General features: G+C 45.4%; 1 protein-coding gene across 5 annotated transcripts; it reads left to right on the top strand.

Annotated features, from left to right (window-relative positions):
• The first annotated feature begins 91,379 nt into the window (after positions 1–91,379).
• On the top strand, positions 91,380–256,016 carry LOC132391499 (insulin receptor substrate 2-like). 5 transcript variants are annotated; one of them, XR_009511253.1, is made up of 5 exons: positions 91,380–95,208; positions 142,652–142,708; positions 222,276–222,394; positions 222,937–223,093; positions 253,967–256,016. XR_009511253.1 is itself a non-coding variant. In XM_059964769.1 (2 exons), exon 1 carries the CDS (start codon positions 92,099–92,101, stop codon positions 95,201–95,203), a length of 3,105 nt encoding a protein of 1,034 aa, XP_059820752.1. In that variant the 5' UTR covers positions 91,381–92,098; the 3' UTR covers positions 95,204–95,208; positions 253,967–256,016. The 5 variants fall into 5 exon arrangements, 1 of the variants encoding a protein (XP_059820752.1); XR_009511250.1 differs by lacking the exon at positions 222,937–223,093; XR_009511251.1 differs by lacking the exons at positions 142,652–142,708; positions 222,937–223,093.
• Positions 256,017–288,358: the final 32,342 nt, after the last annotated feature.

Genomic DNA, 288,358 nt, shown 5'->3' with positions numbered 1-288,358 from the left:
AATGCAGAAGACAGAGCCTTGGTCAAGGAAGAGACAGGTATGCAGAACACAGAGACTTGGTGGAGGGGAACAGGAACGCAGAACACAGAGCCTTGGTCCAGGAAGATCAGGAACGATGAACACAGAGACTTGGACAAGGGAGAAGAGAATCGCAGAACACAGAGCCTGGGTCAAGGGAGAACGAAAACGCAGAACACAGAGCCGTGGTCGAGGGAGAATAGGAACGCAGAACACAGAGCCGTTGTCGAGGGAGAAAAGGAACACAGAACACAGAGGCTTGGCCGAGGGAAAGCAGGAACGCAGAACACAGAGAGTGAGTCAAGGGAGAACAGAAACGCAGAACACAGAGCATTGGTCGAGGGAGAACAGGAACGCAGAAAACAGCCTTGGTCGAGGGAGAACAGGAACACAGAACACAGAGCCTTGTTCGAGAAAGAGAGAGGAACGCAGAACACAGAGCCTTGGTCGAGGGAGAACAGGAACGCAGAACACAGAGCCTTGATCGAGGGAGAACAGGAATGCAGAACACAGAGCCTTGGTCCAGGGAAAACAGGAATGCAGAAGACAGAGCCTTGGTCAAGGAAGAGACAGGTATGCAGAACACAGAGACTTGGTGGAGGGGAACAGTAACGCAGAACACAGAGCCTTGGTCCAGGAAGATCAGGAACGATGAACACAGAGACTGAGGAAAGGGAGAAGAGAATCGCAGAACACAGAGCCTGGGTCAAGGGAGAAAAGAATCGCTGAACAGAGAGCCTTGGTTGAGGGAGAAAAGGAACGCAGAGCCTTGGTCAAGGGAGAACAGGAACGCAGAGCCTTCGTCGAGGGAGAACAGGAACACAGAACACAGAGCCTTGGTCGAGGAAGAGAGAGGAACGCAGAACACAGAGCCTTGGTCGAGGGAGAACAGGAACGCAGAACACAGAGCCTTGATCGAGGGAGAACAGGAATGCAGAACACAGAGCCTTGGTCCAGGGAAAACAGGAATGCAGAAGACAGAGCCTTGGTCAAGGAAGAGACAGGTATGCAGAACACAGAGACTTGGTGGAGGGGAACAGGAACGCAGAACACGGAGCATTGGTCAAGGGACAACTGGAAGGCAGAACACAGAGCATTTGTCAAGGAAGAACAGGAACGCATAACACAGAGCCTTGGCCGAGGGAAAGCAGGAACGCAGAACACAGAGAGTGAGTCAAGGGATAACAGAAACGCAGAACACAGAGCCTTGGTCGAGGGCGAACAGGAAGGCAGAACAGAGCATTGGTCAAGGGAGAACAGGAAAGCAGAACACAAAGTCTTGGTCGAAGAAGAGACAGGTACACAGAACACAGAGAGTTGGTGGAGGGGAACAGGAACGCACAACACAGAGCCTTGGTCCAGGAAGATCAGGAACGAAGAACACAGAAACCTGGACAAGGCAGAAGAGAATCGCAGAACACAGAGCCTGGGTCAAGGGAGAAAAGAAACGCTGAACAGAGAGCCTTGGTTGAGGGAGAAAAATGAACGCAGAGCCTTGGTCAAGGGAGAACAGGAACGAAGAGCCTTGGTCGAGGGAGAACAGGAACACAGAACGCAGAGCCTTGGTCAAGGGAGAACAGGAAGGCAGAACACAGAGCATTGGTCAAGGAAGAACAGGAACGCAGAGCACAGAGCCTTGGCCGAGGGACAACAGGAACGCAGAAGACGGAGAGTGAGTCAAGCGAGAACAGAAACGCCGAACACAGAGCATTGGTTGAGGGAGAAAAGGAACGCAGAAAACAGAGCTTTGGTCGTGGGAGAACAGGAACACAGAACACAGAGCCTTGGTCGAGGAAGAGACAGGAACGCAGAACACAGAGACTTGGTCGAGGAAGAGACAGGAACGCAGTACTCAGAGCCTTGGTCGAAGGAGAACAGGAACACAGAACACAGAGCCCTGGTTGAGGGAGAACTGGAACACAGAACACAGAGCCTTGGGCATGGGAGAACAGGAAAGTAGAACACAGAACCTTGGTCAAGGGAGAACAGGAATTCAAAACATAGAGCCCTGGTTGAGGGAGAACAGGAAAGCAGAGCCTTGGTCGAGGGCGAACAGGAACGCAGAACAGAGCCTTGATCGAGGGAGAACAGGAACGCAGAACACAGAGCCTTGGTCCAGGGAAAACAGGAATGCAGAAGACAGAGCCTTGGTCAAATGAGAACAGGAACGCAGAACACAGAGCCTTGGTCGAGGGTGAAAAGGAATGCAGAGCCTTGCTCAAGGGATTACAGGAACGCAGAGCCTTGGTCGAGGGAGAACAGGAACGCCGAACACAGAGCATTGGTCAAGGGAGAACAGAAACGCCGAACACAGAGCCTTGGCCGAGGGAAAGCAGGAACGCAGAACACAGAGAGTGAGTCAAGGGAGAACAGAAACGCAGAACACAGAGTCTTGGTCGAGGAAGAGACAGGTACACAGAACACAGAGAGTTGGTGGAGGGGAACAGGAACGCACAACACAGAGCCTTGGTCCAGGAAGATCAGGAACGAAGAACACAGAAACCTGGACAAGGCAGAAGAGAATCGCAGAACACAGAGCCTGGGTCAAGGGAGAAAAGAAACGCTGAACAGAGAGCCTTGGTTGAGGGAGAAAAATGAACGCAGAGCCTTGGTCAAGGGAGAACAGGAACGCAGAGCCTTGGTCGAGGGAGAACAGGAACGCAGAACACAGAGCATTGGTCAAGGGACAACTGGAAGGCAGAACACAGAGCATTGGTCAAGGAAGAACAGGAACGCAGAGCACAGAGCCTTGGCCGAGGGACAACAGGAACGCAGAAGACGGAGAGTGAGTCAAGAGAGAACAGAAACGCCGAACACAGAGCATTGGTTGAGGGAGAATAGGAACGCAGAAAACAGAGCCTTGGTCGAGGGAGAACAGGAACACAGAACACAGAGCCTTGGTCGAGGAAGAGACAGGAACGCAGAACACAGAGACTTGGTCAAGGGAGAACAGGAATTCAAAACACAGAGCCCTGGTTGAGGGAGAACAGGAAAGCAGAGCCTTGGTCGAGGGCGAACAGGAACGCAGAACAGAGCCTTGATCGAGGGAGAACAGGAACGCAGAACACAGAGCCTTGGTCCAGGGAAAACAGGAATGCAGAAGACAGAGCCTTGGTCAAATGAGAACAGGAACGCAGAACACAGAGCCTTGGTCGAGGGTGAAAAGGAATGCAGAGCCTTGCTCAAGGGATTACAGGAACGCAGAGCCTTGGTCGAGGGAGAACAGGAACGCCGAACACAGAGCATTGGTCAAGGGAGAACAGAAACGCTGAACACAGAGCCTTGGCCGAGGGAAAGCAGGAACGCAGAACACAGAGAGTGAGTCAAGGGAGAACAGAAACGCAGAACACAGAGCCTTGGTCGAGGGCGAACAGGAACGCAGAACACAGAGCCGTGGTCGAGGGAGAAAAGGAACGCAGAACACAGAGTCTTGGTCGAGGAAGAGACAGGTACACAGAACACAGAGAGTTGGTGGAGGGGAACAGGAACGCACAACACAGAGCCTTGGTCCAGGAAGATCAGGAACGAAGAACACAGAAACCTGGACAAGGCAGAAGAGAATCGCAGAACACAGAGCCTGGGTCAAGGGAGAAAAGAAACGCTGAACAGAGAGCCTTGGTTGAGGGAGAAAAATGAACGCAGAGCCTTGGTCAAGGGAGAACAGGAACGCAGAGCCTTGGTCGAGGGAGAACAGGAACGCAGAACACAGAGCATTGGTCAAGGGACAACTGGAAGGCAGAACACAGAGCATTGGTCAAGGAAGAACAGGAACGCAGAGCACAGAGCCTTGGCCGAGGGACAACAGGAACGCAGAAGACGGAGAGTGAGTCAAGAGAGAACAGAAACGCCGAACACAGAGCATTGGTTGAGGGAGAATAGGAACACAGAAAACAGAGCCTTAGTCGAGGGAGAACAGGAACACAGAACACAGAGCCTTGGTCGAGGAAGAGACAGGAACGCAGAACACAGAGACTTGGTCGAGGAAGAGACAGGAACGCAGTACACAGAGCCTTGGTCGAGGGAGAACAGGAAAGCAGAACACAGAACCTTAGTCAAGGGAGAACAGGAATTCAAAACACAGAGCCCTGGTTGAGTGAGAACAGGAATGCAGAAGACAGAGCCTTGGTCAAATGAGAACAGAAACACAGAACACAGAGCATTGGTCGAGGAAGAGACAGGAATGCAGAACACAGAGCCTTGGTCGAGGGTGAACAGGAACGCAGAATACAGAGCCTTGATCGAGGGAGAACAGAAACACAGAACACAGAGCCTTGGTCGAGGAAGAGACAGGAACGCAGAACACAGAGACTTGGTCGAGGAAGGGACAGGAACGCAGTACACAGAGCCTTGGTCGAGGGAGAACAGGAACACAGAACACAGAGCCTTGGTTGAGGGAGAACTGGAACACAGAACACAGAGCCTTGGGCATGGGAGAACAGGAAAGCAGAACACAGAACCTTGGTCAAGGGAGAACAGGAATTCAAAACACAGAGCCCTGGTTGAGGGAGAACAGGAAAGCAGAGACTCGGTCGAGGGAGAATAGGAACGCAGAACACAGAGCCTTGGTCCAGGGAAAACAGGAATGCAGAAGACAGAGCCTTGGTCAAATGAGAACAGGAACGCAGAACACTGAGTCTTGGTCGAGGAAGAGACAGGTACACAGAACACAGAGAGTTGGTGGAGGGGAACAGGAACGCAGAACACAGAGCCTTGGTCCAGGAAGATCAGGAAGGATGAACACAGAGACTTGGACAAGGGAGAAGAGAATCGCAGAACACAGAGCCTGGGTCAAGGGAGAACGAAAATGCAGAACACAGAGCCGTGGTCGAGGGAGAATAGGAATGCAGAACACAGAGCCGTTGTCGAGGGAGAACAGGAACACAGAACACAGAGGCTTGGCCGAGGGAAAGCAGGAACGCAGAACACAGAGAGTGAGTCAAGGGAGAACAGAAACGCAGAACACAGAGCATTGGTCGAGGGAGAACAGGAACGCAGAAAACAGCCTTGGTGAAGACAAACAGGAACTCAGAACACAGAGCCTTGGTCGAGGAAGAGACAGGAACGCAGAACACAGAGCCTTGGTCGAGGGAGAACAGGAACGCAGAACACAGAGCCTTGATCGAGGGAGAACAGGAATGCAGAACACAGAGCCTTGGTCCAGGGAAAACAGGAATGCAGAAGAAAGAGCCTTGGTCAAATGAGAACAGTAACGCAGAACACTGAGTCTTGGTCAAGGAAGTGACAGGTACGCAGAACACAGAGACTTGGTGGAGGGGAACAGGAACGCAGAACACAGAGCCTTGGTCCAGGAAGATCAGGAACGATGAACACAGAGACTTGGACAAGGGAGAAGAGAATCGCAGAACACAGAGCCTGGGTCAAGGGAGAAAAGAAAAGCTGAACAGAGAGCCTTGGTTGAGGGAGAAAAGGAACGCAGAGCCTTGGTCAAGGGAGAACAGGAACGCAGAGCCTTGGTCGATGGAGAACAGGAACGCAGAACACAGAGCATTGGTCGAGGGAGAACAGGAACGCAGAAAACAGCCTTGGTCGAGGGAGAACAGGAACACAGAACACAGAGCCTTGGTCGAGGAAGAGAGAGGAACGCAGAACACAGAGCCCTGGTGGAGGGAGAACAGGAATGCAGAACACAGAGCCTTGATCGAGGGAGAACAGGAATGCAGAACACAGAGCCTTGGTCCAGGGAAAACAGGAATGCAGAACACAGAGACTTGGTGGAGGGGAACAGGAACGCAGAACACAGAGCCTTGGTCCAGGAAGATCAGGAACGATGAACACAGAGACTTGGACAAGGGAGAAGAGAATCGCAGAACACAGAGCCTGGGTCAAGGGAGAACGAAAACGCAGAACACAGAGCCGTGGTCGAGGGAGAATAGGAACGCAGAACACAGAGCCGTTGTCGAGGGAGAAAAGGAACACAGAACACAGAGGCTTGGCCGAGGGAAAGCAGGAACGCAGAACACAGAGAGTGAGTCAAGGGAGAACAGAAACGCAGAACACAGAGCATTGGTCGAGGGAGAACAGGAACGCAGAAAACAGCCTTGGTCGAGGGAGAACAGGAACACAGAACACAGAGCCTTGTTCGAGAAAGAGAGAGGAACGCAGAACACAGAGCCTTGGTCGAGGGAGAACAGGAACGCAGAACACAGAGCCTTGATCGAGGGAGAACAGGAATGCAGAACACAGCGCCTTGGTCCAGGGAAAACAGGAATGCAGAAGACAGAGCCTTGGTCAAGGAAGAGACAGGTATGCAGAACACAGAGACTTGGTGGAGGGGAACAGTAACGCAGAACACAGAGCCTTGGTCCAGGAAGATCAGGAACGATGAACACAGAGACTGAGGAAAGGGAGAAGAGAATCGCAGAACACAGAGCCTGGGTCAAGGGAGAAAAGAATCGCTGAACAGAGAGCCTTGGTTGAGGGAGAAAAGGAACGCAGAGCCTTGGTCAAGGGAGAACAGGAACGCAGAGCCTTCGTCGAGGGAGAACAGGAACACAGAACACAGAGCCTTGGTCGAGGAAGAGAGAGGAACGCAGAACACAGAGCCTTGGTCGAGGGAGAACAGGAACGCAGAACACAGAGCCTTGATCGAGGGAGAACAGGAATGCAGAACACAGAGCCTTGGTCCAGGGAAAACAGGAATGCAGAAGACAGAGCCTTGGTCAAGGAAGAGACAGGTATGCAGAACACAGAGACTTGGTGGAGGGGAACAGGAACGCAGAACACGGAGCATTGGTCAAGGGACAACTGGAAGGCAGAACACAGAGCATTTGTCAAGGAAGAACAGGAACGCATAACACAGAGCCTTGGCCGAGGGAAAGCAGGAACGCAGAACACAGAGAGTGAGTCAAGGGATAACAGAAACGCAGAACACAGAGCCTTGGTCGAGGGCGAACAGGAAGGCAGAACAGAGCATTGGTCAAGGGAGAACAGGAAAGCAGAACACAAAGTCTTGGTCGAAGAAGAGACAGGTACACAGAACACAGAGAGTTGGTGGAGGGGAACAGGAACGCACAACACAGAGCCTTGGTCCAGGAAGATCAGGAACAAAGAACACAGAGACCTGGACAAGGCAGAAGAGAATCGCAGAACACAGAGCCTGGGTCAAGGGAGAAAAGAAACGCTGAACAGAGAGCCTTGGTTGAGGGAGAAAAGGAACGCAGAGCCTTGGTCAAGGGAGAACAGGAACGCAGAGCCTTGGTCGAGGGTGAACAGGAACACAGAACACAGAGCATTGGTCGAGGGAGAACAGGAACGCAGAAAACAGCCTTGGTCGAGGGAGAACAGGAACACAGAACACAGAGCCTTGGTCGAGGAAGAGAGAGGAACGCAGAACACAGAGCCTTGGTCGAGGGAGAACAGGAACGCAGAACACAGAGCCTTGATCGAGGGAGAACAGGAATGCAGAACACTGAGCCTTGGTCCAGGGAAAACAGGAATGCAGAAGACAGAGCCTTGGTCAAGGAAGAGACAGGTATGCAGAACACAGAGACTTGGTGGAGGGGAACAGGAACGCAGAACACAGAGCCTTGGTCCAGGAAGATCAGGAACGAAGAACACAGAGACTTGGACAAGGGAGAATAGAAACGCAGAACACAGAGCCTTGGTCGAGGGTGAAAAGGAATGCAGAGCCTTGCTCAAGGGATTACAGGAACGCAGAGCCTTGGTCGAGGGAGAACAGGAACGCCGAACACAGAGCATTGGTCAAGGGAGAACAGGAAGGCAGAACACAGAGCATTGGTCAAGGAAGAACAGGAACGCAGAACACAGAGCATTGGCCGAGGGAAAACAGGAACGCAGAACACAGAGAGTGTGTCAAGGGAGAAAAGTAACGCAGAACACAGAGCCTTGGTCGAGGGTGAAAAGGAATGCAGAGCCTTGCTCAAGGGATTACAGGAATGCAGAGCCTTGGTCGAGGGAGAACAGGAACGCCGAAAGAGCATTGGTCAAGGGAGAATAGGAAGGCAGAACACAGAGCATTGGTCAATGAAGAAAAGGAACGCATAACACAGAGCATTGGCCGAGGGAAAGCAGGAACGCAGAACACAGAGAGTGAGTCAAGGGAGAACAGAAACGCAGAACACAGAGCCTTGGTCGAGGGCGAACAGGAACGCAGAACACAGAGCCGTGGTCGAGGGAGAAAAGGAACGCAGAACACTGAGTCTTGGTTGAGGAAGAGACAGGTACACAGAACACAGAGAGTTGGTGGAGGGGAACAGGAACGCACAACACAGAGCCTTGGTCCAGGAAGATCAGGAACGAAGAACACAGAAACCTGGACAAGGCAGAAGAGAATCACAGAACACAGAGCCTGGGTCAAGGCAGAAAAGAAACGCTGAACAGAGAGCCTTGGTTGAGGGAGAAAAATGAACGCAGAGCCTTGGTCAAGGGAGAACAGGAACGCAGAGCCTTGGTCGAGGGAGAACAGGAACGCAGAACACAGAGCATTGGTCAAGGGTGAAAAGGAATGCAGAGCCTTGCTCAAGGGATTACAGGAACGCAGAGCCTTGGTCGAGGGAGAACAGGAACGCTGAACACAGAGCATTGGTCAAGGGAGAACAGGAAGGCAGAACACAGAGCATTGGTCAAGGAAGAACAGGAACGCAGAACACAGAGCATTGGCCGAGGGAAAACAGGAACGCAGAACACAGAGAGTGTGTCAAGGGAGAAAAGAAACGCAGAACACAGAGCCTTGGTCGAGGGTGAAAAGGAATGCAGAGCCTTGCTCAAGGGATTACAGGAATGCAGAGCCTTGGTCGAGGGAGAACAGGAACGCCGAACACAGAGCATTGGTCAAGGGAGAATAGGAAGGCAGAACACAGAGCATTGGTCAAGGAAGAACAGGAACGCATAACACAGAGCCTTGGCCGAGGGAAAGCAGGAACGCAGAACACAGAGAGTGAGTCAAGGGAGAACAGAAACGCAGAACACAGAGCCTTGGTCGAGGGCGAACAGGAACGCAGAACACAGAGCCGTGGTCGAGGGAGAAAAGGAACGCAGAACACTGAGTCTTGGTCGAGGAAGAGACAGGTACACAGAACACAGAGAGTTGGTGGAGGGGAACAGGAACGCACAACACAGAGCCTTGGTCCAGGAAGATCAGGAACGAAGAACACAGAAACCTGGACAAGGCAGAAGAGAATCGCAGAACACAGAGCCTGGGTCAAGGGAGAAAAGAAACGCTGAACAGAGAGCCTTGGTTGAGGGAGAAAAATGAACGCAGAGCCTTGGTCAAGGGAGAACAGGAACGCAGAGCCTTGGTCGAGGGAGAACAGGAACGCAGAACACAGAGCATTGGTCAAGGGACAACTGGAAGGCAGAACACAGAGCATTGGTCAAGGAAGAACAGGAACGCAGAGCACAGAGCCTTGGCCGAGGGACAACAGGAACGCAGAAGACGGAGAGTGAGTCAAGAGAGAACAGAAACGCCGAACACAGAGCATTGGTTGAGGGAGAACAGGAACGCAGAAAACAGAGCCTTGGTCGAGGGAGAACAGGAACACAGAACACAGAGCCTTGGTCGAGGAAGAGACAGGAACGCAGAACACAGAGACTTGGTCGAGGAAGGGACAGGAACGCAGTACACAGAGCCTTGGTCGAGGGAGAACAGGAACACAGAACACAGAGCCTTGGGCATGGGAGAACAGGAAAGCAGAACACAGAACCTTGGTCAAGGGAGAACAGGAATTCAAAACACAGAGCCCTGGTTGAGGGAGAACAGGAAAGCAGAGACTTGGTCGAGGGCGAACAGGAACGCAGAACAGAGCCTTGATCGAGGGAGAATAGGAACGCAGAACACAGAGCCTTGGTCCAGGGAAATCAGGAATGCAGAAGACAGAGCCTTGGTCAAATGAGAACAGGAACGCAGAACACTGAGTCTTGGTCGAGGAAGAGACAGGTACACAGAACACAGAGAGTTGGTGGAGGGGAACAGGAATGCAGAACACAGAGCCTTGGTCCAGGAAGATCAGGAAGGATGAACACAGAGACTTGGACAAGGGAGAATAGAAACGCAGAACACAGAGCCTTGGTCGAGGGTGAAAAGGAATGCAGAGCCTTGCTCAAGGGATTACAGGAACGCAGAGCCTTGGTCGAGGGAGAACAGGAACGCCGAACACAGAGCATTGGTCAAGGGAGAACAGGAAGGCAGAACACAGAGCATTGGTCAAGGAAGAACAGGAACGCAGAACACAGAGCATTGGCCGAGGGAAAACAGGAACGCAGAACACAGAGAGTGTGTCAAGGGAGAAAAGAAACGCAGAACACAGAGCCTTGGTCGAGGGTGAAAAGGAATGCAGAGCCTTGCTCAAGGGATTACAGGAATGCAGAGCCTTGGTCGAGGGAGAACAGGAACGCCGAACACAGAGCATTGGTCAAGGGAGAATAGGAAGGCAGAACACAGAGCATTGGTCAAGGAAGAAAAGGAACGCATAACACAGAGCATTGGCCGAGGGAAAGCAGGAACGCAGAACACAGAGAGTGAGTCAAGGGAGAACAGAAACGCAGAACACAGAGCCTTGGTCGAGGGCGAACAGGAACGCAGAACACAGAGCCGTGGTCGAGGGAGAAAAGGAACGCAGAACACTGAGTCTTGGTTGAGGAAGAGACAGGTACACAGAACACAGAGAGTTGGTGGAGGGGAACAGGAACACACAACACAGAGCCTTGGTCCAGGAAGATCAGGAACGAAGAACACAGAAACCTGGACAAGGCAGAAGAGAATCACAGAACACAGAGCCTGGGTCAAGGCAGAAAAGAAACGCTGAACAGAGAGCCTTGGTTGAGGGAGAAAAATGAACGCAGAGCCTTGGTCAAGGGAGAACAGGAACGCAGAGCCTTGGTCGAGGGAGAACAGGAACGCAGAACACAGAGCATTGGTCAAGGGTGAAAAGGAATGCAGAGCCTTGCTCAAGGGATTACAGGAACGCAGAGCCTTGGTCGAGGGAGAACAGGAACGCCGAACACAGAGCATTGGTCAAGGGAGAACAGGAAGGCAGAACACAGAGCATTGGTCAAGGAAGAACAGGAACGCAGAACACAGAGCATTGGCCGAGGGAAAACAGGAACGCAGAACACAGAGAGTGTGTCAAGGGAGAAAAGAAACGCAGAACACAGAGCATTGGTCGAGGGTGAAAAGGAATGCAGAGCCTTGCTCAAGGGATTACAGGAATGCAGAGCCTTGGTCGAGGGAGAACAGGAACGCCGAACACAGAGCATTGGTCAAGGGAGAATAGGAAGGCAGAACACAGAGCATTGGTCAAGGAAGAACAGGAACGCATAACACAGAGCCTTGGCCGAGGGAAAGCAGGAACGCAGAACACAGAGAGTGAGTCAAGGGAGAACAGAAACGCAGAACACAGAGCCTTGGTCGAGGGCGAACAGGAACGCAGAACACAGAGCCGTGGTCGAGGGAGAAAAGGAACGCAGAACACTGAGTCTTGGTCGAGGAAGAGACAGGTACACAGAACACAGAGAGTTGGTGGAGGGGAACAGGAACGCACAACACAGAGCCTTGGTCCAGGAAGATCAGGAACGAAGAACACAGAAACCTGGACAAGGCAGAAGAGAATCGCAGAACACAGAGCCTGGGTCAAGGGAGAACAGGAACGCAGAGCCTTGGTCGAGGGAGAACAGGAACGCAGAACACAGAGCATTGGTCAAGGGACAACTGGAAGGCAGAACACAGAGCATTGGTCAAGGAAGAACAGGAACGCAGAGCACAGAGCCTTGGCCGAGGGACAACAGGAACGCAGAAGACGGAGAGTGAGTCAAGAGAGAACAGAAACGCCGAACACAGAGCATTGGTTGAGGGAGAACAGGAACGCAGAAAACAGAGCCTTGGTCGAGGGAGAACAGGAACACAGAACACAGAGCCTTGGTCGAGGAAGAGACAGGAACGCAGAACACAGAGACTTGGTCGAGGAAGGGACAGGAACGCAGTACACAGAGCCTTGGTCGAGGGAGAACAGGAACACAGAACACAGAGCCTTGGGCATGGGAGAACAGGAAAGCAGAACACAGAACCTTGGTCAAGGGAGAACAGGAATTCAAAACACAGAGCCCTGGTTGAGGGAGAACAGGAAAGCAGAGACTTGGTCGAGGGCGAACAGGAACGCAGAACAGAGCCTTGATCGAGGGAGAATAGGAACGCAGAACACAGAGCCTTGGTCCAGGGAAATCAGGAATGCAGAAGACAGAGCCTTGGTCAAATGAGAACAGGAACGCAGAACACTGAGTCTTGGTCGAGGAAGAGACAGGTACACAGAACACAGAGAGTTGGTGGAGGGGAACAGGAATGCAGAACACAGAGCCTTGGTCCAGGAAGATCAGGAAGGATGAACACAGAGACTTGGACAAGGGAGAATAGAAACGCAGAACACAGAGCCTTGGTCGAGGGTGAAAAGGAATGCAGAGCCTTGCTCAAGGGATTACAGGAACGCAGAGCCTTGGTCGAGGGAGAACAGGAACGCCGAACACAGAGCATTGGTCAAGGGAGAACAGGAAGGCAGAACACAGAGCATTGGTCAAGGAAGAACAGGAACGCAGAACACAGAGCATTGGCCGAGGGAAAACAGGAACGCAGAACACAGAGAGTGTGTCAAGGGAGAAAAGAAACGCAGAACACAGAGCCTTGGTCGAGGGTGAAAAGGAATGCAGAGCCTTGCTCAAGGGATTACAGGAATGCAGAGCCTTGGTCGAGGGAGAACAGGAACGCCGAACACAGAGCATTGGTCAAGGGAGAATAGGAAGGTAGAACACAGAGCATTGGTCAAGGAAGAAAAGGAACGCATAACACAGAGCATTGGCCGAGGGAAAGCAGGAACGCAGAACACAGAGAGTGAGTCAAGGGAGAACAGAAACGCAGAACACAGAGCCTTGGTCGAGGGCGAACAGGAACGCAGAACACAGAGCCGTGGTCGAGGGAGAAAAGGAACGCAGAACACTGAGTCTTGGTTGAGGAAGAGACAGGTACACAGAACACAGAGAGTTGGTGGAGGGGAACAGGAACGCACAACACAGAGCCTTGGTCCAGGAAGATCAGGAACGAAGAACACAGAAACCTGGACAAGGCAGAAGAGAATCACAGAACACAGAGCCTGGGTCAAGGCAGAAAAGAAACGCTGAACAGAGAGCCTTGGTTGAGGGAGAAAAATGAACGCAGAGCCTTGGTCAAGGGAGAACAGGAACGCAGAGCCTTGGTCGAGGGAGAACAGGAACGCAGAACACAGAGCATTGGTCAAGGGTGAAAAGGAATGCAGAGCCTTGCTCAAGGGATTACAGGAACGCAGAGCCTTGGTCGAGGGAGAACAGGAACGCCGAACACAGAGCATTGGTCAAGGGAGAACAGGAAGGCAGAACACAGAGCATTGGTCAAGGAAGAACAGGAACGCAGAACACAGAGCATTGGCCGAGGGAAAACAGGAACGCAGAACACAGAGAGTGTGTCAAGGGAGAAAAGAAACGCAGAACACAGAGCCTTGGTCGAGGGTGAAAAGGAATGCAGAGCCTTGCTCAAGGGATTACAGGAATGCAGAGCCTTGGTCGAGGGAGAACAGGAACGCCGAACACAGAGCATTGGTCAAGGGAGAATAGGAAGGCAGAACACAGAGCATTGGTCAAGGAAGAACAGGAACGCATAACACAGAGCCTTGGCCGAGGGAAAGCAGGAACGCAGAACACAGAGAGTGAGTCAAGGGAGAACAGAAACGCAGAACACAGAGCCTTGGTCGAGGGCGAACAGGAACGCAGAACACAGAGCCGTGGTCGAGGGAGAAAAGGAACGCAGAACACTGAGTCTTGGTCGAGGAAGAGACAGGTACACAGAACACAGAGAGTTGGTGGAGGGGAACAGGAACGCACAACACAGAGCCTTGGTCCAGGAAGATCAGGAACGAAGAACACAGAAACCTGGACAAGGCAGAAGAGAATCGCAGAACACAGAGCCTGGGTCAAGGGAGAAAAGAAACGCTGAACAGAGAGCCTTGGTTGAGGGAGAAAAATGAACGCAGAGCCTTGGTCAAGGGAGAACAGGAACGCAGAGCCTTGGTCGAGGGAGAACAGGAACGCAGAACACAGAGCATTGGTCAAGGGACAACTGGAAGGCAGAACACAGAGCATTGGTCAAGGAAGAACAGGAACGCAGAGCACAGAGCCTTGGCCGAGGGACAACAGGAACGCAGAAGACGGAGAGTGAGTCAAGAGAGAACAGAAACGCCGAACACAGAGCATTGGTTGAGGGAGAACAGGAACGCAGAAAACAGAGCCTTGGTCGAGGGAGAACAGGAACACAGAACACAGAGCCTTGGTCGAGGAAGAGACAGGAACGCAGAACACAGAGACTTGGTCGAGGAAGGGACAGGAACGCAGTACACAGAGCCTTGGTCGAGGGAGAACAGGAACACAGAACACAGAGCCTTGGGCATGGGAGAACAGGAAAGCAGAACACAGAACCTTGGTCAAGGGAGAACAGGAATTCAAAACACAGAGCCCTGGTTGAGGGAGAACAGGAAAGCAGAGACTTGGTCGAGGGCGAACAGGAACGCAGAACAGAGCCTTGATCGAGGGAGAATAGGAACGCAGAACACAGAGCCTTGGTCCAGGGAAATCAGGAATGCAGCAGACAGAGCCTTGGTCAAATGAGAACAGGAACGCAGAACACTGAGTCTTGGTCGAGGAAGAGACAGGTACACAGAACACAGAGAGTTGGTGGAGGGGAACAGGAATGCAGAACACAGAGCCTTGGTCCAGGAAGATCAGGAAGGATGAACACAGAGACTTGGACAAGGGAGAAGAGAATCGCAGAACACAGAGCCTGGGTCAAGGGAGAACGAAAATGCAGAACACAGAGCCGTGGTCGAGGGAGAATAGGAATGCAGAACACAGAGCCGTTGTCGAGGGAGAACAGGAACACAGAACACAGAGGCTTGGCCGAGGGAAAGCAGGAACGCAGAACACAGAGAGTGAGTCAAGGGAGAACAGAAACGCAGAACACAGAGCATTGGTCGAGGGAGAACAGGAACGCAGAAAACAGCCTTGGTGAAGACGAACAGGAACACAGAACACAGAGCCTTGGTCGAGGAAGAGACAGGAACGCAGAACACAGAGCCTTGGTCGAGGGAGAACAGGAACGCAGAACACAGAGCCTTGATCGAGGGAGAACAGGAATGCAGAACACAGAGCCTTGGTCCAGGGAAAACAGGAATGCAGAAGACAGAGCCGTGGTCAAATGAGAACAGTAACGCAGAACACTGAGTCTTGGTCAAGGAAGTGACAGGTACGCAGAACACAGAGCCTTGGTCCAGGAAAATCAGGAACGATGAACACAGAGACTGAGGAAAGGGAGAAGAGAATCGCAGAACACAGAGCCTGGGTCAAGGGAGAAAAGAAACGCTGAACAGAGAGCCTTGGTTGAGAGAGAAAAGGAACGCAGAGCCTTGGTCAAGGGAGAACAGGAACGCAGAGCCTTGGTCGATGGAGAACAGGAACGCAGAACACAGAGCATTGGTCGAGGGAGAACAGGAACGCAGAAAACAGCCTTGGTCGAGGGAGAACAGGAACACAGAACACAGAGCCTTGGTCGAGGAAGAGAGAGGAACGCAGAACACAGAGCCTTGGTCGAGGGAGAACAGGAACGCAGTACACAGAGCCTTGATCGAGGGAGAACAGGAATGCAGAACACAGAGCCTTGGTCCAGGGAAAACAGGAATGCAGAAGACAGAGCCTTGGTCAAGGAAGAGACAGGTATGCAGAACACAGAAACTTGGTGGAGGGGAACAGGAAAGCAGAACACAGAGCCTTGGTCCAGGAAGATCAGGAACGATGAACACAGAGACTTGGACAAGGGAGAAGAGAATCGCAGAACACAGAGCCTGGGTCAAGGGAGAACGAAAACGCAGAACACAGACCCGTGGTCGAGGGAGAATAGGAACGCAGAACACAGAGCCGTTGTCGAGGGAGAAAAGGAACACAGAACACAGAGGCTTGGCCGAGGGAAAGCAGGAACGCAGAACACAGAGAGTGAGTCAAGGGAGAACAGAAACGCAGAACACAGAGCATTGGTCAAGGAAGAACAGGAACGCAGAACACAGAGCATTGGCCGAGGGAAAACAGGAACGCAGAACACAGAGAGTGTGTCAAGGGAGAAAAGAAACGCAGAACACAGAGCCTTGGTCGAGGGTGAAAAGGAATGCAGAGCCTTGCTCAAGGGATTACAGGAATGCAGAGCCTTGGTCGAGGGAGAACAGGAACGCCGAACACAGAGCATTGGTCAAGGGAGAATAGGAAGGCAGAACACAGAGCATTGGTCAAGGAAGAACAGGAACGCATAACACAGAGCCTTGGCCGAGGGAAAGCAGGAACGCAGAACACAGAGAGTGAGTCAAGGGAGAACAGAAACGCAGAACACAGAGCCTTGGTCGAGGGCGAACAGGAACGCAGAACACAGAGCCGTGGTCGAGGGACAAAAGGAACGCAGAACACTGAGTCTTGGTCGAGGAAGAGACAGGTACACAGAACACAGAGAGTTGGTGGAGGGGAACAGGAATGCACAACACAGAGCCTTGGTCCAGGAAGATCAGGAACGAAGAACACAGAAACCTGGACAAGGCAGAAGAGAATCGCAGAACACAGAGCCTGGGTCAAGGGAGAACAGGAACGCAGAGCCTTGGTCGAGGGAGAACAGGAACGCAGAACACAGAGCATTGGTCAAGGGACAACTGGAAGGCAGAACACAGAGCATTGGTCAAGGAAGAACAGGAACGCAGAGCACAGAGCCTTGGCCGAGGGACAACAGGAACGCAGAAGACGGAGAGTGAGTCAAGAGAGAACAGAAACGCCGAACACAGAGCATTGGTTGAGGGAGAACAGGAACGCAGAAAACAGAGCCTTGGTCGAGGGAGAACAGGAACACAGAACACAGAGCCTTGGTCGAGGAAGAGACAGGAACGCAGAAGACAGAGACTTGGTCGAGGAAGAGACAGGAACGCAGAACACAGAGACTTGGTCGAGGAAGGGACAGGAACGCAGTACACAGAGCCTTGGTCGAGGGAGAACAGGAACACAGAACACAGAGCCTTGGGCATGGGAGAACAGGAAAGCAGAACACAGAACCTTGGTCAAGGGAGAACAGGAATTCAAAACACAGAGCCCTGGTTGAGGGAGAACAGGAAAGCAGAGACTTGGTCGAGGGCGAACAGGAACGCAGAACAGAGCCTTGATCGAGGGAGAATAGGAACGCAGAACACAGAGCCTTGGTCCAGGGAAATCAGGAATGCAGCAGACAGTGCCTTGGTCAAATGAGAACAGGAACGCAGAACACTGAGTCTTGGTCGAGGAAGAGACAGGTACACAGAACACAGAGAGTTGGTGGAGGGGAACAGGAATGCAGAACACAGAGCCTTGGTCCAGGAAGATCAGGAAGGATGAACACAGAGACTTGGACAAGGGAGAAGAGAATCGCAGAACACAGAGCCTGGGTCAAGGGAGAACGAAAATGCAGAACACAGAGCCGTGGTCGAGGGAGAATAGGAATGCAGAACACAGAGCCGTTGTCGAGGGAGAACAGGAACACAGAACACAGAGGCTTGGCCGAGGGAAAGCAGGAACGCAGAACACAGAGAGTGAGTCAAGGGAGAACAGAAACGCAGAACACAGAGCATTGGTCGAGGGAGAACAGGAACGCAGAAAACAGCCTTGGTGAAGACGAACAGGAACACAGAACACAGAGCCTTGGTCGAGGAAGAGACAGGAACGCAGAACACAGAGCCTTGGTCGAGGGAGAACAGGAACGCAGAACACAGAGCCTTGATCGAGGGAGAACAGGAATGCAGAACACAGAGCCTTGGTCCAGGGAAAACAGGAATGCAGAAGACAGAGCCGTGGTCAAATGAGAACAGTAACGCAGAACACTGAGTCTTGGTCAAGGAAGTGACAGGTACGCAGAACACAGAGACTTGGTGGAGGGGAACAGGAACGCAGAACACAGAGCCTTGGTCCAGGAAAATCAGGAACGATGAACACAGAGACTGAGGAAAGGGAGAAGAGAATCGCAGAACACAGAGCCTGGGTCAAGGGAGAAAAGAAACGCTGAACAGAGAGCCTTGGTTGAGAGAGAAAAGGAACGCAGAGCCTTGGTCAAGGGAGAACAGGAACGCAGAGCCTTGGTCGATGGAGAACAGGAACGCAGAACACAGAGCATTGGTCGAGGGAGAACAGGAACGCAGAAAACAGCCTTGGTCGAGGGAGAACAGGAACACAGAACACAGAGCCTTGGTCGAGGAAGAGAGAGGAACGCAGAACACAGAGCCTTGGTCGAGGGAGAACAGGAACGCAGAACACAGAGCCTTGATCGAGGGAGAACAGGAATGCAGAACACAGAGCCTTGGTCCAGGGAAAACAGGAATGCAGAAGACAGAGCCTTGGTCAAGGAAGAGACAGGTATGCAGAACACAGAAACTTGGTGGAGGGGAACAGGAAAGCAGAACACAGAGCCTTGGTCCAGGAAGATCAGGAACGATGAACACAGAGACTTGGACAAGGGAGAAGAGAATCGCAGAACACAGAGCCTGGGTCAAGGGAGAACGAAAACGCAGAACACAGACCCGTGGTCGAGGGAGAATAGGAACGCAGAACACAGAGCCGTTGTCGAGGGAGAAAAGGAACACAGAACACAGAGGCTTGGCCGAGGGAAAGCAGGAACGCAGAACACAGAGAGTGAGTCAAGGGAGAACAGAAACGCAGAACACAGAGCATTGGTCAAGGAAGAACAGGAACGCAGAACACAGAGCATTGGCCGAGGGAAAACAGGAACGCAGAACACAGAGAGTGTGTCAAGGGAGAAAAGAAACGCAGAACACAGAGCCTTGGTCGAGGGTGAAAAGGAATGCAGAGCCTTGCTCAAGGGATTACAGGAATGCAGAGCCTTGGTCGAGGGAGAACAGGAACGCCGAACACAGAGCATTGGTCAAGGGAGAATAGGAAGGCAGAACACAGAGCATTGGTCAAGGAAGAACAGGAACGCATAACACAGAGCCTTGGCCGAGGGAAAGCAGGAACGCAGAACACAGAGAGTGAGTCAAGGGAGAACAGAAACGCAGAACACAGAGCCTTGGTCGAGGGCGAACAGGAACGCAGAACACAGAGCCGTGGTCGAGGGACAAAAGGAACGCAGAACACTGAGTCTTGGTCGAGGAAGAGACAGGTACACAGAACACAGAGAGTTGGTGGAGGGGAACAGGAATGCACAACACAGAGCCTTGGTCCAGGAAGATCAGGAACGAAGAACACAGAAACCTGGACAAGGCAGAAGAGAATCGCAGAACACAGAGCCTGGGTCAAGGGAGAACAGGAACGCAGAGCCTTGGTCGAGGGAGAACAGGAACGCAGAACACAGAGCATTGGTCGAGGGAGAACAGGAACGCAGAAAACAGAGCCTTGGTCGAGGGAGAACAGGAACACATAGCACAGAGCCTTGGTCGAGGAAGAGACAGGAACGCAGAAGACAGAGACTTGGTCGAGGAAGGGACAGGAACGCAGTACACAGAGCCTTGGTCGAGGGAGAACAGGAACACAGAACACAGAGCCTTGGGCATGGGAGAACAGGAAAGCAGAACACAGAACCTTGGTCAAGGGAGAACAGGAATTCAAAACACAGAGCCCTGGTTGAGGGAGAACAGGAAAGCAGAGACTTGGTCGAGGGCGAACAGGAACGCAGAACAGAGCCTTGATCGAGGGAGAATAGGAACGCAGAACACAGAGGCTTGGCCGAGGGAAAGCAGGAACGCAGAACACAGAGAGTGAGTCAAGGGAGAACAGAAACGCAGAACACAGAGCATTGGTCGAGGGAGAACAGGAACACAGAACACAGAGCCTTGGTCGAGGAAGAGAGAGGAACGCAGAACACAGTGCCTTGGTCGAGGGAGAACAGGAACGCAGAACACAGAGCCTTGATCGAGGGAGAGAGAGGAACGCAGAACACAGTGCCTTGGTCGAGGGAGAACAGGAACGCAGAACACAGAGCCTTGATCGAGGGAGAACAGGAACGCAGAACACAGAGAGTGTGTCAAGGGAGAAAAGAAACGCAGAACACAGAGCCTTGGTCGAGGGTGAAAAGGAATGCAGAGCCTTGCTCAAGGGATTACAGGAATGCAGAGCCTTGGTCGAGGGAGAACAGGAACGCCGAACACAGAGCATTGGTCAAGGGAGAATAGGAAGGCAGAACACAGAGCATTGGTCAAGGAAGAACAGGAACGCATAACACAGAGCCTTGGCCGAGGGAAAGCAGGAACGCAGAACACAGAGAGTGAGTCAAGGGAGAACAGAAACGCAGAACACAGAGCCTTGGTCGAGGGCGAACAGGAACGCAGAACACAGAGCCGTGGTCGAGGGACAAAAGGAACGCAGAACACTGAGTCTTGGTCGAGGAAGAGACAGGTACACAGAACACAGAGAGTTGGTGGAGGGGAACAGGAATGCACAACACAGAGCCTTGGTCCAGGAAGATCAGGAACGAAGAACACAGAAACCTGGACAAGGCAGAAGAGAATCGCAGAACACAGAGCCTGGGTCAAGGGAGAACAGGAACGCAGAGCCTTGGTCGAGGGAGAACAGGAACGCAGAACACAGAGCATTGGTCGAGGGAGAACAGGAACGCAGAAAACAGAGCCTTGGTCGAGGGAGAACAGGAACACATAGCACAGAGCCTTGGTCGAGGAAGAGACAGGAACGCAGAAGACAGAGACTTGGTCGAGGAAGGGACAGGAACGCAGTACACAGAGCCTTGGTCGAGGGAGAACAGGAACACAGAACACAGAGCCTTGGGCATGGGAGAACAGGAAAGCAGAACACAGAACCTTGGTCAAGGGAGAACAGGAATTCAAAACACAGAGCCCTGGTTGAGGGAGAACAGGAAAGCAGAGACTTGGTCGAGGGCGAACAGGAACGCAGAACAGAGCCTTGATCGAGGGAGAATAGGAACGCAGAACACAGAGCCTTGGTCCAGGGAAATCAGGAATGCAGAAGACAGAGCCTTGGTCAAATGAGAACAGGAACGCAGAACACTGAGTCTTGGTCGAGGAAGAGACAGGTACACAGAACACAGAGAGTTGGTGGAGGGGAACAGGAACGCAGAACACAGAGCCTTGGTCCAGGAAGATCAGGAAGGATGAACACAGAGACTTGGACAAGGGAGAAGAGAATCGCAGAACACAGAGCCTGGGTCAAGGGAGAACGAAAATGCAGAACACAGAGCCGTGGTCGAGGGAGAATAGGAATGCAGAACACAGAGCCGTTGTCGAGGGAGAACAGGAACACAGAACACAGAGGCTTGGCCGAGGGAAAGCAGGAACGCAGAACACAGAGACAGGTATGCAGAACACAGAGACTTGGTGGAGGGGAACAGGAACGGAGAACACAGAGCCTTGGTCCAGGAAGATCAGGAACGATGAACACAGAGACTTGGACAAGGGAGAAGAGAATCGCAGAACACAGAGCCTTGGTCAAGGGAGAACGAAAACGCAGAACACAGACCCGTGGTCGAGGGAGAATAGGAACGCAGAACACAGAGCCGTTGTCGAGGGAGAACAGGAACACAGAACACAGAGGCTTGGCCGAGGGAAAGCAGGAACGCAGAACACAGAGCATTGATCGAGGGAGAAAAGAAACGCTGAACAGAGAGCCTTGGTTGAGGGAGAAAAGGAACGCAGAGCCTTGGTCAAGGGAGAACAGGAACGCAGAGCCTTGGTCGAGGGAGAACAGGAACGCAGAACACAGAGCATTGGTCGAGGGAGAACAGGAACGCAGAAAACAGCCTTGGTCGAGGGAGAACAGGAACACAGAACACAGAGCCTTGGTCGAGGAAGAGAGAGGAACGCAGAACACAGAGCAGTGGTCAAGGGAGAATAGGAAGGCAGAACACAGAGCATTGGTCAATGAAGAACAGGAACGCAGAACACAGAGCCTTGGCCGAGGGAAAGCAGGAACGCAGAACACAGAGAGTGAGTCAAGGGAGAACAGAAACGCAGAACAATGAGCATTGGTCGAGGGAGAACAGGAACGCAGAACACAGAGCCGTGTTCGAGGGAGAAAAGGAACGCAGAACACAGAGCATTGGTCGAGGGAGAACAGGAAGGCAGAACACAGAGTCTTGCTCGAGGAAGAGACAGGTACACAGAAAACAGAGAGTTGGTGGAGGGGAACAGGAACGCAGAACACAGAGCCTTGGTCCAGGAAGATCAGGAACGATGAACACAGAGACTTGGACAAGGGAGAAGAGAATCGCAGAACACAGAGCCTGGGTCAAGGGAGAACGAAAACGCAGAACACAGACCCGTGGTCGAGGGAGAATAGGAACGCAGAACACAGAGCCGTTGTCGAGGGAGAACAGGAACACAGAACACAGAGGCTTGGCCGAGGGAAAGCAGGAACGCAGAACACAGAGAGTGAGTCAAGGGAGAACAGAAACGCAGAACACAGAGCATTGGTCGAGGGAGAACAGGAACACAGAACACAGAGCCTTGGTCGAGGAAGAGAGAGGAACGCAGAACACAGTGCCTTGGTCGGGGGAGAACAGGAACGCAGAACACAGAGCCTTGATCGAGGGAGAGAGAGGAACGCAGAACACAGTGCCTTGGTCGAGGGAGAACAGGAACGCAGAACACAGAGCCTTGATCGAGGGAGAACAGGAATGCAGAACACAGAGCCTTGGTCCAGGGAAAGCAGGAACGCAGAACACAGAGAGTGAGTCAAGGGAGAACAGAAACGCAGAACACAGAGCATTGGTCGAGGGAGAACAGGAACGCAGAACACAGAGCCGTGGTCGAGGGAGAAAAGGAACGCAGAACACAGAGCATTGGTCGAGGGAGAACAGGAAGGCAGAACACAGAGTCTTGGTCGAGGAAGAGACAGGTACACAGAAAACAGAGAGTTGGTGGAGGGGAACAGTAACGCAGAACACAGAGCCTTGGTCCAGGAAGATCAGGAACGATGAACACAGAGACTTGGACAAGGGAGAAGAGAATCGCAGAACACAGAGCCTGGGTCAAGGGAGAACGAAAACGCAGAACACAGACCCGTGGTCGAGGGAGAATAGGAACGCAGAACACAGAGCCGTTGTCGAGGGAGAACAGGAACACAGAACACAGAGGCTTGGCCGAGGGAAAGCAGGAACGCAGAACACAGAGAGTGAGTCAAGGGAGAACAGAAACGCAGAATACAGAGCATTGGTCGAGGGAGAACAGGAACGCAGAAAACAGCCTTGGTCGATGGAGAACAGGAACACAGAACACAGAGCCTTGGTCCAGGAAGATCAGGAACAATGAACAGAGACTTGGACAAGGGAGAAGAGAATCGCAGAACACAGAGCCTGGGTCAAGGGAGAACGAAAACGCAGAACACAGACCCGTGGTCGAGGGAGAATAGGAACGCAGAACACAGAGCCGTTGTCGAGGGAGAAAAGGAACGCAGAACACAGAGCATTGGTCGAGGGAGAAAAGGAACACAGAACACAGAGCCTTCGTCATGGGAGAACAGGAATGCAGAACACAGAGCCGTGGTCGAGGGACAAAAGGAACGCAGAACACTGAGTCTTGGTCGAGGAAGAGACAGGTACACAGAACACAGAGAGTTGGTGGAGGGGAACAGGAATGCACAACACAGAGCCTTGGTCCAGGAAGATCAGGAACGAAGAACACAGAAACCTGGACAAGGCAGAAGAGAATCGCAGAACACAGAGCCTGGGTCAAGGGAGAACAGGAACGCAGAGCCTTGGTCGAGGGAGAACAGGAACGCAGAACACAGAGCATTGGTCAAGGGACAACTGGAAGGCAGAACACAGAGCATTGGTCAAGGAAGAACAGGAACGCAGAGCACAGAGCCTTGGCCGAGGGACAACAGGAACGCAGAAGACGGAGAGTGAGTCAAGAGAGAACAGAAACGCCGAACACAGAGCATTGGTTGAGGGAGAACAGGAACGCAGAAAACAGAGCCTTGGTCGAGGGAGAACAGGAACACAGAACACAGAGCCTTGGTCGAGGAAGAGACAGGAACGCAGAAGACAGAGACTTGGTCGAGGAAGGGACAGGAACGCAGTACACAGAGCCTTGGTCGAGGGAGAACAGGAACACAGAACACAGAGCCTTGGGCATGGGAGAACAGGAAAGCAGAACACAGAACCTTGGTCAAGGGAGAACAGGAATTCAAAACACAGAGCCCTGGTTGAGGGAGAACAGGAAAGCAGAGACTTGGTCGAGGGCGAACAGGAACGCAGAACAGAGCCTTGATCGAGGGAGAATAGGAACGCAGAACACAGAGCCTTGGTCCAGGGAAATCAGGAATGCAGAAGACAGAGCCTTGGTCAAATGAGAACAGGAACGCAGAACACTGAGTCTTGGTCGAGGAAGAGACAGGTACACAGAACACAGAGAGTTGGTGGAGGGGAACAGGAACGCAGAACACAGAGCCTTGGTCCAGGAAGATCAGGAAGGATGAACACAGAGACTTGGACAAGGGAGAAGAGAATCGCAGAACACAGAGCCTGGGTCAAGGGAGAACGAAAATGCAGAACACAGAGCCGTGGTCGAGGGAAAATAGGAATGCAGAACACAGAGCCGTTGTCGAGGGAGAACAGGAACGCAGAACACAGAGCCTTGATCGAGGGAGAGAGAGGAACGCAGAACACAGTGCCTTGGTCGAGGGAGAACAGGAACGCAGAACACAGAGCCTTGATCGAGGGAGAACAGGAACGCAGAACACAGAGAGTGTGTCAAGGGAGAAAAGAAACGCAGAACACAGAGCCTTGGTCGAGGGTGAAAAGGAATGCAGAGCCTTGCTCAAGGGATTACAGGAATGCAGAGCCTTGGTCGAGGGAGAACAGGAACGCCGAACACAGAGCAATGGTCAAGGGAGAATAGGAAGGCAGAACACAGAGCATTGGTCAAGGAAGAACAGGAACGCATAACACAGAGCCTTGGCCGAGGGAAAGCAGGAACGCAGAACACAGAGAGTGAGTCAAGGGAGAACAGAAACGCAGAACACAGAGCCTTGGTCGAGGGCGAACAGGAACGCAGAACACAGAGCCGTGGTCGAGGGACAAAAGGAACGCAGAACACTGAGTCTTGGTCGAGGAAGAGACAGGTACACAGAACACAGAGAGTTGGTGGAGGGGAACAGGAATGCACAACACAGAGCCTTGGTCCAGGAAGATCAGGAACGAAGAACACAGAAACCTGGACAAGGCAGAAGAGAATCGCAGAACACAGAGCCTGGGTCAAGGGAGAACAGGAACGCAGAGCCTTGGTCGAGGGAGAACAGGAACGCAGAACACAGAGCATTGGTCGAGGGAGAACAGGAACGCAGAAAACAGAGCCTTGGTCGAGGGAGAACAGGAACACATAGCACAGAGCCTTGGTCGAGGAAGAGACAGGAACGCAGAAGACAGAGACTTGGTCGAGGAAGGGACAGGAACGCAGTACACAGAGCCTTGGTCGAGGGAGAACAGGAACACAGAACACAGAGCCTTGGGCATGGGAGAACAGGAAAGCAGAACACAGAACCTTGGTCAAGGGAGAACAGGAATTCAAAACACAGAGCCCTGGTTGAGGGAGAACAGGAAAGCAGAGACTTGGTCGAGGGCGAACAGGAACGCAGAACAGAGCCTTGATCGAGGGAGAATAGGAACGCAGAACACAGAGCCTTGGTCCAGGGAAATCAGGAATGCAGAAGACAGAGCCTTGGTCAAATGAGAACAGGAACGCAGAACACTGAGTCTTGGTCGAGGAAGAGACAGGTACACAGAACACAGAGAGTTGGTGGAGGGGAACAGGAACGCAGAACACAGAGCCTTGGTCCAGGAAGATCAGGAAGGATGAACACAGAGACTTGGACAAGGGAGAAGAGAATCGCAGAACACAGAGCCTGGGTCAAGGGAGAACGAAAATGCAGAACACAGAGCCGTGGTCGAGGGAGAATAGGAATGCAGAACACAGAGCCGTTGTCGAGGGAGAACAGGAACACAGAACACAGAGGCTTGGCCGAGGGAAAGCAGGAACGCAGAACACAGAGACAGGTATGCAGAACACAGAGACTTGGTGGAGGGGAACAGGAACGGAGAACACAGAGCCTTGGTCCAGGAAGATCAGGAACGATGAACACAGAGACTTGGACAAGGGAGAAGAGAATCGCAGAACACAGAGCCTTGGTCAAGGGAGAACGAAAACGCAGAACACAGACCCGTGGTCGAGGGAGAATAGGAACGCAGAACACAGAGCCGTTGTCGAGGGAGAACAGGAACACAGAACACAGAGGCTTGGCCGAGGGAAAGCAGGAACGCAGAACACAGAGCATTGATCGAGGGAGAAAAGAAACGCTGAACAGAGAGCCTTGGTTGAGGGAGAAAAGGAACGCAGAGCCTTGGTCAAGGGAGAACAGGAACGCAGAGCCTTGGTCGAGGGAGAACAGGAACGCAGAACACAGAGCATTGGTCGAGGGAGAACAGGAACGCAGAAAACAGCCTTGGTCGAGGGAGAACAGGAACACAGAACACAGAGCCTTGGTCGAGGAAGAGAGAGGAACGCAGAACACAGAGCAGTGGTCAAGGGAGAATAGGAAGGCAGAACACAGAGCATTGGTCAATGAAGAACAGGAACGCAGAACACAGAGCCTTGGCCGAGGGAAAGCAGGAACGCAGAACACAGAGAGTGAGTCAAGGGAGAACAGAAACGCAGAACACAGAGCATTGGTCGAGGGAGAACAGGAACGCAGAACACAGAGCCGTGTTCGAGGGAGAAAAGGAACGCAGAACACAGAGCATTGGTCGAGGGAGAACAGGAAGGCAGAACACAGAGTCTTGCTCGAGGAAGAGACAGGTACACAGAAAACAGAGAGTTGGTGGAGGGGAACAGGAACGCAGAACACAGAGCCTTGGTCCAGGAAGATCAGGAACGATGAACACAGAGACTTGGACAAGGGAGAAGAGAATCGCAGAACACAGAGCCTGGGTCAAGGGAGAACGAAAACGCAGAACACAGACCCGTGGTCGAGGGAGAATAGGAACGCAGAACACAGAGCCGTTGTCGAGGGAGAACAGGAACACAGAACACAGAGGCTTGGCCGAGGGAAAGCAGGAACGCAGAACACAGAGAGTGAGTCAAAGGAGAACAGAAACGCAGAACACAGAGCATTGGTCGAGGGAGAACAGGAACACAGAACACAGAGCCTTGGTCGAGGAAGAGAGAGGAACGCAGAACACAGTGCCTTGGTCGGGGGAGAACAGGAACGCAGAACACAGAGCCTTGATCGAGGGAGAGAGAGGAACGCAGAACACAGTGCCTTGGTCGAGGGAGAACAGGAACGCAGAACACAGAGCCTTGATCGAGGGAGAACAGGAATGCAGAACACAGAGCCTTGGTCCAGGGAAAGCAGGAACGCAGAACACAGAGAGTGAGTCAAGGGAGAACAGAAACGCAGAACACAGAGCATTGGTCGAGGGAGAACAGGAACGCAGAACACAGAGCCGTGGTCGAGGGAGAAAAGGAACGCAGAACACAGAGCATTGGTCGAGGGAGAACAGGAAGGCAGAACACAGAGTCTTGGTCGAGGAAGAGACAGGTACACAGAAAACAGAGAGTTGGTGGAGGGGAACAGGAACGCAGAACACAGAGCCTTGGTCCAGGAAGATCAGGAACGATGAACACAGAGACTTGGACAAGGGAGAAGAGAATCGCAGAACACAGAGCCTGGGTCAAGGGAGAACGAAAACGCAGAACACAGACCCGTGGTCGAGGGAGAATAGGAACGCAGAACACAGAGCCGTTGTCGAGGGAGAACAGGAACACAGAACACAGAGGCTTGGCCGAGGGAAAGCAGGAACGCAGAACACAGAGAGTGAGTCAAGGGAGAACAGAAACGCAGAATACAGAGCATTGGTCGAGGGAGAACAGGAACGCAGAAAACAGCCTTGGTCGATGGAGAACAGGAACACAGAACACAGAGCCTTGGTCCAGGAAGATCAGGAACAATGAACAGAGACTTGGACAAGGGAGAAGAGAATCGCAGAACACAGAGCCTGGGTCAAGGGAGAACGAAAACGCAGAACACAGACCCGTGGTCGAGGGAGAATAGGAACGCAGAACACAGAGCCGTTGTCGAGGGAGAAAAGGAACGCAGAACACAGAGCATTGGTCGAGGGAGAAAAGGAACACAGAACACAGAGCCTTCGTCATGGGAGAACAGGAATGCAGAACACAGAGCCGTGGTCGAGGGACAAAAGGAACGCAGAACACTGAGTCTTGGTCGAGGAAGAGACAGGTACACAGAACACAGAGAGTTGGTGGAGGGGAACAGGAATGCACAACACAGAGCCTTGGTCCAGGAAGATCAGGAACGAAGAACACAGAAACCTGGACAAGGCAGAAGAGAATCGCAGAACACAGAGCCTGGGTCAAGGGAGAACAGGAACGCAGAGCCTTGGTCGAGGGAGAACAGGAACGCAGAACACAGAGCATTGGTCAAGGGACAACTGGAAGGCAGAACACAGAGCATTGGTCAAGGAAGAACAGGAACGCAGAGCACAGAGCCTTGGCCGAGGGACAACAGGAACGCAGAAGACGGAGAGTGAGTCAAGAGAGAACAGAAACGCCGAACACAGAGCATTGGTTGAGGGAGAACAGGAACGCAGAAAACAGAGCCTTGGTCGAGGGAGAACAGGAACACAGAACACAGAGCCTTGGTCGAGGAAGAGACAGGAACGCAGAAGACAGAGACTTGGTCGAGGAAGGGACAGGAACGCAGTACACAGAGCCTTGGTCGAGGGAGAACAGGAACACAGAACACAGAGCCTTGGGCATGGGAGAACAGGAAAGCAGAACACAGAACCTTGGTCAAGGGAGAACAGGAATTCAAAACACAGAGCCCTGGTTGAGGGAGAACAGGAAAGCAGAGACTTGGTCGAGGGCGAACAGGAACGCAGAACAGAGCCTTGATCGAGGGAGAATAGGAACGCAGAACACAGAGCCTTGGTCCAGGGAAATCAGGAATGCAGAAGACAGAGCCTTGGTCAAATGAGAACAGGAACGCAGAACACTGAGTCTTGGTCGAGGAAGAGACAGGTACACAGAACACAGAGAGTTGGTGGAGGGGAACAGGAACGCAGAACACAGAGCCTTGGTCCAGGAAGATCAGGAAGGATGAACACAGAGACTTGGACAAGGGAGAAGAGAATCGCAGAACACAGAGCCTGGGTCAAGGGAGAACGAAAACGCAGAACACAGACCCGTGGTCGAGGGAGAATAGGAACGCAGAACACAGAGCCGTTGTCGAGGGAGAACAGGAACACAGAACACAGAGGCTTGGCCGAGGGAAAGCAGGAACGCAGAACACAGAGAGTGAGTCAAGGGAGAACAGAAACGCAGAACACAGAGCATTGGTCGAGGGAGAACAGGAACGCAGAAAACAGCCTTGGTCGAGGGAGAACAGGAACACAGAACACAGAGCCTTGGTCGAGGAAGAGAGAGGAACGCAGAACACAGAGCCTTGGTCGAGGGAGAACAGGAACACAGAACACAGAGCGTTGGTCGAGGAAGAGACAGGAACGCAGAACACAGAGCCTTGGTCGAGGGAGAACAGGAACGCTGAACACAGAGCCTTGATCGAGGGAGAACAGGAATGCAGAACACAGAGCCGTGGTCGAGGGAAAATAGGAATGCAGAACACAGAGCCGTTGTCGAGGGAGAACAGGAACACAGAACACAGAGGCTTGGCCGAGGGAAAGCAGGAACGCAGAACACAGAGACAGGTATGCAGAACACAGAGACTTGGTGGAGGGGAACAGGAACGGAGAACACAGAGCCTTGGTCCAGGAAGATCAGGAACGATGAACACAGAGACTTGGACAAGGGAGAAGAGAATCGCAGAACACAGAGCCTTGGTCAAGGGAGAACGAAAACGCAGAACACAGACCCGTGGTCGAGGGAGAATAGGAACGCAGAACACAGAGCCGTTGTCGAGGGAGAACAGGAACACAGAACACAGAGGCTTGGCCGAGGGAAAGCAGGAACGCAGAACACAGAGAGTGAGTCAAGGGAGAACAGAAACGCAGAACACAGAGCATTGATCGAGGGAGAAAAGAAACGCAGAACAGAGAGCCTTGGTTGAGGGAGAAAAGGAACGCAGAGCCTTGGTCAAGGGAGAACAGGAACGCAGAGCCTTGGTCGAGGGAGAACAGGAACGCAGAACACAGAGCATTGGTCGAGGGAGAACAGGAACGCAGAAAACAGCCTTGGTCGAGGGAGAACAGGAACACAGAACACAGAGCCTTGGTCGAGGAAGAGAGAGGAACGCAGAACACAGAGCAGTGGTCAAGGGAGAATGGGAAGGCAGAACACAGAGCATTGGTCAATGAAGTACAGGAACGCAGAACACAGAGCCTTGGCCGAGGGAAAGCAGGAACGCAGAACACAGAGAGTGAGTCAAGGGAGAACAGAAACGCAGAACACAGAGCATTGGTCGAGGGAGAACAGGAACGCAGAACACAGAGCCGTGGTCGAGGGAGAAAAGGAACGCAGAACACAGAGCATTGGTCGAGGGAGAACAGGAAGGCAGAACACAGATTCTTGCTCGAGGAAGAGACAGGTACACAGAAAACAGAGAGTTGGTGGAGGGGAACAGGAACGCAGAACACAGAGCCTTGGTCCAGGAAGATCAGGAACGATGAACACAGAGACTTGGACAAGGGAGAAGAGAATCGCAGAACACAGAGCCTGGGTCAAGGGAGAACGAAAACGCAGAACACAGACCCGTGGTCGAGGGAGAATAGGAACGCAGAACACAGAGCCGTTGTCGAGGGAGAACAGGAACACAGAACACAGAGGCTTGGCCGAGGGAAAGCCGGAACGCAGAACACAGAGAGTGAGTCAAGGGAGAACAGAAACGCAGAACACAGAGCATTGGTCGAGGGAGAACAGGAACACAGAACACAGAGCCTTGGTCGAGGAAGAGAGAGGAACGCAGAACACAGTGCCTTGGTCGAGGGAGAACAGGAACGCAGAACACAGAGCCTTGATCGAGGGAGAGAGAGGAACGCAGAACACAGTGCCTTGGTCGAGGGAGAACAGGAACGCAGAACACAGAGCCTTGATCGAGGGAGAACAGGAATGCAGAACACAGAGCCTTGGTCCAGGGAAAGCAGGAACGCAGAACACAGAGAGTGAGTCAAGGGAGAACAGAAACGCAGAACACAGAGCATTGGTCGAGGGAGAACAGGAACGCAGAACACAGAGCCGTGGTCGAGGGAGAAAAGGAACGCAGAACACAGAGCATTGGTCGAGGGAGAACAGGAAGGCAGAACACAGAGTCTTGGTCGAGGAAGAGACAGGTACACAGAAAACAGAGAGTTGGTGGAGGGGAACAGGAACGCAGAACACAGAGCCTTGGTCCAGGAAGATCAGGAACGATGAACACAGAGACTTGGACAAGGGAGAAGAGAATCGCAGAACACAGAGCCTGGGTCAAGGGAGAACGAAAACGCAGAACACAGACCCGTGGTCGAGGGAGAATAGGAACGCAGAACACAGAGCCGTTGTCGAGGGAGAACAGGAACACAGAACACAGAGGCTTGGCCGAGGGAAAGCAGGAACGCAGAACACAGAGAGTGAGTCAAGGGAGAACAGAAACGCAGAACACAGAGCATTGGTCGAGGGAGAACAGGAACACAGAACACAGAGCCTTGGTCGAGGAAGAGAGAGGAACGCAGAACACAGTGCCTTGGTCGAGGGAGAACAGGAACGCAGAACACAGAGCCTTGATCGAGGGAGAGACAGGAACGCAGAACACAGAGCCTTGGTCGAGGGAGAACAGGAACGCAGAACACAGAGCCTTGATCGAGGGAGAACAGGAATGCAGAACACAGAGCCTTGGTCCAGGGAAAACAGGAATGCAGAAGACTGAGCCTTGGTCAAGGAAGAGACAGGTATGCAGAACACAGAGACTTGGTGGAGGGGAACAGGAACGCAGAACACAGAGCCTTGGTCCAGGAAGATCAGGAACGATGAACACAGAGACTTGGACAAGGGAGAAGAGAATCGCAGAACACAGAGCCTGGGTCAAGGGAGAACGAAAACGCAGAACACAGACCCGTGGTCGAGGGAGAACAGGATCACAGAACACAGAGGCTTGGCCGAGGGAAAACAGGAACACAGAACACAGAGCCTTGGTCATGGGAGAACAGGAAGGCAGAACACAGAGCCTTGGTCAAGGGAGAACAGGAATGCAGAACACAGAGCCCTGGTTGAGGGAAAACAGGAAAGCAGAGGCTTGGTAGAGGGAGAACAGGAACGCAGAGCACAGAGATTTGGTGGAGGGAGAACAGGAATGCAGAACACAGAGCCTTGGTCCAGGAAGATCAGGAACGAAGAACACAGAGACCTGGACAAGGCAGAAGAGAATCGCAGAACACAGAGCCTGTGTCAAGGGAGAAAAGAAACGCTGAACAGAGAGCCTTGGTTGAGGGAGAAAAGGAACGCAGAGCCTTGGTCAAGGGAGAACAGGAACGCAGAGCCTTGGTCGAGGGAGAACAGGAACGCCGAACACAGAGCATTGGTCAAGGGAGAATAGGAAGGCAGAACACAGAGCATTTGTCAAGGAAGAACAGGAACGCAGAACACAGAGCCTTGGCCGAGGGAAAGCAGGAACGCAGAAGACAGAGAGTGAGTCAAGGGAGAACAGAAACGCAGAACACAGAGCATTGATCGAGGGAGAACAGGAACGCAGAAAACAGCCTTGGTCGAGGGAGAACAGGAACACAGAACACAGAGCCTTGGTCGAGGGAGAACAGGAACGCAGAACACAGAGCCGTGGTCGAGGGAGAAAAGGAACGCAGAACACAGAGCCTTGGTCAAGGGAGAACAGGAACGCAGAACACAGAGCCTTCGTCGAGGAGGAGACCGGAACGCAGAACACAGAGCCTTCGTCATGGGAGAACAGGAATGCAGAAGACAGAGCCTTGGTCAAATGAGAACAGGAACGCAGAACACTGAGTCTTGGTCAAGGAAGAGACAGGTATGCAGAACACAGAGACTTGGTGGAGGGGAACAGGAACGCAGAACACAGAGCCTTGGTCCAGGAAGATCAGGAACAAAGAACACAGAGACTTGGACAAGGGAGAAGAGAATCGCAGAACACAGAGCCTGGGTCAAGGGAGAAAAGAAATGCAGAACACAGAGCCTTGGTCGAGGGTGAAAAGGAATGCAGAGCCTTGCTCAAGGGATTACAGGAACGCAGAGCCTTGGTCGAGGGAGAACAGGAACGCCGAACACAGAGCATTGGTCAAGGGAGAATAGGAAGGCAGAACACAGAGCATTGGTCAAGGAAGAACAGGAACGCAGAACACAGAGCCTTGGCCGAGGGAAAGCAGGAACGCAGAACACAGAGAGTGAGTCAAGGGAGAACAGAAACGCAGAACACAGAGCATTGGTCGAGGGAGAACAGGAACGCAGAAAACAGCTTTGGTCGAGGGAGAACAGGAACACAGAACACAGAGCCTTGGTCGAGGAAGAGACAGGAACGCAGAACACAGAACCTTGGTCGAGGGAGAACAGGAACGCAGAACACAGAGCCTTGATCGAGGGAGAACAGGAATGCAAAACACAGAGCCTTGCTCCAGGGAAAACAGGAATGCAGAAGACAGAGCCTTGGTCAAATGAAAACAGTAACGCAGAACACTGAGTCTTGGTCAAGGAAGAGACAGTTATGCAGAACACAGAGACTTGGTGGAGTGGAACAGGAACGGAGAACACAGAGCCTTGGTCCAGGAAGATCAGGAACGATGAGCACAGAGACTTGGACAAGGGAGAAGAGAATCGCAGAACACAGAGCCTTGGTCAAGGGAGAACGAAAACGCAGAACACAGACCCGTGGTCGAGGGAGAATAGGAACGCAGAACACAGAGCCGTTGTCGAGGGAGAACAGGAACACAGAACACAGAGGCTTGGCCGAGGGAAAGCAGGAACGCAGAACACAGAGAGTGAGTCAAGGGAGAACAGAAACGCAGAACACAGAGCATTGGTCGAGGGAGAACAGGAACGCAGAAAACAGCCTTGGTCGAGGGAGAACAGGAACACAGAACACAGAGCCTTGGTCGAGGGAGAACAGGAACGCAGAACAAAGAGCCTTGATCGAGGGAGAACAGGAATGCAGAACACAGAGCCTTGGTCCAGGGAAAACAGGAATGCAGAAGACAGAGCCTTGTTCAAGGAAGAGACAGGTATGCAGAACACAGAGACTTGGTGGAGGGGAACAGGAACGCAGAACACAGAGCCTTGGTCCAGGAAGACCAGGAACGATGAACACAGAGACTTGGACAAGGGAGAAGAGAATCGCAGAACACAGAGCCTGGGTCAAGGGAGAACAAAAACGCAGAACACAGACCCGTGGTCGAGGGAGAATAGGAACGCAGAACACAGAGCCGTTGTCGAGGGAGAACAGAAACACAGAACACAGAGGCTTGGCCGAGGGAAAGCAGGAACGCAGAACACAGAGCCTGGGTCAAGGGAGAACAGGAACGCAGAGCCTTGGTCGAGGGAGAACAGGAACGCAGAACACAGAGCATTGGTCAAGGGACAACTGGAAGGCAGAACACAGAGCATTGGTCAAGGAAGAACAGGAACGCAGAGCACAGAGCCTTGGCCGAGGGACAACAGGAACGCAGAAGACGGAGAGTGAGTCAAGAGAGAACAGAAACGCCGAACACAGAGCATTGGTTGAGGGAGAACAGGAACGCAGAAAACAGAGCCTTGGTCGAGGGAGAACAGGAACACAGAACACAGAGCCTTGGTCGAGGAAGAGACAGGAACGCAGAAGACAGAGACTTGGTCGAGGAAGGGACAGGAACGCAGTACACAGAGCCTTGGTCGAGGGAGAACAGGAACACAGAACACAGAGCCTTGGGCATGGGAGAACAGGAAAGCAGAACACAGAACCTTGGTCAAGGGAGAACAGGAATTCAAAACACAGAGCCCTGGTTGAGGGAGAACAGGAAAGCAGAGACTTGGTCGAGGGCGAACAGGAACGCAGAACAGAGCCTTGATCGAGGGAGAATAGGAACGCAGAACACAGAGCCTTGGTCCAGGGAAATCAGGAATGCAGAAGACAGAGCCTTGGTCAAATGAGAACAGGAACGCAGAACACTGAGTCTTGGTCGAGGAAGAGACAGGTACACAGAACACAGAGAGTTGGTGGAGGGGAACAGGAACGCAGAACACAGAGCCTTGGTCCAGGAAGATCAGGAAGGATGAACACAGAGACTTGGACAAGGGAGAAGAGAATCGCAGAACACAGAGCCTGGGTCAAGGGAGAACGAAAATGCAGAACACAGAGCCGTGGTCGAGGGAAAATAGGAATGCAGAACACAGAGCCGTTGTCGAGGGAGAACAGGAACACAGAACACAGAGGCTTGGCCGAGGGAAAGCAGGAACGCAGAACACAGAGACAGGTATGCAGAACACAGAGACTTGGTGGAGGGGAACAGGAACGGAGAACACAGAGCCTTGGTCCAGGAAGATCAGGAACGATGAACACAGAGACTTGGACAAGGGAGAAGAGAATCGCAGAACACAGAGCCTTGGTCAAGGGAGAACGAAAACGCAGAACACAGACCCGTGGTCGAGGGAGAATAGGAACGCAGAACACAGAGCCGTTGTCGAGGGAGAACAGGAACACAGAACACAGAGGCTTGGCCGAGGGAAAGCAGGAACGCAGAACACAGAGAGTGAGTCAAGGGAGAACAGAAACGCAGAACACAGAGCATTGATCGAGGGAGAAAAGAAACGCTGAACAGAGAGCCTTGGTTGAGGGAGAAAAGGAACGCAGAGCCTTGGTCAAGGGAGAACAGGAACGCAGAGCCTTGGTCGAGGGAGAACAGGAACGCAGAACACAGAGCATTGGTCGAGGGAGAACAGGAACGCAGAAAACAGCCTTGGTCGAGGGAGAACAGGAACACAGAACACAGAGCCTTGGTCGAGGAAGAGAGAGGAACGCAGAACACAGAGCAGTGGTCAAGGGAGAATAGGAAGGCAGAACACAGAGCATTGGTCAATGAAGAACAGGAACGCAGAACACAGAGCCTTGGCCGAGGGAAAGCAGGAACGCAGAACACAGAGAGTGAGTCAAGGGAGAACAGAAACGCAGAACACAGAGCATTGGTCGAGGGAGAACAGGAACGCAGAACACAGAGCCGTGGTCGAGGGAGAAAAGGAACGCAGAACACAGAGCATTGGTCGAGGGAGAACAGGAAGGCAGAACACAGATTCTTGCTCGAGGAAGAGACAGGTACACAGAAAACAGAGAGTTGGTGGAGGGGAACAGGAACGCAGAACACAGAGCCTTGGTCCAGGAAGATCAGGAACGATGAACACAGAGACTTGGACAAGGGAGAAGAGAATCGCAGAACACAGAGCCTGGGTCAAGGGAGAACGAAAACGCAGAACACAGACCCGTGGTCGAGGGAGAATAGGAACGCAGAACACAGAGCCGTTGTCGAGGGAGAACAGGAACACAGAACACAGAGGCTTGGCCGAGGGAAAGCAGGAACGCAGAACACAGAGAGTGAGTCAAGGGAGAACAGAAACGCAGAACACAGAGCATTGGTCGAGGGAGAACAGGAACACAGAACACAGAGCCTTGGTCGAGGAAGAGAGAGGAACGCAGAACACAGTGCCTTGGTCGAGGGAGAACAGGAACGCAGAACACAGAGCCTTGATCGAGGGAGAGAGAGGAACGCAGAACACAGTGCCTTGGTCGAGGGAGAACAGGAACGCAGAACACAGAGCCTTGATCGAGGGAGAACAGGAATGCAGAACACAGAGCCTTGGTCCAGGGAAAGCAGGAACGCAGAACACAGAGAGTGAGTCAAGGGAGAACAGAAACGCAGAACACAGAGCATTGGTCGAGGGAGAACAGGAACGCAGAACACAGAGCCGTGGTCGAGGGAGAAAAGGAACGCAGAACACAGAGCATTGGTCGAGGGAGAACAGGAAGGCAGAACACAGAGTCTTGGTCGAGGAAGAGACAGGTACACAGAAAACAGAGAGTTGGTGGAGGGGAACAGGAACGCAGAACACAGAGCCTTGGTCCAGGAAGATCAGGAACGATGAACACAGAGACTTGGACAAGGGAGAAGAGAATCGCAGAACACAGAGCCTGGGTCAAGGGAGAACGAAAACGCAGAACACAGACCCGTGGTCGAGGGAGAATAGGAACGCAGAACACAGAGCCGTTGTCGAGGGAGAACAGGAACACAGAACACAGAGGCTTGGCCGAGGGAAAGCAGGAACGCAGAACACAGAGAGTGAGTCAAGGGAGAACAGAAACGCAGAACACAGAGCATTGGTCGAGGGAGAACAGGAACACAGAACACAGAGCCTTGGTCGAGGAAGAGAGAGGAACGCAGAACACAGTGCCTTGGTCGAGGGAGAACAGGAACGCAGAACACAGAGCCTTGATCGAGGGAGAGAGAGGAACGCAGAACACAGTGCCTTGGTCGAGGGAGAAGAGGAACGCAGAACACAGAGCCTTGATCGAGGGAGAACAGGAATGCAGAACACAGAGCCTTGGTCCAGGGAAAACAGGAATACAGAAGACAGAGCCTTGGTCAAGGAAGAGACAGGTATGCAGAACACAGAGACTTGGTGGAGGGGAACAGGAACGCAGAACACAGAGCCTTGGTCCAGGAAGATCAGGAACGATGAACACAGAGACTTGGACAAGGGAGAAGAGAATCGCAGAACACAGAGCCTGGGTCAAGGGAGAACGAAAACGCAGAACACAGAGCCGTGGTCGAGGGAGAATAGGAACGCAGAACAGAGCCGTTGTCGAGGGAAAACAGGAACACAGAACACAGAGCCTTGGTCATGGGAGAACAGGAAGGCAGAACACAGAGCCTTGGTCAAGGGAGAACAGGAATGCAGAACACAGAGCCCTGGTTGAGGGAAAACAGGAAAGCAGAGGCTTGGTAGAGGGAGAACAGGAACGCAGAGCACAGAGATTTGGTGGAGGGAGAACAGGAATGCAGAACACAGAGCCTTGGTCCAGGAAGATCAGGAACGAAGAACACAGAGACCTGGACAAGGCAGAAGAGAATCGCAGAACACAGAGCCTGTGTCAAGGGAGAAAAGAAACGCTGAACAGAGAGCCTTGGTTGAGGGAGAAAAGGAACGCAGAGCCTTGGTCAAGGGAGAACAGGAACGCAGAGCCTTGGTCGAGGGAGAACAGGAACGCCGAACACAGAGCATTGGTCAAGGGAGAATAGGAAGGCAGAACACAGAGCATTGGTCAAGGAAGAACAGGAACGCAGAACACAGAGCCTTGGCCGAGGGAAAGCAGGAACGCAGAAGACAGAGAGTGAGTCAAGGGAGAACAGAAACGCAGAACACAGAGCATTGGTCGAGGGAGAACAGGAACGCAGAAAACAGCCTTGGTCGAGGGAGAACAGGAACACAGAACACAGAGCCTTGGTCGAGGGAGAACAGGAACGCAGAACACAGAGCCGTGGTCGAGGGAGAAAAGGAACGCAGAACACAGAGCCTTGGTCAAGGGAGAACAGGAACGCAGAACACAGAGCCTTCGTCGAGGAGGAGACCGGAACGCAGAACACAGAGCCTTCGTCATGGGAGAACAGGAATGCAGAAGACAGAGCCTTGGTCAAATGAGAACAGGAACGCAGAACACTGAGTCTTGGTCAAGGAAGAGACAGGTATGCAGAACACAGAGACTTGGTGGAGGGGAACAGGAACGCAGAACACAGAGCCTTGGTCCAGGAAGATCAGGAACAAAGAACACAGAGACTTGGACAAGGGAGAAGAGAATCGCAGAACACAGAGCCTGGGTCAAGGGAGAAAAGAAATGCAGAACACAGAGCCTTGGTCGAGGGTGAAAAGGAATGCAGAGCCTTGCTCAAGGGATTACAGGAACGCAGAGCCTTGGTCGAGGGAGAACAGGAACGCCGAACACAGAGCATTGGTCAAGGGAGAATAGGAACGCAGAACACAGAGCCTTGGCCGAGGGAAAGCAGGAACGCAGAACACAGAGAGTGAGTCAAGGGAGAACAGAAACGCAGAACACAGAGCATTGGTCGAGGGAGAACAGGAACGCAGAAAACAGCTTTGGTCGAGGGAGAACAGGAACACAGAACACAGAGCCTTGGTCGAGGAAGAGACAGGAACGCAGAACACAGAACCTTGGTCGAGGGAGAACAGGAACGCAGAACACAGAGCCTTGATCGAGGGAGAACAGGAATGCAAAACACAGAGCCTTGGTCCAGGGAAAACAGGAATGCAGAAGACAGAGCCTTGGTCAAATGAAAACAGTAACGCAGAACACTGAGTCTTGGTCAAGGAAGAGACAGGTATGCAGAACACAGAGACTTGGTGGAGGGGAACAGGAACGGAGAACACAGAGCCTTGGTCCAGGAAGATCAGGAACGATGAGCACAGAGATTTGGACAAGGGAGAAGAGAATCGCAGAACACAGAGCCTTGGTCAAGGGAGAACGAAAACGCAGAACACAGACCCGTGGTCAAGGGAGAATAGGAACGCAGAACACAGAGCCGTTGTCGAGGGAGAACAGGAACACAGAACACAGAGGCTTGGCCGAGGGAAAGCAGGAACGCAGAACACAGAGAGTGAGTCAAGGGAGAACAGAAACGCAGAACACAGAGCATTGGTCGAGGGAGAACAGGAACGCAGAAAACAGCCTTGGTCGAGGGAGAACAGGAACACAGAACACAGAGCCTTGGTCGAGGGAGAACAGGAACGCAGAACAAAGAGCCTTGATCGAGGGAGAACAGGAATGCAGAACACAGAGCCTTGGTCCAGGGAAAACAGGAATGCAGAAGACAGAGCCTTGTTCAAGGAAGAGACAGGTATGCAGAACACAGAGACTTGGGGGAGGGGAACAGGAACGCAGAACACAGAGCCTTGGTCCAGGAAGACCAGGAACGATGAACACAGAGACTTGGACAAGGGAGAAGAGAATCGCAGAACACAGAGCCTGGGTCAAGGGAGAACAAAAACGCAGAACACAGACCCGTGGTCGAGGGAGAATAGGAACGCAGAACACAGAGCCGTTGTCGAGGGAGAACAGAAACACAGAACACAGAGGCTTGGCCGAGGGAAAGCAGGAACGCAGAACACAGAGAGTGAGTCAAGGGAGAACAGAAACGCAGAACACAGAGCATTGGTCGAGGGAGAACAGGAACGCAGAAAACAGCCTTGGTCGATGGAGAACAGGAACACAGAACACAGAGCCTTGGTCGAGGAAGAGACAGGAACGCAGAACACAGAGCCTTGGTCGAGGGAGAACAGGAACGCAGAACACAGAGCCTTCGTCGAGGAGGAGACCGGAACGCAGAACACAGAGCCTTCGTCATGGGAGAACAGGAATGCAGAAGACAGAGCCTTGGTCAAGGAAGAGACAGGTATGCAGAACACAGAGACTTGGTGGAGGGCAACAGGAACGCAGAACACAGAGCCTTGGTCCAGGAAGATCAGGAACGAAGAACACAGAGACTTGGACAAGGGAGAGACAGGTATGCAGAACACAGAGACTTGGTGGAGGGGAACAGGAACGGAGAACACAGAGCCTTGGTCCAGGAAGATCAGGAACGATGAACACAGAGACTTGGACAAGGGAGAAGAGAATCGCAGAACACAGAGCCTTGGTCAAGGGAGAACGAAAACGCAGAACACAGACCCGTGGTCGAGGGAGAATAGGAACGCAGAACACAGAGCCGTTGTCGAGGGAGAACAGGAACACAGAACACAGAGGCTTGGCCGAGGGAAAGCAGGAACGCAGAACACAGAGAGTGAGTCAAGGGAGAACAGAAACGCAGAACACAGAGCATTGGTCGAGGGAGAACAGGAACGCAGAAAACAGCCCTGGTCGAGGGAGAACAGGAACACAGAACACAGAGCCTTGGTCGAGGAAGAGAGAGGAACGCAGAACACAGAGCCTTGGTCGAGGGAGAACAGGAACGCAGAACACAGAGCCTTGATCGAGGGAGAACAGGAATGCAGAACACAGAGCCTTGGTCCAGGGAAAACAGGAATGCAGAAGACAGAGCCTTGGTCAAGGAAGAGACAGGTATGCAGAACTTAGAGACTTGGTGGAGGGGAACAGGAACGCAGAACACAGAGCCTTGGTCAAGGAAGAGACAGGTATGCAGAACTTAGAGACTTGGTGGAGGGGAACAGGAACGCAGAACACAGAGCCTTGGTCCAGGAAGATCAGGAACGATGAACACAGAGACTTGGACAAGGGAGAAGAGAATCGCAGAACACAGAGCCTGGGTCAAGGGAGAACGAAAACGCAGAACACAGAGCCGTGGTCGAGGGAGAATAGGAACGCAGAACAGAGCCGTTGTCGAGGGAAAACAGGAACACAGAACACAGAGCCTTGGTCATGGGAGAACAGGAAGGCAGAACACAGAGCCTTGGTCAAGGGAGAACAGGAATGCAGAACACAGAGCCCTGGTTGAGGGAAAACAGGAAAGCAGAGGCTTGGTAGAGGGAGAACAGGAACGCAGAGCACAGAGATTTGGTGGAGGGAGAACAGGAATGCAGAGCATTCCTGGAGGGAGAACAGGAAGGCAGAACAGAGCATTGGTCAAGGGAGAACAGGAAGGCAGAACACAGAGCCTTGGTCAAGGGAGAACAGGAATGCAGAACACAGAGTCTTGGTCAAGGAAGTACACGAACGCAGAACACAGAGTCTTGGTCGAGGGAGAACAGGAACGCAGAGCACAGAGACTTGGTCAAGAGAGAACAGGAAGGCAGAACACAGAGCCTTGGTCAAGGAAGAACAGGAACGCAGAACACAGAGCCTTGGTCAAGGGAGAACAGGAATGCAGATCACAGAGCCCTGGTTGAGGGAAAACAGGAAAGCAGAGGCTTGGTAGAGGGAGAACAGGAACGCAGAGCACAGAGACTTGGTGGAGGGAGAACTGGAATGCAGAGCCTTCCTCGAGGGAGAACAGGAAGGCAGAACAGAGCATTGGTCAAGGGAGAACAGGAAGGCAGAACACAGAGTCTTGGTCGAGGAAGAGACAGGTACACAGAACACAGAGAGTTGGTGGAGGGGAACAGGAACGCAGAACACAGAGCCTTGGTCCAGGAAGATCAGGAACGAAGAACACAGAGACCTGGACAAGGCAGAAGAGAATCGCAGAACACAGAGCCAGGGTCAAGGGAGAAAAGAAACGCTGAACAGAGAGCCTTGGTTGAGGGAGAAAAGGAACGCAGAGCCTTGGTCAAGGGAGAACAGGAACACAGAGCCTTGGTCGAGGGAGAACAGGAACGCCGAACACAGAGCATTGGTCAAGGGAGAATAGGAAGGCAGAACACAGAGCATTGGTCAAGGAAGAACAGGAACGCAGAACACAGAGCCTTGGCCGAGGGAAAGCAGGAACGCAGAAGACAGAGAGTGAGTCAAGGGAGAACAGAAACGCAGAACACAGAGCATTGGTCGAGGGAGAACAGGAACGCAGAAAACAGCCTTGGTCGAGGGAGAACAGGAACACAGAACACAGAGCCTTGGTCGAGGGAGAACAGGAACGCAGAACACAGAGCCGTTGTCGAGGGAGAAAAGGAAAGCAGAACACAGAGCCTTGGTCGAGGGAGAACAGGAACGCAGAACACAGAGCCTTCGTCGAGGAGGAGACCGGAACGCAGAACACAGAGCCTTCGTCATGGGAGAACAGGAATGCAGAAGACAGAGCCTTGGTCAAATGAGAACAGGAACGCAGAACACTGAGTCTTGGTCAAGGAAGAGACAGGTATGCAGAACACAGAGACTTGGTGGAGGGGAACAGGAACGCAGAACACAGAGCCTTGGTCCAGGAAGATCAGGAACGAAGAACACAGAGACTTGGACAAGGGAGAAGAGAATCGCAGAACACAGAGCCTGGGTCAAGGGAGAAAAGAAATGCAGAACACAGAGCCTTGGTCGAGGGTGAAAAGGAATGCAGAGCCTTGCTCAAGGGATTACAGGAACGCAGAGCCTTGGTCGAGGGAGAACAGGAACGCCGAACACAGAGCATTGGTCACGGGAGAATAGGAAGGCAGAACACAGAGCATTGGTCAAGGAAGAACAGGAACGCAGAACACAGAGCCTTGGCCGAGGGAAAGCAGGAACGCAGAACACAGAGAGTGAGTCAAGGGAGAGCAGAAACGCAGAACACAGAGCATTGGTCGAGGGAGAACAGGAACGCAGAAAACAGCTTTGGTCGAGGGAGAACAGGAACACAGAACACAGAGCCTTGGTCGAGGAAGAGACAGGAACGCAGAACACAGAACCTTGGTCGAGGGAGAACAGGAACGCAGAACACAGAGCCTTGATCGAGGGAGAACAGGAATGCAAAACACAGAGCCTTGCTCCAGGGAAAACAGGAATGCAGAAGACAGAGCCTTGGTCAAATGAAAACAATAATGCAGAACACTGAGTCTTGGTCAAGGAAGAGACAGGTATGCAGAACACAGAGACTTGGTGGAGGGGAACAGGAACGGAGAACACAGAGCCTTGGTCCAGGAAGATCAGGAACGATGAACACAGAGACTTGGACAAGGGAGAAGAGAATCGCAGAACACAGAGCCTGGGTCAAGGGAGAACAAAAACGCAGAACACAGAGCATTGGTCGAGGGAGAACAGGAACGCAGAACACAGAGGCTTGGCCGAGGGAAAGCAGGAACGCAGAACACAGAGAGTGAGTCAAGGGAGAACAGAAACGCAGAACACAGAGCATTGGTCGAGGGAGAACAGGAACGCAGAACACAGAGCCTTCGTCATGGGAGAACAGGAATGCAGAAGACAGAGCCTTGGTCAAATGAGAACAGGAACGCAGAACACTGAGTCTTGGTCAAGGAAGAGACAGGTATGCAGAACACAGAGACTTGGTGGAGGGGAACAGGAACGCAGAACACAGAGCCTTGGTCCAGGAAGATTAGGAACAAAGAACACAGAGACTTGGACAAGGGAGAAGAGAATCGCAGAACACAGAGCCTGGGTCAAGGGAGAAAAGAAATGCAGAACACAGAGCCTTGGTCGAGGGTGAAAAGGAATGCAGAGCCTTGCTCAAGGGATTACAGGAACGCAGAGCCTTGGTCGAGGGAGAACAGGAACGCCGAACACAGAGTATTGGTCAAGGGAGAATAGGAAGGCAGAACACAGAGCATTGGTCAAGGAAGAACAGGAACGCAGAACACAGAGCCTTGGCCGAGGGAAAGCAGGAACGCAGAACACAGAGCCTTGGTCGAGGAAGAGACAGGAACGCAGAACACAGAACCTTGGTCGAGGGAGAACAGGAACGCAGAACACAGAGCCTTGATCGAGGGAGAACAGGAATGCAAAACACAGAGCCTTGGTCCAGGGAAAACAGGAATGCAGAAGACAGAGCCTTGGTCAAATGAAAACAGTAACGCAGAACACTGAGTCTTGGTCAAGGAAGAGACAGGTATGCAGAACACAGAGACTTGGTGGAGGGGAACAGGAACGGAGAACACAGAGCCTTGGTCCAGGAAGATCAGGAACGATGAGCACAGAGACTTGGACAAGGGAGAAGAGAATCGCAGAACACAGAGCCTTGGTCAAGGGAGAACGAAAACGCAGAACACAGACCCGTGGTCGAGGGAGAATAGGAACGCAGAACACAGAGCCGTTGTCGAGGGAGAACAGGAACACAGAACACAGAGGCTTGGCCGAGGGAAAGCAGGAACGCAGAACACAGAGAGTGAGTCAAGGGAGAACAGAAACGCAGAACACAGAGCATTGGTCAAGGGAGAACAGGAACGCAGAAAACAGCCTTGGTCGAGGGAGAACAGGAACACAGAACACAGAGCCTTGGTCGAGGGAGAACAGGAACGCAGAACAAAGAGCCTTGATCGAGGGAGAACAGGAATGCAGAACACAGAGCCTTGGTCCAGGGAAAACAGGAATGCAGAAGACAGAGCCTTGTTCAAGGAAGAGACAGGTATGCAGAACACAGAGACTTGGTGGAGGGGAACAGGAACGCAGAACACAGAGCCTTGGTCCAGGAAGACCAGGAACGATGAACACAGAGACTTGGACAAGGGAGAAGAGAATCGCAGAACACAGAGCCTGGGTCAAGGGAGAACAAAAACGCAGAACACAGACCCGTGGTCGAGGGAGAATAGGAACGCAGAACACAGAGCCGTTGTCGAGGGAGAACAGAAACACAGAACACAGAGGCTTGGCCGAGGGAAAGCAGGAACGCAGAACACAGAGAGTGAGTCAAGGGAGAACAGAAACGCAGAACACAGAGCATTGGTCGAGGGAGAACAGGAACGCAGAAAACAGCCTTGGTCGATGGAGAACAGGAACACAGAACACAGAGCCTTGGTCGAGGAAGAGACAGGAACGCAGAACACAGAGCCTTGGTCGAGGGAGAACAGGAACGCAGAACACAGAGCCTTCGTCGAGGAGGAGACCGGAACGCAGAACACAGAGCCTTCGTCATGGGAGAACAGGAATGCAGAAGACAGAGCCTTGGTCAAATGAGAACAGGAACGCAGAACACTGAGTCTTGGTCAAGGAAGAGACAGGTATGCAGAACACAGAGACTTGGTGGAGGGCAACAGGAACGCAGAACACAGAGCCTTGGTCCAGGAAGATCAGGAACGAAGAACACAGAGACTTGGACAAGGGAGAGACAGGTGTGCAGAACACAGAGACTTGGTGGAGGGGAACAGGAACGGAGAACACAGAGCCTTGGTCCAGGAAGATCAGGAACGATGAACACAGAGACTTGGACAAGGGAGAAGAGAATCGCAGAACACAGAGCCTTGGTCAAGGGAGAACGAAAACGCAGAACACAGACCCGTGGTCGAGGGAGAATAGGAACGCAGAACACAGAGCCGTTGTCGAGGGAGAACAGGAACACAGAACACAGAGGCTTGGCCGAGGGAAAGCAGGAACGCAGAACACAGAGAGTGAGTCAAGGGAGAACAGAAACGCAGAACACAGAGCATTGGTCGAGGGAGAACAGGAACGCAGAAAACAGCCCTGGTCGAGGGAGAACAGGAACACAGAACACAGAGCCTTGGTCGAGGAAGAGAGAGGAACGCAGAACACAGAGCCTTGGTCGAGGGAGAACAGGAACGCAGAACACAGAGCCTTGATCGAGGGAGAACAGGAATGCAGAACACAGAGCCTTGGTCCAGGGAAAACAGGAATGCAGAAGACAGAGCCTTGGTCAAGGAAGAGACAGGTATGCAGAACACAGAGACTTGGTGGAGGGGAACAGGAACGCAGAACACAGAGCCTTGGTCCAGGAAGATCAGGAACGATGAACACAGAGACTTGGACAAGGGAGAAGAGAATCGCAGAACACAGAGCCTGGGTCAAGGGAGAACGAAAACGCAGAACACAGAGCCGTGGTCGAGGGAGAATAGGAACGCAGAACAGAGCCGTTGTCGAGGGAAAACAGGAACACAGAACACAGAGCCTTGGTCATGGGAGAACAGGAAGGCAGAACACAGAGCCTTGGTCAAGGGAGAACAGGAATGCAGAACACAGAGCCCTGGTTGAGGGAAAACAGGAAAGCAGAGGCTTGGTAGAGGGAGAACAGGAACGCAGAGCACAGAGATTTGGTGGAGGGAGAACAGGAATGCAGAGCATTCCTGGAGGGAGAACAGGAAGGCAGAACAGAGCATTGGTCAAGGGAGAACAGGAAGGCAGAACACAGAGCCTTGGTCAAGGGAGAACAGGAATGCAGAACACAGAGTCTTGGTCAAGGAAGTACACGAACGCAGAACACAGAGTCTTGGTCGAGGGAGAACAGGAACGCAGAGCACAGAGACTTGGTCAAGAGAGAACAGGAAGGCAGAACACAGAGCCTTGGTCAAGGAAGAACAGGAACGCAGAACACAGAGCCTTGGTCAAGGGAGAACAGGAATGCAGATCACAGAGCCCTGGTTGAGGGAAAACAGGAAAGCAGAGGCTTGGTAGAGGGAGAACAGGAACGCAGAGCACAGAGACTTGGTGGAGGGAGAACTGGAATGCAGAGCCTTCCTCGAGGGAGAAAAGGAAGGCAGAACAGAGCATTGGTCAAGGGAGAACAGGAAGGCAGAACACAGAGTCTTGGTCGAGGAAGAGACAGGTACACAGAACACAGAGAGTTGGTGGAGGGGAACAGGAACGCAGAACACAGAGCCTTGGTCCAGGAAGATCAGGAACGAAGAACACAGAGACCTGGACAAGGCAGAAGAGAATCGCAGAACACAGAGCCAGGGTCAAGGGAGAAAAGAAACGCTGAACAGAGAGCCTTGGTTGAGGGAGAAAAGGAACGCAGAGCCTTGGTCAAGGGAGAACAGGAACACAGAGCCTTGGTCGAGGGAGAACAGGAACGCCGAACACAGAGCATTGGTCAAGGGAGAATAGGAAGGCAGAACACAGAGCATTGGTCAAGGAAGAACAGGAACGCAGAACACAGAGCCTTGGCCGAGGGAAAGCAGGAACGCAGAAGACAGAGAGTGAGTCAAGGGAGAACAGAAACGCAGAACACAGAGCATTGGTCGAGGGAGAACAGGAACGCAGAAAACAGCCTTGGTCGAGGGAGAACAGGAACACAGAACACAGAGCCTTGGTCGAGGGAGAACAGGAACGCAGAACACAGAGCCGTGGTCGAGGGAGAAAAGGAAAGCAGAACACAGAGCCTTGGTCGAGGGAGAACAGGAACGCAGAACACAGAGCCTTCGTCGAGGAGGAGACCGGAACGCAGAACACAGAGCCTTCGTCATGGGAGAACAGGAATGCAGAAGACAGAGCCTTGGTCAAATGAGAACAGGAACGCAGAACACTGAGTCTTGGTCAAGGAAGAGACAGGTATGCAGAACACAGAGACTTGGTGGAGGGGAACAGGAACGCAGAACACAGAGCCTTGGTCCAGGAAGATCAGGAACGAAGAACACAGAGACTTGGACAAGGGAGAAGAGAATCGCAGAACACAGAGCCTGGGTCAAGGGAGAAAAGAAATGCAGAACACAGAGCCTTGGTCGAGGGTGAAAAGGAATGCAGAGCCTTGCTCAAGGGATTACAGGAACGCAGAGCCTTGGTCGAGGGAGAACAGGAACGCCGAACACAGAGCATTGGTCACGGGAGAATAGGAAGGCAGAACACAGAGCATTGGTCAAGGAAGAACAGGAACGCAGAACACAGAGCCTTGGCCGAGGGAAAGCAGGAACGCAGAACACAGAGAGTGAGTCAAGGGAGAGCAGAAACGCAGAACACAGAGCATTGGTCGAGGGAGAACAGGAACGCAGAAAACAGCTTTGGTCGAGGGAGAACAGGAACACAGAACACAGAGCCTTGGTCGAGGAAGAGACAGGAACGCAGAACACAGAACCTTGGTCGAGGGAGAACAGGAACGCAGAACACAGAGCCTTGATCGAGGGAGAACAGGAATGCAAAACACAGAGCCTTGCTCCAGGGAAAACAGGAATGCAGAAGACAGAGCCTTGGTCAAATGAAAACAATAATGCAGAACACTGAGTCTTGGTCAAGGAAGAGACAGGTATGCAGAACACAGAGACCTGGTGGAGGGGAACAGGAACGGAGAACACAGAGCCTTGGTCCAGGAAGATCAGGAACGATGAACACAGAGACTTGGACAAGGGAGAAGAGAATCGCAGAACACAGAGCCTTGGTCAAGGGAGAACGAAAACGCAGAACACAAACCCGTGGTCGAGGGAGAATAGGAACGCAGAACACAGAGCCGTTGTCGAGGGAGAACAGAAACGCAGAACACAGAGCATTGGTCGAGGGAGAACAGGAACGCAGAAAACAGCCTTGGTCGAGGGAGAACAGGAACACAGAACACAGAGCCTTAGTCGAGGAAGAGAGAGGAACGCAGAACACAGAGCCTTGGTCGAGGGAGAACAGGAACGCAGAACACAGAGCCTTGATCGAGGGAGAACAGGAATGCAGAACACAGAGCCTTGGTCCAGGGAAAACAGGAATGCAGAAGACAGAGCCTTGGTCAAGGAAGAGACAGGTATGTAGAACACAGAGACTTGGTGGAGGGGAACAGGAACGCAGAACACAGAGCCTTGGTCCAGGAAGATCAGGAACGATGAACACAGAGACTTGGACAAGGGAGAAGAGAATCGCAGAACACAGAGCCTGGGTCAAGGGAGAACAAAAACGCAGAACACAGACCCTTGGTCGAGGGAGAATAGGAACGCAGAACACAGAGCCGTTGTCGAGGGAGAACAGGAACACAGAACACAGAGGCTTGGCCGAGGGAAAGCAGGAACGCAGAACACAGAGAGTGAGTCAAGGGAGAACAGAAACGCAGAACACAGAGCAATGGTCGAGGGAGAACAGGAACGCAGAAAACAGGCTTGGTCGATGGAGAACAGGAACACAGAACACAGAGCCTTGGTCGAGGAAGAGACAGGAACGCAGAACACAGAGCCTTGGTCGAGGGAGAACAGGAACGCAGAACACAGAGCCTTCGTCGAGGAGGAGACCGGAACGCAGAACACAGAGCCTTCGTCATGGGAGAACAGGAATGCAGAAGACAGAGCCTTGGTCAAATGAGAACAGGAACGCAGAACACTGAGTCTTGGTCAAGGAAGAGACAGGTATGCAGAACACAGAGACTTGGTGGAGGGGAACAGGAACGCAGAACACAGAGCCTTGGTCCAGGAAGATCAGGAACGAAGAACACAGAGACTTGGACAAGGGAGCAGAGAATCGCAGAACACAGAGCCTGGGTCAAGGGAGAAAAGAAACGCAGAACACAGAGCCTTGGTCGAGGGTGAAAAGGAATGCAGAGCCTTGCTCAAGGGATTACAGGAACGCAGAGCCTTGGTCGAGGGAGAACAGGAACGCCGAACACAGAGCATTGGTCAAGGGAGAATAGGAAGGCAGAACACAGAGCATTGGTCAAGGAAGAACAGGAACGCAGAACACAGAGCCGTGGCCGAGGGAAAGCAGGAACGCAGAACACAGAGAGTGAGTCAAGGGAGAACAGAAACGCAGAACACAGAGCATTGGTCGAGGGAGAACAGGAACGCATAACACAGAGCCTTGATCGAGGGAGAACAGGAACGCAGAAAACAGCCTTAGTCGAGGGAGAACAGGAACACAGAACACAGAGCCTTGATCGAGGAAGAGAGAGGAACGCAGAACACAGAGCCTTGGTCGAGGGAGAACAGGAACGCAGAACACAGAGCCTTGATCGAGGGAGAACAGGAATGCAGAACACAGAGCCTTGGTCCAGGGAAAACAGGAATGCAGAAGACAGAGCCTTGGTCAAGGAAGAGACAGGTATGCAGAACACAGAGACTTGGTGGAGGGGAACAGGAACGCAGAACACAGAGCCTTGGTCCAGGAAGATCAGGAACGATGAACACAGAGACTTGGACAAGGGAGAAGAGAATCGCAGAACACAGAGCCTGGGTCAAGGGAGAACGAAAACGCAGAACACAGAGCCGTTGTCGAGGGAGAACAGGAACACAGAACACAGAGGCTTGGCCGAGGGAAAGCAGGAACGCAGAACACAGAGAGTGAGTCAAGGGAGAACAGAAACGCAGAACACAGAGCATTGGTCGAGGGAGAACAGGAACGCAGAAAACAGCCTTGGTCGATGGAGAACAGGAACACAGAACACAGAGCCTTGGTCGAGGAAGAGACAGGAACGCAGAACACAGAGCCTTGGTCGAGGGAGAACAGGAACGCAGAACACAGAGCCTTGATCGAGGGAGAACAGGAATGCAGAACACAGAGCCTTGGTCCAGGGAAAACAGGAATGCAGAAGACAGAGCCTTGGTCAAATGAGAACAGTAACGCAGAACACTGAGTCTTGGTCAAGGAAGAGACAGGTATGCAGAACACAGAGACTTGGTGGAGGGGAACAGGAACGGAGAACACAGAGCCTTGGTCCAGGAAGATCAGGAACGATGAACACAGAGACTTGGACAAGGGAGAAGAGAATCGCAGAACACAGAGCCTGGGTCAAGGGAGAACGAAAACGCAGAACACAGACCCGTGGTCGAGGGAGAATAGGAACGCAGAGCACAGAGCCGTTGTCAAGGGAGAACAGGAACACAGAACATAGAGAGTGAGTCAAGGGAGAACAGAAACGCAGAACACAGAGCATTGGTCGAGGGAGAACAGGAACGCAGAAAACAGCCTTGGTCGAGGGAGAACAGGAACACAGAACACAGAGCCTTGGTCGAGGAAGAGAGAGGAACGCAGAACACAGAGCCTTGGTCAAGGGAGAACAGGAATGCAGAACACAGAGCCTTGGTCCAGGGAAAACAGGAATGCAGAAGACAGAGCCTTGGTCAAATGAGAACAGTAACGCAGAACATTGAGTCTTGGTCAAGGAAGAGACAGGTACGCAGAACACAGAGACTTGTTGGAGGGGAACAGGAACGCAGAACACAGAGCCTTGGTCCAGGAAGATCAGGAACGATGAACACAGAGACTGAGGAAAGGGAGAAGAGAATCGCAGAACACAGAGCCTGGGTCAAGGGAGAAAAGAAACGCTGAACAGAGAGCCTTGGTTGAGGGAGAAAAGGAAAGCAGAGCCTTGGTCAAGGGAGAACAGGAACGCAGAGCCTTGGTCGAGGGAGAACAGGAACGCAGAACACAGAGCATTGGTCGAGGGAGAACAGGAACGCAGAAAACAGCCTTGGTCGAGGGAGAACAGGAACACAGAACACAGAGCCTTGGTCGAGGAAGAGAGAGGAACGCAGAACACAGAGCATTGGTCAAGGGAGAATAGGAAGGCAGAACACAGAGCATTGGTCAAGGAAGAACAGGAACGCAGAACACAGAGCCGTAGTCGAGGGAGAAAAGGAACGCAGAACACAGAGCCTTGGTCGAGGGAGAACAGGAACGCAGAACACAGAGCCTTCGTCAAGGAGGAGACCGGAACGCAGAACACAGAGCCTTCGTCATGGGAGAACAGGAATGCCGAACTCAGAGACTTGGTGGAGGGAGAACAGGAACGCAGAACACAGAGCTCTGGTTGAGGGAGAACAGGAATGCAGAGCCTTGGTCAAGGGAAAACAGGAACGCAGAACACAGAGCCCTGGTTGAAAGAGAACAGGAACACAGAACACAGAGCCTTGGTCATGGGAGAACAGGAAAGCAGAACACTGTACCTTGGTCAAGGGAGAACAGGAATTCAAAACAGAGAGCCCTGGTTGAGGGAGAACAGGAAAGCAGAGCCCTGTTTGAGGGAGAACAGGAACGCAGAACACAGAGCCTTTGTCCAGGGAAAACAGGAAAGCAGAAGACAGAGCCTTGGTCAAATGAGAACAGGAACGCAGAACACTGAGTCTTGGTCAAGGAAGAGACAGGTATGCAGAACACAGCGACTTGGTGGAGGGGAACAGGAATGCAGAACACAGAGCCTTGGTCCAGGAAGATCAGGAACGAAGAACACAGAGACTTGGACAAGGGAGAAGAGAATCGCAGAACACAGAGCCTGGGTCAAGGGAGAAAAGAAATGCAGAACACAGAGCCTTGGTCGAGGGTGAAAAGGAATGCAGAGCTTTGGTCAAGGGATTACAGGAACGAAGAGCCTTGGTCGAGGGAGAACAGGAACGCCGAACACAGAGCATTGGTCAAGGGAGAATAGGAACGCAGAACACAGAGCCTTGGCCGAGGGAAAGCAGGAACGCAGAACACAGAGAGGGAGTCAAGGGAGAACAGAAACGCAGAACACAGAGCATTGGTCGAGGGAGAACAGGAACGCAGAAAACAGCTTTGGTCGAGGGAGAACAGGAACACAGAACACAGAGCCTTGGTCGAGGGAGAACAGGAACGCAGAACACAGAGCCTTGATCGAGGGAGAACAGGAATGCAAAACACAGAGCCTTGGTCCAGGGAAAACAGGAATGCAGAAGACAGAGCCTTGGTCAAATGAGAACAGGAACGCAGAACACTGAGTCTTGGTGGAGGGAGAACAGGAACGCAGAACACCGAGTCTTGGTGGAGGGAGAACAAAAACGCAGAACACAGACCCGTGGTCGAGGGAGAATAGGAACGCAGAACACAGAGCCGTTGTCGAGGGAGAACAGGAACACAGAACACAGAGGCTTGGCCGAGGGAAAGCAGGAACACAGAACACAGAGAGTGAGTCAAGGGAGAACAGAAACGCAGAACACAGAGCATTGGTCGAGGGAGAACAGGAACGCAGAAAACAGCCTTGGTCGAGGGAGAACAGGAACACAGAACACAGAGCCTTGGTCGAGGAAGAGAGAGGAACGCAGAACACAGAGCCTTGGTCGAGGGAGAACAGGAACGCAGAACACAGAGCCTTGATCGAGGGAGAACAGGAATGCAGAAGACAGAGCCTTGGTCAAGGAAGAGACAGGTATGCAAAACACAGAGACTTGGTGGAGGGGAACAGGAACGCAGAACACAGTGCCTTGGTCCAGGAAGATCAGGAACGATGAACACAGAGACTTGGACAAGGGAGAAGAGAATCGCAGAACACAGAGCCTGGGTCAAGGGAGAACAAAAACGCAGAACACAGACCCGTGGTCGAGGGAGAATAGGAACGCAGAACACAGAGCCGTTGTCGAGGGAGAACAGGAACACAGAACACAGAGGCTTGGCCGAGGGAAAGCAGGAACGCAGAACACAGAGAGTGAGTCAAGGGAGAACAGAAACGCAGAACACAGAGCATTGGTCGAGGGAGAACAGGAACGCATAAAACAGCCTTGGTCGATGGAGAACAGGAACACAGAACACAGAGCCTTGGTCGAGGAAGAGACAGGAACGCAGAACACAGAGCCTTGGTCGAGGGAGAACAGGAACGCAGAACACAGAGCCTTGATCGAGGGAGAACAGGAATGCAGAACACTGAGTCTTGGTCAAGGAAGAGACAGGTATGCAGAACACAGAGACTTGGTGGAGGGGAACAGGAACGCAGAACACAGAGCCTTGGTCCAGGAAGATCAGGAACGAAGAACACAGAGACTTGATCGAGGGAGAACAGGAATGCAAAACACAGAGCCTTGGTCCAGGGAAAACAGGAATGCAGAAGACAGAGCCTTGGTCAAATGAGAACAGGAACGCAGAACACTGAGTCTTGGTGGAGGGAGAACAGGAACGCAGAACACTGAGTCTTGGTGGAGGGAGAACAAAAACGCAGAACACAGACCCGTGGTCGAGGGAGAATAGGAACGCAGAACACAGAGCCGTTGTCGAGGGAGAACAGGAACACAGAACACAGAGGCTTGGCCGAGGGAAAGCAGGAACACAGAACACAGAGAGTGAGTCAAGGGAGAACAGAAACGCAGAACACAGAGCATTGGTCGAGGGAGAACAGGAACGCAGAAAACAGCCTTGGTCGAGGGAGAACAGGAACACAGAACACAGAGCCTTGGTCGAGGAAGAGAGAGGAACGCAGAACACAGAGCCTTGGTCGAGGGAGAACAGGAACGCAGAACACAGAGCCTTGATCGAGGGAGAACAGGAATGCAGAAGACAGAGCCTTGGTCAAGGAAGAGACAGGTATGCAAAACACAGAGACTTGGTGGAGGGGAACAGGAACGCAGAACACAGAGCCTTGGTCCAGGAAGATCAGGAACGATGAACACAGAGACTTGGACAAGGGAGAAGAGAATCGCAGAACACAGAGCCTGGGTCAAGGGAGAACAAAAACGCAGAACACAGACCCGTGGTCGAGGGAGAATAGGAACGCAGAACACAGAGCCGTTGTCGAGGGAGAACAGGAACACAGAACACAGAGGCTTGGCCGAGGGAAAGCAGGAACGCAGAACACAGAGAGTGAGTCAAGGGAGAACAGAAACGCAGAACACAGAGCATTGGTCGAGGGAGAACAGGAACGCATAAAACAGCCTTGGTCGATGGAGAACAGGAACACAGAACACAGAGCCTTGGTCGAGGAAGAGACAGGAACGCAGAACACAGAGCCTTGGTCGAGGGAGAACAGGAACGCAGAACACAGAGCCTTGATCGAGGGAGAACAGGAATGCAGAACACAGAGCCTTGGTCCAGGGAAAACAGGAATGCAGAAGACAGAGCCTTGGTCAAATGAGAACAGGAACGCAGAACACTGAGTCTTGGTCAAGGAAGAGACAGGTATGCAGAACACAGAGACTTGGTGGAGGGGAACAGGAACGCAGAACACAGAGCCTTGGTCCAGGAAGATCAGGAACGAAGAACACAGAGACTTGGACAAGGGAGAAGATAATCGCAGAACACAGAGCCTGGGTCATGTGAGAAATGAAATGCAGAACACAGAGCCTTGGTCGAGGGTGAAAAGGAATGCAGAGCCTTGCTCAAGGGATTACAGGAACGCAGAGCCTTGGTCGAGGGAGAACAGGAACGCCGAACACAGAGCATTGGTCAAGGGAGAATAGGAAGGCAGAACACAGAGCATTGGTCAAGGAAGAACAGGAACGCATAACACAGAGCCTTGGCCGAGGGAAAGCAGGAACGCAGAACACAGAGAGTGAGTCAAGGGAGAACAGAAACGCAGAACACAGAGCATTGGTCGAGGGAGAACAGGAACGCAGAAAACAGCTTTGGTCGAGGGAGAACAGGAACACAGAACACAGAGCCTTGGTCGAGGAAGAGACAGGAACGCAGAACACAGAACCTTGGTCGAGGGAGAACAGGAACGCAGAACACAGAGCCTTGATCGAGGGAGAAAAGGAATGCAAAACACAGAGCCTTGGTCCAGGGAAAACAGGAATGTAGAAGACAGAGCCTTGGTCAAATGAGAACAGTAACGCAGAACACTGAGTCTTGGTCAAGGAAGAGACAGGTATGCAGAACACAGAGACTTGGTGGAGGGGAACAGGAACGGAGAACACAGAGCCTTGGTCCAGGAAGATCAGGAACAATGAACACAGAGACTTGGCCAAGGGAGAAGAGAATCGCAGAACACAGAGCCTTGGTCAAGGGAGAACAAAAATGCAGAACACAGACCCGTGGTCGAGGGAGAATAGGAACGCAGAACACAGAGCCGTTGTCGAGGGAGAACAGGAACACAGAACACAGAGGCTTGGCCGAGGGAAAGCAGGAACGCAGAACACAGAGAGTGAGTCAAGGGAGAACAGAAACGCAGAACACAGAGCATTGGTCGAGGGAGAACAGGAACGCAGAAAACAGCATTGGTCGAGGGAGAACAGGAACACAGAACACAGAGCCTTGGTCGAGGAAGAGAGAGGAACGCAGAACACAGAGCCTTGGTCGAGGGAGAACAGGAACACAGAACACTGAGCCTTGGTCGAGGAAGAGACAGGAACGCAGAACACAGAGCCTTGGTCGAGGGAGAACAGGAACGCCGAACACAGAGCATTGGTCAAGGGAGAATAGGAAGGCAGAACACAGAGCATTGGTCAAGGAAGAACAGGAACGCAGAACACAGAGCCTTGGCCGAGGGAAAGCAGGAACGCAGAACACAGAGAGTGAGTCAAGGGAGAACAGAAACGCAGAACACAGAGCATTGGTCGAGGGAGAACAGGAACGCAGAAAACAGCTTTGGTCGAGGGAGAACAGGAACACAGAACACAGAGCCTTGGTCGAGGAAGAGACAGGAACGCAGAACACAGAACCTTGGTCGAGGGAGAACTGGAACGCAGAACACAGAGCCTTGATCGAGGGAGAACAGGAATGCAAAACACAGAGACTTGGTCCAGGGAAAACAGGAATGCAGAAGACAGAGCCTTGGTCAAATGAGAACAGTAACGCAGAACACTGAGTCTTGGTCAAGGAAGAGACAGGTATGCAGAACACAGAGACTTGGTGGAGGGGAACAGGAACGGAGAACACAGAGCCTTGGTCCAGGAAGATCAGGAACGATGAACACAGAGACTTGGACAAGGGAGAAGAGAATCGCAGAACACAGAGCCTTGGTCAAGGGAGAACAAAAACGGAGAACACAGACCCGTGGTCGAGGGAGAATAGGAACGCAGAACACAGAGCCGTTGTCGAGGGAGAACAGGAACACAGAACACAGAGGCTTGGCCGAGGGAAAGCAGGAACGCAAAACACAGAGCCTTGGTCATGGGAGAACAGGAAAGCAGAACACAGAACCTTGGTCAAGGGAGAACAGGAACGCAGAAAACAGCATTGGTCGAGGGAGAACAGGAACACAGAACACAGAGCCTTGGTCGAGGAAGAGAGAGGAACGCAGAACACAGAGCCTTGGTCGAGGGAGAACAGGAACACAGAATACAGAGCCTTGGTCGAGGAAGAGACAGGAACGCAGAACACAGAGCCTTGGTCGAGGGAGAACAGGAACGCAGAACACAGAGCCTTGATCGAGGGAGAACAGGAATGCAAAACACAGAGCCTTGGTCCAGGGAAAACAGGAATGCAGAAGACAGAGCCTTGGTCAAATGAGAACAGGAACGCAGAACACTGAGTCTTCGTCAAGGAAGAGACAGGTATGCAGAACACAGAGACTTGGTGGAGGGGAACAGGAACGGAGAACACAGAGCCTTGGTCCAGGAAGATCAGGAACGATGAACACAGAGACTTGGACAAGGGAGAAGAGAATCGCAGAACACAGAGCCTTGGTGAAGGGAGAACGAAAACGCAGAACACAGACCCGTGGTCGAGGGAGAATAGGAACGCAGAACACAGAGCCGTTGTCGAGGGAGAACAGGAACACAGAACACAGAGGCTTGACCGAGGGAAAGCAGGAACGCAGAACACAGAGAGTGAGTCAAGGGAGAACAGAAACGCGAACACAGAGCATTGGTCGAGGGAGAACAGGAACGCAGAAAACAGCCTTGGTCGAGGGAGAACAGGAACACAGAACACAGAGCCTTGGTCGAGGAAGAGAGAGGAACGCAGAACACAGAGCCTTGGTCGAGGGAGAACAGGAATGCAGAACACAGAGCCTTGGTCCAGGGAAAACAGGAATGCAGAAGACAGAGCCTTGGTCAAGGAAGAGACAGGTATGCAGAACACAGAGACTTGGTGGAGGGGAACAGGAACGCAGAACACAGAGCCTTGGTCCAGGAAGATCAGGAACGATGAACACAGAGACTTGGACAAGGGAGAAGAGAATCGCAGAACACAGAGCCTGGGTCAAGGGAGAACGAAAACGCAGAACACAGACCCGTGGTCGAGGGAGAATAGGAACGCAGAACACAGAGCCGTTGTCGAGGGAGAACAGGAACACAGAACACAGAGGCTTGGCCGAGGGAAAGCAGGAATGCAGAACACAGAGAGTGAGTCAAGGGATAACAGAAACGCAGAACACAGAGCATTGGTCGAGGGAGAGCAGGAACGCAGAAAACAGCCTTGGTCGAGGGAGAACAGGAACACAGAACACAGAGCCTTGGTCGAGGAAGAGAGAGGAACGCAGAACACAGAGCCTTGGTCGAGGGAGAACAGGAACGCAGAACACAGAGCCTTGATCGAGGGAGAACAGGAATGCAGAACACAGAGCCTTGGTCCAGGGAAAACAGGAATGCAGAAGACAGAGCCTTGGTCAAGGAAGAGACAGGTATGCAGAACACAGAGACTTGGTGGAGGGGAACAGGAACGCAGAACACAGAGCCTTGGTCCAGGAAGATCAGGAACGATGAACACAGAGACTTGGACAAGGGAGAAGAGAATCGCAGAACACAGAGCCTTGGTCAAGGGAGAACAAAAACGGAGAACACAGACCCGTGGTCGAGGGAGAATAGGAACGCAGAACACAGAGCCGTTGTCGAGGGAGAACAGGAACACAGAACACAGAGGCTTGGCCGAGGGAAAGCAGGAACGCAAAACACAGAGCCTTGGTCATGGGAGAACAGGAAAGCAGAACACAGAACCTTGGTCAAGGGAGAACAGGAACGCAGAAAACAGCATTGGTCGAGGGAGAACAGGAACACAGAACACAGAGCCTTGGTCGAGGAAGAGAGAGGAACGCAGAACACAGAGCCTTGGTCGAGGGAGAACAGGAACACAGAATACAGAGCCTTGGTCGAGGAAGAGACAGGAACGCAGAACACAGAGCCTTGGTCGAGGGAGAACAGGAACGCAGAACACAGAGCCTTGATCGAGGGAGAACAGGAATGCAAAACACAGAGCCTTGGTCCAGGGAAAACAGGAATGCAGAAGACAGAGCCTTGGTCAAATGAGAACAGGAACGCAGAACACTGAGTCTTCGTCAAGGAAGAGACAGGTATGCAGAACACAGAGACTTGGTGGAGGGGAACAGGAACGGAGAACACAGAGCCTTGGTCCAGGAAGATCAGGAACGATGAACACAGAGACTTGGACAAGGGAGAAGAGAATCGCAGAACACAGAGCCTTGGTGAAGGGAGAACGAAAACGCAGAACACAGACCCGTGGTCGAGGGAGAATAGGAACGCAGAACACAGAGCCGTTGTCGAGGGAGAACAGGAACACAGAACACAGAGGCTTGACCGAGGGAAAGCAGGAACGCAGAACACAGAGAGTGAGTCAAGGGAGAACAGAAACGCGAACACAGAGCATTGGTCGAGGGAGAACAGGAACGCAGAAAACAGCCTTGGTCGAGGGAGAACAGGAACACAGAACACAGAGCCTTGGTCGAGGAAGAGAGAGGAACGCAGAACACAGAGCCTTGGTCGAGGGAGAACAGGAATGCAGAACACAGAGCCTTGGTCCAGGGAAAACAGGAATGCAGAAGACAGAGCCTTGGTCAAGGAAGAGACAGGTATGCAGAACACAGAGACTTGGTGGAGGGGAACAGGAACGCAGAACACAGAGCCTTGGTCCAGGAAGATCAGGAACGATGAACACAGAGACTTGGACAAGGGAGAAGAGAATCGCAGAACACAGAGCCTGGGTCAAGGGAGAACGAAAACGCAGAACACAGACCCGTGGTCGAGGGAGAATAGGAACGCAGAACACAGAGCCGTTGTCGAGGGAGAACAGGAACACAGAACACAGAGGCTTGGCCGAGGGAAAGCAGGAATGCAGAACACAGAGAGTGAGTCAAGGGATAACAGAAACGCAGAACACAGAGCATTGGTCGAGGGAGAGCAGGAACGCAGAAAACAGCCTTGGTCGAGGGAGAACAGGAACACAGAACACAGAGCCTTGGTCGAGGAAGAGAGAGGAACGCAGAACACAGAGCCTTGGTCGAGGGAGAACAGGAACGCAGAACACAGAGCCTTGATCGAGGGAGAACAGGAATGCAGAACACAGAGCCTTGGTCCAGGGAAAACAGGAATGCAGAAGACAGAGCCTTGGTCAAGGAAGAGACAGGTATGCAGAACACAGAGACTTGGTGGAGGGGAACAGGAACGCAGAACACAGAGCCTTGGTCCAGGAAGATCAGGAACGATGAACACAGAGACTTGGACAAGGGAGAAGAGAATCGCAGAACACAGAGCCTGGGTCAAGGGAGAACGAAAACGCAGAACACAGACCCGTGGTCGAGGGAGAATAGGAACGCAGAACACAGAGCCTTGATCGAGGGAGAACAGGAATGCAAAACACAGAGCCTTGGTCCAGGGAAAACAGGAATGCAGAAGACAGAGCCTTGGTCAAATGAGAACAGGAACGCAGAACACTGAGTCTTCGTCAAGGAAGAGAGAGGTATGCAGAACACAGAGACTTGGTGGAGGGGAACAGGAACGGAGAACACAGAGCCTTGGTCCAGGAAGATCAGGAACAATGAACACAGAGACTTGGACAAGGGAGAAGAGAATCGCAGAACACAGAGCCTTGGTCAAGGGAGAACAAAAACGCAGAACACAGACCCGTGGTCGAGGGAGAATAGGAACGCAGAACACAGAGCCGTTGTCGAGGGAGAACAGGAACACAGAACACAGAGGCTTGGCCGAGGGAAAGCAGGAACGCAGAACACAGAGAGTGAGTCAAGGGAGAACAGAAACGCAGAACACAGAGCATTGGTCGAGGGAGAACAGGAACGCAGAAAACAGCCTTGGTCGAGGGAGAACAGGAACACAGAACACAGAGCCTTGGTCGAGGAAGAGAGAGGAACGCAGAACACAGAGCCTTGGTCGAGGGAGAACAGGAACACAGAACACAGAGCGTTGGTCGAGGAAGAGACAGGAACGCAGAACACAGAGCCTTGGTCGAGGGAGAACAGGAACGCTGAACACAGAGCCTTGATCGAGGGAGAACAGGAATGCAGAACACAGAGCCTTGGTCCAGGGAAAACAGGAATGCAGAAGACAGAGCCTTGGTCAAGGAAGAGACAGGTATGCAGAACACAGAGACTTGGTGGAGGGGAACAGGAACGCAGAACACAGAGCCTTGGTCCAGGAAGATCAGGAACGATGAACACAGAGACTTGGACAAGGGAGAAGAGAATCGCAGAACACAGAGCCTGGGTCAAGGGAGAACGAAAACGCAGAACACAGACCCGTGGTCGAGGGAGAATAGGAACGCAGAACACAGAGCCTTGATCGAGGGAGAACAGGAATGCAAAACACAGAGCCTTGGTCCAGGGAAAACAGGAATGCAGAAGACAGAGCCTTGGTCAAGGAAGAGACAGGTATGCAGAACACAGAGACTTGGTGGAGGGGAACAGGAATGCAGAACACAGAGCCTTGGTCCAGGAAGACCAGGAACGCAGAAAACAGCATTGGTCGAGGGAGAACAGGAACACAGAACACAGAGCCTTGGTCGAGGAAGAGAGAGGAACGCAGAACACAGAGCCTTGGTCGAGGGAGAACAGGAACACAGAATACAGAGCCTTGGTCGAGGAAGAGACAGGAACGCAGAACACAGAGCCTTGGTCGAGGGAGAACAGGAACGCAGAACACAGAGCCTTGATCGAGGGAGAACAGGAATGCAAAACACAGAGCCTTGGTCCAGGGAAAACAGGAATGCAGAAGACAGAGCCTTGGTCAAATGAGAACAGGAACGCAGAACACTGAGTCTTCGTCAAGGAAGAGACAGGTATGCAGAACACAGAGACTTGGTGGAGGGGAACAGGAACGGAGAACACAGAGCCTTGGTCCAGGAAGATCAGGAACGATGAACACAGAGACTTGGACAAGGGAGAAGAGAATCGCAGAACACAGAGCCTTGGTGAAGGGAGAACGAAAACGCAGAACACAGACCCGTGGTCGAGGGAGAATAGGAACGCAGAACACAGAGCCGTTGTCGAGGGAGAACAGGAACACAGAACACAGAGGCTTGACCGAGGGAAAGCAGGAACGCAGAACACAGAGAGTGAGTCAAGGGAGAACAGAAACGCGAACACAGAGCATTGGTCGAGGGAGAACAGGAACGCAGAAAACAGCCTTGGTCGAGGGAGAACAGGAACACAGAACACAGAGCCTTGGTCGAGGAAGAGAGAGGAACGCAGAACACAGAGCCTTGGTCGAGGGAGAACAGGAATGCAGAACACAGAGCCTTGGTCCAGGGAAAACAGGAATGCAGAAGACAGAGCCTTGGTCAAGGAAGAGACAGGTATGCAGAACACAGAGACTTGGTGGAGGGGAACAGGAACGCAGAACACAGAGCCTTGGTCCAGGAAGATCAGGAACGATGAACACAGAGACTTGGACAAGGGAGAAGAGAATCGCAGAACACAGAGCCTGGGTCAAGGGAGAACGAAAACGCAGAACACAGACCCGTGGTCGAGGGAGAATAGGAACGCAGAACACAGAGCCGTTGTCGAGGGAGAACAGGAACACAGAACACAGAGGCTTGGCCGAGGGAAAGCAGGAATGCAGAACACAGAGAGTGAGTCAAGGGATAACAGAAACGCAGAACACAGAGCATTGGTCGAGGGAGAGCAGGAACGCAGAAAACAGCCTTGGTCGAGGGAGAACAGGAACACAGAACACAGAGCCTTGGTCGAGGAAGAGAGAGGAACGCAGAACACAGAGCCTTGGTCGAGGGAGAACAGGAACGCAGAACACAGAGCCTTGATCGAGGGAGAACAGGAATGCAGAACACAGAGCCTTGGTCCAGGGAAAACAGGAATGCAGAAGACAGAGCCTTGGTCAAGGAAGAGACAGGTATGCAGAACACAGAGACTTGGTGGAGGGGAACAGGAACGCAGAACACAGAGCCTTGGTCCAGGAAGATCAGGAACGATGAACACAGAGACTTGGACAAGGGAGAAGAGAATCGCAGAACACAGAGCCTTGGTCAAGGGAGAACAAAAACGGAGAACACAGACCCGTGGTCGAGGGAGAATAGGAACGCAGAACACAGAGCCGTTGTCGAGGGAGAACAGGAACACAGAACACAGAGGCTTGGCCGAGGGAAAGCAGGAACGCAAAACACAGAGCCTTGGTCATGGGAGAACAGGAAAGCAGAACACAGAACCTTGGTCAAGGGAGAACAGGAACGCAGAAAACAGCATTGGTCGAGGGAGAACAGGAACACAGAACACAGAGCCTTGGTCGAGGAAGAGAGAGGAACGCAGAACACAGAGCCTTGGTCGAGGGAGAACAGGAACACAGAATACAGAGCCTTGGTCGAGGAAGAGACAGGAACGCAGAACACAGAGCCTTGGTCGAGGGAGAACAGGAACGCAGAACACAGAGCCTTGATCGAGGGAGAACAGGAATGCAAAACACAGAGCCTTGGTCCAGGGAAAACAGGAATGCAGAAGACAGAGCCTTGGTCAAATGAGAACAGGAACGCAGAACACTGAGTCTTCGTCAAGGAAGAGACAGGTATGCAGAACACAGAGACTTGGTGGAGGGGAACAGGAACGGAGAACACAGAGCCTTGGTCCAGGAAGATCAGGAACGATGAACACAGAGACTTGGACAAGGGAGAAGAGAATCGCAGAACACAGAGCCTTGGTGAAGGGAGAACGAAAACGCAGAACACAGACCCGTGGTCGAGGGAGAATAGGAACGCAGAACACAGAGCCGTTGTCGAGGGAGAACAGGAACACAGAACACAGAGGCTTGACCGAGGGAAAGCAGGAACGCAGAACACAGAGAGTGAGTCAAGGGAGAACAGAAACGCGAACACAGAGCATTGGTCGAGGGAGAACAGGAACGCAGAAAACAGCCTTGGTCGAGGGAGAACAGGAACACAGAACACAGAGCCTTGGTCGAGGAAGAGAGAGGAACGCAGAACACAGAGCCTTGGTCGAGGGAGAACAGGAATGCAGAACACAGAGCCTTGGTCCAGGGAAAACAGGAATGCAGAAGACAGAGCCTTGGTCAAGGAAGAGACAGGTATGCAGAACACAGAGACTTGGTGGAGGGGAACAGGAACGCAGAACACAGAGCCTTGGTCCAGGAAGATCAGGAACGATGAACACAGAGACTTGGACAAGGGAGAAGAGAATCGCAGAACACAGAGCCTGGGTCAAGGGAGAACGAAAACGCAGAACACAGACCCGTGGTCGAGGGAGAATAGGAACGCAGAACACAGAGCCGTTGTCGAGGGAGAACAGGAACACAGAACACAGAGGCTTGGCCGAGGGAAAGCAGGAATGCAGAACACAGAGAGTGAGTCAAGGGATAACAGAAACGCAGAACACAGAGCATTGGTCGAGGGAGAGCAGGAACGCAGAAAACAGCCTTGGTCGAGGGAGAACAGGAACACAGAACACAGAGCCTTGGTCGAGGAAGAGAGAGGAACGCAGAACACAGAGCCTTGGTCGAGGGAGAACAGGAACGCAGAACACAGAGCCTTGATCGAGGGAGAACAGGAATGCAGAACACAGAGCCTTGGTCCAGGGAAAACAGGAATGCAGAAGACAGAGCCTTGGTCAAGGAAGAGACAGGTATGCAGAACACAGAGACTTGGTGGAGGGGAACAGGAACGCAGAACACAGAGCCTTGGTCCAGGAAGATCAGGAACGATGAACACAGAGACTTGGACAAGGGAGAAGAGAATCGCAGAACACAGAGCCTGGGTCAAGGGAGAACGAAAACGCAGAACACAGACCCGTGGTCGAGGGAGAATAGGAACGCAGAACACAGAGCCTTGATCGAGGGAGAACAGGAATGCAAAACACAGAGCCTTGGTCCAGGGAAAACAGGAATGCAGAAGACAGAGCCTTGGTCAAATGAGAACAGGAACGCAGAACACTGAGTCTTCGTCAAGGAAGAGAGAGGTATGCAGAACACAGAGACTTGGTGGAGGGGAACAGGAACGGAGAACACAGAGCCTTGGTCCAGGAAGATCAGGAACAATGAACACAGAGACTTGGACAAGGGAGAAGAGAATCGCAGAACACAGAGCCTTGGTCAAGGGAGAACAAAAACGCAGAACACAGACCCGTGGTCGAGGGAGAATAGGAACGCAGAACACAGAGCCGTTGTCGAGGGAGAACAGGAACACAGAACACAGAGGCTTGGCCGAGGGAAAGCAGGAACGCAGAACACAGAGAGTGAGTCAAGGGAGAACAGAAACGCAGAACACAGAGCATTGGTCGAGGGAGAACAGGAACGCAGAAAACAGCCTTGGTCGAGGGAGAACAGGAACACAGAACACAGAGCCTTGGTCGAGGAAGAGAGAGGAACGCAGAACACAGAGCCTTGGTCGAGGGAGAACAGGAACACAGAACACAGAGCGTTGGTCGAGGAAGAGACAGGAACGCAGAACACAGAGCCTTGGTCGAGGGAGAACAGGAACGCTGAACACAGAGCCTTGATCGAGGGAGAACAGGAATGCAGAACACAGAGCCTTGGTCCAGGGAAAACAGGAATGCAGAAGACAGAGCCTTGGTCAAGGAAGAGACAGGTATGCAGAACACAGAGACTTGGTGGAGGGGAACAGGAACGCAGAACACAGAGCCTTGGTCCAGGAAGATCAGGAACGATGAACACAGAGACTTGGACAAGGGAGAAGAGAATCGCAGAACACAGAGCCTGGGTCAAGGGAGAACGAAAACGCAGAACACAGACCCGTGGTCGAGGGAGAATAGGAACGCAGAACACAGAGCCTTGATCGAGGGAGAACAGGAATGCAAAACACAGAGCCTTGGTCCAGGCAAAACAGGAATGCAGAAGTCAGAGCCTTGGTCAAGGAAGAGACAGGTATGCAGAACACAGAGACTTGGTGCAGGGGAACAGGAACGCAGAACACAGAGCCTTGGTCCAGGAAGATCAGGAACGATGAACACAGAGACTTGGACAAGGGAGAAGAGAATCGCAGAACACAGAGCCTGGGTCAAGGGAGAACGAAAACGCAGAACACAGACCCGTGGTCGAGGGAGAATAGGAACGCAGAACACAGAGCCGTTGTCGAGGGAGAACAGGAACACAGAACACAGAGGCTTGGCTGAGGGAAAGCAGGAATGCAGAACACAGAGAGTGAGTCAAGGGAGAACAGAAACGCAGAACACAGAGCATTGGTCGAGGGAGAACAGGAACGCAGAAAACAGCCTTGGTCGAGGGAGAACAGGAACACAGAACACAGAGCCTTGGTCGAGGAAGAGAGAGGAACGCAGAACACAGAGCCTTGATCGAGGGAGAACAGGAATGCAGAACACAGAGCCTTGGTCCAGGGAAAACAGGAATGCAGAAGACAGAGCCTTGGTCAAGGAAGAGACAGGTATGCAGAACACAGAGACTTGGTGGAGGGGAACAGGAACGCAGAACACAGAGCCTTGGTCCAGGAAGATCAGGAACGATGAACACAGAGACTTGGACAAGGGAGAAGAGAATCGCAGAACACAGAGCCTGGGTCAAGGGAGAACGAAAACGCAGAACACAGAGCCGTGGTCGAGGGAGAATAGGAACGCAGAACAGAGCCATTGTCGAGGGAAAACAGGAACACAGAACACAGAGGCTTGGTCATGGGAGAACAGGAAGGCAGAACACAGAGCCTTGGTCAAGGGAGAACAGGAATGCAGAACACAGTGCCCTGGTTGAGGGAAAACAGGAAAGCAGAGGCTTGGTAGAGGGAGAACAGGAACGCAGAGCACAGAGACTTGGTGGAGGGAGAACAGGAATGCAGAGCCTTCCTCGAGGGAGAACAGGAAGGCAGAACAGAGCATTGGTCAAGGGAGAACAGGAAGGCAGAACACAGAGTCTTGGTCGAGGAAGAGACAGGTACACAGAACACAGAGAGTTGGTGGAGGGGAACAGGAACGCAGAACACAGAGCCTTGGTCCAGGAAGATCAGGAACGATGAACACAGAGACTTGGACAAGGGAGAAGAGAATCGCAGAACACAGAGCCTGGGTCAAGGGAGAACGAAAACGCAGAACACAGACCCGTGGTCGAGGGAGAATAGGAACGCAGAACACAGAGCCGTTGTCGAGGGAGAACAGGAACACAGAACACAGAGGCTTGGCCGAGGGAAAGCAGGAACGCAGAACACAGAGAGTGAGTCAAGGGAGAACAGAAACGCAGAATACAGAGCATTGGTCGAGGGAGAACAGGAACGCAGAAAACAGCCTTGGTCGATGGAGAACAGGAACACAGAACACAGAGCCTTGGTCCAGGAAGATCAGGAACGAAGAACACAGAGACCTGGACAAGGCAGAAGAGAATCGCAGAACACAGAGCCTGGGTCAAGGGAGAAAAGAAACGCTGAACAGAGAGCCTTGGTTGAGGGAGAAAAGGAACGCAGAGCCTTGGTCGAGGGAGAACAGGAACGCAGAAGACGGAGAGTGAGTCAAGAGAGAACAGAAACGCCAAACACAGAGCATTGGTTGAGGGAGAATAGGAACGCAGAAAACAGAGCCTTGTTCGAGGGAGAAAAGGAACACAGAACACAGAGACTTGGTCGAGGAAGGGGCAGGAACGCAGTACACAGAGCCTTGGTCGAGGGAGAACAGGAACGCAGAACACAGAACATTGGTCAACGGAGAACTGGAAGGCAGAACACAGAGCATTGGTCAAGGAAGAACAGGAACACAGAGCACGGAGCCTTGGCCGAGGAAGAGACAGGAACGCAGAACACAGAGCCTTGGCCGAGGGACAACAGGAACGCAGAAGACGGAGAGTGAGTCAAGCGAGAACAGAAACGCCGAACACAGAGCATTGGTTGAGGGAGAACAGGAACGCAGAAAACAGAGCTTTGGTCGAGGGAGAACAGGAACACAGAACACAGAGCCTTGGTCGAGGAAGAGACAGGAACGCAGAACACAGAGACTTGGTCGAGGAAGAGACAGGAACGCAGTACTCAGAGCCTTGGTCGAGGGAGAACAGGAACACAGAACACAGAGCCCTGGTTGAGGGAGAACTGGAACACAGAACACAGAGCCTTGGGCATGGGAGAACAGGAAAGTAGAACACAGAACCTTGGTCAAGGGAGAACAGGAATTCAAAACACAGAGCCCTGGTTGAGGGAGAACAGGAAAGCAGAGCCTTGGTCGAGGGCGAACAGGAACGCAGAACACAGAGCCTTGGTCCAGGGAAAACAGGAATGCAGAAGACAGAGCCTTGGTCAAATGAGAACGCAGAACACTGAGTCTTGGTCAAGGAAGAGACAGGTATGCAGAACACAGAGACTTGGTGGAGGGGAACAGGAACGCAGAACACAGAGCCTTGGTCCAGGAAGATCAGGAACGAAGAACACAGAGACTTGGACAAGGGAGAATAGAAACGCAGAACACAGAGCCTTGGTCGAGGTTGAAAAGGAATGCAGAGCCTTGCTCAAGGGATTACAGGAACGCAGAGCCTTGGTCGAGGGAGAACAGGAACGCCGAACACAGAGCATTGGTCAAGGGAGAACAGGAAGGCAGAACACAGAGCATTGGTCAAGGAAGAACAGGAACGCAGAACACAGAGCCTTGGCCGAGGGAAAACAGGAACGCAGAACACAGAGAGTGAGTCAAGGGAGAACAGAAACGCAGAACACAGAGCATTGGTCGAGGGAGAACAGGAATGCAGAAAACAGAGCCTTGGTCGAGGGAGAACAGGAATACAGAACACAGAGCCTTGGTCGAGGAAGAGACAGGAACGCAGAACACAGAGCCTTGGTCGAGGAAGAGACAGGAACGCAGAACACAGATCCCTGGTCGAGGGAGAACAGGAAGACAGAACACAGAGCCTTGCTAATGGGAGAACAGGAAAGCAGAACACAGAGCACTGGTCAAGGGAGAACAGGAACGCAGAACACAGAGTCTTGATCGAGGGAGAACAGAAACGCAGAACACAGAGCCTTGGTCGGGGGAGAGCAGGAACTCAGAACGCAGAGACTTGGTTGAGGAAGAGACAGGGACACAGAACACAGAGCCTTGATCAAGGGAGAAGAGGAACGCAGAACACAGAGCCTGAGTAAAGGGAGAACGGAAATGCAGAACACAGAGCCGTGGTCGAGGGAGAATAGGAACGCAGAACACAGAGCCGTTGTCGAGGGAGAACAGGAACGCAGAACACAGAGCCTTGGTCAAGGGAGAACAGGAACGCAGAACACAGAGCCTGGGTCAAGGGAGAACAGGAACGCAGAACACAGAGCCTGCGTCAAGGGAGAACAGGAACGCAGAACACAGAGCCTGGGTCAAGGGAGAACAGGAACGCAGAACACAGAGCCTGGGTCAAGGGAGAACAGGAACACAGAACGCAGAGCCTGGGTCAAGGGAGAACAGGAACGCAGAACACAGAGCCTTTGTTGAGGGGAACAGCAACGCAGAACACAGAGCCGAGGCAGGGACCGGAACATGGAACTCAGAGCTGGGACCTCTCTTTTGGTATAGGATTTTGGGCCGGGGCTCATTACGCAGAACACCGAGCCAGGACCCCTCCTTGGGTACAGGACGTAGAGCCAGGACTCATTGCACAGAACACAGAACCGAGACCCCTCATTGAATACAGGACGTAGGGCCAAGCCTAATTATACAGAATGCTGAACATGGGAGGACAGTTCCCAACGCCAGGTATCGGCAAAATGGCCGGACCTATCTAGCAAAGGCGTGGACATGGTCAGAAAGTTCCAAACAGTGCAAGGCGAGGCATCGGGCAAAAATGTGAAGGGATACAGGCAAGAGGTTTGGGCAGGAACAATTCAGCCGCCAGAGGCTGACTCCTGAAGCTATTTATGAAGGCAGCCCGAACAAGAATCAGCTGCCTCAACAGAAACTGGGGAAACCCGGAAATCCTGGAATAAGAACTCGGACCAGACCGTCAACTGTAATGTAGATTTCACGGACTGGACCATGACACAAGGATGATTCCAGGAATGAAAGGGTTATTATACAAGAAATGTTTGATGGCCCTGGGTCTGTCCCCACTGGAATTCAGAAGAATGAGAGGCCAGGTCGTTGTGTGTATTTAAGGTAGAGATTAATAGGTTCTTCATTGGACATGACATCGATAAAAAGAATCAGCCATCATTGAATGGCAGAACAGACTTGATGGGCCTGATTCTGCCTCTATGTCTTAATGGTCTTAATTAAAGGGAATCCTATGCCATTTTATACAGATATTAAATGCGAGGTTACCTCGGGAGATGATAGGACCACCCTAGGACAAAGGAGAGAATTTACGCCTGGAGTAGGTACTAAGTGGGTGAAGTACTAAGCAAGTTTGTCACATTGATCTTGAGAAAGAAGATCAGGGAAGGTTTGCTGATTTTATTTGTCATCGTGATATGAATAAGTTCCCAGGACCTGATGGAATCTATCTTAGGTTATTAGGATAGGCAAGGAAGGAGGATGCTGGGGACTTGAAAGAGGTCTCAGTGCTATGACCTTTGTTGTTTGTGATTAGATTGCTTGCAGCTGAGACAAAAATTAGCAAAGTCGTGGATCGTGAGCAAATCCAGATAAAAGGCCAAAGTCTGATTGGAAGTCCAAAAGTTGAGGCCTGATGGCTGGAGCTCTGAGTCTGCAAGTCTGCTGGGGAGGTCAAAGGCCCAGTGTCTGCAAATCTACAAGTCTGCTAGAGGCTGGAGTCCAAGTTGGTTTCTCTTGGGGCTACAGGACTGTGTATGTGTATGGCTAGGAAGAAGGAACGGGGCTTGTTTTATTGTTGCGCTTTATTACTTGGTATATTCTGCTTTGTTTTGTCCTGTGTTGTTTTGCTGAACATTGTGAGCATGCTATGTTGATACAAGAATATGCAATAACACTTATGGGCAGCCCCCATCAAATGGTTGTTGGCAAAAATGATGCATTTCACTGTATGTTTTGAGATACCTGTGATAAATGAATCTGAATCTGAGGCTGTCAAAAGATTCGGCAGGATATTGACCAGTTGAATATGGGCAGACGAATACCAGATGGACTTTAAATCAGACAAATGTGAAATTACACTTTGGGAGGTAAAATAGGCAGTAAATGGTAGGGTTAAAGCCATATTGCTCTTAAAAACTTGCAACAATGGTGGCAAAGTTGCCTTCATAAATCAGCGTGTTGAATATAAAATTGGGAAACTATACATAAAATATTGGTTTGCCCACATTTGGTGTTTTCCATGCATTGCTGGTTGCTGCATTTTCAGGACAATGTGAAGTCTTTGGAGAGGATGCAGTAAAGGTTTACTAGCATGTTGCCTGCAAGGGGGCATGAGCACTAAAGAGAGGCTGCATATATTTGGATTGTCCAAATGGTAACTGAGGAACTGACTAATGTAAATATATAATATTATGAGTAGCACAGAGTCTGTTTCCCAGCCTGATAAAGCTGATTGCTAGACAGTATTACTTCATGATGAGAAAGAGAAAATTAAATAAGGCAACATTTCTAAAGAACACTGCCAAAGGAAGTGCTGGAATTGTCCATTGGTTCACAATGACAAATTATTGACCAACTTCTGTTTTCATTACGTAAATTTCTCTGGGGTAAATTTTGTACATGTGAGCCATTTAGGTGGGGAAGATGTCAGATGTCAGTTATTAACCATGAGGTTTTGAGGCTCTTTGAGCTGCATGAGAAAGTAGGCCTCAACCAGCATGGTTTCCTTCAGGGAAAATCCTGCCTGACAAATCTGTTAGAATTTTTTGAAGAAGTAACAGGCAGGATAGACAAAGGAGAGTCAGTGGATGTGGTTTATTTGGATTTTCTTAAAGTCTTTGACAAGGTGTTGCTCTTGAGGCTGCGTAACAAGATAAGAGCCTATGCTTTTACAGGAAAGATACCAGCATGGATAGAAGATTAGCTGACTGGCAGGAAGCAAAGAATGGGAATAAAGAGGGCCTTTTCTGGTTGGTTGGCTGCCAGTCACTAGTGACTAGTGGTGTTCTGTAGGGATCGGTTATGAGACCACTTCTTTTGACGTCTTATATCAACAATTTGGATGACAGTACTGACAGCTTTGCTGCCAAGTTAAAGGACAATACAAGGATAGGTGAAGGGGTAGATAGTGTTGAGGGAGCAGGGAACCTGCAGGACTTAGACAGATTGGGTCAGAAATGGCAGGTGGAATATAGTATAAGGAAGTGTATAGCCATGCACTTTGATAGAAGGAATAAAGGCATAGACTATTTTCTAAATGGGGAAAAGATCAACTGAGGTGCAAAGAGACTTGTGGGTCCTTGTGCAGGATTCCCTAAAGGTTAATGCTCAGATTGAGTCAGTGGTAAGGAAGGCTAATGCATCTATTTCAAGATGAGTAGAATATAGGAGCAAGGATATGATGCTGACACGTTATAAGGCAGTGGTCAGGAAAGATATGCTGGAATTGGAGAGGATGCAGAGGAGGTTCACGAGAATGATTCTAGGAATGAAAGAGTTAACACATGTGGAGCATTTGATGGCTCTGGGCTTGTACTCGCTGGAGTTGAGAAGAAGTGGGGGGATCTCTTTGAAACCTATTGAATATTGAAGAGCATAGATAGAGTAGATGTGGAGAGGATGTTTCCTATAAAGGGTGAGTCTAGGACCAGAGAGCACAGCCTCAGAATAGAGGGACATCAATTTAGTACAGAGATGAGGAGGAATTTCTTTAGCAAGAGGGTGCTGAATATGTGGAATTCTTTTTTACAGATGCTTATGGAGGCCAAGTCATTAAGTATATTTAAAGTGGAGGTTGATAGGCTCTTGATTAGTCAGGGTGTCAAAGGTTCTGCGTAGAAGGAGAGAGAATGGAGTTGAGAGGGCTAACAAATCAGCCATGATGGAATGGCAGAGCACTTGATGGATCGAGTGGCCTAAATCTGTCCCTATCTTATGGTCATGATAGTTCTTATCATTCTGAATTGAAAGTGACCACTAGGGGACAGCATTCACAGTCCAAATTACCTTGTCCATCCTTTTCATGGAGAACATGAAAACTTCAAGCATGCCCTTTTTCCATTATTCATGGATACTTTGTGAAGCATCATATGTAATGCAGAACATCTAATTCAGTAATATTTGTTAGTAGTAAATCTTAATACTGGACTGATTTTCATTGTACTTCTTGTTCACGTGGCGCCAAGTAATTGAAAAAACATATTCATTTTTATTATAATCAAATGCTCGTTCACAGTAAGTGACCGGTTTAGATAGACTACCAGAATTTACCAGGCAACTTACTAAATACCAAAGAAAGATAAATACATACAATGCAGATAATTACTATGGAGAAGGAATACTTTCATAACAGTTAGAATGAATCTCCTATCAACACTGCAGTATTCTTCATCTCTCTGCTCTTCTAAGCCACAGCAACAGACTTAGTGCCAGAGACCCAGTCACTGTGGCTCCCCCCAGTTGATCATCCCCCTCAACAGTATCTAAAGTTCTCTACTTATTATTGAGAGGAATAGCCACATGTGTACTCTGCACTGACTGTGCACTTCCCTTTCATCTCCTGACAGTCACCCAGTTACCTGTCTCCTGCAATCTAGGTGTAACTACCTCCATGCAGCTCCTATCCGTTGCCTCCTCATTCTCCCATAAGAGTCCAAGATCATCGAGCTGCAGTTCCAGTTCCTTAATACATTCTCTCAGGAGCTGCAACTTGGTGCACCTGGTTTTGGTGTATTTATCTGGGAGACTCCCATATCCTACACACAGTAGAAAACCCTGCCCCTGGAGCCATTCTCACTACACTACAGACGAGGAATGAACAAATAAGAACAAAAAGAGAAATTTGTCAGATACACAAACACGAGGAAATCTGCAGATGCTGGAAATTCAAACAACACACACAAAATGCTGGTGGAACACAGCAGGCCAGGCAGCATCTATAGGGAGAAGCACTGTCGACGTTTCGGGTCGAGAACCTTCGTCAGAACTAGAACTTACCAGATACCTTACTTTGCCCAGCCTAATGAGCCAAAGCTGCACTCAAAAGAATGGCTGCTCCACTTGTGTTATTTTTATTTGCCCTTTCTAATGAAACCCTCTCGTCGATTGGTCAGTCCAACTCATAGAAATTGCTGCAAGGCTCTGCATTTGAAATCTCGATTGCAGACCTGATTGAAAAGGTAGCTCTATTTACACGCTCCTTCTGCTGCTGGGCTCATGTTCAGTGATGTGAATAAGTCATGTTGGAACAGCCTTCAGGTATACCATGTGGGCATCAAATATTGATATTTCTTGCTGTTACACTGAAATAAAGTATATACAGTTGCTTTGAATATCCTCTTGACAATATTCAGTTTAAACAATAAGACTATTGGACATTGGAGCAGAATTAGTCCATTTGGCCCATTGAGTCTGCTCTGCATCTAATCATGGCTGAATCATTTCCTTATTAATCCCTTCCCCCTGCCTTCTTCCTGTAACTTTTCCTGCCCAATCAGTGAATGATAGCATGGGAAGAAGCAGTGATTTCAGTTAGGTCCGTGGTTGAAAATTATAAAAGGGAGTGCCTCACAGTTGTTTTTGGCATTGGACTGTGCCCCGTCAGTGAATGGGATTCGTTAAAATCAATCAACAGAAGGGACAAGCAATGCAGACAATATCGGGAATAGACTAGAGGTGAGAGTAGGTGTGTCAGGCTTTGGCTCTGGGTAAGGTTCTGCTAAGGTTTCCTTTTTTTCCTCTTACTGTACCTAGTGTAGTAAATGGCCATTGTGTGCTCTTCATGCTGGATGTTGGGAGTCCTGGGAGACCCAGACTCTCCCAGGGAACTACATCTGTATGAAGTGCATCCAGCTGCAGCTCCTTGAAGACCATGTTAAGGATCTGGAGCAGCAGCTGGATGACCTTCGGCTTGTACGGGAGAGTGAGGAGATCGCTGATCAGAGTTACAGGGAAGTAGTAGCTGGGTGACTGTCAGGAAAAATGGAAAAGTGAATAGGCAGTTAGCACAGAGCACCCCTGTGGCAATTCACCTCAATAATAAGAATACTGTTTTGGAAACTGTTGTGGAGGATGAACTCCCTGGGAAATGCCACAGGTACTGAGTTACTGACACTGAACATGGGTAGTGGTGCAGAATGGAAAGAGGGAGAAGAGGGGAGCAGTAATGATAGGGGACTCAATAGTCAGGGGAACAGACAGGAGATTCTGTGGACATGAATGAGACACCCGGATGGTATGTTGCCTCTCAAGTGCCAAATCATGTCCACAGTATTTTGGAGAGGGTGGGAAAGCAACCAGATGTCTTGGTACATATTGGTACCAATGGCATAGGAAGGAAAAGCAAAGAGGTCCTGAAGAGGGAATTTAGAGAGCTTGGCAGAAAACTGAGAAGCAGGATTTCCAGGACAGTAATTCCTGGATTGCTACATGTACCATGTGCCAGTGAGGGTAGAAATAGGATGACTTGGCAGATTAATGTGTGGCTGAGAAGCTGGTACAGGGGGCAGGGCTTCAGGTTCTTGGATCATTGGGATCTCTTTTGGGGGAGGTATCAGCTGTACAAAGGTGACAAGTAGCACCTGAACCCGAGGGACCCAATATTCTCATGGACAAGTTTGTTAGAGCTGTTGGGGAAGGTTTCAACTAACTTGTCAGTGGGATGGGAATTAGAGTGAAGGGATGCAGGATAGGACTGATGGTTAAAAAAAAACAAAGATAGCATGCAGTCAGACTGTCAGGAAGGATGGGTAGATAACAGGACAAAATTGCAGCCAACAGGGTGAGTATCAGTGCATCAGGGATGCAAAATCAAAAAAGTGAGCAAATACAGTACTCAGAGTGTTATATCACAATGCACAGAGTATAAGAAATAAGGTGGATGATTTTGTTACACTTTTACAGATTGGCAGGTATGATGTAGTGGCCAAGGATGGTTGTAGTTGGGAGCCAAATGTCCAGGGTTACACATTGTATGGGAGGGATAGGAAGGTAGGCAGAGGGGGTGGTGTGGCTCTCCTGGTAAAGAATGGCATCAAATCAGTAGAAACATGTGACATAAGATCGGAAGATGTTGAATCCTTGTAAATTCAGCTAAGAAACTGCATGGGTAAAAGGACACTGATAGCGGTTATATACAGGCCTCCCAACGGTAGCTGGGATGTAGACCTCAGATTACACCAGGAAATAGAAAAGGGAAGCCAAAAGGGCAATGCTGTGATAGTCATGGGAGACTTCAACATGCAGGTCGATTGGGAAAATCAGGTTGGTAATGGATCTCAAGAGAGTGTGTTTGTTGAATGCCTGTAGATGTTTTTTTGGAATAGTTTGTTGTTGAGCCTACTGGGGATCTGCTATACTGGATTGGGTGTTATGTAATGAGGTGGAGGCGATTAGGGAGTGTTAAGATAAAAGAACCTTAGGAGGCAGTGATCACAATATGATCGAGTTCAACCTAAGATTTGATAGGGAGAAACTAAGTCTGACGTAGCAGTATTTCAGTGGAGCAAAGTAAATTACAGTGATATGACAGTCTAAGTAAAGTGGAAGGTGATGCTGGCAGGGATGACAACAGAGTAGCAATGGCATGAGTTCCTGGGAAAAATGAGGAAGGGTGCAGGAAAGATGTATACCAAAAAAGAAGAAATACTCAAATGGCAAAATTGTACAATTGTGTCTGACAAGAGATGCCAAACATAATGTAAAATCAAAAGAGAGGGGTTGCAAAAAAGCAAAAATTGGCAGGAAGATAGTGGATTGTGAAGCTTTTAAAAACCTACATAGAACAACTAAAAGAAGGAAAAGAAATATGAAAGCAAGCTAGCAAACAAAATCAAAGTGGATAGTAAAAACCTTTTCAAGTACGTTAAAAATAAAAGAGAGATGAGAGTGGATATAGGACCGCTAGAAAATGAGGCCGAAGAAATAATAATGGGGGACAGGGAGATATCAGATGACTAAATGAGAATTTGCATCATTCTTCACTGTGGAAGACACTAACAGTGTGCCAGATGTTGAAGGGTGTGAGGGAAGAGAAGTGAATGCAGTTACTATTACCTGGGAGATAGTGCTCAAAAAGCTGAAAGACCTAAGAGTACTTAAGTCACCTGGACCAGATGAACAGCACCTTAGGTTTCTGAAAGAGGTAGCGATAGAAATTGTGGAAGAATTAGGTATAATCTTCCAAAATTCATTGGACTCTGGCATGGTGCCAGACGACTGGAAAACTGCAAATGTCACTTCACTCTTTATGAAAGGAGAAAGGCAGCAGAAAGGATATTATAGACCACTTAGCCTGAACTCGGTGGTTGGGAAGATGTTGGAGTCAATTGTGAATGATGAGGTTATGGATTACTTGGTGACACAGAACAAGATCAGCAAAGTCAGAATGGTTTCCTTGTGGGAAAACCTTGCTTGATGAACTTGTTAGCATTCTTTTTAAAAAATTTTTTATTGAGTTTTCAAATGATTACAGAAAGAAAGAAAAAAAATCATCTACCCTTCCCCCCTCCCCTTAACCCCTCCCCCTAACATCCCCATAGAAGAAAAGAAAAAGAAGAAAAAAGAAAGAAAAAAAGAATGCCTGGATATCGGAAGATCCCCACATGCTCCACGGAGTTCATAATAACTTTAGTATGTATATTTATTTATTTCCCCAAATAACCAATTATTTTATCTTTGGAGCACCTATATATTTAATCCTGTCTTTTGTAAATAAGGGCGCCAAATTTTCAAAAATGTTTCGTATTTATCTCTTAAATTATAAGTAATTTTTTCAAGTGGAATACAGCTGGAAATTTCATTCTTCCAACGATCTATACTTAAGTATGAATCCAATTTCCAAGTAACTGCAATAGCCTTTTTGGCTACTGCCAGTGCAATTTTTATGAATTCTTTCTGATATTTATTCAATTTGGGTTTCGGTTTTATCCCTTCAATATCGCCTAATAAAAATAATATTGGGTTATGTGGAAATTGTGTTCCAATAATTTGTTCCAGTAAAACTCTTAAATTTGTTTGTTAGCATTCTTTGAGGAGATTACAAGGAGGGTAGATAAAGGTGATGCAGTGGATGTTGTATATTTGGACTTTCAGAAGGCCTTTGACAAGGTCTCACACGTGTCTGCTTACCAAGTTAAGAGCCCATGGTATTATAAGAAAGTTACAGCATGGTTAGAGCATTGGCTGATTGGTAGGAGGCAGTGAGTAGGAATAGAAGGATCCTTTTCTGGTTGGTTGCCAGTAACTAGTGGTGTTCTGCAGAGGTCGGTGTTGGGACCGTTTCTTTTTATGCTGTATATCAACAATTTAGATGATGGAATGGATAGCTTTGTTGCCATGTTTACAGATGACATGAAAATTGGTGGAGGGGCAGGTAGTGTTGAGGAAACAGGTAGGATGCAGAGGGACTTAGACAAAATAGAATGGGCAAGAAAGTGGCAAATGAAATACAATGTTAGAAAATGTATGGAAATAAATATGCAGACTATTTTCTAAACTAGGAGAAAATCCAAAAATCAGAGATGCAAAGGGACTCGGGAGTTCTTTTGCAGAACACCTTAAAGGTTAACTTGCAGGTTGAGTCAGTAGTGGAACGTTATCATTCATTTCAAGCGGTCTAGAATACAAGAGCAGGGATGTGATGCTGAGGCTTTATAAAGCACTGGTGAGGCCTCCTCATCTTGAGTATTGTGAGCAGTTTTGGGCTCCTCATCCATGAAAAAATGTGCTGGCATTGGAGATGGTTCAGAGGAGGTTCACAAGGATGATTCAGGGAATGAAAGGGTTGGCTTACAAGATAAGTTTGATGGCTCTGGGATTTGGAAGGATGGGGGGTGGGAGGGATCTCATAGAAACTTATTGAATGTTGAAAGGGCCAGACAGAGCAGATGTGGAAAGGATATTTCCTAATGTGGTTGAGTCTAGGACAAGAGGCCACAGCCTCAGGATTCTACAAAAATTAGTGAGGGTTTTCGGGGACAGGCCAAATTTCTTCAGCTTTCTCAGGAAGTAAAGGCGCTGGTGGGCCTTCTTGGCAGTGGACTCTGATTGGTTAGACCAAGTCATGTCATTTGTGATATTCACACCAAGGAACTTAAAGCTGTTGACCTGTTCCACCTGCGCACCACCGATGTAGATGGAGTCGTGCGGTACGCTACTCCTTCTGAAGTCAACAACCAAGTCCTTCATCTTGCTGACGTTGAGGGATAGGTTATTGTCTTTGCACCATGCCACCAGGTTCTTAATTTCCTTACATGCACCAGTCCACATTGAAGGGTCAGTGGTGAAAATTCCAGAGTGAACCTAATCTTTCCTTTGCTATCTCCTTGCTCTTAATATACATATAAAATACTTGGGATTCTCCAAATTCTACATGTCAAGAACATTTCGTGGCTCTTTTTGGCCCTTCTAATTTGACGGATCTTGTCTGATTTTAGCATCCTAAATTTACATACTCTTCCGTTTCTTTTCAACTAAATGCAGAATCTCTGGTCCTTCTAGACTCCTGCACCTTGCCATCTTTATCTACCATCTTCACAAGAAGATGTTGGTTTTGAATTCCAATCTCCTACATGTCAGATGTGGAATTACAGACAATACTATCTTCAGTTCTTGCTTAATGCTGTTGCAAGTAGCCTTCCCCTAATTTACTATTTTAACATGAGAAACACGTATCCATATCTCTCTTAAAACCTACAGAAGTATGGCAACTATTTTGAAAATTATCTCTACTGAAACTTCAGAGTAACACACACAAAATACTGGAGGAACTCAGCAGGTCACCAGCATTAATTGAATGGCATAAACTGCCGATGTTTCAACCCGAGATCCTTCAACAGGATTGGAAGGGAAGGAGGAAGAAGTCAAAATAAGAAGGTGGATGCGGAGATGAATGGAATACAAGCTGGCAGGTGGTATTTGATGCCAGCTGATGATGATGGAAAAGGTAAACATCTGAAAAATAAGGAATCTGATGGAAGAATGCTCCTCCTACCTCATTGTGGCAGTAGAGTGGGTCACCGAGAAATGTTGCCTGTTGCAGACAGTGTAAAGGTGCTCGACAAAGCGGTCTCCAATCTACACCTAGTACTGAATCTCCAATCACTTAACTACTACTAGACCTTAGTGATCACCTGAGCCAAGTAGTACCTAACAAATTCTTTTCCAAGTTCTACCTTCATTAAGCCTTTGGTACTTAATGAAATCCCATTCAATACTGAGAAAGTTAAAATCACTTACCATGATAATCCTAATATGTTTAGAATTTTCCATGATCTACCTGCGTGGTGGTTCAGTCCGAAGTCCGTGGTCTGGTCCACGGATTCCGGGTTTTCTGGCGGTCCCTTGCTGTAGTTGGACTTAACTAAAAACACATGAGGCTCATATTGGAACGGGAATATAAGTGGCCCTGGTATTGAGTGTAGTTAGGGCATTGTCTTGCCAAGATTCACATGGCTGGTCGAAGGCTAGAATGGACACTTACCATCCTTGGGGCTGCATTGGAGAACCGGGGCTTCTGGGAGCCTTGCTGGTAGTAGTTGGAGCTGCCATTGTGGTATGGATTTGGCTGTTTCCTGGGCCAGCTGGGTGGCTGTCAACCACTCTGAGTGAGGTAGGGATCTGGTTGCTTCCGTAGCCAGCCAAGGCTGCTGGCTGTAATGGCTACTTGGAGCTACCCTGATGCAGAGGTGGAACTGTCTATTGTTCCTTGGTGTTTGTCTCTTCCTGTCCTTGCCCCTATGGGGTAAGTCTGGCTGTTCTGCTGTTAGCTGATGGATGGTCCTGCCCCACCTTGGTGTGGAGTTATAGATGAGTCCTGGCTTGTTGGGGGATAATTCCTGGCTCCATGTTGATGTACAGTTCCTAGTCTGCCTCTAGCTCCAGCTGCTGAGTTCCACAAGCTCCAAGCCTCCAGCCTCAGGCCTTGACCCAAGCCTCAAGGCCCCAAGTCCCTAGCCAAGCCTTGTCATGTCCTCACCTGGGTTTGGGGGTCTGAGCCTGAGGCAAGACCAAAATTCTGGGTCCTTGTCCAGTCTTGGGCTCAGTGTCCACCCCAGGCTCCTTGTTCCCAGTCCCTTGTCCTGGTCCTGCTTCACCTGCCTAGACTGCATCCTGTCCTGTCCTTGGGTTCTGTCTTGTCCTGTTTCTGGGACTCCAATCTGTGTCCTGCAGTTGGGTCCTGATTCAACACCTGACTTAAGATAATCTGCCAATACAGAACAACTTTTATAATATTTATTAGTGTGATATGGTTCATAATCATCATCTATTAAGTATGTGACAAATCAAGTTTTGAAAAAAACCATGATCCCATTATAATATGATTTATTCACTTGACAGCTGCATACTTTAATGTCACCTGGTAGTTGTTGTGTAATATTACTGTTTTAACTGCCTTAGCACTATCAGTTGGATAATTTCTATGAACTAATTAGACCAAAACTAAATTTCTTCCCGGTTTTTAGAACTCTTCTTCTATTTAGGACTTCAATATGTAAGGAATTGGTCTTGATTTACATTGGTTTGATTTTTATACCTGATTTAATCAGTATAAATCTATTTCCTCTGGTGTTCCATGTGTAAGTGTCTTCAAGGATTCATCATAATTAGATAATAGTATCTTCAAACTTAGCTTTGGTTCATCCATGCAAACAACAGAATACTTTCCTTCAACTGAGTTTCAATTTTGCAAGCCAGTTCTTACCCAGCTCTGCTGATCTGCTTGTGATGATGAATGTGATCCAATCTGTGGTCTCTCCAATGTAGTTGCTTCTAACAAAGATGCTAAACGAAGTACAGCATTGATTTTGTAGGGCAGTGATTAGTACAACCATCTTGCAGTTCTAGTGATCACTGATTGGAGTTCAATTCCCACCACTGTCTTGTAAGGAGTTTGTACATTCTTCCTGTGACCAGCTGGGATTCCTCTGGGTGCTCCTGTTTCTTATTTGTGGGCTGCCCCCAGCACAGTTCTCGCTGATTTGATGCAAATGATGCATTTCACTGTACCTTTTGAGGCTTTGATGTACATGTGACAAATAAAGAAAGTATCTTTTAGTGAATTCTGTGTCTTCTAAGGTAGTTGGAATATTTCAGTTTACTTCCTCACAATTTCTTATGGGGAAAACTATCCTCTCTGTGGCGAGTTACATTGGAAATGGCACTTGCATCTGTTGCCATGTTACAAGTTACTATTAGACATCTGTCTGGCATCAGTTGCATTCGGGTTCTTTGAAAGAACAATTAGTTTAAGAATGACTAGCAGTACAATTATAAAACTGGCCAGTGCTGCTGAGAGTGCTGCATATGATGTCATCCTTGTCTCTGGATGAAAAATTTGGAAGTTTTCCTTTAACTGAAGGACAAAAATCCCTGGCAAATTCGGCAATTCCATGAAAACTGTGTGCCTAAGGATTATCAAAAGTCAACTGCATAGACTGAATCCTTAAAGCCTCTGTTCCATACATTGACTGTTTCAGTATTTGATCTACAAATTGTCTAATGTTGCCTGCTACTTCAAATGGTTTGGTCAAGATACTTCTCATTTCCTCTGCAAACAGGATATCTTGTGTAGCTTTACGTAAAGCTACTAAGTTAAAGGATGTGTGGTATACTTAAGAATGGATTTATCTGAGTAAAGATTTTTTCCATTGTTCAATGCAACAGCAAATCTTTTTCTTTCTCAGTATTATCTTCCAGTTCAAGAATATCACTGGTAATAAAAAGCATCTCCATCTGGAATGAGTGACTCTTAAGCCTCATTATAATCATATAACAATTACAGCACAGAAACAGGCCATCTTGGCCCTTCTAGTCCTTGCCGAATGCTTACTCTCACCTAATCCCACTGACCTGCACTCAGCCCATAACTCTCCATTCCTTTCATGTCCATATAGCTATCCAATTTTGCTTTGTGACAATACCAAACCTGTCTCTACCACTTCTACTGGAAGCTCGTTCCACACAGCTACCACTCTCTGACTAAAGAAGTTCCCCCTCATGTTACCCATAAACTTTTGCCCCCTAACTCTGAACTCATATCCTCTTGTTTGAATCTCCCCTGCTCTCAATGGAAAAAGCCTATCCATGTCAAATCTATCTATCCCCCTCATAATTTTAAATACCTCTATCAGGTCTCCACTCAACCTTCTACGCTCCAAAGAATAAAGACCTAACTTGCTCAATCTTTCTCTGTAACTTGTGTGCTGAAACCCAGGTAACATTCTAGTAAATCTTCTCTGTACTCTCTCTATTTTGTTGACATCTTTCCTATAATTTGGTGACCAGAACTGTACACAATACTCCAAATTTTGCCTCACCAATGCCTTGTACAATTTTAACATTACATCCCAACTATTATACTCAATGCTCGGATTTATAAAGGCCAACATACCAAAAGCTTTCTTCACTGAGATTCAACGTTCAGGGAACTATGTTCCATTATTCCTAGATCACACTGTTCTACTGCACTCTTCAATGTCCTACCATTTACCATGTATGTCCTATTTGGATCATTCCTATCAAAGTGTAACACTTCACACTTATCAACATTAAACTCCATCTGCCATCTTTCAGCCCACTCTTCTAACTGGTCTAAATCTCTCTGCAAACTTTGAAAACCTACTTCATTATCCACAACGTCACCTAACTTAGTATCAACTGCATACTTACTAATCCAATTTACCACCCCATCATCCAGATCATTAATGTATATGACAAACAACATTGGACCCAGTACAGATCCCTGAGGCACACCACTAGTCACCGGCCTCCAACCTGACAAACAGTTATCCACCACTACTCTCTGGCATCTCCCATCCAGCCACTGTTGAATCCATTTTACTACTTCAATATTAATACCTAACAATTGAACTTGGCTAACTAACCTTCTGTGCGGAACCTCGTCAAAGGCCTTACTGAAGTCCATATAGACAACATCCACTGCTTTACTCTCGACAACTCATAACCTCTTCAAAAAATTCAATAAGATTTGTCAAACATGACCTTCCACGCACAAATCCACGTTGACTGCTCTGAATCAGACCCTGTCTATCCAGATAATTATATATACCATCTCTAAGAATACTTTCCATTAATTTACCCACCACTGACGTCAAACTGACAGGCTTATAATTGCTAAGTTTATTCTTAGAACCCTTTTTTAACAATGGAACCACATGAGCAATACACCAATTCTCCGGCACCATCCCTGTTTCTAATGACATTTGAAATATTTCTGTCAGATACCCTGCTATTTCTACACTAACCTCCCTCAAGATCCTAGGGAATATCCTGTCAGAACCCGGAGATTTATTCACTTTTATACTCCTTAAAAGCGCCAGTACTTCCTCCTCTTTAATTGTTATAGTTTTCATAACTTCCCTACTTGTTTCCCTTACCTTACACAATTCATTATCCTTCTCCTTAATGAATACCGAAGAAAAGAAATTGTTCAAAATCTCCATTTCTTTCGGCTCCACACATAGATGTCCACTCTGCTTCTCTAAGGGACCAATAGTCCCTCACTATCCTTTTGCTATTAATATAACCGTATGAACCCTTTGGATTTACTTTCACCTTACTTGTCAAAGCAACCTTGTATCTTTTAGCTTTTCTAATTTCTTTCTTAAGATTCTTCTTACATTCTTTATATTCCTCGAGCACCTCATTTCTCCATGCTGCCTATATTTATTGTAGATATCTCTCTTTTTCCTAACCAAGTTTCCAATATCCCTTGAAAACCATGGCTCTCTCAAATTAACCTGTCCTTTCAACCTAACAGGAACATAAAGACTCTGTACCCTCAAAATTTCACCTTTAAATGACTGCCATTTCTCTATTACACCCTTCCAATAAAACAAACTGTCCCAATCCACTCCTTCTAAATCATTTTGCATTGCCTCAAAGTTGGCCTTTCTCCAATCAAAAATCTCAACTCTGGGTCCAGTCCTATCCTTCTCCGTAATTATATTGAAACTAATGGTATTGTGATCACTGGACCTGAAGTACTCCCCAACACATACCTCCATCACCTGACCTATTTCATTCCATAACAGGAGATTCAACACTGCCCCTTCTCTAGTTAGTACCCTTATGTATTGCTGCAAAAAAGTATCCTGCAGACATTTTACAAACTCCAAACCATCCATCCCATTTACAGTATGGGCTTCCCAGTCTGTGTGGAAAATTAAAATCTCCCACAATCACAACCCTGTGCTTACTACAAATATCTGCTATCTCCTTGCAAATTTGCTCCTCCAATTCTCACTCCCCATTAGGTGGTCTATAATACACCTTGTAAGTGTTACTACACCTTTCCCATTCCTTAATTCCAACCAAATAGTCTCCCCAGACAAGCCCTCTAATCTATCCTACCAGAGCACTGCTGTAATATTTTCTCTGACAAGCAACGCAACACCTCCCCCCTTGACTCTCCGATTCTATCACACCTGAAGCAACGACATCCAGGAATATTTAGTTGCCAATCACACCCCTCCTGCAACCATGTTTCACTAATAGCTGCAACATCATATTTCCAGGTATCAATCCATGCTCTAAGCTCATCCACCTTTCTTACAATGCCCCTAGCATTTAAATAAATGCATTTAACAAATTCTCCACCTCCTACTCTCTGTTTATCTCTAACAGTACAAAGAACTTTACTGTCTTCTTTTTCTTCCTCCTATATATCTGTTCCTACTCTCTGGTTCCCCTCCGCCCTCATATCAGGTTTAAATCCACTGCAAACCTACCTGCAGGAATATTTGTCCCCCTCCAGTTCAGATGTAAACCATCCCTCCGGAATAGGTCCTACCTTCCCTGGAAAACTGCCCAATTATCTATAAATCTGAAGCCCTCCCTCCTGCACCATGTCTTCAGCATGTGTTGATCTGCACTATCTTACTATTTCTAAACCCACCTGCACGTAGCGCTGGTAGTGATCCTGAGATTGCTATCCTGGAGGTCCTGTCCTTTAACTCGGCACCTAGCTCCCTAAACTCACCTTTCAGGACCTCCTCACTCTTCCTACCCACGTCATTGGTCCCCACATGGACCACGACATCTGGCCGCTCACCCTCCCTCTTGAGAATACTGAGAACTCGATCCGAGATATCACGGGTCCTGGCACCAGGGAGGTAACAGACCATCTGGGATTCTCAATCTCTTCCACAGAACCTACTATCTGTCCCCCTAACTATCAAATCCCCTATCGCTACTGCTCTCCTCTTTTCCCTCCTTCCCTCCTGAGCTGAGGGTCCAGTCTCGGTGCCAGACACACAACCACTGCAACTTATCCCTGGTAGGTTGTCCCCACTAACAGTATCCAAAATGGTATACTTATTGTTGATGGGAACGGCCAGAGGGGTGCTCTGCTCTTCCTGTCTATTCCCCTTCCCTCTCCTGACAGTCACCCAACTACCTGTCTCCTGACTCCCAGGGATGACTATCTCCCTGAAACTCCTGTCTATTTCTGCCTCTGCCTCCCGAATGATCCAAAGTTCATCCAGCTCCAGCTCCAATTCCCTAACACGGTTTGTCAGGAGCTGCAGCTGGATGCACCTTTTGCTGGTGTAGTCATCAGGGACAACAGTACTCGCCCTGACTTCCCACATACTGCAAACGGAGCACTCAGCTGCCCTAACTGCTGCCTCCATTACCTACTTCTAATCTAATTAGATTAATTAAAGGAGCTTACCCGGTCTTGCCTCACCTGGAGTGAAACTCATACTCCGCCTCTGCTCGCTATTTAAATTCTCCCGCTGCCTCACGAGCCGACTTTCACGTGCTTGCGCAGTTGTGCGCCATTCAAACCTCGCCTCTGCCTGTTCTCGCCGAAGGCTGATTGAGCCAAAGCCGACCGACTCTGCCTCAGTCAACTCCGACGATAGCCGCTGTATATGGCGGTCCTTCTTTTTAAACCTTTGGCGCGCTACATCACGTGCCTGCTCATTCTAGCCTCTTTGCCGCAATCAGTTAAAGAAAAAAAAAACAGCTTCCCTCCGAGCTTCTTTTACCTCTTCCCTCTCTGCCTCTTGCTGCGATTTATATGTTCCTGGCTGCCAGTGAAACCTGTCTGTACCCATCAAGATCATGCCTCAGTACCCAATCATGCCCTACATCTTTCACCTAACGTGAAGACTAGCACTGGCTGTTTTGCTTTAATTTTTACTCATATTGCAGCCTTAGTATGAACGGTTACTGTGCTATAGTGAATGCTGCTGCCGTCTCACACTCCAGGGACCCAGTTTCAATCCTTACTTCAGTGCTGTCCCTGGTATTTGCATCTTACAGTCATGACTCTCTGCCCCTCCCCCATGCACTTCAATTTCCTCCCATATTTTGCTGTGTATCACTACATGACAGAGCACAGAAACAAGCCCTTCAGCCCACTAAGATGGGTTAGGTATGGGTGGAAGTAAGGAACAGAAAGGGAGCAGTCACTCTATTGGGAGTATTGTACAGGCCCCCTGGTAGCAGCAGAGATACCGAGGAGCAGGTTGGGTGGCAGATTTTGGAAAGGTGCAAAAATAACAGTGTTGTTATCATGGGTGACTTTAACTTCCCGAATACTGATTGGCACCTGATTAGTACCAAAAGTTTAGATGGGGCAGAGTTTGTTAAGTGTCCAAGATGGATTCCTGTCACAGTATATTGACAGGCCGACTAGGGGGAATCCCATACTAGATCTGGCATTAGGTAACCAACAGGGTCAGGTCACAGATTTCTCAGTGGGTGAGCATCTGGGGGACAGTGACCACTGCTCCCTGGCCTTTAGCATTATCATGGAAAAGTATAGAATTAGAGATGACAGGAAAACTTTTAATTGGGGAAGAGCAAATTATGAGGCGATAAAGCTAGAACTTGCGGGTGTGATGATGTTTTTGCAGGAAAAGTATATGGACATGTAGTCGAAGTTTAAGGATCTCTTGCAGGATGTTAGGGATAAATTTGTGCCAGTGAGGAAGATAAAGAATGGTAGGCTGAAGGAACCATGGGTGACAAGTGAGGTGGAAAATCTAGTCAGGTGGAAGAAGGCAGCATACATGATATTTAGGAAGCAAGGATCAGATGGGTCTATTGAGGAATATAGGGTAGCAAGAAAGGAGCTTAAGAAGAGGCTGGGGAGAGCAAGAAGGGGACATGAGAAGGCCTTGGCAAGTAGGGTAAAGGAAAACCCCAAGGCATTCTTTAATTATGTGAAGAACAAAAGGATGACAGGAGTGAAGGTAGGACTGATTAGAGATAAAAGTGGAAAGATGTGCCTGCAGGCTGTGGAATTGAGCGAGGTCCTCAATGAATACTTCTCTTCAGTATTCACCAATGAGAGGGGACTTGATGATGGTGAGGACAATATGAGTGAGGTTGATGTTCTGGAGCATGTTGATATTAAGGGAGAGGAGGTGTTGGAGTTGTTAAAATACATTAGGACAGATATGTCCCAAGGGCCTGACGGAATATTCCTTAGGCTGCTCCATGAGGTAAGGAAAGAGATTGCTGAGCCGCTGGCTAGGATCTTTATGTCCTCGTTGTACATGGGAATGGAACCAGAGGATTGGAGGAAGGTAAATGCAGTCCCCTTGTTCAAAAAAAAGTAGCAGGGATAGTCCAGGTAATTATAGACCAGTAAGCCTTACATCTGTGGTGGGAAAGCTGTTGGAAAAGATTCTTGGAGATAGAATCTATGGGCATTTAGAGAATCATGGTCTGATCAGGGACAGTCAGCATGGCTTTGTGAAGGGCAGATCGTGTCTAACAAGCCTGATAGAGTTCTTTGAGGAGGTGACCAGGAGGTGATAAGGGTAGTGTAGTAGATGTGATCTACATAGATTTTAGTAAGGCATTTGACAAGGTTCCACACGGTAGGCTTATTCAGAAAGTCATAAGACATGGGATCTAGGGAAGTTTGGCCAGGTGGATTCAGAATTGGCTTGCCTACAGAAGGCAGAGGGTCATGGTGAAGGGGGTACATTCAGATTGGAGGGTAGTGATTAGTGGTGTCCCACAATGTTCGGTTCTGGGACCTCTACTTTTTGTGATTTTTATTAATGGCCTGTATCTGGGGGTAGAAGGGGGGTAGGCAAGTTTGCAGACAACACAAAGGTTGGTGGTGTTGTGGATAGTGTAGAGGATTGCCGAAGATTGCAGAGAGACATTGATAGGATGCAGAAGTGGGCTGAGAAGTGGCAGATGGAGTTCAACCCAGAGAAGTGTGAGGTGGTACACTTTGGAAGGACAAACTCCAAGGCAGAGTACAAAGTAAATGGCAGGATACTTGGTAGTGTGGAGGAGCAGAGGGATCTGGGGGTACATGTCCACAGATCCTCGAAAGTTGCCTCACAGGTAGATAGGGTAGTTAAGAAAGCATGTGGAGTGTTAGCTTTCATCAGTCGAGGGATAGAGTTTAAGAGTCGCAGGGTAATGATGCAGCTCTACAAAACTCTGGTTAGGCCACACTTGGAGTACTGTGTCCAGTTCTGGTCGCCTCACTATAGGCAGGATGTGGAAGCATTGGAAAAGGTACAGAGGAGATTTACCAGGATGCTGCCTGGTTTCGAGAGTATGCATTATGATCAGAGACCAAGGGAGCTAGGGCTTTACTCTTTGGAGAGGAGGATGAGAGGAGACATGATAGAGGTGTACAAGATATTAAGAGGAATAGACAGAGTGGACAGCCAGAACTACTTCCCCAGGGCACCACCGCTCAATACAAGAGGACATGGCTTTAAGTTAAGGGGTGGAAAGTTCAAGGGGGATATTAGAGGAAGGTTTTTTACTCAGTGGTTGGTGCGTGGACCCAGTACAGAAGGTAGATACAATAGTGAACTGGAAGAGACTATACTATACAGGTATATGGAATAATTTAAGGTGGGGGGATATATGGGAGGGAGGTTTGAGGGTCGGCACAACATTGTGGGCTGAAGGGCCTGTACTGTGCTGTACTATTCTATGTTCTATTTCTAACCATCAAGCACACCACTTACAGTAATTCCATTTTATTCAAATTCACAGTCCCTTTACCCCTCCAGACTTTATCATTCCTCTCCACTCACAAATAATGTGTGCTCTCCAATTCCCATTGCTGGGAATGCAATTAAGTTCTAACCACAAGAAAATAAGTGGGAAATAGGAAATAAGATTAATCTCATACTAACACTTGTGCCTATGTATAAATATACCTGGTACTATTAGTATTTAAAACCACATTCTTTATTTACATATTTATATAATTCACTCTGTGTGGAAATTCCACTAGTCTACCCTCTTCCAATTCCTGTGACTTACAGGTCATTCCACCTCAGTCAGCTATTGTTTTAAACTCTAAGCTCTGGAGCTGCCTTCATTTCTTTGTGTAAAATCAAAACCCATTATCTTAACTATTCACTGGTATCATTTTGTTTTATAGATGCTGTTCCCTAAGTGCCCTAGACAGCTTCATAAGCTTACAGCTGCTATTTATAGAATCATGGATATTTACAGCATACAAACACAGCTTTAGGCTCACCATGTTTATGAAGACCTTCAAGAACCTATCGATACTAATTTTATTTCCCAGCAATTTGTAGCTGATTATGCTTTGGCGGTTCAGGTACTTCTTGCATTTAGTAATTTAAGTTGCTTTTTTAATTTTAACTTGGGTTTCCAGTCTCTGAATTGTACGTATAAAAATAAAATGCTTGACTCGTTAACTACTGATGTCAGGGCAGTTTTAAATGGCAATTCACATGCAAACCAGGATAAGGGAAGCGTGTGCCTAACTGCTCATTTTGATTTGAAATCTTTCGAGTCAATTACAAATTAATTCTGCTCTTTTCTGATCTACTTGCTCACGTGATTACAATACCTCGGTCCGAACTGCTGTAGCGTGTGGTAAACAACCTACAAGACTGCAGCTTTCTTTAGTAAACGACATCGATAACTTCGTTCTCCCTGCCAAAATTAATCACCGCCTCTTCGCAAATTAAAACAAGTCCTTTGTATTTTCGTTCGATGCAACGATAGGTGTATTTAGCTTATATTTTATTTAGTTAGAAAGAGATGGGTGTTCGGTGCCAAAGGAAGAGCACGTGAAAGAAAGAAAGAATACGCATTCTAAATGGTGACTGCCTTTGCTGGAAAGACGCGCCTCCCGTGGCTCAGCAGGTGAAGGGGTTCGGAACAACATGATCCACAAATGCACACCCAGCGCCGGAGGCCGCTTAGAGGGCGGCATGTGGTTGTGCACATTGTGGGCTCTGAATATTAGAAAATTCAACTTTGCTGTGAGTTGTTCCGTTTCTCTTGATATGCTAGATGCGCACACCCCGCGTCCAACTCTGCGCTTGCAACTATGGTAACGCTATTGATTTCCAGCTCAGTTTGACCCACTGGAGATAAACAAGGGGCTCCCTGTCTCATGATGGCTACGAACTTTCAATTGATTGAGTCCCCTTCTCCGCGTTTGTTCTGCAACACCTTTTCTGTGTCCACACAGAATTCCAAGACTAAAATCAGCGAAGAGCAAATGTGAAATTCTGTAATCGCCTGAATTTTACCTATTTTGCCTAACTACGCAATTATTTTGTTTTTGAATAAAAGAAAGGAACTATTTGTCAACTGGGGCAGGAGGACCTAAGCACGGCGGGTTGGTTTCTACTACCTTAAGCCTGGGGGGGGGGGGGGGGGAGCACGTCCGGCTCTGGGTTCACCAGACGACTCGTAATTGGCGGCTCTGTAGCCTTGTACTGGCAAAGACTGTTGGCTGGCCGGCCCTCGCCTCCTCCCCTCCTGGCCGCGCCCCGTACCTTCTGTGCCTCACTGAAAGCTGGCGTGTGTTACGGACGTCATATGTTGTTTTGCTCTTTAGCCAGTCATAGTGTGTGTGTTTTAGTTATAGCTAACCTTTCCACTCCGATACACGTAGAGTAAGAGGAAGAGCAGGAAAAAAATCCAGTACGTCAGTTTTCATTTGGAAAAGGTGAAAAATAACGCCCGCGACATTTATCTATGTGTGAACATTCTTTCTGAATAATGGCGAGCCCGCCAGCGGCAAAAGGAGGGTCAGCTGGTTATCTCTCCCCGGCCAAGGTGAGGAAATGCGGCTACTTGAAGAAACAGAAACACGGACACAAGAGGTTTTTCGTTCTTCGGGAGCAGAGCGGCAGTTTTCCGGCCAGACTCGAGTACTACGAAAATGAGAAAAAGTGGAGGAACAAGTCGTCGGCCAAGAGGGTAATCTCCTTGGACTGCTGTCTGAGCATCAACAAGAGAGCGGACGCCAAGTACAAATACCTGATCGCGCTCTACACCAAAGAGGAATACCTGGCGGTGGCGGCGGACAACGAGCAGGAGCAACAGAGCTGGTTCAGCGCGCTTACCGAGCTGTTGCCCTCCGCCTCCAGCTTGCCGCTGTCACACTGCACCGAGCACAGCGACTGTGGACTGCTTTACACCGCCCTGTACAAACAAGTGTGGCAAGTAAACCTGAAGCCTAAAGGCTTGGGCCAGGCCAAAAATCTTAGCGGCTTTTACATGCTGTGCCTTTCCATCAGAAGCATAAGCTTAGTAAAACTCAACTGTGACGTGCCGTCGGTCACCCTGCAGCTAATGAACATCAGGCGGTGCGGCCACTCGGAGAATTTCTTCTTCATTGAAGTGGGGAGGTCGGCGTCCACCGGCCCCGGGGAGCTGTGGATGCAGGTGGATGACTCGGTGGTGGCTCAGCATATTCATGAAACCATTCTCGAAGCTATGAAAGCCATGAAAGATGTGTGCGAATTCCGACCCCGCAGCAAGAGTCAGTCGTCCGGGTCCAATCCAATCAGCGTGCCCTGCCGGAGGCACCTGGTCCACCTACCGCCGAGCCAGACCGGGCTGCAGAGGAGATCGCGGACTGACAGCATGGCGACCCCATCACCTGCTGGTAAGATCGTACCGGGTCGTATGAGGACAGCGAGTGAAGGGGATAACAATTCTATGACTGGTAGCCCCATTAGCCCCAGTACAGTGAGAACACACTTCATTCGTTCAAGTACAATATTTAGAAATCCCAGAATGATGCAGTCCAGTGTTCTTCACCACAGTCGATCAATGTCCATGCCGGTGTCCCGTTCTCCCTTGTCTGCTGCAAGTCCAGTGAGCCTATCATCAAGTAGTGGGCATGGGTCAGCATCAGACACCATAGTTCGCCCATCCAGTAGCAATGCATCTGTTTCGGGATCTCCAAGTGATGGAGGATTTATTTCTTTCGATGAATGTGGTTCAAGTCCTGGAGACTTAAGGCATTACATAGGGAACAGAAGTAATACTCCAGAATCTCTTGCGTACACTCCACCTGTACGAGAGAGTAATGAATTGTATGGCTATAGGTTAATGGAAAGACATACAAGTGGTCAGTGTAACCGCAGCTGTTGTCATACAGCAAGGGATGAAAGTTCCGAAACACAGAGAAGTTACCGGAAAAGAACGTGTTCCTTAACAACCCCATGCCGACAGCGTGCTATTTCACATGTTTCTTCAGTTTCACTAGATGAATATACTTTAATGAAAGCTACCTGCATGGGCAATTCAGGCCATCTGTCGTGTGCTGTGTCCCCAAAAGTGTGCTATAATCCTTATCCAGAAGACTATTGTGATATTGAAATAGGATCCCAAAAAAGTTCTGAATGCAGTAACTATGGTGATGATGATGGCTATATGCCAATGACCCTTGGAATGGTAAATGTACCTGTAAAAAATGATGACTACATGCCAATGAGCCCCAAATGTGTGTCTGCCCCAAAGCAAATAATTAATCCTCGATCACATCCGCAAGTAAACATAAATGGATATAAGAACATTTCTCCTGTTGAGTGCTGCTCACCTGATACCATTGGATACAAGAGAATGTGGTATGGATCAAAGATTTCAGGAGAAAATTCTGATGGGAAGTTCACCAATGATGAATATATGAACATGTCTCCTGTTGATCACTGTGCATCAGTTACTCCCCCGGACTGTTTTTTCCCTGTAAGTAATGAACGTCCTCGATCCAGTGATTCCTTTAGCTCACTACCCCAATCTCGCAAGCCTCATTTTCAGAAGGATGGAGAAAATGATCATTATGTTCTGATGAGTTCGCCACATGCTGTTATTTTTGAAGAGCCTGCACTTGGTATAAAGTCTAACTCATCCTGTGTAATTAATCATGCTGTACATTTACCAGTAAGGCAAAGTCAGAGGGATGGTTTTGTACTTCGAGAAAAAGCTCTGAGACCCTCTAGACTGTCACTGGAGATGCTAAGAGCCAACACACCACCAAGTACAAATGAACCTTCTTTGCCACCGAAACCAAAAAGCCCAGGAGAATACATCAATATAGATTTCAGCAACAAATTTGTATATGCCTCACCATCTGTGCCACCAAAAGTTTCCTTATCTTCCTCAGATTCTGCTAATGTTCAGAAAAGGTTGCCAGCATCTGATTACATGAATGTTAATCTCAGTTCACAGTCACCAAAGAATGGAATTGTTTCTGTCAATTCCTTTGATGCAATAACTGGATATCCAGAGACATGCCCCAACAGAAGTCATCCTGCTGATACTTTCCTGAAAAGTCAGGTTGAGACAACCCCCTTTTCTCACCCCTCAGAAGATGAAACTGAATATACAGAAATGACATTTGTAATGGCCACGACACCTCCACTACCAGATTCAAACCATGAAAGTACCCAAGTGGCTACAGTGGTGAAAAGACTTTCTCTAATCGATCAGATGCCTGTGGTAGATATTTTCATGCTTCCAAATGTGGCACCAGATCCCAATCGGGGTGCTAAAGTAATCCGTGCTAACCCCCAGGGACGCAGGCGGCATAGCTCAGAGACATTCTCTTCCACAACGACTGTCACACCGGTTTCACCTTCATTTGCTCACGATCCCAAAAGGCACAGTTCTGCTTCATTTGAAAATGTTTCTCTCAGAAAGAATGAAGAAACTGAGGAGCTTAAAGGAAGCCCAATCTGTCGCAAAACTTCCACTGGTTTCCAAGATGGGCTGAATTATGTTGCCTTGGATTTAGTGAATGATAATTTATTGAGCTGTGAAAAAATAGCGCAACGTCGATCAACACCTCAACCGAAAGGAAATACTAACTATTGATACAGGTATATAGCTGCTGTTGAAAATTTGTCATCTTTATACTTTTTTGGTGTACTTTTTAAAAATATTTTCTAAGCATTAACTAACTTTGATAGTAAGCATTTTGGATTATTTTAGTGGCTCAGCTATACATTTTTGCAAATATTCCAATTTTGGTTTATTTATTGGAAAATAGCAAGATAGGATTTGTAACTGTTTTGTCACTTCTATGGCATTTTAATCTAATATCAGCTTCACAGCATTACTGCAACACAGTTAGCACCAAACCAAAACCAAACAGCCTGAACTGACAGGAAGCTCCTGGTGATTTCATTGCCTCAGAGAGTCGTCTGCAGGGGATGCAGGTGGATAAATTATGTGGAATATTTTAAAAAAAGGTTTAGACAATGGAGACCTTACATAGTAATTAATCTCAGAAACCAAGAAAATCAACTTCAGCTCTTAATATTAAAAATGAGAAAAACTTGGTACATTAATACAATGTTGAAAAGCTTGGAAAGTTACTTTCAAAACTAAAATATATGTTTATGCCTCTAGAATCACTTCCAATTCTGCCCTAATGAAACTGCTATGAGCCTGAGTAATCATTGTAGCCTCGTTTAGAAATAAGCTCAACAGGGCACCTGCTAGTTCACCTTTTGGTTTCAGTTTGACTGAATAGTTAAAGTGAAAACACGATCAATTCGATAGTGGAAGTCTAAACTTGTGCTTCAGCCCAGCATACCTTCCAGAAACAAATGAGCTATGAACAAATTTTAAAGTGAGCTTGTATCCAAATTACACAGGGTGGCAAACCATGACCCTGATTTAACTGAAAGTGGGTGAGAACAGAGCTTTGTTGACTAAATAGGAAACAAGTATTCCAAGTATTTTGCTTTGCACTTACCCACCCCATTCCCAGTCCCCTGCATTTTGAACTCTTATACAATTATCAATGTAAAACAATCATCGTCAAAAGCATTCTGTAATTGCATAAGGCAAACTATTTGATTAAAAAATGTGTTCACAACATCTCTTTTGTAAACAAAACTAAAATTGACTCTTGAAAATCAAAATGATGGGAAGTCAACTTGAGACAGGATATCTGTAAATGAGATATATAGATTTTTCAACAGCTCCCACAGTTTGGAAATTGTTAAATGCACAGCAACTCCGCTATTTAACAAAGAAGAGTGAACACTGGAACTGCAGCAACTTGACAAGAGTAGTAGGGAAATGCTACAATCACCATATTCACTTGAATAAGATTTTGCAAAGTCAATATGGATTTATGAAATAAATTGTGTTTGATAAATCATTTGGAGTTGAAACAAGTAGAATAGTAAAAGGAACTATTGGTTGGAATATTTTCTGATTTCCACTGGGTATTTTCATATGGTATGGAGTAAGAAATTTTTAAACAAAATTTGAGCATAGAAGATTGTGGGTAATATAGTGACATGGATTGAAGATTAGTTCATGGACAGACCAAGTTGCTGATGAATATATGGGTACATTCAGGTTGGAATTCTGCAAAACACCAAGATCTATATCAATTATTTGGATAAAAAAACTAAATATATTTTATTCAGATTTAACTGTGACATATAGCTGTGAATAATAAGGATGATCCAGAGAATCTACAGTTGGATATAGACAGGCTATTTGATAAAGCAAATTGAATATACTATGGAAAACAGGTATTCACTTTGGTAGAAGAAAATAGCTTTATGTGGGCAATTGTGGAGTTTACATACTATCGTACATAAAGCTCTAACGATATCCCAGCTGATACATTTTACTATCCAAGCCAGGGATGTACTTAAAATAGAATGCCTAATTGATTGAGATGGAGCTCTTTGAACAGCAACCATGCATACTGGGTCTACACTGTGTTAAATTTAGAAGGATGAGAGGCAATCTGGTTCAAACATACTAACTTCTTGTAGGGTCTGATATGTTAGATTAAAAATTAATGTTTTCTCATCTTTTCATTTTGGGTGGCCCTCTGTTGGGTTTGACCAGGGATGTTGAAGTAGCTGTCTATGTTTAGTCAATACAGTATGACATGGAAAGCGAGCTGTTGCCCATGCATTGGGCTCCCCATTGTCTCAGAATAAGGGAGCAGAAATTCAGAACAGTGTTGAGAAGAAATTTCCTCACCCACAGCACAGTCAATCCTAATATCTTTCCAATCAAGGGGACTGTAGAGATTCAATCGCTGAGTGTAATCAAGAAACAAATTGATAGATTTTTGATGAATAATCAACCAGATAGATCATTTTTTTTGTATTATATGTTAATCCACCTGAAGTAGCAATAAAATTACTGACAGTTTCCTATCAGGTCAGGCATCTTTTTTGATTTGGATTTGGGTAATTGGGGCATTGATGTAGAGGGATACACAGTAATTGTTAGATGTCTTAATTAGAACTCTTAATTCAAACCCACAGAAATAACTAGACAGTTCTAAATCCTTGCTTCCAAAATCCATAAGGAAGAAGACTTTGCAAATGCTTGTAAAACTTCTCTCCTAACTACTAGTACATTCAAAGCTATAGTGATCAGTGCTTTGAGTTTCTGACGAACAGTTTTTGAAAGTGGTTTCTATTGATAAACTGCTGTGTCTTTGGTAGATTGTCTTCTTCTGGCTACAGGACCAAGACATCACAACACTAAAGACTTGGTTGCTCATATCCAGTTTGTGGAACACTTAACAATTTTGTAACCAAAAAACATGGTAAACTTTCTTTAGATACTGGACTAGTTGATGCAAGTGTTGGGTGAACTGAAAATAACTGAACAAGTTGAGGCTTGTTAAGAACGATGTCAGTATATTAGAGAATTCCCATAACATGAATTACGAATTGAACTGGTTGGGGTGTCTGAAGGGCTCTGTTGGAAAATTGAATTGGTGCAGCCTAACAAAGAGGCACCACATTCTGTTCATTCGTGTAAAATAGCATGCTTGGATGCCAAAAGGCTTTGAAAAAGGCAGCTTATTTGTAATTGGTAGTCAAATGCTAACTGCCACCCTGTCTGTGATTTATTTATTGTAGTAAATGCTTTTGCTCAGGGCAATAGTAGGAAAGCTGCTCAGTTCTGTATGTGAACTCAATGACGTATTTACCTCAGAGTTGTTGAATTGTATGCACTTAGATGCTATCTTATTTTGCTGGATGACAAGTTGATCGCTGTATAAACAAATAGTCTGAGGTATTTTCTGTAGATGTGGTTTGTTGGTTTATTCATCCCTTATGAACTAAAGGTGCAAGGTACAGAGGGTGCATGAGCTAGTTACAAAGAAAAGATCTTAATAATTTGTTTACCAAATGTTCCTGAGAGAATTAGTGAAGCACTGTTGATGAAAGTGGTCATTACTGTCACCCTAAAGATCTAACTATTTTTCATATATGTTTGGACACATCAGAGAAAATCATTGAGTTATTCAGCCTGTCAAGTCTGTACTGAGCTCTCATTTATATTAAGACCATAAGATATATGAGCAGAATCAGGCCTTTTGGTTCATTAAGTCTGCTCCGCCATTTCATCATGGCTGATCCATTCTTCCTCTCAGCCCCTTCACAAATAGAAGGGTTGTGTGTGGTGGTAATAGTCTTCTGAGGTGTGTCTATTTCAATGCGAGGAGTACTGTGGGGAAGGCTGCTGAGCTGAGGGCGTGGATTGCCACATGGAATTATGACATTATAGTCATTAGTGAAACTTGGCTACAGGAGGGGCAGGACTGGCAGCTTAATGTTCCAGGGTTCCGATGTTTCAGACGTGATAGAGGCAGAGGGATGAAGGGTGGGGGGGTGTGGCACTGCTAGTCAGGGAAAATTTTACAGCAGTGCTCAGGCAAGACAGATTAGAGGGCTTGTCTGCCGAGCCCATATGGATGGAGCTGAGAAACGAGAAAGGTATGACCACATTAATGGGGTTGTATTATAGACCACCCAATAGTCAGTGAGAATCGGAGGAGCAAATCTGCAGAGAGATAGCAGACAACTGCAGGAAACATAAAGTTGTGATAGTAGGGGATTTTAATTTTCCAAATATTGGTTGGGACTCCCATACTGTTAAATGTCTAGACGGGTTAGAGTTTGTAAAATATGTCCAGGAAAGTTTTCTAAATCAATATATAGAGGTACCAACTAGAGAGGATGCAATATTAGGTCTCCTATTAGGAGATGAGTTAGGACAGGTGACGGAAGTGTGTGTGGGAGAACAATTTGGTTCCAGTGATCATAACACCATTAGTTTCAACTTGATCATGGATAAAGATAGATCTGGTCTTCAGGTTGAAGTTCTAAACTGGTCTTCAGGTTGAAGTTCTAAATTTGAAGAAATGTGAAAGGATCTAAGAAGTGTGGATTGGGACAGGTTGTTCTCTGGCAAGAATGTAATTGGTAAGTGGGAGGCCTTCAAAGGAGAAATTTTGAGAGTGTGTATGTTCCTGTCAGGATTAGAGGCAAAGTGAATAAGAATAAGGAGCATTGGTTCTCAAGAGATATTGGAACTCTGTTAAAGAAGAAGAGAGAGATATATGACATGTGTAGGAAACAGAGCAAATAAGGTGCTTGAGTATAAGAAAGAAATCAGGAGGGCTAAAAGAAGACATGAGGTAGCTTTGGCAGTCAAGGTGAAGGATAATCCAATGAGCTTCTACAGGTATATTAAGAGCAAAAGGATAGTAAGGGATAAAATTCTCCTCTTGAAGATCAGAGTGGTCGGCTCTGTATGGAACCAAAAGAAATGGAGGAGATCTTAAATAGTTTTTTTTGTGTCTGTATTTATTAAGGAAACTAGCATGGAGTCAATGGAAATAAGGCAAAGAGGTAGTGAGGTCATGGAACCTATACAGATTGAAGAGGAGGAAGAGCTTGCTATCTTGAGGCAAATCAGAGTAGGTAAATCCCCAGGACCTGACAGGGTATTCCCTTGGACCTTGAAGGAGACTAGTGTTGAAATTGCAGGGGCCCTGGCAGACAAATTTAAAATGTCGGTATCCACGGGTGAGGTGCCGGAGGATTGGAGGATAGCTCATGTTTTTCTGTTTTTAAAAAAAGGCTTCAAAAGTAATCCGGGAAATTATAGGCTGGTAATTTATCTATTACTGACGTCAAATTTCTTAGAAAGAGTACTAAGAGATAGGATCTACAAGTATTTGGATAGATAGTGACTTATTAGGGAGAGTCAACATGTGCTTGGTAGGTCATGTTTAACAAATCTATTGGAGTTTTTTGAAGAGGTTACCAGAAAAGTGGATGAAGGGAAGGCAGTAGATGTTGTCTACATGGACTTCAGTAAGGCCTTTTACAAGATCCCGCATGGGAGGTTAGTTAGGAAGATTCAGTCGCTAGGTATACATGGTGAGGTAGTAAATTGGATTAGACATTGGCTCAGTGGAAGAAGCCAGAGAGTGGTAGTGGAGGATTGCTTCGTTGAGTGGAGGTCTGTGACTAGTGGTGTGCCACAGGGATCAGTGCTGGGTCCATTGTTATTTGTCATCTATATCAATGATCTGGATGATAATGTGGTAAATTGGATCAGCAAATTTGCTGATGATACAAAGATTGGAGGTGTAGTGGACAGTGAGGAAGGTTTTCAAACCTTGCAGAGGGATTTGGACCAGCTGGAAAAATGGGCTGAGAAATGGCAAGTGGAGTTTAATACAGACAAGTGTGAGGTATTGCACTTTGGAAGGACAAACCAAGGCAGAACATACAAGGTAAATTGGAGGGCACTGAGGAGTGCAGTAGAACAGAGGGATCTGGAAAAACAGATACATAATTCCCTATAAGTGGTGGCACAGATAGATAGGGTCATAAAGAGAGCTTTTGGTACATTGACCTTTATAAATCAAAGTATTGAGTATAAGAGTTGGAATGTAATGGTAAGGTATAAGACATCAGTGAGACCAAATTTGGAGTATTGTGTGCAGTTTTGGTCACCAAATTACAGGAAGGATATTAATAAGGTTGAAAGAGTGCAGAGAAGATTTACAAGAATGTTGCCGGGACTTGAGAAACTCAGTTACAGAGAAAGGTTGGAATAGGTTAGGACTTTATTCGCTGGAGCATAGAAGAATGAGGGGAGATTTGATAGAGGTATATAAAATTATGAATGGTATAGATAGAGTGAATGCAAGCAGGCCTATGAGGGAGAGACAGTGGATGAAGTATACCTGGACTTTCAGAAAGCCTTTGATAAGGTCCCACGTAGGTGATTAGTCAGCAAAATTAGAGCATGTGGTATTGGGGGTAGGGTATGGACCTGGATAGAAAACTGGTTGACAGACAGGAAACAGTAGGGATTAAAGGGTCCTTTTCAGAATGGCAGGCAGTGACTAGTGGAATACTGTAAGGCTCGATGCTGGGACTGCAGCTATTTACAATATGCATTAATGATTTAGATGAAGGGTTTAAAAGTAACATTAGCAGATTTGCAGATGACAAAAAGCTGGGTGGCAGTGTGAAATATGAGGAGGATGTTAGGAGAATGCAGGGTGACTTGGACAGGTTGGGTGAGTGGGCACATGCATGGATGATGCAGTTTAATGTGGATAAATGTGAGGTTATCCACTTTGGTGGCAAGAACAGGAAGGCAGATCTGAATGGTGTCAAGTTAGGAAAAGGGATATATTCATTGTACGAGATCTAGATGTCCTTGTTCATCAGTCACTGAAAGTAATCATGCAGATACAGCAGGCAGTGAAGAAAGCTAATGGCATGTTGGCCTTCATAACAAAGTGAGTTGAGTACAGGAGCAAAGAGGTCCTTCTGCAGTTGTACAGGGCTCTGGTGAGGCCACACTTGGAGTATTGTGTTCAGTTTTGGTGTCCAAATTTGAGGAAGGACATTCTTGCTATTGAGAGAATGTAGCGTAGGTTCACGAGGTTAATTCCCGGGATGGCAGGACTGTCATATGTTGAAAGATTGGAGTGACTGGGCTTGTATACACTGGAATTTAGAAGGATGAGAGGGGATCTGAATGAAACATACAAGATTATTAAGGGATTGGACATGCTAGAAGCAGGAAACATGTTCCCGATGTTGGGGCAGTCCAGAACCAGAGGCCACAGTTTAAGAATAAGGAATAGGCCATTTAGGATGGAGTTGGTGAAAAACTTTTTCACCCAGAGAGTTGTGGATCTGTGGAATGCTTTGCCTCAGAAGGTAGTGGAGGCCAATTCTCTGGATGCTTTCAAGAAAGAGTTAGATAGAGCTCTTAAAGATAGCGAAGTCAAGGGATATGGGGAGAAGGCAGGAACGGGGTGCTGATTGTGGACGATCAGCCATGATCACATTGAATGGCAGTGTTGGCTCGAAGGGCCAAATGGCCTACTCCTGCACCTATTGTCTATTATTGTCCATGGGGAGAAGGCAGGAATGGGGTACTGATTGTGGATGATCAGCCATGATCACAGTGAATGGCGGTGTTGGTTCGAAGGGCTGAATGGCCTACTCCTGCACCTATTGTCTATTGTCTATTTTCCACTGAGGCTAGGGGAGAAAAAAACCAGAGGACATGGGTTAAAGTTGAAGAGAGAAAAGTTTAAAGGGAATATTAGGGGGATGCTTCTTCATACAGAGAATGAATTGGTAAATGTGGGTTCACTTTTAACATTTAAGGAAAAACTTGGACAGGTACATGGATGAGAGGGGTATGGAGGGATATGGTCCAGGTGCAGGTTAGTGGGACTAGGCAGAAAAATGGTTCAGCACAGTCAAGAAGGGCCAAAAGGCCTGTTTCTGTGCTTCTGAGCTCTAATGTTCTATGGTTCCTGCCTCTCCCCCCCCCCATACCCCTTAATGCCCTAACCAATTAAGAATCTATCAACCTCTGCCTTAAATATACATAAGACTTGTCCTCCACAGCTGTCTGTGACAAAGAATTCCATGGATTTACCACTCTCTGGCTATAGAAGTTCTATAAGAGCTGAAGACATAGGAGCAGAATTAGGCCATTCAGCCCATTGAGTCTGCTACACCATTCCATTTTGGCTGAACCCGCATCCTGGTCAACCCCATACACCTGCCTTCTTGTAATTTCTTTTGATGCTCTGACCAATTAGGAAACTATCAACTTCTGCCTTAGGTATACCCACGGACTTGGCCTCCACCTCAGTCTGTAGCACAGCATTCCACAGATTCACTACACTCTGGCTAAAAAAGCTTCTTCTTAAATCTGTTCTATAAGGTTACCCCTCAATTTTGAGGCTGTTCCCTTCAGTTCTGGATACCTTGAACAAAGGAAGCATCCTCTCCACATCCACCTTATCAAGTCCTTTCAACATGAGATCCTCCCACCCCCAGCATTCTTTTGAATTCCAGTGAGTGCTACCATACACTCATGTTAAACCCTTCATCCACGGAATCATCCTTGTGAACCGACTCTGGACTCTCTCCAATGACAAAATGTTCTTTCTGAGATGTTGGGCCAAAAACCGTTGACGGTACTCCAAATTTGGCCTAATATTTGGTCTTATAAGGCCTTAGCATTACCTCCTTGCTATTCTATTCCCCTTGAAATAAATGCCAACATTGCATTTGCTTTCTTTACCACAGACTCAGCCTGTAAATTAACTTTCTCCCCATTTAGATAATAGTCTGCACTATTATTCCTTTTACCAAAATCCATTATCATACATTTCCCAACATTGCATTGCTTCCTCAACACTACCTACCCTGCCACCTATCTTTGTATCGTCCACAAGCTTTGCCACAAAGCTATCAATTCCATTATCCAAATCATGGACAAACCATGTGAAAAGTAGTGGTGTCAATACTGACCTTATCAAATGCCTTCTGAAAATCCAAGTAACTGACATCCACTGCCTGTCCTTTGTCCACCTTGCTTGTTACTTCCTCGAAGGACTCCGACATATTTGTCAGGCAAGTTTTCCCTTGACAGAAACCATGCTGACTTTGACTTATATTATCATTAGACTCTAAGTACCCTGAAACCTCACCCTTAATAATGGACTCCCAACACTTTCCCAATCACTAAGGTTCCCAATCACTAAGCTTATAATTTTCTTTCTTTTGCTTTCCTCTCTTAAAGAGTGGAGTGATAGTTGCAATTTTCCAGCCCTCCGGGACCATGCCAGAATGAAGTGAATCTTGAAATATCATGACCAATGCATCCGTTAACTCTTCAGCAACCCCTCCCAGGATTCTGGGATGTGGTCCATCTGGTCCAAGTAACTTATCCACCTTAAGATCTTTGAGGTTGCTTAGCACCTTTTCCTTTGTAACTGCAATACATTTGCTCCTGTTCCCTGACACTCATGGACCTCTTGCACACTGCTAGTGTCTTCCACAGTGAAGACTGATGCAAAGTGCTCATTAAGTTCATCTGCCATTTCTTTTTCCACATTACTCTGTCACCAGCATAATTTTCTAGTGGCTCAATATCAACTCTCACCTCTTTTACGCTATATATAACTGAAAAAAAAACTTTTAGTATCCTGGTTTATATTATTGGCTAGCCTGCCCTCGTATCTCATTATTTCCCTTCTAGCTTTTTTAGTTGCCTTTTGTTGGATTGTAAAACTTTCCCAGTCATCCAACTTCCCACTCACTTTTGCTACCTTATATGCCCTTTCTTTGGCTTTTATGCAGTCCTTAACTTCCTTTGTCAGCCACAGTTGCCTACCCCAGCCATCTAGGAACTACTTCTGTGGGACATGTCTATCCTGCGCCTTGTGACCTATTCCCAGAAACTTCAGCCACTTCTGCTCTACCGTCATCCCCAGCTGTATAGGCAAGCTCCTCTTTCATGCCTCTGTAATTCCCTTAAATTCCACAGTGATACAGATGCATGTGATTTATGCTTCTCATTCACAGTATGAATTAAATCATAATGATCACTGCCTCCCCCATTACAATTGTCATTACCCTTATCACATCCCTTTTCCAGCTCCCTGTGCAATCTCAACCCGTCATCTTCAAAGGTTCAAAAGTTCAGTTTGCCATAGAAATGTTTTCAATATATATCCTAAAGTGCTTTTCACAAAACATCCACAAAAACAGAAGTGCCCCAAAGAATGAATGACAGTTAAACATGAGAACCCCAAAATCCCCCCCAAGCTTCCCCCTCCTGCGAGTAAGCTGCAGTGAGCAATAATTCCCCCTCCCCCCACTGACGAAGCAAAAAGCCCACCCACTACCGAGCGCAAGTGTGAGCTAGGCGATAGGAAAGACACAGACCCTGCAGTTACCCCAAAGGCTATCATAATTCATCTAGTATTCAGCAACCCACAGGTTCTCTCCTTCCCTGGCAAGGAAGAGGGAGATGTCCCCCATTTTCACAGCAAGCAGGAGACATAACGACAACCCGCAGGTTTATGAAGTTCAAAAGTCTTGTCGCTTTTTATGAGCTCTGTGCCTGAAGATAGCAAAGATCTCGGGTCTTCGGGCCCACAGCAAAAGATTTTCTGGCCTCCCCGACAACACGAGTCTCCTGCCGTGACACCGACCCTCGATCTTCAGTGTCTTGAGATCTTAGGCTTCTGAACACTAGGCCACCTCTCAGGCTTACCCCTTGGCGTGCCGAACAATGGCTGGTCCTGAAACCCTGAGAATGGGTCCCATTCCCACAAAGAACCAAAGTTAGCATGTAACTCCAAGGTCAGGGTCAGGGTCAGGAAAAGAACTCTGGAAGGGAAAAATAAAGGTATTAAAGATGGAAATAGAGCTGTTTCCGAAGATGCAAGCAAAGTAGTTGCCATTTAGCACCATCTTAACTCCACCTCCGTCTTGGCTACTATTTGGAGGTCTACGTATGAATCATATGAATGGTTTTATTACCCTTGCAGTTTCTTAACTCCACCCACAAAGATCTGACATTTTATGACCCTATGTCACCTCTCTCTAAAGATGTATTTCCTTCCCTTACCAACAGAGCCATACCACAGCCTACGCCTTCCTGCCTGTCCTTTCCATACAAAGTATATTCCAGTTATGTCCTCCTTTCAGCCATGACTTGGTGATGCCCACAATGTCACATTGATGAATCTCTGATTGTGTCACAATTTCATCCACCTTATTCCAAATGCTACGTGCATTTAAATACAGGAGCTTCAGTCCTGCATTCTTCGCCCTTTCAAATTTTACCTCTGGTACAATTTAACTCTTTGCTCTGTCTGCATTTGTATGCATTCATTGGCTAACTCTTCCTTACATTCATGCTACACCCCTCATCTACTTGTAAACCTGCTAGCTCAACCTCATCTCTATCATAATGATTAAGTTAAACCACTCCTAACGGCTCTAGTAAACCTGCCTGCAAGAATCTTAATCCCCCTCAGTTTCAAGTGCAACCTGTCCCTTTTGTAGAAGTCACACCTACTCCAGAAGAGGTCCCAATGATCCAGAAATCTGAATCCCTGCCCCCGCTCCAATTCTTCAGGTACACATTTACCTGCCATCTCGTTCTATTCCGATCCTCATTGTCAAGTGGCAAAGGCAGCAATCCCAAGAGGTCCTACTTTTCAACATCCTGCTTACCAAATTAAGAGCCCATGGTATTACAGGAAGGCTACTGGGATGGTTAGAGCATTGACCAATTGGTAGCAGGCAGTGACTGGGAATAAAAGGATCCTTTCCTGGTTGGCTACCAGTGACTAGTGGTGTTCCACAGTGGTTGGTGTGTGGACTGCTTTTTATGCTGTATATCAGTGATGTAGATGATGGAATAGAAGTCTGCAGATGATACAAAGATTGATGGAGGGACCAGTAGTGCTGAGGAGACAGGTAGGCTGCAGGACTTAAACAGATTAGTAGAATGAGCAAAGAAGTAGCAAATGAAATACAATGTTGGAAAATGCATGGTCATGCACTTTGGTAGTAAAAATAAATGTGTGGACTATTTTCTAAATGGAGAGAAAATCCAAAAATCTGAGATTCAAAGAGACTTGAGAGTCCTTATGCAGAACACCCTAAAGGTTAACTTGCAGGTTGAGTCAGTGGTGAGGAAGGCAAATGCCATGTTAGCCTTCATTTCAAATATTTAGAATACAAGAGCAGGGATGTGATTTTGAGGCTTTATGAGGCACTGGTGAGGCCTCACCTTGGCTATTGTCAACAGTTTTGGGCTCCTCGTCTAAGAAGAGATATGCTTGCATTGGAGAGGTTCAGAGGAGGTTCACAAGGATAATTCTGGGAATGAAAGGGATGGTAAGTTCGATGGTTCTGGGTCTGTACTCATTGGAATTTAGAAGGATGAGGGAGATTTCAATGAAACCTTTTGAATCTTGAAAAGCCAAGCCAGAGTAGATATGAAAAGTATGTTTCCTATGGTGATGGAGTCTAGAACAATAGGTCACAGCCTCTGGACAGAGGGTGGTGAATTTGTTAGCACAGGTTGGACAGGTTAGTACAGGAGGCCACGTTGTTGGGTGTATTTAGGGCAGAGCTTGATAGGTTCTTGACTGGACATGGCATCAAAGGTTATGGGGCTATGGAGGGGAGAAAAGGATCAGCAATGGCAGAGCCTACTTGATGGACCAAATGGACTGATTCTGGTCTTCCTAACTCCCTGTATTCTGATTTCAGGACCTCTTCCATTTTTCTACCTATGTCATTGGTACCAATATGTACCATGACTTCAGGGTGCTCACCCTCCCTTTTCAGGATATTGTGGAACACAGAATCACCTGTCTGTCCCCTTAACTCTAGAGTCCCCTATTATTGCTGCCACCTTCTTGAGTTCCCTACCCTTCTGAGCCACAGGGCCAGAGTTTGTGCCAGAGCCATGGCCACCATTGCTTCTCCCGGGTATGTTGGCACCCCCCTCCGACAATACTCAAAATGGGGTACTTATTGTTGAGGGGGGTGACCATGGGGTGCTCTCCACTATCTGATGTTCTCCCTTCCCTCTCCTGACAGTTTCTCATTTATCTGTCTCCTATAGCCTTGGGGTGACTACCTCCCTGTAGCTCCTGTCTATCGCCTCTTCACTTTCCATAACAAATCGAAGGTCATCAAATGTGGCCATTGGGGAAGCTGGTAGTCTCCTGGAAATCCCACATCTGGCACCCAGTATAGAACACTGGCCTTATAGACACACATCAGTTCTCTCAAGAGTTAATTCAGAAGAGAAGAGAAATGAGGAATATTTATTATAAAAATAAGAAATAATTCCTCCTCATCTCCATTGTAAAACGACGCCCCTCTATTCTGATGTGGTGTGACCTGGTCTTAGACTCACCCACCACTGGAAACATCCTCTCCATGTCCACTCTATCAAGGCCTTTCAACATTTGATAGGTTTCAATGAGGTCTCCCCTCATTCTTCTGAATTCTGGTGAATACAGGACTAGAGCCATCAAACACTCTTCAAATGACAAGCTATTCAGTCCTAGAATCATTTTTGTATACCTCCTTTGAACCCTCTCCAGTTTTCATGCAGGCAAATGTGTAACTGTGCTACAAGTTCATCTACCTTATTTTGTATACTGTGTACATTCAAATACAACACCTTCAATCCTGCAATCAATTTTCTGCCTTTTACAATGCAACTCATGCTGTTGACTGTCATCTACCTCTGCTTGCTAGGAGTCTCGCTACACACTGTCTCCATTTGTAAACCAACTACCTCATCCTCAGCATTATCACTCTGGTTTCCTTCACCCTGCCAAATTATTTTAAACCCTCCCGAACAACTCTTGCAAACCTGTTCCCAAACCCTTGGGTTCAGATGTAAACTCTTTTTTGTACAGATCGTATCTTCCCCATAAATCTAACCCCTGCTCCCCGTACCAGTTCCTCAGCCATGCATTCACCTGCCAAATCATTCTATTCTTGTTCTCACTGGTGTATGGCACAGGCAGCAATCTAGAGATTACTAACCTCAGAGGTCCTGTTTTTCAGATTTCTATCTAGCTCCCTAAAATCTCTCTTCAGGACCTCCTCTGCTTGCTTGTGCCAAATATACACCAGGACCTCCTCATTGGTGCCCATATGCACCAAGATTCCTGGCTACTTGCCCTTGCCCTTGAGAATGCCATGGACCCAATCTGAGATACCCCTGACCCTGGCACTAAGGAAGCAATATACCATCCAGGTGTCTCTATTGCTCCCACAGAATTTCATTTCTGTTCCTCTGACTAGAATTACCCATCAACACTGGTCCTCTTTATGTCTCTGCTCTTCTGAGCCACAGCAGTAGACTCAGTTCCATAAACCTCGTCACTGTGGCTCTCCCCGGGAGGTCTTCCCGCTAAACAGTATCTAAAGTTACCTTCTTATTATTGAGGGGAATGGTCACAGGTGTACTCTGCATTGGCTGTGCATTTCCCTTCCCTCTCCTGACAGTCACCCAGTTACCTGTCTGCTACAACCTAGAGGTGACTGTCTTCTTGTAGATCCTATCTATCACCTCCTCATTCTCCCATATGAGTTGAAGGTTATTGAACCTGCAGCTCCAATTCCTTAATACGTTCTCTCAGGAGCTGCGGCTTGGTTGACCCAGTGTACATGTGTTTATCTGAGAGACCTTCTATCACCCAGACTTCCCACATCCCACACACAGTGCAAAACACTGGCCCGGAGCCATTTTCATTAAACTGCTTTGGCCTAACAGACGAGGATTGAAGAAATCCTGTACTATTCCCATTTTATTCTTCACACATCCTTTTATCCATTTCAAATTGCTATAGAATTTCATTCGTCTCTATCCTTGATCTCCACTAAGTACATGATTTTTGAGGTGGTTCCTACAGCCTGCCTCTCCTGATTAAATGAAGGATTGCAGAGCTTTGCAATGGTAGTTTAACTGGCTGTGATCCTGTGCCTCCCTAATTTGTCTTCTCATGACAACAGCCACCTCACGCTCAGTAATGTCTTTCCTATATATATTACTGTTTAACTGAGTAACAAATTAGGCATTTAAATGAAAAACAAAACAATTAGAGCATTACCAATACTACTCCATTATTAATACTGTTATTACTGTTATTAATACTGGCATTATTAATACTGTATTAGTTTGGAATAGTTATAGAAGGAAGAATTCATCTCCTGTATGCTGCCAGGTTCAGTTATTTGACTGTAATTGAACAAAATCAGTGCAGTCTTTTTCAGTTGATGTCAAATCTTCTTGTGGCATCTTGGCAAGGATCTGAAAATGTTTAAAGTCAAAATATAAAACGAAATCATTGCATTTTGAATCAGCATCTGTCAGCTGAAGCAAATAAAATAACACAAGCACACATACCTGACATTGTTCAAAACCTGTTCACTCCATGCATGGAGTGTACTTAATGGTCACAAAGTGCATGTACTTGACACTAGTTAGAAACTGTTCAGCAACAGTCTCGTCCTAATTTAGCAGTATAGTGTCCTGAGCAAACAAAGGATTTCCGGCTATTTTCTCAATTAGTTTTTTACTTTAAGAGTTGTCCCAAATAAGCAGCAGCCCTGATTAACCAAAATCCATTGTAGTTGCTATCCATTGAGTTTCTGACAACATGTCATGACATTATTAAGACAGCCGCCTTCTGCCCTGGCTGATGAAACCTTCACCCACAAGCGTCAGATGACTGTTGTAATTCCTGGGTGAGCCTCATACATTTCATCTTCTAAAAACTACTCAATATTGCTTAAAGCAAATCAAATTCATCCCAATGCATGCTGATCCATTTTAGTTCATTGTGGGGCAAGTTCAATTATTTTTATCCATTTCAGAGTACTGTAAAGCTTCATTTGTCTCTACTCCTTAATCTCATGATTCTTGAAGTATTTGTAACGCCTTAGTTCTAGCCACTTAGGTCTCTGCTTCTTTATGTCTCTCTTGGGTGGCCGTGCATTCAATTCCCAAGATTGTAAATTTTGGTAGAAAACTTCGCTGAATCTCTAACTCCTTTTTTTAAAGAAAAAACTCTTTTCTACTTTTATCTCTGCCTCTGCTATGTCTCTCTGACTAGAAACCCGTGTAAGTGCTGTGGCACAGATTCTGGCACTGGGACCACCGTTATTTGTCATCTATATTAATCATTTGGATGGCAATGTGGTAAACTCGATCAGCAAGTTTGCAGATGATACCAAATTTGGAGGACATAGTGGACAGCAAGGAAGGCTATCAAAGTTTGCAGTGGGATCTGGTCCAGCTGGAAGAATACAGAAAAGTGTCAGGTGTTGCAATTCCGGAGGACACACCAGAGTAGGACTTACACAGTGAATAGCAGAATACTGAAGAGTGTGGTAGAACAGAGAGATCTGGAAATACAGATCCATAATTCCTTGAAAGCGGTGTCACAGATAGAAAGTGTAATAAAGCAAAGTTTTGCAACTTTGGTCTTCATAAATCAAAGCATGGAGTACCAGAGTTGGGATTTAGAAGTTGTATAAGATGTTGTTGCGGAGTACTTTGGAGTATTGTGACTAGAATTACACACCTACCTACAGGAAAGATGTCAATAATAGTGAAAGAGAACAGAAAATTTACAAGGATGTTGCCAGGATTTTAGAACCTGAGCTATAGAGGACAGTCGAATAGGTCGAATTTTTTCCCTAAAACTAGAAGATTAAGGAGGCATCTGGTAGAGATATAGAAAATTATGAGCGATATAGACACGGTAAATGCAAGTAGGCTTTTTCCCTGAGGTTGAGTGAGACTAGAACTAGAGGTTATGGGTTAAGAGTGAAAGGTGAAATTTAAGGGGAATCTGCGAGGGGATTTCTTCACTCAGAGGGTGGTGAAAGCGTGGAATGAGCTGCTTGCGCCAGTGATGAATGTGGGTTCAATTTCAACATTTGAGAGAAATTTGGCTAAGTAAATGGAGTGTTCTAGAGGACTATGGTTCAGCTTGGACTAGATGGGCTGAAGGGCCAGTTTCTTCATGGTTTTCATATATTCCCTTCCATCTATTCACCATGTTCCTTCCTTCCTTTAAACCTTCTTCTTTGTTTCACTTCCCTTTCAAAAAGTCTGTTTAAAAAAAACTTCTCCATAACCCTCATTGAAGACTTTGTGTGCAACTTTGATCAAGTACTTTAGGATAGTTTTCAAAGTTAAACATATTGCTTAAAAGTTAGTTTTGTTGACAGAAGTATTTACGGTACAGTAATTTCATTTTAGTCAATACTTACTGGAAAAAAAAGACTCAAAGTATTCATTTTTAAAACAAAAAGTAGAACAAGACAGGAGCTGATATGTGAACAGTAATCTGATCTAACCTTGGAGGATGGGTAGGTGCTGTGGTATTAGGATCGTAGTTTGGTGCCAGGATGCAGATGCTGTCAGACCATGACAATAGGTGCAGGAGTAGGCCATTTGGCTCTTCGAACCAGCACCGCCATTCAATGTGATCATGGCTGATCGTCCACAATCAGTACCCCGTTCCTGCCTTCTCCCCATACCCCTTGACTCCGCTATCTTTAAGAGCTCTATCTAACTCTTTCTTGAAAGCATCCAGAGAATTGGCCTCCACTGCCTTCTGAGGCAGAGCATTCCACAGATCTTGGAGCTCTGCTTAAACACAGGAGCAAGATTCCATCATACCTAAACCAACCCCTTGGATAACAGCTATACAATTGGGACCCAATCCAAGGACTTGCACACCATCCCGGCCGGAGTCTCCGGGCCACCTTGATTCAGGACTGTACTGGTCATAAGGATTTTGTAGTTATTCTGTGATTGGGGGAGGTATGACTTTGTCATTCTCCTGGGGTCAACATGTAGTCTAATCTATCCTGATCCTGGGGTTATGGGGAATGCTGATGTTCCCTGGCCCTGGTGTTGGGCAAAGGTGTTGAAATGTCCCAGAGAGCCACAGTAAGGAAGATGTGTTGGTTTCTGCATACATGGCTGATGATATAAAAGGTTGATTATCATGGTTTCTGGAGCTTAGATGGTGAGTTTGTGCTGGTCTTGTGGTTAATTTTAGGTTAGGTTAGGCACACTTTTGTGTGCCAGGGTGTTAGGTGGGAGCATGTGATTATGGTGTGTGGGGGTTCTGATCCTAGGGACTATGGTGCAGAAAGTATGTACTTTTTGCAGCTATGGTAGGAAGGTTTATTGGATTTGGACTTGAAATGGTGATAGCTTGCTGGTCGGGGAACATTTGCTGGACCTGGGTGCTGTGTTGAATGGAACTGTTGGTCCTTAGAGCTGTGGTGGGGAGGTTCTGATGGTCAGGGTGGCATTTGTGGGAATGGTGTGCTGTTGGTGGAGAGTTAGTGCTGGTCCAGTGTGCTATGGTGAGAAGGGTGAGCTGTGTGGGGGCTCTGGCAGGCTCTGTGTTAATGTGCTGAGATGTATATACAGGTACCTGTGGTGGACAGGAATGCTGCTCTTGGGTAATATGGTTGGTGTGTACTGGGGCTGGGTGCTGTGTTTGGGAGCGAGTCTGGCATCTGTAGTGGGAACAGTCTGTTGGTCCAGATCACTTCTGTGTCTTGAGTGCTATGATGGGTTATAGTGTGTGTTCAAGGGTCCATGATGGGGGAGAGCTCTCATACTAGGACACAAGGTAGAGCATGTGCTGTTTCTGCAGGTCTTGGTCCAGGGGAGGAGTGCATACGGGGCCTGGGTTCTGTGGTAGGAACACACTGCCGGTCTGGGAGGCTGGAAAGAGGAGGAGGTGTTTGGGGTTGTTATGAAGAATGCTTGCTAAGTAGGTTTTCAGATCTGTTGTGAGAGGGATGTGATAGGAGTATGTGGGAAAAAAGAGGTTGGTTGTGGTATGGAGGTCTGGATGGGGCTGGATGCAATGGGGGGTTGTGGTCAGGATGTTTCGCTGATCCTGTGCACTGTGTGACAACAATGTGCTGGGTCTTGTGTGCTGGTCGACTGACTGAGAAGATGAGTTTGGATGGGTACTGTGGATCTGGGATTATGGTAGTTGGGAGTACTGTTCCTAGACGATTTGGTGGGACTGGTGCACTGGTCTACTTTAATGTTTTGGTGGTGATATCCTGATTCTGAAGACCATAGTGGGATGATCACATTTAGTCCTGGGGGCTGTAGTTGGAGAGTGTGATAATTTTGGGGTTGTGGCAGGGAGTATGTGCTGATGTGTATATAAGTGTGTTCAGGATGGTGTGTCATAGTTAAACCGCATAGAACAGGCCCTCAACCCATCTTGCCAATGTTTTCCTGAGCTCGTCCCATCTACCTGCATTTGACCTATTTCCCTCTGAACTGTGGACCCCACTGGCGGTCTCCGAATAATGTGTTTAAATAAATTAAATAAAATACACAGGAAAATGAAAGAAACTGATTATATTGAAATAGTTATCAAAATATATTTAAAAATCTTGTAATATGTGCTTCTTTATTAACACATTAAATAACAAGACAAAATAACAATAACAAATATAGGAAACCTAAAACTATGTTATTTTTTTAAAGACATCTCAGTGTAAAGGCTAAATCACAAATGAAAATATCTTCAGATGTTGGAAATCCAAAGGAACACACACAATGCTGGAGGAACTCAGCAGGCTAGGCAGCATCTGTAGAAAAGAGTAAAGTCAATGTTTCAGGCTGAGACCCTTCTTCAAGACTGAGACTAATAAATTTGTAACAACTGTAATGTGATCTGAAAATATCTGATTTCTATTGGTGACAAAGTCACAGGTACTGCTAATCCTCCTGTGGTTGTTGCCTACTTTCATCATTGAAGGAAATGCTAAATTTCAGTTAGAGGTTAGTGAAAATAAACATGGATGGGGAAAAAATTTACAAGTTCATGGATTCCTTTGAATTTATCCACCTATCCACAGACCACTGGTTGAGAACCCCTGCTCTAAACATTTCCTATCTGTGAACCTGTCCAAATGCACTTTAATTCCTCTAATGCCTTCTCTGGCAGCTCATTCCGCATAATCACCACTGCCCCAGGTCTCCTTTAAATCTTTCCTCACTCAGCTTAAACTGTGAGGCCCCTACTTTTATACTCCCCTATTCTTGGAAGTAAGACTAACCAGGTACCTTATCTGTGGCCCACCTAAAAAAACATCTCTTTGACATCAGCCCTCGGCCTCCTTTACTCCAGGAGAAAAAGTCCAGCCAATTCAGTCCTTATAATTCAAGCTTGCAAGTCCCTATAGCATCCGTGTGAATTTTTTCCAGCTTAATCACATCCTTTCTAGAGTATGGTAATCAAAAGGGCACACAATATTACAGATCTCTTCAATGCCCTATGCAGATAAAACATGGCATCCTTGGTCAATGTCTTTTTGATTAGAGGCAAGCATGGCATAGTTTCTGCTTGATTTTGTCTACCAGTGTCACTACAATACGTGTGTACCCCTAGATCTCTGTACTACAGCATTTAATGGATTCCAATCACTTACTGCCTTCAAGAACTTCAGAAACTGCATCCCTTTACACTCAGCTGAGTTAACTCCATCTGCCATTCCTTATCCCACTTTCACAGTTGATTTAACTGCTGCTTTCATCTTCAACAGCTGTTTTCATTGTTCACCTTGCCATCAATTTTAGTGTCATCCACCTACTTACTGACCATGCCACCTACCTTCTCATCAAAATAACTGATGTACATGACAAGCATCAGGGAGACCCAGCATCAAAGCCAGTGGCACACTACAGGTTATAGGCTTCAATCTGAAAAGCAACCCACTGACTTTTTACAAAGCTAGTGTTGCATCCAGCTGTCTTGCTCACACATATTACGTGATTCCATTGGTCACTTCTTCAAAAGACTCAATTATGTTCATCTGACACAATTTCTCTCTCACAAAAACATGCTGAATATGCTAGTCGGTGCCAATCTTTCCCAATGAACATAGAGTCCATCTGATGTTAGGCTCACTGGCCTGTGGCCCCTTGGCTGGTCCTCATGGCCCTCCTCGGGTAAAAGCACTGTATTAGCCTCTCTTCATTCTTCTGGTATCTTGCCTATGGCTAAAGAAAATGCAAAATCTGTGCCAGTGCCTGAGCAATTTCTTTCTTGGCTTCCCACAGTGTCTCGGGGAGCACTTGGTCAGGCCCCAACAATTTAGTCACCTTCATGTGCTTTAAAACCATGCACCTTCTCTTTCATAATATCAAGGTGTTTCACATCACTATATTCTTCCATGATAAATGTGTGAAGTATTCATCGTAGTGAGGTGATCATGCCCCGTGAACAGCACCAGAACAGGCCATGTGGCTCACAATGCCATGCTATTACAGCTCAGGGTGTTCTGGAGCTAGGAATTCAATTCCAGCACCATTCTGTAAGGAGTCTCTGCACATCCTTGAAAGGGCCAAAGGGCCTTCATGTTGTATCACTAAATAAGTAAGCAGGGTCCATGTGGACCACAATGCTGATGTACAATGTACTGTGTAAATCAAAATGGCTTCTTTGGTTTGCTGGAGTAGGAATGCTTTTATGTTTGGTAAGTGTTTTCTCTCGCAGTTGTTTAGCTGTGGACTTGCTGATATGGGGATTGTATTCATTTGTTGACCAAAGGGGAATGTTATTTTGTCTTGTGAGGCTGGGAGCTTGGGGGTTTTGCGGTCTTTTCAGGGGAGGCGGGAAGGAGACTCCGAGGAAGGTGGACGTGCGTTGCACTGCTCGGTCGACCACCCGGGTGGTCCCAGGTGTGAGGACGTGGAGGTCGGAGGAAAGTGACGAGGGGTCGAATGGTTCGATGGTTGAGCTCCAACGATGTGTACTAAACTGACTGAACTTTAAGTTAGTGCCTTCTACTGTATTTTCTTTTCCTTCATATATACTGTATTGCATAGTACTCTTTTAGTTTTAGTAAAATCTTTAAAGTGTATTCCATATTGGTATCTGGTGTGAGTTTGATATGGTGTGTGTATGCGCTGCATAAACTTGATTCTCACAGCACCTGCGTGTATGGGAGGTGGGGTTGGTGAGTGGCTGGATCTCCTTTTCCCCTAGACAGATACCAGCCTGTTGGGTAAGTGTTACACTCAATTGACCACTTTCCCACCAACGATGTTAGCCTCACTGGCTTGCTTGGTATTGGTGCCCTTCTTAAACAAGATACTAACCTCCAACCTTCTGCTATGTCAGCATAGCTGAATAATGTGCTAGGGTTTCAGATGAGAGGGTGTGAGTCCTGGGGGTAGCAGGTGATGGTCGTTTGGGGAAGGTGTGCTGCAGGGTGGTGTGGTGAGGACACTGCTGGTTCTGGTCGATGTGGGGTGTCCTGATGTGTCCATCAGTTTGCTGGGCTGAGTGAACTTTTCTGCAGGATTGAATTGTTTATCACATTTGAATTAGATCAATCATTTCTGATTTTCATGTACAATTAACACATTAATCTTGCAAGTTAATAAGTTAATCCCACTTCTGAAATAAACAACAACACACTGGTCTGTGAAACAAACTAAGAAAGGTTTTGAAGTTATAGTAGTTACGATATCAAAGGCAGCCTGTACCACCTTAACCCAACTGAGACAATATTTGTTATATATATTATAATATTAGTGCTAAAATAATTTGCCTTTTTTGTTAAGAGTACATGGTCCAGTCTGACTGCTGGCTCCAGTCCTCCTTGAGGTTCCCCTAAAGAGGCCCCAAGTGTTGGATCTTTAAATGTCTGTCTGACCTTGAACCACAGGATTCATAAGAAATCAATACTATCAGCCCTCTCTAGAAAGTAGCTGAGTAAGTTAAAGTCACTGCACTTATTCCAGTCCACCCAGCAAGTCCTTTTTAATGATGCTGCTTCTCTGAATGAAAAAAATTTCCTGGGCCTTTGTCAGTGCTTAATCCCTCTGCTGCTCAGAGGCGCTTAGCTTTTCTCAGTAGCTCAGTACGTATTCATCAAGGGTGGTCTGCTATCGCAAAAGCTTGTGCAAGGTGAAAAGGGGGAGCGCTGCATTTGGTTTCTGTGATTCAGGGCTGGGAATGATAACCAGTGTTCCTGCTTCAGGACATTTATCTGAGAACAGAGCTAGGATTAATGCAAATACCTTTCCCATTTGCTGCCCAGGCCTGTCTGTTTGATGTGGGACTGAGGCCTTTTGTATGCAGCTGCGGCCAATATATCAGTGTGGTCTAAGCACCCGTTTGAGAGTAAAGTGAACAGAGCATGATGAAAATGTAACTTGCAATGTTTCTGAGGAAGTGAAATACAAAACACATTACAGGTTTCCCCCGCTATCCAAAGGTAGAACGTTCCTATGAAATGGTTTGTATGCCCGAATGTCGTAAGGTGAATAAGCAATTACCATTTATTAATATGGGAAAAATTTGAGTTCCTAAACCCAAAAAATAACTTACAAAATCATGCCAAATAACCCATAAAACCCAAAATAACAGTAACATATAGTAAAAGCAGGAATGATATGATAAATTCACAGCCTATATAAAGTAGAAATACTTTTCTGTAATCATTGTAGCACTATCTAGCGCAGTGAAAATCTCGCTACGTAGCGAAAACAGTCTCTCTAGTAACCTTTAAGCTATGAAGCTGCCAAATCATACCAAATAACACATAAAAATACATAGCCTATATAAAGTAGAAATAATGTATGTACAGTATAGTTTCACTTACTGGAATCCAGAAGACAGCGAGCACACTGATGACGATGTGTTAGGCTGAGTCGTCGGAGGTTGGGGTGCTCAGCAATTTTTTCCAATAAATTGCAGTTTTGTCACAGTTAAACACTTGCTTATACAAATAGCCACCTTCTGTAATTATTTTCTTCAGTTCTGCTGGGAACTTTTCGGCAGCTTCAGTATCAGCCGAAGCACTCTTTCCAGTAAACACTAAGCTGTGAAGCTGCCCTCACCTCAGAAACCGATCAAACCACCCATGGTTACCTTTAAATTCCTCTTTTGCAACACTTTCATCACCATCATCCAGTGCTTTCTGTTTCAGCTTATTAAAAAGACTGATTTCTCCTTAAGTATAAGATAACTTAATGGAACACCACGCTTTGTACACCCATCAATCCACTCAAGCATTAGACTTCCCATTTTATCCATTATTGGATTCTGACTAAGAGAGACCACTTTGCTACGAACAGATCCACCAGTTACATTGGCAGCTTTCAAGATTCTTTCTCTCTGCGTATAATTAGTGCAAATGGTTCAACGTGCAGACAGTACCCTTACTTCGTTCACCATGATCAAAATGCTTCATTATGTCTAGTTTTACGTTAAGTGTTAACACCTTTACGAGCTCATTTAGGCTTTTCCGATACCTTAGAACTCATCTTGCTGACGGATGCACAAAATAAATCGACATAAAGTACAAATGCTCACAGGCATGTGTTTAAGCAATGCCGGCTAGAATGCAGTTCCAGGGGAGGAGCTTGGCTCCTTTTTTCATAACAGTGAAAATACCTTCTGTTAGCAAAAACAGGTAACTAATGTAGGTCTTCGTAACAGTGAGGTGTAGTAAAGCGAACATTTGAAAAATGGGGGCCAGCTGACAGTTGGTTAAGTTCTTAAGAATTGTTCATAGCTTGAAATGTTCATTAAGTCAGAAACAAAAACAGTGTAGGAGCGGCCTGTGGGGAGCAAACTAGCACAGGAAGAATATTTGCCAACAGTGATGGAGTCTGCGGACTGTTCCTTGCTCTAGTATGCTCAGCTCTACTCAGCCCTTCATTGATGTGTCACATGTTGGGTGGGGGAGAAGGCACATGGCAATGCCATACATCTGCCACAAAATCCATCCCCATCCATCCTGCCAGTTTCTCAGATATTGTCCATTGTGTGGGAAGGACCTGTATAAGACATTGTATATCTTTGTGTTTTGATACAACCAGGAAAACCACCACAGGAAAGTTCATATATAATATTATTAAGTCACTGGGATGCCTCCAAATATTTCCATTCAAATTGATAACTTTGGAGCAAAGATAATATTGAGTGTTAGACTATGACGTAGTTTAACTGTGATTGTTCTGGTCACTGGCTAAGCAGTTTATCTGTAAGTCATAATGAAGTGTGACAATTGTTTAACCTGTATCTACTAAAAAGATTATTGATATCATGGGTCTAGCATCAGTGGAACTTCACACAAATGAATTTGTGATGTCTGCTGCTTCATTGCCATAACAAGCTGGGCATTTCCCATTGTTGGAAACAGTTTATCTTCGCAATTGTTCTTGTAAATCAGTTGTACATTGTTTATTGGCTGCCTTGGAGCAAATCTTCAGCCTATCTTGTGTTTCTAGTTAGGTTAAAAGTAAATAATCGAGGGAAGAAGAAAAGAGTAAACTTAAGTTCTTCTTAGAAGTGGATGCAAGGATACGATTTAACTTCATATATTAACTTAAAAGGAATATTTCTAAGTATGTGCGAGATCTGTCTTTACTTTTGTGGCTGACTTCAGTAATCATATTAAGGAAAATGTGAAGGAATTAGTTTTAAGAAAATTCAATAATTATGTGGCACCCTGCCCACCCCATTCATGAATTTAATTGAGGAAAATGCTAACAATGACCATTTCTTTCTTTCGTTAAAGTAATGAATAGCCGTCTATTAATTGGAAGCTTGGGCAGTTTTAATTGGTGCACTTGATGCTTTTATCCTAAATTTATGTTGACAATGAATGGTAAATGCGGATGTGTTATTTTAGCTGTCCTGCTATGTATTTTATTCTTAGTGCTGGGTGATAACTTTTTTTGTTGTGCTGATTTCATTATTATTAATTGTTAATTACGTGGACAGCATTCACAAGTTGGTGCAGAAATCAGTGATATTTCTGTATTGGTTTGTTGATGGAAATTAATTGTGCCTTTGCTAGGGTCGCTAGTGTGATATTGTAACTGGGTTACAATTGGTATCAGCTGAATTCTTGAGTAATGGCTTAAGTGCTATCAAAATGTCCTCCTGTGAAACGTTACGCTGAGATTTAGTGAGTCTTCAGCACCAAAGGAGCCCCTTCTGTTAACCAGTAATTTTATCCTTCCCATGGTAGGGTTGTTTAAAACTAAAGAGCGTTAGTTCAAGGTGAGCGAGGAAAGGGGGACAAGTTTTTCACACTGGGGTATGTGGAATGAGCTGCCAGTATAATTACAACGTTTAAAAGAATGTGGACAAATTAATTGATAAGAAAGGTTGAGAAGGCTGTGGGTTAAATGCAGGCAAAGTTCAGGAAGCACCTTGATTTACATGATGGGGCAGAACAGCCTGTATAAGGCAGACTATAAGAATTTATCTAAATTACGATAGTGAGATATTGTTCTAGAGAGTATCCGTAGAGCTCTGACTGATCTACCAACTGCATTTTGCCTCGACTCCAGTAAGAGTTTTCAGCATAATTCTGTCACCAAACACATTGCCCTTCCTTTTTTCTCTTATCGGTTTTCCAAAGAGACATTCCTTTGGCAGTACTCTGTTATACTGCTCTGCCTCCACCAATGTCACTTTTATTTCTTAGAATTGTGTAGCACTGAAACAGGCCCTTTCAATTCACCTCATCTATTTCAACTGTGATGCCAATCAGGGCTGGGTTGAAATGTTCTCCGATCTTGGCTATTTACTTGCAAACGATTTGTTACCATGGAGACATGGTCAGTGTGCTGTTGATTGTGGTGTGTCCTCTGAATGCTTGGCCTTTATATACTTTTCAACCAGCTAACTGCATGGAATTTTGGAAAATCAATTATGATGTGGAGAGGAAATCTCATCGCTGATTGGTTGCATGGTGAACTTGGTGGTGTTGTGGTCAGAAACTACACTTCGATAATACTCCTGAATGCCACGTGTTCGTTTGTGCCACGACTTTTGCTGATGCCCCGTGAATTTATGCCCCTCTTGATCCTCATGGGTAGTGACTAAAGAGTGTTGGTCATGCTGCTTTACAGCCAGTTGATGTTCATTGATCCTTGTGGATACTTTTCTCCCAGTTTGGCTGATGTAATATCTGTTGCAGTTCCTATATGGATTTTGTAGCCCACATTGGACTTTTCTAATAGCTTGGTTCATTCTTTTGGTCTGCAGAGCACTCTTCTCAATGTTACTGTTGCCTTGTACACAACTGAAATTCTAACTTCTTGGAGCAGTCGGGCTGTTATTTCTGAGATACTGTGGCGACTCATTTCCTAGCGTATCCGAACCGACTCACAATTAGATAGCCTACGGGGGTTTGCGAGCACAGAGCTTTGGAGCCTCTTCGCCATGGGGGGCCGGTTGACAGAGGCTTAAAAGTGAGGCTGAAGTTTTCGAATAAAGTTTTTCCTTCGACTGCAGTTACCGACTCCGTGTCGTAATTTTAGCGCTGCGTGTAGCACACCGCTACAATACTTCGAATGTATGGAAGGACAACCCATTCGGTTCCTTCTGAAGACCATAAGATACAGGAGCAGAAGTAGGCCATTCGACATATCGAGTCTGCTCTGCCATTCAATCATGGGCTGATTCAATTCTTTCAGTCATCCCCACTCCCACTTCTTTGTGGATACTGATCTACAATAACTAATTTGCATATATTAGCCCCATAACTTTTAATAACATTCCCCTCCAAGTACTTGTCTTAATAAGTTATAAACATTGACAAGTTCATGCTTAAAAATCACTTTTCCATGGCGAGGATTTGTACTTTTACCTTTTCCTTTCTCAATTTTTATACACCCAAATGAAGGAGCTATTCCCTTGTGCCTTTTTCAGCTTAATTAAATACATTGAGTGCTCCACACATCATTTCCTCTGCACTGAAGAAATTGAACACCAAATAAGTGTGGAAAACCTTTGTGGAAAACCTCCATTAAATCTGCAAAGGTAATACTAAGTGTCCAATTATCAGTCATAGTTATTTATTTCCCTCTCCCATTCCCATTCTGTCCTCTCTATCTTGGCCTGTTACGCAGTTCCAGCAAAGCCTGATCTAAGTTTGAGGAAGAGTATTTCAACTTCCAGCTTGTTTTCACTTCAGTGTTGATCAGACTTTCCAGTTTGTATTGGAATTGGTATGTTCTGATGAAAATGATCAGCCTGATAAGTTAACTTGGTTTCTGTTGCCTCGATTTAGTTTGATTTCCAGCAGCCTGTATTATTTCAGATTTCCAGCATATTATGTTACAGTTCTGGTGTTATTTCTCTTTCTAGCTTATATTTTGCTATATCCTCTGATTTCCTTTGATCCCTTCTGTTCATACCTTCTTCAGTGGAACATGCCTTCACCAAACCCTCAGCTGTACCTCCAACATATGTATCATTCATTCTTTACCAGGTGTAATTCTGAAGTTTTCTCAGCTCTGATAGAAATGTTAGCTCTTTTTCCCTCTCCAGATGCTGATTGACCAGTGAATTTGCAACATTCTCTGCTTTTATTGCTGGGAGAGCAGGCTTGGAGTTACTCAGATCCTGCTGAACCAGGATGGTGTCAATAAAAATAAACCTTCACATTCCTTTAGTTCAATAGCTAAAGTAGAAGGCAGTGTGATGGAAGAAGTTAGCACTACAGTAAAGGCCCTTATTTATGTATGTCAGTGAACTTAAGTGTGTTTCTAAACAAATATTAGTGTGTTTCCATGGTCTACTTTAGAGTAGAACCTAGAATCGGGGGTAGGGTGAGTAACTGTTGTACATGTTGACAGAAGAATGCCGATGATGAATATTCATAAAACATCATGTTTGCGTTAATCTGTGGCTGCCATTTCACTGTCGTGCTTGAGATGGTTGGGACTTGTGAGAGACATAATTCAAGTTGAGTTCTGCAGGAAACCTAACACACTAAGGTCTTTAAACCTTATGAAAGCAGAAGTAAATGTAAAAAATCATGCAAACTAACAAAGTGTGTGTGTGTGTGTGTATCTCATTACATATTTTGTGAGTATTATTTAAAAGCTGTAGTTAGATTCATGGCTGTAAATCACTGTGCAGTAATTACATACTTTACAAAAACAAGTGAGTCAGTTGCCTGCCAGTCAGGTACTTTGTTTTTCTTACTGGAAACCTGACTGTCCAAAGGTCGAGCTGCCAACTTTTTGTTGGGTGACCTGGAGAGTTAGGCAGTTGATATTTTAAAAAGAGAAGGTTATCATTCTTGAGGATAGGGGAATTCTTGAGCATCGTGTCCCATAAATGTTACAGCTGTTTCACAGGGAGTCAATAAATTCATAGATTGGTACAGCACAAGAGTAGCACACACTATGTGAACCATTGTGCCTATCTATGTAGTCCAATATGCCTGCATTTAGCCTGTATCCCAATATACCTTTACAATCTAAATACAGTATCTGTCTTATTGCCTTTTAAACATTGTATCTGCCTCTATCTGCTCTTCTGATAACCACTATCCTCTGTGTGGAAAAACTTAATGCTTGGATTTCCTTTGTGTTCCTGTCCCCTTCTCTCTTCTCTCCTCCCCCCCCCCCCCCCCCACCCCCGTTCACCTTAAACCTGTGTCCTCTCGTTCTTGACTCCCCTGCTCTGGGTGAAAGGCTGAGTACCTTCTATGCACTTCATAATTTTACAAACCTCGGCCTTCCATGACTAAGAGAAAGCTCAGCCTCTCTTGTTGCCTGGAATGGAGAGCTGTAGCTTTAACAATCCGATAAGTCTCTCCAGCACTCACTCTGTTCCTACCACATCCTTCCTGCAGTCTGGCAACCGGAATTGTACACAATACTCCAACTACTGTCGAGTGCAACCATTACTGTACAACGGTGACAACTCTTATACCCGATGCCTTTGAGCAGTGAAGGCAAGTATGTGAGAAGTGTTAGAAAACATAGAAACATAGAAAACCTACAGTACAATACAGGCCCTTTGGCCCACAGAGTTGTGCCGAACATGTCCCTACCTTAGAAATTACCTAGGGTTACCCATAGCCCTCTATTTTACTAAGCTCCATGTACCTATCCAAAAGTCTCTTAAAAGACCCTATTGTATCCGCCTCCACCACCGTTGCCGGCAACCCATTTCATGCACTCGCCACTCTCTGAGTAAAAAAAACTTAACCCTGACATCTCCTCTGTACCTACTCCCAAGCACCTTAAACCTGTGTCCTCTTGTGGCAACTATTTCAGCCCTGGGGAAAAAGCCTCTGACTACCCACATGAGCAATGCCTCTCATCACTATCCACTCCAACTGATGCCATTTTTGGCCCTGCTTGGACCCAAGGGTCCATCTCTGCATCAATGTGCCTAAGACCCTTTCACTACCCCAGTGTGCATTACCTCTCACTTGCCTGGAATAAATTCTATCTGCCAGTACTCTTCTCAGTGTTCCAACAGATTTATGCTTGGCTGTATACTTAGACAATCTCCATTGCTATCAATTTTCATGTCATCTGCAACCTTGCTAATTAGACATTCTTGTCATTTATAAGTTTTACAAATAGCAATGTTCCCAGCACCAATCCCTGTTGTACACCACTTGTTATGACTTCCTGTCAGAGAAACATACATACACTTCTACTTTCTGCAACTAATTTTGGATCCACTTTGCCTTAGATCCTTTGTTCATCAACCTTTTGGACCAACTTACCATGTTTGTCAAAAGGCATACTGAAGCCGATGTAAATTATTTCCATTCTGCTGCCTTCAACAGTTTTCTTAGTTATCTTCTCAAAATACTTCATTAGATTTGTGAGACATGATCTCCTCCATGTAAAACCATCCTGATTCTTAACTTTGCATGAAAACGTGAATAGTTTCACTCAGAATACTCTTCACCAGCTTTCCTGCCTCTGATATAAAGTTGGGCAGCCAGTAATTTCTTGGTTTGTTTCTTAGTCCCCTCAATGCACAATCTTGCTTGTGTTTTCTGGCTCCTGCATTGATTACACCTCTTGTTCCTAAGGGGATGTGTGCCTTCATTTGTTGCTCTCTCATTTCAGGCACATTTATGGAAGGTTTTATGATTGCCCTGGCCCTTTTTTTACCCTTCTGATTTATTTTTTTTCCTTCTATATTTCCCTATGAACCTGAAAAGACTCACTCAGTTCCAATTTTCCCACAGCTGATGTCCTATTCAAACCTTCAATATCCTTCATTAAGCAATGTTTACTAAACATATCATCTTTGCTTGTGACCTTTACAGGGATGTGTTCACTCTGAATTCTTATAATCTCACTTTTAAATGCCTACCACTTATCAGAAGTTGTTTACCCCTTGAACAGCAGCTTCTGACCTGCATTTGTCGGGTCCTGTGCTACACTATTGAAATCCACCTTCCGCCACTTTAGGGTCTTAACTTCAAAGGTTCAAAGGTCCAAATTAATGTCAGAGAAATGTATACAATATAATATCCTGAAATGCTTTTTCTTCACAAACATCCACGAAAACAGAAGTGCCCCAAAGAATGTACAAAATTAAATGTGAGAACTCCAAAGTACCCCTCAGTTCCCCCTTCCCCTGCATAAGCAGCAGCAAGCAATGATCCCCCCTCCCCCCCAACAAAAAAAAGGCATACCCACTACTGAGCACAAGCGTGAGCTAGGCGATAGCAGACACAGACTCGCAGTTACCCCAAAGACTATCGCATTTCATCTGGCATTTGACAAACCACGGGTTCTCTCTCTCGCTAATAAGGGAGAGGGTGGTGTCCCCCATTTTCACAGCGAGTGGGAGATATAATAACACCCCACTGGTTTACAATGTTAAAAAGTCAGTTTTGTCACTTTTTATGAGCTCTGTGCCTGAAGATTGCAAAGATCTTGGGTCTTCGGGCCCACAGCTAAACGTTTTCTGACCTCCCTGACAACACATGAGTCTCCTGCCATGATACCGACCCTCGATCTGCCTGTCTCCAGAGCCCCAAGATCTTAGACTTCCAAATATGAGCCATACTCTCAGGCCGAACCCTTGTCACGCCAAACAACGGCTGGTCCTGAATCCCCAAGTATGGGTCCCATTCCCACAAAGAACCATAGTCTGCATGTAATTGCAGGTCAGGGTCTTCAAAGGAACCCTGTAAGGGAAAAATAAAGATATTAAAGATGGAAGTAGAGCTGTTTCCGAAGATGCAAGCAAAGGAGTCTATTATTGCCATCTTAACTCCGCCTCCATTTTCAAAACTATTCAAAACTTAGTTTTGCTTTCCTTGAAGTTTATTGAACTAAGGTCACTGTTTCCATAGGGTTCCTGCACAGACAGTTCTATCATTTCCTCATTCTCATTCCATGCATTAGGTTCATTAAGACATTATACCCTTAGTGGGGTACCAAGGGTTGAAAGTAAGATTGAGACCAGTGCTGTGTTGGGAATAGTCAGGTGGATTGGAAGAGGTAAGAATACTAAATAGAAATTATTTAAGATTGTTTAATGTCATTTCCTGTACACAAGTATAAGGAGAATGAAATGATTGTTGCTCTGAATTTGATGCAACACAGAAAAACACAAATGATAGAGAACAAGTAGTAGTAATAATAATAAAAAAAAACCCACAAAAATATAAATACTTAAGATGGTACTTAGATTGGTTGTATGTCCATAAAGTGAGGCTGGGCTGTACATAAAGTGAATGACAGGAAATAACAAAGTAGTAATGCAATTACTGATGTTGATCAGCTAGCTGCTTAGGGAAAGTAACTGTTTTTGAGTCTAGTGGGCCTGGCGTGGATGCTACATAGCCTCCTCCCTGATGGGAGTGTGACAAACAGTCCCTGAGCAGGTGGGTGGGATTCTTTATGACATTACCAGCCCATTTCCAGCACCTTTCTGTGTACATGTCCTTGATGACAGATAGGCTGATGTTGGTTTTGACTTCCTGTTGTCGAGCCTTCCTGCCCAGTGCAGTGCAGCTTCTATACCAAGCAGTGTTGCAGCCTGTTGGCATGTTCTCTACTATGCTTCTACAGAATGTCATGAGTATAGATGTACCAAGTCCTCAGAAAACAGAGGTATTGGCGAATCTTCATGACTGTGTAGGATGTGTTCTGGGACCATGAGAGGTTATGTTTGACTTTCCTTCTCAGGAGTTTGAAACTGCAATTTCCATAGCTGTGCCAATGATGTAAAGTGGGGTATGAGTCTTGTGAATTCTCTTGAAGTTGATAATCATCTCCTTTGTCTTGTTGATATTAAGGAAGGGATTATTTGCTTGACACCAGGCCTCGAGCTCTTCTACCTCCTCTCTGTAGGCTGTCTCATTGTTGCTGGTGTTGAGCCCTACTACTGTTGTGTCGTCAGCCAACTTGACAATGTGATTGCTGAGGTTTGGCAGTACAGTTGTGTGTGAGCAGAGGGTCCAACAGCGGGCTCAGCACACAGATCTGGGACACCCATATTGAAAATGAGGGAGGAGCAGCTGTGCATCCTGACCTTCTCGGGTCTGTTCGTTGGGAAATCCAACATCCAATGGCACAGTGGTATTTTTAGACCAAGGAATAGGAGTTGTTCTCTGCGGTCTGTGGGGCAATAGTGTTGATTGCCAAAATCCAGAAACGGATGTCTAACTTAAGGGTTCTTGTTTTTTTAGATGTATCAGGGCCAGGTTCACGACAGCTGCTAGTGATTCTGTCAATAAGTGTAGTGGTGAGAGTCCAGTGTGTGGGGAATGGAGTTTTTGATTTGTGTCAGCTGTTCAAAGCACTTCACCATAATTTAGGTCTGAAAGTGTAGAGATCTTTGGTGCAAAGATGCAGGTGGCTGATTTGAAATGTGTGGTGACTGTAGCCTGGATGAGTGAAGTGTTGAATACATCAGTGAGCTGATGTGCACACTCTTTGAGTACTAGGCCTGGGATATTATCTGGCCCAGCTGCCTAAGTAGATTGACTCACTTCAGAGCCCTGATGTTTGCTGCTGTTACAAACAGTGGCTGATCACTTGGATGGGGCATAGCTTTCGTGGCTGCACCTCCCCCCCCCCGCCTCAAGGTGAGCACATAAAAAAAGGAGCAAGAGCCCTTCAACACTTTGACCATTCAGTACGGTGAGGATCAGTAACAGGGTCCAGCTTTCTCTCCATTTCCTTTGACCTGTCCTGTCTTAAAAACAATATTAATTATTTCTGGAATATATTTCAGAATTTAGCTTCATTTGATTTCTGCAGTGGAGAATTCCACTGGTTCATCAGAAAGAATTAATTTATTGTCTTAATCTTGAATAGCGTTCCCCTTATCCTTTGAATTTGACTATTGATCAACTCCTCAGGTTCTGTTTGAATTTTGTAGGCTTTTATGAACTGTCTTATTCGTCTAAACTTTGATCAATAAAACTATTATGAGCCTCATCCCTCTCCGCACATCTGTCCTGCCGTGTGGGGAATCAATCTGGTGAACTGTTGCTGATCTCTCTCCACGGCAAGGAGAATCAGCAAACCTGCACAGAATATTCAAGGAAATTAATTACTTGGCTGCTGCTATCACCTTGCCGACCTATTCATCCAGTTTTTGTCTCTTTCTAAAATCTTCATATTTATATGGAAACAGTGTTATGTTTGTGTAAACAGTTATGGTAGAAGCAATAAAGACCTCGACTATTTTCTAAGCGGGCAGAAATTTCAGAAATCAGAAGTACAAAGGGCTTGGGAGTCCTTGTGCAGGATTCCCTAAAGGTTAACTTGCAAGTTATGTTATTGGGAAGGAAGGCAAATGCAATGTTAGTGTTCATTTCAAGAGGACTAGTATATACAAGCAAGGATGTGATGATGAGGCTTTGTAAGGCATTGGTTAGACTACACTTGGAGAATTCTGAGCAGTTTAGGTCCCCTAATCTAAGAAAGGACGTGCTGGCATTGGAGAGGAGGTTCATGAAAATGATTCCAGGAACGAAAGGGAACTTTTGATGGTTCTAGGCTTGTACATGCAGGACTTGAGAAGATTGAGGGAGGATCTCATTGAAACAATTGCTGATTGGCAGTTATGATGTTATAGGCATCACTGAATCATAACTGAAAGAAAATGATAGCTGGGAGCTTAATGTCCGTTGTATCGAAAGGACAGGTCCTGAAAACAGAATACAGGAAGTTAGGAAGGAAGCTGAAAAGCAGGACCTCAAGGGTAGTAATCTCGGGATTGCTGCCTGTGCCATGTGATAGTGATAGGAATAGAATGAGGTGGCTGAAAAATTGGAGCGGGGGCAGGGATTCAGATTTCTGGTGTGGTCTGTACAAAGGGGACTGGTTGCATTTGAATCTAAGCTAGACCAATATCCTTGTGGGTGTGTTTGCATGAGCTGTTGGGAGTGATTTAAACTAATATGGAAGGGGGATAGGAAACACTATGACAGAGCTGCGGATGAGCCAGCAGGTTTACAAGTAGATAATGGGTGTAACATGAATGGAAGGGAAGGACAAGCCAGTGATGGGGTACAAATGCAGACAGAGCAAAAAGTTAAATTCAAAAGGGTGAAGTATGCAGGACTGAAGGTGCTGTTTTTAAATGCACTTAGCATTCAGATTAAGGTGGACGAACTCATGGCACAGTTAGAGATTGGTCAGAATGACATTGTGGGTATCATTGAGTCATGGTTGGAAAAAAGTCATAGTTGGGAGTTTAACATCAAAGGATAGATATACTTTATATCGAACGGACAGGTAGGAAGGCATAGGCAGTGGTTTGCCTCTGTTGGTAAGAGATGGAATTACATCTTTAGAAAGAGGTGACATCGGGTCAGAGAATGTCGAATCTTTGTGGGTGGAGTTAAGAAACTGATGGGGTTAAAAAAAACGCCATAGATGTCAGGTTAAGATTGCAAAGGGAGCTGGGAAGGGCATGTAATAAGGGTAATGACACAATGGTAATGGGGGAGTTCAATATACAAGGGAATTGGGAAAATCAGATTGCTGTCAGATCGCAAGAGAGGGAATTTGTTGAATGCCTACTGTTGCTTTTTAGAGCAGCTTGTGCTTGAGCCTGCTCTAGGAAGGACTATCTTAGATTGGGTGTTGTGTCATAACCCAGATCTTATTAGGGAACTTAACGTAAAGGAACCCTTAGGAGGCAGTGGTCATAATATGATTGAATTCATACGGCAATTTTGAGAGAGAGAAGCATAAATCACATATATCAGTATCTCAATGGAATAAAGGGAATTATAGAAGTATGAGGGAGGAGTTTGCCCAGGTGAATTGAAGCAGGATACTGGCAAGTATGATGACAGAACAGAGGTGGCTGAAATTACTGGCAATAGTTTACTAGACACAGGATAGATGTGTCCCACAGAAGAAGTTCTCAAATGGCAGGGGTAGGCTACTGTGGCTGACGAGGGAAGTTAAGGACTGTGTAGATAGATAGGCATCCGTTAGTCTCATGAGACCATGGATTTGCGCCTTTGAGGCTTTCCAAGGCGCAGGCCTGGGCAGGGTTGTATGGAAGGCTGGCAGTTGCCCAAGCTGCAACCTTTCCCCTCTCCATGCCACTGATGTTGTCCAAGGGAAGGGCACTAGGACCCAAGCAGCTTGGCACCGGTGTCGTCGCAGAGCAATGTGTTAAGTGCCTTGCTCAAGGACACAACACACTGCCTCAGCTGAGGCTCGAACCAGTGACCTTCAGATCACTAGACCGATGCCTTATCCACAAGTAAAAGCCAAGGAAAGGGCATATAAGGTAGAAAAAGTGAGTGAAAAGTTGGATGATTGGGAAAGTTCTAAAATCCAACAAAGAGCAACTTTAATAGCTATAAGAAGGGAGAAGATGAAATATGAGGGCAAACTAGCCAACAATATAAATCAGGATACTGGAAGATTTTTCAGTGTCATAAAGTATAAAACAGAGGTGAGAATTGATATTGGACTACTAGAAAATGATGCTAGTGAGGTAGTAATGGGAACAAAAAATGGCAGGTGAGCATAATAGGCACTTTGCTTCGGTCTTTCCTGTGGAAGACATTTGCTATATGCCAAATGTCCATGAATGTCAGTAGGAGTTAGTGTCTTGCTATTACAAAGGAAAAAAGTGTTGGGCAAATTCAAAGGTCTTGATGTGGATAGGTCACCTGGACCAGATGGACTATCTCCTGAGGGAGGTTGCTGAAGTGATAACAGATGCTTTGGTCATTATCTTTCAAGAATCATTTGATTCTGGGGTGGTCCTGGAGGATTAGAAGATTGCAAATGTCACCCCACTCTTTAAAAAGGGAGGAAAGTAAAAGAAAGAAAATTATAGGCCAGTTAGCCTAAACTCAGTGGTTGGGAAACTGTTGAAGCTTCTTATTAAGGATGAGGTTTCAGTGTACTTGGAGTATAATGATAAAATGTCAAAGTCAGCATGGTTTCTGTGAAGGAAAATCTTGCCTGACAAATCTGTTGGAGTTGTTTGAGGAAGTAACATGCAGAGTGGACAAAGGAGAGGCAGTGGATGTTATTTACTTGGATTTTCAGAAAGAATTTGATGAGGTGCCTCACATGAGGCTGTTTAGCAAGATAAAATCCTATGGTGTTACAGGAGAGATACCGGCATGGATCGAGGAATGGCAGCGAGTGGGAATAAGAGGGGCCTTTTCTGCTTGACTGTCAGTGACTAGTGGTGTTCCTCAGGGGTCAGTGTTGGGACTGCTACTTTTCATATTGTTGTTCAATGATTTAGATAATGGAAATATAGCTTTGTGGCAGAGTTTGAAGATATGAAGATAGGTGGAGGTGTAGGTCATGCTGAGGAAGCAATGCGATTGCAGAAGGACTTAGACAAATTGAAAGCAAGGACAAAAAAGTGGCAGATGAAATACTGTGTTGGATAATGTATGATGCATTTTGGCAAAAGGGACAATAATGCAGGCTATTATCTAAATGGGGAGAAGTTTCAAACATCAGAGGTGCAGAGGGTCAAGGAGTCCTCGTGCAAGACTCCCAGAAGGTTAATTCTCAGATTGAATCTGTGATAAAAAGGCAAATGCAATGTTGGCATTTAAAGGGGAGTAGAATAATAAAATGAGATGATGCTGAAGCTTTATAAGACTCTAATCAGGCTGCACTTGGAGTATTGTCCACAATTTTGGGCCCCTTATCTCAAAGGAGATTTGTCATTGGACAGAGTCCAGAGGAGGTTCATGAGGAGTATTCCAGCAATGAATGAGGAGCATTTGGCAGTGGGGATCTCATTGAAACCTACCAAATGTTGAAAGGACTAGAGAGGGTGGATGTGGAGAGGATGTTTCCTTTGGTGGGGGTATCCAGAACTAGTGAGCACAGACTCAAAATTGAGGGGCGACCTTTTAGACAGAGGTAAGGAGACCAGGTCCATGGGAATATTCAGAGCGGAAGTTGATAGATTCCTGATTGGTTGGGGACATCAAGGGATATAGTGAGAGGCAAGTATATGGGGTTGAATGTGATCCACAATCAGCCATGATAAAATGGCAGAGCATACTTGATGGGCTGAAGGGCCTAATTCTGCTCCTATGTTTTATGGACAGGGAGGAAGGCACAGGGAGCAGCGTTGCTCTGTTGGTTTAAAAAAAAATGAAATCAGATAATTGGAAAGTGGTGACAGGATCAGAAGGTGTTGAATCTTTGTCAGTAGAGCTAAGGAACTACAAGGGTAAAAGAGACCCTGATAGAAGTTGTAAACAGACCCCCAAATAAAGCAACATGAGGAAAACTGCAGATGTTGGAAATTCAAGCAACACACACAAAATCTGGTGGAATGCAGCAGGCCATGCTGCCGCTTTCCAGCAGCATTTTGTGTGTGTTCCCCAAATAAAGTGTGTTCGTGTCTATTGCGATCAATGAGGACCACTGATGCCTTGGGTGGGTGTTTGTTATTTGTGTGTCCGGAGGTGACTGCTGAGTCCAATCTGGGCTCACACGTGGGGCAAGTGTGTGAGGGTTCTGTAGTTGGGCTGCCTGCTGCTCGTTCTTTCTGCTGTGTCGTTTCCTTTTTGCTTCAGTGTTGCGATTCTTTTCAGCTTTGGTGACACTGGCTGTGCCAGAGTGTGCAATTCAAGTTCCCAAGAAGTGTGATTGGTTCCAAGGGCCTTGAGTGTGTCCTTGAATCATTTTCGCTCACCCACCATGAGAACACCTCCCTGTGGACATTCCCCCAAAGAACAACAAATTGGGGAAATAGTCATCTGCCATCCTGACGACCGGGCTGCCCATCTGACTTGATGTTTCATTAGCAATGTGTGGATGGTGGGTGTGTCTGCTGCAGACAACATTTCCATTTCAGGAATTCTGTCTTGCCAATTGATGTTCAGGATCTTCTGTAGGCATGCCAAGTGGAAGTCATTCAGTCTACAACAGGGGTGGGCAAACTTTTTGACTTGTGGGCCACAAAGGGTTCTAAAATTTGACAGGGGGCCGGACCAGGAGCAGATGGACGGAGTGTTTTGGTAATACACCTCATAAGAGAAAATAAAATATCATGGGATATGTAGAAAACATGTGCTTTAATTTCAATTGAAAATGAACAAATGCATTACAACAAAATATCTGTCTTTGAAGTCCCATGGTATTTAGCTATTTATTGAAATGACTTTTAAAACACTGAAAATTAAATGAATAAAATACAGCCTTTTTTAATAGTAACAGTTATTATTTTAAAGCACTGAAAATTCTGTTATCCTTCAAGATATTATCATCATCACTCTCCTCCTGACTGTCTTTATTTCAAAAACGGTAGGAGATGCAGGTCTACTTGACCTGCTCCTTCTTATTCAATTGTCCCCTGTGCCAAAACTCAACAACGACCAGCACAAGGACAGAACAGTGACAGCGCGCCAGTATGCGGAGCGCGTTATTTGATCTGGAGTGCATTTTTTATTTTGAGAACGTACGTGCACCTGCGCACTACTCATGTCCATCACTTAACAGAAAAGACATGTAACATGTAAGGCTTATTGAAAAAAATATTTTCAAATGCATTTTTTACATAACACAACGAAGAAACTTATTTTTAATTTCAGTGGGAACAGTGTTGTTGGTCTCCCTTTTTAGCCAGCGCATCAAAGTCTGGATTTAGTTTTGTAGTGGCGATTCTCAGGATGGATCTGAGGTGTTGGTCAGTTAACTTGGATCTGTGGCTGGCTTTGTTGATGTTCATGACGCTGAACGTCTGTTCACACAAATAGGTCGAGCTGAACAAAGAGTAAAGCGCAAATGTGGAGTAATACGCTGCACCTCAACAAAGGTCAATGTATATAGAGTGCGTCATCTATTGGGAAAACGCCAGAATTGCGGGGAAAAAACGTTAACAAGGTTTATTAATATAATTTCATCAAGTTCTGCGGGCCAGATTAAAAAGCATATGGCCCCCGGGCCGTAGTTTGCCCATGCCTGGTCTACAAGCCTGTCTCATGTACACAGTCTACATTTCGCACGCGTAGAGGAGGGTGGGTAGGATGATAGTGCGATAGACTTTCAGATTGTTTTCAGAGTAATTCCCCTTTGCCCCCAGACAGTGTCACAGTCTCTCAAAATTGGCACTTGCCTTGGCGGTCCTGCAGCTGACCTTGTCGACAGTGTTAATTGCTCTTGAGAGGGTGTTGCCATGATACATGAACTTGTCAACTGCCTGGAGCTGCTGGCTGTTCACTGAGATGGATGGCTCCATGTAAGGTTGATCTGGGGCTGCCTGGTGCATGATTTCTGTCTTCCTGGTGCTAATGGTGAGACTGAGGTTCTCACATGCAGTGGAAAATCTGCAGATGACATCCTGCATGTCAGACTCAAAGCTTCAAGTCAAGTCACTTTTTATTGTCATCTCGACCATAACTGCTGGTACAGTACACAGTAAAAATGAGACAAAGTTTTTCAGGACCATGGCACAACATGAAACAATACAAAAACTACACAGAACTACGTAAAAACAACACAGAAAAAACTCCACTAGACTACAGACCTAGGACTGCATAAAGTACACAAAACAGTGCAGGCATCCCAATAAATAATAAACAGGACAATAGGCACAGTAGAGGGCAGTAAGCTGGTGTCAGTCCAGACTCTGGGTATTGAGGAGTCTGATGGCTTGGGGGAAGAAACTGTTACATAGTCTGGTTGTGAGAACCCAAATGCTTCGGTGCCTTTTCCCAAATGGCAGGAGGGAGAAGAGTTTGTATGAGGGGTGCATGGGGTCCTTCATAATGCTGTTTGCTTTGCGGATGCAGTGTGTAGTGTATATGTCTATAATGGCGGGAAGAGAGACCCCAATGACCTTCTCAGCTGACCAGGGTCTTGAGATTTGAGATGGTGCAATTTCTGAACCAGGCAGTGGCCTTGCATCAAGAGCACTGGCGTAAGCGAATAGGAAATCTCTCAGCACCGTCTCTTTGACCTTGGTATTGGCTTGAAGCCTGCGCAGGTTGAACAGCTTGCCATCCTTCCTGTATTTGATGTAGATTCCACGATCAATGCCCCGGAATGCATCAATCAACATCGCACTGAACATCATGCTGAAAAGGGTGAGCACCAGCACACATCCCTGCTTGACCCCATTTATGACTGAGAACAGTCACCATCTTCAAGCAAACGGGTTGACATCCTGTCATGAGACTGTTTGACCATGCAGATGAATCTGCCAGGGCAACCAAACTTCGCTGTGATCTTCCATAATCCCTCAAGTCTTGCATGGTGTCAAAGGCCTTGGTCAAATCGAGAAAGGTAGTTGAGCTGTCTGTTTTGCTCCTGGAGTTGTCTCATAACAAAGACCATATGGATAGTTCCTCTTCCTTTCCTGGAGATAACCTCACTCCAGATGAGCATTTATCCTGTCTAGCAGGACAATGGCTAAGATCTCCCTGGCAAAGAGATGCCTGTATGGTTGTTGCATGCTTGGCAGTTTCCCTTCCTCTTGTACAGATTTCATTCATCTTTCATTTCCTTTAAATCTGACCCTTCTCCCAGAAGGATTGTAATAGCTCCACCTGTGGACCACCTGTTTTGTAGACCTCCACTGGTATAGCAACTGCTTCAGGAGCCTTGCCACTTCATAGCTGTCCTATTGCTTTTTTGACTACTTCTTGGGGAAGAGAGTCCACCTCATGGTTGCCATTTACTTGATCGAGACAATCAATTGCTTCCATGTTTATGGAGGATGGTCTGTTAAGGACAGATTCAAATTACTCTACGCATCTGTCCAGAACCTTGGCCTGCTCAGTGATGAGTGTGGTGCCATCTAAACTTAGGAGTGGCGAGGTCCAGGAAGGCTGAGGCCAGTACAGTGTTTTGATAGCATCAAAGAATCTCTTCTAATCATGTCCATCAGCAAAGCCCTGAATCTCATTAGCCTTTTTGTAGAGCCAAATCTTGCAGCTTTCTGAATTTGGCTTGAACTATTCTGTGTGTACTCACAAATGTCTTAGAGATTCAGGAAGGATCATTCTGATTGGCTTTGTGTAGCCTGTGCTCTTCCTGTAGGAGAGCTTTTATCTTGTCATCATTCTTCTCTAACCAGTCTTGGTTCTTCCTTCTTGTATAGCTGAGAACCTCGAAAGAGGCTGAGTGAGCAACATCTTTGAAAGCAGCCCAGTCTTCTTCAATTTTCCCTCTAAGATGACCATCGGTGAGCTGTGAATGGAAGCTATGGACCAGGTGGTCTGCAGTCATATCCGATTTCAGATTGTTGATGTTGAGCTTCTTGGCAAATTTCCTTGCCTATGGACGTCGTTTGTGTTGAATGTGGATGTTAAGTTTGGAAACAATTGGACTCTGGTCTGTCCAGCAATCTGCGCCACACAAGGCTTTGGCCACTCTGACGTTGTGTCTGTCACGTCTTCTAGTGATGATGTGGTCAATCAGATGCCAGTGCTTAGAGTGAGGATGCATCCAAGAGGTTTGTCAGGTGGAAAATCATGTTGGCAAATATCAGGTCATACACGACACAGCTTTTCAGAAGAAGCAGGCCATTGCTGTTGCATTTGCCTATCCCATAGTGTCCTTGGACTCTGTCCCAGGTATTGTGGTCTCTTCCCACTCAAGCATTAATATCTCCAAGGACAAGGTATGACCTGGGTACAGCCACAATCAGGGAATCAGGTTCTCCGTAGCACTTGTCTTTGGTTTCCTCTGGTTTGGGTGTCATCGGGACATACACATTGGGTTTGTTCCTCGGGGTAGTTGCATGGTCATTAGACGATTGTTGAATCATTTTTGGCAGACTGGTGAGCTTTTGGACAAGGTGTTTCTTGATAGCAAGTCTGACTCCTGCATCCATATAACCATATAAAAATCACAGCACTGAAACAGGCCATCTCGGCCCTCCTAGTCCGTGCCGAACTCTTAATCTCACTTAGTCCCACCTACCCACACTCAGCCCATAACCCTCCACTCCTTTCCTGCTCATTTCCAAGCTCATTCCACACAGCTATCACCCTCTGAGTAAAGAAATACCCCCTCGTGTTTCCCTTAAACTTTTGCCCCCTAACTCTCAAATCATGTCCTCTCGTTTGAATCTCCCCTACTCTCAATGGAAACAGCCTATTCACATCAACTCTATCTATCCCTCTCAAAATTTTAAATCCCTCTATCAAATCCCCCCTCAGCCTTCTACGCTCCAATGAATAGAGACCTAACTTGTTCAACCTTTCTCTGTAACTTAAGTGCTGAAACCCAGGTAACATCCTAGTAAATCATCTCTGCACTCTCTCTAATTTATTGATATCTTTCCTATAATTCGGTGACCAGAACTATACACTCCAGAAAAAATGTGTAGATGCTCCCTGCTTCTGTCAGTTGACCTTTGTTGGCCAGCTGAGGTTTGGAGAGAGCTGGGATGTTAATCCAGTTCTCTTGCCTCCGAAGCAGTTCTTCTCTCTGATCTGTAAGATATGGTGTTGTCCGTTAAGGTTCACAGATTGCATGTGCTGATTCTGAGCAGTGTCACTTTTTTTGCTTTCGACTGCTGAAGTGGGATCCACACCAACTGCAGTTTGCCATGGTGTTCTGCGATGAACCAGAACTGATCAGAGAGCTTAAGGTACAAGAACCCTCGGGGGCAACTGATCATAATATGATTGAATTCACTCTGAAATTTGAGAAGGAGAAGCTAATGTCAGATGTATCAGTATTATAGTGGATTAAAGGGAATTGAGATTAAAGGATTAAAGGATTAAAGGGAAGTGAGAGAGGAGTTGGCCAGAATTGATTGGAAAAGAACAGTGGTAGGGATGAAGGTCGAACGGCAATACCTGGAATTTCTGGAAGCAATTGGAGGCACAGGATATATAATCCCAAAGGGGAATAAGTATTCTAAAGGGAAAATGACACAATTGTGGCTAACAAGAGAAGTCAAAGCCAACATAAAAGCCAAAGAGGGTGTAATTACTGGGAAGTTACAGGATTAGAAAGCTTTTAAAAACCAATAGACAGCAACTAAAGAAGTCATTAAGAAGGTAAAGATAGAATATGAAACAAGCTAGCCAATAATATTAAAGAGGATGCCAAAAGTTTGCTCAGATACATAAAGTGTAAAAGAGGCGAGAGTGGATTGCTGGAAAACTTTGCTGGAGAGGTAGTAATAGGGGAGATGAAAATTGTGGATGAACTGAATTTGTATTTTGCATCTGTCTTCACTGTGGAAGTCCTAGTGTCAGGGGTCATGAAGTGTGTGAAATTACCATAACTAGAGAAGAAGGTTTTTGGGAAACTGAAAGGTCTGAAGGTAGATAGGTCACCTGGACCAGATTGTGTACACCCCAGGGTTTTGAAAGAGGTGGCTGAAGAGATCATGGAGGCATTAGTAATGATCTTTTAGTAATAATCACTGGAAAATTGTAAATGTCACTCCACTCTTCAAGAAGGGAGAGAGGCAGGAGAAAGGAAATTACAGACCAGTTAGACTGACCTCAGTGGTTGGGAAGATGTTGGAGTTGATTATTAAGAATGAGGTCTCTGGGTATTTGAAGGTACATGATGAAAGACATCATGTGTTCATCATTTTGTAGACAACATGGTTTCCTCAAGGAAAAATCTTGCCTGACAAATCAGTTGGAATTCTCTGAAAAAATAACCAGCAGGATAGACAAAAGGGAATTAGCTGATGTTCTTGGATTTTCAGGAGGTCTTCGACAAGGTGTCACAAATGAGGCTGCTTATCAAGCTATGAGTCCATGGTATTACAGGAGAGACAGTAGCATGGCTAAAGCAGTGGCTGATTGACAAGAGGCAAAGAGTGGGAATAAAGGGAGCATTTTCTGGTTGGCTGCCGGTGACTAGAGGTGTTGTATAGGGTTCTGTGTTGGGACCCATTCTTTATATGTTATATGTCAATGATTTGGATGATAGAATTGATGGCTGGCTTTGTTCAGAGTTTACAGATGATATGAAGACAGGTAGTTTTGAGGAATTAGGCTACAGAAGGATTTAGACAGATTAGGAGTATGGGCAAAGTGACAGTGTTGAGAAGTCTATGGTTATACACTTTAGTAGAAGAAATGAAAGGGTTGACTATTTTCTAAATAAAAAAAACTGAGATGTAAAGGGATTTGGGAGTCGTTGTGCATGATTCACTAAAGGTTTGTTTGTAGATTGAGTCTGGTAAGGGACGCAAATACAATGTTAGCATTCATTTCAAAGAGGACTAGAATACAAAAGCAAGGATGTAATGTTGATGCACTAATGAGGGCTCATGGAGTTTTTTGAGCTCCTTATCTTAGAAAGGATGTGCAGAAATTGGAGAGGATTCAAGAGTTCATGAGTGATTCCAGGATTGAATAGCTTGTCATATGAAGAGTGTTTGGCAGCTCTGGGCCTGTATTCATTGGAATTCAGATGAATGAGGGGTGATCTCATTGATACCCATTGAATGGTGAAAGACCTTGATAGATGGATGTGGAGAGGACGTTTGCTATGGTGGGAAAGTCTAAGACCTGAGGATGCAGCCTCAGAAAGGAGGGGTGTCTTTTTAGAATGAAGATGAGGAGCAATTTCGTTTGCCAGAGTGTGGTTAATCTGTGGAATTATTTGTCACAGGCAGCTGTGGAGGCTAATTCTTTGTGTATTTAAGGCAGAGGTTGATAGATTCTTGATTGGTCAGGGCATGAAGGAATATGGGGAGAAGGCAGGAGATTGGGGCTGAGGAAAATTGGATCAGCCATGATGAAATGGTGGAGCAGACCCAATGGGTCAAATTACCTCATTCTGCTCCGATATCTTACGGTCTTTTGGAATCCTATCAAATATTGAAAGGCCTATATATATTTTTCTTTCCTATACTGGGTAAGTCTGTGACCAGAGGTCACAGCCTCTGAATAGAGAGGTGTCCATTTAGAACAGATGAAGAATTTCCTTAGCCAGAGTGGGGTGAATCTGTGGAATTCTTTGCCATTTATGGATGTGGAGGTCAAGTCATTGAGTATATTTAAAGGAGAGGTTGATAGGTTCTTGATTAGTCAGGGTGTCAAAGGTTATGGGCAGAAGGCAGGAGAATGGGTTTGAGAAGGATAATAAATCAGCTGTGATCGAATGGCAGTAGAGACTCAATTGGCCCATTGGCCTGAGTCTGCTCCTATGTCTTATGATGTTATGTACTGCAAGTACAATAATTGAAGTCTGAGTAATGAGCATTAAACATTTAATTCAATCCATGCTCTATTGAGTTCCTTCTAAAATAATATGGAAAAAATGTATGCAAAGGAGTCATTGTACACAGACAAAGCCATGGTGCATTTGTACTGCAGTTGGCTGACTGCATTCACTGGCTGTTTTGTAGTTATCAGCTGACTTTTCCACCTGATTTTGATTGCAGTTGAACTTGATGCAGTTTAACAAATTACAGAGCTTTGTTGCCACACTTCAGCTCTCAACCTTACAAAGTAAAAACAAAATTGGTGGACACACCCAGCAGCATTTATGGAAAAAGAAATATTACTACTGTCTCAGGTCAAAGATCTGTTGTCATTCTGTCTTTATTTCAGATTTCTACAATCAGATTTTATTTAATTTTAAGAATATTTGTAAGTTTCATAGTTGTGATTTTTCAAAAAAAAAAATCCAAATATTTAACTGCAGCTCTATTGAAGGTGCAGAATCTCACCCTTACAATTTCTTAATCAAATTTAATAAAGTACCATGATTGTACAGCTTTGCTGTGACATCAATATAAATGCAAATCTAAGTTCAATAAGGTTTCATAGTTATTGTAAATAGACTTAGTAAAGCACTACAGTACTGTGCAAAGGTCTTGGGCACATATATTTAGCTAGGGTGCCCAAGACTTTCGCAGAGTACTGTAATAATTTTATGTTTTGCACTGTTTTGCTGCCACAAAAAATACAACAAATTTAATGACATATGTGAATGATGATAAACCTGATTTCTGATATGAATCTCTATTGTAGACTGTGTGTGGGAAGGGGGTAGGGAGAGGGAATCACAGTTGTGAAAAGGGGGAGAGATCAGGAGAGACATCTCCACCCCCCTACTGCTGGGCCCTTGGCCCTCTTTCTGTGCCACCTGTCCCACATCCCTCCCACGACACTCTATCGTTGCATTCCCAACATCCTTTGCTCCCGCCAGGTTTATAAACCTGCTTTCCTCTCAGAATTAACAAATGCAGTGTTGCAAAAGTCTTAGGCACGCTAGTTTTATATATACAGTGGCATGCAAAAGTTTGGATGCCCCTGGTCAAAATTTATGTTACTGTGAATAGCTAAGCAAGTATAAGATGACCTGATTTCCAAAAGTCTTAAAGTTAAAGATGACACATTTCTTTAATATTTTAAGGAAGATTACTTTTTTTATTTCCATCTTTTGCAGTTTCAAAATAACGAAAAAGGAAAACAGCCCGAAGCAAATGTTTGGGCGCCCTGCATGGTCAGTACTTAGTAACACCCCCTTTGGCAAGTATCACAGCTTGTAAATGCTTTCTGTAGCCAGCTAAGAGTCTTTCAGTTCTCGTTAGGGGGATTTTCGCCCATTCTTCCTTGCAAAAGGCTTCTAGTTCTGTGAGATTCTTGGGCTGTCTTGCTTGCACTGCTCTTTTGAGGTCTATCCACAGAATTTCACTGATGTTTAGGTTGGGGGACTGTGAGGGTCATGGCAAAGCCTTCAGCTTGTGCCTCGTGAGGTAGTCCATTGTGGATTTTGAGGTGTGTTCAGGATTATTATCTTGTTGTGGAAGCCATCCTCTTTTTAACCCTCAGCATTTTTACAGATGGTGTGATGTTTGTTCCAGAATTTGCTGGTATTTAATTGAATTCATTCTTCCCTCTACCAGTGAAATGTTTCCCATGCCTCTGGCTGCAACACAAGCCCAAAGCATGATCGATCCACCCCGTGCTTAACAGTTGGAGAGGTGTTCTTTTCATGAAGTTCTGCACCCTTTTTTCTCCAAACATACCTTTGCTCATTGCGGCCAAAATGTTCTATTTTAACTTCATCAGTCCACAGGACTTGTTTCCAAAATTCATCAGGCTTGTTTAAATGTTCCTTTGCAAACTTCTGACGCTGAATTTTGTGGTGAGGACACAGGAAAGGTTTTCTTCTGATGACTCTTCAATGAAGGTCATATTCGTGCAGGTGTTGCTGCACAGTAGAACAGTGCACCACCACTCCAGAGTCTGCTAAATCTTCCTGAAGGTCTTTTGCCTTCAAGGGGTTTTGATTTGCCTTTCTAGCAATCCTATGAGCAGTTCCCTCGGAAAGTTTTCTTGGTCTTGCAGACCTCAACTTGACCTCCACCGTTCCTGTTAACTGCCCTTTCTTAATTACTTTACAAACTGAGGAAATGGCTACCTGAAAACGCCTTGCTATTTTCTTATAGCCTTCTCTTGCTTTGTGGGCATCATTTATTTTAATTTTCAGAATGCTAGGCAGCTGCTTAGAGGAGCTCATGGCTGCTGATTGTTGGGACAAGGTTTGAGGAGTCAGGGTATTTATAAAGCTTTGAAATTTGCATCACCTGACCTTTCCTAATGATGACTGTGACCAAACCAGAGCCCTAACAAGCTAATTAAGGTCTGAGACCTTGGTAGTTATCTGAGAGCTCAAATCTCCTGGGGTGCCCAAACATTTTCATGATGCTCTTTCCTTTCTTTCCACTGTAAAATTGTACAAAACAAAAATAATACACTAATCTTGCTTAAAATGTTGAAAAGAATGTTTCATCTTTAACTTTATGACTTTTGGAGATCAGTTCATTTTCTGCTCACTTAACTATTCACAGTAACAGAAATTTTGACCAGGGGTGCCCAAACTTTTGCATGCCACTGTATGTGTCTAAGTCTATTGCACAGTACTCTACTACATACCCATACTTTGGGTATGCTTCGTGGTGGAGCTGACAAGTCTCAACTGTGCTTTCATTTTGCTGAGTATTTGTGTAGATTTTTAGTAAAACTGATTTGCATTTTGAAGATGACGTATTTTGGATGTTCTCAAAAATTTAGTCAGAAGTTATGTTGGAGTTTTAATAGTACTGCTGCCATACAACTGCAGAGACCTGAGTTTTATCTTGATTCTGGGCCTGTGTCGTATGTACATTCTCCCTGTGGCCATGTGAGTTTCCTCATGGTACCCCAGTTTCTTCCCATTTCCCAAAAATGTGCTGCTAGATAGGTTAACTGGCTGCTATTGGAGATGGGAGCCACAAGAGTCTTTCACCAGAAAGAACTAGGAAATAAATGGGAAATGGGATTCCATACAACACACACAAAATGCTGGTGGAATGCAGCAGGCCAGGTAGCATCTATAGGGACAAGCACTGTCGACATTTCAGGCTGAGACCCTTTGTCAGGACTAACTGAAAGGAAAGATAGTAAGAGATTTGAAAGTGGGGGGGGGGAGGGGGAAATGCGAAATGATAGGAGAAGACTAGAGGGGGTGGGGTGAAGCTGAGAGCCGGAAAGGTGATTGGCAAAAGGGATACACTGTAGAAGGGAAAGGATCATGGGACGGGAGGCCTAGGGAGAAAGAAAGGGGGAGGGGAGCACCAGAGAGAGATGGACAACAGGCAGAGTGATGGGCAGAAAGAGGAAAAAAAGGAGGGAAAAAACTAAATATATCAGGGATGGGGTAAGAAGTGGAGGAGGGACATCCCTGATATATTTAATTTCTCCCCCCTCCTTTTTTTCTCTTTATTTAAGGTGGGGGGGGTTATATGGGAGGCAGGGTTTGAGGGTCGGCACAACATTGTGGGCCGAAGGGCCTGTAATGGGCTGTACTATTCTATGTTCTATGTTTACTATAGTGCAAGGTGGTGGGGTGGGTGTCACAGGGAACAGCATTGCACAATTGAAATCACTGAGAGGAGAATCAAAAACTCTTTAAATGTAGAGTCAAAACCTTGACTATAACTTCAGGACTAAATCGGGTTGTTACTTGAATAACTGAAAATTAATTGATAAGTAATCTATTAGATGATTGGAGTTACACTTAGGGTAAATTCAAAATGGCATAGATCAGCTGCAAGATTTTCATGTCAGTGAATGAAACAAAGCTACTTTTAAAAAGATATTGAAAACTGGCACTTCAAATAGAAGAAAATTATTTCCTTTGGATTAATTTCTGAAATAGTAATGATAAATTGTTTTCATTTCTACTGAGCGTAGAGTAAAAATTTCCTTCAGACCATAAGACAAAAGAGCAGAATTAGGCCATTCAGCCCATCAAGTCTGCTCTGTCATTACATCATAGCTGATCCCAGATCCCACTCAAACCCAAGCACCTGCCTTCTCACTATATCCTTTGATGCCCTGACCGATCACCAAACTATCAACTTCTGCTTTGGAGTCCTTGTGTAGAACACCCTAAAGGTTAACTTGTAGGTTGAAGGTTGAATCAGTGGTGAGGAAGGCAACTGCAATGTTAGTATTCATTTCAAGCGGTCTAGAATACAAGAGCAGGGATTTGATGCTGAGGCTTTATAAAGCACGGGTGAGGCCTTGCCTTGAGTATTGTGAGCAGTTTAAGAAAAGATGTGCTGGCATTGGAGTGGCTTCAAAGGTTCACAAGGATGGTTCTAGGAGTGAAAGGTTATCATATAAAGAAAGTTTGATAGCTCTGGGTCTGTACTCATTGGAATTTAGAAGGATGAGTGGGGAGTTCATTGAAACTTTTTGAATGTTGAAAGGCCTACGCACATGGTAGATATGGAAAGAATGTTTCCCATGGTGGGGGAGTCAAGGACAAGAAGGGCACAGTCTCAGGATAGGGGGTGTCCATTTAAAGCAGAAATGAAAATTGAAGTAGTAAAATGGATTCAACAGTGGCTGGATGGGAGATGCCAGTGAGTAGTGGTGGATAACTGTTTGTCAGGTTGGAGGCTGGTGACTAGTGGTGTGCCTAAGGGATCTGTACTGGGTCCAATGTTGTTTGTCATATACATTAATGATCTGGATGATGGGGTGGTAAATTGGATTAGTAAGTATGCAGTTAGGTGGCGTTGTGGATAATGAAGTAGGTTTTCAAAGTTTGCAGAGAGATTTAGGCCAGTTAGAAGAGTGGGCTGAACGATGGCAGATGGAGTTTAATGCTGATAAGTGTGAGGTGCTACATTTTGGTAGGAATAATCCAAATAGGACATACATGGTAAATGGTAGGGCATTGAAGAATGCAGTAGAACAGAGTGATCTAGGAATAATGGTGCATAGTTCCCCGAAGGTGGAATCTCATATGGATAGGGTGTGAAGAAACTTTTGGTATGTTGGCCTTTATAAATCAGAGCATTGAGTATAGGAGTTGGGATGTAATGTTAAAATTGTACAAGGCATTGGTAAGGCTGAATTTGGAGTATTATGTACAATTCTGGTCACCGAATTGTAGGAAAGATGTCAACAAAATAGAGAGAGTACAGAGAAGATTTACTGGAATGTTACCTGGGTTTCAGCACACAAGTTACAGAGAAAGATTGAACAAGTTAGGTCTTTATTCTTTGGAGCGTAGAAGGTTGAGTGGGGACCTGATAGAGATATTTAAAATTATGAGGGATATAGATAGAGTTGACGTGGATATGCTTTTTCCATTGGGAGTAGGGGAGATTCAAACAAGAGGACATGAGATTAGGGGGCAAAAGTTTAAGGGTAACACGAGGGGGAATTTCTTTACTCAGAGTGGTAGCTGTGAGGAACGAGCCTCCAGTAGAAGTGGTAGAGGCAGGTTCGGTATTGTCATTTAAAGTAAAATTGGATAGGTATATGGACAGGAAAGGAATGGAGGGTTATGGGCTGTGTGCGGGTCAATGGGACTAGGTGAGAGTAAGCGTTCGGCACGGACTAGAAGGTCCGAGATGGCCTGTTTCCATGCTGTAGTTGTTATATGGTTATATGCATAAAAATTTCTTTAGCCAGAGGGTGGTGATGCTGTAGTATTTGTTACCACAGGCCGCTGTGGAGGCTGGGTCATTTGGTGTATTTAAGGCAGAGCTTGATCATTTCTTGATTGGGCATGGCATCAAAGATTACGGGGAGAAGGCCAGGGAGTGTGGCTGAGGAAGGGGGAAAGGATCGGCCATAATTGAATGGTAGAGCAGGCTTGATGGGCCAAATGACTTAATTCTGCTCCCTTGTCTTCTGGTCTTGTGGAATCATGTGAGCTTGGAGCAGAACTCGTCTGTGGGTTGGTTTATAACTTCCCAAATTGGTGATGACAGCCATGGTCTAGCCATCATCCCTGAGTCATAGGAAGTGAAAAGGCCTGATGGCAGCTATAAAATATTACATCCTCAGGAATGGACATTATTCCATGTAAGTTCTAAAGAGAGGAAGCACACTTCATTGCCTAAATCATATATGTGAAACTCGAGGCCCACGGGCCAAATCCGGCCCGCGGTGGAATTATCTTTGGCCCGCAAGATAATATCTAATTACTATTAAAGCTGGCCCCAGTAATCGAAGCGCCTATGGCGTATGATATGGCTAATGCTGAGATAATTCAGGTACCAGGTTTTCAGGGTTTTTAGTGTTTATTCGGTTTCCCTGGTTTATTTCCTGAATATCATTAATGAATAATTTTTTTTTCTATTAGAGCTGGCCCGCCGGTATATTGCATGCACCACTAATACTACAAATCCCACAATGCACTGCCAGTGCATTGCTCGCGCTTGCCTTATTCTCTCATCAGCATCCTTATGGCGCTAGTCATGTGTGGTCAACTTTCAGCTATCCCTCACCCCAAAACTGGCTGAACGAAAGGTGGACTTTGAAAACAGGGGTTTTCAAGGCAGGTGGGAGGCAGAGTATATGTTCGCAGGTATAAAGGGCAAACCTGTTTGTCTTGTGTGCGGAGACGGTGTGGCTGTAATTAAAGAATATAACGTAAGACGACACTATGAAACGAAACACCACGACAAATACAAGCATCTGGACAAGAAACAGAAGCCTGCGATGTGCGGTCAAAAGAGTGGATTGGTGGGCAGGATCCGGGAGAAGATGTGGGAGGAAAATGGCGCAGGTGAGCTGACAGCTTATCACTGCATCATACACCAGGAATCGTTGTGTGGCAAAGCCTTGAAAATGGAACATATATGAGCACCATAACATGAGCAGTTAACTTCATAAGAGCCAAAGGTTTAAATCACCGCGAGTTCAAGTCGTTTCTGGAGGAGTTGGGTTCAGAATATAATGATTTGCCCTATCACACAGAGATGCGATGGTTAAGCCAAGGAAAAGTGCTGAAAAGATGTTTCGAGTTGCGTGAGGAGATCTGTCAGTTCATGGAAAGCAAAGGGAAAGACACAACAGAGCTCCGGGATAAAAAGTTGCTTTGTGAAATGGCGTTTCTGTGTGACATCACGAGCCATCTCAATGCGCTCAACCTGCAGCTTCAGGGGTGGGGTCATGTGATCACAGACGTGTACACTGCAGTGAGGGCTTTTAAAACCAAGCTGCGCCTGTGGGAGACGCAGATGCAGCAAGAAAACTTGAGCCATTTTCCGTGTTGCCAAACTATGAAAGAGCAGGTTTCTACCACAGTGTTCCCACGTGCAAAGTTTGCTGAAAAACTTAGCATACTTGGTGCCGACTTCACACGGCGATTTGCTGACTTTGAAGCCCAAAAAAGCAGGTTTGAACTGCTCAGTAATCCATTTGCAGCTGATGTGGAAAGCGCACCAACCAACATACAAATGGAGCTGATTGAACTCCAATGTAGTGACACACTCAAGGCAAAGAATGACTCTGTGGGCGCTGCACAGTTTCTACGTTTCATTCCCGACACAATGCCCCAGCTGCGTACCCAAGCTGCTCAAATGCTCTCTTATGTTTGGCAGCACATATCTGTGTGAACAACTGTTCTCTTTGAAGATAAACAAAACATCACACAGGAGTCGTCTTTCTGATGAACACCTTCACTCAATTCTGAGGATTTCCTCAGCTCAGAGCCTGACTCCAAACATTGATGAACTTGCATCCAAGATGAGATGCCAAGTATCTGGCTTAGACTACTGTGAATCACAGAGTGTTGGCCTGTGGAAAAATGTTTTCATTAGAAATTACTCTGGAAAAGCTGCAGATAAAGCCATAAGAAATAAATGCAACTGATTTTTTATTTATTTAATGTTCAATGTTGTTTTTGTAGGCAATAACCTAAGCTTTGTTAGTTCCTGGTTAATATGTGTAATAAATTCATTTCAATAAGTTTTGCAATAAACGCTGAACCAGTCCGGCCCTCGACTTGTACTGATTTTTAAATTTTGGCCCACTGTATTTGAGTTTGACACCCCTGCATTAGGTCTACATTTGTGTTTGCTAATGCTTGATTTCAAATGGTTTATTAATGGAAAAGGTATGGCTCCCAAAACAATCTTAGCCAAAATAGCATTGTTTCTTTCTCGTTGCCTACTTTCTTGTAATCTACGTCTGTAAGTTAATACCAATCATAAAAAGAATGCTTGCTAGGCAATCTGCTTCATAAAAAACGAAATTCGTAAAGTGAAACAATTTTAGATATAGCAGAGACTGAGACACATGAGAGCAGGTTGAAAAAATGAAGGCAACGAAAGCAGTGGGAGCACGCGTGCGTGCACAACTGATCCGGCCCGCATGAAGTTGCATTTTTCTCAATCCGGCCCGTGACCTAAAATGAGTTTGACACCCCTGGCCTAGATCATCATCTGGGGCCCTTACTAGGAGCTCAGAAATATTGTTAAGAGTCACCATCGTCATGAACATGAAAGGAGGCAGACTCGGCAATGGTAACTGCAGAGGGGTCTCCTGGTTGTCTGCTTTAGAATATAGAACATAGAAAATCTACAGCACATTACAAGCCCTTTGGCCTACAATGTTGCGCCGACCATGTAACCTACTCTAGAAGCTGCCTAGAATTTCCCTACCGCATAGCCCTCTATTTTTCTAAGCTCCATGTACCTCTCGAAGAGTCTTTTAAAAAGACCCTATTGAATTTACCTCCACCACCCTCACTGGTAGTACATTCCATGCAGCCGCCAGTCCCTGACATCCCTCTGTACCTACTTCTAAGCACCTTAAATCTATGCCCCCTTGTGTTAGCCATTTCAGCCCTGGGATGAAGCCTCTGGCTATCCACACGACTGATGCCTCTCATCATCTTATACACCTCTATCAGGTCACCTCTCATCCTCTGTCGCTGAAAAAAGGGCCATGTTTGCTCAACCTATTGTCATAAGGCTTGCTCCCCAATCCAGGCAACATCCTTGTAAATCTCTTTTGTGTACTCTATAGTATCAACATACTTTTTGTAACGAGGTGACCAGAACTAAACACAGCACTCCGTGGGGTTTAACTAAGTCTTGTATAGCTGTAACATTACCTTACGGCTCCTGAACATAGTCCCAAGGGCAACGCACCTTTTAACGACTTTTAACAACACTCAACCTGCGCAGCAGCTTTGAGTGTCCTATGGACACAGACCGCAAGATCTCTCTGATCCTCCACATTGCCAAGAATCTTACCATTAATATTATATTCTGTCTTCAAGTTTGACCTACTGTAATGAACCACATCACACTTATCTGGGTTGAAATCCATCTGCCACTTCTCAGTTGTAACCTCTGACAACCCTTCAGACTATCCACAACACCGCAACTTTTGTGTCATCAGCAAACTTACTAACCCAGCCTTCAACTTTAGCATCCAGGTCATTTATAAAAATCATGAAGAGGAGGGGTCCCAGAACAGATCCCTGCAGAATGCCACTGGTCACCACCCCCCATGCAGAATATGAACCATCTACAACCATCCTTTGCCTTCTGTGGGAAAGTCATTTCACAAAGCAAGGTCTCCTTGGATCCCATGTCTCCTTACTTTCTGAATGTCTCGCAAAGAGAACCTTATCAACTGCCTTACTGAAATCCATACACACTGCATCAACTGCTCTACCTTCAATTTTGTGTTTTGTTACATCCTCAAAGAATTCAATCAAGATTGTAAAGCATGAGCTGCCCTTGACAAAGCCATGCTGACTATAAATGAAGGAAAAACAAGTCACCCTGAGAGAGGGAGTATGTATAGAGTTCATGGTTGTTTCATTGTGAAACTCTAGCAGGACACTCATCAATCTTGGTTTTGTTCCTCCCACACTTATTTTTGAACTCCTACAAATTTTATAAAATTTGCACAAACATTGGTTAGATAGATTTTGCTCCCTCTGATTCTACACACACGAGTGCACACGTGCAGCCTACATGCAGACAAGCTCTCATAATATTAAATTCAATAACCTGACATATGCGCATGCTTTTGCTCCACAAATGGGAGGACTAGTTTCCTCTCTCTCCACTTTTAATAATTGTTCTTTCATATCAGCCTTGTAAAATGTGATGCTTTTCAGTACAATACTCTGGAGGAGATACTGGTTGCCACATCAATTTTTTTTGTGCATTTTCTGACTTGTGGGCAAAATCAATTTGTGGACGTCTGTAAAATAGGAGCCGTTGTTTTCGGGGATGATATATAATGACAGAAGAACTCTAGTGCTGGCAAGCAGCTGGTCCAGACTGAAATGCATCAGACTTATTTGCAATCCCCACCCACTTCTCAAGCTCTGGGCTTGGTATATAAAAAGTGAGGCATTAAATCATTTACAACAGAACAAGCCTATAGAAAGTATTACAGCAAAGAAATGATGAATGTAGCATAAATCTATTTTTAGCAATTGTGTCACTGTAATCTTGTAAAGCAAGAATGGCTGAAGAGGAAATCAAGTGCTTTTGTTTAGCAAGTCCAAACCTCCTAGCTGGGCTTCAGAGTAAACACAGAAAATGTCCTTTCCAGCAGATGTCAGTCCCAGGACTGTGCACCTGCCATTATGAGCACAGCACACTAGTAACCAACCCTCATCATTGTTAACAATTGCCTAAAGATTTGAAACCATCTGCTTTCCAGTTCAAATAAAATATATGGCCTTTACTGTGAAGAAACAATACAGGAAGTCATAGTAAAGAAAAAAAGGAAATGTACTTAATTCTGAGGCTGAACTTTCTGTCAACAAAATGGCCTAAGAATTGGATTGCATGATCAGTTCCTTTCAGCTTAATTGATTTGTAAATTTACTTGACTTCCTCTGATAGATGATAATAGCCTTTATTTGGTCATTTTGTAAATGTCCAGAAATTCATCCAGGCAATGTCTGGAAAGATTTATTTCTTTGATCTCAAAACAGGAGAAAGTCAATGGTTTGGATCCTAGTGGGATGACTTGGAATAGGTTATCCCTGGATAAGTCATTGTTAATTACTCCTTAAGCAATAGGATTTTAATGATGCATCACTGATTTAGATCCATTAAAGTGTTTTCTGTACATTGATTCTTCAGGTCCTGACTCTGTTGGCTGAGGCTTTGAATCAATCCATCACTGCCTAAGTCTGGATCACAGCACCTCCTCAGCCACCTACTGAATGTCAGGGTTACACAATACAGAAACAGGCCTCTTGGACTAACTTGTCCATGAAGACCAAGGTGCCTCTCTGAGCTAGCACCGTTGAAGTTGACCCATATCTCTGAAACCCTTTCTTAATCCATGAACTTGTCTAAATGTTTCCTAAACTTTGTAACTGAGCCTGTCTCCATCATCGTCTGTGTGAAAATGTTACATCTCGTGCCTCCTTTAAATTGTTCCTCACTTTCCTTAAAAAAGTATGTTTCTGGGGATTAACATACAAGGGGTGTTTGATGGTTCTGGGTCTGCACTTGCTGGAGTTTAGAAGAATGAATGGGAATCTCATTGAAACCTATCGAATATTGAAAGGCCTATAGAGAGTAGATGTGGAGAGGATGTTTCATGTAAGTGGGTGAGTCTAGGACAAATGGACACTGTCTCAAAATAGAAGGACGTCCATTTAGAACAGATGATGAAAATTGTCTTTAGACAGACGGTGGTGAATCATTGCCACAGATGGCTGTGCAGGCCAAGTCATTAGGTATATTTAAGGCAGAAGTTAATGGGTTCTTGATTGATCATGGTGTCAGGTTACAGGGGAATGGGGTTAAGAGGGATAATAAATCAGCCATGGTGAAATGGTAGAGCAGACTTGATGGGCTGAATGACCTAATTCTGCTTCTATGTCTAAAATAATCCAATTTTGCCCAACCTCTCTTTACAGCTAATGCACTTCAACCCAGGCAATGTCCTGGTGAACTCCTTCTGTGCCCTTTCCAAAGCCTCTATATCCACTTTGTAGTATACTGATCAGAACTGCATATCATTCTGAAAATGTAATATGACTTCCCATGCAACTCGACTTCCCAGCTTTTTTTACTCAATGGCCCAACCAAATCCCTAAGTATTTTTACCAACTCATCCACATGTTGCCTTGTACTTGCAACCCAAGATCCCTGTGAGCATCATTGTTCCTATGAGTCTTGCCAGGGATATTACACAATAAACCACCTTTGCACATGTTTGGATTAAATTGCATCTGCCATTTCTCAAATTTCCAGCTGGTCTGTATACTGTTTAGTATCCTTGGATAACCTTCCTCACTAGGCACGGTTCCATCTATTTTCATGTTAACTGTAAACTTACTAATCAGTCCACCCACATTTATTGGAAATAATGAGACGAGCACTGATCCTTGCAGAATAAAGTAGTCACAGGCCTCCAGTCTGAAAAAGCATCCTTTTGTCACTAGTTTCATACTATAAAAATCTATTTGTTTTTCTAGTTCTCCACACAATCTCAGGCTGTGTACAGCAAAAAGAGGTTTGAAGGGAGAAAGAAAGAGCAAAAAAGAAACAGTGGGTATGATCTTGAGAGCTGTTAGTGTTAAGTGAAGCAGTCTGATGGAGGAGCAGAGGCATGCCACCATCCTACTTGACTGGAGGGGGTGCGTTGAAGTTTTTACAAATAATTTCACTTGTTAGATGTTTTCTGATGTTTCTTAATGTGTCACATGATGGCAAGGGAAGTGATAGGGAAATATCAGTAAAAAAAAAAGTAAAATGTCAGTAAATAATATTTCAGATAAACTGTTTTATTACTCCGTACAAACAATCTGGATGAACTCAGCAGGTCGGGCAGCATCCATTGAAATGAGCCAGGATGAAGGGTCTCGGCCCAAAACATTGACTGCTCATTTCAATGGATGCTGCCCGACCTGCTGAGTTCATCCAGCTTGTTTGTACGTGTTGATTTGACCACAGCATCTGCAGTGTACTTTGTGTTTACTATTTCATTACTGCACTGCTTAACATTGTGTATGCAGAAACAAGTAATTTTTCTTCCTGACACAATTTTTGGGAAAAAAAGATCATCTGAATTTGTTGGGTTTAACAGTGTGCTTTAAATACTGAATGTCATCACTGATGGATAAATGTTACAACGATCAACTTGATTTGCCATATACGGTAAATTAGGAAATTGTGTATCAGTGCAACATGCAAAAAAAATTCAGCTATTACAATATGCATAAATAACAGCATGTACTAAGCATTGTAACAGTGCAGTGACTGGGGTAATAGATAGTTGGGGGGGATTAGAATGATTGATCAGATTAACTGTCTGGGGGAAGAAATTTTTAAGATGGTGTGATGCTTTTTGTTTTAGTAGCTCTGTAGCACTCTTCAGAAGGGAACTTTTGGAAAAGCAGTATGCAATGAGTTGATTACTAAAAGCCCAATATATTCATTTTATACTGATTAGCAGTATTAAAATGGAGATCACTAGACTATCATTAAGGGTTCAGACTTGAATTTTATTATTGGCTGCAGTGTGTGTTCAAATCTTAATGACAATGAATAGTTCAAAGTTATTCATACATTGAGAAGGAAGTATGTCAGCATTTTCATTAGTGGGTTTGGTATTTCCACTTAAAGGATTATAATCTGCATCTCCCATCAGTGCAGATTCCAAAATAATGTCAATTTCTGCCTACTCGATACCAAGTTGGCCATCAGGATACCTATTGTGCCTAACAAAACAGCTTCCTGCTGTGACCTTGCCTATTCTGACCTAAAACCTGGCTGAGTTCTTTGTCATATAATAAACATCACTTTCCTGTGGCCAAACAAGTAGCTATTGCAACTTGCAGCGCTTACCTTCTTTATGGAATATATAGAACAACTTTTGTTTCAGTCCTGCCAAAGCCATGTTTGTGCTTCACCTCAATTCTGCTTCCAGAACACCAATAGGAGTATTGGTGCTACTTCCTAAGTACAAACTGTACTACTGCATGCATCCTTAAATCAAGATTTCATTACTTTTGCTGCTGTATCCCATTCTGCTCGGCATCAAATGGTCCATCTTTATCTTTTCAGGTCCTGTCAAAGTAGCCTTGCATACGGACATTCCTGTGCCAGCCTCACTCTATGCATTTGTGTTTATGTTCTTTATGATTGTATTCTTTACTGGGTTTTTTAATGCTACATGGGATCTAGAGTAGCTATTATTTTGTTCTCCTTTGCACTTGTGCACTTGTACTGAAAATAATATTAAACAATCTTGAATCTTGACTCCAGGTCCATCTGTCTGCAATTTAGGAGATAGGCTAGTCACAAACATACACTACAATCCTACAAATTACACAGCTGTCATGACTACTTCCTTCCAAATGGGGAAGATCTGCATCACTTTCTTTCAGTTATTCCATCACCTTTGTATTTTTTATGACAATATTTTCCACACAGATGCCTCAGAAGTTTCCTCATTTTGAAACTCTGACCCTAGAGGACAAAGCCTTTGACCACATTGCAACTATTTCCCCCTCCATTATGCTTGCCCTATCTCTTCTTGGGAAAAAGACAGAGTTCCCAGCTCTACTCCATAAGCCTCTACCTTCAACAAATCATCCTTTCTTTGCAAAGTCTGCCAGTTCCATCAAGGTTCCACTGAAACATCTTCCCCTCCCCTCACCACAAGAGATATAAAATTGTCCTTTTATCTCTTCCCTTCTGACCATTTGTTGATCTAAATAGTCTTTATAAATAAAGCAGTAACTCATTTGCACTTGTTTCTAATCTCACGTGCTCTGTTGATGATTATAATGTGATCTCCTCAGCCTCATACTGAGGAATGTGAACACCCCTGGTCAGACCACCAACAGCAATCACCTGACAGAAAGATTAATTATGGGTGCCTAGCCTATCACTTTTTAGTAAGGTAATACCAGTGAATATCAAGGCAACCTCTATTTGATCAAACTTAACCCAATCTGACAACATCTATCCTGCTGACACCAAGGAAGTGTCACCTGAGATTTAAGGCTGATTTATACTTCTGCGGTACCTACGGTACCGCAGACCCTATGCCATAGGATGACGTGCACCACCCCAAAAAAGTAACTCACCAGTCGCAGCGACGCAGACTGCAACAACTATGATTGGTCTGCTTGGTAGCATCGCATTTCCTCCTACGCATTTGCAGTTGCTTCTTCTCCGCCATGTCTATACACCGGTGCGAAATAGATGAGCCAAATCATCAAATCTACCTGCCGACATGGAAAACTGTTTGAAGTGCATTTCTTTGTCCGTGTATCTCACGAAGAAACTCAACACAGTGGCATAGAAACCCCACCGCCAACTAGCATTTTGGTGTACACCCACACATGTTCGCTATGGAGTAGAGCGATGCAGAAGTGAAAATCAGGCCTATGGCAAAGCCCGTACACATAAGTATGAATCAACCTTAAGACTATTGTAATTCAATATTAGGTCTCTTGTATCCTGCATCAAATCCACACCCACTCTACAGCAAACAAAGCCCTGCCCAACACTAACCACTTTAACACCATGCTTCTTTCAAAGCTAAAGCTATTCTTACACCAAACAGCATACCTAGTTCACACAACCCTCTCCAAAACTGATACTAAGATTTTGTTCAGCTGACAGAAAATGTAGTGCCACTAAACCTGTCCAGGTGAGAATCAAGCCTATTGCCTGTCAACTCCAAACCTGAGCTACCCAACACCTTTTTCAGCCCAACTCCAAAGCTTACCTCCAACCGTTAGTCTCGCGAAACCATAGATCTGCGCCTGGAAAGTCTTGTGTAGTGTCCTCTCCAGGGCACATGCCTGGCAAGGTTGTATGGAAGACCCACAGTTGCCCAAGCAGCAAGTCTCCCCTCTCCACGCTACCAGTGTTGTCCAAGGGAAGGGCAAGAGCTGATACAGCTTGGCACCAGTGAAGTCACAGGAGTTGCCAGAGCAAGGTTGAAGACAACGTTGGTCTGCCTTAGGGACTCCAGCTCCAGATTTGTCCTCAGGATTTACTTCCGAAGCCTTTCCCAAAAGTGGGTATGGCCGCAAGGCAGCGGAGGTTTGAAATCAGTGTTTTCCCTCTCTTAGATTGATTACCTTCCCAGGCTGTTGAGCTTCATCTACCTTCAACTAGCAATTAGCTTTTGAATAATCGGCATCTTCTTTCTGGTTTGTATTTTATATAATTACCTGCTGTTCGGTGTGTCCTCTAGTGCCTACAGTTCTTGGTATCATTCTGGAAACTCATCTGGCATTGCAGTATTTGAATAGGGGCCATCTGATTAATTAACTCTACAAATTTGAATGGGATGTCTTTATCTGGGGTATAAAAATGGCAGTGCATGTAGGCTTGTCACCTTTATTCTTTTTCTTCCTTTTCTTTGTGTCTAGCCCTGTTTCCAATTCTCTTTGCTCCATTACTACTTAACAAGATGATCGTGAAGCAACATGTTTTATGTCTCTTCTTGGACTTCCTGGGATAAAAAAAACATCAGAATCCAATGTAGCCATTCTACCAGACACCAAACATACTTATAAATGACACCAAGTATACCCTCAAATGCAATAACACTATCATCCACCACCAACCACTCACATACAACACATCTCAATGTACAAAAGTTCAAAGTAATTTTATTATCAAAGTTACCATAAACTACCCTGAGATTTATTTTCTTGCAGGCATGCTCAACAAATCATAATAGAATAATTGAAAGATCGCACCACCTTGACCATTCAGCTCTAGCTCCTCAGTGCAGGCTGAGGCATAAATTACTGGCACATTAACCTCAATGCTTGTTCTTCTCGTCGGACCACTTTAGCTCAATTGCAATGGCTAGTGTGTATCCGCTTCCCATTAGCGTCTACTTCCATCAATGAGTTAGCAGCACTTGATAAGAGTTCCCATCAAACCCCCAGTGGATCCTTTATGTGATTTCTTATTCGGGACTCACTCACCATGAATCGGGCTGTCCTCCAATTGTTGGATCACTCCAAGCAGCAGGAACCTATTAAATACAAACTAGACATCTTGGGTTCATTTCACACAATAGTTAACTAAACCATCTGCCATGGTGTGGCCCCTCTGAGTTCAAGAGCTCCCAGCAGTGACTTAAGATGTTCTGCTACTACCCCAAAATGGACAGTTTAGTTTACTTGTTTGGGGTTGCTCTGAAGCTACATTAGACCATAGGAAGAGCCGTAGGCCATCATATGCCTTCCCCATGATACTTAATCAGTCGTTGTCTGATGATTCTATTCATTTGTTCAACTTCTCCTGATGACTCTGAATAGTCTTTCCATTGTCCACATCACCCAATGTTCATCAGTTGACATAATTCCTGACAGACACTGCCAGTGAAATGAGTTCATTCGTCAGAGTTGATGTGAGATGACGGTCCCCATGTGGGAATATAGTTCTTGATCATTGTTTTTGCTGTGAACACGGTTGCTGGAATAGCTTTGTCCCATTTTGTAAACTTGTCCACAATTACCAGTACATCTGAGTATCCTTGACACTTTGACAAATCAATGCAGTCCATTTGTAAATGTAAATGGACCAGGTGGAGCAAGAGCACTTAATTGTGGTAGTTTTACAGCTGCTTCAGATCTGTTTTCTGGCATGTCATGCATTTTTCAAACTCTTTTCAAGCTCGTGCCCTGAACTTTAAATTCCACCATCACTGGGAGAATCTGTTGATCATATCTTCCACCCCAGAGTGTCCCAGGATGTAACTGCTATGCCAGATAGGGAAGCAATGTAATTATAAAGGACAACAAACTGAGCAAATATTTAAAAAAGGAGAAAAATGAGCATAAATAAACAAACAATAAGTATTAAGATCCTGAGAGGAAGAGTCCTTGAAAGTGAGTCCATAGGTTGTGGGATCATTTTAGTGATGGGCGAGTGAACCTTGTGGTGTGATTCTTGAGGCTCTTTACCACCTTCCTGAAGGCAGCAGTGAGAGCATTACTTGATGGGGGATCACTGATGATGAATGTTGCTTTTCCTGTGACAGTGCTCTGAATATTTGCTCTCAATGGTGGGGAGGCCTTTACCTGTGATGGACTGGGCCATATCCACTACTTAGAACCATAGAACCATAGAACATTACAGTACAGTACTGGCCCTTCAGCCCTCCATGTTGTGCCGACCCATATAATCTTTAAAAAAAGTACTAAACTCACACGACCCCATAACCCTCTGTGTAAATTTTTTTTTAATAAAATTAAAAAAAATTACCCCTGATGTCTCTCCTAAACTTCCCTCCCTTAATTTTGTATATATGCCCTCTGGTGCTTTCTATTGGTGCCTTGGGAAACAGGTGCTGACTATCCACCCTAATCTTGTAATCACCTCTCATAATCTTGTAGACCTCTATCAAGTCCCCTCTCATTCTTCTACGTTCCAAAGAGAAAAGTCCCAGCTCTGCTAACCTTGCTTCATATGACTTGTTCTCCAAACCAGGCAACATCCTGGTAAATCTCCTCTGCACCCTCTCCATAGCTTCCACATCCTTCCTATAATGTGGTGACCAGAATTGAACACAATACTCTATAAGTGCGGTCTCATCAGAGATTTGTAGAGTTGCAACATGACCTCTCTACTCTTGAACTCAATCCCCCTGTTAATGAAGCCTAGCATCCCATAGGTCTTTTTAACTATCAACCAGCACAGCGACCTTGAGGGATGTATGGATTTGAACCCCAAGGTCCCTTTGTTCATCCACACTCTTAAGTAACTGACCGTTAATCCTGTACTGTCTTCTGGTTTGTCCTTCCAAAATGCATCACCTCACTCTTATCAGGATTGAACTCTATCTGCCATTTTTCTGCCCAACTCTGCAGCCTGTCTATATCCTCTTGTAACCTTCGACAACCTACAGCTGTATTCACAACTCCTCCAATCTTTGTGTCATCCGCAAACTTTCTCATCCGCCTCTACATCCAGGTCATTTATAAAAATCACAAATAGTAGGGGTCCCAGGACAGATCCCTGCGGCACTCCACTAGTCACTGACCTCCAGGCAGAATACTTTCCTTCCACAACTACCTTCTGCTTTCTTCCTTTAAGTCAATTTTTTATCCAAGCAGCCAAGGTTCCACTTATCCCATGCATCATGACTTTCTGGATGAGTCTCTCATGAGGGACCTTGTCAAATGCCTTGCTAAAGTAGACCACATCCACTGCCCTACCCTCATCAATTTCTTTTTTTACCTCTTCAAAAAACTCAATGAGGCTTGTGAGGCACGATCTTCCCTTCACAAAGCCATGTTGACTATCCATGAGTAGACTGTACTTCTCCAAATGCTCATAAATCCTATCCTTAAGAATCCTTTCCAGTAGTTTGCAGACCACCGACGTAAGACTCACTAGTTCCCAGGTTTTTCCCTATTACCTTTTTTAAACAAGGGAACCACATTTGCAATTCTCTAGTCCTCCGGCACTTCCCCTATAGTCAAAGAGGATTCAAACATCATAGCTAATGCTCCTGCGATCTCTTCTCTCAATTCCCACAACAACCTAGGCTGTATCATATCCGGCCCTGGGGATTTATCAATCTTGATGTTTTTAAGAAGATCCAGCACTTCTTCCTTAATCTCCAGCACACAGGCCTGCTCTATTTCGACCTCACCCTGATCAAAATCCTTTTCACTTGTGAATACTGAAGCAAAGTATTCATTTAGGACCTCCTCAACTTCCCCCACCTCCAGCCACATGTTGCCCTCTTTACCCTTTAGCGGTCCCACCTTCGTTCTTGTCATCCTCCTGTTCTTCACATACGCATAGAACGCCTTGGGGTTCTCCTTTCTTTAGCTCCTTCCTGGCTACCCTATATTTCTCATGAGCCCCTCCTACTTCATGCTTCTTATATCAAACATATGCTTCCTTTTCCTCTTGACAAGTTGCCTCACGTGTTTTGTCAGTCACGGTTCCCTTTTCCTACCATTTTTTCCTTGCCTCATTGGGACAGACATATCCTGAACCCAGCTCAAGTGGTCCCTAAACTTCTCCCACGTTACTTCTGTGCTTTCCCCTTTGAACATCTGTTTCCAATTTACTCTCGCTAGTTCCTGCCTCATCCCTTCAAAGTTAGCCCTTTCCCAGTTAAGCACTTTAACATTTCATCTGATTTTACCCCTTTCTGTAGCTATGCTGAAGCTAAGGGAGTTGTGGTCACTCTCACCAAAATGCTCCCCCACCAAGAGGTCTGTCACCTGACCAAGTTCATTACCCAGTACTAGATCCAGTATAACCTCTCCTCTCGTTCGCTGGTCCACATACTGTGTCAGGAATCCTTCTTGAACACACCTGACAAATTCAGCCCCATCTATCCCCCTTACACTCAGGTGGTGCCAGTCAATATGAGAGAAGTTGAAATCACCCATAACTACTACCCTGTATTTTGTGCACCACTCTAAAATCTACTTATCTGCTCCTCAGTGTCCTGAGGGCTATTTGGGGGCCTATGGACTACTCCCAGCACAGAGATTGATCCTTTCCTATTTCTGACTTCCATCCAGACCAACTCCATGGACACTCCTTCTGCAGCGTCCTCCCTTTCTATAGCCGTGATATTATCCCTGACCAGCAATACCCCCCCCCCTTTTCTACCTCCCATCCTATTCCTTTTAAAATACCCGAACCCCAGGACCTGCATCATCCAATCCTGCCCTTCCTCCAACCAAGTTTCAGTAACGGCCACAACACCATAGTTCCACATACTAATCCATGTTCTAAGTTCATCCTCCTTGTTCCTAATACTCCTAGCATTGAAAAAGGCACATTTCAACACCTTTACCTGGCTACAATTATGTTTCTTCCCCTGCCTGTCCTTCCTCATCGACTCAGAACTCTTAGCATCATGCCGTTTGAGTAGAGTTTTCCATTCAAGGAAGCTGGTATTTCCATACTAGGTTGTAATCCAACCAGTCAATATACTCCCCACCACACATCTATAGAAATTTGTCAAAGTTTTAGATGTAATGCAGAATCTTCACAAAATCCTTCAGAAGGAGTGTGGCTGCATGCTGTCTTTATAATTGCACATAAGAGCTAGGCCCAGGGTAGGTCAACTGAAATGATAACACTTGAGGAATTAAAGTTGCTGACCCTCTCCACCTCTGATCCTCCAGCAAGGTTTCAACTTCCTGAAGTCAATAATCAGACCAAAAATAAGATATAGGAGCAGAATTAAGCCTTTTGGACCATTGAGTTTGCTTTGCAGTTTAATTCTGGTTGGTCCAATTTTCCTCTCACCCATGTCCCTTCATGCCTGACCTATCAAGAATCTACCAAGAATATACATAGACATGGCCTCCACAGCTACATGTGGCAAAGAATTCCACAGATTCACCACTCTCTGGCAAAAGAAATTCTTTCTCATCTCTGTTCTAGAAGGACTCTCCTCTATTCTGAGGCTGTGTCCACTGGTCTTAAACTCTCCCACCAGAGTAAACATCCTCTCTGTATCCATTCTATCAAAGCCTTTCAACATTCGACAGGTTTCAATGAGGTCACCACTTGTTCTTCTGAATTCCTGTGAATACAGGCCCAATGCCATCAAACACTCTTCATATGTCAAGCCATTCAATCCTGGAATCATTTTCTTTAACCTCCTTTGAACCCTCTCCAGTTTTATGACATTCTTTCTATGATAAGGGGCCTAAAACTGCTCATAATACTCCAAATGAGGCCTCATTAGTGCTTTATAAAGTCTCAACATTGCATCCTTTTTATATTCTAGTCCTCTTGCAGTGAATGCTAACATTGCATTTGGCTTCAGATTGTTATTGTGGCTGTTTTGTCTGCAGGACAGGGTGGAGGATTTGATGCTATTGTCACAGGTTTTTTCCTGCAGCGAGGGGAGGAGGATTTAAAGCATTGTCGCTGTATTTTTCTGCAGGGGCAGGTTGGGGGAATTTGATGCCATTGTCACAGGATTTCTTTCTGCAATGGAGGGGCTGAGGGATTTTGGAGTCTGCGATGTTTGTTTCTTTTCTGAGCCAGGGCGGGAAGTTGATGTCTTTGTATTTCATGGCAATGTGGAGAAGACAAATATCAGCGTTGTACCTGCATACTTTGACAGGAAGTTGAACCTTTGATGCAAAGCCAAATGTACTGATGCTCATCATCAGATACATATTTATATGGTAGTGAACCTGTACTTACTGTGCACTAAGCCTGCTGCGATTAGGCCAATGCCATACCAATACCTAGGCCACGCCACTCATTGCAAAGTCATTCCACCTCGCATTGATCTGCCCTGACCTCACCTTTCCCAATCTAACCTTACGACCCCAGTATCCTGTAGCATACTCCACACTTGATACAATAAAACCTAAGACACAGGGGCAGAATTAGGCCATTCGGTCCATCGAGTCTGCTCTGCCAATCCATCGTGGCTGATTTATTATCCCTCAACCTCAATTCTCCTGCCTTCTCCCTGTAAACTTTGATGCCCTTATTATCAAGAACGTATTGACCTCTGCCTGATGACTTGGCTTGCACAGCTGTTCGTAGCAAAGAATTCTACACATTCACCACCCTCAGGCTAAAGAATTTCCTCTTCATCTCTAATCTGAATGGATGTCTCTCTCTTCTGACATTGTGTACTCTGGCCCTACACTCCCCCACCAGAAGAAACATTCTCTCCACATCCACTCTGCCTAGGCCTTTTACTATTCAGTAGACTTCAATGAGGTCCCTTTTCATTCTTCTAAACTCCAGTGAGTACAAGCCCAGAGTCAACAAACACTCCTCATACGTTAACACTTTCATTCACAGCATCGTTCCTCTGAACGTCCGCTGTACCCTCTCCAATGCCAGCACATTGTTTTCTTAAATAAGGAGCCAAAACTGCTCACAATGCTCCAAGTGCAGTCTGACCAATGCGTTCCTCCTATATTAAAAACATAGAAACCTACAGCACAATAGAGGCCCTTCAGCCCACAATGCTGTGCTGAACATGTACTTACTTCAGAAATTACCTTGGGTTACCTATAGCCCTCTGTTTTTCTATGTACCTATCCAGGAGTCTTTTAAAAGACCCTATTGTATTCACCTCCAACACTGTCATCGGCAGCCCATTTCACACACTCACCACTCTCTGTGCAAGAAAACTTACCCCCAACATCTTCTGTGTACCTATTTCAAAGCACTTTAAAACTGTGTCCTCGCGAGTTAGTCATTTCAGCCCACGGAAAAAGCTACTAACTATCCACACGATCAGTACCTCTCCTCATCTTATACACCTCTATCAGGTCATCTCTCATCCTCCATTGGTCCAAGGAGAAAAGGCCAAGTTCACTCATCCTATTCTCATAAAGCACTCTCTTCAATCCAGGCAACATCCTTGTAAATCTCTGTTGCACCTTTTCAGTAGTTTCCACATCCTTTCTGCAGTGAGGTGACCAGAACTGAGCGCAGTACTCCAAGTGGGATCTGACCAGGGTCCTATACAGCTGTAACATTACCTCTCAGCTCTTGAACTCAATCCCACGATTGACGAAGGCCAATAAACCATATGTCTTCTTAACCACAGAGCAGCTTTGAGTATCCTATGGACTCAGACCCCAAGGTCCCTCTAATCCTCCACACTGCCAGCTCTTACCATTAATACTATATTCTGCCATCATATTTGACCTACCAAAATGAACCACCTCACACTTATCTGAGTTGAACTCCATCTGGCACTTCTCAGCCCAGTTTTTAATCCTATTGATGTCCCACTGTAACCTCTTGACAGCCCTCCACACTATCCACAAAACCCCCAAGCTTTGTGTCATCAGCAGAATTATTAACACATCCCTCCACTTCCTCATCCAGGTCATTATTAAAAATCATGAAGAGAAAGGGTTCCAAAACAGATCCCCGAGGCACACCAGTGGTCACCAACTCCATGCAGAATATGACCCATCTACAACCACTCTTTATGTTCTGTGTGCAAGCCAGTTCTGGATCCACAAAGCAATGGCCCTTTGGATCCCTTGCCTCCTTACTTTCCCAATAAGCCTTGCTTTGTGTACTTTATCAAATGCCTTGCTGAGATCCACATATACTACATCTACTGCTTGACCTTCATCAATGTGTTTAGTCACATCCTCGATAAACTCAATCAGGCTTGTAGGCACGACCTGCATTTGACAAAGCCATGCTGACTATTCCTCTCCAAATGTTTATAAATCCTGCCCCTTAGGATCTTCTCCATCAACTAACCAACCACTGAAGTAAGACTCAGTGGTCTATAATTTCCTGGGCTATCTTTACTCCCTTTCTTGAATAAGGGAACAACATCCGCTACACTCCAATCTTCCAGAACTTCTCCCGTCTCTATTGATGATGCAAAGATCATTGCCAGAGGCTCAGCAATCTCCTCCCTCACTTCCCACAGTAGCCTGGTGTACGTCTTATCTGGGCCCGGCGACTTATCCAACTTGATGCTTTCCAAAAGCCCCATCACATCCTCTTTCTTAATATCTACATGCTCAAGCTTCTCAGTCCGCTGTAAGTCATCACTATTATCGCCAAGATCCTTTTCTATAGTGAAAACTGAAGTAAAGTATTCATTATGTACCTCTGCTATTTCCTCTGGTTCCATACACACTTTTCCATTGTCACACTTGATTGGTCCTATTCTCTCACATCTTAACTTCTTGCTCTTCAATGCCTTGGGGCTTTCCTTAATCCTGCTCGCCAAGGCCTTCTCATTGCCGCTTCTAGCTCTCCTAATTTCATTCTTAAGCTCCTTTCTGCTGGCCTTTTAATTTTCTAGAACTTTATCTAGTTTTTTGAACCTTTTTGTAAGCTTTTCTTCTTGACTGGATTTTCAACTGCCTTTATACACCACAGTTCCTGTACCCTATCGTCCTTTCCCTGTCTCATTGGAATATACCTGTGTAGAACACCATGCAAATATTCCCTGAACATTTGCCGCATTTCTGCCATACATTTCCCTGAGAACGTCTGTTCCCAATTTATGTTTCCAAGTTCCTGCCTGATAGCTTCTTATTTCCTCTTATTCCAATTAAACGCTTTCCTAATTTGTCTGTTCCTATCTCTCTCCAATAATGTGATAAAGGAGATAGAATTGTGATCACTATCTCAAAAATGCTGTCCCACTGAGAGACCTGACACCTGACCAGGTTCATTTCCCAAAACCAGATCAAGTACAGCCTCTCCTCTTGTAGACTTATCTATATATTGTGTGAAGAAACCTTCTTGAACACACCTAACAAACTCTACCCCATCTATACCCCTTGCTCTAGGAAGATGCCAATCAATATTGGGGAAATTAAAATTGCCCATCATGACAACCCCGTAATTAATGCACCGCTTCAGAATCTGTCTCCGTACCTGCCCCGTGATGTCCCTGTTACTATTGGGTGGTCTATAAAAAAGGCACCCAGTAGAGTTATTGACCCCTTCCTGTTCCTAACTTCCACCCACAGAGACTCAGTAGACAATCCCTCCATGACTTCCTCCTTTTCTGCAGCTGTGACACTCTCTCTGATCAGCAGTGCGATGCCCCCACCTCTTTTGCCTCCCTCGCTGTCCTTAGTCCGGCACTTTAAGTAACCATTCCTGCCCATGAGCCATCCAAGTCTCTATAATGGCCAAGTACTGATCCACGCTCTAAGCTCCTCTGCTTTGTTCATGATGGTTCTCGCATTAAAATAGACATATCTTAAAACAATCGGTCTGAGCGTATCCCTTCTCTATCACTTGCCTATCCTCCCTCAAACACTGTCTCCAAACTTTCTCTATTTGTGATCCAACTGCCCCTTCCTCTGTCTCTTCAGTTCGGTTTCTACCCCCCCCCCCCCCCCCAGCAATTCTAGTTTATTCTTAGCAAACCTCCCTACCAGGATATTGGTCCCCCTTGAATTCAAGTGCAACCTGTCCTTTTTGTACAGGTCATACCTGCCCCAAAAGAAGTACTAATAATCCAGAAATCTGAATCCTTGCCCCCTGCTCCAATCCTCCACCTCATTCTTTTCCTATACTCACTGTTGCGTGACACAGGCAGTAATCCCAAGTTTACCACCTTCTCAGCTTCTTTCCTAACTCCTTGTTGTCTGTTTTCAGGACTTCCTCCCTTTTCCTACCTACGTTGTTGGTACCAATATGTATCACGACCTCTGGCTCTTCACTTTCCCACTTCAGGATATTGTGGATGTGATCAGAAACATCTCAGACCCTAGCACCTGGGAGGCAAACTGCCATCTGTGTTTCTTTCCTGTATTCACAGAATCACCTCTCTGTCCCCCTAACTATAGAGTCCCCTGTCACTGCTGCCATCCTCTTCCTTTCACTACCCTTCTGAACCATAGGGCCAGACTCTGTACCACTGTTGCTTCCCCCAGGTAGGTCATGTACTCAATTCTAGTCCACTCAAAATGAATGCTATTATTGCATTTGTCTTCATTACCACTGACTCAACTTCAGAATCCGAATCAGGTTTATCATCATTAGCATGTACCATGAAATTGGTTAACTTAGCAGCAGCAGCTCAATGTAATACATAATAGAAGGAAAAAAATTAATTAATTACAGTATGTGTATATTGAATAGATTAAAATTGTACAAATACAGAAAAATATTTATAAAAAAAGTGAGGTGGTGTTCACAGGTTCAATGTCCTATTTAGGCATCGGATGGCAGAAGGGAAGAAGCTGTTCCTGAATCGCTGAGTGTGTGACTTCAGGTTACGGTACCTCCTGGCTGATGGTAACAATGAGAAAAGGGCATGCCCTGGGTGCTGGGAGTCCTTAATAATGGACACTACCTTTCTGAGGTACTGCTCCATAAAGATGTCCTGGGTACTTTGTAGGCTAGTATCCAAGATGGAGCCAACTAAGTTTACGACCCTCTGCAGCTTCTTTTGGTCCTGTGTAGTAGCCCCCTCTCCCTCCCCCCCCATACCAGACAGTGATGTAGCCAGTCAGAATGCTCTCCATGGTATGTCTGTAGAAGTTTTTGAGTGTGTTTGTTGAGTACAACAAATCTCTTCAAACTCCTAATGATGTATAGTCACTGTCTTGCCTTCTTTATAACTGCATCGATCTGTTGGGACCAGGTTAGATTCTCAGAGATCTTGACACCCAGGAACTTGAAACTGCTCACTCTCTCCACTTCTGATCCCTCTATAAGGATTGATATGTATCCCTTCGTCTTACCCTTCTTGAAGTCCACACTCAGCTCTTTCGTCTTACTGACGTTGAGTACAGGTGATTTAGCTACCTTCAGACCTTTCAACTTCCCAAGCACCTTCTCCTTAGTAATTGCAACTGCTCCCAATTCTGCCCTTGACACTCTTGAAATTCTGATACAACATTAGTGTCTTCCACAATGAAGACTGATGCAAAATATTTATTCAGTTAGTCACCATTTCTTTGCCTGCCTAATTTTCCTCTCTTTAGTCTGATATCTACTCTTCTCTCTTTCACTCTTTGCATATCTGAATAGACTTCTTCTGTCCCTTTTTATATTATTGTCTAGCTTACCTTCATATTTCATCCTTTCTTCACTCCTTATGTTTTTTAATAGTTATAACCATATAACAATTACAGCATGGAAAGAGACCATCTTGGCCCTTCTAGTCCTTTCCAAACGCTTACTCTCCCTTAGTCCTACTGACCTGCACTCAACCCATAACCCTCTTTTCGTTTCCTGTCCATATACCTGTCCAATTTTTTTTTAAATGGCAATATCAAACCTGCCTCTACCACTTCTACTGGAAGCTTGTTCCACATAGCTACCACTTTCTGAGTAAAGAAGTTCCCCCTCGTGTTACCCCTAAATTTTTGCCTCTTAACTCTCAACTCATATCCTCTTGTTTGAATCTCCCCTACTCTCAATGGAAAAAGCCTATCCACATCAATTCTATCTATCCCCCTCATAATTTTAAATACCTCTATCGTCCCCCCTCAACCTTCTATGCTCTAAAGAATAAAGACCTAACTTTTTCAACCTTTCCCTGTAACTTAGGTGCTGAAACCCAGGAAACATTCTAGTAAATCTCCTCTGTACACTCTCTATTTTGTTGACATATTTCCTATAATTTGGTGACCAGAACTGTACACGATACTCCAAATTTGGCCTTACCAATGCCTTGTACAATTTTAACATTACATCCCAACTCCTATATTCAACTCCTAGTTGCCTTCTATTGGTTTTTAAAGGCTTCCCAATCCTTAAATTCCCACTAGTTTTTAATAGATTATATGTCCTCTCTTTTGTTTTTATGCTGCCTTTGACTGCTTCTCACTGATGGTTGCCTCATCCTCCCTTTCGATTACTTTTTCTTCTTTGGGATGTATCTGTTGTGCGCCTTTCAAATTGCTCCTGGAAACTTCAGCCATTGTTGGCCCTGCTAGTCCTTCCCTTTCAATCAACTTTGACCAGTTCCTCTCTCATGCTTCTGTAATTGCCTTTGTTCCACTGTAATACCGATACATCTGACTTTACTTTATCCCTCTCAAACTGCATGGTGAATTCTATCATTCTATCAGTCCTTCCTGCAGGTTCCTTTACCTTAAGCTTCCTAATCAAATCTGGTTGATTAAACAACACCCAATCCAGACTTAGTATTCTTCTAGTGGATTCAACCACAATTTGCTTTAAAATGCCATCTCGTAGGCATTCTACAAATACTTTTTCTTGAGATCCTGCACCAACTTGATTTCTCCCAATCTCTCTGCAAATTGAAATCCCTCTTGACTATTGGAACATTGCTCATATTGCATCTTTTTTCCAACTCCCATTGTACTGTAATTTATATCCCACATCCGGACTACTGTTTGGAGGCCTGTATATTACTCCTGTCAGGGTCCTTTTACCCTGGTAGATCCTTAACTCTACCAAAAAGGATTCTACATCTTCTGATCCTCTGTCACATCTTTCTAATGATTTGATTTCATTTTTACCAGCAGAGCCCCCCCACTCTCTCTGCCTTCCTGCCTGTCTTTTTGAGTGTATCTTTGGATGTTAAGTTCCCAGTATGATCTTTCTCTAGCTATAGCTCAGTGATGCCCACAACATCATACCTGCCAATCTCTAACTGCACAAAAGATCACCTACCTTATTCCGTATACTGTGTGCATTCAAATACAACACCTTCAGTCCTGTATTCGTCACCCTTTTTAATTTTGCCCCATTGTTACACTTTACCTTAATTCATTGACTGCAATCTTACCTTAACACGTATCTATACTTCAAAGTTTACAAAATGCATCAACTTGTAAACTAAGTATCCCATCCTCAGTCTTGGGATAATGCTACTCTTCGGGTTCTGGTGTAACCTGTTCTTTTTGTACAAGTCATAACTTCTCCCGAAGCGATTCCAGTAAGTCAGAAATCTGAAACCCTGCTCCCTCCACCACTTCCTCAACCACTTATCAATTTATACTGTCATCCCATTCCTGTCCTGAGCAGCACATGGTAGTGGGAGAAATCCAAAAATTACTACCTTGAAGGTCTTGCTCATCAGACTCTTCACTATCTCCTTATACTCACACTGCAAGACCTCTTCCCTCATGCTCACTCTGGGGGATCTCTTCGCCCAATACTCATTCTGGGGGATTTCTTCCTTCATGATCACTCTGGGGGACTTCTTCCCCCAATACTCACTTTGCGAGACGTCTTCCATCAATACTCACTCTGCGAGACGTCTTCCCCCGATACTCACTCTGCAAGAACTCTTCCCCAATAATCTGGGGGACCTCTTCCCCAAATACTCACTCTGGGGGACCTCTTCCCCAATACACACTCTGGGGGACCTCTTCCCCCAATACTCACTCTGAGGGACCTTTTCCACCAGTACTCACTCTGGTGGACCTCTTCCCCAATACTCACTCTGGGGGAACTCTTCCCCCAATACTCACTCTGTGAGACCTCTTCAACCAATACTCACTCTGGTGTAACTCTTCCCACAATACTCACTCTGCGAGACCTCTTCCCCCGATACTCACTCTGAGGGACCTCTTCCCCCAATACTCACTCTGCGAGACCTCTTCCACAATACTCACTCTGGGGGACCTCTTCTCCCAATACTCACTCTGCAGGACTTCTTCCCATAATACTCACTCTGGGGGAACCGCTTCCAAAAATACTCACTCTGGGAAACCACTTCCCCAATACTCACTCTGGGGAACTTCTTCCCCAATGCTCAGTCTGGGGGACTTCTTCCCCACTACTCACTCTGCAAGACCTCTTCCCCCAATACTCACTCTGGGGGACCTCTTCCCCCAATACTCACTCTCTGGGACACCTTCCCCCAATACTCACTCTGTGGGACCTCTTCTGCCAATACTCACTCTGTGAGACCTCTTCCCCAGTACTCACTCTGCAAGACCTCTTCCCCCAATACACTCTACAAGACCTCTTCCCCCAATACTCACTCTGCAAGACCTCTTCCCCTAATACTCAATCTGTGGGACCTCTTCAGCCAATACTCCCTCTGCAAGACTTCTTCCCCTAATACTCACTCTGGGGAACTTCTTCCCCAATGCTCAGTCTGGGGGACTTCTTCCCCTAATACTCACTAAGGGAGACCTCTTCCCCAATACTCACTCTGGGGCACCTCTTCCCCCAATACACACTCTCTGGGAACCTTACCCCAATACTCACTCTGTGGGACCTCTTCCGCCAATACTCACTCTGCGAGACCTCTCCCCCAGTACTCAGTGTGGGGGACTTCTTCCCCCAATACTCACGCTGCGAGACTTCTTCCCCCAATACTCACTCTGCGGGACCACTTCCCCCAATACTCACTCCGGGAGACCTCTTCTCCAATACTCACTCTGCGAGACTTCCTCCCCCAATACTCACTCTGGGGGACCTCTTCCCCCCAGTACTCACTCTGGGAGACCTCTTCCCCCAATGCTCACTCTGCAGGACTTCTTCCCATAATATTCACACTGGGGGAACCGCTTCCAACAATACTCACTCTGGGAAACCACTTCCCCAATACTCACTCTAAGGAACTTCTTCCCCAATGCTCAGACTGGGGGACTTCTTCCCCACTACTCACACTGCGAGACCTCTTCCCAAAATATTCACTCTGCAAGACCTCTTCCGCCAGTACTCACTCAGTGGGACAACCCCCAGTACTCAGTCTGGGGGACCTCTTCCCACAATACCCACTCTGCGAGACCTCTTCCCCCAATACTCACTCTGGGGGACACCTTCCCCCAATACTCACTCTGCAAGACCTCTTCCCCAGTACTCACTCTGTAAGACCTCTTCCCCCAATACTCACTCTGCAAGACCTCTTCCCCCAATACTCACTCTGGTGGACCTCTTCCCCCAATACTCACTCTGCGAGACCTCTTCCACAATACTCACTCTGAGGGACCTCTTCCCCCCAGTACTCACTCCGGGAGACCTCTTCCCCCAATGCTCACTCTGGGGAACTTCTTCCCCAATGCTCAGTCTGGGGGACTTCTTCCCCATTACTCACTCTGCGAGACCTCTTCCCAAAATATTCACTCTGCAAGACCTCTTCCCCAAGTACTCACTCAGTGGGACATCCCCCCAGTACTCAGTCTGGGGGAACCACTTCCCCCAGTACTCACTCTGTGAGACCTCTTCCACAGTACTCAGTCTGGGGGACCTCTTCCGCCAATACTCACTCTCTGGGACACCTTCCCCCAATACTCACTCTGTGGGACCTCTTCCGCCAATACTCACTCTGCGAGACCTCTTACCCCAATACTCACTCTGGGGGACCTCTTCCGCCAATGCTCACTCTGCGAGACCTCTTCCGCCAATGCTCACTCTGCGAGACCTCTTCCACAGTACTCAGTCTGGGGGACCTCTTACCCCAATACTCACTCTGCAAGACCTCTTCCGCCAATACTCACTCTGCGAGACCTCTTCCTCCAATACTCACTCTGGGGGACACCTTCCCCCAATACTCACTCTGTGGGACCTCTTCTGCCAATACTCACTCTGCGTGACCTCTTCCCCAGTACTCACTCTGCAAGACCTCTTCCCCTAATACTCAGTCTGTGGGACCTCTTCCGCCAATACTCCCTCTGCAAGACTTCTTCCCCCAATACTCACTCTGGCGGACTTCTTCCCCTAATACTCAATCTGGGGAACTTCTTCCCCAATGCTCAGTCTGGGGGACTTCTTCCCCTAGTACTCACTCTGCGAGACCTCTTCCCCCAATACTCACTCTGCGAGACCTCTTACCCACTACTCACTCTGCGAGACCTCTTCCCCCAATACTCACTCTGGGGCACCTCTTCCCCCAATACACACTCTCTGGGAACCTTCCCCCAATACTCACTCTGTGGGACCTCTTCCGCCAATACTCACTCTGCGAGACTTCCTCCCCCAATACTCAATCTGGGGGACCTCTTCCCCCCAGTACTCACTCTGGGAGACCTCTTCCCCCAATGCTCACTCTGCAGGACTTCTTCCCATAATACTCACTCTGGGGGAACCGCTTCCAAAAATACTCACTCTGGGAAACCACTTCCCCAATACACACTCTGGGGAACTTCTTCCCCAATGCTCAGTCTGGGGGACTTCTTCCCCACTACTCACTCTGCAAGACCTTTTCCCCCAATACTCACGCTGCGAGACTTCTTCCCCCAATACTCACTCTGCGGGACTACTTCCCCCAATACTCACTCCGGGAGACCTATTCTCCAATACTCACTCTGCGAGACTTCCTCCCCCAATACTCACTCTGGGGGACCTTTTCCCCCCAGTACTCACTCTGGGAGACCTCTTCCCCAATGCTCACTCTGCAGGACTTCTTCCCATAATATGCACACTGGGGGAACCTCTTCCAACAATACTCACTCTGGGAAACCACTTCCCCAATACTCACTCTGGGGAACTTCTTCCCCAATGCTCAGACTGGGGGACTTCTTCCCCACTACTCACTCTGCGAGACCTCTTCCCAAAATATTCACTCTGCAAGACCTCTTCCGCCAGTACTCACTCAGTGGGACATCCCCCCAGTACTCAGACTGGGGGAACCACTTCCCCCAGTACTCACTCTGCGAGAGCTCTTCCCCCAATACTCACTCTGCGAGACCTCTTCCCCCAATACTCACTCTGCGAGACCTCTTACCCACTACTCACTCTGCGAGACCTCTTCCCCCAATACTCACTCTGGGGCACCTCTTCCCCCAATACACACTCTCTGGGAACCTTCCCCCAATACTCACTCTGCGAGAGCTCTTCCACAGTACTCACTCTGCGAGACCTCTTCCCCCAATACTCACTCTGCGAGACCTCTTCCCCCAATACTCACTCTGGGGGACACCTTCCCCCAATACTCACTCTGCGAGACCTCTTCCACAATACTCACTCTGGGGGACCTCTTCTCCCAATACTCACTCCGGGAGACCTCTTCTCCAATACTCACTCTGCGAGACTTCCTCCCCCAATACTCACTCTAGGGGACCTCTTCCCCCCAGTACTCACTCTGGGAGACCTCTTCCCCCAATGCTCACTCTGCAGGACTTCTTCCCATAATACTCACTCTGGGGGAACCGCTTCCAAAAATACTCACTCTGGGAAACCACTTCCCCAATACTCACTCTGGGGAACTTCTTCCCCAATGCTCAGTCTGGGGGACTTCTTCCCCATTACTCACTCTGCGAGACCTCTTCCCAAAATATTCACTCTGCAAGACCTCTTCCCCCAGTACTCACTCAGTGGGACATCCCCCCAGTACTCAGTCTGGGGGACCACTTCCCCCAGTACTCACTCTGCGAGACCTCTTCTGCCATTGCTCACTCTGCGAGACCTCTTCCACAGTACTCAGTCTGGGGGACCTCTTACCCCAATACTCACTCTTCAAGACCTCTTCCGCCAATACTCACTCTCTGGGACACCTTACCCCAATACTCACTCTGTGGGACCTCTTCCGCCAATACTCACTCTGCGAGACCTCTTCCCCCAATACTCACTCTGGGGGACACCTTCCCCCAATACACACTCCCTGGGACACCTTCCCTCAATACTCACTCTCTGGGACACCTTCCCCCAATACTCACTCTGTGGAACCTCTTCTGCCAATACTCATTCTGCGAGACCTCTTCCCCAGTACTCACTCTGCAAGACCACTTCCCCCAATACTCACTCTGCAAGACCTCTTCCCCCAATACTCAATCTGCGAGACTTCCTCCCCTAATACTCACTCTGGGGGACCTCTTCTCCCAATACTCACTCCGGGAGACCTCTTCTCCAATACTCACTCTGCGAGACTTCCTCCCCCAATACTCAATCTGGGGGACCTCTTCCCCCCAGTACTCACTCTGGGAGACCTGTTCCCCCAATGCTCACTCTGCGGGACTTCTTCCCCTAATACTCACTCTGGGAGACCTCTTCCCCTGTACTCTGTCTGGGGGACCACTTCCTCCAATACTCAGTCTGGGGGACTTCTTCCCCCCAAAACTCACTCTGCGGGAGTTCTTCCCCCCAATAGTTACTCTGCGAGACCTCTTCCCAAATACTCACACAAGGGGTCCTCTTCCTCCAATACTCCCTCTGCGAGACCTCTTCCCCAGTACTCACTCTGGTTGACCTCTTCCCCAGTTATCACTCAGGGGGACCTCTTCCCCAATACTCACTCTGGGGGACCTCTTCCCCAATACTCACTCTGCGCGACCTCTCCCCCAGTACTCAGTGTTTGGGGACCCCTTCCCCCAATACTCACTCTGCGAGACCTTCTCCCCAATACTCACTCTGGCGGACCTCTTCCCCAATACTCAGTCTGCGAAACCTCTTTCACCAATACTCACTCTGGGGGAACTCATCCCCCAACACTCACTCAGGGGGACATCATCCCCCAATACTCACTCTGGGGGACCTTTTCCCCAATACTCACTCTGCGAGACCTCTTCCCCCAATACTCACTCTGAGGGACCTCTTCCCCCAATACTCACTCCGGGGGACCTCTTCTCACAATTGTCACTCTGCGAGACCTCTTCCCCAATACTCACTCTGTGGGACCTCTTCTCCTAATACTCACTCTGCGAGACCTCTTCCCCAATACTCACTCTGACGGACCTCTTCCCCAATACTCAGTCTGCGAAACCTCTTCCCCAGTACTTACACTGGGGGACCTCTTCCCCCAGTACAGTCTGGGGGACCTCTTCCCCCAATACTCACTCTGGGGGACCTCTTCCACCAATACTCTCTCTGGGATAACTCTTCCCCCAATACTCACTCTGCAAGACCTCTTCCCCCAATACTCACTCTGAGGGACCTCTTTCCCCAATACTCACTCTGCGAGAACTCTTCCCCAGTACTCAGTCTGTGGGACCTCTTCCGCCAATACTCACTCTGCGAGACCTCTTCCCCTGTACTCTGTCCGGGGGAACACTTCCCCCAATACTCACTCTGGGGGACTTATTCCCCCCTAAACTCACTCTGCGGGAGTTCTTCCCCCCAATAGTTACTCTGCGAGACCTCTTCCCAAATACTCACACAGGGGGTCCTCTTCCTCCAATACTCCCTCTGCGAGACCTCTTCCCCAGTACTCACTCTGGTTGACCTCTTCCCCAGTTATCACTCAGGGGGACCTCTTCCCCAATACTCACTCTGGGGGACCTCTTCCCCAATACTCACTCTGCGAGACCTTCTCCCCAATACTCACTCTGGCGGACCTCTTCCCCAATACTCAGTCTGCGAAACCTCTTTCACCAATACTCACTCTGGGGGAACTCATCCCCCAACACTCACTCAGGGGGACATCTTCCCCCAATACTCACTCTGGGGGACCTTTTCCCCAATACTCACTCTGCGAGACCTCTTCCCCCAATACTCACTCTGAGGGACCTCTTCCCCCAATACTCACTCTGGGGGACCTCTTCTCACAATTGTCACTCTGCGAGACCTCTTCCCCAATACTCACTCTGTGGGACCTCTTCTCCTAATACTCACTCTGCGAGACCTCTTCCCCAATACTCACTCTGACGGACCTCTTCCCCAATACTCAGTCTGCGAAACCTCTTCCCCAGTACTTACACTGGGGGACCTCTTCCCCCAGTACAGTCTGGGGGACCTCTTCCCCCAATACTCACTCTGGGGGACCTCTTCCACCAATACTCTCTCTGGGATAACTCTTCCCCCAATACTCACTCTGCAAGACCTCTTCCCCCAATACTCACTCTGAGGGACCTCTTTCCCCAATACTCACTCTGCGAGAACTCTTCCCCAGTACTCAGTCTGTGGGACCTCTTCCGCCAATACTCACTCTGCGAGACCTCTTCCCCTGTACTCTGTCTGGGGGAACACTTCCCCCAATACTCACTCTGGGGGACTTATTCCCCCCTAAACTCACTCTGCGGGAGTTCTTCCCCCCAATAGTTACTCTGCGAGACCTCTTCCCAAATACTCACACAGGGGGTCCTCTTCCTCCAATACTCACTCTGCGAGACCTCTTCCCCAGTACTCACTCTGGTTGACCTCTTCCCCAGTTCTCACTCAGGGGGACCTCTTCACCAATACTCACTCTGGGGGACATCTTCCCCAATACTCACTCTGCGCGACCTCTCCCCCAGTACTCAGTGTTTGGGGACCCCTTCCCCCAATACTCACTCTGCGAGACCTCTTCCCCCAAAAGTCACTCTGGGGGACCTCTTCCCCCAATACTCATTCTGGGGGACCTCTTCCCCAATACTTACTCTGGGGGACCTCTTCCACAATACTTACTCTGGGGGACTTCTTCCCCCCAATATTCACTCTGCGGGACCTCTTCCCCTAATACTCACTCTGGGAGACCTCTACCCACAATAATCACTCTGCGAGACCTCTTTCCCAGTACTTACTCTGGGGGACTTCTTCGCCCAGTACTCAGTCTGGGGGACCTCTTCCCCCAGTACTTACTCTGCGAGACCTCTTCCCCCAATACTCACACGGGGGACCTGTTCCTCCAATACTCACTCTGCGAGACCTTCTCCCCAATACTCACTCTGGCGGACCTCTTCCCCAATACTCAGTCTGCGAGACCTCTTCCCCAATACTCACTCTGGGGGACCTCTTCTCCCAATACTCAATTTGAGAGACCTCTTCCCAATACTCACTCTGCGAGACTTCCTCCCCCAATGCTCACTCTAGCGGACCTCTTCCCACAATACTCTCTCTGTCGGACCTCTTCCCCCAATACTCACTCTGCGAGACCTCTTCCCCCAATACTCACACGGGGGACCTCTTCCCCAAAAATCACTCTGCGAGACCACTTCCACCAATACTCACTCTGGGGGAACTCCTTCCCCAATACTCACTCTGCGAGACCTCTTCCCCAATACTCACTCTGAGAGACCTCCTCCCCCAATACTCACTCTGGGGGACCTCTTCCCCAGTACTCACTCTGGTTGACCTCTTCCCCAGTTATCACTCAGGGGGACCTCTTCCCCAATACTCACTCTGGGGGACCTCTTCCCCAATACTCACTCTGCGCGACCTCTCCCCCAGTACTCAGTGTTTGGGGACCCCTTCCCCCAATACTCACTCTGCGAGACCTTCTCCCCAATACTCACTCTGGCGGACCTCTTCCCCAATACTCAGTCTGCGAAACCTCTTTCACCAATACTCACTCTGGGGGAACTCATCCCCCAACACTCACTCAGGGGGACATCTTCCCCCAATACTCACTCTGGGGGACCTTTTCCCCAATATTCACTCTGCGAGACCTCTTCCCCCAATACTCACTCTGAGGGACCTCTTCCCCCAATACTCACTCTGGGGGACCTCTTCTCACAATTGTCACTCTGCGAGACCTCTTCCCCAATACTCACTCTGTGGGACCTCTTCTCCTAATACTCACTCTGCGAGACCTCTTCCCCAATACTCACTCTGACGGACCTCTTCCCAATACTCAGTCTGCGAAACCTCTTCCCCAGTACTTACACTGGGGGACCTCTTCCCCCAGTACAGTCTGGGGGACCTCTTCCCCCAATACTCACTCTGGGGGACCTCTTCCACCAATACTCTCTCTGGGATAACTCTTCCCCCAATACTCACTCTGCAAGACCTCTTCCCCCAATACTCACTCTGAGGGACCTCTTTCCCCAATACTCACTCTGGGGGAACTCATCCCCCAACACTCACTCAGGGGGACATCTTCCCCAATACTCACTCTGGGGGACCTTTTCCCCAATACTCACTCTGCGAGACCTCTTCCCCCAATACTCACTCTGAGGGACCTCTTCCCCCAATACTCACTCTGGGGGACCTCTTCTCACAATTGTCACTCTGCGAGACCTCTTCCCCAATACTCACTCTGTGAGACCTCCTCCCCCAATACTCACTCTGGGGGACCTCTTCCCCCAGTACTCACTCTGGGATAACTCTTCCCCCAGTACTCACTCTGCGAGACCACTTCCCCCAATACTCACTCTGAGGGACCTCTTTCCCCAATACTGACTCTGCGAGAACTCTTCCCCAGTACTCAGTCTGGGGGACCTCTACGCCCCCCCAATACTCACTCTGCGCGATCTCTCCCCCCAATACTCAGTCTGTGGGACCTCTTCCGCCAATACTCACTCTGCGAGACCTCTTCCCCTGTACTCTGTCTGGGGACCACTTCCCCCAGTACTCACTCTGGGGAACCTCTTCCACCAATACTCACTCTGGGATAACTCTTCCCCCAATACTCACTCTGGGGGACACCTTCCCCCAATACTCACTCTGAGGGACCTCTTTCCCCAATACTCACTCTGCGAGAACTCTTCCCCAGTACTCAGTCTGGGGGACATCTCCCCCCCCCCCCCCCCCCAGTACTCACTCTGCGCGATCTCTCCCCCCAATACTCACTCTGCGAGACCTCTTCCCCTGTACTCTGTCTGGGGGACCACTTCCCCCAATACTCACTCTGGGGGACTTCTTCCCCCCAAAACTCACTCTGCGGGAGTTCTTCCCCCAATAGTTACTCTGCGAGACCTCTTCCCAAATACTCACACAGGGGTCTCTTCCTCCAATACTCACTCTGCGAGACCTCTTCCCCAGTTCTCACTCTGGTTGACCTCTTCCCCAGTTCTCACTCAGGGGACCTCTTCCCCAATACTCACTCTGGGGGACCTCTTCCCCAATACTCACTCTGCGCGACCTCTCCCCCAGTACTCAGTGTTTGGGGACCCCTTCCCCCAATACTCACTCTGCGAGACCTCTTCCCCAAAACTCACTCTGGGGAACCTCTTCCCCCAATACTCACTCTGCGAGACCACTTCCCCCAATACTCACTCTGAGGGACTTCTTCCCCCAATACTCACTCTGCGAGACCTCTTTCCCCAATACTCACACGGGGGACCTGTTCCTCCAATACTCACTCTGCGAGACCTTCTCCCAATACTCACTTTGAGAGACCTCTTCCCAATACTCACTCTGCGAGACTTCCTACCCCAATGCTCACTCTGGCGGACCTCTTCCCACAATACTCACTCTGTCGGACCTCTTCCCCCAATACTCACTCAGAAGGACATCTTCCCCCAATACTCGCTCTGGGGGACCTTTTCCCCAAAAATCACTCTGCGAGACCTCTTGCACCAATACTCACTCTGGGGGACCTCTTCTCACAATTCTCACTCTGCGAGACCTCTTCCCCAATACTCACTCTGTGGGACCTCTTCTCCTAATACTCACTCTGCGAGACCTCTTCCCCAATACTCACTCTGAGAGACCTCCTCCCCCAATACTCACTCTGGGGGACCTCTTCCCCAGTACTCACTCTGGTTGACCTCTTCCCCAGTTATCACTCAGGGGGACCTCTTCCCCAATACTCACTCTGGGGACCTCTTCCCCAATACTCACTCTGCGCGACCTCTCCCCAGTACTCAGTGTTTGGGGACCCCTTCCCCCAATACTCACTCTGCGAGACCTTCTCCCCAATACTCACTCTGGCGGACCTCTTCCCCAATACTCAGTCTGCGAAACCTCTTTCACCAATACTCACTCTGGGGGAACTCATCCCCCAACACTCACTCAGGGGGACATCTTCCCCAATACTCACTCTGGGGACCTTTCCCCAATACTCACTCTGCGAGACCTCTTGCACCAATACTCACTCTGGGGGACCTCTTCTCACAATTCTCACTCTGCGAGACCTCTTCCCCAATACTCACTCTGTGGGACCTCTTCTCCTAATACTCACTCTGCGAGACCTCTTCCCAATACTCACTCTGAGAGACCTCCTCCCCCAATACTCACTCTGGGGGACCTCTTCCCCAGTACTCACTCTGGTTGACCTCTTCCCCAGTTATCACTCAGGGGGACCTCTTCCCCAATACTCACTCTGGGGACCTCTTCCCCAATACTCACTCTGCGCGACCTCTCCCCCAGTACTCAGTGTTTGGGGACCCCTTCCCCCAATACTCACTCTGCGAGACCTTCTCCCCAATACTCACTCTGGCGGACCTCTTCCCCAATACTCAGTCTGCGAAACCTCTTTCACCAATACTCACTCTGGGGAACTCATCCCCAACACTCACTCAGGGGGACATCTTCCCCAATACTCACTCTGGGGACCTTTTCCCCAATATTCACTCTGCGAGACCTCTTCCCCCAATACTCACTCTGAGGGACCTCTTCCCCCAATACTCACTCTGGGGGACCTCTTCTCACAATTGTCACTCTGCGAGACCTCTTCCCCAATACTCACTCTGTGGGACCTCTTCTCCTAATACTCACTCTGCGAGACCTCTTCCCCAATACTCACTCTGACGGACCTCTTCCCCAATACTCAGTCTGCGAAACCTCTTCCCCAGTACTTACACTGGGGGACCTCTTCCCCAGTACAGTCTGGGGGACCTCTTCCCCCAATACTCACTCTGGGGGACCTCTTCCACCAATACTCTCTCTGGGATAACTCTTCCCCCAATACTCACTCTGCAAGACCTCTTCCCCAATACTCACTCTGAGGGACCTCTTTCCCCAATACTCACTCTGGGGGAACTCATCCCCCAACACTCACTCAGGGGGACATCTTCCCCAATACTCACTCTGGGGACCTTTTCCCCAATACTCACTCTGCGAGACCTCTTCCCCCAATACTCACTCTGAGGGACCTCTTCCCCCAATACTCACTCTGGGGGACCTCTTCTCACAATTGTCACTCTGCGAGACCTCTTCCCCAATACTCACTCTGTGAGACCTCCTCCCCAATACTCACTCTGGGGGACCTCTTCCCCCAGTACTCACTCTGGGATAACTCTTCCCCCAGTACTCACTCTGCGAGACCACTTCCCCCAATACTCACTCTGAGGGACCTCTTTCCCCAATACTGACTCTGCGAGAACTCTTCCCCAGTACTCAGTCTGGGGACCTCTACGCCCCCCAATACTCACTCTGCGCGATCTCTCCCCCCAATACTCAGTCTGTGGACCTCTTCCGCCAATACTCACTCTGCGAGACCTCTTCCCCTGTACTCTGTCTGGGGGACCACTTCCCCCAGTACTCACTCTGGGGAACCTCTTCCACCAATACTCACTCTGGGATAACTCTTCCCCCAATACTCACTCTGGGGGACACCTTCCCCAATACTCACTCTGAGGGACCTCTTTCCCCAATACTCACTCTGCGAGAACTCTTCCCCAGTACTCAGTCTGGGGGACATCTCCCCCCCCCCCCCCCCCAGTACTCACTCTGCGCGATCTCTCCCCCCAATACTCACTCTGCGAGACCTCTTCCCTGTACTCTGTCTGGGGGACCACTTCCCCCAATACTCACTCTGGGGACTTCTTCCCCCAAAACTCACTCTGCGGAGTTCTTCCCCCCAATAGTTACTCTGCGAGACCTCTTCCCAAATACTCACACAGGGGGTCCTCTTCCTCCAATACTCACTCTGCGAGACCTCTTCCCCAGTTCTCACTCTGGTTGACCTCTTCCCCAGTTCTCACTCAGGGGACCTCTTCCCCAATACTCACTCTGGGGGACCTCTTCCCCAATACTCACTCTGCGCGACCTCTCCCCCAGTACTCAGTGTTTGGGGACCCCTTCCCCAATACTCACTCTGCGAGACCTCTTCCCCCAAAACTCACTCTGGGGAACCTCTTCCCCCAATACTCACTCTGCGAGACCACTTCCCCAATACTCACTCTGAGGGACTTCTTCCCCCAATACTCACTCTGCGAGACCTCTTCCCCCAATACTCACACGGGGGACCTGTTCCTCCAATACTCACTCTGCGAGACCTTCTCCCCAATACTCACTTTGAGAGACCTCTTCCCAGTACTCACTCTGCGAGACTTCCTACCCCAATGCTCACTCTGGCGGACCTCTTCCCACAATACTCACTCTGTCGGACCTCTTCCCCCAATACTCACTCAGAAGGACATCTTCCCCAATACTCGCTCTGGGGGACCTTTTCCCCAAAAATCACTCTGCGAGACCTCTTGCACCAATACTCACTCTGGGGGACCTCTTCTCACAATTCTCACTCTGCGAGACCTCTTCCCCAATACTCACTCTGTGGGACCTCTTCTCCTAATACTCACTCTGCGAGACCTCTTCCCAATACTCACTCTGAGAGACCTCCTCCCCCAATACTCACTCTGGGGACCTCTTCCCCAGTACTCACTCTGGTTGACCTCTTCCCCAGTTATCACTCAGGGGACCTCTTCCCCAATACTCACTCTGGGGACCTCTTCCCCAATACTCACTCTGCGCGACCTCTCCCCCAGTACTCAGTGTTTGGGGTGCGCGACCTCTCCCCCAGTACTCAGTGTTTGGGGACCCCTTCCCCCAATACTCACTCTGCGAGACCTTCTCCCCAATACTCACTCTGGCGGACCTCTTCCCCAATACTCAGTCTGCGAAACCTCTTTCACCAATACTCACTCTGGGGGAACTCATCCCCCAACACTCACTCAGGGGGACATCTTCCCCCAATACTCACTCTGGGGGACCTTTTCCCCAATACTCACTCTGCGAGACCTCTTCCCCCAATACTCACTCTGAGGGACCTCTTCCCCCAATACTCACTCTGGGGGACCTCTTCTCACAATTGTCACTCTGCGAGACCTCTTCCCCAATACTCACTCTGTGGGACCTCTTCTCCTAATACTCACTCTGCGAGACCTCTTCCCCAATACTCACTCTGACGGACCTCTTCCCCAATACTCAGTCTGCGAAACCTCTTCCCCAGTACTTACACTGGGGGACCTCTTCCCCCAGTACAGTCTGGGGGGACCTCTTCCCCCAATACTCACTCTGGGGGACCTCTTCCACCAATACTCTCTCTGGATAACTCTTCCCCCAATACTCACGTCTGCAAGACCTCTTCCCCCAATACTCACTCTGAGGGACCTCTTTCCCCAATACTCACTCTGCGAGAACTCTTCCCCAGTACTCAGTCTGTGGGACCTCTTCCGCCAATACTCACTCTGCGAGACCTCTTCTCCTGTACTCTGTCTGGGGGGAACACTTCCCCCAGTACTCACTCTGGGGGACTTATTCCCCCCTAAACTCACTCTGCGGGAGTTCTTCCCCCCCAGTAGTTACTCTGCGAGACCTCTTCCCAAATACTCACACAGGGGGTCCTCTTCCTCCAATACTCACTCTGGCGAGACCTCTTCCCCAGTACTCACTCTGGTTGACCTCTTCCCCAGTTCTCACTCAGGGGGACCTCTTCACCAATACTCACTCTGGGGGACCTCTTCCCCCAATACTCACTCAGCGCGACCTCTCCCCCCAGTACTCAGTGTTTGGGGACCCCTTCCCCCAATACTCACTCTGCGAGACCTCTTCCCCCAATACTCACTCTGAGGGACCTCTTTCCCCAATACTGACTCTGCGAGAACTCTTTCCCCAGTACTCAGTCTGGGGGACCTCTACGCCCCCTCAATACTCACTCTGCGCGATCTCTCCCCCCAATACTCAGTCTGTGGGACCTCTTCCGCCAATACTCACTCTGCGAGACCTCTTCCCCCTGTACTCTGTCTGGGGGACCACTTCCCCAGTACTCACTCTGGGGGAACCTCTTCCACCAATACTCACTCTGGGATAACTCTTCCCCCAATACTCACTCTGGGGGACCTCTTCCCCCAATACTCACTCTGAGGGACCTCTTTCCCCAATACTCACTCTGCGAGAACTCTTCCCCAGTACTCAGTCTGGGGGACATCTCCCCCTCCCCCCCCCCCCCCAGTACTCACTCTGCGCGATCTCTCCCCCCAATACTCACTCTGCGAGACCTCTTCCCCTGTACTCTGTCTGGGGGACCACTTCCCCCAATACTCACTCTGGGGACCTCTTCCCCCAGTACTCACTCTGGGAGACCTCTGTCCCCAGTACTCACTCTGACGGACCTCTTCCCCAATACTCCCTCTGCGAGACCTCTTCCCCAATACTCCCTCTGCGAGACCTCTTCCCCAGTACTCACTCTGGTTGACCTGTTCCCCAGTTATCACTCAGGGGGACCTCTTCCCCAATACTCACTCTGGGGGACCTTTTCCCCAATACTCACTCTGCGAGACCTCTTCCCCCAATACTCACTCTGAGGGACCTCTTCCCCCAATACTCACTCTGGGGGACCTCTTCTCACAATTGTCACTCTGCGAGACCTCTTCCCCAATACTCACTCTGTGGGACCTCTTCTCCTAATACTCACTCTGCGAGACCTCTTCCCCAATACTCACTCTGACGGACCTCTTCCCCAATACTCAGTCTGCGAAACCTCTTCCCCAGTACTTACACTGGGGGACCTCTTCCCCCAGTACAGTCTGGGGGACCTCTTCCCCCAATACTCACTCTGGGGGACCTCTTCCACCAATACTCTCTCTGGGATAACTCTTCCCCCCAATACTCACTCTGCAAGACCTCTTCCCCCAATACTCACTCTGCGGGACCTCTTCCCCTAATACTCACTCTGGGAGACCTCTACCCACAATAATCACTCTGCGAGACCTCTTTCCCAGTACTTACTCTGGGGGACTTCTTCGCCCAGTACTCAGTCTGGGGGACCTCTTCCCCCAGTACTTACTCTGCGAGACCTCTTCCCCCAATACTCACACGGGGACCTGTTCCTCCAATACTCACTCTGCGAGACCTTCTCCCCAATACTCACTCTGGCGGACCTCTTCCCCAATACTCAGTCTGCGAGACCTCTTCCCAAATACTCACTCTGGGGGACCTCTTCTCCCAATACTCACTTTGAGAGACCTCTTCCCAATACTCACTCTGCGAGACTTCCTCCCCCAAAGCTCACTCTAGCGGACCTCTTCCCACAATACTCACTCTGTCGGACCTCTTCCCCCAATACTCACTCTGCGAGACCTCTTCCCCCAATACTCACACGGGGGACCTCTTCCCCAAAAATCACTCTGCGAGACCACTTCCACCAATACTCACTCTGGGGGAACTCCTCCCCCAATACTCACTCTGCGAGACCTCTTCCCCAATACTCACTCTGGGGGACCTCTTCCCCCAATACTCACTCTGCGAGACCTCTTCCCCAATACTCACTCTGTGAGACCTCCTCCCCCAATACTCACTCTGGGGGACCTCTTCCCCCAGTACTCACTCTGCGAGACCTCTTCCCCCAATACTCACTCTGAGGGACCTCTTTCCCCAATACTGACTCTGCGAGAACTCTTCCCCAGTACTCAGTCTGGGGGACCTCTACGCCCCCCCAATACTCACTCTGCGCGATCTCTCCCCCCAATACTCAGTCTGTGGGACCTCTTCCGCCAATACTCACTCTGCGAGACCTCTTCCCCTGTACTCTGTCTGGGGGACCACTTCCCCCAATACTCACTCTGGGGAACCTCTTCCCCAATACTCACTCTGGGGGACCTCTTCCCCCAATACTCACTCTGAGGGACCTCTTTCCCAGTACTCAGTCTGGGGGACATCTCCCCCCCCCCCAGTACTCACTCTGCGCGATCTCTCCCCCCAATACTCACTCTGCGAGACCTCTTCCCCTGTACTCTGTCTGGGGGACCACTTCCCCCAATACTCACTCTGGGGGACTTCTTCCCCCCAAAACTCACTCTGCGGGAGTTCTTCCCCCCAATAGTTACTCTGCGAGACCTCTTCCCAAATACTCACACAGGGGGTCCTCTTCCTCCAATACTCACTCTGCGAGACCTCTTCCCCAGTTCTCACTCTGGTTGACCTCTTCCCCAGTTCTCACTCAGGGGGACCTCTTCCCCAATACTCACTCTGGGGGACCTCTTCCCCAATACTCACTCTGCGCGACCTCTCCCCCAGTACTCAGTGTTTGGGGACCCCTTCCCCCAATACTCACTCTGCGAGACCTCTTCCCCCAAAACTCACTCTGGGGGACCTCTTCCCCCAATACTCACTCTGCGAGACCTCTTCCCCCAATACTCACTCTGAGGGACCTCTTTCCCCAATACTGACTCTGCGAGAACTCTTCCCCAGTACTCAGTCTGGGGGACCTCTACCCCCCCCCAATACTCACTCTGCGCGATCTCTCCCCCCCAGTACTCCGTCTGTGGGACCTCTTCCGCCAATACTCACTCTGCGTGACCTCTTCCCCTGTACTCTGTCTGGGGGACCACTTCCCCCAATACTCACTCTGGGGTCCTCTTCCACCAACACTCACTCTGGGATAACTCTTCCCCCAATACTCACTCTGGGGGACCTCTTCCCCCAATACTCACTCTGGGGGATCTCTTCCCCCAATACTCACTCTGCGAGACCTCTTCCCCCAATACTCACTCTGCGAGACCTCTTCCCCCAATACTCACACGGGGGACCTGTTCCTCCAAAACTCACTCTGCGAGACCTTCACCCCAATACTCACTCTGGGGGAACTCATCCCCCAACACTCACTCTGCGAGAACTCTTCCCCAATACTCACTCTGGGGGACCTCTTCTCCCAATACTCACTTTGAGAGACCTCTTCCCAATACTCACTCTGCGAGACTTCCTACCCCAATGCTCACTCTGGCGGACCTCTTCCCACAATACTCACTCTGTCGGACCTCTTCCCCCAATACTCACTCAGGGGGACCTCTTCCCCCAATACTCACTCTGCGAGACCTCTTCCCCCAATACTCACACGGGGGACCTCTTCCCCAAAAATCACTCTGCGAGACCACTTCCACCAATACTCACTCTGGGGGAACTCCTCCCCCAATACTCACTCTGCGAGACCTCTTCCCCAATACTCACTCTGGGGGACCTCTTCCCCCAATACTCACTCTGCGAGACCTCTTCCCCAATACTCACTCTGTGAGACCTCCTCCCCCAATACTCACTCTGGGGGACCTCTTCCCCCAGTACTCACTCTGGGATAACTCTTCCCCCAGTACTCACTCTGCGAGACCTCTTCCCCCAATACTCACTCTGAGGGACCTCTTTCCCCAATACTGACTCTGCGAGAACTCTTCCCCAGTACTCAGTCTGGGGGACCTCTACGCCCCCCCAATACTCACTCTACGCGATCTCTCCCCCCAATACTCAGTCTGTGGGACCTCTTCCGCCAATACTCACTCTGCGAGACCTCTTCCCCTGTACTCTGTCTGGGGGACCACTTCCCCCAATACTCACTCTGGGGAACCTCTTCCACCAATACTCACTCTGGGATAACTCTTCCCCCAATACTCACTCTGGGGGACCTCTTCCCCCAATACTCACTCTGAGGGACCTCTTTCCCAGTACTCAGTCTGGGGGACATCTCCCCCCCCCCCCCAGTACTCACTCTGCGCGATCTCTCCCCCCAATACTCACTCTGCGAGACCTCTTCCCCTGTACTCTGTCTGGGGGACCACTTCCCCCAATACTCACTCTGGGGGACTTCTTCCCCCCAAAACTCACTCTGCGGGAGTTCTTCCCCCCAATAGTTACTCTGCGAGACCTCTTCCCAAATACTCACACAGGGGGTCCTCTTCCTCCAATACTCACTCTGCGAGACCTCTTCCCCAGTACACACTCTGGTTGACCTCTTCCCCAGTTCTCACTCAGGGGGACCTCTTCCCCAATACTCACACTGGGGGACCTCTTCCCCAATACTCACTCAGCGCGACCTCTCCCCCAGTACTCAGTGTTTGGGGACCCCTTCCCCCAATACTCACTCTGCGAGACCTCTTCCCCCAAAACTCACTCTGGGGGACCTCTTCCCCCAATACTCACTCTGCGAGACCTCTTCCCCAATACTCACTCTGAGGGACCTCTTTCCCCAATACTGACTCTGCGAGAACTCTTCCCCAGTACTCAGTCTGGGGGACCTCTACCCCCCCCCAATACTCACTCTGCGCGATCTCTCCCCCCAGTACTCCGTCTGTGGGACCTCTTCCGCCAATACTCACTCTGCGTGACCTCTTCCCCTGTACTCTGTCTGGGGGACCACTTCCCCCAATACTCACTCTGGGGTCCTCTTCCACCAATACTCACTCTGGGATAACTCTTCCCCCAATACTCACTCTGGGGGACCTCTTCCCCCAATACTCACTCTGGGGGATCTCTTCCCCCAATACTCACTCTGCGAGACCTCTTCCCCCAATACTCACTCTGCGAGACCTCTTCCCCCAATACTCACACGGGGGACCTGTTCCTCCAATACTCACTCTGCGAGACCTTCACCCCAATACTCACTCTGGGGGAACTCATCCCCCAACACTCACTCTGCGAGAACTCTTCCCCAATACTCACTCTGGGGGACCTCTTCTCCCAATACTCACTTTGAGAGACCTCTTCCCAATACTCACTCTGCGAGACTTCCTACCCCAATGCTCACTCTGGCGGACCTCTTCCCACAATACTCACTCTGTCGGACCTCTTCCCCCAATACTCACTCAGGGGGACATCTTCCCCCAATACTCACTCTGGGGGACCTTTTCCCCAAAAATCACTCTGCGAGACCTCTTCCCCAATACTCACTCTGTGGGACCTCTTCCCCAGTTCTCACTCAGGGGGACCTCTTCCCCAATACTCACTCTGGGGGACCTCTTCCCCAATACTCACTCTGCGCGACCTCTCCCCCAGTACTCAGTGTTTGGGGACCCCTTCCCCCAATACTCACTCTGCGAGACCTCTTCCCCCAAAACTCACTCTGGGGGACCTCTTCCCCCAATACTCACTCTGCGAGACCTCTTCCCCCAATACTCACTCTGAGGGACCTCTTTCCCCAATACTGACTCTGCGAGAACTCTTCCCCAGTACTCAGTCTGGGGGACCTCTACCCCCCCCCAATACTCACTCTGCGCGATCTCTCCCCCCAGTACTCCGTCTGTGGGACCTCTTCCGCCAATACTCACTCTGCGTGACCTCTTCCCCTGTACTCTGTCTGGGGGACCACTTCCCCCAATACTCACTCTGGGGTCCTCTTCCACCAATACTCACTCTGGGATAACTCTTCCCCCAATACTCACTCTGGGGGACCTCTTCCCCCAATACTCACTCTGGGGGATCTCTTCCCCCAATACTCACTCTGCGAGACCTCTTCCCCCAATACTCACTCTGCGAGACCTCTTCCCCCAATACTCACACGGGGGACCTGTTCCTCCAATACTCACTCTGCGAGACCTTCACCCCAATACTCACTCTGGGGGAACTCATCCCCCAACACTCACTCTGCGAGAACTCTTCCCCAATACTCACTCTGGGGGACCTCTTCTCCCAATACTCACTTTGAGAGACCTCTTCCCAATACTCACTCTGCGAGACTTCCTACCCCAATGCTCACTCTGGCGGACCTCTTCCCACAATACTCACTCTGTCGGACCTCTTCCCCCAATACTCACTCAGGGGGACATCTTCCCCCAATACTCACTCTGGGGGACCTTTTCCCCAAAAATCACTCTGCGAGTCCTCTTGCACCAATACTCACTCTGGGGGACCTCTTCTCACAATTCTCACTCTGCGAGACCTCTTCCCCAATACTCACTCTGTGGGACCTCTTCTCCTAATACTCACTCTGCGAGACCTCTTCCCCAATACTCACTCTGCGAGACCTCCTCCCCCAATACTCACTCTGGGGGACCTCTTCCCCCAGTACTCACTCTGGGAGACCTCTGCCCCCAGTACTCACTCTGACGGACCTCTTCCCCAATACTCACTCTGGGGGACCTCTTCCACCAATACTCACTCTGCGATAACTCTTCCCCCAATACTCACTCTGCGAGACCTCTTCCCCCAATACTCACTCTGAGGGACCTCTTTCCCCAATACTCACTCTGCGAGAACTCTTCCCCAGTACGCAGTCTGGGGGACCTCTCCCCCCCCCCCAATACTCACTCTGCGCGATCTCTCCCCCCAATACTCAGTCTGTGGGACCTCTTCCGCCAATACTCACTCTGCGAGACCTCTTCCCCTGTACTCTGTCTGGGGGAACACTTCCCCCAATACTCACTCTGGGGGACTTCTTCCCCCCAAAACTCACTCTGCGAGACCTCTTCCCCCAATACTCACTCTGCGAGACCTCTTCCCCCAATACTCACACGGGGGACCTGTTCCTCCAATACTCACTCTGCGAGACCTTCTCCCCAATACTCACTCTGGGGGAACTCATCCCCCAACACTCACTCTGCGAGAACTCTTCCCCAATACTCACTCTGGGATAACTCTTCCCCCAATACTCACTCAGGGGGACATCTTCCCCCAATACTCACTCTGGGGGACCTTTTCCCCAAAAATCACTCTGCGAGACCTCCTGCACCAATACTCACTCTGGGGGACCTCTTCTCACAATTCTCACTCTGGGAGACCTTTGCCCCCAGTACTCACTCTGACGGACCTCTTCCCCAATACTCACTCTGGGGGACCTCTTCCACCAATACTCACTCTGCGATAACTCTTCCCCCAATACTCACTCTGCGAGACCTCTTCCCCCAATACTCACTCTGAGGGACCTCTTTCCCCAATACTCACTCTGCGAGAACTCTTCCCCAGTACTCAGTCTGGGGGACCTCTCCCCCCCCCCCCCCAATACTCACTCTGCGCGATCTCTCCCCCCAATACTCAGTCTGTGGGACCTCTTCCCCCAGTACTCACTCTGGGAGACCTCTGCCCCCAGTACTCACTCTGACGGACCTCTTCCCCAATACTCACTCTGGGGGACCTCTTCCACCAATACTCACTCTGCGATAACTCTTCCCCCAATACTCACTCTGCGAGACCTCTTCCCCTGTACTCTGTCTGGGGGAACACTTCCCCCAGTACTCACTCTGGGGGACTTCTTCCCCCCAAAACTCACTCTGCGGGAGTTCTTCCCCCCAATAGTTACTCTGCGAGACCTCTTCCCAAATACTCACACAGGGGGTCCTCTTCCTCCAATACTCACTCTGCGAGACCTCTTCCCCAGTACACACTCTGGTTGACCTCTTCCCCAGTTCTCACTCAGGGGGACATCTTCCCCAATACTCACTCTGGGGGACCTCTTCCCCAATACTCACTCAGCGCGACCTCTCCCCCAGTACTCAGTGTTTGGGGACCCCTTCCCCCAATACTCACTCTGCGAGACCTCTTCCCCCAAAACTCACTCTGGGGGACCTCTTCCCCCAATACTCACTCTGCGAGATCTCTTCCCCCAATACTCACACGGGGGAACTCTTCCTCCAATACTCACTCTGCGAGACCTTCTCCCCAATACTCACTCTGGCGGACCTCTTCCCCAATACTCAGTCTGCGAAACCTCTTTCACCAATACTCACTCTGGGAGAACTCATCCCCAACACTCACTCTGCGAGACCTCTTCCCCAATACTCACTCTGGGGGACCTCTTCTCCCAATACTCACTTTGAGAGACCTCTTCCCAATACTCACTCTGCGAGACTTCCTCCCCCAATGCTCACTCTGTCGGACCTCTTCCCCCAATACTCACTCAGGGGGACATCTTCCCCCAATACTCACTCTGGGGGACCTTTTCCCCAATAATCACTCTGCGAGACCTCTTCCACCAATACTCAGTCTGGGGGAACTCCTCCCCCAATACTCACTCTGCGAGACCTCTTCCCCCAATACTCACTCTGAGGGACCTCTTCCCCCAGTACTCACTCTGGGAGACCTCTGCCCCCAGTACTCACTCTGGGAGACCTCTGCCCCCAGTACTCACTCTGACGGACCTCTTCCCCAATACTCACTCTGCGAGACCTCTTCCCCCAATACTCACTCTGAGGGACCTCTTTCCCCAATACTCACTCTGCGAGAACTCTTCCCCAGTACTCAGTCTGGGGGACCTCTCCCCCCCCCCCCCAATACTCACTCTGCGCGATCTCTCCCCCCGAATACTCAGTCTGTGGGACCTCTTCCGCCAATACTCACTCTGCGAGACCTCTTCCCCTGTACTCTGTCTGGGGGAACACTTCCCCCAATACTCACTCTGGGGGACTTCTTCCCCCCAAAACTCACTCTGCGGGAGTTCTTCCCCCCAATAGTTACTCTGCGAGACCTCTTCCCAAATACTCACACAGGGGGTCCTCTTCCTCCAATACTCACTCTGCGAGACCTCTTCCCCAGTACACACTCTGGTTGACCTCTTCCCCAGTTCTCACTCAGGGGGACCTCTTCCCCAATACTCACACTGGGGGACCTCTTCCCCAATACTCACTCAGCGCGACCTCTCCCCCAGTACTCAGTGTTTGGGGACCCCTTCCCCCAATACGCTGCGAGACCTCTTCCCCCAAAACTCACTCTGGGGACCTCTTCCCCCAATACTCACTCTGCGAGATCTCTTCCCCCAATACTCACACGGGGGACCTCTTCCTCCAATACTCACTCTGCGAGACCTTCTCCCCAATACTCACTCTGGCGGACCTCTTCCCCAATACTCAGTCTGCGAAACCTCTTTCACCAATACTCACTCTGGGAGAACTCATCCCCCAACACTCACTTTGCGAGACCTCTTCCCAATACTCACTCTGCGAGACTTCCTCCCCCAATGCTCACTCTGGCGAACCTCTTCCCACAATACTCACTCTGTCGGACCTCTTCCCCCAATACTCACTCAGGGGGACATCTTCCCCCAATACTCACTCTGGGGGACCTTTTCCCCAATAATCACTCTGCGAGACCTCTTCCACCAATACTCAGTCTGGGGGAACTCCTCCCCCAATACTCACTCTGCGAGACCTCTTCCCCAATACTCACTCTGAGGGACCTCTTCCCCCAATACTCACTCTGGGGGACCTCTTCTCACAATTCTCACTCTGCGAGACCTCTTCCCCAATACTCACTCTGTGGGACCTCTTCTCCTAATAATCACTCTGCGAGACCTCTTCCCCAATACTCACTCTGCGAGACCTCCTCCCCCAATACTCACTCTGGAGGACCTCTTCCCCCAGTACTCACTCTGGGAGACCTCTGCCCCCAATACTCACTCTGGGGGACCTCTTCTCCCAATACTCACTTTGAGAGACCTCTTCCCAATACTCACTCTGCGAGACTTCCTCCCCAATGCTCACTCTGTCGGACCTCTTCCCCCAATACTCACTCAGGGGGACATCTTCCCCCAATACTCACTCTGGGGGACCTTTTCCCCAATAATCACTCTGCGAGACCTCTTCCACCAATACTCAGTCTGGGGGAACTCCTCCCCCAATACTCACTCTGCGAGACCTCTTCCCCCAATACTCACTCTGAGGGACCTCTTCCCCCAGTACTCACTCTGGGAGACCTCTGCCCCCAGTACTCACTCTGACGGACCTCTTCCCCAATACTCACTCTGCGAGACCTCTTCCCCCAATACTCACTCTGAGGGACCTCTTTCCCCAATACTCACTCTGCGAGAACTCTTCCCCAGTACTCAGTCTGGGGGACCTCTCCCCCCCCCCCCAATACTCACTCTGCGCGATCTCTCCCCCCGAATACTCAGTCTGTGGGACCTCTTCCGCCAATACTCACTCTGCGAGACCTCTTCCCCTGTACTCTGTCTGGGGGAACACTTCCCCCAATACTCACTCTGGGGGACTTCTTCCCCCCAAAACTCACTCTGCGGGAGTTCTTCCCCCCAATAGTTACTCTGCGAGACCTCTTCCCAAATACTCACACAGGGGGTCCTCTTCCTCCAATACTCACTCTGCGAGACCTCTTCCCCAGTACACACTCTGGTTGACCTCTTCCCCAGTTCTCACTCAGGGGGACCTCTTCCCCAATACTCACACTGGGGGACCTCTTCCCCAATACTCACTCAGCGCGACCTCTCCCCCAGTACTCAGTGTTTGGGGACCCCTTCCCCCAATACGCTGCGAGACCTCTTCCCCCAAAACTCACTCTGGGGGACCTCTTCCCCCAATACTCACTCTGCGAGATCTCTTCCCCCAATACTCACACGGGGGACCTCTTCCTCCAATACTCACTCTGCGAGACCTTCTCCCCAATACTCACTCTGGCGGACCTCTTCCCCAATACTCAGTCTGCGAAACCTCTTTCACCAATACTCACTCTGGGAGAACTCATCCCCCAACACTCACTTTGCGAGACCTCTTCCCAATACTCACTCTGCGAGACTTCCTCCCCCAATGCTCACTCTGGCGAACCTCTTCCCACAATACTCACTCTGTCGGACCTCTTCCCCCAATACTCACTCAGGGGGACATCTTCCCCAATACTCACTCTGGGGGACCTTTTCCCCAATAATCACTCTGCGAGACCTCTTCCACCAATACTCAGTCTGGGGGAACTCCTCCCCCAATACTCACTCTGCAAGACCTCTTCCCCCAATACTCACTCTGAGGGACCTCTTCCCCCAATACTCACTCTGGGGGACCTCTTCTCACAATTCTCACTCTGCGAGACCTCTTCCCCAATACTCACTCTGTGGGACCTCTTCTCCTAATAATCACTCTGCGAGACCTCTTCCCCAATACTCACTCTGCGAGACCTCCTCCCCCAATACTCACTCTGGAGGACCTCTTCCCCCAGTACTCACTCTGGGAGACCTCTGCCCCCAATACTCACTCTGACGGACCTCTTCCCCAATACTCAGTCTGCGAAACCTCTTCCCCAGTACTTACACTGGGGGACCTCTTCCCCCAGTACTCAGTCTGGGGGACCTCTTCCCCCAATACTCACTCTGGGGGACCTCTTCCACCAATACTCACTCTGGGATAACTCTTCCCCCAATACTCACTCTGCGAGACCTCTTCCCCCAATACTCACTCTGAGGGACCTCTTTCCCCAATACTCACTCTGCGAGAACTCTTCCCCAGTACTCAGTCTGTGGGACCTCTTCCGCCAATACTCACTCTACGAGACCTCTTCCCCTGTACTCTGTCTGGGGGACCACTTCCCCCAATTCTCTCTCTGGTGGACTTCTTCCCCCCAAAACTCACTCTGCGGGAGTTTTTCCCCCCAATAGTTACTCTGCGAGACCTCTTCCCAAATACTCACACAGGGGGTCCTCTTCCTCCAATACTCACTCTGGTTGACCTCTTCCCCAGTTCTCACTCAGGGGGACCTCTTCCCCAATACTCACTCTGGGGGACCTCTTCCCCAATACTCACTCTGCGCGACCTCTCCCCCAGCACTCAGTGTTTGGGGACCCCTTCCCCCAATACTCACTCTGCGAGACCTCTTCCCCCAAAAGTCACTCTCTGGGACTTCTTCCCCCCAAAACTCACTCTGCGGGAGTTTTTCCCCCCAATAGTTACTCTGCGAGACCACTTCCCCAATACTCACTCTGGGGAACTTCTTCCCCAATACTCACTCTGGGGGACCTCTTCCCCCAATACTTACTCTGGGGTCCTCTTCCCCCAATACTAACTCTGCGAGACCTCTTCCCCAATACTCAGTCTGTCGGACCTCTTCCCCCAATACTCACTCTGGAGGACCTCTTCCCCCAGTACTCACTCTATGGGACCTCATCCTCAATACTCACTCTTTGGGACCCCTTCCCCAATACTCACTCAGTGAGACCTCTTCCCCAGCACTCACTCTGGGGGACTTCTTCCTCCCAATACTCACTCTGCGGGACCTCTTCCCCTAATATTCACTCTGCGAGACCTCTTCCACAAATTCTCGCTCTGGGGTAACTCTTCCCCCAACACTCACTCTGCGAGACCTCTTCCACCAGTACTCACTCTGAGGGACCTCTTTCCCCAATACTCACTCTGCGAGACCTCTTCCCCAGTACTCAGTCTGGGGGACTTCTTCCCCCCAATACTCACTCTGCGGGACTTCTTCCGCCAATACTCACTCTGCGAGACCTCTTCCACCAGTACTCACTCTGGGGGACCTCTTCCCCAAATACCCACTCTGGGAGACCTCTTCCCCCAATACTCACTCTCTGGGACCTCTTCCCCCAATACTCACTCTGGGGTCCTCTTCCCCCAATACTCACTCTGCGAGACCTCTTCCCCAATACTCACTCTGGGGAACTTCTTCCCCAATGCTCAGTCTGTGGGACTTCTTCCCCTAATATTCACTCTGGGAGGCCTCTTCCCCCAATACTCACTCTGCGAGACCTCTTCCCCAGTACTTACTCTGGGGGAACTCTTCCCACAGTACTCAGTCTGCGGGACCTCTTCCCCCAGTACTCCCTATGGGCGACCTCTTCCGCCAATACTCACTCTGCGAGACCTCTTCCACCAGTACTCACTCTGGGGGACCTCTTCCCCAAATACCCACTCTGGGAGACCTTTTCCCCCAATACTCACTCTCTGGGACATCTTCCCCCAATACTCACTCTGGGAGACCACTTCCCCAATACTCACTCTGGGGAACTTCTTCCCCAAAACTCACTCTGCGAGACCTCTTCCCCCAATACTCACTCTGTGGGACCTCTTCACCCAGTACTCAGTCTGCGGGACCTCTTCCCCCAGTACTCACTATGGGCGACCTCTTCCGCCAATACTCAGTCTGGGGGACCTCTTCCCCAGATACTCACTCTGGGGGACCTCTTCCCCAAATACCCACTCTGTGAGACCTCTTCCCCCAATACTCACTCTCTGGGACATCTTCCCCCAATACTCACTCTCTGGGACATCTTCCCCAATACTCACTCTGTGAGACCTCTTCCCCAGTACTCACTCTGGGGGACTTCTTCCCCCCAATACTCACTCTAGGGGACCTCATCCCGAATACTCACTCTTTGGGACCCCTTCCCCAATACTCACTCTGTTGGACCTCTTCCCCAATACTCACTCTGTTGGACCTCTTCCCCAATACTCACTCTGGGGGACTTCTTCCCCCCCAATACTCACTCTGTGGGACCTCTTCCCCACTACTCACTCTGGAAGACCTCTTCCCCCAATACTCACTCTGAGGGACCTCTTCCCCCAATACTCACTCTGGGGGACCTCTTCTCACAATTCTCACTCTGCGAGACCTCTTCCCCAATACTCACTCTGTGGGACCTCTTCTCCTAATAATCACTCTGCGAGACCTCTTCCCCAATACTCACTCTGCGAGACCTCCTCCCCCAATACTCACTCTGGAGGACCTCTTCCCCCAGTACTCACTCTGCGAGACCTCTTCCCCAGTACTCATTCTGGGGTCCTCTTCCCGAGTACTCACTCTGGGAGACCTCTTCCCCCAAACTCACTCTGGTGGACCTCTTCCCCTATGCTCACTCTGCGAGACCTCTTCCGCCATGCTCTCTCTGCGAGACCTCTTCCGCCATGCTCTCTCTGGGAGACTTCTTCCCCCATATTCACTCTGCGGGACTTCTTCCCCCAATACTCACTCTGGGTGACCTCTTCCCCCAATACTCATTCTGTGGGACCTCTTCCCCAATACTCAATCTGTGGACCTCCTTCCCTTCACTTATACAGTCTACAGAAATTTCGTCGGAGTAGTCTCTTTCAAAATTCTTGATAGTGGGCTTTTTTTAAATCACTTTTCTGTTTTTAAGGCTTATTATCTGCATTGGAAATATTAGTTTACTAGTGATTATTCCCTTTAATTCCTGATTCACACAGTTTTCATATTTATGAAGTATTTTTCATTTTATTTCAATTGCTTGTTGAATTTCCAGAATGCTCCGTGTCAGGATCAAAGATGTCTGAACAGTTGCAGAGTATTCTTGGGGTGTTGCGGGGCAAGCGGGTGATCAGCCAGATATTGTTGTGCACATTGATATGAATAGAGGAAAGGGAATGAGGTTCTCCAAAACGATTCGGTAATGTGGATAATAGCAGGGCTGTGACGGTGCTATCCTCTGAATTACTCATGCTAGTGATGGTAAAAGTATGTGGATGAATGTGTGGCTTAAGAGATGGTTCAGGCGTCAGGGATTCGGATTTTTTTGGAGCATTGGGCTCTCTTCTGGAACAGAAGTGACTTGTAAAAGGGGGGGTGAATTGCACCTAAAATTGAGGGTGTCCAATATCGTGGTCAGCTTAATTTGCTAGTGTCTCTTGGGAGAGTTTCAATCAGACTTGCAAGGAGGTGGGATCCAAGTTAGCTCAGATGCAGATTGGAGGCTGGAAATTGATACAAAATTGAATGAGAACCAGATCACCAGGTCAGAAAGTGGAGGGACTGAAGGGAAGTAGATGTCATGACTAGTAAATCTCTAAGGAAGGATTGGTTGGAGCAAGGTAATATACATCACAATACGTGGGATAGGAATGCCTGCTTTATGTTCCAGTGTGTCAATATTTCAGAAGAGACAAAGAGGGAAGTAAAAGAAGGTGAGGGGTTGCCCAACTAATCACTCCTGCTCTGTGAGGGGATGTAGTGGAGGGGATTTCCACTGAGTCAAAATGGTTAGAACTCAAGTAATGAAGATGCAGTCACTGTCGGGATTATGCTACTGACTCTAAATAGCAGGCAGATTAGGAAAAGATGCAAAAGTCATAATGGATGTCTTCAATTTCCCAAATGCAGTACAGAGGCTGAGATGTGGTTGAGTTTGTTACTTAGATCCAAGAGAGTGGGGAACCAAAATGGGGATTAGAGAAGGGGGGGTGTGCTGGGGGAAGAAATTACAGAAAGTTTAAGAAATCGAAGTTCAAGTCATCAGATATGAGGCTAAACAGACTGAATATGATGTGTTGCTCCTCCAACCTGAGAGTGGCCTCATCGTGGAAGCAGAGGAGGCCATGGACTGACATGTCAGAATGGGAAGTAGAATTGAAATGGAAAATCCCACCTTAGTGGCAGATGGAGCAAAAGTGTTGAACAAAGTGGTACCTGAATCTATGTTGAGTCTCACCGGTGTAGAAAAGGTCTGAACACGATATCTGACTCTGACAGACGCAGGTGAAGTGTCATCTCAGCTGGAAGAACTGTGTGGGGTCCTGAATGGTGGTGAGGGAGATGGTGTATAACACTTGTTCTGCTTGCATGGATAAGTCCCAAAGGGAGATCACTAGGGACGGGATGTGGTTCCATTGTTTAAAAAGGGTTCTGAGAGTAAACCTAGCAATTATAGGCCTGTCAGTGGTGGGTAAATTAATGGAAAGAATTCTTACAGATGTTACATACAATTACCTGGATAGACAGGGTCTGATTAGGAACAGTCAGCATGGATTTGTGCGTGGAAGGTCATGTTTGACAAATCTTATTGAATTTTTTGAAGAGGTTACGAGGATAGTTGATGAGGGTAGAGCAGTGGATGTTGTCTATATGGAATTCAGTAAGGCTTTTGACAAGGTTCTGCACGGAAGGTTAGTTAGGAAGGTTCAATCGTTAGGTATTAATATTGAAGTAGTAAAATGGATTTAACAGTGGCTGGATGGGAGATGCCAGAGAGTAGTGGTGGATAACTGTTTGTCAGGTTGGAGGCTGGTGACTAGTGGTGTACCTCAGGGATCTGTATTGGGTCCAATGTTGTTTGTCATATACATTAATGATCTGGATGATGGGGTGGTAAATTGGATTAGTAAGTATGCAGATGATACTAAGGTAGGTGGCGTTGTGGATAATGAAGGTGGTTTTCAAAGTTTCCAGAGAAGTTTAGGCCAGTTAGAAGAGTGGGCTGAATGATGGCAGATGGTTTAATGCTGATAAATGTGAGGTGCTACATTTTGGTAGGAATAATCCAAGTAGGACATACATGGTAAATGGTAGGACATTGAAGAATGCAGTAGAACAAAGTGATCTAGGAATAACGGTGCATAGTTCCCTGAAGGTGGAATCTCATGTAGATAGGGTGGTGAAGAAGGCTTTTGGTATGTTGACCTTTATAAATCAGAGCATTGGGTATTGGAGTTGGGTTGTAATGTTAAAATTGTACAAGGCATTGATAAGGCCGAATTTGGAGTATTGTGTACAGTTCTGGTCACCAAATTACAGGAAAGATGTCAACAAAATAGAGAGAGTACGGAGAAGATTTACTAGAATGTTACCTGGGTTTCAGCACCTAAGTTCCAGGGAAAGGTTGAAAAAGTTAGGTCTTTATTCTTTGAAGCGTAGAAGGTTGAGGGGGGACTTGATAGAGGTATTTAAAATTATGAGAGGGATAGATAGAGTTGACTTGGATAGGCTTTTTCCATTGGGAGTAGGGGAGATTCAAACAAGAGGGCATGAGTTGAGAGTTAGGGGGCAAAAGTTTAAGGGTAACATGAGAGGGAGTTTCTTTACTCAGAGTGGTAGCTGTGTGGAACGAGCTTCCAGTAGAAGTAGTAGAGGCAGGTTCGGTATTGTCATTTAAAGAAGAAATTGAATAGGTATATGGACAGGAAAGGAATGGAGGGTTATGGACTGAGTGCGGGTCAGTGGGACTAGGTGAGAGTAAGCGTTCTGCATGGAATAGAAGGGCTGAGATGGCCTGTTACCATGCTGTAATTGTTATATGGTTATATATGGGACAGACAAGTGGACAAGAGAGCCATATAGAAAGCTTCCTCTATGGAAATATGCTGAGTTGTTGTTTCCTGTTTTAGATGGTGAAAGCTCTGAGAGTGATGTGCTGGATATAGAGGCTCTGTTAGGGTGGCAAAAGGACGGGGTGAGGACAGACGTGTCGGATATAGGGGGGATACTATATAGGGAATGCAGATGACGGCAGCATCAAAAAAATGCCTGCCTTGAAAATTGAGGACATCTTTGACATTGTAGAATGGAAAGCTTCATCCTGAAAACAGATGCGATGAAGACAGAGGAGCTAAGAAAAGGGATGGCAATTTTACAAATGATGAGGTGGGAGGAGTTACAGTAAAGATAGCTGTGACTGTCAGGTTTGTAAAAGATATCAGTAGATGGTCTGTCTCCAGAGATGGAGTCAGAGATTGAGAAAAGGGAGAGGGGTATCAGAGATAGTCCAAGTAAATTTGTGAACAGGGTAGAAGAGGCAAAGTTGATGAAATTGATGAGTTTGGCGTGGCTGTAGGAAGCAGCACGGATTCAATTGTCAGTGTTGCGTAGAAAGAATTGTGAAGCCATGGAACATGGACTGGTCAGGACGAAGGGTCTCGGCCCGAAACATCAACAGTGCTTCTCACTGTAGATGCTGCCTGGCCTGCTGCATTCCACCAGCATTTTGTATGTATTGTTTGAATTTCCAGCATCTGCAGATTTCCTCGTGTTTGACAGATATATGTATGTAGGATGGGACTGAATCAAGGGGGACAAAATACAGTCAAGGTGTGCATAGATGAAGACTAGTGAGGTAGAAGTTGTTCTGCAGCCAGTCAGGCTCTTGGATGGCCTTCCCTCACCTCAGTGCTGAATGGGCTCCACAGTCATGAACTCACTTTTGGGGATCTGCTGTTCATGATTCCATGTGTTTTTGTGTACTCTTTTTTTTACTGTTTGCAATTCGATCAAGGCCGATGCTGAAGGACAAACCGGTATTCAGCTCACTACTCCGTGAGGTTTACTCGTTTCAGCACTGAACTGACTCTGCATTTGTGGCCTGCAACCTCAGCACTGAACAGTCATCATGGCTGTGGACTCTGTTTTGGGAACTTTCTTCTGTGTTTACTTCCTTATTTTTTTACTGTTTGCAAGATTTGTTCTTTTTTTCACACATTTGGTGTTCAAAGTTGGTTCCTTTGTTGTGTGAGTTTCTTTTAGTATGTTCTATTGTGTTTCTTTTTTATACAGTACATGTTCTTTGACAATAAATGCACTTTGAACTTTGATCTACTGTAGCTGGGGCCAAAAGGACAAGAAAGGAAAGCAGGGGTGCAGGAGATTTTTTATTAAGGGCTCTCTTTACAATAGTAGTGTGGAAGTCATGATTTAGGAAGAAGGAAAACATCTTGAAGGCACCCCTATGGAAATCTGTGTCATCAAAAGAAGTGAAACAGAGATGGAGGAAGCTGAAGAACAGAATGGAGTCCTCACAGAAGTAGAATGAAACCAGCAGTCAATGTACATGCTTGTAGTGGATATTGTCAACGTTCAATCACAGAGATCCACAAGGGAAAGGAAGAGTCAGAGATGGACCATTTAAAACTGAGAACAAGGTGAAAATTGGCTGCAAAACTAATTGGATTTTCAATTTCTGCTCTGCCCTGCTTTGCTGGGTGAGAAGATGACAGTGATGCAGGTTGATGCTTCCCTGGTGTCATGGATTATTGATTTCCTGACTGGCAGGCCATAGTACGTGCGCTTGCAACACTGTGTGTCAGACAGAGTGGTCAGCAGCACTGGGGCTGCACAGGGGACTGTCCTGTCTCCCTTTCTCTTCACCATCTACACCTCGGACTTCAACCACTGCACAGAGTCTTGCCATCTTCAGCAGTTTTCTGATGACTGCCATAGTTGGAGGCATCAGCAAGGGAGAGGAGGCTGAGTACAGGGCTACAGTGGGAAACTTTGTCACATGGTGCGAGCAGAATCATCTTCAGCTTAATGTGAAGACGAAGGAGCTGGTGGTGGACCTGAGGAGGGCTAAGGCACCAGTGACCCCTGTTTCCATCCAAGGGATCAGTGTGGACATGGTGGAGGATTACAAATACCTGGGGATACGAATGGACAATAAACTGGACTGGTCAAAGAACACTGAGGCTGTCTACAAGAAGGGTCAGAGCCGTCGCTGCTTCCTGAGGAGACTGAGGTCCATTAACATCTGCCAGACGATGCTGAGGATGTTCTATGAGTCTGTGGTGGCCAGTGCTATCATCTTTGCTGTTGTGTGCTCAGGCAGCAGGCTGAGGGTAGCAGACACCAATAGAATCAACAAACTCATTCGTAAGGCCAGTGATGTTGTGGGCATGGAACTGGACTCTCTGACAGTGGTGTCTGAAAAGAGGATGCTGTCCAAGTTGCATGCCATCTTGGACAATGACTCCCATCCACTCCATAATGTACTGGTTACACACGGGAGTACATTCAGCCAGAGACTCATTCCAGTGAGATGCAACACTGAGCGTCATAGGAAGTCATTCCTGCCTGTGGCCATCAAACTTTACAGCTCCTCCCTTGGAGTGTCAGACACCCTGAGCCAATAGGCTGGTCCTGGACTTGGCATAATTTACTTATTATTACTTAATTATTTACGGTTTTATATTGCTATATCTTGACACTATCCTTGGTTGGTTCGACTGTAACAAAACCCAATTTCCCTCGGGATCAATAAAGTATGTCTGTCTATGTTACGTATTCAGGCAACAATAAATATATGAGTTCGGCAAGGGTTTCTTATAACAAACAACACGTTTATTAAACACAGAAAACAAACCCCCCAAAAGTAAACAAACACTACCGTAACCGGAAACAGCTGCTGAGCGGCAGCCCAAAACAGTTCGTAAAGTGATATTCCAAAAACAGTTCTTTAAAGTGGTATTGCCAAAAGTTCGATATGCTCACAGTCCATTTAAAAGGAGAGACTTTATAGGACGATTTAGGTTCTCTTTCACGTCGCTTGCTTCGATCCCCGACATCGAACTTCCCACGAAGAATTCACGAAACAGAGCGGCTTAAAGGCACTGACCTTTCCTTCTCCACTACCTTCAATCCTTTCTGGTTACCCAGGGATTAACACAAAGATAGTTAACGAAATCCTTCCAAATAAGGATCAAACAAAGGTCGCCCCCGTTTCACCGTAGAAAGCGATTCTCCTCGATCTTTAACTTCCAACTTCGAATCTTCACTCTCCACTAATTTCCTCGAACTAACAGAATCATAAAGAACCTGCTGGCAATAACCTTTTAAACTTTAGGCATTAAATAAAAACTTCATCCTTCAACCAAACTGCGTCATCTCTTAAAACACGCAGTGGCATGAAGTCAACCTGGCAAATCCAGCCACGAACTGCCCCTCCTCACAGGGTGGGGTCTACCTTTTATAACCTGTAAAAAAAACCCCGTCACATGATCTCTACTGGCGGGAAAATGACGTCACCACCATCACAAGACCATCACCTCAAGTCCAGTACAGCTTCAACCCCAGTCACATGACAAGGGCTCCACTGTCATGTGTCACGAGTACGTAACAGTCTATCTGTCTGTCTGTATAAAGGCAGGAAGGGATTTGTCGGTGTACCAGAGAAAATGACAAGGGACAGAATCCAGGTAGGCTGAGATAAAGACAGGCATAACTTGAGCTCATGTAAATTAGGCTACATCCACACGCCACCAGATAAATCCGTAACCGAAGCTTTTTCTCTTCGTTTTTACCCTCTGTCCACGCTAAAATGGCATTTTTGTCCCCCGGAACCGGAGCTTTTCAGAAACGCTTTCCAGGGTGGATATTTTTGAAAACGCTGCTTGGGCAGATCAGTGTGGATGGGGTAACCGGAGACTTTTGAAAACACTGTCAGACAGCAGCGCACTATTTCATTGTTTTCTTGAACGCAACCTAACAATTTCAGAATAGGCGGCAAAGAGACTGAAGCTAGAAGAGTTAGAAATGTACTCACTAAATACTTTGACCCTTACCTTACTGAATAAATAAGTATATTGTACTCACATTGCCCTGTTTTCTGTCCTTCCTCGTATGAAGGTGGTTTACATATTTATGCAAGTACTTCTCTGACAATAGATGTGTAACAGCCTAATGAAACATTGTATGGAAATACAAGATAACACTGATGCAGACATGTTTTATACATTTAACAAGATGCTTTATTAATGCAACAGAGATGGTCAGTTTTTCAATGTTCGTTGTCATCCGGGTCAATCTGTCCGTGAACTCCCTGTCGGTTGCCACTGTATGCTCCAGTATTTGTTTTGTTTTAGTTTTAAGCTCTCCTGCGCAAGAGCCAACAGCTGTCCATTGTTTCTAGTCTGTAACTACACAAACGCGCTCTATCAAATTCGATACCAAACATGTGGCTTGTTTTCAGTAGATATGTCCTGCGTGTGCGCAGGAGAAGGAGATTCGCTGAAATCTCCGTTTCAGTGTGGATAGAGATATTTTCAAAAACGCATAGTGTGGACGCCTGTCGTTTTTACACGAAACCGGCATTTTCAAAATTATCCGGTCTAGTGTAGCCTTAAACTGGCTATACTTCACATCTGGAGAAAGTGAGTGGTGTTGATGAAGTAGTTCTATGTGAGAACATTGGGAATAAAAGAATTAGCCAGTTAAACTTCTGGGCACTTCCTATTTGTCTTACAGACTTATCACAATTTACTCTGAATTTTCCTAGGGGGCCTATTCCATGAAAAAATTAAAAATCCCTAATTTTACTTAGTGTGTAAGTTAAAACATTTCTTAAGAATTTGCTCTTCTTAATTTTGCATTATATTGGTTCTTGAGACTCATGAAAAATATATGATTTCATGTGAAATTATAATTTTATTTGCAACAACCTTTCCTGTTCAGTGAACTGGAAGGTGTAAATGAAGGCATTTTCAGGGCTGTAAATCAACAGGTTAGTAGTGGTGAGTAGGTTGGTGAAAGCAAGACAAACAAATCAGAAAATGTACCATCTGTAATGGAATTGTGACCAAAGGGAGTGATAACTTAGTAAGTTGTGTAACAATTGCAAAATCACTACAGTTAACAACAAGAAAATATATGACAATGTTATGACAAGGACACTCAAAGCAGCTGTGCAGGTTGACTCTGTAGTTAAGAAGGCGTATGGTGTATTGGCCTTCATCAATCATGGAATTGAACTTAGGAGCCGAGAGGTAAATGTTGTAGCTATACAGGACCCTGGTCAGACCCCACTTGGAGTACTGTGCTCAGTTCTGGTCACCTCACTACAGGAAGGATGTGGAAACCATAGAAAGTGTGCAGAGGAGATTTACAAGGATGTTGCCTGGATTGGGGAGCATGCCTTATGAGAATAGGTTGAGTGAACTCGACCTTTTCTCCTTGGAGCGACGGAGGATGAGAGATGACCTGATAGAGGTGTACAAGATGATGAACGGCATTGATCGTGTGGATAGTCAGAGGCTTTTTCCCAGGGCTGAAATGGTTGCCACAAGAGGACACCAAGGAACTTGAAACTGCTCACCCTTTCCACCTTTAATCCCTCATGAGGACTGGTGCCTGTTCCCTTGACTTCTCCTTCCTGAAATCCACAATCAATTCCTTGGCCTTACTGGCATTATGTGCAAGGTTATTGTTTCAACAGCACTCAACCAGCTGACCTGTACACCTCTGTGTCACCATCTGAAATTCGGCCAACAATTATTATGTTATCGACAAGTTTATTGATGGCATTTGAACTGTGCCGAGCCACGCAATGGTGGGTGTAAGGAGAGTAGAGCAGTAAGCTAAACATGTATCCTTGAGGTGCGCCAGTGTTAGTTGTCGGGGGGGGGAAGGAGATATTATTTCTAATTTGCATCAACTGTGGCCTCCCGGTGAGGAAGTCAAGGATCCAGTTGCCGAGGGAAGTACAGAGGCTCAGCTATAGGAGCTCGTGGATTAAGGCTGAGGGTTTGATGGTGTTGAATGCTGATCTGCAATCAATAAGTAATGGCCTGGCATAGGTAATGATATTGTCCAGTGTGATTGCATCTACTGTGGTGATAGGCAAAGTGCAGTGGGTCTGGGTCCTTGTTTAGGCAGGAGTTAAGTTGATTCTGGTCATGACCAACCTCTCAAAGCACTTCCTCACAGTAGATGAGAGTGCAATTGAGCAATTATTATTGAGGTAACTCACCTACATTTCACGGAAAACGGTGTGCCTGTTACCCTTTTGAAGCAGCTGGGAACCTCTGTCTGCAGCAGTGAGAGATTGAAGACTCTTTGAGCACCCCAGCCTGTTGGCTGCCATAGGTTTTCAGAGCCCTTCCAAGTACTCCATCAGGGCCTGATGGCTTATGAGATTCCACCCTCTTCAAAGGTGTTGTGATTTTGACCTCTGAAATGGAGATCACCGGATGCTGCAAGGATTCATACAGGTGTAGTTTTATTCTCCCTCTCAAAGTGTGCATAAAAGCTCATCTGGAACTGGAGCATCACAACCATTTTTGATGTTAGGTTTTGTCATGTAGGATGTACAGGCCTTCAAACCCTGCCAAAGTTGATGTGTATCCAGATCCATGTCTAACTTCAATCGGAATTGATTTTTTGCTCTTAAAATAGCCTTCCACAGGCTGTACCTCTACATCATATATAGTTCTGGATCACCGGTTTTGAATTCCACTGATCTAGCCTGCACCAGATTATGAGCTCCTGGTTTATCCAAGGCTTTTTGGTTTTGGTATATCCAGTATGTTCCCAAAGACACACACTCATCCATACAGGTCTTGATGAAGTTGGTGACAACTGGGGCGTATTCATTCAGATCTGAAGACGAATCCCTGAATATCATTCAGTCCTCCAACTCAAAGCACCCCTCTGCCTCCCTTGACCATACCTTCTTGGTCCCCACCACCTATATGCCAGGAGTAGAAGTACAGCCGGGCGGTTGGACTTTTCAAGTGGAGGCTTGGGATGGCATCTAATGTTCTAACAGTGGTCAAGTGTGCTGTTCTCTCTGGTTCCACAGGTGATATAATGGTAGTAGCTGTTCAGATACTTCTTCACGCTGGTGTGGTTGAAATCCCATGCAATCATAGGGAAGGCATTAGGGTGCGTTGTTTTGTGACTGCTTGTAATAGTGCTCAACTCCTCCAGTGCCTGCCTGAGGTGGAATATAGTGGTAAACTCCCTCGGCAGATAAAATGGATGACACTTGACTGCTAAATGATCCTGGTCTGGTGAGCAGAATGGTGACGTATTTGCACCATGATGAGTTATTCATGAAATACACTTTCCATCCTCTGCCTTCAAAACATTCAACTGTCTTTGCGAAGAATGGTCACTTATGTTCAGCATGATGAGTCAATCATGAAATACACTCTCCCTCCTTTACCTTCAGCTGTCTTTGCGGAGAACGGTGACACCATCAGGCTGCAGTGCTGCATCCAAAATGGTGGGCATGAGCCATGTTTCCACAAAGCAAAGTACACAGCAGTCCTGGTATCCCTCTGGTACTGCAATTTTGCTCTGAGGTCTTCAATTTTATTTTCTAGAGACTGCACATTTACCAGCTGGATGGTTGGGAGTGAGGGTCATGGCCTCTGCATTTCTATCTTACCTGTAGACAAGCACACCGTTCCTGTTTCTGTTTTCTTAAGGGGAACTGCACTTATGAACTGAGCTTGTTGTCCGGGGTCTGTTGATTTTTGTAAAAAACATCTTAAGGTGACGTTGCTAACTGAAGTAACTATGGCTGTGACTGTGAATCCTAAATGGGAATATTTGATGATTCCCATTGGAGCTGCATGCAAAGAGTTGCCATTTATTGGTGCCATCTTTTCAATGCATTTGAATACTTGAATTTAATTAAAGCCAATATCACACAGTGGTGAAGTGCCCTTTCAATAAATCTAAGTATTTAAATTCATTGAAAAAAGAATGGCAAAAAAACTTAACAATTGTATTCCCACAATATCACTGATTTCTCTCTTTCATGACGCTTTTTTCATCTAAATTCAGTTATTTTGTACACTTGGTCCATACTGGTTGACATATTGAGAAAAATAACTATAGATATTGCATCCCCATTTTAATTCTTTGGAGTGGAATTTCCTTCAACTAACATTTGACTAGTATTCCTTCCTGTCAATTTTTTTCTCCCTTTTTAAACTACCTTTCTCTACCTCATTAGTTTTAAGGTTAATAACCATTGTCAGTAATGACAATAGCAGAACAATGCAAAAACATTTAAAAGAAAGTATGAAGGGATGAATTATTTTGCTAAATCAACATGGGAAACAAGCTAATGGTAGCATTCATGCGTGGGAGAGAAAACTCAGGGTTCAAACCTGCTCTGTGGAATATCAATGTGTAGAGATTGGAATGCTCTTCCTTAATGATTAACAGTGTCATTAACGATGGGTGGCTGTTTGTAGATCTCTCTCTCTCTCTCTCTCTCTCTCTCTCTCCCTCTCTCCCTCTCTCCCTCTCTCCCTCTCTCCCTCTCTCCCTCTCTCCCTCTCTCCCTCTCTCCCTCTCTCCCTCTCTCCCTCTCTCCCTCTCTCCCTCTCTCCCTCTCTCCCTCTCTCTCTCTCTCTCATCATGCCCATTTTGGATGTCACACTTTTACCCAATATAAAGATGCTTGAAAAGTCATCATTCTGTGACTCCATTTCTTCATACTCAAATGAAAGGTGTGAAGACACTACAAACTGAATTACAAACTGGTGTTCAGAGACCTGGATGTAGATTCAATGGGTTATTTGAAAGGCAAATAGTATAATGGCCTTTATGGCAAGAGGAGTGCAATGTTCCAATAATGTAAACAGCATCTGGAATACAACGTAGCAGCCCAGCCTTCCTACCTAAAGAAGCTTAGACTTGCGATAGAGGGAGTGCAGCAACAGTTTAGCAGAGAGATCGGAGGAGATTAAACAGACTAGGCCTATACTCTCCTGAGTTTAAAAGGATGAAAGACATTGACATTAGAATAAACACAATTCTTACGGGACTTGACAGGGTCGATGCAGAATTAATGTTTCTGTCACTGGATTGACTGGAACCAGGAGTCACAGTCCTGTATTAAGGGGAGAGAGATAAGAAGACATTTCTTCACAGAGGATAGTGCATGTTAGGAATAAGAATTTGTCTCAGCAGGGCTGTGTTGGCTTTGTTATTGAACATATCTAAAACAGATCAATAGATTTTTGGATATTAAAGGGATCAAGGGATTAGTAAAGGAAAGTGGCTTGGAGGTAAAAGATGAGTAATGATCTTATTGGTCTGTAGAATAACCATGAAAGGCTGATAGGCCTACTCATGATTTGATTTCTTATGCTTGTCTGAAGGTATGAAAATGACTACTAAAGCACTAGTTAGGGGTTATCAATTTTATTATTTTACATGCTTTGGTCAGTGCTAGGTTTAAGTGCTTTGGTCAGTACTAGGTTTAAATCTGGTCAGTTTGAGGGTTAAGTGGTCTGGTCAGTGCTAGGTTTAAGTGGTCTGGTTCACTATAACCAGTGCATCAATCGTGAGTTGGAGAGCTCCAAGAGAGAAGGCGGCACACAGGTCTGGGAGCAAAGTTTAAAAGGGGAAAGCTTCATGGAAACTCGGCTATAACCGGTGCACCAACCTTGAGCTGGAGAGCATGGAGGGTTCAGGTATAAAAGGGAGACACGACCTAGCAGAGCGATAACTAAAGGAGTGGTCTGAGGCAGAGTGGTCGGGCTTTGGCTCATTCGGGTTTCGGCAAGGTAATTGGGTAGGTGGACTTCATTTATTTTTCCTTGCATTTTTTTTGGAGGACTGGAGAGCATGTCTGTAGGTTTAGTACTTTGCTCTGGGTGTCAGATGTGGGAATCCTGGGATTCTTCCAGTCTCCCAGATGGCAAATCTGCACCGGGTGCACTAAGATGCAGTTCCTGAGAGACAGTGTTAGGGATCTGGAGCTGTGGCTTGCTGACCTACAGCTTATTACGGAAAGTGAGCAGGAAATAGATAGGAGCTACATGAGTTAGTCACCCCGAGGCTGCAGGAGTTAGATAGGGACAGTCAGGGAAGGGAAGAGCTCAGATAGAACAGAGCACCCCTCAGGTCTCAGTAATCGTTATCTTATTTTGGATGCTGTTGAGGGGGTATGACCTGACAGAGGACGACCATGGCAATCAGGTCTCTGGCACTGAGCCTGATTCCATGGTGCAGAAGGGAGAGAAGAAGATGAGGAATGTGGTAGTCATAGGGGATTCCATAGTGAGGGGAACAGACAGGAGGTTCTGTCAGCTTGATAGAGATACCCGCATAGTGTGTTGCCTCCCAGGTGCCAGGGTACGGGGTGTCTTGCATCAGGTGCAGAGTATTCTGAAGGTAGAGGGTGAACAGCAAGAAGTCTTGGTACACATTGGTACCAATAACATAGGTAGAAAAAGGGAGGAGGTCCTGAAGAGAGAATTCAGGGAGTTGGGTAGGAAGCTGAAAAACAGGACCTCCACAGTAGTAATCTCAGGATTGCTGCCTTTGCCACGTGCTAACAAGCACAAGAATAGCAGGATCAGGCATGTTAACGCGTGGCTGAGAGACTGGTGTAGGGGGCAGGGCTTCGGGTTCTTGGATCATTGGAGTCTCTTCTGGGGGAGGAATGACAAAAGGAAGGATAGTACAAAAAGGATGGCTTACACCTGATCCCAAAGGGGTCCAGTATTCTAGTGGCACATTTAATAGAGCTGCTACGGAGGGTTTAAGCTAATTTGGCAGGGAGATGGCTGAGGAAGTGGGAAACAGAAATAAATCAAAGATAGCGTGTAACAGAGATAGTAAGGATGGGCAGGAGATGAGGCATAATCACAGCCAGTAGAGTGAGTTACAGGGCAATAGAGGTGTGGCACAGTTAAAACAAAAAGCAACAAATACTGGACTGAAAGTGTTACGTTTGAATGCACGCAGCATAAGAAATAAAATGGACGATCTTGAAATTCAGCTACAGATTGGCGAGTATGACATCGTGGCCATCTCTGAAACTTGGCTAAAGGATGGCTGCCATTGGGATTGAACATCCAAGGATATACAGTGTATCGGAAAGATAGGTTAGTAGGCAGATGGGGTGATATGACCCTGTGTATAAGAAATAATATTAAATCACTAGAAAGGGATGACTTAGGATCGGATGGTGTAGAGTCTCTCTCGGTTGAGTTAAGAAATGGCAAGGGTAAAAGGACCCTACTGGGAGTTGTATACAGGCCTCCAAACAGCAGCCGGGATGTGGATTACAAATTACAACAGGAGATAGAAAAGGCTTGTCTGAAGGGCAATGTCATGACAATCGTTGGGATTTTAACATGAAAGTGGATTAGGAAAACCAGGTCAGTACTGGACCTCAAGAGAGAGAATTTGTATAATGTCTTAGAGATGGCTTTTTAGAACAGCTTTTTGTTGAGCCCACTAGGGGATCAGCTGTGCTGGATTGGATGTTGTGTGACGATCCAGAGGTGATTTGAGACCTTAAGGTTAATGATCCCTTAAGGAACAGTGAACACAGTATGATCGAGTTCACTTGGAAATTTCAGGAAAAACTAAATTCCAATGTGTCAGTGTTTCAGTGGAATAAAGGAAATTACAATGGCATGAGAGGGGAACTGGGAACTGGCCAAGGTTGACTGGAAAGGGAAACAGTGGCTGAAGTTTCTTCGAAAAATAAGGGAAGTGCAAAACAGACATATTGCAAATAAGAAATTTTCAAAGGGAAAGACACTACTGTGGCTGACAAGTGAAGACAGAGGCAAAATAAAAGCACATGAGAGGCCATGTAAGGAAGCCAAAGCTAGTGGGAAGATGGAGGATTGGGAACCTTTAAAAACTGGCAGAAGGAAACAAAGAAGGTCATTCTGAAGGAAAAGATGAATTATGAAAGGAAGCTGGCAACTAGTAAAAAAGAAAGATACTAAAAGCTTTTTTTTTAAGTGTATAAAGTGTAAAAGAGAGTTGAGGGTAGATATAGGACCAATAGAAAATGACTCTGGAGATCATAATGAGAGATGCAGAGATGGCAGAGGAACTGAATGCGTTCCTCATTCACAGTGATCGGTCTTCACAGTGGAAGACATCTGCAGTATACTGAACATTCAAGAGCGTCAGGGAAGTGAAGTATGTGCAGTGAAAATTATGACTGATAAGGTGCTCAGGAGGCTTAATGGTCTGAAGGTGGATAGATCTCCTGGATCTGATGGAAGGCACCCTCGGGTTCTGAGGAAGTAGCTGGAGAGATTGTAGAGGCATTAGCAATGATCTTTCAAGAATTGATAGATTCTGGCATTGTACCGGATGACTGGAAAATTGCAAATGTTACTCCGCTATTTAAGAAGGATGGGAGACAGCAGAAAGGAAACTATAGACCTGTTAGCCTGACATCAGTGGTTGGGAGGTCACTGGAATTGATTGTTAGGGATGGGATTATGGAGTACCTGGAGGCACATGACAAGATAGGACAAAACTGGCATGGTTTCCTGAAAGTAAAATCCTGCCTGACTAACCTACCTCAATTTTTTGAGGAAATTACAAGCAGGGTAGACAAAGGAGATGCTGTAGCTGTGGTGTACTTAGATTTTCAGAAGGCCTTTGACAAGGAACCGCACATGAGGCTGCTTAGCAAGTTAAGATCCCATGGAATTACAGGAGAGTTACTAGCATGGATGGAGCATTGGCTGATTGGCAGAAAACAGAGAGTGGGAATAAAGGAATCCTATTCTGGCTGGCTGCTGTTTACTAGTGGAGTCCCACAAGGGTTAGTGTTGGGACTGCTGCTTTTAACGATGTATGTCAATGATTTGGATTATGGTATTAATGGATTTGTGGCTAAATTTGCCAATGCTACAAAGATAGGTAGTTTTGAGAGAGCCTGCAGAGATACTTGGATAGTTTAGGGGAATGGGCAAAGAAGTGACAAATGAAATACTATGTTGGAAAGTGTATGGTCGTGGACTTCAGTGGAAGAAATAAACAGGCAGACTATTATTTAGATGGGGAGATAATTCAAAATGGGGAGATGTAAAGGAACTTGGGAGTCCTTGTGCAAGATACCCTAAAGTTTAACCTCCAGGTTGAGTCAGTGGTGAAGAAGGTGAATGCAATGTTGGCATTCATTTCAAGAGGAACAGAATATAAGAGCAGGGATGGGATGTTGAGGCTCGAAAACGCACATGTGAGACCACACAGTATTGTGTGCAGTTTTGGGCTCCTTATTTTAGGAAGGATATACTGCTATTTGAGAGGGTTCAAAGAAGATTCACAAGAATGATTCAAGGAATGAAAGGGTTACCATATGAGGAATGCCTGGGAGCTCTTGGGCTATATTCCCTGGAGTTCAGGAGAATGAGCGGGAATCTCATAGAAGCATTCTGAATGTTAAAAGGCCTGAACAGATTAGATACGGCAAAGTTATTTCCCATGGTAGGGGAGTCTAGGACAAGAGGGCACGACTTCAGGATTGAAGGACATCCATTTAGAAGAGAGATGTCGAGAAATTACTTTTGTCAGAGGGTGGTAAATCTATAGAATTTGTTATCATAAGGGACTGTGGAGGCCAAATCATTGGGTGTACTTAAAGCACAGGTAGATAGGTTCTTGATTAGCCAGGGCATCAAAGAGTATGGGGTGAAAGCAGGGGAGTGGGGATGACTGGAAGAATTGGATCAGTCCATGATTGAATGGCAGAGCAAACTCAATTGACTCAATTGGCCTACTTCTGCTCCTATATCTTATGGTCTCATGGTCTTATGGTCGGTGCTAGGTTTTAAGTGGTTTCGTCAGTACAGGTGGCCCCGTTTTTTGAACGTTTACTTTATGGCAGCTCGCTGTTACAAAAGACCTACATTAGTACCTGTTTTCGCTAACCAAAGAGGATTTTTGCTTTTACGAAGAAAAGACACCTGCTGTATAACCATATAACAATTACAACATGGAAACAGGCCATCTTGGCCCTTCTAGTCAGTGCCGAACGCTTAGACTCACCTAATCCCACTGACCTGCACTCAGCCCATAACCCTCCACTTTCCTGTCCATATACCTACCCAATTTTGCTTTAAATGACAATTCCGAACCTGCCTCTACCACTTCTACTGGAAGCTCATTCCACACAGCTACCACTCTCTGAGTAAAGAAATTCCCCCTCATGTTACCCTTAAACTTTTGCCCCTAAGTCTCAACTCATGTCCCCTTGTTTGAATCTCCCTCATAATTTTAAATACCTCTATCAAGTCCCCCCTCAGCCTTCTACGCTCCAAAGAATAAAGGCCTAACTTGTTCAATCTTTCCCTGTAACTTAGGTGCTGAAACCCAGGTAACATTCTGGTAAATCTCCTCTGTACTCTCTCTATTTTGATGACATCTTTTCTATAATTCAGTGACCAGAACTGTACACAATAATCCGAATTCGGCCTTACCAATGCCTTGTACAATTTTAACATTACATCCCAACTCCTATACCCAATGCTCTGATTTATAAAGGTCAACATACCAAAAGCCTTCTTCACCACCCTATCCATATGAGATTCCACCTTCAGGGAACTATGCACCATTATTCCTAGATCACTCTGTTCTACTGTATTCTTCAATGCCCTACCATTTACCATGTATGTCCTATTTTGATTATTCCTACCAAAATGTAGCACCTCACACTTATCAGCATTACACTCCATCTGCCATTGCTCAGCCCACTCTTCTAACTGTCCTAAATATCTCTGCAAACTTTGAAAACCTACTTCATTATCCACAACGCCACCTACCTTAGTATCATCTGCATGCTTGCTAATCCAATTTACCACCCCATCATCCAGATCATTAATGTATATGACAAACAACATTGGACCCAGTACAGATCCCTGAGGTACACCACTAGTCACCGGCCTCCAACCTGACAAACAGTTATCCACCACTACTCTCTGGCATCTCTCATACAGCCTCTGTTGAATCCATTTTACTACTTCAATATTAATACCTAACTATTGAACCTTCCTAACTAACCTTCTGTGTGGAACCTTGTCAAAGGCCTTACTGAAGTCCATAAAGACAACATCCACTGCTTTACCCTCATCAACTTTCCTCGTAACCTCTTCAAAAAATTCAGTAAGATTTGTCAAACATGACCTTCCACACACAAATCCATGTTGACTGTTCCTAATCAGACCCTGTCTATCCAGATACTTATACATACCATCTCTAAGAATACTTTCCTTTAATTTACCCACCACTGACGTCAAACTGACAGGCCTATATTTTCTAGGTTTACTCTTAGAACCCTTTTTAACAATGGAACCACATGAGCAATACACCAATCCTCCGGCACCATCCCCGTTTCTAATGACATTTGAAATATTTCTGTCAGAGCCCCTGGTATTTCTACACTAACCTCCCTCAAGGTCCTAGGGAATATCCTGTCAGGATCGGGAGATTTATCCATTTTATATTCCTTAAAAGCACCAGTACTTCGTCCTCTTGAATCATCACAGTTTCGATAACTACCCTACTTGTTTCCCTTACCTTACACAATTCCATATCCTTCTCCTGAGTGAATACCGAAGAAAAGAAATTGTTCAAAATCTCCCCCATTTCTTTCGGTTCCACACATAGCTGTCCACTCTGATTCTCTAAGGGACCAATTTTATCCTTCACTATCCTTTTGCTATTAATGTAACTGTAGAAATCCTTCGGATGTACTTTCAGCTTACTTGCCAAAGCAACCTCATATCTTTTAGCTTTTCTAATTTCTTTCTTAAGATTCTTCTTACACTCTTTATATTGCTCGAGCACCTCATTTACTCCGTGCTGCCTATATTTATTGTAGATATCTCTCTTTTTCCTAACCAAGTTTCCAATATCCCTTGAAAACCATGGCTCTCTCAAACTTTTAACCTTTCCTTTCAACCTAACAGGAACATAAAGATTCTGTACCCTCAAATTTCACCTTTAAATGACCGCCATTTCTCTATTACATCCTTCCCATAAAACAATTTGTCCCAATCCACTCCTTCTAAATCCTTTCACATCGCCTCAAAGTTAGCCTTTCTCCAATCAAAAATCTGAACCTGTATCTGGTCCTATCCTTCTCCATAATTATATTGAAACTAATGGCATTGTGATCACTGGACCCGAAGTGCTCCCCAAGAAATACCTCTGTCACCTGACCTGTTTCATTCCTTAACAGAAGATCCAACACTGCCCCTTTTCTAGTTGGTACCTCTATGTATTGCTGCCAAAAACTATCCTGCATACATTTTTCCAACTCCAAACCATCCATACCTTTTACAGTATGTATACGTGTGTTTACCCTGAAAAAGACTACCGTGACCGTGAAGCCTTGTGTGGGCAGTTGTGTGCACATGTGTGTATGTACCGATTTTTTTTCTCCAAATCGATTTTGGCTTGCTGTCTTACCCATTCTGATAAGTGAAACTACACCGTACATACAATATTTCTACTTTATGTAGGCTGTATATTTATCATATCATTCCTGCTTTTACCATATGTTCATGTTATTTTAGGTTTTATGTGTTATTTGGTATGATTTGGTAGGTTATTTTTTGGGTCTGGGAACGCTCAAAAATTTTTCTCATATAAATTAATGATATTTGCTACTTCACTTTACAACATTTAGGCTTACAAACGGTTTCACAGGAATGCTCTACCTTTGGGTAGCAGGACAAACCTGTACTAGGTTTTTATGTGAGTGAGGTTAATCCAGAAAAAACTGATTAATTGATCCATTGTATGAGAAAGTTGGGTTTTAGGGAATCCTAGCTAGACAGTGAAAGTTAATGATATAAAGTGTATCAAGTGTAGTGATAATATACAAACTGTCAACTAATATTGATTTGTCAATTTAAGACTAATAGCAAAAGAAGTTTCTGACAATAATCTGAATAATCTTGAAAGTGTAACTTCTTATGTGTTGGAGATCTTAGTGGATGATAAATAAGCCTTTTGATTAGTATTGATTAGTATCGCTTAATATTTAGGTGAAGTCAGTAAGAATGTCTTGGAATTTACAGACAGCTTTCTGAATTGCTTCACTCTTCATCATAATTTATTGTTTTTTTTACCATTTTACAACAGAGTGCTGTAGCTATGTGATTTTTTGTGGTCGGTAACTTGACCTCCAATAATAGATACAATAATGAAATGCTGTTGAATATATTATTTGCATTATTATAAGATATAGGTTCTTCCCAGTGTGCAAAACCCAGTTTAGGTCCAGCCCAACAAAGGAATGAGTGTATGGGAGACTGGCCGAATGGATTTGTCAACTGCTGTAGAATTGCAGGGATCTTTTTTTTTTGGTGGGTTCCGAACATTTCTTCATGTCCCTTCTGCACTGTCACCCCTCTACCAGCACCCATAAGCCTCAACAAATAGAGCAGGGAGCACTATCGAGTCAGTGTGGCTTACTGTCAAACACTGTTTCCATATCTACTTGCTCTCAATTTCTGTTACCTGCAGCAACACACTGGTTAGTTCATTACCAACTTATGAACAGTTCAGAGTTACAAGGTTCAAGATTCATTATATGGTCAAAGCTTGCATATACAACTCTGATATTTCTCTTCTCCAGATAGTCATGAAATACACATGAAAAGTAAAAGAAACAAAACTCACAGATCCCAGAGTCCCCGACCCCCTCCCCACAGAAAAAAACTGTGACAATAACAATCCCTGACCCCTCCACGCAGAAAAGGAACAGCAAAAATAACAATCCCTAACCCCTCCCCCCAAAAAAAAACAGCAACTAAACAATCCCCAACCTCTCTCCACAGAAAAAACAGCAAAAAACCATCCCCAACCCCTCCCACAGAAAAAAAAACAATAAAACAATTCCCAACCCCTCCCCAAAGAAAAAAAACAGCAACAGTAACAATCCCAACCCCTCCCCATGGAAAATGCAGCAATAAAACAAACTCCCACCCCTCTCCACAGAAAAGGAACTGAATCAGAATCAGGTTTATTATCACCAGCATGTTACATGAAATATGTTAACTTAGCAGAGAGAGCTAGATGTTAATCTAGCAGGGAGAGAAAAAATAATAAGTAAATCTTATTTAGTATGCTTTACACTGTATATGTATATTGAATAGATTAAAAATTGTGCAAAAAAACAGAAATATTATTAAAAGTGAGGTAGTGTCCAAGGGCTCAATGTCCATTTAGGAATCAGATGGCAGAGGGGAAGAAGCTGTTTCTGAGTTGTTGAGTGTATGACTTGAGGGTTCTGTGCCTCCTTCCTGATGGTAACAGTGAGAAAATGACAGAACAGCTTGATGTTGAGCCCATTAGGGGATCGGCTGTACTGGATCGGGTATTGTGTAATGAACCAGAGGTAATTAGAGAGATGGAAGTAAAGGAACCCTTAGGAGGCAGTGATCATAACATAATTGAGTTCACTGTGAAATTTGAGAAAGAGATGTCGAAATCCGATGAGTTGGTATTTCAGTGGAGTAAAGGAAATTACAGTGGCATGAGAGAGGAACTGGCCAAGGTTGACTGGAAAGGGACACTAGCAAGAAGGACGGCAGAGCAGCAGTGGCTGGAGTTTATGTGAGAAGTGAGGAAGGTGCAAGGCAAATATATTCCAAAGAAGAAGAAATTTTCAAATGGAGAAAGGATGCAACTGTGGCTGACAAGAGAAGTCAAAGCCAAAGTAAAAGCAAAGCAGAGGGCATACAAGGAAGCAAAAATTAGTGGGAAGACAGAGGATTGGGAAGTTTTTAAAAGCTTACTAGGGGTGGAGTTTCAAGATGGCGACGTAAACATCTGCCTTTTAGGCGCTCTTCACTTTTCTAACTATAATCACCCTTTAATCAAATCTTTTCGAATTTAATCAAATGAGTTGATATTTTCGATTGACTTTTTTTTCCCTAAAACTATATTTGATCTAACTTTGCCGAATTTAAAATGGCTACAAGTAAGAAATCGTCTAAGGAGCCTTTATCTATCGACGCAATTTCTAATCTTCTGGACGTTAAATTTGCAAGTTTGGAAAACAAGATGGGAAGTAAAATGTCAAGTTTGGAAAACAAGCTTACCACGAAAATGTCTGAACTTGAAGGAGCTGTTAAATCGCTTGATACTAAGTTTCAGTCGCAGGCAACGGATATTCAGCGGCATGAAGATAAGTTGGAGACTCTTGAAAAATTAATTGTTGAAAAAGCATGTACACTTGAGGAGTTGGATAAGAAGGTACAATCGACTCTTAAAGTTGTAAATCTGCATAAGTTCAAAATTACTGATCTCGAAAATCGATCTCGCAGACAGAATTTGCGAATTATCGGGTTTCCCGAAAAAGTTGAGTCCGGTGATTTAACTGAATTTTTCTCTAAATTACTGTGGGAAATTTTCGGTGATGAAGGTTTGCAAACTAAACCTGTTATTGACCGTGCTCACAGAGTTGCGAGGTTTTCGTCAATGACTGATAAACCACGAGCGGTGATTGTTCGCCTTCATTATCCTCGTGAGAAAGAGCTTTTAATTCGATTAGCTCGTAAAAAAGGTATGATTTCTTACAATAACTTCCAATTTCGAATTGTTGAGGATTATTCTTATGAGGTTATGAGAGCCAGAATCGCTTTTAAACCAGTGATGGCAGAGATTTATTCGATTGGACTTAAACAAGTTTTAATGTATCCAGCGAAGCTTAGAATTACGCTGAGCGACAACAATCAGCAAATTTTTAACACTCCGGGAAGAAATTTGTTGAAGAATTTCGATCTTCTACTGCAACTTGAACTATGCGTTATGTGGAAGATTTTTCGGAGAGAGGATATCTTTCTATCTTAAGTTTTAACCTATGAAGCTGGGTTATAACTTTTTATTTTGATCTATGGATCTGGTTTTTTTTACTATCATCATTGTTTATAGATGTTCTTTTTAACTTTTATAATATCTTTTTTTCTTTCTGTTTTGGTTATATACGTTTATATTTTGCAATAATGATTTACTTTTTTTTTAAAATGTTGTTTCTTTTTCCCGTAAGATTCTGTTTTTTTGTAAGTATTTATTTGTTTGCCTGTACTCAGAAATGGGACGAATGTTTTGGATTTTTGGTCTTTTTTTATATATATATATTGTACTGTTTATTATATCCTTTTTTTTAAATCTTATTTTGTCTTTTAACAGATTGCTGAACTCACATTTGTATTTAGTAATATGGCTTTTTCAAAATGGCGTTTCTTCTTCCCATAAGTCTTTGCTCTTGAAACGTCATCTTGTATTTGAACACGGGATTTTTTTTAAAGGTATATTACACTTTTAAATTTTGATGTTTATACTTTTTTTACTAATGATTGTTTTATTATATTAGTTTTCTTTTATTCTGATTGATATATATTTTTTTTGCAACTCTATATCTTAATTTGGGTGTTATATAGTTTTCTTTTAATCTTTTTATAGAGCTGCCATCTTGAAATGGGGGTAATATTAGTATTAGATTATGCGCTTGCTGCTTGGCTTTTTTTCAAAGGGTGGGGGGAGGAGGTAGGGATCTTTTTTCACGCTTTTGCTTTTTATTTTTTTGCTTTTAGTTTATGGGCCGACTTTAAATTATTAATATTGTTGAGGTGTCATGTTCTCCGGTTGCTCCTGAATCAATTTTCCTCCTTCCTGAATTGTGGGTTATGTGTCTTTTTAACCTTTTATGATACACACAACTAATATTAGTATGATGGATAAATCTGTTAATTTTATCTCCTGGAATACTAATGGTTTAAATCATCCGATTAAACGTAAAAAAATATTTAAAGTATTCCATAGACTAAATGCTAATATTATTTTTGCACAGGAGACCCATATCAGGAGGGAGGATAATCAACGTTTTTTTAGGTTCTGGAAGGGTCAACAATTTCACTCGAATTGTACCGCTAAAATTAGGGGTGTGTCTATTTTTATAGACCCCTCAATTTCGTTTACACATCATGAAATTATTTCTGACCCACAGGGTAGGTTTTTGTTGATAACTGGCTTACTTTTCCATCGGAAAGTTGTTCTAGTTAATATTTATGCTCCAAACTTTGACTGCCCTGAATTTTTTAAACGTTTATTTACTTCCCTTCCTAATCTAAATGAATATATGTTGATAATGGGTGGAGATTTTAATTGTTGTTTGAATCCTTCGATGGATAGATCTAAACCTATTCGTACTCTTCCGAACAGATCAGCCCTACTTATTAATTCGTTTATGGTTGATTCGGGAATTACAGAAATATGGCGGTTTTTGAATCCTAAAGATAAAGAATTTTCATTTTTTTCACATGTATATCATAGCTATTCTAGAATTGACTATTTTCTTATTGATCATCGGTTACTAACAGATGTTATTGATTGTAAATATGATTCTATTACTATTTCGGATCATGCACCTTTGAAGTTATCTATTAAGATTTCGGACTATTCCAATAATATCAGATCTTGGAGGCTTAACGCTTCTTTGCTTCAAGACCCAGAATTTATCACCTATATAAAACAACAAATTGACTTGTTTTTCTCAACAAACTGTACTGAAGAAATCGACAGAGGAATACTTTGGGACTCTTTTAAGGCTTTTATTCGTGGACAAATTATCTCATATTCTGCTGGTAAAAGAAAACAAAGATATTTAGATATTGCTTTATTAGTGGATAAAATCAAGGAAATTGATAAGATTTATTCCGTGACTCCTACCAAAGAACTTTATAAGAAGAGAGTTGAGCTTCAAATGGAACATAGTTTACTATTATCTTCTTCAATTGAAAATCAATTAATTAGGACCAGGGCTCAATTCTATGTTCACAGTGATCGTACTGGTAAACTGTTAGCTAATCAATTAAAAGCTATCTCGATTAAGCGACAAATTATTAAAATTTGCAAACAAGACGGTAATTTAACTACTGATCATAAAGAAATTAATAATACCTTTCAAGATTTTTATAAATCTCTATATCAATCAGAATTTGATGGTGACCAGTCCATGATAGATAATTTTTTTAACAATTTGAATATTCCTAAACCAGGGGTCAGCAACCTTTACCACTGAAAGAGCCACTTGGACCCGTTTCCCACAGAAAAGAAAACACTGGGAGCCGCAAAACCCGTTTGACATTTAAAATGAAATAACACTGCATACAACGTTTTTTTTGCCTTTATGCTATGTATAAACAAACTATAATGTGTTCCATTTATGAAATTGATGAACTCCTGCAGAGAAAACGAAATTACATTTCTGCATGCAACAAAAACATTTTGAACTCCGAAAAAAAGACGTTGGGTTGAAGGTTACTTTTAAGTAAAATACTCAACGTCTATTTGAGTCCTTCTTGTATTTATGAAAAACGCCAAACTTAAATTTGCCGCCAGCAGCAAACCAAAAATAACATCAGCCAGCTATCAGCCTGAAAAATAAAAGGACTATTTCACTGAACAATGAAAAAATATGAATATACATAAAATAATAGGCAATTAAAATATTTATCATACTTGGTTAATGGGATTTCTGCTCCTGGACCTCAGCGCACAGCGTCTGCACATCAGGGCTGTATGACGTCACCTTCATCTTTACACAGGATCGCAAGCTGTCATCTGTGAGGCGTGCGCGATGTTTGTTTTTAATAAAGTTCATGTTGGAGAACACCTGCTCACATACATATGTGGATCCAAAGATCGACAGGACTCCAAGCGCATACTTTTTCATGTTTACATAAATGTCGGGCATAGCATTCCATGTTTCGAACACAAGTTTGTCCGGTTTTGGAAGGTTTTCAATATCACTCCATTTGTGATTCTGAGCAAGAACGGCCTTCTGACGGGCAACATCTTCAAGGTCTGCTGTCAAGCGTCTAAACTTGGACACCCATATGTCTTTGTCGGCTATGTCGGCCAGTTCCATCTCAAGATCAGGTTGACTCACACCTGCCAATGCAGTCGTATTCAGTTGGGAAGGATCGATGCTTAAGGGAGTGACCGGGAAGGATAATGTGTTTTTTTCCTCTCTGAACTCACAGAAGCGTTTCCCAAGCGATGTTTGCATTGCGATGATTGCAGAATGTAAATACTCCGAAATTATCATGTCGTGACCTTGTTTGAACTCTCTCAAATTGGGGAAGTGAGACAAAGTGCCTTTCTGTAAATCTCTGGCAAGCACTGTCAACTTGCGCTCGAATGCCAAAACATCCTCCAACATGTGCAGGGCTGTGCGTCCTTTCCCCTGAAGAACTGTGTTCAGCGTGTTCAGGTGCGCTGTCATGTCTACCATGAAGTGTAGCTTTTCCAGCCACTCTGGCTGTTCCAGCTCAGGAAAGGTGAGCCCTTTGCTGCCCAGGAAAGTTTTCACTTCTTCCAGACACGCGACAAAGCGTTTCAGCACCTCCCCTTTGGACAGCCACCGGACTTTGTTGTGCAGCAGGAGATCAGAATATGCGCTTTCCATCTCGTCCAGTAACAAATGGAATTGACGGTGATTTAAACTTTTTGCCATTATTTTATTGACAATCTGAATGACAACATCCATTACTTCTGTGCATTCCGGAGGAAATGTTTGAGCGCACAGTGCCTCTTGGTGCAAGATGCAGTGAAAAGTCAGCAGCTTTCTGTCCAGCGACTTCTGCAGTAAAGCCACAAATCCCTTGTGCGTTCCCGTCATATTCGGAGCCCCATCAGTAGCTACTGACACCAGATGGGTGGTCTTTATTCCTTTGGCTCTTAAACAATTCAAGACAGCCTCACAGATGTCCTCCCCCCGTGTTTGGTCTTTTAGAGGTATCAACTCAATCAGTTCTTCCTGTGGCCCGGCAGAGTTTACATACCGGCAGAACAACGCTATTTGTTCAATATCACCTTTGTCTTTAGACTCGTCACAGGCAATCGAGTAGGCCACAGCTGAATTGATGTCTTTAATTTGCTGTCTTGTGATGTCTTCTGCCATTTTTATGGTTCTGTCTTTGACAGTCTTTGCAGAGAGGGGCATATCCCTGATTTTCTGCACAATTTCACTCTTGTTTTTAAAGTCCATGAATAGATGTTCTGAAATCTTAATGAAAGATTCTTTTATATATTCACCATCTGTAAACTGCTTCCCGTGCCTGACTATTTCCTGAGCGGCAATATAACTGGCGTATGTCGTTGATTTTCCAGACTTCATCCATTTCTGGAAATGATTTTTGCTCAGATCAACCTTCCGCATCAGTTCCGAAACGGCTTTTTTTCTCTCATCTCCATCCGGATATTTTTGAGCAAAGGCTGCGTGTTTATTCTGGAAATGTTTGCTAGTTTCTCATTGCATACTAAGCATACCGGTAAACCAGTCTCGTCAACAGTGAAAGCAAATGAATCTGTCCACGTATCATTAAACGTTCTGTTTTCTTCAGTCACTTTTCTTTTTTTAGAATTCTCCATAGTTGGCTTACCTTGGATCGAAAAATTAAAGAAATCGCGCACTGGCGGGTGTCAGGTATTGGCAGTGGTGACGTATATTAATAGCGATAAAAACACGTTGTAGCGGTGTGCTCACGCAGTCAGTAAACTGCAGTCGAATAACTTTATTCGAACTAAACAGCCTTGCTTTTAAGCCTCCCTCAACCCAGCCCCCATGGACGCAGATGCTGCAAAAGACGCGTACTCACAAACCCCCGTAGGCTATCTCCCTTAGCCGGAATGCTGGCTAATTGTGAGCCGTTTCGGATGTCGCCACACTTAGATTGTACAAGATCACCATAATCTTCAAATTTAGAATTACATTTCAAAAGCTAACAAACTAACATAAAATACATTTTAATTAAATACTGACCAATTATTTCCCAAAGCCACAGGGAGCCGCAGCACAGAGGTGAAAGAGCCACAAATGGCTCGGGAGCCGCAGGTTGCCGACCCCCGTCCTAAACTGACTGATGAAGACCATAGCCTGTTAGATGATCCTATCTCTATGGTGGAAATAGGAGAGGCTATCTCATCAATGAATACAGGGAAAGCTCCTGGTCCTGATGGTTATATAGTAGAATTTTTTAAAACTTTTTCTTCTTTGCTCTCTCCTTGGTTATGTGAAATTTTTAATGATGTGTTTGCTAAGAAGAGATTACCTCAATCTTTTTATGAAGCTAATATCTCTCTAATTCTTAAAAAAGATAAAGATCCTACTTTATGTACATCTTATCGCCCTATATCACTATTAAATGTAGATTCTAAGATTCTTACAAAAATTTTAGCTATTAGATTAGAAAAAGTACTATCACAGATTATTTCAGAAGATCAAACTGGTTTTATGAGGAATCGGTATTCCTTTTTTAATGTTAGAAAATTGATTAATATAATTCATACTTCACCATCCACAATCCCAGAATGTGTTATTTCATTAGATGCTGAAAAAGCTTTTGATAGAGTTGAATGGATATATTTATTTAATACATTGAGAAATTTTAATTTTAGTCCTAACTTTATATCATGGATTAAATTAATATATCATAAACCTGTTGCTTCTGTTCTTACAAATAACTATAGATCCTCTTTCTTTCAATTATCTCGTGGTACGAGACAAGGCTGTCCCTTAAGTCCTTTATTATTTAATATTGCATTAGAACCTTTAGCTATTGCTATTCGTGAATCTCCTAATATTTTTGGTATTACCCGTAATGAGAAGTTATACAAATTATCACTTTATGCTGATGATTTGCTGTTATATATTTTATTTTATTCCCGCTATTTTATCCTTGTTGGTTCAATTTGGTACTTTTTCTGGTTATAAACTAAATTTAGATAAGAGTGAATTATTTCCTTTAAATGCACAAACTTTATTGAGTGATAGGATACCATTTAAAGTTGTTACTGATAACTTTACCTATTTAGGTATAAAAATTACCAAGAAATATAAAGATTTATTTAGACTGAATTTTTTACCTATGCTTCATCAAATTCATCAACTTACTACAAGATGGTCTCCTTTGTTTTTATCATTAATTGGTCGGATTAATGCTATTAAAATGATGATTTTACCGAAATTTTTATACTTATTTCAAGCCCTACCAGTTTTTATTTCTAAATCTTTTTTTGATAACATTGATTCAAAAATTTCCTCATTTGTGTGGCAAAATAAAAACCCTAGGTTAAGCAAAAAGCAATTACAAAAATCTAAAAAAGATGGTGGTTTAGCTTTACCTAATTTTAGATTTTATTATTGGGCAAATAATATTCGTAATTTAATGTATTGGAAACTAGATTTGGATTCACCACTGTGCCCACAGTGGGTAAATTTGGAATGCAATGAGGTAAAGGGATATTCTCTATTCTCTGTTCTTGGTTCTTGTCTTCCTGCTGATTTAGTTAAATTTAATAAACAAATATCTAATCCTGTTATTAAACATACATTACGAATTTGGTTTCAATTTCGTAAGTTTTTTACTTTGAAAAACTTTGCTCTTGATAGCCCTATCTTATACTTAATTTCTTTTTCAAACCCTCTTGGACAGATCAAGCTTTTAACATATGGAAAAGGAAAGGTATAAAATGTTTTCGTGATCTTTTTTTTGAAGATACTTTGATGTCATTTGACCAACTTTCCAACAAATTTGAATTACCTAAATCTAATTTTTTCAGATATTTACAAATTAGAAATTTCTTACATAAAGTTTTACCATCTTTTCCTAATTCAACTTTGGTGGACTTTACAGATTTGATTTTTACCTTAAATCCTTGTCAGAAGGGATTAGTAGCTTTTATTTATAATATGATTATGAAGATACAACCAGAAATATCAGTCAGAATTAAACAAGAATGGGAAAAAGAACTTCGATATAATATATCAACAGATAAATGGGAAAAAATTTTGCAAATGGTTAATTCTTCTTCTATATGTGCTAAACATGCCTTAATACAATTTAAAATTGTACATAGAGCTCATATGTCTAAAGATAAGCTTGCTCGATTCTATTCTCATATTAACCCTCAATGTGACAGATGTCATTCAGAAGTGGCCTCATTGACCCATATGTTTTGGTCATGTCCCACTTTACATAATTACTGGAAGGACGTATTTACTACTATTTCCTCAATTTGGAATATAGATTTACAACCTCATTTTATTACTGCAATTTTTGGCATACCAAATGAAGATGGTAATCAGATTTCCCCTTCAATTAGACGAATGATTGCTTTTGTAACATTAATGGCCAGAAGGTCTATATTACAAAATTGGAAAGAAGTAAATCCTCCTACCACGTTTCAATGGCTTTCTCAAACTATTTCTTATCTGAGCCTGGAAAAAATTAGAAGCACTATTTTTGACTCATCAATTAAATTTGAAGAAACTTGGAGACCGTTTATTCGACATTTTCATATGAATTAATTTGGCCTTTTCCAGACCTTCTTTCTGCTTATTCATGTTCAGGTATGGAGTTCCGGAGTTTGTTGACACTATCATATACTTATAAACTATTATTATTGCCCATGTTAGTTTAGTTTAGAGTTTTATTTTTTTTAATATATACTTTTTTTCACATATTTTCAATTTTTTTTTCTCTTTTAATGGTTATTTTTGGTTTTTTTCATATATAATCATATGGACTTGATTGACTAAGGTATTTTCTTCTGTTGATGTTTAATAGGATATTGTTGTCTTATTATCAATGTGATTTCAAGTCTATTGTACTCATAATTTACTCATTATTATGTTATGTTTTTTTGTGTATATATGAAAATCAATAAAAAGATTGAAAAAGAAAGAAAGCTTACTAAAGAAAACTAAGAAGGTCATTAAGAGGGAAAAATGAACAATGAAAGGAAGCTAGGAAATAATATCAAAGAGGATACTAAAAGCTTTTTCAAGTATATAAAGAGTAAAAGACAGGTGAGAGTAGATATAGGACCGATAGAAAATGACGCTGAAGAAATTGTAATGGGAGATAAGGAGATGGCGGAGGAACTGAATGAGTATTTTGCATCAGTTTTCACTGAGGAAGACATCAGCAATATACCAGACATTCAAGGGTGTCAGGGAAGAGAAATATACGCAGTCACAATTACAACAGAGAAAGTACTCAGGAAACTGAATAGTCTAAGGGTAAATAAATCTCCTGGACCAGATGAAATGCACCCTCGCGTTCTGAAGGAAATAGAAGTGGAGATTCTGGAGGCATTAGCAATGATCTTTCAAAAGTTGATAAGGTTCTGGCCTGGTTCTAGAGGACTAGAAGATTGCAAATGTAATTCCGCTGTTCAAGAAGCGGGTAAGGAAACAAAAAGGAAATTATAGACCTGTTAGCTTGACATCGGTGGTTGGAATCGATTGTCAAGGATGAGCTTATGGAGTACCTGGAGGCATGTGACAAGATCGGCAGAACTCAGCATAGTTTCCTTAAAGGAAAATCCTGCCTGAAAAACCTAGTGCAATTTTTTGAGGAAATTACAAGTAGGCTAGACAAGGGAGATGCAGTTGATGTTGTGTATTTGGATTTTCAGAAGGCCTTTGACAAGGTGCCGCATGGAATTACGGGGAAGTTACATACATGGATAGTGCGTTGGTTAATTGGCAGGAAACAGAGAGTGGGAATAAAGGGATCCCATTCTGGTTGGCTGCCGGTTACCAGTGGTGTTCCACAGGGGTCGTGCTGATCAACGATTTGGATTATGGAATAGATGGCTTTGTAGCTAAGTTTGCTGATGATACAAAGATAGGTGGAGAGGCCGTTAGTGCTGAGGAAACAGAGACTCTGCAGAGAGACTTGGATAGATTGGGGGAATGGGCAAAGAAGTGGCAAATGAATTACAATGTTGGAAAGCGTACGGTCATGCACTTTGGTAGAAGAAATAAACGGGCAGACTATTATTTAAATGGGGTGAGAATTCAAAGTTCTGAGATGCAACGGAACTTGGGAGTCCTTGTGCAGGATACCCTTAACCTCCAGGTTGAGTTGGTGGTGAAGAAGGTGAATGCAATGTTGGCATTCATTTCTAGCGAAATAGAGTATAGGAGTAGGGATGTGATGTTGAGGCTCTATAAGGCAGTGATAAGACTTCACTTGGAATACTGTGTGCAGTTTTGGGCTCCTTATTTAAGAAAGGATGTGCTGACATTGGAGAGGGTTCGGAGAAGATTCACTAGAATGATTCCGGAAATGAGAGGGTTAACATATGAGGAACGTTTGACCGCTCTTGGACTGTACTCCTTGGAGTTTAGAAGAATGCGGGGGGGGACCTCATAGAAACATTTCGAATGTTGAAAGGCATGGACAGAGTGGATGTGGCAAAGTTGATTGCATGGTGGGGGAGTCTAGTATGAGAGGATGTGATTTGAGGATTGCAGGGCGCCCATTCAGAACAGAGATGCAAAAAAAATTTTTTTAGCTAGAGGGTGGTGAATCTATGGAATTTGTTGCCACGGGCAGCAGTGGAGGCCGTTATTGGGTGTATTTAAGGCAGAGATTGATAGGTATCTGTGTAGTCAGGGCATCAAAGGTTATGGTGAGAAGGCAGGGGAATGGGACTAAAGGGGAGGTTGGATCAGCTCATGATGAAATGGCGGAGCAGACTCGATGGGCCGAATGGCCGACTTCTGCTTCTTTGTCTTATGGTCTTATGCCCTAGGTGCTGGAGGTCTTTATTAATGGACGCTGCCTTTCTGAAACACCACACCTTGATGATGTCCTACCTAGGTACTTTGTAGGCTAGTAGCCAAGATGGAGCCAATTAAATTTACAACCCTCTGGAGCTTCTTTCCATCCTGTGCACTAGTCCCCTCCATAACAGACAGTGATGCAGACTGTCAGAATGCTCTCCACAGTACATCAATAGAAGTTTTTGAGTGTATTTGTTGAATACAACAAATCTCTTCAAACTCCTAATGATGCAGTCACTGACTTGCTTTCTTTAAAACTGCATCGATATGTTGGGACCAGGTTAGATCCTCAGAGATCTTGACACCCAGGAACTTGAAGCTGTCTCTCTCCATTTCTGATCCCTCTATGAGGATTGGTATATGTTCCTTCGTCTTACCCTTCCTGAAGTCCACACTCAGCTCTTTTGTCTTACTGACATTGAGTGCCAGGTTGTTGCTGTGACACCACTCCACTAATTGGCATATCTCCCTCCTGTACGCCCTCTTGTAACCACCTGAGATTCTACCAACAATGGTTGTATCATCAGCAAATTGATAGATGGTAGTTGAGCTATGCCTAGCCACACAGTCATGGGTACACAGAGAGTAAAGCCATCGGCTAAGCGCACACCCCTGAGGTGCACCAGTGTTGATTGTCAGTGAGGAGGAGATGTTATCACCAATCCATGTTGACTGAGGTCTTCCATTTAGGAAGTCGAGGATCCAATTGCAGAGGAAGGTACAGAGACCCAGGATTGTGTGAACGATGGTATTAAATGCTGAGCTATAGTTGATGAACAACATCCTGATAGAGGTGTTTGTTTTGTCCAGGTGGTCTAAAGCCATGTGGAGAGCCATTGAGACTGTATCTGCCGTTGACCTATTGTGGTGATAGGCAAATTACAACAATAACTATCCTGGCCCCTCTCCCCACAGAAAAGAAACAGCAACAGTAACAATCCTGACCCCCTCCTCACAGAAAAAAACAGCAACAATGATAATCCCTGACCCCTCCCCACTAAAAAATGCAATAATTACAATCCCTGCAGTAAAAAAACGGCAACAGTAGCAATCCCCGAACCCCTCTCTCGCAGAAAATTGACAGCAACCTACCCCCTTACTTGCAAAAGGGAACAGCGACAGTGACATCAAAAGCCCCTAACCCTCCCTCTCTCATCCACACACAGAAACCAAACAGATCACCCACCACCGCAAAGAAAATTAATGCCAAAAAACTGAGGGAGACCAATATAAAGTACAGTCCAATCACATAAATCGCAGAACATCAAACAGTCTTCCTGTGACTTGCAACTCATGCCTGGTCTGAACAGTGGCCTCTGGGAGCGATCTTGGCCCCATTGGGTGTGATCACTGACCCTCTGGCCCATTGGGTGTGATCACTGACCCTCTGGCCCCATTGGGACTGATCACTGACCCTCTGGCCCCATTGGGACTGATCACTGACCCTCTGGCCCCATTGGGTGTGATCACTGACCCTCCGGCCCCATTGGGACTGATCACTGACCCTCTCGCCTCGTTGGGAGTGATCACTGACCTTCTGGCCCCTTGGGAGTGATCGGTGACCCTCTCACCTTGTTGGGAGTGATCGCTGACCCTCTGCCTCCATTGGGACTGATTGTTGACCCTTTCGCCTTCATTAGGGTTCGAGTTAGGGTGCTTTTGGATATTTCCATGAGTCATCTTGTGTTCTCAGAAACAAAACTCTTACCATAATTTGGGGAGGGCCTGTAGTAGGTTGTGGGAGTTGCTAAGATAATTTGCACAAATTAACTTTGCCTTCTATAATTCTTTGTCCAGTCACTTTGGTGTCCTTGTAATTAAAAAGATCAGCAGGAAGGGAATCGTAATAAAGTTCTCGGATTAAAGCTCATATTAGGTTCACTACAGGGTGACTTTGGCAAAGTTGGAAACATGACTGCTCAGATTGCAAATATCAAACTCCAATACGCAGCAATGTGAAAAACAAGCAGTTGCTTTGTTTTAATGATGTTGGTTGAAGGGTAGAACTAAATGCGGTCACTGGGAGCTGAACAGTGGGTTGTTTTATGACCACTTGAGGTGCCGTTTAGGCTTTGTTTTCATCTTTAATCCAGAAGAGAGACCGTATGATAGAAAAGTAAACTGTTAACTGCATCATTGTCTGTTAGGGTGGGTGGGTTTGGTGATGGCATAGGACTGTAAGAAGCTCTAGAGAGTTGTAAATTAGCCTGCTCCATCTTGTGTACTAGCTTCCATAGTATTCAAGACATCTTCAAGGAGCAGTGCCTTAGAAAGGTGGCATCCATATTAAGGACCCCCATCACCCAGGACATGCCCTCTTCTCATTGTTACCGTCAGGACAGCACACCTTCAATGATTCAGGAACAGCTTCATCCCCTCTGCCATACAATTCCTAAATGGACATTGAATGAACACCTCCTCACTTTTTATATATATTATTTCTGTTTTGCACTATTTTAATCTAACTGTTTAGTATACACTTACTGTGATTGATTCATTTTTTCTCTATACTATCATGTATTGTACTGCTGTTGCAAAGTTAACAAATTTCACTGCACATGTCAGTAATAGTAAACCTGACTCTGAATCTGTTGGAAGAACTCAGCAGGCAAAGCACTATCAATAAAGATAGAGGGGATATGTATGGACAGGTGCCCCCCCCCCCCCCATCTGTCCCAGGTGGGCAAGGACCAGAGAGATGGCAAATATACAGAGTGCAGGAGAAGGCTAAGAGTAAATTATCATTGCAGGATGACAGAGTAGTGAAGAGAGCTTTTAGCATATTGACCTTCATAAATCAGGACATTGAGTACGGCAGTTGGGAAGTTACTTTGAAGTTGTACAAGGTATTGGTGATGTCGAATTTAGAGTCTTGTGTGCAGTTCTAACCACCTACCTACGAGAACAATATCTTTAAGTTGAAAGAGTTGTGAGAAAGTTTACAAGAATGTTATTGAGATTTAAGGACAAGTGAGTTGTTAGGAAAGGTTGAATAGATTAGGACTTTACTCCCTGGAGTGTAGGATAAATAGGGGAGATCTTATAGAGGTAAATAAAATTCTGAGGGGTATAGATGGGGTAAACACAGGCTTTTTTTCTTAAGGTTCGGTGAGACTAGAACTAGAGATCATACTGTATGTTTAGGGTGAAAGGTGAAATATTTAAGGAGAATCTGAGGGTGATAAAACAAGCTGCCAATAGAAGTGGGTGGGTGGGGTGTGGGCTTGGGTGCAGGTAGGTAGACTAGGCAGGGGATTGGGTCAGAATTGACTGGATGGGCTGAAGCGTTGTTATAGTGCTGTAATACTCTGTGACTATAATGAGCATGTAGAGAGTGGGAAGGAAGAGATGGAAAAGGTGAACAGAGGAAGAGATAATATGGTGGCCTGATGGGAATGGAAAAAGAACACAGCAGAATGTGAGGATTTTCCTAAATTTGGAAACATCAGTGTTCATACCTTCATAAGCTACCCATGCAGAGTATGTGCTGTACTTCTAGTTCATGGTTGACCTCACCATGGCATTGGAGAATAATTGAGGAGAGACAGGCGTGAGAAACAATAAAGGGAGGCAAAGTGACATGCAGCCAGAAGCTCAAGGTAATCATTGTGGGTAGAGTGAAGGAGCTCTGCAGAAGTGATGCTGAGTCTTTGTATGGTCTCGCTAATGTAGAGGAGACCATGAACATCGAGGGCAATTGGTTGGAGGAATTGCTTGTGAGTCTCTGTCTTAGAACAGTCTTAGGAAGACTGTTTAGCTTCTTAGATGGTGGTGAGAGAGAAGGTGTGGGGATAGGAGTTGCTTCTCCTACAGATGCAGAGGTAAGTGCCAGGAGATGGAGTGGGACAATGAGCTGGAGAGTGGTCTCTGGAAAGCTGAAAGGGCTGGGAAGAAGATGATGTGAGTGGTGGTGAGATAATGTAGCTAGTGAAAATGTTCAAGCATGCTCTGCTAATTGTGGAGGCTGATAGGTGAAAGCGAGGACCAACAGAACTCTCCTTGTTCTGTCTGGGGAAAGGGCAGAAGTGCGTGAAGTGGAGGAGATGCAAATGAGGGCTGTATCAAAAATAGCAGAGGGAAAGTCATGTTCCATGCAAAAGGAGGACATTTCAGATGTCTTGAAGTGGAGAACAGGTGTAGCAGATACCAGGAGACCAAAAGTAATGGATGGCGTCTTTGCAAGAGACAAGTTAGGAGGAGGTTTAGTCTAGGTAGATGTAGGAGTTAGAGAAGATTTGTAAAACTGCACGGTGGGGTTTAAGCTAGAGTTGAAGGAAGAAGGGAACCAGAGTGCCAGAACAGTTAGTGGAGAGGTTGTGGAGACAGATATTGGTAAGACCTCAGACAAAGTTAGAAATCAAAAGATTGAGCATGGTACAGCTGGTGTCCTGAGCTGCATGTATTTCAATGCAAGAAGCTTTATAGGAAAGGCGGCTGATAGTGCTGAAGATTAGGTTGCTGAGGTAATGTGTAGAGAGGCTATTGATGGGGCAAAATTTCAGACAACAGGATGAGTTACAATGGACAAAATCAATAAGGGTGAATACAGGATGCACGCAGAATAAGGTCAATGAAGTTGCAGGTTGGCTGGCATGTATGATGTTGCGGGCATCACTGAATCATGGCTGAAAAGATTATTGGAAAAGAGAGAGATACTGCTTCTACCTCTTCCAACGATTCTGAGTGAGGCACAGAGAGATCTGTATTTACCTTTGTTGTTCAAACTAACAAATACGTGAATTCATACACTAAATACCTTGTGCTTACACCCACTAAGTACTCTCCTGGATAGTGAAAGAATAGCAAAGGTGGAGGAATTTACGCTGGCCAGGCACTCTTTGTTCCTCGTGGTCCCAATTCACTCTCCACGTGCTTCACGCAGGGTTCTTCTCGTTTGTATCTGCGATGGTTATTCTTCGAAGTTACCACTACCAGCACACACAAAGCATCCACTTTTATATCCATGTCTTATCAATTCAAATGTCACATTCCTGTGTCATTGGCTTCAGGTCATGTGTCTGGCCTTTAGCACTTAGTCATTGGCTCTGGTCCAAAGCAGCATCCATCTATTGTCCTCTTCCCATCGAGGGACAGTTGCTGACTCATGGCTCTTTGTTCTCAGTCAGCAATGATCTTGAATCACCTCAGGCATTCACAAGTCTGCATGTTATAGCCAACCAAAGAACACCTCACAATCAACTCCTTATTTGGAAATGACCTCCTGTCCAGTAGATTACCTGAAGTCTTTGTGTCTTCTTTAAGACACTAATCAAGTCCAGCATGTCAAGCTCACAAAATGGAGAACCGAGTGTCTTCACAAAATGGCAGCCTCCATCCCCCAAGCACACGGCAAGAACAAAGACTGTTTCCACTGTCCTTGATTCATTTGAATTCACTGATTTGAAGATTGTCATTCTTTCTGGCCAACATTATACTGGGAGCTTAATGTCCAAGGATGTACATTGTATTGAAAGGACAAGCAGGAAGGCAGAGGGGGTGGCGTTACTCTGTTGGTTAAAAAAATCAAATCAAATCATTAGAAAGAGATGACATAGAGTCAAAAGGTGTTGAATCATTGTGGGTAGAGCTAAGGAACTGTAAGAGTTAAAAAGACCCTGATAGGAGTTGTATACAGAGCCCCCAAACAGTTGTAAGGATGTGGTCCACAAATTGTAATGAAAAATGGAAAAAATATTTCAAAAGGGCAATAGTCATGGGGGATTTCAATATGCAGGCAGATTGGGAAAATAAAGTTGGTACTGGATTCCAGGAGGGGAATTTCTCGAGTGCTTACAAGATGGCTTATAGAGCAACTCGAGTTTGAGCCCACAAAGGGGATCAGCTATTCTGAATTGGATGTTGTGGAATGAACCAGAATTGATTAGAGACCTTAAGGTAAAAGAACCCTTAGGGGAAAGTGATCATAATATGATTGAGTTTGGAGAAGGGAGTTGGAAGATCAGAATGGGAGTGTGGTGGGAGCCATCTTGATTTTTTTCTTATTCTCATTGCAGTTAAGAGAGTTGGGACTGTGCAGGCATGTGAGGGCGGGCAGTGAAGCAGGGAAGATTTAAAAAGGACACAGCCTTATACAGCGGGCAGTGTCGTTTGTGGGCAGTGAAGTGAGCCGGGAGCAGAGTGAAGGCTTAAGGGCTTGGGCTCAACGGGCTTAGGTGGAAGCAGGTGAGACAAGGTAGGTTTAGGTTTCAGTTTTTCCTGTTATTTGAGGAAAAGGGGAAGTATGAGTGTGAGGAGAGCTTGTTGTTCTCGGTGTCGGATGTGGGAGGTCCTGGAGTCTGCTAGCCTCCTGGAAGTCCACATCTGCGCCAGGTGCACCGAGCTGCAGCTCCTAAGGGATCGTGTTAGGGAACTGGAGCTGCAGCTCGATGAACTTCATCTGGTCAGGGAGAGTGAGGAGTTGATGAAGAGGAGTTACAGGCAGGTGATCACACCAGGACCAGGACCAGACAGGTGGGTCGCGGTTAGAAGAGGGAAGGGGAAGAGTCAGGTATTAGAGAGTACCCCAGTGGCTGTACCCCTTGACAGTAAGTACTCCTGTTTGAGTACCGTTTGGGGGTGGGGGAACAGCCTACCTGGGGGAAGCAACAGTGGCCGTGCCTCTGGCACAGAGTCTGGCCCTGCAGCTCAGAAGGGTAGGGAAAGGAAGAGGAAGGCAGTAGTAATAAGGGGACTCGATAGTTAGGGGGTCAGATTGGCAATTCTGTGGATGTAATCAGGAGACCCGGATGGTAGTTTGCCTCCCTGGTGCCAGGGTTCTGGATGTTTCTGATTGCATCCAAGATATCCTGAAGTGGGAGGGTGAGGAGCCAGAGGTCGTAGTACATATAGGTACCAGTGACATAGGTAGGAAAAGGGAAAAGATCCTGAAAGGAGAATATAGGGAGTTAGGAAGGCAGTTGAGAAGAAGGACCACAAAGGTAGTAATCTCAGGATTACTGCCTGTGCAATGAGACAGTGAGAGTAGGAATGGAATGAGGTGGAGGATAAATGTGTGGCTGAGGGAATGGAGCAGGGGGCAGGGATTCAAGTTTCTGGATCATTGGGACCTCTTTTGGGGCAGGTGTGACCTGTACAAAAAGGACGGGTTACACTTGAATCCTAGGGGGACCAATATACTGGCTGGGAGATTTGCTAAGGCAAATGGGGAGACTTTAAACTTAGAATGGTTGGGGGGTGGGAATCAATTTGAAGAGACCAGGGGAGAGGAGGTTAATTCACAAATAGAGAAGGCTAGTAGAGAGTGTGAGGGAGGATAGGCAGATGATAGAGAAGGGGAGCGCTCAGACTGAAGATGTAGGGGGGGAAGGAAGAAACGGATAATAAAGTTGATTGTATCAAACAGAGAGGAAGAGGTGGAGAGTTTCTTAAATGCATCTATTTTAATGCTAGGAGCTTTATAAGAAAGATGGATGAGCTTAGAGCATGGATTGATACCTGGGAATACGATGTTGTAGCTATTAGTGAAACATGGTTGCAGGAGTGGTGTGATTGGCAACTAAATATTCCTGGATTTTGTTGTTTCAGGTGTGATAGAAATGGAGGGGCAAGAGAAGGTGGTGTTGCATTGCTTGTCTGAGAAAATATTACAGCGGTGCTTTGGCAGAATAGATTAGAGGGCTCATCTAGGGAGGCTATTTGGATGGAATTGAGGAATGGGAAAGGTGTAGTAGCACTTAAAGGGGCGTATTATAGACCACCTAATGGGGAGCGAGAATTGGAGGAGCAAATTTGTAAGTAGATAGCAGATATTTGTTGTAAGCATAATTGTGATTGTGGGAGATTTTAATTTTCCACACATAGACTGGAAAACCCATTCTGTAAAAGGGCTGGATGGTTTGGAATTTGTAAAATGTCTGCAGGATAGTTTTTTGCAGCAATACATAGAGGTACCAACTAGAGAAGGGGCAGTATTGGATATCCTGTTAGGGAATGAGATAGGTCAGGTGACATTGTATGTGTTGGGGAGCACTTTGGGTCCAGTGATCACAATACCATTAGTTTCAAGATAATTATGGAGAAGGGTAGGACTGGACCCAGGGTTGAGATTTTTGATTGGAGAAAGGCTAACTTTGAGGAGATACGAAAGGATTTAGAAGGAATGGATTGGGACAATTTGTTTTATGGAAAGGATGTAATAGAGAAATGAAGGTCATTTAAAGGTGAAATTTTCAGGGTACAGAATCTTTATGTTCCTGTTAGGTTGAAAGGAAAGGTTAAAAGTTTGAGAGCGCCATGGTTTTCAAGGGATATTGGAAAATTGGTTCAAAAAAAGAGGGAGATCTACAATAAATATAGGCAGCATAGAGTGAACGAGGTGCTCAAGGAATATAAAGAATGTAAAAAGAATCTTAAGATAGAAATTAGAAAAGCTAAGATACGAGGTTGCTTTAGCAAGTAAGGTGAAAATAAATCCAAAGGGTTTCTGCAGTTATATTAATAGCAAAAGGTTAGTGAGGTACAAAATTGGCCCCTTAGAGAATCAGAGTGAACAGCTATGTGTGGAGCCGAAAGAGATGGGGGAGCTTTTGAACAATTTCTTTTCTTCAGTATTTACGAAGGAGAAGGATATTGAATTGTGTAAGGTAAGGGAAACAAGTAGGGAAGTTATGGAAACTATAACAATTAAAGAGGAGGAAGAACTGACGCTTTTAAGGAATATAAAAGTGGATAAATCTCCGGATCCTGACAGGATATTCTCTAGGACCTTGAGGGAAGTTGGTGTAGAAGTAGCAGGGGCTCTGACAGAAATATTTCAAACGTCATTAGAAATGGGGATGGTGCTGGAGGATTGGTGTATTGCTCATGTGGTTGCATTGTTTAAAAAGGGTTCTAAGAGTAAACCTAGCAATTATAGGCCTGTCCGTTTGACGTCAGTGGTGGGTAAATTAATGGAAAGTATTCTTAGAGATGGTATATATAATTATCTGGATAGACAGGGTCTGATTGGGAATAGTCAGCATGGATTTGTGCGTGGAAGGTCATGTTTGACAAATCTTATTGAATTTTTTGAAGAGGTTACGAGGATAGTTGATGAGGGTAGAGCAGTGGATGTTGTCTATATGGAATTCAGTAAGGCTTTTGACAAGGTTCTGCACGGAAGGTTAGTTAGGAAGGTTCAATCGTTAGGTATTAATATTGAAGTAGTAAAATGGATTCAACAGTGGCTGGATGGGAGATGCCAGAGAGTAGTGGTGGATAACTGTTTGTCAGGTTGGAGGCTGGTGACTAGTGGTGTACCTCAGGGATCTGTACTGGGTCCAATGTTGTTTGTCATATACATTAATGATCTGGATGATGGGGTGTTAAATTGGATTAGTAAGTATGCAGATGATACTAAGGTAGGAGGCGTTGTGGATAATGAAGTAGGTTTTCAAAGCTTGCAGAGAGATTTAGGCCATTTAGAAGAGTGGGCTGAATGATGGCAGATGGAGTTTAATGCTGATAAATGTGAGGTGCTACATTTTGGTAGGAATAATCCAAGTAGGACATACATGGTAAATGGTAGGACATTGAAGAATGCAGTAACACAGAGTGATCTAGGAATAATGGTGCATAGTTCCCTGAAGGTGGAATCTCATGTGGATAGGGTGGTGACGAAAGCTTTTGGTATGCTGGCCTTTATAAATCAGAGCATTGAGTATAGGAGTTGGGATGTAATGTTAATATTGTACAAGGCATTTGTAAGGCTGAATTTGGAGTATTGTGTACAGTTCTGGTCACCGAATTATAGGAAAGATATCAACAAAATAGAAGATTTACTAGAATGTTACCTGGGTTTCAGCACCTAAGTTACAGGGAAAGGTTGAACAAGTTAGGTCTTTATTCTTTGGAGCGTAGAGGGGGGACTTGATAGAGGTATTTAAAATAATGAGGGGGATAGATTGAGTTGATATGGATAGGCTTTTTCCATTGAGAGTAGGGGAGATTCAAACAAGAGGACATGATTTAGGGGGCAAAAGTTTAAGGGTAACACGGGGGAATTTCTTTACTCAGAGAGTAGTAGTTGTGTGGAATGAGCTTCTAGTAGAAGTGATAGAGGCAGGTTTAAAGTCATTTAAAGTATTGTCATTTAAAGTAAAATTGGATGGGTATATAGATAGGAAAGGAATGGAGGGTTATGGGCTGAGTGCGGGCCAGTGGGACTAGGTGAGTGTAAGCGTCGGCATGGACTGGAAGGGCCGAGATGGCCTGTTTCCATGCTGTAATTGTTACTTGGTTATATGGAATTAAACCTGAAATTTGTGAAGGAGAAGCTAAAGCCAGATGAATCAGTAATACGGTAAAGGGGATGATATCAGGGAATTACAATTAAAGGGACAGAACATAAATTGGCCTGTTACATGGTGTCGTTTTGATCTATCTAGGGCAACCAACATGCTCTTTACCTAAATTGATGCAATCCTTTGAACAATATGGTCAATTATCAGGATACAAGATCAACATAGATAAAACCCAATTACTTTCATATACCGTAAATTCCGGACTATAAGCCGCTACTTTTTTCCCACGCTTTGAACACTGCAGCAACACTGTGGCCTATACTACGGTGTGGCTAATGCATGTTTTTTTTTCATGCCGCCAAAAACATTTTGCCTCGTAACAGTAGACTGTTATGAATCCCGTAACTGGAGAACTTATCAGCAAAGATAGAGGTCCGTTGAAGTCTGATGTCACTAATTTTATTTATAAAGGGACACAAAAATAGGGCTAATACATACATTCAGATAGTGCACATCGTCAACACTCAATCTAAAGCGCGGGTATAGTAATAATCATCATTAAGGAGTGAGCTCTGCTGGTGTCTAGGGGTTAATAGATTGTCCGCTGGAAATATAAAAGTCACTCAGAAAGTCTGCAGGCCTCAGCCCTTTGAAAATCGCTGGGTTTCACGTGGGGCGACCGAGAGAGAGAGATTGGGGGAGAAGGGAAAGAACTTGCCGAGTCTTGATGAATCTTCCGTGAAATCGGGGGAGCGTTGGTTTCCTCTCCCCGATGTTAGTTAAAAGCGGTTTTCTGTGATTCCAGCCACAAATTCCAATCCCGGAATCTAACACACGTGGCTTCCTTAAGAATGGCTCCCCGCTGCTGCGGGAACACTCTCTCGTGTCTTCTTGGTGTGTCTGAGGGGGCTGTCCCCCTGAGACTCACCTTTATACTTCCTCACGGGGTCGCAGGTGTCAATCAGGTTGGGATGATGTAATCTCTCTCTCGACCAGCCCACCTTGCCCGAGGGCTTTTCACGTGGTCTCCATGAGACAATAGTTGCTGTCGTCTTATTCTGTATCCCGGGTGGGACGTGCAATTTGGCACGTTTCTCTCTCTCTCTCTCTCTCCTACTGGATCTACTGACCCCCCCCCCCCCCCTAAACGGGTGCTCTTGCAATTCTCACAAAGGAGGGGGCTGGGATCATAGCAAGACCAATAAAATTGATGAGTAGTTCACAGAGGTCCAATGAAATTGTACGATAAATCAAGCGCACTTTCACAATTAAATTATTGTAAATCAGTCATTTGTACTCACCCTCATCAACATGGAAAACACTCGAAGAAAAGCATATGATGCAGCTTTTAAGTTAAAGGCGATCAATAACTTTTCCTGGTAGGCTGCAGTATATATATTTTTTTACCAGTCGTTAGGAGATATTGGAATGTTGTTCGTGCACTGTTCAGTAAAAAAGTATACGCAACGTAATTTGTGTGTTACCGATACGTATGTATATTTCAAAGTAGCTGTGTTACAGGCACTGTTCGAAAAAAAGCATTTGCAATATGTATTTGTTTATGTTACCATACGGATTTAATTAAAAGTTAAAAAATCCTCACGTGTAATATCTTTCTGTGTAAATATCTCATATTACAATGTGGGACACCTGTGGCTTAAAATCCGGTGCAGCCTGTACAAGTACAAAATTGATTTTCTTTCTAAAATTAGAGCGTGCGGCTTTTAATCAGGTGCACTCTGTAGTCCGGAATCTACGGTAGCTATAACCTATCAAAAGAAATTGAAAGTAGGTTACCCTTGGCATGACAAATAGAGTCTTTCAAATATTTGGGCAGCGTCATGCCAAAAGATTTGGCAAAATTATCAGAATGCAATTATTTGCCTATATATAAAAAAAGAAGGAAGACATAACAAGATGGAATCTAATTCCTTTCTTTAGTCTCAGTTCAAGGATTGAATCCATTAAAATGAATATATTGCCCAGACTATTATATCTCTTTCAGAACCTACCAATAGAGATTAACCAAAACCAATTCAATTAATGGCACAAAATGTTATAAAGGTATATATGGCAAGACCTAGATCTAGAGTTTGTCTCAAAACTTTGCAATTAGCCAAGGAAAAGGGAGGATGGGGCCTACCTTCTCTTGGAGATTATTATTTTGCAACACAGTTGAGAGCTCTGAAATGCTGGTGCAACCCATCTTATGATGCTCAATGGAAAAACATTGAGAAGATACCTTCCATCCCCATACAGGCAATTTTGGCTGATAGCAACCTACAAAGGTACATAAATACTATTGATAACCCGTGGGTGAAATAGATTCTTGAAATATGGAAAACTATTATAAAAGAATATAAACTAGAGAGAAATATTGTAATTCTTAAAATGATGTGCATACGACTCGGATTTTACTCCAAATAAACTGGATGCTAGATTTAAGGACTGGACAGCTAAAGGAATAACAGTTCTATGCAGTATAATGTGTTATGATCCCAGCCCCCTCCTTTGTGAGAATCGCAAGAGCACCCGTTGGGGGTGGGGGGTCAGTAGACCCAGGAAGTGAGAGAGAGAGATACGTGATAAATTGTACGTCCCACCAGGAATACAGAATAAGATGCCAGCAACTATTGTCTCATGGAGACCACGTGAAAAGCCCTCAGGCAAGGTGGGCTGGTTGAGAGAGAGATTGCATCATCACAACCTGATTGACACCTGCGACCCCGTGAGGAAGTATAAAGGTGAGTCTCAGGGGGACAGCCCCTCAGACGCACCCAGAAGACACGAGAAAGTGGTCCCGCAGCAGCGGGATGCCATTCTGAAGGAAGCCACGTGCGTTAGATTCCGGGATTGGAATTTGTGGCTGGAATCACAGAAAACCGCTTTTAACTAACATCGGGGAGAGGAAACCATCACTCCCCCGATTTCACGGAAGATTCATCAAGACTCGGCAAGTTCTTTCTCTTCTCCCCCCAATCTCTCTCTCTCGGTCGCCCCACGCAAAACCCAGCGACTTTCAAAGGGCTGAGGCCCGCAGACTTTCAGAGTGACTTTTATATTGTCCAACGGACAATCTATTAACCACTAGACACCAGCAGAGCTCACTCCTTAATGATGATTATTACTATACCCGCGCTTTAGATTGAATGTTGACGATGTGCACTATCTGAAAGTATGTATTAACCCTACGTTTGTGTCCCTTTATAAATAAAAACGTTTGAAAATAGTGACAACAGACTTCAACAGACCTCTCTATCTTTGCTGGTAAGTTATCCAGTTACGGGATAAGTAACAAATGAAAGAAGGAACACTGTTCAGTTTTGAAATGCTTAAGGAGAAACACATTAGGAAAACAAGACTTTTATCGGTATTTGCAGATGTGACATTATGTTAATAGGAGGGTGAAAAATGTAACCAAGGCAAGTACATGTTTGATAGAACTGTTTAGAAAAGCATGTAATTCAGATAATGGTAGCATGTATAAGAGTCTGTCAAAACTTAAAACACATTCAACTTCATACATTAAAATAAAATGAGAGAAGGAAGGAGGGATAACTATCTGAGGAACAATGGACAATGACATGGAGGTACCAATGGAAGTGTACCAGTTCACAGAAATGGGGGGAGTTTGGATGGATAAACCTGATAAGATATTTTATTACACCCTCTCAGAAATCCCATTATGATAGTAACCTCCCTGTTTGCTGGAGAAATTGTGGAAATCAAAATGCAAACCATTACCATATTTTCTTGGATTGCCCCATTATTAAAGACTATTGGAGTGGGATACACAATGCCCTACAAGACATCTTTAAATGGGAAATACCCTTAGAAAGTAAGACCATATATTTTGGATATATACCTCAAGAATGGTTGAAAAGAGATAAATATTTAATGAATGTACTGTTGATGGCTGGTAAAAAGACTCTTATCAGGAAATGGTTATCACAGGAGAGCCTAACTTTAAATGCATGGATGGAAATTACAGTGGACATTTACAAAATGAAGAAGATAACAGCATCTGTCAATCATAAATTGGAACAACTTGATTCATACTGGGAAAAATGGTTTAACTACATAACACCCCATAGGCCTGATTTTATTCTCACAAATCAATAAGTATGTTGTAAAAAAAAATCACCCCCTACTTGTATATAGTTTCCCTTTTGTTTGTTCTTTCTTTTCTCTTCTATAAGTGTATACCCCAGATAAATACTATGTGGAGATTTGTGGCAAGCATGAATATATGATATATACATACAGTATCTGAAATATATCTTATGGAAATGTTTGTATGAGGCTGAATTTCAATAAAAATAAATTACAAAAGAAAGAGTAAAGGGAATTATGGAAAGATGAGAGAAGAATTGATTGGAAAAGAACACTGGCAGAGATAACAGCAGAGCTACAATGGCTGGAATTTCTGGAAATAATTCAGAAGGTACAGGATATATACATCCCAAAGAGATCCTAAAGGCAAGATGATACAACCGTGGCTAACAGAGAAATAAAAGCCGTCATAAAAGCCAAAGAGAGGACATATAAGGGAGCAAAAATTAGTGGGAAGTTAGAGGATTCGGAAGCTTTTAAAAACCAACTGAAGACCATTAAAAAAGTCATTAAGAAGGTAAAGGTGGATTACAAAATTAAAGAGGATACAAAAAGTTTCTTCAGGTACATAAAGTGTAAAAGAGAGGTGAGAGTGGATATCAGACTACTGAAAAATGATGCTGGGGAGAAGGTAATGGAGCACAAGGAAATGGCAGAAGAACTGAATGAGTTTTTTGCATCTGTCTTCACTGTGGAAGACACAAGCAGTATGGTGGAAGCACCAGGTGTCAGGGGTCATGAAGTATGTGAAGTTACTGTTACTAGAGAGAAGGTTCATGGGAAACTGAAAGTTCTGAAGGTGGATATGTCCTCTGGACAGATGGTCTGCACCCCAAGGTTCTGAAAGAGGTAGCTAAAGTGATTTTGGCAGCATTAATAATGATCTTTCAAAATTCACTAGATTCTGAAATGATTCAGGAAAACCAGAGAATTGCAAATGTCACCCCAGCCTTCAAGAAAGGAGAGAGGCAGAAGAAAGGAAACTATAGGCCAGTTAGTCTGACCCCAGTGGTTGGGAAGATTTGGAGTCGATTATTAAGGATGACGTCTTGGTACATGGAGGTACATGATGAAATAGGCTGTAGTCAGCATGGTTTCCCAAGGGAAATCCTACCTGACAAATCTTTTGGAATTTTTTGAAGAAATAATGAACAGGACGAAGGAGAATCGGTTGATGTTTTGTACTTGAATTTTCAGAAGTCCTTTGATAAGATACCACACATGAGGCTGCTTAACAATCTATGAGCCCATGGTATACAAGAAAGATTTTAGCATGGATGAGCAGTGGCTGACTAGCAGGAGGCACAGAATGGGAGTAAAGGGTGCCTTTTCTGGTAGGCTGCCAGTGACTAGTAGTGTTCCACAGGGGTCTGGGTTGGGACTGATTCTTTTTATAGTACATGTCAATGATTTGGATGATAAAATTGATGGCTTGGTTGCAGAATTTGCAGATGATATGCATGTAGGTAGAGTAGTGGGTAGTTTTGAAGAAGTAGAGAGGCTACAGAAGGACTTGGACAGATTAGGAGGATGGGAAAATAAATGGCAGATAGAAAATAGTTGGGAAGTTTTTGGTCATGCACTTTGTTAGAAGAAATTAAAGTGTTGATTATTTTCTAAATGGAGAGGAAATACAAAAAGCTGAGGCGCAAGGGGCCTTGGGGGACCTTGTGCAGGATTTCATAAGGGTTTATTTGCAGATTGATTCTGTGGTGAGGAAGGCAAATGCGATGTTAGCACTCTTTTTAAGTGGATTAGAATATAAAAGCAAGGATGTAATGATGAAAATTTATAAGCCTGGGTGAGGCCTGACTTGGGAGCAGTTTTGGTCCCCTTATCTTAAAAAGGATATGCTAAAACTGGACAAGGGTTTAAAGGAGGTTCATGAAAATGATTCCAAGATTGAATGGCTTGTCATATGAATAGTGTTTGATGGCTCTGGGCATGTATTCACTAGAATTCAGAAGGATGTGGGGTGACCTCGTTGAAACATATCGAATGGTGAAAGGCCTTGATAGGGTGGATGTGGAGAGGATGTTTCCTATGGTGTTAGAGTCTAAGACCAGATGACACAGCCTTAAAATGGAGCTATGTCCTTTTAGAAGGGAGCTGAGGAGGAATTTCTTTAGCCAGAAAGTGGTAAATCTGTGAAATTCATTGCCATAGACGGCCAAGTCATTGGGTATATTTAAGGCAGAGTTTGATAGATTCTTGATTGGTCAGGACATAATGGGATACGGGGAGAAGGCTGGAGATTGGGGCTGAGAGGAAAATTGTATCACGCATGATGAATTGGCAGAACAGACTTGATGGGCTAAATGGCCTAATTCTGCTCTTGCATCTCTATGATCTTATGGATCTCCCCTTTACACTCAGTTCTGATACAGGGTCTCAACCTAAAATGTTGACAATCACTTGGCCCTGCGCACTAAATAGCTCCAGCAGTTTGTTTTTTGTTCTGGGAATCAGAAGTTGTTGTGGTAGGAGAAGTTCTGCCACGTGTATGTGACTGATGATGGAAAGGAACCAATTAGGTCTCTGTTCCCAAAAGGAGCACAGGATCCGAAGGCTTTATGTGGATTTGTTGCCAATGAGGGGTAGTTGTTTACACAGAATAGAGATCTATGGTAAAGATTAAAAACAAATTAGAGCAGAGAATTCAAGCAACACACGCAAAATGGTGGTGGAACACAGCAGGCCAGGCAGCATCTATGGAGAGAAGCACTGTCGACGTTTCAGGCCGAGACCCTTCGTCAGGACTAACTGAAAGGAAAGATAGTAAGAGATTTGAAAGAAGGAGGTGGAGGGGGAAATGATAGGGGTGGGGTGAAGCTGAGAGCCAGAAAGGTGATTGGCAAAAGGGGTACAGAGCTGGAGAAGGGAAAAGATCATGGGATGGGAGGCCTAGGGAGAAAGAAAGGGGGGAGGAGAGCACCAGAGGGAGATGGAGAACAGCCAGAGTGATGGACAGAGAGAGAGAAAGAGGGGGTAAAAAACTAAATATATCAGGGATGGGGTAAGAAGGGAGGAGGGGCATTAACAAGTTAGAGAAGTCAATGTTCATGCCATCAGGTTGGAGGCTACCCAGCCAGTATCTAAGGTGTTGTTCCTCCAACCTGAGTGTGGCTTCATCTTGACAGTAGAGGAGGCTATGGATAGACATATCAGAATGAGAATTGAGAGCGCTTGAGAAGTTTCGCAGATGCGGGTGAGAAAGAATTGGACAAGAGATATGTTTGGTGGGCCAAGAGCAGGCAGAAGCTATGGGTACAGTATTACAACACACTTAGATTAGGTCCCTAAGCATCTAGGACATAAACTCAATGCTTGTAAATAGGACTATTTAATATAAAAGTGATTGGTATTTAAAAGATCATGTTGTCATTGGTCTTTATCATTGAGGCGATAAAATTTCCACACTGTGCTATTGTGTTGTGCCGTAATTTATCTTATGCAATTCCATTATTGATTCTACCTTTGCATTATCATTGAGAATTTGAAAAAAAGTGAACTTAACAATTGGTTTAGTCATCTAGACAATATCTATTTAAAATTCTCAAAGTAATTTTTATTTCATTCTTATGATCCCTATTCTGATGATACATCTTCATAAGTACAATGGTTTTGGCTGCAGTTTTCATAGCATTTGGCTGAATTTGTAATAATGACTAGAATCTTTTATGAAAGATACTCTGACTGAAATGTTTGGAAGTAGAGTTGACAGTACTAAAAGGAAGTTGTGAAGCAGAATTCTGTAATTCAGATGATGTGAATGGCCACTCCTGCTGAACTTCTGTTGTCCTTCAGGCAAAGGGAATAGTACCAACTACATTGTATTAAAAATACAGTTACAATTACAAAACCCTGTATTCATAAAAATTAAATTAAATTGTAATATTGAAATATAGTAATTTTGTTATACAGAAAAATATCTAAACCCACTACCAAAGTCAGAGCTGTTAGGAAATGCAAGAAAAAAGGGGGGGAAAAAACCCTTATCATAATAATAAAATATATTATTAGCTACCATCTGTACTTTTACAACAAATCAAAGGTTTTGAAAATAACTCAAAGATGGTCCCCACAATGTATAAAAGTCTTGGCTAGATTCAAAAACTGAACATCGGATCTTCTGTAAATTTAAGCATGACATAACATCCGGTAACCATTGAGCATGAGTAGGTGGAACAGTATCCTTTCATTTAAGCAAGAGTGCCCTTTTAGCTATAAGAGAAGTAAAAGCCAAATTATGCAAATCAGGCATCTCCAAAATAAAGTCTTTTCCTCCAACAATACTAAATAATGCGGTCAAAGGGTTAGGCTTAAAATTTACGTTGAAAAGTACTGAGAAAGTTTGGAATACTTCCTTCCAGTATCTTTCAAGGCTTGGACATGTACAAAACATGTGAATTAATGAAGCTTCTCCATTATTACATCTATCACAGAAAGGAGATGTATCAGAATAAAAACGAGATAGCTTATCTTTAGACATGTGACCCCTATGAACCACTTTAAATTGTAAAAGGGAATGCTGGGCACATAACAATGAAGTGTTAACCAATTTAAAAATTTCATTCCAGGTTTCCTCAGAAATTGAAGTCTGTAAATCTTGTTCCCAAAGATTTTTAATTTTGTCTATAGAAAAGTTTCTCATTCCTAGCAACATACCATAAATATTGGCTATTGAACTATTATAAAAAGGTTTCAAATTATAAATTACATCTAATAAGCCCTTATCGGAACTTATAGGAAATATATATACAATAGTTGAGAACGCAGAAAGTCTCTAATTTGTAAATAACAAAAAAAAAATGAGTTTTGGGTAAACTATGTTTAGCTGACATTTGCTCAAACGAAAGATGCCTTCCTCTAACAAACAGATCCTGGAAGAATTTAATACCCAATCTATCCCATTCTTTAGAAACTGAATTGGTCATCGAAGGTTTAAAAGAATAGTTAAAACAGATGGGACTAGACAAAGAAAATCTCAGTAGACCAAAGTATTTTCTAAATTGTACCCAGATCCTCAAAGTATGTTTAACTACCAAATTTTCAGTTAGTTTACTAAAAGATAAAGGGAGTGAGGATCTGAGAAGAGAAATAATAGAAAATTTATTATTGTGGACCGAGCTTCCAGTAGAAGTGGTAGAGGCAGGTTCGGTATTGTCAGTTAAAGTAAAATTGGATAGGTATATGGACAGGAAAGGAATGGAGGATTATGGGCTGAGTGTGGACCAGTGGGACTAGGTGTGAGTAAGTGTTCGGCACGGACTAGAAGAGCCGAGATGGCCTGTTTCCGTGTTGTAGTTGTTATATGGTTATTAACTTCTTTCTTGAAAAGGAGAAAATATCTCAAAACAACTGGATATTGAAATAAGTAGGCTGTCTGTATTTACCAATTCTTGAGAACTAATGAAAGTGATATATCCACATGATTTTAAATCCAATGTTTCAAGGTCCATTGAACATGTACAGGCAGGAATTGCATGGCAATGGAATTATGTGATTGATGCTACCTTTGAGACTATGGACTGCCAGTGCATGATTACAGTGATGTACACTAAATCTTTGCTTGTGGCTAAATCCTTCAAAAACTTCCTTTTGAAGACTTGATTTTCCAGCCGCAGATTGACTTGCATCTGATATTCATTTTCTGGGTTTCTTCTTTCTTTTTCTTTTTCAATCTTTTTATTGATTTTCATATATACACAAAAAAATAACATAGTAATAAGTAAGTTGTGAATACAATAGACTTGAAATCACATTGATAATAAGATAACAATATCCTACTAAACATCAACAGAAGAGAATACCTTAATCAATCAAGTCCACATGATTATATGAAAAAAAAACAAAAATAACCATTAAAAAAAGAAAAAAATATATTAAAAATATGTGAAAAAAAATATATAAAAAAAAACACTAAACTAAACTAACCTGGGCAATAATAACAGTTTACAAGTATATGATAGTGTCAAAGAACTCCGGAACTCCATACCTGAACATGAATAAGCAGAGAAAAGGTCTGGAAAAGGCCAAATTAATTCATATGAAAATGTCTAATAAACGGTCTCCAAGTTTCTTCAAATTTAATTGATGAGTCAAAGATAGTGCTTCTAATTTTTTCCAAGCTCAGATAAGAAATAGTTTGAGAAAGCCATTGAAATGTGGTAGGAGGATTTACTTCTTTCCAATTTTGTAATATAGACCTTCTGGCCATTAATGTTACAAAAGCAATCATTCGTCTGATTGAAGGGGAAAACTGATTACCATCTTCATTTGGTATGCCAAAAATTGCAGTAATAGAATGAGGTTGTAAATCTATATTCCAAATTGAGGAAATAGTAGTAAATATGTCCTTCCAATAATTATGTAAAGTGGGACATGACCAGAACATATGGGTCAATGAGGCCACTTCTGAATGACATCTGTCACATTGAGGGTTAATATGAGAATAGAATCGAGCAAGTTTATCTTTAGACATATGAGCTCTATGTACAATTTTAAATTGTATTAAAGCATGTTTAGCACATATAGAAGAAGAATTAACCATCTGCAAAATTTTTCCCCATTTATCTGTTGATATGTTATATTGAAGTTCTTTTTCCCATTCTTGTTTAATTCTAACTGATATTTCTGGTTGTATCTTCATAATCATATTATAAATAAAAGCTACTAATCCCTTTTGACAAGGATTTAAGGTAAAGATCAAATCTGTAATGTCCACCAAAGTTGAATTAGGAAAAGATGGTAAAACTTTATGCAAGAAATTTCTAATTTGTAAATATCTGAAAAAATTAGATTTAGGTAATTCAAATTTGTTGGAAAATTGATCAAATGACATCAAAGTATCTTCAAAAAAAAGATCACGAAAACATTTTATACCTTTCCTTTTCCATATGTTAAAAGCTTGATCTGTCCAGGAAGGTTTGAAAAAGAAATTAAATAAGATAGGGCTATCAAGAACAAAGTTTTTCAAACTAAAAAACTTACGAAATTGAAACTGGGTTTCTTTTGTTAATCTTTCAGTTGAATGGTAACAAACAAAAATGGCCTGGTCTATCTCTTGATAACTGCACTTTAAGAAGCTGAAAAGAGCTTGCGCCAATAGTAACACTTAGTATTCTCCATGTACACTCTAGCATTATATTGTCTATAAGTCATTACTTAGTCATTTGGGCCCTCTCCTGTTAGAGGTGAATATTAAATAATATGAATGCTACTTGCCACTTTTAACATTATTTCACAGCACCATTAATATGTCACTATAAAGACTGGTGGGCTTTTCTTAAGCTAAACCACGCCTGCTAAATTGCATTCTAGTTATAGTATTAGTTTGTTTTCTAGTATATTTTTGGCTTGTGACCATTATCTGCAGACTATTCTGAGACCTCTGTTAATTCAAACCCTTTGCTTGAATCATGAAATTGGAGCTGCCCAGTATGCTTACACAAATGTTGTTTGCTTTTCACGTACCACCCACAGGACTGGTCTCTACATTCCTGTTTCTAATTCTTAATTACTGTTACAGAAATAAACATTACCTTGAAAGTAACATTTCCTGTGCATTGATACCATGCTTAGGTGGCTAACCAAGCAAGTCCTTGAAGACCGTAAGAATAAATTAATTCCTGCACTAGATTTCGATAACGAACAGTACAGCACAGGAATAGGCCATTCAGCCCAGAATGTTGTGTCGAACCAGCTAAAAAGCAAACAAAAACCGCAGATGGAGTTGATGATCCCAATTTTCTAAGTATTTAATATACTTTTCTAAGTATTTAATATTTCAGAAACAACCTGACAATAATGTGTGTTTTAATTGCTAAAATTACTAAGCTATGATATATTATTTCTAAGCAACATTTTTGTTTTCTTTCATTCAGATTGACCCATCTACTCTATTACTGGAACTTTGCAAAAATGATGCTGCTTAGAAGATACCTTTGTCAAATGCTGCTCAAGTTTACCTTTTCTCTTCATCGTGAATGGGTAGCTAATAATGCCTTGAGACCGTTATAACACTGCAATGCACAGCATATCTTCAAGGACAAGGAAGATTTCTGCCTCATTAGTTTCTGTTATGGGTATCGATCATCCTCTTTATTTTCCAGGAGAAGTGCACTGAAGCTTTTCTTGTTCAGCATTACATTAACTGTTGCCTGTTTTGACTTGTTTTAAGATGAGATATGGCCAGCATTTATTACTTTCCCAGTCTGGTAACACCTGGATTGCATTACCTTAATCAAAATGGCCAGTCATCAGCTGAATTGACAGAAATGTTACTGACCTGCTACAAATACTACCTCGTTTAAACACTAAAGCAGCCTTTAATGGGAGAAGTACACAAACAGCATTGGCAACGCTGATCTCCCAAGATACCAAAACAATTTCAACATTTGGAAGTACTGTACCAATGTGGTAAGCTGGAATTTTGGGGTTATCATGTTCAACAAAGACTCTGTTCAGTAGTTTTAGCCCACACCTGAAAATCAGGATGGGCTGACAGAAGTGCAATTTCAGATTACTGGACTTTGACCACAGGACACTGGAAAGACCCATCAAAATCCCAACAAGGATTTCTGTAAAAACAAGATGATTATTTTCAGTTTCCTTAGAGGGAAAATAGGAATCTGTTCAAAGGTTATGTGCCTAAAAAGTTGTTTGTGATTTGTAATGTTAAATGTAATTTGTACTTTCTCCTCAAAATTTTGATCCATTGACCAGAGATAAATTTCAAGGCAATGTAAAGTTCTTGGTGTTTCTTACCCATGAATGCTACTTATATTGGGTGCAGAATGTAGACTGTTCAGTGCTGCTTTTGACAGATGTGACTGCACACAAACTTCCTGCTGACTTATTTATTAACATTGGAACTGTTGACAAAAATGTGCCAGAAAACCCTGAATGTAGACACGATTTTTTGCAAGTGATAGAATTTTCACCACAGAACTATGTGAAGTTCTCCTCCTTTTGCTGGAGGTCAGTTCCCTTGTAGTCATGGTTGATGATGTGTGTAAATAACATGCAAGTAAAATCTATATTGTGAACATTGCTTATTTTTACATAAGATAAAAATGGAAAGAACCTAGGTACAGTGGCTGAATCAGCATTAAAAGCTACTTATAACCATAGCACTGAAAGAAACGCTGACTTGGAATTTAATTGCCTTGACATCAGCAGGACATTGGAATGAACTGAAATCAGTGGAGCATTTTCCATTGGAAACAGGTTTTGTAACCTCACAGAAATGTTTGAATGTACGATTCAGACTTACGTATGGAATATTTTACATCCTTAGTTTACAGTTTGAACCTATAGTTACTCTTTTCACTAGAATGTATAGCAACATTTGTTATCTGTATATTTTGCTATTTTCAGTTTAAGGCATGCGTTTTTCCTCATGAACTTGTATAAACCTTGAACAATATAAAAAACAGGGTTTTCATGTTAATTTTTTAGTCTAGAGATGAAAGATAATATGTATTACTACTTGTAAGTAGACAAAAGATTATTGTAATCTTATCATATTTTGCTGTCTTCCATTTTATGTACTGTATATAGGTTTTGATGTAATGCTGCCGGAAGATGAGAAACTAATTTAGAATAGTGTATTATGCTTTCTCTAAATTGAATGTTCTTGAATGTTCCCTTGATAGCATTACACAACACAATAATCTAACACTTCTGAAAAATGTTGTTTCCTAATTTTAATTATCAATAATTTGACTGTATTAGCAATACAATTAGCTCCAGCTACAAATTTCCATAGCATCTCTCTTTCCTTATTGACTGGGATGAATTCGGAAGTCCTGATGTACCTGTGGACTGTGCTGGCAGCTGATAGGAAGCAGCAGAGTATTTTCTGCAGCTTGTTTGTCACAGCTACTTTAATTTGGCCATTGTATTAACATAAATAAAACAGAAGCATAACAATCATGTGTAGCGATTTGCTTTTGGATCCAAGTATTAATTAGCAGGCTTTGATTTTCCAGACAAATAAGCTGAGCAGGATTAATGATGGAGTATGTTTTAAGCTCCACAACAGAACATCATCTTGCAAGCAAAATAAATGTGTTTTGGTGGGGTTGATGCACAATACACGAGTGATTAAGAGAGCCAGAAGAATTGTCAATGCCACCCATAGTTCAGTGCCTCATTTCTGTAAGGTGTAAGAAATCTAATAAGGAGCAACAAATGTTTTATTTTATGGAATTTGGATAAAGATGCCTCTGGATGTTCCCACAAGTGAAAGCAGCGTGAATTTGATCTTCTGTTCCTCAGTTAAGAGGTACCAATAGTTAGTGATTTGGGGAACTGTTAGCACTGTAGCAGACAAAGCCCTGCATTTGCTCCCATAGGTTCACTTCATGAAATCTTAGAAACACACAACAAAGCAGAGATAAACAGGCCTTCTCATCCATGGTATCTACCAACACTAATCCCACTTTCCTAGGCCCAGCATACCTTTCTATCCAAGTACCTTTTCGATACTGTAATTATAGGTGCTTCTGCAAACCTCTGTTAGGTTATTCCAAATATGTACCACCCTCAGATGTGAAAACATTGCCTCTCAGATGTCCTTTACATTTTTCCCTTTCACCTTAAACCTGTGTCCTCTAGTTCTGTCCTGGGAAAATTCTTGCTGACTACCTTTGTCCTGCATAATTTTGTAAACATCTAAATTCACCCCTCCTCCTCCTATGTTCAGTGTGAATAACCCCAGCCTATCCAATTTCTCCTTATAACTTCAGCTTTCCATTCTAAGCAACACCCTGATGAATCTCCTTTGCACCCTGGTCTACATCTTTACCTGTAATTACCACATACGCTTCCTGTATGAACTAAAACTAAACAAAATTCTCCACAACTTCAACATAACATCCTAACTCTTAAGCTCAAAGCATACCAAATTCCTTTTAAACTATCATATCCATTTTCAGCGAGCCATGTATTTGCACCCAAAGGTCTCTCTGTATATCAGTGCTCCTAATGTCCCCGTGATTAAATATGCGTAATGTAACAGCATTTCACCTCTTATAGTTAATTATTTTACATTTGTCATCTGCCACTGGTCTGCCTGACTTCACAGATGAGCTATGTTCTTAAACAACCTTCTTCATTCTCTGTGATCCTAACAATTTTTGTGCTTTCCATAATCCAATTTAAGATATTTTAGTTCATGTCCCACTTGTTCAGTCACCACTGCCAAACAAACTCAGTTTTATGTATCTACCTCATAATCATTGTTAGCAAATATTCTCAATCCACAGAATAGGTTACTCCTTTAATTCAAATATCTCTGCTCTAGATGGAGAAGAGATATAGAGGCAAGGAGAGAGAGGGGACTGGAGATAGCAGTTAATGTAGAACAGTACAGCACAGGAACAGGCCCATCAGCCTGTAAATCAAAAAAACCCCCAGAACGAATCAATCCTACCTACACAATGTCCATATCCCTCCATCTTCCTTATAGTCACACTTCTATCTAAACAACTCTTAAAAGCTTCTGACTACTGCCCTTCATTACCAGTCTTGGAGAACGGTCTTGGCCTAAAACGTTGACCGTTCACTTTTTTCCATAGATGTTGACTTCCTGCAGCATTTTGTGTGTGTTGCTTTGAATCTCTCGCATCTGCAGATTTTCTTGTGTTTGTCATCTTAAAAGCCTCTAGTGTGTTTGCCTCTACCACCATACCAGGCAGCGCATCCCAGGCATTCATGGCTCTGAGTAAAAAAAACATACCCCTCACATCCCCTTTGAGCTTGCTCCCTCTCACCTTCAATGCACGCCCTCTGGTATTAGACATTTCTACCTTGGGAAACAGATAAAGCTCCATGTACTTATCCAGGAGTCTCTTAAAAGACCCTATCGTATCCACCTCCACCACCGTCACCAGCAGACCATTCCACACAATCGCCACCATCTGCATAAAAAAAAATTTACCCCAACATCTCCTCTGTACCTACTTCCAAACACCTTAAACCTGTGCACTCTCGTGTTAGCCATTTCAGCCCTGGGAAAAAGCCTCTGACTATCCACATGATCAATGCCTCTCATCGTCTTATACACCTCGATTTGGTCACCTCTCATCCTTCATCATGTTGGCATGTGGCCTAGTGTATAAGGCGTCAGTCTAGTGATCTGAAGGTCACTGGTTCGAGCCTCAGCTGAAGCAGTGTGTTGTGTCCTTGAGCAAGGCACTTAACAACACATTGCTCTGCAACGACACCGGTGCCAAGCTGCATGGGTCCTAGTGCCCTTTCCTTGGACAACATCGGTGGCGTGGAGAGGGGAAGGCTTGTAGTTTGGGTAACTGCTGGTCTCCCATACAACCCCGCCCTTGGAAACCTTCCAAGACGCAAAGGAAAAAAGGCCGAGTTCACTCAACCTATTCTCAAAAGTTATGTTTGCCAATCCAGGCAACGTCTTTGTAAATTTCCTCTGCACCCTTTCTATGGATTACACATCCTTCCTGTAGTGAGGTGACCAGAACTGACAGCCCTCCACACTATTCACAACACCCACAACCTTTGTGTCATCAGCAAATTTACTGACCCATCCCTCCACTTCCTCATCCAGGTCATTTATAAAAATCACGAAGAGTAGGTTCCCAGAACAGATCACTGAGGCACACCACTGGTCACCAACCTTAATGCAGAATATGACCCATCTACAACCACCCTTTGCCTTCTGTAGGCAAGCCAGTTCTGGATCTACAAAGCAATATCCCCTTGGATCCCATGCCTCCTTACTTTCTCAATAAGCCTTGCATGGGGTAACTTATCAAATGCTTTGCTGAAATCCATATACAATACATCTACTGCTCTTCCTTCATCAATGTGTTTAGTCATATCCTCAAAAAATTCAGTCAGGTTCATAAGCCACGACCTGCCTTTGACAAAGCCACGCTGACTATTCCTGATCATATTATACTTCTCCAAATGTTTATAAATCCTGCCTCTCAGGATCTTTATAGGTTCGTTAAGTACCTCACCTACCACCTCCGGTTCCATACACACTTTTCCACTGTCACATTTGATCGGTCCTGCTCTCGCATGTCTTATCCTCTTGCTCTTCACATACTTGTAGAATGCCTTGGAGTTTTCCTTAATCCTGCTCATCAAGGCCTTCTCATGGCCCTTTCTGGATCACCTAATTTCATTCTTAAGCTCCTTCCTGCTAGCTTTATAATTTTCTAGATCTCTCTCATTACCTAGTTTTTTGAACCTTTCGTAAGCTTTTCTTCTTGACTAGATTTTCAACTGCCTTTGTACACCACAGTTCCTGTATCCTACTATCACATTGGAATGTACCTATGCAGAACACCATACAAATATTCCCTGAACAGTTGCCACATTTCTGCTGTATGTTTCCCTGAGAACATCTGTTCCCAATTTATGCTTCAAAGTTTCTGCCTGATGGCTTCATATTTCCCCTTACTCCAATTAAACCCTTTCCTAACCCATCTGTTCCTATCCCTCTCTAATGCTATGGTAAAGGGAATAGAATTATGATCACTGTCTCCAAAATCCTCCCACTGAGAGACCTGAGACCTGACCAGGTTCATTTCCTAATACCAGATAAAGTACAGCCTTTCCTCTTGTAGACTTATCTACATTTTGTGTCAGGAAACCTTTCTGAACACACCTAACAAACTCAACCCCATCTAAACTCCTTTTGCTCTTGGGAGATGCCAATCAATATTGGGAAAATTAAAATCCCCCATCACAACAACTCTGTAGTTACTGCACCGTTCCAGAATCTGTCTCCTTATCTGCTCCTCGATGTCCCTGTTACTACTGGGTGGTCTATAAAAACATCCAGTAGAGTTATTGACCCCTTCCTGTTTCTAACTTCCGCCCACAGAGACTCTAGTAGACAATTTCTCCTTTTCTGCAGCTGTGACACTATGTCTGATCAGCAGTGCCACGCCCCCACCTCTTTTGCCTCCCTAACTGTCCTTTCTGAAACATCTAAAGCCTGGCACTCTAAGTAACCATTCCTGCCCCTCAGCCATGTAAGACTTTAAGTTCCACAACATCATCTCTTCAAGTACTGATCCACGCTCTAAGCTCATCTTCATTGTTCATGATGCTCCTTGCATTAAAACAGACACATCTCAAACCATTAGTATGAGGGCATCCCTTCTCTATCACCTGCCTATCCTCCCTGTCACACTGCCTACAAGCTTTCTCTATTTGTAGACTAATTGCCCCTTTCTCCACCTCTTCAGTTCGGTTCCCAACTCCCAGCAATTCTAGTTTAAACTCTCCCCAATAGCCTTAGCAAACCTTTCTGCATGGATATTGGATTAGTAAGTATGTAGATGATACTAAGATAGGTGGTGTTGTGGATAATGAAATATCCTATGCAGATAATGGAGTAATGGATAATGAAGTAGGTTTTCAAAGCTTGCAGAGAGATTTAGGCCAGTTAGAAGAGTGGGCTGAAAGATGGCAGATGGAGTTTAATACTGATAAGTGTGAAGTGCTACATTTAGGTAGTAAAGCATGGGAAGTACCCTTGTTCAATCCCTTCCCACCTATGTCCGTGATACTTCCCATGCTTTACATCTCTTCAAAGATTTCAATTCCCTGGCCCCCACCGCCTCATTTTCACCATGGACGTCCAGTTCCTATATACCTCTATCCCCCACCAGGAAGGTCTCCAAGCTCTCCATTTCTTCCTGGATTCCAGACCCAGCCAGTCACCCTCTACCACCACTCTTCTCCGTTTCGCGGAATTAGTCCTCACCCTTAACAATTTCTCCTTTGGCTTCTCCCACTTCCTCCAAACTAAAGGTGTAGCCATGGGTCCTAGCTATGCCTGCCTTTTTGTCGGCCATGTGGAGCAATCTATGTTCCAAGCCTACACCGGTATCTGTCCTCCTCTTTTCTTGCGTTATATCGACGACTGCATTGGCGCTGCTTCCTGCACACATGCTGAACTCGTCAACTTCATTAACTTTACCTCCAACTTTCACCCCGCCCTCAAATTCACCTGGTCTATTTCCGACACCTCCCTCCACTTTCTAGATCTCTCTGTTTCTATCTCTGGAGACAGCCGATCCACCGATGTCTACTACAAACCTACTAACTCCCACAGCTACCTAGACTATTCCTCCTCCCATCCTCTCCTGCAAAAATGCTATCCCTTTCTCTCAATTCCTCTGCCTCCGCCGCATCTGCTCTCAGGATGAGACCTTTCATTCGAGGACAAAGGAGATGTCTTCCTTTTTTAAAGAAAGGGGCTTCCCTTCGTCCACTATCAACTCTGCCTTCCATCGCGTCTCCCATATTTCACACACCTCTGCCCTCACCCCATCCCCCCGCCAGCTAACCAGGGATAGAGTCCCCCTGGTCCTCACCTATCACCCTACCAGCCTACAGATCCAACATATAATCCTCCGTAACTTCCACCACCTCCTACGTGATCCCACCACCAGCCACATCTTCCCCTCCCTCCCCACTCTCGGCTTTCCGCAGGGATCACTCCCTACACAACTCCCTTGTCCATTCATCCCCCCCCCCCCATTCCTCCCCACCGACCTCCCTCCAGGCACTTAACCCTGCAAACGGAAGAAGAGCTACACCTGCCCCCACACTTCTTCCCTCACCACCATCCCAGGCCTCAGACAGTCCTTTCAGGTGAGGCACCACTTCACCTGCGAGTCAACTGGGGTGATATACTGTATCCAGTGCTCCCGATGTGGCCATTTATAAATTGGGGAGACCCACCGCAGACTGGGAGACCATTTCGCCGAACACCGGCGCTCAGTCCTCCAGCAGTGGCGGGATCTCCCTGTAGCCACACACTTCAATTCCACAGACCACTCCCACTCCGGCATGTCTGTCCATGGCCTCCTCTACCGTCAAGATGAGGCCACATGCAGGTCGATGGAGATGGAAGATACCTTATCTTCCGCCTAGGTAGCCTCCTACCTGCCAGCATGAACATCCAACTCACAGACCTCCATTGATAACCCTGCTCCCCCTTACCCCCATCCCTATCTATTATTTTAGTCTGGTTCTCTTTCTCTATCTTTTCTCCCCCCTCACTATAATCTCCCCCCAGCCCTACCTTTCTTTCTCTTTTATTTCCCATAATTCTCCACCTTGCCCCTAGCCTATTTCCCTCCAGCCTATCACTTCCCAGCTCTCTACTTCATCCCTCCCCCCACTTCTTATCCCCCCCCCGACCATCCCATGTTACTTCACTCCTGATGAAGGGTTTCAGCCCGAAACGTCGTCACTACCTCCTCCCATAGATGCTGTCTGGCCTGCTGAGTTCTGCCAGCATTTTGTGTTTTTATTTATTTCCAGCATCTGCAGATTGACTCGTGTGCCTTTGAACTAAATCTGAGCCTATTTTGAACATCTTGGGTAGACCCTCCTCTTCTTCCCATTGTCTTCTTCTAAAGAGCTCTCATCTTCTCCAAATGGAGTTCATTACTTACTGGAGTTCTTTGAGGATGTAATGAGCACTGTGGATAGAGGTGAACAGATGGACATTGTTTACTTGTATTTTCAGAATGTGTTCAATGAGGTGCCGCATAAAAGACATCCATATGTTAATGATGCATGGTCTTGGGGGTAATGTATTAGAATGGATTGGCTAGCTAATGGAAAGTAGGGAGTTGGGGTACATGGGTGTTACTCTGGTTGACAATCAGTGGTGAGTGGTGTGCCACAGGGGTTGGTGCTGGGCCTGCAGCTATTCACGATATACATTAACAATCTGGAAGAGGGGACCAAGTGTAGTGTTTCTAAGTTTGCTAATGATACTAAATTAAGTGGAAAAGCAAAATATGCAGAAGAAATGGAGAATCTGCAGAGAGATATAGATAGGTTAAGTGAGTGGGCAAGGGTCTGGAAGATGAAGTACAATGTTGGTAAATGCGAGGTCATCCACTTTGGAAGGAAAATTGAAAGAGCAGATTAATATTTAAATGGTAAAATGTTGCAGCATGCTTCTGTGCAGAGGGAATTGGGAGTGGTCATGCATGAATCACAGAAGGTTGGTTTGCAGGTGCACCAGGCTATCAAGAACACAAATGGAATGTTGACCTTCATTGCTAGAGGGATTGAATTTAAGAGCAGGGAGGTTATACTGCAACTGTACAGGGTACTGATGAAGCCACATCTGGAGTACTGTGTGCAGTTCTGGTCTCCTTACTTGAGGAAGGATAAACTAGTATAGCCTCCGTGCCCCCAGTTGACCCCTGTTCGCCTAGGGTGAACTGCCGTCACCCCGCCAGTAGTGCAATACTTCAGTGTAAATACAGTGTCATGTCCCCCCAGTACAAGCTCGCAACACAAATACCAGACAATACCCAAAAGTGAATAAATAATTGCAACTTTATAGTTATTTCTTAGTGATGGGTTAGTAGAAACAGTTAACCTAAAGGCACCAAAGTAATAAGTTTGTCAGTTTGTGCACATATTTTAATACATTGGATCTCTTGCCTCCGGTTTCGTTACACAACGACCTTCCAAGCCTTCGGCCACTGTCCGAACCGCCGACATCCAGTATCCAGCCCTGGAACCGCTGCCCACTCCACACACGTCCTTCCTCCTCACTTTCCTCCCAAAAAAGACTGCGAACTCCCGCTCACTTTACACAGACAAGATAGCATAGCAACTCTCCATTGGTTATTTTCCCCCTTATCAGTAGCCATAACCCAAACATACCAGAGACAGAATCCCATTATAGCATTACAGAGAAGCTATTTCATTATAACAATACAGAGAAGCCATTTTGTAAGCCTGAACAGTTAACACTGGGACTGAGAGTCCTACATTCTCCCCCTACCAAATTTAGTCATGCCCTCGTGACGCTCAGATAATTTGCCAACCCTTCCTGCAAAGCTCAAAGCCCAACCCAAGTGCAGAAAGCAGTGACATAACTCCCCAAAACAGTGGAGATCACAACCTGTTCCCCAGGTGCTACATTGGCCAACCTATCAGGAGGGCGCCTGCTTGTCTAAGACCTGCGCACTCCCTCTTCTAACTCCTCCATCTTGGACACTACAGGAGACTCATGAACACTATGAGGCGAACCCTCCTGTGAGTGGTCACCCAAACCCCTCTGCACCCCGGAACCCTCTATCTCTTGCTCGGGCCCCAGATCCTCCCCGCCAATGCCCTGTCGTACTCCTGACAGCCCATCACTAGCCCCCTTACCCCGTCTAACCCAGTGAGGGAAGGGCCAGGAGTCTCCTCCTCCACCACAGGGGCATCAGTGAACGGCAGCATGTACCAATCATCCAAGTCATCCTCCTCCGAGTCAGTATCCCTCACAGGGATTGGGCCCGGGCCCGCTTCTCCCTGTGTGGGCTCTTCCTCCAGCTTGCGTGGACGCAAAGTCCTGGTACGAGGTGCAGCCGGCACCTCGGGCTCCCGCTGTACTTGTACATCTTGCCCCAGAGGCAACAGATTATTCCAGTGGAGAGTCTTGACGGGCCCCTTCCCATCTTCGGGCCGCACTCGGAAAACCGGTAAGAAGGGCAACTGACTCTCCACCACATAGGGTGTGCCCCACCAGCGATCAGCCAGCTTGTGCTTCCCAGGCAATCCCAGATTCCTTATGAGGACTCGGTCTCCCGGCAGGAGCTGGGAGAATTTCACTTTCTGGTCATACCTCTTCTTATTTCCCCGATTCTGATTGGCGGCTGCCTCCCCAGCCAACTCATAAGCCCTTTACAGCTCTTTCTACATATCATTCACATACTTCAAGTAAGGCTTCAGCGATACTTCACCTGCGGCCGTCCTGAAACAGAGGTCAATGGGCAAACTTGCCTCATGCCCGAACATCAGATAATAGGGCGAGTAGCCAGCAGTGTCATTGCATGTACAGTTGTAGCAGTGAACCAGATGCCCAATATATTGACTCCATCGACTCTTTTTGCTGATCTCCAGCATCCTGAGTATGTCTAGCAGGGTCCGATTAAACCTCTCTGGCTGGGGATCGCCCTGCAGATGATAGGGCGTGGTCCTCGATTTCTCAATCCTCAGCATATCCAGTAACTCATTGATGAGCTTACTCTTGAAGTCCTGTCCCTGGTCACTGTGTATCTGCCGGGGAAGGCCATAATGCACAAAATACTTCTCCCTTAGCACTCTTGCCACTGTAGTTGCCCTCTGATCCTTGGTGGGGAACATTTGAGCATACCTGGTGTAATGGTCTGTGATGACTAAGATATTTGCTGTGTTGCTGGTGTCAGGTTCTATGGCCAGGAAATCCATACACACCAGATCCAAAGGCCCCACACTCTGCAAGTGCGACAAAGGAGCAGCCTGCACAGGCAGTGTCTTCTGGCGTATGTAAAGTATGCAGGACTTGCAGTGCTCATCGACCTCTGACCTCATTCTGGGCCAATAAAACCAGTCCTGGAGCAACCCATAGGTCTTCTCCATCCCCAAGTGGCCACAGTCGTCATGCAGTGACTTCATCACAACCCTCCGATACTTCTCAGGCAGGACCAGCTGCCAAAGCTGAGGTTGGTCCGAGGGTGACGTTACCCAGTATAACATTTGGTTCTTCAACCTCAACCGAGGCCATTTTCTCAGTAACAGAGACACTGACCCGTGTTGTGTCTTCTCCACCCAGGCCACGTCCCCCTTCTCAACTGCGTCCCAAATAGTGCCAATGCCAGGGTCATCTCGCTGAGCAGCTGTACTTTCACCAGGACTCAACTCTGGCAGCTGAGGGGTCTTCAGAGCAGTCATGTCACAGTAAACTAGGGGTAGGGCATCTTCGGACCGCACGATCCACCGCACGATCTGGCTTCTCCTTTTCCTCGGCCTGCACGGTGATAGCAAACTGACATATGATCTTCACCCCCGGATGCAGGAACGTTCTCCCATTCCTCGTCCTTTTCCAGGTCCTCATGTCTCCGTCAGGCCAGAGCATCTGCATCGACATTCCGGTTCCCTGGCCGGTACTTCAGGTTAAAATCATATGTAGACAGGGCGGCCAACCACCGATGACCAGTGGTGTCCAGTTTCGCCAAGATCAGGTTGTAGGTAAGCAGGTTGTTGTCCGTCCGCACCTCAAACTTGGCCCCGTAGAGATAGTCACTCAGCTTATTCACCACTGCCTATTTCAACACCAGAAACTCCAACTTGTGGGTGGGGTAGTTCCTCTCAGTGGGTGACAAACTCCGGCTGACAAATGCTACCGGCTTCAGCCCGGCACCCTGATCCTGATACAAGACCACTCCTAACCCCTCCCGACTGGCATCAGTGTGTAGCACATAGGGTAATTGGGGGTCCGCAAAAGCCAGCACCGGCGCCTGAGTCAGCATCTCCTTCAGGGACTGAAAAGCCGCTTCACATTGGTCATCCCATCTCTGTCCGAAGGGTTGTGCCGGGTTCAAATATTCTCCAGCCTCCCTTCCTGTCCCAGAGGGGGGTGGCCACGGAGAAGCTGGTTCAAGGGATGGCTCACCTTGGCGTAACCCTTCACGAATCTCCAGTAATATCCACAGAACCCCAATAACAAGTGCAGAGCGCTCACAGTCTGGGGTCTTGGCCAAGTGATCACTGCTTCGATTTTACTCGGGTCTGTAACTACCCCGTTCCGCGAGATTATATGTCCAACATCGCTAACAGACATCTGGCATAACTGGCACCTGTCCAGGGAAAGTTTTAACCCTTCATCCTTCAGCAAATTGAGCACCTTCATTCGCCTCGCTTCGTGTTCTTCCAAGGTGGATGCAAATACTATCAGATTGTCCAAATATACCAGCACTTCAAGCAGGTTCATATCCCCCACGGTCTTCTTCATGACCCTCTGGAAGGTGGCAGGGGTCCCCAATATGCCCTGGGGCATCCTTTCGAACTGATAAAATCCCAGAGGGCATATAAAGGCCGTCTTCTCCTTATCCGACTCACTCATCGGGATCTGGTAATGTCCAACACACTGAACCACTTCACCCCACTCAGACAGGCCAGTGCGTCTTCCACCCTGGGGACCGTATACTGGTCAGGGATGGTGCGCCTATTCAGGGTCCTATAGTCCAGACACATACGAATCTTCCCATTTTTCTTCCTGGCCACGACTTTTGGGGATACATAAGGGCTGCAGGACTCCCCAAAGTTATCCCAGCTTCCTTCAGCTTACTCAAATGCTGCCACACATCGTCCACTTCTGCAGGGGCCATTCACCGCGACCTTTCTCGAAACGGGGTGTCTTCAGTCACCCAGATGGTGTGGCAAGTGCTCCTGGAGCAGCCCACATCAAACTCGTCTAGGGAAAAAACATCTTTCAACATCAGCATCTTCTCCACCATCCTCCACTTCCAACTCTCCGGCACAGGCGAGGCCCCAAAGTTAAACGCCCCAGCGGTCAACTTATCCCTGTTTTCCGATGGTTCTCTTCCCGCGATCCTCACGGGGGCACCGTGCATCACCGTCACCAAGAACAAATGTGCCAGGGGCATCCCTCGTTTAAAAGCGATCTCCCGTTGCATGGTGTTCCTGATGTTCACCATCACCCAGCACGCCTGCACCACCGAGAGCTTCTGTAGCTCAGGCCTCACCAGCACCCCAAGCTGGGAATCTCGATTTCCCCCTTGATCCTCCGGGGTGTCCACTAAAATGGCTTCACCCTCAGGCACTCCGGAGTACCTGGGGATCCCCATCACTCTCGCTACTTCACCGGGCAGTACCACCCTGGGCTTCGACTGGGCACACCATACAGTTCCTCTTTCCAATGCCGAGTCCCACCCAGTGTGACCTCCTTAAAGGCAGCTTGAAGCACTGGGTGCACCGACAGGGTCTCCAAAAAGTCCTCACCCGCCTTGCAGGCCCCCAGGAGTCTCCGCACAATAGGAGTGTTGGTCCCTACCAGAATTGACACAGCTCTAGTTGCAACTGGGTCCGGGCGAACCAGTACCAAGGCCTCATGAGCCTCAGATGCTCCCACCTCGGCCTCGAAGAACTCCAGCCTCACGGACAAATAACCATCATATGGGTAATCACCAGCAAATTTCCCAAATTTCCAGGGCACTGAAGGGTGTCAAGGGTAAATGTGACAAATACTGATCGTAGAATGACCGGTACAATAGCGTGACCTGAGACCCCGTGTCAAGTATGGCTTTTGCATCTATTCCCTCTATCCGAATTGACACACTGGATCAGGGTCCCACCAATCCTTCGGGGGTAGGGTCTTCTCTTGGGGGTCCTGTGGCACATTGCTGGGAACGTGTTTTCCCAGAGACTCCCGGCCATTCCCTCACTGGGTCTCCTCTAAATTGCACTTCGCGAAGTCTCATGTAAAGGGTCACCACGTAGTTAATGACAAGATTTCCAATTCCTAGGTTATTTGGATCTCTTCTGGGGATGGTATGACCTGCACAAAAAGGACAGGTTACACCTGAACTTGAGGAGCACTAATATCCTTGTAGGCAGGTTTGCTAGAACTGTTTTGGAGAGAATTTAAACTCTCAGGGGGCATGGGGATAGGGACTGGAGTGATGTGCCTGAGGATGGGGTCGTTGGTATACAAGTAGATGCAGCATGTAGTGCCAGTGAGAGGAAGGATCGGCAGGTGTCAGGGCAAAATTGCACTCAGTGAGATAGGTTGAAGTATCTTTAAACAAAATACCTCAGTGCCTTATAAATCTGAGGCTTCATAAGGCACTGGTGAGGCCTCACCTTGAGTACTGTCAACAGTTTTGGGCTCAATATCTAAGAAAAGATGTGCTGGCATTGGAGAGGGTTCAGGGGAGGTTCAGAAGGATGATTCTGGGAATGAAAGGGTTATCATATGAGGAAAGTTTGATGGCTCTTGGTCTATGCTCACTGGAATTCAGAAGGATGAGGGGGGATCTTACTGAGACCATTCAAATGTTGAAAGGCCTAGACAGAGTGGATGCAGAAAGGATGTTTCCCATGGTGGGGGAATCTAGGACAAGAGGGCACAGCCTCAGGATAGAGGGGTGTCCATTTAAAACAGAGATGCAGAGAAATTTCTTTAGTCAGAGGGTGGTGAACTTGAGGAATTTGTTACCACAGGCAGACTGCCTCTGTCTGTCGATGGAGGAGCAGTAATTTTGTGCTGCTCTTAGTTTTCTCTCTCTCTCCAGTTTAAATTTTCAATTTAAAATTTTTAATTGCTGATTCTTGAAGGGGAATAATATGTCTATGTCTATGAGAATTGGGAAGAATCTGCATGACATAGGTAATGGAAAAGGAAAGATGCCGAAGGAAAGATCTGATGAAATGCCATCATGGGCTGAAGATATCGTTCGGACACTGAATTCAATTCAAGATCAGAATAGGGCAATTAAAGATTAACTGGAAAATAATAATAATGAAATAAAGTTATTTCTGGGAAAATTTAAAGACGTGGAAACTCAAGTTACTGAACATGAAGAGGAATTGAAGTTAACTAAGCAAAAATTGTCTGAAACTACAACCAGTTTGGAAAAATATCAAAATAAGATTATAGACCTGGAAACTAGGTCTCGCCGAAACTATATACGAATTGTTGGATTGCAAGAAAGAGCTGAAAATGGAGATTTAACTGTTTACTTTGATAAGCTCTTTCATACTCTATTTCCGACTATTTTATCACAGCCGTCTGCTATTGGAAGAGCACATAGAGAGTTTACTTTGGAATTTAAAGACTCAAGCAGACCAAGATCTATTCTGGTTTGTTTTCATCACTTTAAAATTGAAGATCAAATAAGGCGACAGGCAAGAAAACAGAGAGATTTCAGATTCAACGAGTCTGAGCTCCGTTTTTATGAAGATTATCCAAGAGAAGTAATGGAACAAAGATCAAGATTTGCTTTGGTAATGAAACAAGCATATGATAAGAAACTATTACCCTCTTTGAGTTACCCGACAAGAATGAAAGTTTTTCCTCCTAATTCTTCTCCACGCATTTTCTTTGACACAAAAGCCACACTGGATTTTGTTCAGGGTACGCTACTACTGAATGAACAATCTGAAAAGCTGGTTGATTATCTGTATATTATTCACATTTCGAAAAGAGGATATATGAAGATATATAAAGGTTATCTGGATATTTCATTGAGAGATAAATAAAAGAAGAAAAGAAAACCTGTTCAATATTGCATCCTATTGGATTTTTTTTTTTGGAAAGAAGATTTACGGTTCAAGTTTGACTGTTTAAATGGCTAATTAGATATTTGACTGAGAAAAGATGATAAAAAGATTTGTTCCTTTCATCTAATATTTGGTTTGATATTTCTTTTTGTTGTTTCTTAATTTAATAATTGGTAGTTTTTTTCCTACTAATGGGGTTTATATATATATATATATATATCCAGAAGGTTTTAGTTACTTATGATATTACTAATTAATATTTTTGTAAATTTAGTTCGGTTAAATTTAACCTTTTTTTTAATCTGTTTTATTAGAGTGTCCTATAACCAAATATAAAGTTTTCTAAGAGATTTAAAGCTAAACTTAAGATGCAGATGGTTTTTCTCTCTAAGAGATTATATTATTTTGGTTCTTTTTTTTGTTTAATACATGATGGAATGTAAACACTCCTTTGTTGAGACGTTACTGTCTTTCTTGCAAAGTCATTTTATTTTTTTGTGTGCTGGCTGGAGGGAGGGAGAGAAGAGACCGACAGAGTGGCCCATGGCTTTGTAGCCTATCTTAGTTCACTTGCCTTTTTTTTCGGGCTTTTGGGAAGGTGGGTGGGTTTAGAGTTAGGAGTTTTTTCCCATTGGGTGGTTCCAGAGCATGCCTGTTTTTTATATGGTTGTATTCTTCATCATCACCATTTTTGATAATCCAGTGTTGGTATGTGTTCTGCGAATGTATAAATTAGAATAAAATTATAGTATGGCAGTTAAATGGATTAATGTAATAAGTTGGAGTGTACGTGGTTGGAATCATCCAATTAAATGAAAAAAGACTTTTAAAATTATCAATTAATTCCAACCTGATATAATTTTTGCTCAGGAGATGCATATCAGGCCGGGAGATCAAAATAGGGGTTTTGGATGGTGGAATGAATTATGGTTCCATGCTATTTCTCAGAGTAAAACTAAAGGCATATCTATCTTTATTAAATCTAATATATTTACTCAAGAGGATATTGAATCAGATTCCAATGGCAGATTTTTAGTTGTTAAAGGAGTGATTTGTAATAGAAAGTGTGTTTTGGTCAATTTGTATGGTCCTAATTAGGATGATCCTTTTTTCTTTTCTTTTTCAATCTTTTTATTATTGTTATTAATATCAACAAAATAAAATTGATACATAGATAATGGGATTACATTTCAACTGAACATGAAAGAATACATAAGCAATGATTACAGTATAAATGGGTATTCCCAAATCATGGACGATACAATATACAAATAAACAAGGTAAACCTAGGTATATCATAATATATAATAAAAAAACAGAAAAAAGAAAAAGAAAAAAAATTATGCAAAAAACACTAATCTAATAATCTAGTAACTAATAAGGAAAAAAAACAAAAAAAAAAGAAAAAAGAGAAAAAGAAAAAATGGAAAAAGAGAAAAAAAGGGCTGTTTATAATATCTCACAAAAATACAAAATCATCAGTGTCGTCAACTCCGATCCTCGCAACATATATAGAATCAAAACTGGAAAATCAAATAGGCTTGGAACAGGGTCATATTACATCATATGAAAATATTGAATAAATGGTCTCCATATCTTTTCAAATTTAATAGAAGTATCAAATACACCACTTGTAATTTTTTCTAAATTTAGACATAATATAGTTTGAGAAAACCAATGAAATACATTAGGAGGATTAATTTCTTTCCAGTTCAACAAAATAGATCTTCTAGCCATTAGTGTAAGAAATGCAATCATTCGACAAGCGGAAGAGGATGAATGGAGTGAGTCCATCATTGGTAAACCAAAAATTGCAGTAATAGGATGACGTTGTAAATCAATGTTCAATACTGCAGAAATAATATCAAAAATATCTTTCCAATATTTTTTCAAAAGCGGGCACGACCTGAACATATGAGTTAAAGACGCTATCTCAGAATGACATCTATCACAAATAGGATTTATATAAGAATAAAAATGAGCCAATTTATCCTTGGACATATGAGCCCTGTGCACAACTTTAAACTGTATTAATGAATGTTTAACACATATAGATGATGTATTAACTAATTGAAGAATTTTATCCCAATTCTCAATAGGGATAGTAAGGTTAAGTTCTCTTTCCCAATCATTTTTAGTCTTATAAAAGGGCTCTGAACATATCTTCATAATTATATTGTAAAGTTTTGATATTAGCCCTTTCTGAAAAGGGTTTAGTTCAAACAAATTCTCCAAAATACCTGAAAACACAAAATTTGGAAAAGTAGGAAGTACAGTATTTAAGAAATTATTAATCTGTAAATCTAAAAAAATGAAATCTAGGCAAATTATATTTATTAGATAATTGCTCAGAAGACATAAAACAATTATCCAAAAATAAATCGGAAAATCGTAGTAATCTTCCAAACTGAATAAGCTTGGTCTATAATTGAAGGATTAAAAAAAAAGCAATTGGATACAATAGGAATATTTAAAACAAACTGAGTCAACCCAAAAAATTTCCAAAATTGAAACCATATAGGTAAAGTATGTTTAACTATCGGGTTGTCAATTCGTTTCGGCAATTTAGAGAGAGCAAAGGTAAGAGAAGTCCCTAAAATAGAACCCAATGCAAATCCTTCTACAGATTTAATTTCCAGGTTCACCCAATGAGGGCTAAAAGATATATCCCAATCCTTTGACCAACATATCAAATATTGGATATTAACTGCCCAATAATAAAATCTAAAATTAGGCAATGCCAATCCACCTTCCTTCCTTGCCTTCTGTAAATATATTTTACCTAACCTAGGATTTTTATTCTGCCATATATGAGGAAATTTTTGAATCAATATTAGCAAAAAAAGGAATAAAAATTGGTACCGCTTGAAATATATATAAAAACTTGGGTAAAATAACCAGCTTAATAGCATTAATCAGAACTATCAGAGATAAAGATAGTGGTGACCACTTAGTAAACAAACATTTAATCTGATCGATTAAGGGTAAAAAATTAACCTTAAATAAGTCTTTATAGATTTTGTGATTTTAATCTCTAAGTAAATAAAAGAGTCATTAACTAATTTAAAAGGTAAATTTCCATAAATTTGAACCTGTCTATTTAAAGGAAACAATTCACTCTTATTAAGATTTAATTTATACCCAGAAAAATCACTAAATTGAGCCAACAATGATAAAACTGCAGGAATGGATTTCTCAGGATCAGAAATAAATAATAATAAATCATCTGCATATAATGATAACTTATGTATATCTGTCCCACGATTAATGCCAAAAATATTCTGTGATTCTCTGATAACAATTGCCAAGGGTTTTAAAGCAATATCAAATAATAATGGACTAAGAGGACAGCCTTGTCTAGTGCCCAAAATAAACGAAAAAAGGGAGATCTTTGATTGTTAGTAAGCTCCGAGGCTACTGGAGTATGATATATCAGTTTAATCCAGGAAATGAATGTCGGACTAAAATTAAACTTCTCCAACACATTAAATAAGTATGGCCATTCAACTCTATCAACTGCTTTCTCCGTATCTAATGAAATAACACATTCTGAAGTGCTATGTGAAGGAGCATAAACAATACTCAATAATCTCCTAACATTGAAAAAAGAATAGCGATTTTTAATAAAACCGGTTTGATCTTCCGAAATAATTTGGGGTAATATCTTCTGCAACCTGGATGCCAGTAACTTGGAAAAGATCTTGGAATCTACATTCAATAAAGATATTGGTCTATAGGATGCAGTCAGTAGGGTCTTTATCTTTCTTCAATATTAAAGAAATGGAAGCTCTATAAAAAGATTGTGGCAAATTGCCCAATCTAATTGCTTCTTCAAAAACCCTATATAACCAAGGAGAAAGAGTAGCGGAAAAACATTTTAAAAATTTTACTGTATACCCATCTGGACCTGGTGCTTTCCCAGAATTCATGGAGGAAATAACCCCTTTAATTTCTGCATCCATAATAGGAGTTTCTAATATTGAAAGATCATCTGATGATAATTTTGGAAAATTCAATTTCCCAAGAAAATGGTATTACGATCATGAGGGAATTCAGAATGATACAGGGAGGTATAAAAATCTTGAAATGATTTATTTATCTCATCATGGTTAACTGTCAAATCCCCATTCTGCTGACAGATCTTAGTAATTTGACGTTTATCCAAAGCATTCTTCAACTGACTAGCTAACAGTTTACCCGATTTATCACTATATATATAAAAATCAGATCTGGTTTTCATTAATTGATTTTCAATTGAAGATGTAAGTAATAAACTATGTTCCGTTTGAAGTTCAACCCTTTGTTTGTAAAGCTCCTTACTTGGAGAGATCGAATATTTCTTGTCAATCTCTTTAATTTTATCAACCAATAAAAGAGTTTCCTCCTTAATGCGTTTTCTCAGACCAACAGATTAAGAGATAATCTGTCCACATATATATGCTTTAAAAGTGTCCCAAAGTGTTCCACAAGAAATATCATCCGTGGAATTAATTGAAAAGAAGAAATCGATCTGTTCCTTCATAAATTTAATAAAATCCAGATCTTGTAGTAAGGTAGAATCAAATCACCATTGTCTAGCATTAGAAGCTGTATCTGTAAATTTAACAAAAAGTTTTAATGGAGCATGGTCAGAGATGGCTATAATATCATAATTACAACCAATTACCAATGGAATAAAACAAGAGTCAATTAAAAAAAATAATCAATTCTGGAGTAGGAATGATAAAAACATAAAATGATAAAATGTGAGAAAACAGAAAACTCTTTGTCCTTAGAATGTCGAAATCTCCAAATATCAAAAATTCCATTATCAATCAAAAAAGAGTTAATACAAGTGGCCGACTTATTGGGTAAAGTCTGAGTAGATAAAGATTTGTCCATCAAAGGATTTAAACAACAATTAAAGTCACCACCCATTATTAACTTATATTCATTTAGATTAGGTAGAGAAGTAAATAAGGACTTAAAAAAATCAGGACAATCCACATTTGGAGCAAAAACATTAACCATAGCAACTTTTTTGTTAAAAAGTAAGCCAGTAATTAACAAAAATCTACCATTCGGATCCGGAAAGATATCATGTTGGACAAATGCAATAGAGGAGTCAATAAAAATTGAAACTCCCTTTCGAATTCAAATGATACTGTTGACCCCTCCAAAACCGAAAAAAACGATAATTATCCTCTTTCCTCACATGAGTTTCTTGTACAAAAATAATATGAGCATTAAGTCTTTGGAATACTTTGAAAATCTTTTTCCATTTAATCGGATGGTTTAAGCCATTAGTATTCCAAGAGACAAAATTAATGGTCTGAACCATATTTCTGAAATCAACCCTTTGGTAAATAAAGGGTTAACCAAATTATGAACTCATGCACCCGGAAGAAGAACAAAAATAAGGAGCAGACCCGGAAGTGATGACATCACAGACATTTTTGTAGTTCAAAATCAGCCCAAATGAAAAAACTGAAAAAAACTGATATAAGAAACATAAGATTTAGAAAAAGACCTCCCACCCCCCACCGAAGAGGGGAAAAAAAGACCACCCCAGCCAAGGATAGGCTGGGAAAAGGGAAAGATGAAACTAAATCTACCCCCATATCTGCAGAAGACAACTCCGTATATAAAGGATAAAAAAAATCCACCCAATCTCTAAAGAAATTATAATCACTATACTAAAGCCAAACTTCTTAATTGGTAGTAAAAAAAAAACAAAAAGAATATAATCACTAGTGACTTACAAATCAGGTTAAAACCCAAACAAACCAAAAAAAATTAAACTGTGATAAGAGATGCATTATAGGAAGAAGACGAGAGGAAAAAAAGTGAAATAAAAAAAAGCCAAAAATATTTTAGAGAAAAAACCGCCATCTTAGTAAACAAAATATTCACCTTCGAAGGATTAATAATAATAACCAAAGATAAAGTACAGTGGTTGAAGTAAATAAAACAAAAAGATTAGTATGTCGAAAAAAAACTTTAACTGGATTATAAAATCTGGAGTAAACCTACACCAATAGCCAGAAACAAAATCTGGTTTTGGAAATAAAAACCATCTTGCATGATCAAAATCACTCATTTATTAGAGATGAGTGTCCGTAGCAGTAGGGAAGTTCTCCTTCAGAAAGCTTCTCGCTTCAGATGTAGAAAGAAAAACACGACGTGGAGCATTCGGAGGCAAGATTCTGAGCTTCGCAGGGTATAAGAGCGCAGGTTTTAGATTTTTCTCATAACATTCAGACATCAGAGGTTCAAAAAGAAGCCTTGCCTTCATTACTTCTGGACTAAAATTTTCTACTAATGGAAAATTGTGATCTTGAAATTTGACCATCCCTACACGCCGAGCCACACGAATAAGTTGCTCTTTAACATGCACATAATGAAATCGAACAATTACAACCGGTGGTTTAGCTGAAGCACTCGGTGATCGATGCATAATTCTGATCGAGTAACGGAGGACTGTCTGGGAATACAGAAGGGAACGCATCCTTTAAAAGTTGAGCAAAGTACTTCGTGGGGTCCCCTTGTTCAATACCTTCCGGGAGACCAAGTATGCGTAGGTTCTGTCTTCTGGACTGATTCTCAAAGTCGACACTCTTGGCTTTAAGTGTTTCCACCTGTTTAATCGTCGAAAGTAAGTTCTGCTGCAGTTTTTCAATAATCAAGTCTCGCTTCCGAGCATCCTCTTGCAGAGTTGCGATTAGAACTTGCTGCTGGTTAACTACTGAATCCGTCTTATCCATATAATCTTGAAAATCCTTTATATCTTGTTTAAAAATTTGTCGTTCTTCAAATTTTTGATTTAAAACCTCCAATAACATTTCATAAGTCAATTCAGTATGCTTAGGATCGGTCTGCTTTTTCTTCCCGTTGCCGTTAGGATCCTTCCCAGGTTCTCGCCCTTTAGATCTAAGAGCCATTTCTGTATTAATTTCTTCAAAAATTCACAATAAACTCTTAAAGATAAGTCCAAGAAAGTAGCAAGAATCTTTTGGTGTAGGTAAAAATAAGTTAAATAAGGGTGATCATAGGTTAAAAAAAGTAAAGGTTATGGAGCGAATCTGAAACAATGCTCACTCCATGAGCGTCTCCTGCTGACCCTGGATGATCCTTTTTTTAAAAATGTATTTGCTTTATTGCCGGATTTAAATGAATATATATTGATAATGGGTGGGGATTTTAACTGTTGGTTAAATCCCACGATTGACAAGAGCTCAACTAATCAGCGACTTCCAAATCACTCTGCGTCAGTTATTAACTCTTTATTGACCTATTTTGGGTTGATCGAATTATGGAGGCATTTGCACCCTGATAACAGAGAATGTTCCTTTTTTCACATGTCTATAAAAAGTATTTGAGGATTGTTTATATTATAATTGATCCCAGCCTTTTGCCTAATGTTAAAAACTATGAATATGATGCTATTGCTATACCTGATCATGCACCTTTGAGTTTGTCCTTTGAATTTGATGATGTCATTTTTGCCCGTCCACCCGTCCATTTTTGTCCATATTTGCATGTCTCAGACTTTATTGTAAACCTCTAATTTTATCAGTTTTATTGAAAGCCAGATAAAAGATTTTTTTCTTTTTAATGATATAGGAGGTATGTCCAAATTAATTATATAGGATACATTTAAAGCATTTTTACGTGGTCAGATTATTTCTTATTCAGCTAAACTTAAAAAATAGACTAAAGCAGAATCAGATAAAATTTCAAAACAAATTAAAAATTTAGATGCTCTCTATGCAACTTCCCCTAATATTTACTTATTTTAAAAAAGGGTGGAACTTCAATCACAATATAACCTATTATTAACTCATCCAATTGAAGGTTATCTACTTAAGTTGAAGAGCCAATTTTATATGTTTGGAGATAAAAATAAGCACCTCAATTAAAATCGGCTGGAGCCAAAAGGCAAATTTTGGAAATTCGTAGAAAGGATGGTACCCTGGCTCAGGAATATGAAGAAATTAATAAGATTTTTCAAGATTTTTATACTGAACTTTATAAATCTCAATGTCCAGTAGATTCTTCTGAAATGAATGCTTTTTTATGAAAGATTGCTTTTCCTAAAATTTTTGCTGAGGATCAAAAACTCTTGATGCCCAAATTACTGAATCTGAAATTCATGAAGCTGTTTTTTCAATGCAATCTGGTAAGGCCCCGGGACTTGATGGTTATCCTGTAGAATTTTATAAAAAATTTGGAAACTTGCTTTCTCCATATGCGTTGGAGATGTTTAAAGATTCCTTTGTGAAAAGTGATTTACCCTTTACTTTTTATGAGGCTTCTATTTCTTTAATTCTCAAAACGGATAAAGATCCTATTGATTGTGCCTCATACAGACCTATTTCGTTATTGAATGTTGATGCGAAGACTCTCTCGAAGATAATAGCAATTGGTTGGAGAGAATTTTGGATAAAATCATTTTTAAAGATCAAACAAGCTTTATAAAGGGTCGTTATTCTTTTTCAAATGTTCGGAGACATTTAACATTATATACTCGCCCTCTTCTAAAACTCCACAATGCGTTGTATCTTTGGATGCTGAAAAAGCACTTGATTGAGTTGAATGGAAATATTTATTTAATGTTTTAGAAAAATTTGGTTTTGGTACTAATTTTAATAATTGGGTTAAAATGAAATATAAAGCTATTGCTATAGTTATCACTAATAACTGTAGATGTCCTTTTTTTCAGCTAGCATGGGGGACAAAACAAGGTTGTCCATTAAGTCCTTTGTTATTTAATTTAATATTAGAACCCTTTGCTATTGCTCTTCGTGAAGCCAAAAATATTCATGAGATAATTGTGAATGAGACCATGCATAAGATCTCTCTTTACAATGATGATTATTGGTATAGATATCTAAGCCTGAAGAACCTATTCCTGCTTTGCTAAAATTATTTGACAAATTTAGAGATTTTTCAGGATACAAAATAAATTTTAGTAAAAATTAATTACTTCCTTTAAATGAATCTGCCTCTATATATGATAATATTCCTTTTAAAGTTACAGATTCTTTTAGATATTTAGGTGGCATAATTACTAAAAAATATAAGGATCTTTATAAAGCCAATTTTCCTCCTTTAGTGGACTCTATGAAGTACTCATTTAGTAGATGGAGCCCACTTACATTTTCACTTGTTGGTTGTATTCATGTAGTTGAAATGATGATTTTACCAAAATTTTTATATTTATTTCAGAATATTCCTGTTTTTTTGACTAAGAAGATTTTTGATCGGATTGATTCTATTATTCTATCTTTTATTTGGGATAATAAAAGACCAAGAATTAGTAAATGTCATTTACAAAAGTTGAAAAAGGATGGAGGTCTCGCTTCGCTTAATCTATAAATGTATTATTGGGCTGTTAATTTGTGATATATGTTCTTTTGGTTATATTGGGGTGATAGGAATGATCAGCCAATTAGGGTAGACCTGGAACTGAGAGCTGTGAAACAGTTTTATTTAACTTCGTTATTAGGAGTTGCTCTACCTATACAATTAGCTAAAGTTGCTAAATTAAACCTATATCCTGTGGTTAATCACTCTTTACAAATTTGGCTCCAGTTCCGCAATAGTTTTAATCTTAAAAAATTTAAACTTTGTAGTATAATTTATCGTATTCACTTTTTTAAACCTTTCTGGAGTGATCCAATTTGGATTTATTTAAAGAAGGCAGATTGATGTCTTTTGAACAATTAGTCGATAAATATCAAGACGTACAAAAAGGCTGGATGAACTCAGCAGGATGGGCAGCATCCGTTGAAAGGAGCAGTCAACGTTTCGGCCCGAGACCCTTCGTCAGGACTCATCATGGCAGTAGAGGCCATATTCGGATACGTCCATACATGGCCTCCTCTACTGCCATGATGAGGCCAAACTTTGTTTGGAGGAACAACATCTCATATACCGTCTGAGGAGTCACCAGCCCCTTGGTCTGAACATCGAATTCTCCAACTTCCGGAATTCCCTTCCTCTCCCTTCCCCCATCCCACCTTCACTCTGTCTCCTCTTCTAGCTGCCTATCACCTCTCTCATGACTGTGCCTTCTTCTACTACCCATAGTGCTTTCCCCTTAGATTCCTTCTTCACCTCTCCTGCCTATACTCTCCCTGCTTCCCCTCCCCCACCCCTTGATCTTTCCTCTGATTGGTTTTCCACCCTCCCCCCACCTTCTTTATAGGGCCCCTGCCCCCTCCTTCTTTAGTCCTGATGAAGGGTCTCGGCCCAAAACGTTGACTGCTCCTTTTAACAGATGCTGCCCAACCTGCTGAGTTCATTCAGCTTTTTTGTACGTCTTGATTTGACCACAGAATCTGCAGTGTACTTTGTGTTTACTAGTCGATAAATATTCTTTCTCATATTCACACTTTTTACAACACCTTCAAGTTAGACATTTTTTACAAAAATATTTAAGTAATTTTCCTTACATATTGGAGGCTGACTTGTTAGAATTATGAATATGAACCCTTTGATGAAAGGTTCTGTTGGAAGAATTTATAATTTATTATTACAAAGGGATAAATAAGCGTCCTTTACTTAAGATTAACCAGGATTGGGAGAAGGAACTCAATTTGACTTTTATATGGGACGGTTGGACGCGGATTCTGAAGCTGGTTAACTCTTCTTCGATCTGTGCTAGTCATTCATTGATTCAATTTAAAATTGTACATTGTTATCATTTGACGAAGGAAAGACTTTCTAAAATATTTCCCAATGTTGACAAATATTGTGATAGATGTAAAACTGAGATAGCTACACCGACACATATGTTCTGGTTATGTTCTATATTAAAACAGTTTTGGAAATCAGTCTTTTCGACAATTTCTAAAGCACTCAGAATAAACTTACAACCTAATAAATTGACTGTGCTTTTTGGAATAATTCCTCAAAATATCCATGGTATTTCTGTGTCTGACCAACATGTTATTGCATTTGTTACATTGATAGCTAAGAGGGCCATCTTGTTGAAATGGAAGGATATATCAGCTCCTACTTTGTCAAAATGGTTCTCTCAAGTGATGCTGTGACTTAGCTTGAAGAAAATTAGAAGTCAAACCTTTGAACCTTTATTTGATTTTGAGAAGAGATGGGGCTCATTTGTTCGTTATTATCATTTCAGTTAACTGATAGATATCCTCCATGATCTAAATGTAAATTTTTTTTGATATATCTTTCTTTCCACCAACAAGGTGGTTTGATGTTTATTTTTAGAAGCTTTTTGTATGATGCATGGCTCCGGAGTTGTACCTCCAATGGGTTCCTTTTTTTTCTCTTTTCTTGCCTAGTAGGGTTTTTTTTTATCCACAAAAATTTTCAATCTTTAAGATAATTTCTTTTTTTTTGAAGCATTGTAAGTGTTGTTACATCGATGTACCTGTGTTATTTTTGAATAATAATAATAAAAAGATTTGAAATGAATTTGTTACCACAGACAGCGGTTGAGAGCATATTTGAGGGTATATTTGATTGACATGTTCTTGATTGGACATGGCATCAAAGGTTACGGGAAGAAGGCCGGGTAGTGGGGCTGAGGAGGAGAAAAACGGGATTGGCCAAGACTGAATAGCAGAGCAGGCTCAATGGGCCAAAATCTAATTCTGCCCAATTCTACTCCTGTCTTATGTCTTATGATTTAAAATATTAGAGGGGTGAGTTCAACTTCTTAGAACAGTGAGGATAAAGTAAATGGGAAGGAGAGTGCAAGAGTCAGCAGAGTGAATACAAAGACAAAAAGTTTAGGAAGGGGTAAGAAATTAACTTACAGTAACATGGTGGTAAAATTGAAATGAGTGATGAATACAGGACTGAGGGTGCTACATTTTAATGCTCAGAGAATACGCAATAAGGTAGGTGATCTTGTAGTCCAATTAAAGATTGGCAGGTATGATGTGGGCATCACTGAGCCATGGCTAAAAGAAGATCATAGAAACAGAGAAACATAGAAAATAGGTGGAGGAGTAGGTCATTCGGCCCTTTGAGCCTGCACTGCCATTCAGTATGATCATGGCTGATCATCCAACTCAGAACCCTGTACCTGCTTTCTCCCCATACCCCCGATCCTTTTAGCCACAAGGGCCATATCTAACTTCCTCTTAAATGTAGCCAATGAACCAGCCTCAACTGTTTCCTGTGGCGGAGAATTCCACAGATTCACCACTCTTTATTTGAAGAAGTTTTTCCTCATCTCGGTCCTAAAAGGCTTCCCCTTTATCCTTAAACTGTGACCTCTCGTTCTGGACTTCCCCAACATTGGAAACAATCTTCCTACATCTAGCCTGTCTAATCCCTTTAGAATTTTATACATTTCAATAAGATTCCCGCTCAATCTTCTAAATTCCAGTGAGTATAAGCCTAGTCAATCCAGTCTTTCTTCATATGAAAGTCCTGCCATCCCAGGAATCTATCTGGTGAACCTTCTTTGTACTCCCTCTATGGCAAGAATGTCTTTCCTCAGATTAGGGGACCAAAACTGCAAACAATACTCTAGGTGCGGTCTCACCAAGGCCTTGTACAACTGCAGTAGAACATCCCTGCTCCTGTACTCAAATCCTTTTGCTATGAATGCCAACATACCATTTGCCTTTTTCATCGCCTGCTGTACCTGCATGCCCACCTTCAGTGACTGGTGTACAATGACACCCAGGTCTTGTTGCACCTCCCCTTTTCCTAATTGGCCACCATTCAGATAATAATCTGTTTTCCTGTTCTTGCAACCAAAGTGGATAACCTCACATTTATCCACATTAAATTGCATCTGCCATGAATTTGCCCAGTCACCTAACCTATCCAAGTCACCCTGCATCCTCTTAGCATCCTCCTCACAGCTAACACCGCTGCCCAGCTTTGTGTCATCCGCAAACTTGGATATGCTGCATTTAATTCCCTTGTCTAAATCATTAATATATATTGTAAACAACTGGGGTCCCAGCACTGAGCCTTGTGGTACCCCACTAGTTACTGCCTGCCATTCCGTTTACTCCCACTCTTTGCTTCCTGTCTGCCAACCAATTCTCTATCCACATCAATACCATACCCCCAATACTGTGTGCTTTAAGCTTGCACACTAATCTCCTGTGTGGAATCTTGTCAAAAGCCTTTTGAAAATCTAAATATACCACATCCACTGACTCTCCCCTATCCACTCTACTAGTTACATCTTCAAAAAATTCTATAAGATTCGTCTATATGATTTTCCTTTCACAAATCCATGCTGACTTTGTCCAATGATTTCACCTCTTTCCAAATGTGCTGTTATCACATCTTTGATAACCGACTCTAGCATTTTCCTCACCACCGATGTCAGAGTAACCGGTCTATAATTCCCTGGTTTTTCTCTTTCTCCTTTTTTAAAAATTGGGGTTACATTAGCCACCCTCCAATTCTCAGGAACTAATCCAGAATCTAAGATAATTATTTTCCAGTTAATTGAAAAATTATCACTAATGCATCCATTATTTCTTGGGCTACTTCCTTAAGCACTCTGGGATGCAGACCATCTGGCCCTGAGGATTTATCTGCCTTTAATCCCTTCAATTTACCTAACACCACTTCCCTACTAACATGTATTTCCCTCAGTTCCTCCATCTCATTAGACCCTCGGTCCCTTACTATTTCCGGAAGGTTATTTATGTCCTCCTTAGTGAAGACAGAACCAAAGTAGCTATTCAATTGGTCTGCCATGTCTTTGTTCCCTATGATCAATTCATCTGTTTCTGACTGTAAGGGACCTACATTTGTCTTGACCAATCTTTTTCTTTTCACGTATCTATAAAAGCTTTTACAGTCAGTTTTTATGTTCCCTGCCAGCTTTCTCTCATAACCTATTTTCCCTTTCCTAATTAAGCCCTTTGTCTTCCTCTGCTGGTCTCTGAATTTCTCCCAGTCCTCAGGCGTGTCGCTTTTTTTTGCTAATTTATATGTTTCTTCTTTGGACTTGATACTATCCCTAATTTCCCTTGTCAGCCACGGGTGCACTACCTTCCCTGGTTTATTCTTTTGCCAAACTGGGATGAACAATTGTTGTAGTTCATCCATGCGATCCTTAAATTCTTGCCATTGTGTATCCACCATCAACCCTTTAACTATCATTTGCCAGTCCATCTTAGCTAATTCACGTCTCATACCTTCAAATTTACCCTTCTTTAAGTTCAGAACCTTTGTTTCTGAATTAACTATGTCACTCTCCATCTTAATGAAGAATTCCACCATATTATGGCCACTCTTACCCAAGGGGCCTTGCATGACAAGATTGCTAACTAACCCTTCCTCATTGCTCAATCCCCAATCTAGAATGGCCTGCTCTCTAGTTGGTTCCTCGACATGTTGGTTCAGAAAACCATCCCACATATATTCCAAGAAATCCTCTTCCTCAGCACCCTTACCAATTTGGTTCACCCAATCTATATGTAGATTGAAGTCACCCATTATAACTACTGTTCCTTTATTGCACGCATTTCTAATTTCCTATTTAATGCCATCTCCAACCTCACTACTACTGTTCGGTGGCATGTACACAACTCCCACCAGCATTTTCTGTCCCTTAGTGTTATATAGCTCTACCCATATCGATTCCACATCCTCCAGGCTAATGTCCTTCCTTTCAATTACGTTAATCTCCTCTCTAACCAGCAATGCTACCCCACCTCCTTTTCTTTCCTGTCTATCCTTCCTGAATATTGAATGTCCCTGGATGTTGAGCTCCCATCCTTGGTCACCCTGGAGTCATGTCTCTGTGATCCCAACTATATCATATTCATTAATAACTATCTGCACATTCAATTCATCCACCTTGTTACGAATACTCCTCGCATTGACACACAAAGCCTTCAGGCTTGTTTTTACAGCACTCTTAGCCCTTATACAATTATGTTGAAAAGTGGCCCTTTTTGCTTTTTGCCCTGGATTTGCCTGCCTGCCACTTTTACTTTTCACCTTACTACTTTTTGCTTCTACCCTCATTTTACACCCCTCTGTCTCTCTGCACTTGTTCCCATCCCCCTGCCAGATTAGTTTAAATTCTCCTGAACAGCATTAGCAAACGCTCCCCCTAGGACATTGGTTCCAGTCCAGCCCGGGTGCAGACTGTCCTGTTTATACCGGTCCCACCTCCCCCGGAAGTGGAGTTGAGAGCTTAATATTCAAAGATGCACATTGTTTTGAAATGACACATAGGTAGGCAGAGCAGGTGTGGTGCCCATGTTGGTAAAAATTTAAGTCCTTAGAAAGAGGTGACATGGGATCAGTAGAATTATTGTGGGTAGAGTTCAGAAACTGCAAGGGTAAAAAGTAATACACAGGCCTCCAAACAGTATCAAGGATGCTGGGTACAAATTACAACAGGAGGTAGAAAAGGCAGTATTGTGATAGTCATGGGGGATTTCAATATGCAGGTAGATGGGGAAAATAATGTTGGTACTCAATCCCAGAAGAAGAAATTTGTATTCTGCCAAAGAGATGGCTTTGAGAGCGGCTTGTGCTTAGTCCACGAGGGGACAGGCAATTCTGGAACAGGTGTTGTGCAATGGGCCACATTTGATTAGGGAGCTAAAGCAAAGGAACCCTGAGAAGACAATGGTCATAATGTGATAGAATTCACCCTGCAGTTTGAGATGGACGAGCTAAAGTCCGTTGTATCAGTATTAGAGTGGAGTAAAGGTACTGTAACTTCACAGGCATAAATGAAATGTTAGCATTCATTTCGAGAGGACTAGAACAGGTAAGCAAGGATGTCATTATTGAGGCTTTATGAGGTATTGGTCAGAGCACAACTGGAATATTGTGAGCAATTTTCTGTCTCTTATTGGCGAGGGTCCAGAGGAGGTTTGCAAGAATGACCCTGGGAATGAAAGGGTTAATGTACAGATTCATTGAGTACTAGAGCACAGAAACAGACCCACTGATTTACCTAATCGGTGTGAACTATTAACTTGCCTAATCCCATCAACCTGCATCCCTCTCCCATCCATGTGCCTATACAAATTTCTCTTAATTGTTGAAATTCAACTCGTATACTCTACTTGCGCTGGCAGCTCATTCCACACTCACATCTACCCTCTGAGTGAAGAAATTCCTCCTCGTGCTAGTCTTAAACATTTCACCTTTCCCTTCTAATCCTTGACCCCTAGTGGTAATCTCATCCAACCTCAGTGGAAAAAGCCTGCTTGCGTTTACCCTGTAAATGCCTCTCATAATTTTGTATGAGGAGCAGGTGATAGCTCTGGCCTGTACTCACTGGTGTGTAGAAGAATGAGACCAAATCTAATTGTAACCTATTGAATATTGAAAGAGTGGATGTAGAGAGGACCAGAGGGCACAGCCTCAGAATAGAAGGATGTCCCTTTAGAACAAACATGAGGAGGAATTTTTCTAGCTGGACAGTGATGAATCTGTGAAATTCATTGCCACAGATTGTTGTAGAAGCCAAGTCACTGGATATATTTAAAGCAAAGGTTGATAGGTTCTTGATTAGGAAGGGTGTTAAAGGTTACAGGGTGAAGGCAATAAAATGAGGTTGAGAGGGATAGTAAATCAGCTCTGATGGAATGGCAGAGCAAATCAATGGGCCAAATAGCTTAATTCTGCTTCTATTTCTTATGGTCTAACCCTCTGCACCTTTTTTCAATCCTGCACAATGGAGCCTGCATAACAAACAGAGATATAAACAATCCATATGTTCTCCATGATAAATCTGCCAAAATTTGCTCAGCTTTGATGACACACCAAATATCCTCAAACTCCAAATGAAGCAAAGCTGCTGATATACCTACTTTGCAAAGGCATTAATTAATATGTTAGGCACAGGATAGATCCTCTAAGACATTAATGCCCAGGAACTTAGAGCTAGATTAAATGAATCTTTAATCATCACCCACAGAGGGGTGGGTATGTGGAGTGTGCTGCAGAAGAAATAGTGGAGGCAGATATACTGTACTTACAATATTTATAAGATGTTTCAGCAGGTATATGAATAAGAAATGTTTAAGAGAATAAGACCATAAGATATAGAAGCAGAATTAGGCCATTTGACCCATCAAGTTGGTTCTGCCTGATCGAATTTTCCTCTCAGTCCCAATCTTCAGCATTCTCCCCGTATCTCCTCACGTTCAAACCAATCAAAAATCTATCAACCTCTGCCTTAAACATACATAAGGAATTGGCCTTCACTGTTTCCACAGATTCACCACTCTCTGACTAAAGAAATTGCTCCTCATCTCCATTCCAAAGGGATGCCATTCTATTCTGAGGCTGTGTCCTCTGGTCTTAGACTATAACACCATAGGAAACATCCTCCCCACATCCACTGTACCAAGCCCTTTCATCATTCGATGGGTTTCAATGAGGTAACCCCTCATTGATCTGAATTATAGAGAATACAGGCCCAGAACCATCAAACACTCTTCATATGACAAGCCATCCAATCCTGGAATCACTGTAGTAAACCTCCTTTGAACCCTCTCCAGTTTCAGGACATCCTTTCTAAGATAATGGGGTAAAACCTGCTCACAATATTCCAAGTGAGGCCTCCCAGTGCTTTATAAAGTCTCAACATAACATCTCTGCTTTTATATTCTAGTCCTCTTGAAATGAGTGCATAAATTCCATTTGCCTTCCTCACCATAGACTCAACCTGCAAATTAACCTTTAGAGAATCCTGCACAAGGATTCCCAAGTCCCTTTGCACCTCAGATTTTTGTATTTTCTCTCCATTTAGAAAATGGACAATCCTTTCATTTCTTCTACCAAAGTGCATGACCATACACTTCCTGACACTGCTTTGCCAATTCTTTGCCCATTCTCCTAATCTGTCTAAGTCCTTCTGTAGCCTCTCTACTTCCTCAAAGCTACCTGCCCCTCCAGCATTCCTCATATCATCTGAAAACTTTGTAACAAAACCAGCAATTACATCATCCAAATCATTGACATATAACATAAGAAGAATTGCTCCCACAGACCCCTGCAGAATACCTCTTGGGACCAGCAGCCAACTAGAAAAGGCTCTCTTTATAAGAACATAAGAAATAGGAGCAGGAGTAGGCCATCTGGCCCATCGAGCCTGCCCCGCTATTCAATAAGATCGTGGCTGATCTCTCCATAAACTCAGCTCCATCTACCTGCCTTTTCCCCATAACCCTTACTTCCTCTACTATGTAAAAATCTATCAAATATATTTAGTGAAGAAGCCTCAACTG

The sequence above is a fragment of the Hypanus sabinus genome, chromosome 3, assembly GCF_030144855.1.
Source record: "Hypanus sabinus isolate sHypSab1 chromosome 3, sHypSab1.hap1, whole genome shotgun sequence".
Classification (NCBI taxonomy): Eukaryota; Metazoa; Chordata; class Chondrichthyes; order Myliobatiformes; family Dasyatidae; genus Hypanus; species Hypanus sabinus.
This window is presented reverse-complemented; position numbering and strand designations above follow the sequence as displayed.

Excerpts from the sequence above, each read along its gene's own strand:
- LOC132391499 (XM_059964769.1), top strand. The coding sequence starts at position 92,099 with ATGGCGAGCCCGCCAGCGGCAAAAGGAGGGTCAGCTGGTTATCTCTCC.